This window comes from Bos javanicus, chromosome 1, assembly GCF_032452875.1.
Source record: "Bos javanicus breed banteng chromosome 1, ARS-OSU_banteng_1.0, whole genome shotgun sequence".
NCBI lineage: Eukaryota > Metazoa > Chordata > Mammalia > Artiodactyla > Bovidae > Bos > Bos javanicus.
This window is the reverse complement of record NC_083868.1, coordinates 100,044,717-100,333,074: the sequence shown is the minus strand read 5'-3', so window position 1 is coordinate 100,333,074 and position 288,358 is coordinate 100,044,717. Positions and strand designations below refer to the sequence as shown.

Sequence of the window (288,358 nt, the reverse complement as noted above, 5' to 3'; positions counted from 1 at the left end):
GCACTGCTTTCTAACCCAGTAACAACAAAAATATAGTTTGAAACTATAAAGTTAGACTCTTCTAAGGTCTTAATTGCTCAACATTATGATTTTCTAGATACTGCCATATATTTTAACTGACGTTAACAACAGTTTTCTTCAAATTGATAGTCACAATATAAAGCAGCAATTATAGCTAGAGATATCATCTATTAAATCATACCCTGACAATGCCATTTGTTTTTTGTTTGCTATTATGGAAAATAGCCTTTACTTCTTATATTGATTTTTTTAACAAATATGATAATGAAAGATCAAATACATATCCCTATAGAATGTGACAATATAGAAGTGGATGTGCCTTTTGCATAGGCTTTTAACATTCAAAGTCAGGAAACAATACTATCTTCAGAGTCTGAATTTGATAACACTGTCATGTCGAATCAATATCATTTACTTTTCAATGGAGTTTTGAGTGGCTACTATGTGTAAAGTTCTTTGGAACATTTTGCATGAGTTAAAAATATATAGCCCCATCTCCATTCTTCAACACAGTCTAGTAGAAGCTATAAGGAAAACCACATTATGATTGATGCAAATAAATAACTGAAGGTTTAAATGACAAGAACACTTTGCCGTGCAGCATGATTGTGAAAACTTTCAAACAGAAAAGCTGAATCTTAATGAATGGGAAGGATTTCCATAAGAGCCTATGAATAAGAAGGAACTCCTGACAAATGGAATATTTTCAACCAATACATAGAGAGAATAAAGTACAAGAAGTATTTGAGAAGCAGCCAGAATTATGATTGGATAAGAAGGAAAGGAGAGCCAGCATCATAGGATGGAAAACCAAGAGAGAAGGCAAAAGACCAGGGGTGGGTGAAGTAAAGAGAGGCAAAGATACATCTCCCACAGGGATCTTTCATTCTAACTCTTGGCATTTTCTCTTGTTTTTCAGGTGAGGTTAGCCTTAGTTGCAGAAAGTACTATCAATGAGCAATTCAGATTTTTAAAACACACACACACAATATCTCTGTTACCATTAATTTTAGCCTTAAGATTGAGTAGGGCTTGATAAATTTGACACAAATCAGCAGATAGTTCTGAATTTCAATTAAAAAAATCACATTTATTTACTATAAGACATTTAAATCAGTATGATAAAGATGGCTTGTTTTTATGTTAACAGTCAACTCAATTTTCAAAAGAGAACCAAAAAATTGCCAATTGACAAAACACTGTTATTTTTCCAAATAGGTTTAAATTTTATCTCATTTCTTACCTTATCTTTTATTTTATTAGATATATTTTCTATTAGATAGTTTGTATTCTTATTTTTTTTTCTGCCAAGCATTATTTAATTAAACCCATTCAACAACCCATAAAGTATAATTATCTCTATTTTACAGATAAGAAAATTAAGGCACAAGAGAGATTTGTAGGTTCTTTTCCATATACTTCTCCTGATGTGGTATAGCTCAGACCTTTGGACTCATTTTGGATTTGAATGAATACAAGTGTTATTACAGTATTCCTACCAATGACCTAACCTGTCAGACTCACTTGGCCGTTACAAGGATTAAATGACAGGTAAAGAACAGTTTAAGAAACACAGTTATTTTCCAGTCCTTCTCTGATGACTCCAGTGTTGGAGCTGCATGTGAGTTAAAGATGCAGCTGCAGTGTAAGAACAGTAAAGGCTGTGAACCATGTGAGGGCCTGTGTTGTGTTCTTTACCTGTGTATTCTTATATTATAATCCCATCTCCCTGAAACCAAATTTGTTATTTAAAAATAGCCCTATGACCTCAAGAAGTTATGTAAGTTTTTTGAGCCTCAGCTTTCCTACTTAAAAAAATAAAGTTACACTATCTTAATGAACCATTCCATGCATCATTCCATGATTCTGAATTGCTAGGTTTTACCTTCCTTCTATGAAATATGACAATCTCAGCTGCCCCTTTGAGTACCAGATTGCACCATTTATACTTTATGACAAAGTAATGATCACAGACAAAATTCGCAAGTGCACATTTTGGTCTGAATACATTTCTCAATCCTCACCTTCTGGCTTGGGAGGATGCACCAGCAGGCTCTTGCCAGCCATTGAGCTTAGAAACATGTTCTGCCTGTGAGGATCCTAGATTTTCACTTCACAATGGCTTTATCAGCTTCCGCAGCTGCTGGATAATGCAAGCTCCTAAGAGTCTCCAAGAGATGCTTAGACACCTGTCAAGCCAGGTGCACTGGGACAGCAATTGCCCAAGAAATATCTAGGCTGGCATAAAGCCAATTCCTTCTCTACCCACCCACCCCCGCCCCCAAAAAAGCTGTTGTGATCACAGTTAATTGAGAGCACCCTTTCCCATCTAGCCATTTTTACAGGCACTGAAAAGACAGAAAAGCGTGCTTTTTAAAAATCCAAAGCAAGGCTAAGTCACAATCCAGAAATGAAGCTTACTCAGCCTATTCTGAAATGTTACCTAGTTGTTAATCATTAATGAGATGCTAAATTTATGAAACCTTGAAGTGAAAGGGAAGACTGAGATTTTGGCATCAAGTTTCATTTGAATCAACTTTCTGGAGGAAAAACAGCTCAGTAAGTTGGAGTGCAAGCTGTGGGGGCTACCCCGGGGCATCTGTGTTGTTCTGGAAAACCATACTATATCATCAGCATACATGTGCGCAAGGGAGAAAACACATTAGACTGTAAGATAATCGTCAAGCAGAGAAAATAAAATATGCCCTCAGGCGTCCCATTTGTAATTCCCTTGAATCTGTGCTCTTGGGGCTTTCTTTCCTGTACAATTCTTCAAGTTAATGCAAAGCACTTTATGCAGTCTCTACAAGGCCCCACATTTTTGAAGTTTTGCAGGGGTAATTTATGGCCTGCTAAAGCAAATGCCTTAGAGAGGTCAATAAAAATGGCTCCTATCAGGCAGTCTTAGTCTATTGCATTGGAGGTACCTTGGGTGTCACATTCTGGGTGATTGGTTTGCTGTGAAGCCTGACCAGAAAGAAGTCAGCAAATCCTTTGGCTACAGCAGTTTGAAATGTGTAGACAGACCAAAATAGGCTTTTGCTGAAGCAAGTCTCTTAATTTCCCTTCTGCGGACATGAACTACCCTGGCACATCTCCCACACTGAATAAGAAAAGACCTGAGATCAGAGGTGTTTACTTCAGCTGTTAAAGGAACTGCCAAATATAGAGATTTGGGCTCTTCCTTGAAATTGTGTCTCAACTCATTGTTCACAAGGAAATAATTCCAAACCTTCCAAAGCATAAATTAATCTACCTACACCAAATATCTGCATTCTTGTCTCTTGTGAACATTTGTGAGCATGAGGTCAGGTCCCACCACTATCACCAACTGGCATTGATGAAAGAAAGAACAGCAGTAATAATCTATTTTTGTCATCAGATTTCTACTGTTATAAGTTTACAGTTAACTAGATAGATAAATAGAGGTAAAGATATAGAGTATATCTTAGGCACTAATCTTAATTCTCTAAGAAAAACTTTCCAATATTCTGGGAGGTGGGTCATAGAGGATCCTGCTCTGATGTATGTCAGAGAGTGTTTTGCCTATGTTCTCCCCTAGGAGTTTTATAGTTTCTGGTCTTACCTTGAGATCTTTAATCCATTTTGAGTTTATTTTTGTATATGGTGTTAGAAAGTGTTCTAGTTTCATTCTTTTACAAGTGGTTGACCAGATTTCCCAGCACCACTTGTTAAAGAGATTGTCTTTAATCCATTGTATATTCTTGCCTCCTTTGTCAAAGATAAGGTGTCCATATGTGCGTGGATTTATCTCTGGGCTTTCTATTTTGTTCCATTGATCTATATTTCTGTCTTTGTGCCAGTACCATACTGTCTTGATAACTGTGGCTTTGTAGTAGAGCCTGAAGTCAGGTAAGTTGATTCCTCCAGTTCCATTTTTCTTTCTCAAGATTGCTTTGGCTATTCAAGGTTTTTTGTATTTCCATACAAATCTTAAAAGCTTCTGCACATCAAAGGAAACTATTAGCAAGGTGAAAAGACAGCCTTCAGAATGGGAGAAAATAATAGCAAATGAAGCAACTGACAAACAACTAATCTCAAAAATATACAAGCAACTCCTACAGCTCAACTCCAGAAAAATAAATGACCCAATCAAAAAATGGGCCAAAGATCTAAATAGACATTTCTCCAAAGAAGACATACAGATGGCTAACAAACACATGAAAAGATGCTCAACATCACTCATTATCAGAGAAATGCAAATCAAAACCACTATGAGGTACCATTTCACACCAGTCAGAATGGCTGTGATCTAAAAGTCTACAAATAATAAACGCTGGAGAGGGTGTGGAGAAAAGGGAACCCTCTTACACTGTTGGTGGGAATGCAAACTAGTACAGCCACTATGGAGAACAGTGTGGAGATTCCTTAAAAAACTGGAAATAGAACTGCCTTATGATCCAGCAATCCCACTGCTGGGCATACACACTGAGGAAACCAGAAGGGAAAGAGACACGTGTACCCCAATGTTCATCACAGCACTGTTTATAATAGCCAGGACATGGAAGCAACCTAGATGTCCATCAGCAGATGAATGGATAAAGAAAGCAGTGGTACATATACACAATGGAGTATTACTCAGCCATTAAAAAGAATACATTTGAATCAGTTCTAATGAGGTGGATGAAACTGGAGCCTATTATACAGAGTGAAGTAAGCCAGAAGGAAAAACACCAATACAGTATACTAAAGCATATATATGGAATTTAGAAAGATGGTAACGATAACCCTGTATACGAGACAGCAAAAGAGACACTGATGTATAGAACAGTCTTATGGACTCTGTGGGAGAGGGAGAGGGTGGGAAGATTTGGGAGAACGACATTGAAACATGTAAAATATCATGTATGAAACAAGATGCCAGTCCAGGTTCGATGCACGATACTGGATGCTTGGGGCTGGTGCACTGGGACGACCCAGAGGGATGGTATGGGGAGGGAGGAGGGAGGAGGGTTCAGGATGGGGAACACATGTATACCTGTGGTGGATTCATTTTGATATTTGGCAAAACTAATACAATTCTGTAAAGTTTAAAAATAAAATAAAATTAATTAAAAAAAAAAAAACTTTCCAGATGTTTCCAGAAATGATTCACTAGTTGTGTATGTATTAGAAGAGTTGGCAGGTTTTAGTTTTCTGACAAGAAACATTCTGTATACTAGTCAGGGTTCTTCAGAGAAACAGAACCAATAAGAGAGATAGAGGAGAGAGAGAGTGAGATTTATAATGGAAATTGACTCATGGTGATTATGGAGGTTGAGATATGCCAGGATGTGGTATCTGCAAGTTGAGGAACCAGAAAATCTAGATGCATAATTCATTCTGAGATGTAAGGTCTGAGAACCAGGGGCCTGCTGGTTTAAGTCCTGAAGTCCAACAGCCTGAAAACCAAGAGTTTTGATTTCCAAAGGCAGAAGAATCTGAACATCCCAGCTCATGAAGAGACAGTGAAAATGTATCCTTCCATCTCCTGCTTGTCCTACTCAGGATCTCAACAAACTGGATGGTGCCCACACACAGTGATGAGGGCAGATCTTTTTTACTAAATTTATTGAGTCCTACTTGGTGGAAAAAGAAAGCAAAGGTATGCATATTGAACATTAGGAGCACTCATTCACTACTGCTGGGAATGCAAGGTGGTACAGCCACTTGGGAAGGTATTTGGGCATTTTCTCATGAAACTAAGCATAGTCTTGTCATACAATCAAGCAATCACATTGCTAAATATTTACCCAATTCGTTTGAAAACTGATGTGCACACCAATGTGACATTGGTGTCCATTGGTGAAAATGTGACATTTTCACTTAATGTGAAAGTTCATATCAGTTTTACTCATAATCACCCCAAATTAGAGCAGCCATGTATGTTCATCAATACATGATTGGATAAACATGATACTTTAATTGTGAATACAAAACACTTTGCATTTGTTAAAACCTGTTTAACTGTACAGCATGAGGAATCAATTTTAATATATACAAATTTTAAAAATCATTTCAAAGATTAGGTAAATCCATCAATGGAATGCAGAAACTAAAAATACAATCTAATAGTATTAAAAATGTGTAACATAACTTCACTGAACAGGATGGGAAATAGGGTATTAGCATAATTAACTAAGGAAATTAGTAGTCTAAAAGACTAAAGGCTAAAGGAATGTACATAAGCTTTATACTTAGTTAATAAATTTGTCTTCCATAGGGTACAAGGTAACAATGCAAAAATCTCTATACCTTCAGGGTTGAATTAAATTAAGTGAAGGGATCGCTTCTCATTGCTGGAGTGGAAATTTATAGATAAGCAACAGATGGAGGTTATAATGATCTAAGCAGTAATAGTTTAGAGTTAAACAAATCAATCTGAATGACATTTACTTTAGTAGTAAGATAGAAATATTTATAGATATTGGGTTAGAATAGACATATATTTCCTTGCTCTGTCAGTGAAGAGATCCTGGAAATATCAATAATTACATCCCAGAAACAAAGAGTATTCCTAGTGTCCATATCTTTGCTTCTAGTATCATTTTTGAATATGAGGAATGAGGATTCTTTAGATAAATGTCTGATTCTAAAACCAGGCGCAAGATATGAAAGGTGAGCCAGAAGTATCTTATAATACCAAAAAGTAAGGAAGTGCTTAAAAGATTCCTACAATGATGGAGTTATATCAAAGGGATATAGGGCTCAACTAAAATAGTTTCTAACAACCAAACCTGAAAGAATTCAAGCCACAATATTAATAAATAAAGTGATATTGGATTATTACCCAAATATCAAAAACTATTCCAAGAGTCCATACAGATATAAATGAATGAATAGGTGAGAATAGACAAATTTCCTAAGTATCTACAGAATAATCCAATGTGCAAGACATTCAATGAGTGGATTGCTAAAATAGTGCAATGGACTGAATTTGTCCTACCCAAACATATATGTTGAAATCCTAACCACCATGGTAGGGGATTTGGAATGTAATTAGGTCATGAGGGTGAACAGGATTAGTGTTTTCATAAAAGGAACACCAGAGAACTCTCTCATCCTGTTTCCACTATGTGAGGAAGACACAGTGAGAAGATGGTCAATAGGCAAACAACCTGTATAGACATTTTTCCAGGAATTATATATGAATGAATAAATATATGAAATATGTCAAATATCCTTGCTGCTAAGTCGCTTCATTAAGCGACCAACTCTGTGCAACCCCAGAGATGGCAGCCCACCAGGCTCCCCCTTCCCTGGGATTCTCTAGGCAAGAACACTGGAGTGGGTTGCCATTTCCTTCTCCAATGCATGAAAGTGAAAGTGAAGTCACTCAGTCGTGTCCAACCGTCAGCGACCCCACGGACTGCAGCCTTCCAGGCTTCTCCGTCCATGGGATTTTCCAGGCAAGAGTACTGGAGTGGGGCACCATTGCCTTCTCAAATATCCTTAGTTACCAGAGAAAAACAAAACTATGATAACACTTCACATCCATTAGGATGTCTAAAAACAAAAAGACAATAAAGATATGAAAAAATTGAAGCCCTCATGCATTGCTGGTTTGACTGTAAAATGGTTCAGCTATGTTGAAACACAATTTAGCTGCTCCTCAAAATGTTAAATATAAAGTTTCTATCTAAATCTGGTTATTTTATTCTGATGATTTATAATATAAAAACAAAATAATTATATTATATATTTCGTTAGGATTTCAATATTCTCTAGTTTTCATTAAAATGCATCATATTACACACTGGGAAGAGATTAAATCAACTTTAAGATTGATATAAGATCATCTTGAAACAAAGCTAGACACTATGAATATAGAAATGATTTTTTACATCAAGAGAGAAATCAAATGATTTTGATTCAAAAGTTTTTTCTCCACTTCCACCAAGTATGAAATAAAGATGCTATTTACAAACCAACAAGAAAAGTAGAATATATATGTACCTGTTCTTGTTCTTCTTCAGTTGCTAAGTCATAGCTGAGTCTTTGAAAGCCTATGGACTGTAGTACACCAGGCTCCCCTGTCCTTCCCTAGCTCCCAGAGTTTGCTCACACTCCTGTCCATTGAGTTAGTGATGTTATTCAACCATCTCATCTTCTCTTGCCCCCTTCTCCTTTTGCCTTCCATCTTTCCCGGAATCAGGGTCTTTTCCAATGAGTCAACTCTTTGCATCAGGTGGCCAAAGTATTGGAGCTTCAGCTTCAGCATCAGAACTTCCAATGAATATTCAGGGTTGATATCTTTGGATTACTGGTACTCTGTATAAAATTTCAGATACATACTTTGAACTGTTGGTTGGACACATTAATATGAGCATCAGATTTTACATATTCAAAAAAAGAATTCACTATCTTTATGAGACTTACTTCTCTTGTCATCCTATCTTAATTAAGAGCATAGAATTGGTTCAACCCATAACCCATTTAAGACACAGAGTTCTATGTATTCCATGAGCATCTCTTGAGCACCTCTGCAGGCAAGAGACCAGGGCAGCAGCTATGGAGGCAGGATAAAGTCATTGGACCCTAACGCATGATAGGTATGTAGGAGTAGTTATTTTCTATTTGAATACTTATCATTTTATTTCCATGCTCATGAAGGTCATGAATATCTACTTAGACCTGGATTTTTAAATATCTGATTGGTTTTTGTTTCTCCTTTACTCTTTACTGCACCAGGGGCTTCTCTTGTGGCTCAGCTGGTAAAGAATCTGCCTACTATCCAGGAGACCTGGGTTCGAAACCTGGGTTGGGAAGATCCCCTGGAGACAGGAAAGGCTACCCACTCCAGTATTCTGGCATAGAAAATTTCATGAACTGTATAGTCCATGGGGTCGCAAAGAGTCATACACAACTGAGCAACTTTCACTGTCACTTCACTTTCACTGCATCAATAAGTTTAAACATCCTTCACACTTCTACCAACTCTTCACTGTAAAAGTTTGATCTGAGTAGATACAGCCCCAGGTACAGCTTATTTTGCTGGCAAGCATTTGTTTTAAAGATCTAACATGGAGTTTAATGTTTTTGTTTTTGTTTTTTTTTCATGTTCTAAATCTAAGGTGTTTCCTTTTTAAATTTTTATCCAAAATATACTGAAAATAGCATATCACCTTCAATTTCCTCATTTCAGTTTTTCTTTTATTTTATGTATACTTTTGTAATCCCTACAGGAGTTTAATTTTCTTAACATTAAAAATACTTTCAGGACATCCCTAATATTCATATCTTTTGGACATACATCTTACCCATAATTTAATTAATGTTAACAAACCCAAGCATCTAAAATTTTTCTTCATTTAAAAAAAAAGAAAAGAAAAAGGAGATGTGGTCATGATATAAGAAATATTATGTTCTCCAGAAAAGTAGGCAAGTATTCTTCATCCTTGACAGGAAGGTAAATATTATTATACCAATTTTTTTCTTCACTGGAGAAGTAATTAGAGAGCTATAAATAAAACAATATTATTTTAAATGGACATGTATAATATTTTCAATGTAAATATCCAATGAAGTAGACAAACATATTTTTAAATTCACAGTGAAGTATACTCAAGAAAATAGTAAGTGAACCTGGAAAATATATGCAGAGCATTTACCATACCAACACAATGTTCCAGGTATCATTGAGATATGGACAGGATCTATCACTAGGACACCATGGAACATAAGAATTGAGCAAGAAAATACTTAACCATTGAAAGCAACTGTAGGAAAGATGTCATGAAATGCATGGATAAAGATTGCTCTAAAAAATTATTGAAAGGAATTATCACTTCAGGCTAAGGTCATCCAGGACAGTGTCAAGAATTTTAATTTGAGTCAGGGCTTGTGCAATACTGGATTTATACAAGAACCAAAAGAAACAAGGAAGTAGAAATTTTTTTAAATTATAAGTAATTACAACTACTTAGCAACAGACAACAATGTAAGATGGTAGCGGTAGAGACAGAGTGAATGATAAAACAAATTAGACATGAAAATATCTGGCTATACATTTTTAAACAACCAAAGTCATTCTTTGAGGTGAATGGGTTATTAGGAAATTTAAAGCAAAAATGGACAGAAGAAAAAGCTTAAAAATAAAAAGCCTTCACTGTCATTATTAACTTCAACAATTTTCAGCAAATCTTCAACTCGTTTCTTCTTTTTCATGAAACACAGATTCAGTGGGATTGTGTTGCTCATGAAAACGGAGGCTACAGATGGGGAAAAAATGTAGGCCACCTCTCTAAATAGTGATTGAATCAATTGTTTCTCAACTGAGATTTTTTTTTTCCCTGTAGTCTCAGAAATTTATTTCTGTACAATTGCATTAAAAATTCTGTCTATCATTTCAGCAAGCAATTAACAATTTTACTCCTGTTCATACTTCATTGTAAATAAAACACTAGAGCAGCAATTTTATTTTATAGTTTTACACATCTGAATGTTTCAAAGCTCACTTTTCCTTTGGCTATTCCTCTTGGACACTTGATTGACATCCTTTTTAAGAAAGGAACTTGTTTTCTCAAGTTTCAAATAATTGGTATTTTGAATCACGGGATACCAGGATTCCCAAATACTTAGGTATTGGAAATTCAAATCTACACAAATCTGGTATTGACCTCTGTTACAATCCTATAGTACAGAATGTTGAAACTCCCATAAGGACAATGCATTGATAATCTGAGCATAACTTTCTTTTTCCTTCATTTACTTTATTATTTTTCCAAAGAACTTGTGTTATTTTAATAACATCTCTTACACATGTATTTTAATATTTCCCAATATGTTTGTAGGTAAAAGCATTGACTCTTGAACATGCTTTGCTTTCTATTAAAGAAGTAAATTATAAGCTTAAATTAATATGCATAATTTCTTAGAACAGAATCTCTGTTATATGAGTCATCATAAAGGGCTATCATCATATTAAATTTAAAAATCAGTTTTGCTAAACTGATCAAATTTAAATCTCTTTATTTTAAAATACTGTCTATTATGTTAAGTTCAAAATACATAATTAGATTGATCATAGTGAATGCCTCAGTACTAGTAATTAACATTTGGATATGAGTTAGTTTTGTTTTATTTTATCTTTATATACAATTTCCAAAATACTTCCATGAGATCTGCTTGTATTTTTACATTTCTGTGGCACCTTCATCTAAAAGCATACCAATGAAAAGTCATCATTTCTTATAACTTTGATTCTCCTCTACTACCAAAATTATAGAGTTTATAATGCCAGGGACATTTCTTTTAAAATCCAGAATTATTTGGCACACTTATTGTGAGACCTTTATTTTACTTTTTTCTCATGGAAAGTAAAGTTCAGATCTCCTTGGTGGCAGTGGTGATTTAGTCATTAAGTCGTATCTGACTTTTTCAACCCGACTGTAGCCCACCAGGCTCCTCTGTCCTCTGACCATGGGATTCTCCAAGCAGGAATACTGGAGTGGGATGCCATTTCCTTCTCTAGGGGATCTTTCTGACCCAGGGTTCAAATCCAGGTTTCTTGCATTGCAGGCAGTCTCCTGAATTGCAGGGGAATTCTTTACCGACGGAGTCACCAGGCAAGCTCTTCACATCTCCTCGGACCTATCTGAAAATGATCACAGTATGGACCTTTATGGTCTAGGTTTTAGTTCTTCACAAATGTGGTAAGTCAAGCCTCTGTGGGCGTGTTTCATGGGACTCAGTAAATACTTTAAAGCACATTTGTGCCAAGAGGCACTATCAGAACAGTGAATACATACATAATAAAAGGAAAATAAATTAAATAACTCTCCAAATGAGTTCGTGTAAATTGTAAATGATTGGAATCATTGTAAATGTAAATTTACATTTTACAATGTACATTTTACAATGTACAAATTTTATAAATTACAAAATTTATAAATTAAATGATTGTAATCATTGTAAATATAAATTTACAATTTACAATGTACATTTTACAATTTACAAATTTACAATGTAAATGAAAATTTACATTGTAAATCATTGCAAATGATTTCAGTGAAGTTTGTCAAGTATTAAGAAATAATGATTTTTAAATGTTTCAAAACCAAAGCCTAGGAAATAAAGCATTTACCAAGGCTTATATGAATAATTAGGGGCTTCCCAGGTGGTGCAGTGGTAAAGAATCTGCCTGCAATGCAAGAGATGCAGATTTGAAACCTGGATCGGGAAGAGCCACTGGAGAAGGAAATAGTAACCCACTCCAGTATTCTTGCCTAGAAAGTCCCACAGACAGAGGAGCTTGGTGAGCTACAGTCCTTGGAGTCACAAAGAGTTGGACAGGACTGAGTACATGATCACATCTAAATTATTACATCTGGATATAGAGGGAATTTCATGGAAAAGAAATGTGTACCCCCTCCCCCAAAAAAGAAAAAAAATACAGGAGTGGAAAGCAAAGCAATAGTTGTCAGGGATCAGGAGTGGAATGAGGGTTGACTACAAGAAGACAACATTAGGCAATTAGAGGGGAAACAGACCTATTCTGCATCATGACAGTGATGGATGTCTAACTATATGTGTTTGTCAATCCCATAGGACTGTACCCTATAAGTTGTACGTTTTATGATATAAATGAAAATGGTAATGAGAGGTTTCTTAAAAATAGAAAATCTAATGTTCTTTGTTAGTATCAGATACTATTACATGTGTCATATGTCATTCTAATTTTTGTGTTTTGTTTATATTTTCACCCATGGCCGCAGGATAACATCTTAATTTTGAGTGAATATAGAAAGGCCTGAATATGAATGTGAATCAGTTGGATAAAAAAACAAAACTGCAATTTACAAAACCCTCTCTAATCATTCTTTTTAGGCACCTATCCATATATTAAATCTCCAGAATATAGTGCAATAAATAACTACATTATAATAAGTAAGCAATCTACATGTTTATTGCTTTTCTTTATAAAGTGCTCAAAGTTAGCTCAACTTCAGGATAAAAGTGACTGGCTATACTTTGTATAAAAACAAAGACTTTTTCAGAACTCTTGTATATTTTTGGTTGAAGCATAAAATGGCACAATCATGTTGGACAATACTTTAACAGGTTTTTAAAGAGTCAAACAAATTATCTGTCGGAAGACCAAGCAATTTTAGCCCTAAAATTTACCCCAGAGAAATAAAGTTATCTTTCTACACTTAGATTTGTAAACCAATATTCATAGCATCTTTATTTGTAATAAAGAACAATCCAAATACCCACTGATAAATGAATGATTAAACAAATTGTGGACTATTTATACAATAGAACACTACCCAGCAAAAAAAAAAAAAAAAAGCTTACTGATACATTCTTCTAAAATTATGAATTCTAAAACCCTTGAGTTGAGTGAGAACATTCAGATGTAAAGGAGTATATACTGCATAATTAAATGGAAGTCCAGAACATGCAAACTAATCTATAGTGACAGAAGCAGGTAAGTAGTTGTCTAGGGACTGGAAGTGGGGAGATGGGCATTAAAATGGCAGATTTATTTGGGAGGAGATAATGGAGATGTTCTAAATATTGATTTGAGTCATGGTTACAAAAAGTATATGATATTGGTCAAAATTCATTGAACTTGATATTTTAAATGGGATTGTCTTAGTGTATATAAGCCATACTTCAACAGTTAATTTCAAAAGTTCAAAAAATTATATCTTACGACTAGATCTTTGTTTCTAAATACCATTTTCCAATAAAAGGAAATCAACTCTTAGGAAAAATGGCTGGTTTCAGATTTGGGAACATTTTATAGTACCAGAAACTAAGAAAGTTCTAAAATGAAAGAAAGGGAAAAAGAAGTATTAAGAAGACCTGAAAGAACTTACCACAATGATCAAAGTTTAAATCTGAGCAACAAAATAGGTACCTGTAGTATTGACTATAATGCAAAAAGTTGCTTAAAAATGAGCCCACTTTGATATACATGAATAATAGACAAATAAATAGAAGATGCGTGGCAACTTTTCCCTGCAGAAAAATTCCAATTAATAAATACAGAAGAAATGAGGGAAATAGAAAATATCCGTTAGAATACACAGTAATAATTGTTGCTGACAATATATACTGATAAATGCTGAACAAGCTGGCAAAAGTTTAAGCAGAAATAAGGCATTAATATAGTCTCAAAGTAACTCTCTCAATATACTTAGTAGTTATAAAGGGAAAATTGATAAACTTGTGGCATAAAATCCTGGCAGACACCCTCTTAGCCAAAGGATGAAGTATAGTATCAGGAGTATGAAGACAGTCTGACATCAGATGTCTTCTGATATGATGCACCTCGCCCCTGTAATGTCTTTCTTGATAATGCAGAATCTCATTCTAACTATAAGAAAACACTAAACAAGTCCAAATTGAGGAACATTCTACAAAGAACTGACCAATACTCTTCAAAACTGTAAAGGTCATGAAAGACAATAAAACCAAGGAAAAATCATAGATTTGAAGAGAGACAAGGCGACGAAAGTGTGAGATCCTGAATTGGATCCTGAAACCGCAAAAAGAGACAGTAGTAGAAAGACTGGTGAAATCTGAATAAGTGCTGTACTTCAGTCAATAGTATTGTGCCAAGGTTAATTTTTTATTTTGATCATTTTTTATTGTTATGGTAAGGTGTTAGCATAAGGACAGGCTGGGTAAAAGTATATGAGAATTCTCTGTATTATTTTTACAATTTCTCTGAAAGACTAAAATTATCTTAAAAAATTTATTGTTAAAAAGCTTCATTTATTATTGGTGACATTTCATGTTTCTAAAAATATATAGAAATCTAGAGCAACTATTCAGTGAATTAGCTTTTCATCTTTGAATCAAATTTATCAGTTAAAACAATATATTGAATTCTTACTCTGTTTTAAATACAAGGCTAGTTTACCATAGATAAAAAAAAATGTTCCAAGTAAAAGATTCTAGTATTTTCCATTTATTCAAAATTTATTTTTTTAAAGATTTTTTTAAATTTTATTTTATTTAACTTTACAATATTGTATTGGTTTTGCCATATATCAAAATGAATCTGCCACAGGTATACATGTGTTCCTCATCCTGAACCCTCCTCCCTCCTCCGTCCCCGTACCATCCCTCTGGGTCGTCCCAGTGCACCAGCCCCAAGCATCCAGTATCGTGCATCGAACCTGGACTGGCGACTTGTTTCATATATGATATTATACACATTTCAATGTCGTTCTCCCAAATCATCCCACCCTCTCCCTCTCCCACAGAGTCTAAAAGACTGTTCTATACATCAGTGTCTCTTTTGCTGTCTCATATACAGGGTTATTGTTACCATCTTTCTAAATTCCATATATATGCTTTAGTATACTGTATTGGTGTTTTTCTTTCTGGCTTACTTCACTTTGTATAATAGGCTCCAGTTTCATCCACCTCATTAGAACTGATTCAAATGTATTCTTTTTAATGGCTGAGTAATACTCCATTGTGTATATGTACCACTGCTTTCTTATCCATTCATCTGCTGATGGGCATCTAGGTTGCTTCCATGTCCTGGCTATTATAAACAGCGCTGCGATGAACATTGGGGTACACGTGTCTCTTTCAATTCTGGTTTCCTCAGTGTGTATGCCCAGCAGTGGGATTGCTGGATCATAAGGCAGTTCTATTTCCAGTTTTTTAAGGAATCTCCACACTGTTCTCCATAGTGGCTGTACTAGTTTGCATTCCCACCAACAGTGTAAGAGGGTTCCCTTTTCTCCACACCCTCTCCAGCATTTATTGCTTGTAGACTTTTGGATCACAGCCATTCTGACTGGCGTGAAATGGTACCTCATAGTGGTTTTGATTTGCATTTCTCTGATAATGAGTGATGTTGAGCATCTTTTCATGTGTTTGTTAGCCATCTGTATGTCTTCTCTGGAGAAATGTCTATTTAGTTCTTTGGCCCATTTTTTGATTGGGTCATTTATTTTTCTGGAGTTGAGCTGCAGGAGTTGCTTGTATATTTTTGAGATTAGTTGTTTGTCGGTTGCTTCATTTGCTATTATTTTCTCCCATTCTGAAGGCTGTCTTTTCACCTTGCTTATAGTTTCCTTTGTTGTGCAGAAGCTTTTAAGTTTAATTAGGTCCCATTTGTTTATTTTTGCTTTTATTTCCAATATTCTGGGAGGTGGGTCATAGAGGATCCTGCTGTGATGTATGTCGGAGAGTGTTTTGCCTATGTTCTCCTCTAGGAGTTTTATAGTTTCTGGTCTTACATTTAGATCTTTAATCCATTTTGAGTTTATTTTTGTGTATGGTGTTAGAAAGTGCTCTAGTTTCATTCGTTTACAAGTGGTTGACCAGTTTTCCCAGCACCACTTGTTAAAGAGATTGTCTTTAATCCATTGTATATACTTGCCTCCTTTGTCAAAGATAAGGTGTCCATATGTGCATGGATTTATCTCTGGGCTTTCTATTTTGTTCCACTGATCTATATTTCTGTCTTTGTGCCAATACCATACTGTCTTGATGACTGTGGCTTTGTAGTAGACCCTGAAGTCAGGCAGGTTGATTCCTCCAGTTCCATTTTTCTTTCTCAAGATAGCTTTGGCTATTTGAGGTTTTTTGTATTTCCATACAAATTGTGAAATTATTTGTTCTAGCTCTGTGAAGAATACCGTTGGTAGCTTGATAGGGATTGCATTGAATCTATAAATTGCTTTGGGTAGTATACTCATTTTCACTATATTGATTCTTCCAATCCATGAACATGGTATATTTCTCCATCTATTAGTGTCCTCTTTGATTTCTTTCACCAGTGTTTTATAGTTTTCTACATATAGGTCTTTAGTTTCTTTAGGTAGATATATTGCTAAGTATTTTATTCTTTTCGTTGTAATGGTGAATGGAATTGTTTCCTTAATTTCTCTTTCACATCTATAAAAATATACTATGTGCATAGATAAGCTAACAAGATATCAGCAATAGGACTTGATGAATCTCCTGGATATCATTCAGAAAACATCATAAAAATATTTTTCTTAAAAATTTTTTCTTTAAGTTGCTTTAAGAAAACTGGCTTTAAATATTATGTAAAATTAAGTTATTAACATTAATATTTTACTCCAAACAAATGCTGGGCTATATACATGGTAAAATAATGTGTAATCATATTTGCATGAATTTATACCACTTGAAAGACTTTCTGCTCTCCAGAAATTAAGTTTTAAAAACACCCTTACATTGTATTTAGATTTGGTTAGAAAACATCAAATTAACAACAAAAATAACTACAAATACAGAAGAAAAAAGTATGACAAAGCTTGTCCGTTGCTAGCTTTTCTTTAATTAATAAAGTTAAAAGGGCACAGAAACCTGATTGCTTGAGATTTTTGGTTGTTTTTTTAAATTTTAGTCATTTATTTTTGGATATACCGGATCTTTGTTGCTGCATGGGCTTTTCCCTAGTTGCAGTGAGTGGGGGCCACTTTCATTGCTGTGACTTCTCCTGCTTCGGATCACGGGCTCTGGGGCATGTGGGCTTCAGTAGTTGTGGCTCCTGGGCTCTAGTGCACAGGTTCAGTTGTAGGGTCAGTAGTCATAATCTTAGTTGCTCTGCAACATGTGGGATCTTCCCAGATTAGGGATCAAACTGGTGCCTTCTGCATTTTTTATCACTAGACAACCAGGAAAACTCCTGATTTTTTGTTTTAGGTATTTTACTTTTTAAATTTTATCTAAGTGTGTTCTTGTATGCACTATATTTGTAGGTTTTATTTTTCAACCCAATCTGACAGTCTCTGCCTTTCAATACAGAATTTCAAACTATTTGACTTTAATATAACAATTAATCTATTTCCTTCAAGTGATAAAATATTTTACAGTTTTCTTGTTGTTCATTCTTTTTGCATTTCCCTTATTTTTATAACTGCTTCTTGAGTGTGAACTTCCTTTCCAATGAAAGTGAAAGTCATTCAGTCCTGTCTAACTCTCTTTGCGACCCCATGGACTATTCTCCAGGCCAGAATACTGGAGTGGGTAGCCTTTCCCTTCTCCAGGGGATCTTCCCAACCCAGGGATTGAACCCAGGTCTCCAAAATTGCAGGCAGATTCTTTACCAGCTGAGCCACCAGGCAAGCCCTTTCCAATGAAACAGTAATATAAAAAAAAGAAGAAAAGAAAATGAAGAACCACTTTACATCCATGCATCAGCTATTGTGAAACCTTATACTATAAAATTCACATTAAACAGCCTTGAACTTTACCCTTTGATTTGATTTACCTTTGATTTATCCAAAAATAAAAGCAGCCTCATTACAACATCCTATTACATTGCTCATTCTATTATTAAGCAAAATAAATAGCAGTCATTGTTAAATTATGTACCATGGAAAAGGTTGAACTCATTTGTAGTTTTGAGCAAAGGAAGAAAGATGCAACTATGTTACTCTATAATGCCATCCACTTAAATATCTCTAAAGTCTCTTCTACAACTTTGAAGCAAATTGTCTAGGAAGCTGGCAACTCTGCCATTTTCCTGTAGTGGGTAATAAATTGGAACTACTGATTTCTCCCAATCTAACTACTCCCTGGCTTAGTGCATTGTATGCTGCTGATGATATCACAAAAGCCTGCTTATTTTAAGAGATACTTTTTAAAACTGCAAAGCTTGTTAGATTCTTCAATATTGTAATTTTTGTTTGATAGTCAAATTTGACTAGAAAAAAATCCAAGTACTCCAAAGATAAAGCTTCTGATAGTAATAAAGAGTGGGTATGAACTGGAATTTAGAAGTGTTTTCTGTCTGAACTCCCCTTCATTTGGATCTGGGTTCCCTGGTGGCTCAGACGTAAAGCATCTGCCTGCAACGCGGGAGACTGGAGATCTATTCCTGGGTTGGGAAGATCCCCTGGAGAAGGAAATGGCAATCCACTCCAGCACTCTTGCCTGGAAAATCCCATGGATGGAAGAGCCTGATAGGCTACAATCCACGGGGTCGCAAAGAGTCAGACAGGACTGAGCGACTTCACTTCACAGGAAAATTACTCTATCCCATTCCCCAGGACACCTTCTGCTCCTAAGGATATCCTTCAAAGGAATCTGCTCTTGTCTATGAACTTTTCACATTTTGTTATATAGGCTTCATACGCATTGTGGTGATTCAGGATCCACTTTATTTTGTTTTACTAAATTACCTCTTATTAAATACCATGGAGATTCATGACCTCTGGGACTTTGTATCTCCCTTTAAAGGGTAAGTTAAAGAATCTTCATTTGCCATGGGATAGGTTATGTCTTATCAGGCAAGAGCTTTGTATTATAATTCCTGTTAGATTAAAGTTCAAATATCTGTAGAGGGGTATTTAAAGATGCTCAGTAGCCAGAGTTGGACCACAGTGGCCATTAATCCATTATCTCTCAGCTATAAATCCATTCATCTAGACTGGGCTGTATTAGGCTGGTGCTAGGACTCTGCCGAATATATTTTTCTTTGGACTGCTCATTTTCCATCAGGTTCCTACAGCGTTCCTACAACCAAGGGCACTGGAGAGAAATGAGAAGGCAATAAGAGCATCTGACTACATCTTCCAGCTTCTTTTATACTTTCAGAACCAGTCTCACTGCTTATCCTAGAACATAGCAACAGCAGCAAAGGCAACACCCTTTCTAAAAGGTCTGAAAACCAGCTTCATTGGGCCTTCCCCCCAGCTTTCAGGTTCTGTGCAATTTAATCTGTCCTCTGGGGTAACAGTTGCTTCCTGCTATTAATGCCACACTTTCTTTTATTCTTTCAGCTTTCCATACCTATGCCTCTATAGTTCCTTCCATCAAAGACCTTTGTTGAAATGTCCAGTGTGGTTTTTATTTTCCTGTCAGAACCTGGCTGATGTAAAGGAGAGGCTAGACTTTAAATTGAGGTTGTAAAGAGATTATTGGTGGAAAATAACAAGACAATGGTAGATTTTTTGAAAGTAGAGCAGGAGGCATATAGTAATAATCATAATTTCAAAACAAGAGCTATTCTACTGTTACATGTCTACTGATGGCTGACACTGGGCTAAGAGTTTGTTTATTAAATCTTCACAACAATGCTTCAAAGTAGGATCACTATCTCTACTTCTCAAGTGAGGAAACAGGGTCACAGATTTAAATAATTTGCATGAAATCACTAAGTGAGTAAGTGGAAGGGTTAACAGTAAAGTCCACTTCTACCTGATTCCAAATTATGTCATTCTCCTTCCCAAGGAAGACACCATTAGAAGGAAGACAAAAGGGCTATATGCTTTGTAAATGATGCCATAGAACTAAATAGGGATAAAAGAAATATTGATGAAAAGGTTTGCTTCTTTCACAGTAAATATATATACCTAGTTTGGAGAAAGCAAGATGTACCAGTTGGAGATTGTGAGAATGGAAGTCTGAAAATTCAAGGAACACACTTGAAGTCAAAAGGGCATGTCCTATTTGGGGACACTTACTTGAATCAATTTGAAGAAGTAATTTTGATTTTAATACTGACTACCTCAGGCAAATTCATTTCAAGTCATATATTCATGTTCTGCTACAAAAGATTATAGAGAGAATTAATCTAATTTTTAAGAGATTTCTCCAATTACTTAGAGGCCAGATTTTCTGTAGTCGGTCAAAAAAAGCTCAATTAATTAAGAGAGGAGGGGCATGTCATTTCAAATCTGGGATCAAGGACTTGGAAGCCAGAGGCTGAACTGGGACATCAGTTCAGAACAATAATGGCTGTGGAAAAACCATTGCAGGACTAATGCAAAGCAAATGGATCAGGGCATTTTTTCTGTAACAGCAACAATATTGACTGATATAAAGTAACAGCATTTGTGATATAACAGCATTTGGTAGTTCTGATTGATGGCCAGGGGAGATCACAAGATATGATACAAAAAAAAGTGAGCTATTTTAGAGTCTAAAGTCTATTCTGTCACATATCCTGCATTCTGACCGTTATTGACCTCTCCCCTGGGTATCTAATGCATCACAGGTTCATTTTAAGCAATCTCTGAATAGAATGTTAAAAGAAATCCCCCGCTTAATAAACATTTACTCATCATCAATGCCAAATCAAATTTTGTCTGTTTAATGAAACTATTTTAGGAACTGTCAGGAAAAGTTCATTATTTCTCTGTGTTCCATGAGTAATTTGTTAAAATCCCTTTAATTCTACTTACCACGTTGTACCTACTTAATTATTTCTATGTCTTTCCCCAATTCTCCAGTTATGGACAGAAAACTTGCCTTATTCATTTTCTGAATCTATCTAAAATGATGTCTTGCAGAAGGTAGTTGAAAAATAAAACAGAACTCTTCTCTCACCAATAAACTATTTGTTGAACAAATTAATAGCATGAAATAATAAGTTAATGAAATACACAAATGTAAGTTGATTATCTGACTAAAAAGAACAAACTATCGTACTTCCCATTAAATATAAAGTCAAGTACACAGTGGAATGAATAATCACAAAACCCAGGAACAATTACTTTAAATGCCACAATTTTATAATTTTGAAATATAACCTATTAAAGCAATGCTATACATTAATGATTCCTGGTAAATTAAGCAACTTGGGTATTCAACCCTGCTGTTTAATTACTTGTGTCCTTAAAGTGTTACCAATTATCTATCTCCTATATATGAAAAAATATGACTGTAAAGTGTCACTCCTTCTGGACAAAAAAAGTGAGCAGTGAATTAGTGAAGAAGATAAAACTGCTTCCTTTTGGATGAGTAAATGGCTTCAGGAGCATCTAGAGCACAGACTGAGAAATAAGTTGCTGTTACTCTTTAGCCACTAAGTCGTGTCCAACTCTTTGCAACCTCATGGACTGTATGTAGCCCATCAGGCTTCTCTGCCCATGGGATTTCCCAGACAAGAATGCTGGAAATGTAAGTAATTTTAGGTAAAAAGGCCCTTGAACTGGAAACTTTCACAAATCAACTCATCAAAAGGTAGGCTATCATATTCTTTGGCAGGAGATAAATGGTGAAGGAAACTAAAAAATACTTAACTAAATGTAATTTATTTATATGATTTTTTTGCTACAACTGAATATCCTTCCTTCCAAGTTTTCTATGATACCATAATTAGTCATCAAACAGAAATACTAATGCTCTGATTGTTCCAGGTGACTATCTGAACCATGAGATTTCTTCAGTGATGCTTACTTACTCAGCTACTCTTCTATTTTGCAAATGTTGGACTTCTTCACACCTAGCTTTTTAAAAAAATTTTTATTGGAGTATAGTTGATTTACAATGTTGTGTTAGTTTCAAGTGTACAACAATGTGAAATAGTTTCACATTGTACAAAAATGTGAAATATATATATATATATATATATATATATATATATATATATATAAAATATATCTACTCTTTTTTAGATACTTTTCCCATGAAGGCCATTATAGAATACTGAGTATAAAATCACTGTGCTATATGGTAGGTCCTTATTTGTTATCTATAGTAATTGTTTATATCAATTCCAATCCCCTAATTTATCCCTCCCCCTGCCTTTCCCCCTTGATGATCATAACTAAATTTTTTTTTCCACATTTGTGTCTCCAGTTATGTTTTGTAAATATGTTCATTTGCACCATTTTTTTAGATTCCACATGTAAGTGATATCACATGATATATGTCTTTCTGTGTCTGACTTACTTCACTCAGTATGACAATCTCCAGGCCCATCCTTGTTGCTGCAAATGACATCGTTTTGTTCTTTTTTGTGGCTGAGTAATATTCTATTGTATATATGTACCACATTTTCTTTACCCATCTTTCTGTTGATGGACATTTAGGTTGCTTCCATGTCCAAGCTACTGTAAATTGTTCTCCTGTGAACATCAGAGTGTATGAATCTTTTCAAATTATGGTTTTCTCAAGATATATTCCCAGGAGTGGGATTGCTGGGTCATATGGTAGTTCTATTTTTAGTTTTTCAGGGAATTCCAAACTGTTCTCCAAAGTGGCAGTACCAATTTACATTCCCACCTATAGCAGAGGAGAGTTCCCTTTCCTCCACACTCTCTCCAGAAATTATTGTTTGTAGATTTTTTTGATGCCTGGAGAATCCCAGACGGCGGAGCCTGGTGGGCTGCTGTCTATGGGGTCACACAGAGTTGGACACGACTGAAGTGACTTAGCAGTAGCAGCATCTGACCTGTGTGAGGTCATACTTTGTTGTAGTTTTGATTTGCATTTCTCCAATAATCAGTGATTGTTGAGCATCTTTTCATATGCTTTTTAGTGATTTCTCCCTTTCTTAATAGCACAAACTGAGGAGTTGATCAAAGATCAAAATTGATCAAGGAAAGAGGTTTAATATATAGCTTTTTCATTGGAGATTATGTTTTATACTAACAATCCTTTCTTCCTTAGCATCTTCCTATACTGTATATCTTTTGCTTTCTGACTTGGCAATTGAAACATTTGGGATATTAGATGTGTTCCTTTCATGATAATGATGTATAAATGAATAGATACATATTATTTCTGAAAACTGGTTATTTCCTAATGCTAGACTGGAGCTATGAGATTCTCAAATACAATTAAACTCTCCCCCTTCAAGCTTGACCAATGATTCATCTATTTATCAACATTTTGTTGAACATCTTAAAAGCTTACAAACCAGTCCCTGCCAGAAGAAGCAACATATGTGCAAAAGGAGGCATAAAGTAGCAGAAAGCATCAAATGCGGGCTGAGAACAATGAAGTTATGCAGTTATTTAACCTCTCCATGGGTGTTTATTTCATCTTCTTTAGGCTACTAATGGAGAAGGCAATGGCACCCCACTCCATTACTCTTGCCTGGAAAATCCCATGGACGGAGAAGCCTGGTAGGCTGAAGTCCATGGAGTCTCTAGGAGTCGGACACAACTGAGCTCTTCACTTTCACTTTTCACTCTCATGCATTGGAGAAGGAAATGGCAACCCACTCCAGTGTTCTTGCCTGGAGAATCCCAGGGATGGGGGAGCCTGGTGGGCTGCTGTCTCTGGGGTCACACAGAGTCAGACACGACTGAAGCGACTTAGCAGCAGCAGCAGCAGCGGGCTACTAACACAACTTTATAGAGTGTGTTTGAGGGGTAAAGATGATGACTTTTTTATAGAAGATAATTTTTGTCCCTGTACATTCAGCACAATCTGGTGCAAGCTAATACAATTTACAAGTCCCATCATCTCTGAGTGATTTTAAAAGAACAGAAATTGAAGGCAAAGAAGCTGTAGATTCTTATACTTGTCAGGACAAAATATCCTAAACAAACAAATCAGAACAGTTGTGATCAGATTGGAGACTTTGTGGCTAAGTGAAACATATTGCCTAGGTTGAGTAGGCAGGCAGAACATCAGCCTTAGAAGGGGCTAAGATGATGATATGGATACATATAGGGTAATACATGACTGAGGCTTTACCTGGAATGTCAGGAAATATATCATGACATTCATTAGAACAGAGAATGATCAGTTATAAAGCTGTTGTGGAAGAAAATATTGTTTGATTTTAGAGATGTTGAGTTTGGTGTGCTGGATTAGTATCTTGGTGAAAATAGAAAGCAAATATCACAGTCTTCTGCATGTTGTAAATTTAGTTTGTAGTTGATTTATTGTAATTATCACTAATTAATTTAAGATTTTTTCTTAAATGCCTACTTCATTCCAGACATCATTTGAGGCCTTTGGGATACAGCAGTGTCTTTGTCCTCAAAAAGATTCATTCTAATAAAAACACATTTAGCTCTCTTCTAGAACCTGAAGAAGATAACTTCATTGTACAGAATTCCTCATTGCTATGGTAGCATGGTAATTGCATTGATACCTTTGCATTATCCAATATCTTAGCTCAATTTTTTTTTTACTTTTTTAATGTAATTTCATTTTATTGTGTCATACCATGAAGGAGCTTGTTGTTTAACCTTGAAATTTTCAAAATGAAAGAGTAATACAAATAAGATGCAGTACAGAAACTAAGGGAAAACAGTCTTACACATTCCACTGATTTTAAGCAATAATTTCCTGAGTAAAATCTGGAGCAGCACTTTGAAATTGTAGACATTAATAAAGCCCATTTCTTCCTCTTGCTAGCAATTTGGAGAGTGTACCTGTATTATTGCAAGCATAAATTCAGCTACAGAACCATGTAAACAGCTCTATTAATATTTATTGCCTTCTTTCTTTGTTTCATGAGGTTTCAGCAAAGGTCCTTATTTTGGTCATGGGAAAAAATATTTCAAGGCATATAATCCTGAGGTTGCTGAAAAGTAAATGATTATTCTTCCATAAAATGCATATATTTTTATTGTTTTTTTACTGGTTTTACTAATCATACCCAACAATTTCCACATTCCTTAACTCCTTTAGCTATACAGAACTCTTTAAATGGAGAATCAGTAATACTTCATTGCTGCAATTGTATAACAGAAATATTAAACTATAGTTTAGGACTAGCTTCTGACTAGATAAATGGTTTTGAACCAAGTCGTAAACTCCAGATGAGTGAGCAGTTCAGTTCACTAAAATATTTATGTCTGGCTTTAAACATTCCATAAAAATACCAACTTTGGTTCCCTGAACTCCTCTAACATTTTAAAGGTTTACATACCAGTTGCTTTGGGAGATTTTCAGTAAACTTTTTTATAACTACCTAAGTTGCTTATTTTACACACAAACCATGGGTCACAAAGTCACTTGTATTGATATAACACTGCCTGGGCACTTACTAAGTTGCTTGTTGTGGGTTTAAATAATTAGAGGGGAGCCATTCATGCAAACATTAAGATCTATACACACTGATTCAGATTGGTTGCCAATCTCATCATTTCTGAAGGACATCAAATGAGCTTGAGAGTGAATATGAATTTTAATTGCAATACTTGCCACTTATAGGACAAACTTACGTTTTCAAAGGGCTTCATCTTTTCTAACCATATGACATTCTGTGAGGTAACATTTAAAAAGAGCCAACAGTCAATGGAGGAGGAGAAGGGGATGACAGAGGATGAGATAGTTGGATGGCATCACTGACTCTATGGACATGAGTTTGAGTAAGCTCTGGGAGTTGGTGATGGACAGGGAAGCCTGGCGTGCTGCAGTCCATGGGGTCGCAAAGAGTCAGACACAACTGAGCTACTGAACTGAACTGAAGAGTCAATGGATACAACTAACTTCATTTTTATAAAAATATGAAAGTCTTATTTACCACAGAATATTTTTACGTTACCTATGGAAATAAATGTGTGGGATCTGTTATCTTGTTCTTAAAAGATGTCTTCTTGGATACGTTATTCATGTCATAATGTCTGGTTATGCTCACCTGATATGTCCATTCAGCAGCTGGTGACTCTAAGACCAATGCACAAAATACACATAGATAATATTAAAGCTTTTCTAAAACTTAAAGAAACAAGAACACAAGTTACAAACCATCAATTTATGTATATATTAGTTTAGCGTTAGTCACTCAGTCATGTTCGACTCTGCTATCCCATGGACTGTAGCCCACCGGGCTCCTCTGTCCAAGGAATTCTCCATGCAAGAATACTGGAGTGGGTTGCCATTCCCTTCTCCAGGGGATCTTTCTGACACAGGGATCGAACCCAGGTCTCCTGCAATTGAAGGCAGATTCTTTACCATCTGAGCTAACAGGGAAGCCCATATTTGTTTAAGATTAATTCATTTTTTAAAATAATTTGCTGAATTTGTGAGGGCATGATTACAATAAACTAGATTCTGTATTTTAGATTCTGATCCAAAGACAGATCAGCAGCATATGTCAGGCCTGGGTCCTGATGGCAATTATCAGAGAAGGCACAAGAGGAAGGGCTGCACACCTTGGCTCTAGTGCCAGCTTTGCCACTTAATTGCTGGATCACCTTGAACAATCTTTCCACAGTCAGGAACATCAGTTTCCTTCTTAGAAAATATATTCTTCCCTATATCACAGTAAAAATATGGCACTCAAATAGGATACTTTATATTAAAGTATTTTATATTTCAAGCACATGGAAAAAATGCAAGTTATTAATACTAATGCTGTGTTGTTACCACATTTTTATGGATCACTGGAGAGTAATCATATGCCACATATTCCAGAAAGGACAGCCAAGGTCATCTCTACTCTATTCAGTTCATTGGGAATTGAATTTCCCCATCCACAGATCTGCTGCTATTTATCTTTTGTTCACACATTGCTGGTCTGTCTTTATAGTACTTGTCAGAGAGATGATAAGTGAGTTAACTTCGATGGTTCCAAAATAGTGATCCTACCCGAAAACTTCAGTTCTGAGAGTTGGGTGGTGCTCCCTGAGCTTCTCCCTGTAATATATTCCCTAGCATCTGATCAAGGAAATAACAAGTATACTTAAAAACTGAGATTTACAACCCAGCTGTGACTCACCATTTGTTTGTCTTTTTCTACTCTCCTCTACTGCTGATGGAAGTTCCTCTTTTATTGTCATTGTTCTTTATATAGGTCTGTGCTTAAGTTAATCCTGAGGGAAAAGTTAAGGCATTCATAAATCCTGAAGACATTCCACTCATTATTTGTCTCGCTCCTTCTGCTTAAAAGAAAAATAATTTCAATGGAATTTACCAACAGTATTAAATGACAGTTGGTTGACATTATATTTACTAACCATGCAGCTTTGAGCAATTTTCTCTTTTTCATCCTTTGGGTTGAGAAAATAGAAAATGAGTTCTAATTCAAACATTAAGATCTCAGTGTTGCTTTTTTTTTTTTAATTTTTCCCTGTTCAAGTTTTCTCTGAATGAGTTCACCAACTGTTTAAGAAGTTAGAGAATATTGATATTAACAATTAATCAGATAATCTTTTGAATTACATTTTATTGTTCCCTAACAGTGTGTCTCTTTAATCTCTTTTTTTCCTGCCTCAAATTTCTTCCAACTAAACACTTTTCTTGAATCAAGAGCTTTTTAAATTGATTCCACCGCTTCTATTATTATCATTTTCCTGAGGTCTTTTATTCAAGATGGCAATAACCATTTTAAAAATTAATAAAAAATAAGTAGTATATAAAGCATTTTCCCTTATTAGCAGTAAGATAATTTGGAAATGCTAACAGATGATAAAAGGCTGATTTGCAAAGCATTAAACATATATCTATCTAAACATATGGTCATATTCTTTATCTAAGCATATTATGTTTGCTACACATCCATTTCAAGAGAGAGCCAAAAACTATTCATTCAATCTTTTTTGCGATGTAGCTATGAAACACTTAGTAGTTTTATAGGATTGTGTCATATAGGGGCTAAGTGGGATATAGCATAATTACAAAATATGACCTTTACCATTTGAGAGTATACAAGAGACGTAGCGAACATATACAAACAGACACATTTACTCATGTCAGCTGCAGGGACTATGTCTTTCTGTTCAATACTTTCTTACATGGGCACTGGCACATAGTAAATAGTAAGGATTTGAATGAGTAAATTATACAAATGTCCTCACAAAAAGAGTGTGGTTGATCATGTTTGTTCTACAAAGAAAGAAAAAAGGAGATAGTTGAGTTGAGTAAAAAATATTACATGAGAAGATAAAACACACAAACAGTATTTGTCCAGGTGCAAAATGGGAAAATGCATTTCAAGTAGAAATTATTTCAGAATGATGGGAGATGAAGTATTTCTATTGCTGTTTATGTCAACAAGCAAAGTTACCACTATGCAGGATCTTACCCTAACAAAATTCTGAAAATCCTCTTTTCTGATCCCATTGCCCTTACTTCCTATTTCCAGAACTTTGCAATGCATTCCCTGGAATTCACAGACAAATCCCTTATATCATTATCATCTTCTCTGGATATTCCCAGATGGAAGGAAAGAATAGAGAAAGAAAGGAAGGAAAGAAAATATATCCTTAAGAGTCTCAAGCTCTACTAACTGGGCTAGCCGGGCAGTTTTTCTTAAAATATGTGCAATTCTATATCTAGTGATGTCAGCCACAAGTGTGGCATCAGAATGGAAAGAAATATTATATTCAGAAATGTGTAAGAACTGTCAAAAAAGATATGAGCTACGCTGTGAAACAGATGTTATAATCCTGTTTTGTTATGGTAATAAAATCACTATTCTTCCTTAAAATTTCCCTTAAAAATAGAACATTTCAAAGGAAAAAATGATGCAGTGTCTGCAATGTGCCACCTTGATGAGAAATGAACCTAGCTGAATTCAAGTGTTCTGTGCCTAGACCCCCTGCACTGAGCCACATCTACCACACAAACCATTTTTTTTAATAATTGCTGTGCTTGTATGTTAAACACAGAATACTGTCACTGAGTTTTGCCTGAAATGATCTGCATGACATTTTGTTATGATCAAAATGGTACATTCAGTACAGAAGTAGCCAGAGTGAACCAGGAGTAGCCAGAGTCAATCAGGAGAGTCCTTTGCTTTGTTCGACAGTCCTTTTTGAAGCAGGAAGTGTGATCGTCACAATAGGATAGAATCCACACCATATTTATTCCTCCAGAAATCACATGTTCAACAATAGCTAGAAGGAAAAAATGTGAGGAAAACATTGCAGATATGATTGAATTGGTCCTTCTCTTGGTCTGAACGTCAAAAGTAATAGTGCTTTTTTAAAAAGTAATTTTATTATCCTACTGTTGTGTGAAATTGTATAAATCATAATTACGTTGAATTGTTTCATAGTGCTTTTTGGGTCTACTATATCCTTCTACTTCCCTGTATATTTATTCTGTTAACTTTTGAGAGTTTGATATTGAAACTCCAACTAAAAATCTTAATTTATCTACATAAAAAATAATTGTAATATATAGTTGAACTGTATGTAAACTTGTTCTGTATTGTCCAAGTCTCCTATAAAAGTGTTATCATATTTTCAGAATTTAAAAAATAAAGAAGCCAAAAAAGTAATTTAATGTATTTAAAATCAGTACCATCAGAGAATAAAACATAGGGCCCATAAAAACTCAGTAATTATCCTTATCTCAATTTCCTTCCACAGTTGTAAAAAATAATATTCCTTTTAGCTAATCCATGTCACAACCACAGCAGGATATCAAAGCCTGTAATTTTCATTTCTTCTGTCATAGCAGAACTTTAATAATGAAGTAAATAATAATTTTAAAATGTTGATATGCCTGTAATGTAAGTCAGGGGTAGATGAACTTACTCTTCTCATTCACAGCAAAAACACTTTAAGTCTCCCATGGAGAAAAATTGCAAATAATGTAGGCAGATACTCGATCCTTAGAAAGAATATAACTCCCTACTCTAAACGTGGATGATGCATAGTGACTGTCTCCCAAATAATACAGTATGGAAAGAGGGGAATAACTTTATAGTAGAGAAACTGTCAAATGTGTCTAGCCAACTGATTAAGGTTGATATCAATGGTCATATTGACATGGGGTCACTTTGATGTGATGTGATGGGATGAGATGGCACTTCACCTTTGCAGCCTCTCTTCCAAAACCATATACTCTAGTCATATTTTGAGAAAAACATTAGAACATTCCCAACTGAGGGATAATCTACAAAATTCCTAACAAGTAATCCTCAAAACCGTCAAGGTCATCAAAAACAAAAAACATTCTGAAAAACTATCACAACCAAGATGAGGTCAAGGAGACACAAAGAATAAATGTAATATTGAATACTGGATAGAATCCTAAAATAGAAAATAATATGGCAAAGCTGAAGAAAGTTGAATGAAATATACACTTTAGTTAATGTAGTAATATTTGTTAATTGTGACAAATGTATTATATTAATATAAAATTAATAACAGGGAAAATTGGGTATGGAGTTTAAAGAACTCTTGGTACTATTTTTATAATAGTTCTATAAGCCTAAAATTGTTCTAAACTTAAAAGATTATTTTTAAAATAGGTATAGATTATCCCAAGCCCAGAATTTTCTCTGGGGCTTTGTCATGTGCAGTAAGTAGGCAATCTGAGGGTAAGGAGGATTCACCAACTCTACTGGCCTTGGCCATCAAAGGTCTTCTCTAAACTCCCTGAAACTTCTACTTCTCTTTCACTTAAGAGACTTCCCTGGCAGCTCAGTGATAAAAGAATCCACCTGCCAATGCAGGAGGTTTAGGAGGCTCAGGAGCTGCCTGTTCCATCCCTTGGTCAGGAAGATCCTCTGGAGGCAGACATGGAAACCCACTCCAGGATTCTTGCCTGGAGAATCCCGTGGACAGAGGAGCCTGGTGGGCTACAGTCCATAAGGTCACAAAGAGTTAGACATGCTTGAGTGACTGAGCACATATTGCATGCACATTGTCCTAAAAATGAAGACACTAAACAAGTGTCTCTATAAGAAATTAAAAGTTCAATAAAAAATATTTTCCAGCTCTGATGGCACCTAGTTAGCATTAAGAAGAGCATAAAAAAGACATCCATTCCACTGGAACTCCCTTATAGAATGTACTTTACAATCTGACTTTCTCAACTATTTATAATCTTTTATGGATCCCCAGAGACTTACAGATCTGTCCTAATCTCCTAATTAGGAGGTCAGCCATGTGCTGCTTGATTTTATGAAGTGTCTTCCCTGAGCAAGTGTTTAGTACCAAGTGTTTCCCTTGGGGCTGTCTACAAATAAATTTTAATGAACAAGATATTATCTGTAGTGCCCTATGAAGACCTGATGAGAACTGTTTGTTTAAGAAAAAGCACATTTTCACTAATATCCATTTGCTTGATTTAGAGAAAGGGCCAAGAAACTCTGCACTAGGAACTAGGAAATCAAAGTTCTCAGACTAATTTTGTGACTTTGAACTTTCTATTTTCTTCTCAAAGATTCAATGTTCTCATCTGTAAAATGAAAGGATGGAATTAAATATTAAACTGGGAGCAAACCAGGATCCCAGAGATTACATGAGTGTCTTATAATATTTTACATTTGACAAGGATTTTAAATTGGTAGATTTAACTCAGTAAGATAAATTAGATTATTTCCTTGAAACACTGAAAGATTTGGCTTTATCAGCTTCGTTTCTCCATGTGACAATAACCAGCTGAAATTGGGTAGCAGCATAGAAAGGTTATGATGATCTGTGTTGCTCCAATTCTCTCTTCAGAGCTGACGTAACCATCATATCCCTTCGCCCTTCATTCAGTCTCTACAGGAAATGTCAACTGCTGACAGCTCATAGCTATGTTCCACATTGAGATGGACCTTGACCAGCTGCAAGAAACTATCTAACTCAAGACTGTTTTCCCTCCCAATGAGGGCCCTTAGCCATTGAGTGGCTCCTCTCCATTAGTTGAGGACAACTCTGAAGGGCCGTTCCGGCTCTAGAGCTCTCCATGAAGTCAGATGAGATCTTTACTCAACTCTGCTTTCCTTACTTTCTTACAAATGCATCTCTTAAGAGCACATCCCTACGAGCCTACAGGTCATGCTGTTCCTCAGAGTCTGTTTCCAGAGATCCAGTATAAGGTGTGCATCTCCAATTTGCCCAAATTACCATCCCACACTAAGTTTTCCTAGATTTATAGAAACTAAAGTTCCATTTCTATTTATCAACACTCCCCCATTATCATTTCCTCATAGTAATATTTATTTTTCTCATAGTTATATACTTAGTTATAGATCTCCATACTCAAGTCTCTATCACACATGAGAATATTAAAGGTAAGGGGGTCACAGGACTCTATATTCATCACTATTCATTTATGCCTCCTTGGGAATTTGAATTTATAATACAAGGATAGGATATTTCCTCACATTCTTTCTAGGGCAACTCTTCTATGTTAAAAGATCCCATGCCATGTTGTTCTTGCAAGTAAGAGTGATTTTAGTGCAAATAAGTAATTACAACTGTGAAATTTCAAGACTCACCAAGAGGCAACAGCCTACTCCAGGTAAGAGCAGAGACAAGGTCAAGCAATAACATCTAGGATCATAAAAAATAAACACAAAGAACTTCCTATATGACAGTTGGTTCAGTACTAAATATGTAATGCAGTGGCAACATATGTTTCCCTTTATTCTAGATTATATAATGATCAATGAAAAATAATGAACAACCTAGTAATATCCAAAAATAGAACCCCTTGCTATATCCAGTATGTCTCTAGCCCACTGATATTCAACAATATTTTATCAAATGATTTTTAAATATGAATGCACATTTCATTTTAACAATAGCTATGTTAGGAAGGTATTCTTAGCCCCATTTACAGATGAAAAATCTGAAGTTGAGAAAAATAAAATCTTTTGTACAGCTGGTAAATAGCAGAGCAGGGGCTAAGTGTGCAGATCCCAAGCTTAGACTATTCATCTCCTTCTCAGTCGTGAAAAATACAGTTAATGGGATGCTAGTGTTCATTAGAATCACTCTGGAGCTTTCAGAATTTTTCTGACTCAGTGTCAATATACAAGTGACCAAATTGACATTATGGCAAATCTTAGACCTTGTGGTTTGTTTCTTCTCCATGTGTCCAGTCTAGCATACAGAGAAATTTGGTTGGCCATGTGAGATTTGCCTTGTAAGTTCTACTGTACTGTTCAAATATAAGACATTACCATTACCAATGTTTCTAACCTGCTCAAAATAAATAGTCAGCTCTAAGAACAGTTTATTCTGGGATTAAACTCATTGCTTGGAAACACTACTATTTATCCTGTATCTTTGGCAAGATTAATAGAGAAAAAAATTGAACCAGAACAAACTAGAATAAGAAACTCACTGTACAACAAAACACACATACACACACACACACATGCACACATATACATTTATGCATGTACCAAATAAATGAATAAATAGACCTATATATAGACATATAAATACCTAAAGATATAGATGTTTGTTTATAATGAATATTACATATTTATGTGTGTGTGTATGTGTGTGTGTGTGTGTGTGTGTGTGTTTTGTTGTGCAGAGAGTTTCTTATTCTGGGTCCATGCAGTGAGTTCACTCCTAGAATAATTCATTCTTGGAACTGACTATATTATATATACATATACGTATATGTGTGTGTGTGTATGGATATATATATATAGAGAGAGAAAGATAATATTTCAAACTGAATCTATGTATATATTATATATTATGTATTTTATCAAGTACATATTGAATATATTATGTACAATATGTACATATTGTATATATTTATACATATAATATATATTTATGTGTATGTATCTGATGAGAAAATCAGATTAGATAGTGCCACTCTCAGAAATGTTCATCATGGTTTTATTCAGAGTAGTGAAAAACATAAAATGATCCAAATGTTCAGCATAAGAGAATGAGTTTGATAAATCATGTCATATCCACAAAGTAGATTGTTATGCAGTGCTTAAAATTATATTTATGAAGAAAACTTCATGACACAAGCAAAGAGAAAATGACAAGAGAAAAAAAAAGCAAATACAATTTGTACAAGCTGATTTCAACTTTTTTGAAGTGCAATTCATAGAAAGCTGAAAAGAAATGTGCTTGAGTACTCAATCATGTCTGACTCTTTCCGACCTCATGGACTGCAGCCTGCCAGGCTCCTCTGTCCATTGGATTTTCCAGGAAAGAATACTGGAGTGGGTTGCCATGTCTTCCTCCAGTGGATCTTCCTGACACAGGGATCGAACCTAAAGTCCCTGTGTCTCCTGCATTCACATTCTTTAATCACCGAGCCACCTGGGAAGCCCTGGAAAGAAATGTACCAACCTCTTGAATAACTTCAGTATCCTTACCTTTAAAGTGTTATCATAACCTATTTCATCAGACTGCTCAGAGAACTAAAGGAGCCAAGGAAGCAGTATGGTCCAGAGTAGACATATATTCAGGGTCCTAACAGGAAACAGATGGCACTTTCAAACTGGGTAATTTGATAAAAGAACTATTTACCAAAATGTGGCAAGGGTATAAGAAAACACAAAAGAAACTAGAATAATGCAGGACTAGTAAAAATTAGGACACAAGTATTTCTCCTAGATATGAGAGTGCAGCTTCTAAACTGCAGAAACAGAGACATCTCTGTGGATTCCCAGCAACTTTGCCCTTCTGCCAAACATGGCAGCCAGACCATGGCAACCCAATGGAAAAGAAACCAGTACCCCTGGAGCACTCTGTTCCTTCCATCCATACAGCCATATAGGTCTGCTTCCAGAGTGGGAAGAAAGATCAAGAAAAGCAAAAAGGAGCCTAGGGTGGAAGCAGATGGAAGTTATTCTACAATTCATCTTCTTTGCTCTTTTGCATCCACTTTCATCCTTCAACTGATGAAAATGTGTGTCCCCAGCAGAGGGATCATATACCATCCCATCAACTGCTTTACCTACATGAGATTCATTGTTTGAGATCCAAAGTGAAGGATAAGTTACTCTTAAAAGGTGTAAATGTTTAAACTGGAAGAAACCTCACATACAGAAAAGACGATTCCATACCTGAAGTGTGTACCCAGTCCTGAAATGATAGAAAGGTTCAGTACAATAAAAGCACTCGCAGTTTAAAAGAAAAGAAAACACAGCCTGAAAATAAGTGATAAGGGGTCTTGAGGAAGGAGAGGAGGGAGTTCCCTGATCCTCCCATGAGGACTGGAGTGGGACGGCCAGCCTTTCCTCCTGAGGCCCTGGGGTCATGTCTCGGTTCCCAGCTTCCAGTAACTGTTGTCTCTTCTTATCTCCTCAGCCCTAGTGATGACATGTAGTATCTCTTGTGGATCTCCAGACACCCTGCTCAGATGACAGTAAACAGGCCTTTTATTAAACTCTTCTCAAGTTACCCAATTGGAGTTTATGGTATGTATTTTCTAGTACTGACTGATGAAAAAAAATAATAATAAATATATATATATATAGAACCAGCAGTGGCTTCAGGAAAGATATTGTCAAAAATGAAACTCTGGGGTTGAGTTGCTTTTGTATTTGATGAGTACAGGGATAATCAATTTGGCAGGAAGAAATAAAGAATGGGTAATCTGTAGCAGGTGATAATATTACAATAATTCAAATTACCATTGCTTGTGGCTTAGGATCTTGTGTGCTTGGCTGCATATACCACAGTCTGGATGTTAAGCTTTAAACAACAAAAAATGTATCTTCTCACTTCTGGAAACTGGAAGTCCATGATCAAAGTGCCAGCATAGTTGATTTCTGGTAAGAGCTCTCTTCTGGCTTGTAGAAGCCACCTTCTCACTGTGTGTTCTCATGGCCTTTCCTTAGTGGATACATGTGGAAAGAGAGAGAGTTTTAGTGTTTTCTCCTCTTCTTATAAGAGCACTAGTCTATAGAATGAGAGTTTATGATTTCATATAGTCTTTATTGCTTCCTCACAGGCCCTATATCCAAATATATTCACATTGGAGGGTTATGCCATCAACATATGGATTCTGGTAACACAACTGTGTCATATATATAATTATTTATATATATATATATATATATATATATATATATATATATATATATCTCTCTCTCCCTGGTTTCCAGTACAGAGCTCCTAAAATATTCATAATTTCCTAATCAATAAGAACACTAGGAGCATCTTTTGTTTTATTGAGGAGACTGGGTGGGCTCCTACATGAGGGCTGATCACCAGAAAGACCATGATTAGAAGCTTGAAATTTTCAGCCCCACCGTCCATCCTCCAGAGATGTGAGAGGAGCTGGAAATAATTGACCATGCCTACTTGAGGAAGCCTCCATAAAATCAGAGAAGTACAGAGTTCTGAGAGCTTATAGTTTGGCAAAAAGTCATACCCTAGGAGAGTGACAAACCCAAACCCATTGGACAAAACTCTACACTCAGGACCTTCCTGGACTTCACCCTATGTCTCTCGTCACCTGACTGTCCATCAGTATCCTTTATTATATCATTTAATAAACTGATAAATGTATGTACTTCCCTGAGTTCTTTGAGCCACTCGAGCAAATTAATTGACACTCAGGAAGAGTTCATTGGAATTTCTGACTTATAGCCAGTTGGTAAGAAGCAGAAGTGATAATCTAGGCTTGTGTCTAGAGTGGGGAACAATGATGGACAGTAAAGGGGTGGAATTTTGTGGGACTGAGCCCTTACCCAGTGGGCTCTTACTCTTTTTCCAGGTAGTGTCAGAAGTGAGTTAGATTATGAATTAAAGACCCAACTGGTTTTCACAGAAAATTGGTTGGTGTGGAGAATATTCTCCACACATTTGGCCAGAGTGAACTGTTTTGCATCAGCAGCAAAGATATTCACAAGTAAGAAACACACAGTAGGGAAGAACTGGGTTTTCCTCCGGAGAAGGAGGAAAATTGAGTTTCCTTTTTAATAAATATTTAGTCCATAACACTTAGTGAAATGCAGAGTGAAGGCAAAAAGCAATCAAATAACTGTGGCACTGATATAACAAATGCAGTTGCAAAAATAATAACCAAATATGGATTATAAAAGATGGTGGCATAATTTAACTTTGAAGTCCTGGAGAGTGTACAAGAAGTAAAGGAGAAACTGAGATGTGTGACTCAACAGGACATGCAAGTGGACAATTAGAAAGCTTCTCTGGGAGCTTTGTAGAGTTTTCATCTCTTCTAGCTGGAAGCAGATATGGCTGAGATCCAAGCCCAACACCTGATCATAACAGTTAGAATTGCTGTGTCAATTAAATGGCCAATCCAGCCAGCTAAGGCACTGGTAGGGAATGAATGAAATGCTGAGACATGGATAAAAACATGTGAGCAGTCATAGACAAGGCTGAAAACTTCAAAATTCTAAATCTTGCAAGTTCCTTGCCAGTTGAGGTATAACTGACCACCCTGTCAGGAGACAATTTTCCATCATTCTCTTGCATTTGCACATGTCTTGTGAGGAGAGACACTGAATGCTTTTGTTCTAGACTATTTTCCCACAGATATCTGATAGTGAACAATTTCAGAAGACAGAGATGATGTTTTTCCTTCGGGAGAAAAAGGAAGGATACTTACTATCTGGTATGATAAAGTTGGACTTCCCAGGTGGCTCCACAGTAAAGTATCTATCTGTAATGCAAGAGACCCAGGTTTGACCCTTGGGTCAGAAAGATCCCCTGGAGAAAGAAATGGCAACCCACTCCAGTATTCTTGCCTGCGAAATCCCATGGACAGAGTAACCTAGCAGGCTACAGTCTATGGAGTCGCAAAGAGTCGGACACGGCTTAGTGACTAAACAACAACAAATAATAAAGTTAATGTCTCTTGCTAGAACAAATGGTTATCTGGTTTGCTGCCGTGAATGATTTGGGTTCCCTAAGGAGAAGGCACTGGCAACCCACTCCAGTACTCTTGCCTGGAAAATCCTATGGATGGAGGAGTCTGGTAGGCTGCAGTCCATGGGGTTGCTAAGAGTCGCACATGACTGAGCGACTTCACTTTCCCTTTTCCCTTTCATGCATTAGAGAAGGAAATGGCAGCCCACTCCAGTGTTCTTGCCTGGAGAATCCCAGGGACGGGGAGCCTGGTGGGCTGCCGTCTATGGGTTGCACAGGGTCGGACACGACTGAAGTGACTTAGCAGCAGCAGCAGCAGCAAGCTCAGATACTGTTTGAGCAGGTATCATCTGTTCCTCTTCCCATCACTGAGGGACTAAAAGAAGAAAACACTAATATTCAAAGGATCAATATTGTTGTGAGAAATAAGGCCTTTGTGTTTGACACAAGAATCTGATGTCTTCTGCCCACTTCCACGAGCAAACTAAGTTGTTTGCTTGCAACTAGAGTATATTTCTGACACTTCCCAGTTCTAAATGGTTTTATCAGCAAGGATGAGATGTTACTGATAGAGGTATGGCTTCCTATAAAAGGAAAATGAGGGTCTTTCAACTTAATAAATGGGATTAGAGGCAAACTCATGGGAATTGGTAACAAATACATTGGCCAAATCATACTGTCACCAGACAATAACTATTTTTCCAACTTGTTGTTTGTTAATAAGAATAAGGGAGGTGATTATAAATCAATATAAATAAATGGGTTCAAAGACAGCTGACCTTGTTGTTGTAACTCTCCTTCAGACAGCAGACTTCCTAATCAATATGGTGGTCAGTCTCAAGACATTGTAAATATTAGTACTAAGATTATCCTAGGGGTGAGGGGTAGAAGTTTCTGATGCCCTTCAGAAAACAGTTACAGAGAAACACACCTAAACCAAGAGTGCAAGAAGGAAAATCAATGACCGTGACTGGCTGAAGCCAGGTGAATCATTAGAACTTTGGTTGGTTTGCTTGGAAAATGAAGGAGTGAAATGCGTAATACAAAGAAGGCAACGACTAGGGTAGTTTAGGATTCAGTCCCTTTTGCAGTCTATCATCTTAATCTTCAACCCACTTGTAGAAGTTAGCAAAACTTCTCCAACACTTTTGCAGTAGATATTGGCAGTTTTAAGAAACCTTTGAACCTCAGATTTCCCTGAGAAAGACCCCTATGGTAAACAGTAGATGAGGCACTGAATACTATTCAAGCTCTTACTGCTCTGGATTGAGTTTAACTGCAGATGAAGGTGACCCACTAGAGAATGAAAAACTGACTAAAAGAAGCCCAATAAAATTTTGCTGTCAATCTCACCACTCTGAAAATCTTAGGTTACCCTTATGTAAAGACTAGGCAATAACTGAAGACGTGTTCTCATGATGATAAAATGAAAATGTCTCAAATTTTATGGTGGACTGGACTTCTTTAAAAAGAAAATAACCACTGTGCCAATCAAACCCAACAGCCAAAGGTGAAGACAAAGCCCAGAGCCCCAGCCAGAAAGCAATGTGCCTTTGGCTGCTGAGTCAAAGCGTCCCTAAAGTAATAATGACCTTGCTGCCCAGATAGAGCTATGAGTAAACTGAAAATATTGGCAGTTTGTTTGGTTGAGCTGTGAAGAACAGCACTGCTGGAAATGAAATGAAAATATGACTTGCTTACTGGTTATGGCCACTCTCTCCCTCTCTTACCCTCTAACCCAAGTTAAATTATTTTAAGAAGATAATTATTGAAGTCTCTTTACCTAAGAGGAACCAGAGACTCTAAGTACCCATTCACATTTGCTTAGGAACTTTGGCAAAGGGAAAAATGAAAACTTAACTTCCCATCACAATATACGGAGAAAGCTAGATTTTCTTGTTGTCTAACATAGTACTTAGGTTTGTGCTTTGGACTCAATCAGATCATTAACTAGCTGTTTGATCTCAATCTTAAACCCTTATAAATATCACTTTTCCTCATTGTGACCTAGAAACACTAATAGTACCTATTTTCTAGGAATATTGTGAAGATTAAATGTGATAATGTACTTTAATACAAAGCACTTATTTGTTCTCAGTCACCATCAGTTGTTATCATGTATATAAAATGTGTTATGAATATATCATCATAATCATTTTGCCATCGATAATGATAGTAAACATAATCCCCCTACCACTGCTATGGGCTTCCCAAGCGGCACAGTGATAAAGAATCCACCTGCCAAAGCAGGAGACAGAGCAGATGCGTGTTTGATCCCTGGGTCAGGAATATCCCCTGGAGCAGGAAATGGCAACCCACTCCAGTATTCTTGCCTGGAAAATGCCATGGACAGAGGAGGCTGGCAGGGCACAGTCCATGGGATCACAAAGAGTTGGACAACTGAGTGACTAACACTTTAACAAGTTTATATATGAATATAAATGTAGACTACCTAAGAATGAAAAATTATGATGTAGATCAATTTATATTGACATGACAAAATATTGGAGGAGAAAAACAAGTTGCAAATTTTAATGATAATACAATAATATTTATATACATATAGATAATTATATAAAGAGTAAGATACGTTGCATGCCTGCATGTATATTATATATGTATAATATAGATATGTATACATATCTATATTATATATATATACATATCACTTTAGATATGTATAAAAGTGATATGCTGTAGATTTCAACTGGCTATCTCTGGGAATAGAATTAAGAAACATTTTTATATATTCTTTTCATATATATTTTATATATCCTTATAATTGATTAACTCCTTTACAACAAGCATGGTTCATATACGTCCCAAGTTTTTTCATTGTGGAAAAGGTAGATTTTTATCGAGTATACACCTCTCTGAAAATTGAACAATAAAGGAGATGATAAAGGCACAATATATTACACCCCTATACCTTCTATTATTTTTCATTTATCTGTACTATATTACTCCCCAAATCTTTCTGAATATCCAGGACAAGTATAATCTCAATGTAAAAGATAAAGAAATGACTCAGAAATATTTAGATTACACTGTCTTTCTTAGTGTAATCCTGAAAAAACCCTTCAAGGCTTTTAGTAACATGCACAAGTTCAGGACAAGCACATGGGCTCCTGTTCCTGAATGCTTGTCCAATACTTTTTTCCATTATTTCACAAGGATCAGTTTATCAGAAGTTTACATGAAGGTACAGTGAGAAGAACAGAGGAAGCTGACGTGTCCCTGTGCCAGCTGCTGTGTTAACCTTTTGTTAAACAGAGATATCTAGGGAAGGTATCAAAGTACCTGTGACCGATTGACTCCCTTAACCAGTGGGATACTGCTGTGGGAAATAATAGAAGTCAGGACATCTACTCTAATATCCTTGCCAACAGTTTTCTAGACCTCTAGGCAAATAGAATAATAATATTTAGTAAAAGGAGGATCCTTACTCATGGGATATTCTTTAAAGGTGCCCATTGTTTAGGATTGTTGTTGTTCTTTAGTTGCTAAGTTGTGTCCAACTCTTTGCTACCCCACAGGCTGTAATCCTCCAGGCTCCCCTGTCCATGAGATTTCCCAGGCAAGAATACTCAGTGGGTTGCCATTTCATTCATTACTATGGCTTAGGATTCCTTGCAGTTAATAAACCCAAAATCTGTAGATTTATGAAACTTGGACATTATTACATAAACCATGGTATACAATGGCGAGAACTAAAATCCTCCTCCTGTTTGAGGAGATAATCTCACTGAAAAACCACATCTACTCTGGCAAGAAAGCACATGTCTTATGAAGGAAAAAAAGGACCCAGAAGTTGCCCTTCACATCCCAGACTTGTCCCTACTTTGTCTGAGCCTCCCAAATACCTTTAAGATTAATAACAGGCAATACTTTTGGTTCACATGAGTTAGATTTGAAAATTTTGTTTTGTTTTGTTTTGTTTTTTTAATTTTATTTTTAAACTTTACATAATTGTATTAGTTTGAAAATTTAATCCTTTGTGTTAGCTCAAAAAGAGGGTTAAAAAGACTAACAGAAAAAAATATGTATTTAACGAGTGGCACTGGTGGTAAAACATCCATCTGCCAATGCAGGAGATGCAAGAGATGAGGGTTCGATCCCTTGGTCAGGAAGATCCCCTGGAGAAGGAAATGGCAACCCACTCCAGCATTCTTGCCTGCAAAATCCCATAGACAGAGGAGCCTGGCAGGCTATAGTCCATAGGGTTATAAAGAGCTGGACAGGACTTAGCAGTTGATCACTTAACAATACATTTCTCCAAATAATAGGTGTGATTTGATATTACTTTGCCAGCAAAGGTCCATCTAGTCAAGGCTATGGTTTTTCCAGTGGTCATGTATGGATATGAGAGTTGGACAGTGAAGAAAGCTGAGCACTGAAGAATTGATGCTTTTGAACTGTGGTGTTGGAGAAGACTCTTGCAAGTCCCTCTGACTGCTAGAGATCCAACCAGTCCATCCTAAAGGAGACCAGTCCTGGGTGTTCATTGGAAGGACTGATACTAAAGCTGAAACTCCAATACTTTAGCCACTTCATGTGAAGAGTTGACTCACTGGAAAAGACTCTGATGCTGGGAGAGATTGGGGGCAGGAGGAGAAGGGGAAGACAGAGGATGAGATGGCTGGATGGCATCACCGACTCAATGCACGTGAGTTTGGGTGAACTCCAGGAGTTGGTGATGGACAGGGAGGCCTGGTGTGCTGCGATTCATGGGGTCGCAAAGAGTCGGACATGACTGAGCGACTGAACTGAAAAACGCCAGGCAAAGTAGACATTGACTTCCCATGTGCCAGGAGCTTTCCCTATTTTATTTCCCTATACTACATACCACATGAGGTAAGTAAAATCACTCCCAACTTTTTTATCAAATTAACAAGACACAAAGAAATTTTTTTTAACGTGCACTCATTCCCAGCTACTAAGTCAGGAACCTGGATTTCCAACTGGATCCAATTCTTCTCTACCTACTGCTGTCTCCTTGATGTTGTTGCATAGTCACTAAGTCATGTCTGAGTCTTTGGGACCCTATGGACTGTAGCCTGCCAGGTTCCTCTGTCCATGGGATTTTCTAGGAAAGAGTACTGGATTACCATTTCCTTCTCCAGGGGATCTTCCTGACCCAGGGATTGAACTCCTGTCTCCTGCATATCCTGCACTGCAGGCAGATTCTTTACCACTGAGCCACCTGGGAAGCCCCCTAGGAGGAGGTTAAATCTCTGATTACCCTTTTCATGGGTTGAATTTAAGAGCCAGTTCTCTACTTTAGAAACTCATATGAAATCCCAAATGTATTAGAAAACAATATTTTCTAGGTTTTACAGCCTTAAGCATCATATGTTCAACAATTAACTTCATTGCCTTTGCTTAGATCAGGGGTCCCCAACTGGCCACAGACCCATACTGGCAGCACAGCAGAAAGTGAGTGGCAAGCAAGAGAGCAGAACTTCATCTATATTTACAGCCACTCTCTATCTCTTGCATTACCACCTGAGCTCCGCCTCCTGTCAGATCAGCAGTGACATAATAAATGTAATGCACTTGGATCATCCCAAAACCATCTCCCGACCCAGTCCATGGAAAAAATTACCTTCAACAAAATCAGTCCTCGGTGTCAAAACAGCTGGGGACTGCTGGCTTCGATGTCCAGCAGTAGGGTCCAGGACTCAGGAAGATGAAACAGTTCTCCATCTAACAGAAGTTCCTTTGATGGCACTAAGAACCCACTCTTGAAAAAGTCACTTTTAATTACACTTTGACATTTATTTTACTTTTCATCAAAAACTCAAAGTAAATAAACCCTCATGACTTTTAATGAAATGGATATGGGTTTTACCCTGGTAGTAGGTCAAAATTGAAAGAAGTCATACATGAAACTTTTGAAAGGGCTGGAGTGAAATTACTTCATGTTTCTTCATCTAAAACTAAAGTGATACTTCAGCCCTCCATAGGTAGAAATTTTTCTTCTTTTCTGACATATGATCCAGTGGGATTTATAACGCTTCTGCAGAAAAATGAATTCTAGAGAGGCTGAGACGATGAATAATTACAAGTAACAGAGTTTTTTTTTTTGCTTTTGATGTTATTCCCAGTTACTCCTAATTCTGCATAAATAAATATTTCTGAGAACAGAAGGGCAGTGGAGGAGTAGGTGCAGGTAGGAGTATGTCATGTTCTACAGCTCCAGCATGCCTCTGCAAGTAGGCATTGTGCCATGAAACAGACAGCCACAGGTGAGCAGATGGCATCAGTCTATAGCAAGCTTATTCAGGCCACATTTTCATCATTACACTTAAAGTATATGACTCATCGAGAAACGAAGACTATTTTTTTGTTACTCCTTGATTTTTAATATTTTCAAGCACTTACAGAGTCTCGGAGAAGGCAATGGCACTCCACTCCAGTACTCTTGCCTGGAAAATCCCATGGATGGAGGAGCCTGGTAGGCTGCAGTCCATGGGGTCGGCTAAGAGTCAGACACGACTGGGTGACTTCACTTTCACTTTTCACTTTCATGCATTGGAGAAGGAAATGGCAACCCACTCCAGTGTTCTTGCCTGAAGAATCCCAGGGATGGTGGGGCCTGGTGGGCTGCCATCTATGGGGTCGCACAGAGTCGGACACAACTGAAGCGACTTAGCAGCAGCAGCAGCAGCAGCACAGAGTCTATTTGTACTTTTAAAAAGACAAAAGAAAAATCACAAGTCAACATACACAAATGACAGATGATCCAAAGCAGAAATGATCAAAATACATAATGTCTGGATGATCTGGTCTAAGCTCTTTTGGAGAAATGTATCTAATATGGTAAAACTGATTATTTTAACTACATTATTATTGTCTTTGCATGCACTAATAGTGATGTGCAGGTTGTCTCATCCAAAGCAAACTGTTTTAATTATTGGTATGATCTTTCTAGTGTGAAAAGTTGTCAAGAGAGGAATTCCTGAGTCCATCCCAATGAAGGGTGCACTCATATGCTGACAGTTCATTTATAAATACCAAAGTAACTGACTCATTTCATTATCAGGGCATGTAGGACTTGCTTTTATGAAATAAGGAAGGAAGTCCTTCTGAGTTTCAGAAGTTGAGTAGAGCACAGTTAGGGCAGATACACAAGTCTCTACTTGTGTAATCCATATTCTATAAACTTTCCCTTTGTATATGCCTTTAAAGTATGATATTTGCCCCCCAAAATTTTTTTTCTTGTAATTTATTCTGTACTTATATGACAGGTTACAAAATGAGGAAGGAATGATTACATTGCCCATATTTGTCAAGTGGATAGATATGAAATTGTTACTGGTATGCCTGTGCAAACTCAATTGTGTCTGACTTTGCAACCCTATGGACTGTAGTCTACCAGGCTCTTCTGTCCATGGGATTTTACAGGCAAGAATACTGGAGTGGGTTGTCATTTCCTTCTCCAGGGGATCTTCCTGACTCAGGGATTAAACCTGTGTCTCCTACATCTCCTGAATTGCAAGCAAATTCTTTATCTCTTGATCTACTGGGGCTTCTCAGAAGTGAAGTTATAAAATACATATATATGTATATATATGAATTTATAATATACATGTAATATACTATAAAAGAATTATATAGAGATTTATAATTTAAATGAGAGAAAAAGAATCTTGTTCAGTGTTTCCCTTAGTAAAATAAAGAGAATTTAAGGCATGACTAAATAATATTTTTTTTGAGGCAGGACAGTCAATATACCCTAACTTTCTTGCTGCTTCATTTTCTATTTGGAACTGAAATTTGTTATGCTATTGAAAGTGACTGTCAGCAACCAGATAACCAGTCTTCCCAATGCTTTTTAGGGGACCCATTTCAGACCAGAATCATTTTTGCTGTGGTAAATTGATGCACATGCTCAAATAAAGCTCCCATCTGAGTTGTTTAGTGTGAAGAGAACAAGTTTGAGAACCATAGACAGTGGGGACAAAGAAAGATAAAGGTAGGAAAGGTATCTGACTATATCAAGTCTAACTAATACTACTTATTTTTTACCAAAAGAAAATGTACAAAACACTTTGCTGTTTCTAATATCCAAGTCAAAGTAGCCTCTCCTCCCTCATCTGACATCACTCTATTCTAAGTACATTTTGTTGAAATTCAGTTGGTCTAAAGCTTGATTTATCTTTCCTCTATAGCCTACTTCCCTTCCCCTCTAGTTATCCTAATCCGGTGAAAAACATAGCCATTCACTCAGCCAGCCAACACATTTGGAAATCTCTCATTCCTCTCTAATCCCTCTCTCCCCTTCACATGTCACATCCTACCACCAGCTAAGTGCAGTGGTTGTCTCTCCCACATGGCTCGGGAAAGTGGCTAGGCACTACTACATCCACTGTCTTTCTACTGCCACCATTTCTCACATGAGCAAAAGCAGCCTCTGAACTGATACCTCTGTATTTCCCTTATCCCTCATTCCTTTAGTGGCCACAATAATTTTTCTAAAATCATATTCTGTTACTTCCTCTTTAAAATATTTCAGAAGTGTCAGAGAACTCTTCTGGGCCCCGTGGCTTGAGGGAAATGTCACCCTTTTTTTTTTTTTACACGTCCGTTTATTAAACAAGAACTCCTTCATGACAATTCAATATTTATTAGCGATTAGTGTTGAGAAAATTATTTCCCTCTACATACAAAAATACAGATTTGAACACTATGAAAACAATCAGGACAAGTACCATGAAAAAGTTGGTCCTTCAAAAGAAATAAAGGGGGAAAACTGAGGGCAGTGTGAGGCTTTGTAGGCTGTCAGGAATAAACCAACAGGAGCGAAGGCTCTGGGGCCCCCAAACCACTCTGAATGGATGGTCACATCTGGGCTGGTGGGAGCTGAGTGGTGCCCACACCAGCCTCAGAAGCCAGGACGGGAGCTCAGACTGCCCAATAGCGTAAACAAGTTCGCTGAACACACATCACCCCAGCTCACCCCACAGCTGCATCTACACTGTTAAAGGAAATAGACTTTTAAGAAGCAAAGTGTAGTAGTTATTAAATTAACATTGCCCCTCCCCCAAGTGCCACTGGGCCAAGCACCAGAGTAGTCACATGGGAATTATCAGCCATCTTACTCGTCTTCCTTTGTTAGAAAATAACTCTGTCTGACCCTTCAAAGCGGAAAAAAAAAATTTTTTTTTAATGTTTCTGCTGCTGGTGGTGGTGGTGGTTTAGCTGAGTCGTGTTTGACTCTTGCAACCACATGGACTGTAGCCTGCCAGACTTCTCTGTCCGTGGGATTTCCCAGGCAAGAATACTGGTGTGAGTTGCCATTTCCTTCTCTGGGGTATCTTCCCGACGCAAGATTCAAACCCCGGTCTCCTGATTTGCAGGCAGATTCTTCAAATGAATAGTGTGAAAAGAGTTGACAATATATTGTGACACTAAGATTTTCATGCAGAAGTCACCAGGAATGGGGAAATAATACCTGTGAAGGATGAATCAGGCAGAGCAAGAGGTCAAACTGTGAAGCTGTTGCATCAGAACCGTGGCCAATCCTTTACAGTAAGTTTTGAAGCTAAAATTGCCTTAGAAGTTTTCCATAATGGAGGTGAGGGGTCAAGTTTTTGTGCCTCAACATGGTCAAGTCATTGAATATTGACTGCCCCTGGGGAGACACATGACCTGGGTGAAGCAGCTTCCTTCTAGTAATGCAATTTCTAGTAAAGCACTTAGCTTTGAGTCATCAGCTGTCAATACTAGCAGCAGCTGAAAGAATGGGCACCTAGGTGCCAAAGTATCTTCTGGGTAGAGCATTCTAGCAGCTACAACCTCGTAAGAGGTAGAACATCCTTACTTTAATAGTTATTGTGATTTAAAAGTGTTCCTAGCATAATATTAATGAGAGCCAAACCCTAAATTGAAAATGGGGATAAATGCTAAAGATGATCATTCTGAAGTCCTGTACAGCCTGATCACAATTTCCAACACAAACATTAAGAAAATTAAAGTGAAAATTGAAGAAACAGTTTGTTCATAACCAGTTGTGCTGGCTTCAGGAGGTAGATTTTTAACAACATATATTTTCAGATTTCCTCATTTCTCAGGATTTCCGTAATGTAGAAAGGAAACTCGAACTTTCAAAGAGTGCTGGAGAAAGTCAACTGTCCTTGTCCCTTTTGGTTAATCCCATTAAGATCACATATCTCGTTATTGCTGTCTATAGAAATTTTCTACAATAGTTGATATTACATTTAAATTACAGAAATAGATTAAAATTTAGTTTCTTCTTAATTTATTTTCCATGCTGAAATACTATCTGAAAATGTATAAATAACTGTGATATTTTGATAATTATTTATTTTTACACCATTGAAAAAAATGCAGTTAGGATTTAGATAAAATTACTACCATCCTGCCAACTACAACACCCTTCTCTATTGAGACATAGCCAGTTGGGAAAGAAGTCGCACAGAGTCGGACAAGACTGAAGCGACTTAGCAGCAGCAGCAGCAGCTGTTACCTTAAAGAGAGAAGCTGAACTGTTCTCCAACCTGGCTCTTTATGTTTTAGGTGAAAGGCTCCATGCTGCTGGAAGCACACAAACAGCAGTATGAGGTCTAATTTATTTTGGCTTCCCTTGTGGCTCAGACGGTAAAAAGTCTGCCTGCAATGTGGGAGACCCAGGTTCGATCCCTGGGTCGGGAAGACCCCCTGGAGAAGGAAATGGCAACCCACCCCAGTACTCTTGCCTGGAAAATCCCATGGATGGAGGAGCCTGGCAGGCTACTCAAAGAGCTGGGGTCTCAAAGAGCTGGACACGACTAAGCGACTTCACTACTTTCACTACCATTCATAGGGCTTCCCTAGTAGCTCAATGGTACGGAATTTACCTGCCAATGCAAGAGACGAAGGTTCCATCCTTGGGTCGGAAAGATCCCCTGAAGAAGGAAATGACAACCTACTCCAGTATTGTTGTTTGGGGAAGTCCCAGGGACAGAGGAGCCTGGCGGGCCACAGTCCATGGGGTTGCAGGTGCATGAGCATGCACTACCATTCACATATCTTAAGCCAAGCATACCTACAAACCCAAAAGGCAGAGAATTGTCTCTAACTGATTGTGTGAAAGACAATGTGAATGAAGAAAGTCCTCTCCCCAACAAACACACATTCCTCCACAAATAAGAAATGAAGTCAGTAAGTGCTTTAGGAGAAAGAGACACCCTTAGTCTCTGCATAAAGATAGGTAGTAATGATAAGAAGTGCAATAAACTGCAGCAAGCAAGTTTAGAGAAGCAAAATGAGTGTGCAGATTTTGAAAAGCACTGAGATAAGAGTTAACATGATATTCTCAAATTTTTCAGTCAGGACAAGAGATACTTCTTTTACTTTTCAACCTATTCTAAAAATAGCATCCACAATAACACCTATATTTCCTTAACAATACATAGCTTCTACCCCTCAGTCCCCATCAGAGTCTGTACAGACAAAGCTCATTGAGACCGTTTAGACAGACATCACCAATGCTGACCTAAGTTGCAAATCCAATGAACTTTTCTCCATCTTCATTTCGTTTTATCCTTTACTGAATTCCACAATGTGAATGTATATGTAAATATATATGTATACACACATATCTGCATTTTTGTTATCATTCTTTTTATAGTTGACATTCAAGCCTTCAGTTACGCAAGGTAAAAATGACTGAATTTAACAATTAAAATTAATTGCACTAAAATATATACATATGTTTTTGGAAGAACATATAACAAGGGGGCTTTTAAATTTTAATTATGAAGCAGGAGTATATCTTAATTCTGATATTTAAAAAATAAAAATAGAAAGCAACTCAAACAGATTACAAATCCCAGAAAAGTGTGATCTACTTTGAAGACTGAGCTGGTTTATTACTCTATTTAGTTTGAACTGACCCCCATATCTTTCATGATTGGAATAAACCTTCAAAGAAGCCTATATACCACTGTCAGTAAAGAAAAAAAGAGAAAGCCACTAGATTTGATGTTATATACCCAGAAGTTCTTATTCACTCTATGGATCACTGACCAAAGGCCACAGAATTTCCAAATTAAAACCATGAATGAGAAGTAAAGTTAGCTGCTGACTGAGACACCTTTGTAAAGGTGTCACAGCAGCCCATGCTTCTCAGGTTTGATGTGCATCAGCGATGTTATTTTGGGTTAGTTACTAGGCAACTCCATCTATGAGTCATGGGAGAGCAGTCAGCAGCACCATCATCCGTGTCATCTTTCAACAGACTGAACACAATAGCTAAAAATCAGTCACCTTTTTTTCCACAAAGACCCATGTCAAAAACTAGGAAGCTGGGTTGCGTGGGATGGTTTTAAATTGTAGCCCTCATAATTGACTTTCATGTAATTCCAGAAACAAACACCATTAAGACTGTTAGGGAAATAAATGGCTTACTAAAAGGACGTCAACCACAAGGAATATAAAGTAAAAAATAAATAAAAATCTCTGAGGTGGGAAGGTCAATAAATAAGGTACCTTTGGAAGATTATTATCGCTTTCAAGTCTCCAGGATTCAGCTTGGAAATCAGTCACTATTTTCAGTGCACTTAAATAGTCAACTGGATTCTTTCCTTCCCGGTGTTTAGCACAATATACCTTATAATCCAGGTGGAGACAAAGCTTTCTCTTTTTTTACTTTTAAGCAGATTCAATTATTCTTTTGGTTTAAAATTTTGTTCCATCCTAAAATATAAAAGTTTCTAGGGAATGTGGATTGTTGGACCTAAGAGGGAGCAGATAGGTAATGAAGAAAATAAAAACAGATTATTTTATAGGCAGATATGCCCAGTGGACATCATCTGATCAAAGTGTCATAAACAACTATCACAACTCACCCCGTGTGCAAAAAATAACCCTCCTCTCCACGTTCTCCCTTCCTTCCTCAGGGCTAGCTTCAGGAGTATGTGATCTGTGCAGGTACACTGGTCCTTGTTCATTGAAGGGCCTCACATCTGATCAAATGCTTCAGTTTCACCTTTAGAACTTCATCATTTGTAAACAAAGAAGCCTGTCATTCTATTTAGCACTGGGCCCCACAAATTACTTAGCCAGCCTGGCCTTTCATTCATCAAGTGAAAGTAGCCATGACTTTGTCCATTCTACCTCCTAAGCTAACTTAAAACCTACCAGTTCTTTATCCAAATTTCATGGTTCAGGCCTTCAGCATCCTAACTCAGGGGCCTCACTGTGAGAAGGATTTGAGGGAAAGCATCTCCTTAGATGTGAACAGAGAGTGTCATACAGAGTGAAGAAAGTCAGAAAGAGATAAACAAATATCATACATTAACACACATATATATACAATCTGGAAAACTGGTACACAAGAACTTATTTGCAAGACATGAATAGAGATGCAGATGTAGAGAATAGATATGTGGACACAGTGGGGAAAGGGGAGGGTGAAACAAATTGGGAGAGTAGGATTGACATATATACCTTACTATGTGTGAAATAGATAGCTAGTGAGAAGTTGCTGTATAACACAGGGTGTTCAGCTCAGCATTCTGTGATGACATAGACGGGTGGGATTGGAGGGTGGGGAAATGGAAGGGAGGCTCAAGAGAGAAGGGATATATGTATACATATAGATTCAAGTGATTAGACCTAATAGACAGACTGTCTGAAGAACTACGGAGGGAGGCTCATGACACTGTACAAGAGGCAGTGATCAAGACCATCCCCAAGAAAAAGAAATGCAAAAAAGCAAAATGGTTGTCTGAGGAGACCTTACAATTAGCTGAGGAAAAAAAGAGAAGCTAAAGGCAAAGGAGAAAAGGAAAGATATACCCATCTGAATGCAGAGTTCCAAAGAAGAGCAAGGGAGAGATAAGAAAGAGGGAGGTGGGAGAGGGGTTCAGGGTGGGGAACATGGGTACACCCGTGGTGGATGCATGTTGATGTATGGCAAAACCAATACAATATTGTAAAGTAAAAAAATAATGATAATAATAATAAAATAAAAAATAAATAAAATTTTAAAAAAAGAAAGAAAGCCTTCCTAAGTGAACAATGCAAAGAAATAGAGGAAAACAATGGAATGGGAAAGACTAGAGATCTTTTCAAGAAAGTTAGAGATACCAAGGGAACATTTCATGCAAAGAAGGGCACAATAAAGGATAGAAATGGTATGGACCTAACAGAAGCAGAAGATATTAAGAAGAGATGGCAAGAATACACAGAAGAACTACAAAAAAGCTCTTTATGACCCAGATAACCATGATGGTGTGATAACTTACCTAGAGCTAGACATCCTGGAGTACAAAGTCAAATGGCCCTTAAGAAGCATCACTATGAACAAAGCTAATGGAGATGACAGAATTCCAGCTGAGCAATTTAAAATCCTAAAAGATGATACTGTTAAAGTGCTATACTCAGTATGCCAGCAAATATGGAAAACTCACCGGTGGCCATGGGACTGAAAAAGATCAGTTTTCATTTCAGTCCCAAAGAAAGGCAGTACTAAAGAATATTTAAACTGCTGCACAATTGCACTCATTTCACATGCTAGCAAAGAAATGCTCAAAATTAACTAAGCCAGACTATAACAGTACATGACCCAAGAAATCCCACATACTCAAGCTGGATTTAGAAAAGGTAGAGGAACCAGAGATCAAATTGCCAACACACACTGGATCATAGAAAAAGCAAGAGAATTCCAGAAAAATATCTACCTCTGCTTTACTGACTATGCTAAAGCCTTTGACCATGTGGGTCACAACAAACTGTGGAAAATTCTGAAAGAGATGGGAATACCAGACCACCTTATGTGCCTCCTGAGAAATCTGTGTGCAGGTCAAGAAGCAACAGTTAGAACTGGACATGGAACAATGAACTGGTACCAAACTGGGAAAGAAGAACGTTAAGGCTATATATTGTCACCCTGCTTATTTAACTTATATGCGGAGTACATCATGTGAAATATTGGGCTGGATGAAGCATGAGCTGGAATCAAGATTTCTGGGAAAAATATCAACAACCTCAGATATGCAGATGACACCACCCTTATAGCAGAAAGTGAAGAGGAACTGAATAGCTTCTTGATGAAGGTGAAAGAGGAGAGTGAAAAAGCTGGCTTGAAACTCAACATTCAAAAAATGAAGATCATGGCACCCAGTCCCATCACTTCATCACAAATAAATGGGAAGACAATGGAAACAGTGACAGACTTTATTTTCTTGGGCTCCCAAATCACTACAGATGGTGACTGCAGCCATGAAATTAAAAGATGTTTGTTCCTTAGAAGAAAAGTTATAAAAAACCTAGACAGCATATTAAAAATCAGAGACTTTACTTGGCCAATAAAGGTCCATCTAGTCAAAGCTATGGTTTTTCCAGTAGTCAGTATGGATGTGAGATTTGGACCATAAGAAAAGTGGAGCACTGAAGAATTGATGCTTTTGAACTGTGGTGTTGGAGAAGACTCTTGAGAGTCCCTTGGACTGCAAGGAGATCAAACCAGTCAATCCTAAAGGAAATCAGTCCTGAATATTCATTGGAAGGACTGATGCTGAAGCTGAGGCTCCAATACTTTGATCATCTGATGCAAAGAGCTGACTCATTAGAAAAGACCCCGATGCTGGGAAAGATTGAAGGCAGGACGAGAAGGGAACGACAGAAGATGAGACGGTAGGATGGCATTTCTGATTCAACAGAGATGAGTTTGACCAAGCTCCGGGTGATGGTAAAGGACAAGGAAGCCTGGTGTGCTGAAGTCCATGGGGTCGCAAGAGTCGGACATGACTGAGCGACTGAACAACAATGTAGCTGATTCATGTTGTTGTATAGCAGAAAACAACAGAGCATTGTAAAGCTATTATACTCCAATAATAAAATTAAAAAACATGAAAAAGCAAGTAAAAGTTAACAGAGAATAGGGGGGTAAACATTCTGGGCAGTAGACCCAGCAGCGGACAGTCTGAGAAGGGTAGAAGATGGCAACTGGACAGGGAGAGGTTCAGAAATCCCAGATGTTCTCCCTTTATCTCTTCTCTTCTTCTCTCAATTTCTGCCTACATGATATCCAGGTCTAGGACTCCTGGTTGGACTTCACTTTTGGCCCCATGCACATCTAGATTTACCATGAGATTATATTATTGTTATTTTTAATCTATGGAGCCATCTAGAATTTGAACTCACCCTTGGAATCAATATACTTCTCAATGTTCCACTTTAGAAGTATAACTTACTCCTTCTTGTAGGGAGATGAGATCAGATAAAATCTCAACTTTTAGCATGCAAAGTAGGAAGTCAAGAAACACCTGGAGTAACAGGCAAATTTGGCCTTGGAATACAGAAAGAAGCAAGGCAAAGACTAATAGAGTTTTGCCAAGAGAACGCACTGGTCATAGCAAACACTGCTTTCCAACAACACAAGAGAAGACTCTATACATTAACATCACCAGATGGTCAACACCAAAATCAGATTGATTATATTCTTTGCAGCCAAAAACAGAGAAGCTCTATACAGTCAGCAAAAACAAGACTGGAGCTGACTGTGGCTCAGATCATGAACTCCTTATTGCCAAATTCAGACTTAAACTGAAGAAAGTAGGGAAAACCACTAGACCATTCAGGTATGACCTAAATCAAATTCCTTATGATTATACAGCGAAAGTGAGAAATAGATTTAAGGGACTAGATCTGATAGATAGAGTGCCTGATGAACTATGGATGGAGATTCATGACATTACACAGGAGACAGGGATCAAGACCATCCCCATGGAAAAGAAATGCAAAAAAGCAAAATGGCTGTCTGGGGAGGCCTTACAAATAGCTGTGAAAAGAAGAGAAGCAAAAAGCAAAGGAGAAAAGGAAAGATATAAACATCTGAATGCAGAGTTCCAAAGAATAGCAAGAAGAGATAAGAAAGCCTTCCTGACTGATCAATGTAAAGAAATAGGGGAAAACAACAGAATGGGAAAGACTAGAGATCTCTTCAAGAAAATTAGAGATACCAAGGGAAAATTTCATGCAAAGATGGGCTTGATAAAGGACAGAAATGGTATGGACCTAATAGAAGCAGAAGATATTAAGAAGAGGTGGCAAGAATACACAGAAGAACTATACAAAAAAGATCTTCACGTCCAAGATAACCATGATGGTGTGATCACTCACTTAGAGCCAGACATCCTGGAATGTGAAGTCAAGTGGGCCTTAGAAAGCATCACTATGAACAAAGCTAGTGGAGGTGATGAAATTCCAGTTGAGCTATTTCAAATCCTAGAAGATGATGCTGTGAAAGTGCTGCACTCAATATGCCAGCAAACTTGGAAAAGTCAGCAGTGGCCACAGGACTGGAAAAGGTCAGTTTTCCTTCCAATCCCAAAGAAAGGCAATGGCAAAGAATGCTCAAACTACTGCTTAATTGCACTCATCTCACACGTTAGTAAAGTAATACTCAAAATTCTCCAAACCAGGCTTCGGCAATACGTGAACCATGAATTTCCAGATGTTCAAGCTGGTTTTAGAAAAGGCAGAGGAACCAGAGATCAAATTGCCAACATCTGCTGGATCATCGAAAAAGCAAGAGAGTTCCAGAAAAACATCTATTTCTGCTTTATTGACTATGCCAAAGCCTTTGACTGGGTGGATCACAATAAACTGTGGAAAATTCTGAAAGAGATGGGCGTACCAGACCACCTAACCTGCCTCTTGAGAAACCTATATGGAGATCAGGAAGCAACCGTTGGAACTGGACATGGAACAACAGACTGGGTCCAAATAGGAAAAGGAGTATGTCAAGGCTGCATATTGTCATCCTGCTTATTTAACTTATATGCAGAGTACATCATGAGAAATGCTGGGCTGGAAGAAGCACAAGCTGGAATCAAGATTGCCGGGAGAAATATCAATCACCTCAGATATGCAGATGACACCACCCTTATGGCAGAAAGTGAAGAGGAACTAAAAAGCCTCTTGATGAAAGTGAAAGAGGAGAGTGAAAAAGTTGGCTTAAAGCTCAACATTCAGAAAACGAAGATCATGGCATCTGGTCCCATCACTTCATGGGAAATAGATGGGGAAACAGTGGAAACAGTGTCAGACTTTATGTTTTGGGGCTCCAAAATCACTGCAGATGGTGACTGCAGCCATGAAATTAAAAGACGCTTATTCCTTGGAAGGACAATCTATCTACCAACCTAGATAGCATATACAAAAGCAGAGACATTACTTTTCCAGTCCGTCTAGTCAAGGCTATGGTTTTTCTAGAGGTCATGTATGGATGTGAGAATTAGACTGTCAAGAAAGCTGAGCGCCAAAGAATTGATGCTTTTGAACTGTGGTGTTGGAGAAGACTCTTGAGAGTCCCTTGGACTGCAAGGAGATCCAACCAGTGCATTCTAAAGGAGATCAGTACTGGGTGTTAATTGGAAGAACTGATGCTAAGGCTGAAACTCCAATACTTTGACCACCTCATGCGAAGAGTTGACTCATTGGAAAAGACCCTGATGCTGGGAGGGATTGGGGACAGGAGGAGAAGGGGATGACGGAGGATGAGATCATTGGATGGCATCTCTGACTCAATGGACATGAGTTTGGGTGAACTCCAGGAGTTGGTGATGGACAGGGAGGCCAGGCTTGCTGCAATTCATGGGGTCACAAAGAGTCGGACATGATGAGTGACTGAACTGAACTGAACTGATGTTCAATACATGTGATATAACAAGGAAGCATGTGTCTCTGTGCTTTTGCACAGGCTGCTCCCTTGACCTATAATTCTCAACCTACACAACCCCCCAAGGAGTTTAACCAGCATATTTCTAACCAACCTGTATCTTCTTGTAAAGACTGAACTTCTGGAGGGAATCACTCCCTTTGCTTTTCTGTGTTTATGTAGTTGGTTTGCCCTTTTCTACCATTCTGCTGCTGCTGCTGCGAAGTCACTTCAGTCGTGTCCGACTCTGTGCAAGCCCATAGACGGCAGCCCACCAGGCCCCGCCATCCCTGGGATTCTCCAGGCAAGAACACTGGAGTGGGTTGCCATTTCCTCCTCCATTCTACCATAGATCCAGCTAAATTTTTTGCATGGTTAGAGGGAGAAAGGAAGGCAAAGAGGGAAGAAACAAGAGTGTGAACTCCTGAAGAGAGGGTATGCAAATTAGCAAGCCAAGGCATTTGAAATCAACACTATAACCACCAAATAAATTCAAGGAACCTGCTTCTCATTTTCCCCTACATCTCTTCCTCAGGGGAAAACACCAGTTTCCTTAATTGTGTTGGCACCAGTCTGATTTGGGCTGGCATTTCTCAGGAGATACACCTGAGTGCTCCCTTTCTAGGCCAATGAGAGAAAATTAACCAGAAGTCAGCCACCTCAGTCTCCTGTGTGCCTATCTGCTCCCTGTATGTATAACAGAAGGTCTCAGAGTTATTCCTTCCTTTCCCACTGGAAGTGACATATTGGCATTTATGCTGGTTCGGTGATTCTAAAGGGTCAGGATGAGACAGCCACAGCTCCCTCCAATTACCCAGAATAGCTGAACTCAGCAGACAGTGAAAGACTCCCTCCACAGTCTCTGTTATAAGCAGCCAGCTATAAGAGTCATCTTTGTGTGTATCAATACAAAAGACCAAAACAAAGGACTAGGTCATTAAAAAAAAAAAAAAATGTTAGATCATACATGCAAGATTTCTCACCTTCTTCCTCCTCTCCAAGTAAATAATTCCAACTAGATAAACTGTTCTAGAGTTAGGAATGTGGATATACAATTGAATAACACCTTAAAAAAAAACTGTTGTAAGTATATTCCATGAAAGTCCATGCATACTAATGCATGATTTTATTTCATATCAAATTGAAATATGAAAGAAAAGTCATTCCTCATTAGTTTTGTACTTTAAGTTCCTAGCTTAATATATGAGAATGTTCATATCATCCCCAGGGACATTATGGGAAAGACAAGAAAAGGGAACAACCCCTCTTCATTACCCATTTCATCTTTACTTTGAACTTGTATAATGTGAATAAATCTGGCAAATTAACATTCAATGGCAGGATGATATTGCCTGATTTTCTGTTATTTTACCACTTACCTTTGTATTCTTATTACATTTTCAAGTTTTTCCTACTTTTTTATCTCTTCTGAGTTTAAGTTTCTGCTTTTAATTTTCTATTTTCAATACGCTCTCTTTCCAAGATTGCTTTAAAATTTATAAATCATGGCATTCTGCAGTGGGTAAGCATTATAGTCAAAAGCCAGTTTTATCCTTCAGACATGATGGGACATGCTTATTACCACACACACAAAAAAAGACCTAGATGATATTTTCTTTTGTTTTTATGGTCACACCACCTTTCATACATTGCAAAGTGTATGAAAATGCAATTGCATCATGCTGCACCATTAATGACTTAATATTAGAAATATATTCCAAAGAAGCAGAAATGCCTTACTTAAAGGCAAATGCTTTCAAAATTTCCTTGTTCTAGTAACATCTGTGGGGAAAGTAGGCACTATATTTAAGAGCATTATTTATTCAAGACGATTGACATAAGCTCCCATGCATCATTCCATGCTCAGTATCTAATGGCATGTGCCTTGTACTGTCTTCCACCTCATCATTATGGGGAAGGGTAATGTCTGTATTTTCTAAATTCTTCTCCAATGTATAAATTAATTACAGCTTGAAATTTTGTAGGAATCTAACTCTCATATAGATAAGGTGTAAAGTTAGACTTAAAGAACTGAAATGTAAAATGTATATCCTTATTTTCTACTGTACACTTCCATGCAGAAAAAATGAACTTAGCATTACTTCTCTATACTAATTTCCTTATTACTAGTAATCATTCATGAACATCCATGGTGCCCTAAACTCCAAAACCTTATTCATTCTGTTTTTATTTTACTTCTAAACAGAATGCTGTTTAATTTTAAAATACATAGGAATAAGATGATTTTGGTACAGGAAATATAACAGTAATAATATAGCAACTAACACTTATGTAGCATTGACTATGTGCCAGGCATTTATATAAGCCTTTTACATATCTATTAACTCATTTATTTCTATAAGGTTGGTACCACAGATCTTCTAGAGTTTCCCATTCAAATTTCATTTTTGGTGAAACAGTTGAAAACTCATAATAATATCTGTCTGTCTGTCATCTCCAACTCTCTGCAACCCCATGGACTGTAGCCCACCAGGCCCCTCTGTCCATGAGTGCCGGAGTCCAGCTCCAGCAGCCAGGGATTCAACCTGAAGAGATGAACAGTGTCGGCAATGAGGCAGCCTCTCAGTTTTCTTTTGGACTGCCTGTTTATTTCAAGTTTAAGATTCTCTTTTATACTTTTACAAAAACATTAGGCCAGAGGTTTGACATTTTCAGTTCCTCCTGTCCCAGATTTATTATCTCCACAAATCATTGTTGCTCTTCAAACAGAGTTCCTGTTTCAGTGATTCTCTCAGAATCAGCCTTATCGTCTATTACCTACCTCCTCTAATGTATCCTATAGTTAACTTGTGATTACGTTGTAACTCATGCTGCATTCCTCAGTTTACTACTTATCTTCCTAAATCCTGTTTTCCCCTAACATCCTGAGCTCACTATCTCCTAAAAATGCTTCTAGCTATAGTGTCCCTAAAAATTCCTAACTTCTATAAGCTATAGTAAAATATGCTAACTTCACAACATTCCTTAAATCTTTAACTTCTAACTGTTTTAATTATTTCTAAGCCCTAAATTCAGTAAACTCCTTTGCCATAAACATTCGCCTCACAAATAGGCTTCAGATAGCAATCCCTCCCATGGCCTCAAGCTACAGCCTATCTGCTCATCCTGGAACACTCTTTTGTAAAAGTCCTTGAAAAAATGTCAATGATTAACTTTATGAATTATTTTCTGAGCACAGCTGCAGAAGGCTTTGTGCCTTGTCATGCTCCTCTCAAGAACAAGAAGCACCATAATATTCCTGTTCAGTCAACTCAGCCGAGGAGAGGAAAAGACATGTCAGAATTACAAGGCCTAACTCCTTCATCCCAGGACCGTGCCTGGGAATGAGGAGAGGGATCTGGGGCCATGCCTCCATTTTGTCAGTAATGCTTAATGCGGCTCCCAACACATGAGATTTTCTAGACAAGAATACTGGAATAGATTATGATTTCCTACTCCACGGGATCTTCCCAACCCAGGGACTGAACCCACATCTCCTGCATCTCTTGCATTGGCAGGCAGATTCTTTGTGTGTGTGTGTGTGTGTGTGTGTGTGCAGACAAAAATAATTTATTTTAATCAAATGTCACAGAAGAAGACTTAGCAATTTTATAAAGGAAAAGAGATGATTAATCATCTACGTTTCTAAATCATATATAGGCATTGTTGTTCTACTAAGTGGCTCATTTGACATTATCAAATTCCTGTGCTTTACATCTTAGCAACTTTGTGCTCATTTTATCATTGCAGTGTGTATTAACAATATGTGCTTTATCTGCTTTTTTTAAAACTTAATTTATTTATTTTAATTGGAGGCTAATTACTTTACAGTATTGTGGTGGTGTTTGCCATACATTGACATAAATCAGTCACGGGTGTATATGTGTCCCCCCATCCTGAAACTCCCTCCACTCTCCCTCCCCACCCCATTCCTCTGGGGTTGTCCCAGAGTATCAGCTTTGAGTGCCCTGCTTCATGAATCAAACTTGCACTGGTCATCTATTTTACATATGGTAATATACATGTTTCAATGCTATTCTCTCATATAGTCCCACCCTTGCCTTCTCCCACATAGTCCAAAAGTCTGTTCTTTACATCTGTGTTTCTTGCTGTCTTACATATAGGGTCATCATTACTATCTTTCTAAATTCCATCAGTCAGTTCAGCCACTCAGTCATGTCTGACTCTTTGGGACCCCATGAATCGCAGCACGCCAGGCTTCCCTGTCCATCACCAACTCCTGTAGTTCACTCAGACTCGAGTCAGTGATGCCATCCAGCCATCTCATCCTCTGTCATCCCCTTCTCCTCCTGCCCCCAATCCCTCCCAGCATCAGAGTGTTTTCCAATGAGTCAACCCTTTGCATGAGGTGGCCAAAGTACTGGAGTTTCAGCTTTAGCATCATTCCTTCCAAAGAAATCCCAGGGCTGATCTCCTTCAGAATGGACTGGTTCTCCTTGAAGTCCAAGGAACTCTTAAGAGTCTTCTCCAACACCACAGTTCAAAAGCATCAATTCTTCAGCACTCAGCCTTCTTCACAGTCCAACTCTCACATCCATACATGACCACAGGAAAAACCATAGCCTTGACTAGCCAGACATTTGTTGGCAAAGTAATGTCTCTGCTTTTGAATATGCTATCTATGTTGGACATAACTTTCCTTTCAAAGAGCAAGCGTCTTTTAATTTTTCTTTCTAAATTCCATATATATGCGTTAATATACTGTATTGGTGTTTCTCTTTCTGACTTACTTCACTCTGTAAAATAGGCTCCAGTTTTGTCCACCTCATTGAAACTGACTCAAATGTGTTCTTTTTATATAGCTGAGCAATATTCCATTGTTTATATGTACCACTTCCTTATCCATTTGTAGCAGGCAGATTCTTTACCACTGTACCACCTGGGAAGCCCTACAACAATACAGGTTCTATTTCTTCTACAAACTCACTACTCAAAGCAATGCCTACAGTAGAGACTTCAACTGGCTCTGCAGTTTTAAAAAGGTATCACTCTGCCTTGGGTAGTGCTACTTCCTACTAGCTAATGGTTCACTCCAGTGGTAATACTCTCACTTGCTGTGCATCACTCTCCAGTCATGTTCTACTTATCTCCTTCTTACAGTCAATTCCACTAAGATTATCACCTCTACCAGGCACCAGTGCCCCTGTGTTGTCACTGCTCACTGCATGAGAATGTTAACAGGGACATATCACATGAGACCACATGGACTGCTAGAATCCATATGCTGAATGTGTTTCTAAATATATCTGTATGTATATTATTCTAACATCAGTATATTACTTTTACCAAAGGTTAAGAATTATTGCAGATGTATTGGGGAAAGTGGGTAAAATTCTCTTCTCTTGTTCTTCATTGTACTCCCTTATCAGTAATCTAAGGCATCATAGTTTGTGCTCCAATATCTTATACATTTTAGACACAAAATAGCATTTATTGGCTTTTGTTTATTCTTCTTCCTCCTTCCTGCAAATATAAACATGAGTACAGGTAGACCTGAGATGACAATCATACCTGAGGAACAAGCTCCATGTTCTTCCTCTGAAAGTTACTTATTTGGGATCAAAGATTTCTATATTTGGCCAAACTTGTAGATTCATTTCTTCTTCCCATAGGATAAGTTCTTTCTCACAGGGCTCCCCGGTCCTCTGAAAAACATCATCCCAGTAGACCTACCTCATCAGTTCTGGGTGTTTGACCAGCCAACTTCATCCAAGAATAGCTATAAGTTGGAATAAAGATAATTTTACTGCATCAGAATAAGCATTATTGATTATTAGCAAAATGATTTTCTCAAAAGTAACAGAATCTATAACTGAGAATTAACAGTTATTAAATTTAACATTTAAGCACTATCCATGGCATAAACTATGGTGCTCACAAAACATATCATGTAATCCTCATTATTCCCTTGCTCTCTTGCATTTAAGCTCAGCTATTTACTTAATTCTGGACAATGGCTGTGAATGGAAGTTAATGCATAGAAAAGTAACACACAACCTCCCGGTTGTTCTTTCTCTGCCATGATTAAGGTACCACGAAGCAGATACAAGATGACAAAACTTTCATCAGCCTGAAATCTTGACTTGTGTTTGCTAATTGCCATGTTGTGAATATTCTCAGCATGACTGATTTCAAGCTCTTAACATGAAGTTACTGAATGGTGACATAGGAAGACGTGAGCAGAATGAACTCTTAACCAGTATACAACGTGTCTAGAACACACAATAAGCTCTAAAAGAAGACATACCTATAATTTAGGGACAGAGGCAGAAAATATTGCGCTATAAAACTGAAGTAAAAAATATTCAACATAGACTTGAACTTAGACATCTACATAGGTAACACTGTCTAAGGAACTGAGAAGTTATGAATGTGTGTTCCATTTGAGATAGTGAATTGATGAAGTTTTCTTAAATACATTCAAAATGAAATAGGATGTTTCCCACATCCTGTAAAGGTGATCAGCATGAACTCGGATTCAATCAGCACTTTACTGAATACCCATTATGTGCCAGGAGTAATGCCACTTGTTTTTACATATGTTATCCCATTTCACCACAGGCTCCTTTGCCTTATCTCTGGTTTGCAGATGAGGAAAAAATGAGACATAGGCAATTAGCAAGAAATCCAAAGGGGATTTGAATCCAAGCGCTCTGAATCCAAGCTCAACACACTGCTTCTGGGATCAGACTGTCTCTGTAGTCTCAAACCAGAAACAAAAACAACACAACAAAAAGGTGACTGGAAAGTAACTAAAGGAAATAAAGTTCTATTCTGCTCAAGCATATCATAACATTGTGAAACAATTGGGTAATCACAGCCAAAGAATTTAGAGGCAACAAAAAAAAAAAAAAAGAAAGAAAAGATTTGAGCTTTTTAAATTTCTTTCCTTCACTTAGTGTAATTATTAAACATTTAAGAAGTTCCTTCATGTTACTTTCTCCATGTGAAAAAGGGAGCTGATTGCAAAAGAAAATTGTTATTAATTATAATACTGCTAGCATAAAGAATAATTTTTCAGGTACTGTAGTTTGACAGAAATATTCCTTTCAAAAAATCCTAACTCGAAATTTGTCCATCTGAACTCACAGACTCAAGGAGTCCTGAGTATACTGCCCCAACAGAAGGGAGATTTTCTTTGCAAATGCCAAATGTTGGTAATCTTCTAAGCTGTATCTCTCATTACAATAATAATTTCATCTTCTAGTTTATAAATCAGTCCCTTTAGAATACTTAAACAAAATAGTTTTTTGTTTGTTTGTTTTTTGATCCTGTTACTTTGGGAGACACTTTTCGGACCCAATTGGCTCACCAAAAGTCTCTGACTCTTTCTCTATACATCTCATTAGCAGGAACTACTTCTAGCATGCTAAAAGTTAATTTTAATTTAACTACCTTCCTTACTTTTAAGTTAAATATAGATAAAGAATTAACTTGAGAAGTGAATTAAATTTCTTGAAAACTAGTAGATTTTATTCTCTCATGGTATTAGAGGCATTTTTCACAATGTCTACAAAGAGCATCATTTTACAGTTTGCAGGACTACCCTGAATTAGTTTTATTTTCAAAGACAAACAGAAATTTCCTTATTCCCCAAACTCTTTTTAAAACTTCAGCATACCAAATAGCAAATTAGTATCACCTGCATGTAAGAAGACGGGATGAGCAGTGGAAAGGTCATCAGATTGTTCTCTTTGAAGTTCTTTGAGGTGAAGATTACATAAGGCTGCCTGAAGATGGTATAACTTGGCATAAGGTATAAAATGCATTTAACACATAGTAGAAATTCCCTCTTCTATCTATTCAGTTTGTATATCTATTCAGTGTTCATATAGATATTGTTGCTTTTCTGAGCTCTCTCTTCCCAATTTTCTTCAGATTTTGAGGATGCTGATATACAATGCCTTTCAGAAGGTTACTATCCTTACCAAATGTTTTATTTTTGAATAACTGTTCAAAATAGACTTATACTCTGTCTATATGTTTCTCTCTGGGACTTCTCAGACCGATAAAAAATTGTTCAAGAACAAGATAGACATTCAGCCTCTTAGGTCAAATACATTTTAACATCTCCCTATCCTATACAGACAGTTTCACTTCTTAAATAGCTTTGAATACCTAACTGACATTGGAGTAATAATTCTGCTATTGTCAAGCTTCCCTAGAAGATTATATATGAATGAAAACATATACTTCCCAAATGGAGTTGAAGTCTTGAGATTATGGGAAATATTAGGATTTATAATCAGGAATTCTAAATTATTTAATTTAACTCATCTTTGCCACCATTTATCCTCTGAGTTTATGCAAATCATTCAATTTCTAGCACTTTTTCCTGACCTGTAAAATAAGGAAATTTCAACGAAGCTCTTTCTGTATCCAAAATACAAGCAGTGAAAAAACTGATGCAGCAGAAACAGATGATGTTTCTAGGCGTAAACAAGACCAAAAAAAGTCTAGCTATTTTACCACCTGAGAATAAACAACAGCTACCAGTCCGCTCTTCTTCCATGTATCCTTCAGAAAAATCTACCCATTCACTCACACCAAGCCTACAATTCCCCTCACATTTGGTGGAAAGACCCAATAGAGAAACAAATCATCATGGTCCACAGGAAAATCTCAAATTAATTCATCATAACAGACCCAAAAGAGATCACCGGACTTTAAAAAAAATCCGTATCAGGTTAGTCAAAGATCAAGATGAATAAACAATACAATTCATGATACTGAAGGAAGCAATGCTAATTTAGGGAGCAGAAGATTCAAGAAGATTCTCATGAATCTTAGTTTAATGGACTTAAAGATATTAGAGATAATGTTCTATTCACAAAAGCATAACGTTTTCAAAGGACATTATATATAAAATAAAAAAATTATTAAAGAAGAGAATTACTTTATTCCATCTCCACACTCCCCAAACTATTACTTTTTTACCTGTTTGAAAATTTGGTATGCATATCTTGAATCCTTACTTGGTATCAAAGTCCAGGGATGTTTTTCCAGGTGTCATTTTACCTCAGCTTCTGTCTCTAACCCCAGCATGCAGCAAAAGTTTAATCTATAATGAGAAATAAGTACATATTTAATAATGTTAATTAAATAATTTTTTTAAATGTCCAGAGCCAAAAAATGGCTCAAGTATTCAGATTTATTAGCTTACCTGCTGCTGCTGCTGCTAAGTTGCTTCAGTCATGTCTGACTCTGTGTGACCCCATAGATGACAGCCCACCAGGCTCCTTGGTCCAAGGGATTCTCCAGGCAAGAATACTGGAGTGGGTTGCCATTTCCTTCTCCTGATTAGCTTGCCTAGTACCAGGCAGACTAAATGAGGAAAACAACAGTAAGAACAAAATCATACCAGGAAATTTTCAGGTAAAATTTCACAATTCAAAGTACAAAAAAAATTAAAAAAAAAAAAAATTAACTGACTTTATTGTATATCCCCAAAATAACATTCAAAATGATACATAAATCATCTTATATCACTAGAAATCTATACCAGGGAAATTATCAGATACATACAAAGGTGTTTACAGGCATGTAAAATAATCCTAAAATCCCCTATAGCAATAAATTATTCAAAGAGATGTTCCAGGATAAGAATAAGGAATCTAGAAATAGGTACAATATAAGGCATAAAAATCAGTGGCAGTATGATCCTGAAGAACTGCAGAAAGTTTCATTTCTTTGAAATGTTTTTCCTGATCAACAGATTCTATTAGAACATAGTTTAGAGGGCTTCCTTGGTGGCTCAGTGGTAAAGAATCTGCCTGCCAATGCAGGAGACACAGGTTTGATCCTTGGTTTGGGAAGATTTCACATGACTCAGAACAACTCAGCCTGTGTGCCACAACTATTGAGCCTGTACTCTAGAGCCCAGGAACTACAACTACAGAAGCTTGTGAGCCCTAGAGCCATGCTGTGCAACGTGAGAAGCCACTGCAATGAGAAGCCCTCACAGGGCCATGAAGAGCAGCCCCTGCTCGCCACAACTAGAGGAAAGCCCATGGAACAACAAGACCCAGCACAGCCAAAAATAAACAAATGCATAAAGTGAAATCATAAAAAAAGAAAAACACTTAGAATATTATTTTGAAGAAAAAGAATTAGTAACACAAGAATTTATTTTCTTAGGTGTTGTTCTGACTATTCTACTACAGTGTTGTATTTATATAATCATAAATTGCAAACAAGGTATTGGGGTTTTCTGTTTTTAGAATCTACAAATTGACAAAGGATAGGATAATGAATTAGAGTTACAGAACAGAATGTACTGTCTTCAACTCTGACCTTGTAAAAATAATAATATAACAGAAACAAAAATGAGAAGCAGAGGAGGCAGAAAGAAAGGCAGATGTGCTAATTTCCTTGTTTCAAAACAAAAGTCAATAAATACTGCCTAAATTTGCTAAGTCAAGAAGCATAGATCTAAGAAAGTTTAGGTAAACAACCATCAAAAAAAAACCTAAATAAAAATATAACTGTTAAAAATTATGTAGTGAAGGACAGAGAAGCCTGGTGTGCTGCAATCCATGGGGTCCCAAGAGTCAGACACTACTGAGTGACTGAGCAACAACAGCAGGATATAATAATGATACCAAATTTCTTATACATCAGGGTGAGGAGTCAATAGAATTGATCACAGTTGGTTAATGTGGGAGACTCAGGTTTGATTCCTGGGGTCAAGAAGATCCCCTAGAGGCAAGCATGGCAACCCACTCCAGTATTCTTGCCTGGGAAAACTCATAGACAGAGGAGCCTGGCAGGCTACAGTCCACAGGGTCACAAGGAGTCGTACACAACTGAAGCAACTGAGCACGACACATAGTATCAAATTAATGATAATCATTAGAAAAACCAAATTCAGAAATCCTCAACGGTTGCTCTGGGCACTGGGGAAAAGGACTTGAGTGGGAAAGTAGAGAGTGAGGTCATTTTAATTCATACACTTCTAGGAACTTCCCTGGATGTTCAGTAGTTAAGACGCCGAGCTTCGACTGCTGGGGTCATGGATGCAGCCCCTGATCTGGGAACTAAGATCCCATGCAGGGCACAGCAAAGAAAAAATTTTAATTAATAATTTATACACTTTTATATCATTTGATATTTCTTTAACATACCGTATTTCATAATATTTTTCATGAATACCTTGTTGTAAAATAAGTGTAAAGTGACATGGAAAATATTAATAGCTTATATTGGTCAATTACTTATACAAATATATTCATATGTATTGTCCTATCTGTGCCTAACAATTATTAAGAAAGTAAAATTTTTGTCACCAATTCCAGTGTGTTTGGGTTTTCCCTACATCACAAAGCAATTTTCTAACACCAAGTTGAGTATCTTACAATTTTACTCAATTCTGACACTGTGTACTCAGGGATAACATCAGATATCTCAGTTTAGGGCTCAGTCCTGTAAGACTGCCCCCACCACCACCACCACCACCACACACACACACTTTAGCCACCCACTGCAAGTCCAGTGTTCACTTGTGTAGCTATAGATTGAAAGTCCCAATGACCCTGTCCTTGGTTTAATTCATTTGCTAAAACAGCTCCTAGAATTCAGGAAACCAGTTTACTCACTATATTCACTGTTTATTGTAGAAAGTATAAATCAACAGCCAGATGCAGAGATAGCAATACAGAAGGTGAGGTTCTGAACAAAGGTGCGTCTGTGCTCTTAGGGTTTGGGGCCTGGCACAGTGACACAAGGAAGCACTCTGGTTTGGAAGCTCTCTAAATGTCCTCCTCTTGGGTTTTTCCAGAAACTTCTTTATACACAGGGACAACTGATGAAATAATTGGCCAATGATTCAATCACCAAGTCTTCCTGTATCCATGTGCTGCTGCTGCTGCTGCTAAGTCACTTCAGTCGTGTCTGACTCTGTGCGACCCCATAGATGGCAGCCCACCAGGCTCCCCCATCCCTGGGATTCTCCAAGGAAGAACACTGGAGTGGGTTGCCATTTCCTTCTCCAATGCATGAAAGTGAAAAGTGAAAGTGAAGTCGCTCAGTCGTGTCCGACTCTTCGCGACCCCATGGACTGCAGCCTACCGCCTCCTCCGTCCATGGGATTTTCTAGGCAAGAGTGCTGGAGTGGCTTGCCATTGCAGGCTCAGTCATTCAGTCAAGTCAGACTCTGTAAACCTATGTCCTCTGTCCATGGGATTTTCCCAGGCAAGAATACTGGAATGGGTTGTCATTTCCTCCTCCAGAGGAGCTTCCCAACCCAGGGATCAAACTCATGTTTCCTGCATCTCCTGCATCTCCTGCATTGTAGGCTTGTTCTTTACCCCTGAGGAGGAGTAACCAGGCACTGAAAGTTCCAACATTCTATTCAAGGGTGTTTCCACTGGCAACCAGCTTGCTTCCTTAGGTGCTTTCCTGGTCAATTCATTAACATAACAAAAGTCAACTTTATTGCTCTTAACACAGGAAGTACTAAGCCTTTTAGGAGCTCTGTACCAGAAACAGAGACAATAACCAAATATACATATATTGTTGCTCAGTCACTAAATCGTGTCCAATTCTTTGCAGTCCCACAGACTGCAGCATGCTAGGCTTCCCTGTCCCTCACTATCCCCAGGAGTGTGCTCAAATTCATGTCCATTGAATCAGTGATGATATCTAACCATCTCATCCTCAGCCACCTTCTTCTCTTTTTGCCTTCAGTCTTTCCCAGCATCAGGGTCTTTTCCAATGCGTTGGTGCTTTGCATGATAATAAGGTATATAACATTATAAATCACAATGTCAAGAAAAAGTTGTTATTCTTATGTACAAGTGAGGAAAAAAATAACAATTGTTGATGAAGATATGGCAAAATTGGAATGCTTGTAGACTGTTGATGGGAATGTAAAATGATGCAACTGTGAGATCCAGCAATCTCATTCCTGGGCATACATTCAAATGAACTAAGATAAGTATCTCAAAGAGATATATATGCACTCTCGTTCACAGCAGCATTACTCACAGTAGCCAAGGCATGGAAATTTAAGTGTTCACCGTGGAGTGAATGGTTAAAGAAAATGTGGTGCATAATCACATTGGAATATTATTCAGCTTAAAAAAAAACCCTGCTACATACAACAACATGGATGAATCCATAGGACATCATAATAAGTGAAATAAGTCAGATACAGAAGAACAAATAATGCATGATCCTACTTGTATGAGAAATTTAAAATAGTAAAACAGGAATAGAGAATAGAGTGGCAGTCAGTGAGAGCTGTAAGGAAGGGGAAAGGACAGTTGCTATTCAAAAAATATAGTTTCAGTCATGAAAGATGAATGAATTCCAGAAATCTGCTGTACAACATTGTGCCTATAGTTAACAATACTGTATCATTATGTATAAATTTGTTAAGGGGGTAAATCTCATGTTGTATTCTTAACAAACAAAATATAATAACAATAATTACAAAGGAAAACAAAGACATGGGAATAAAAAGGTTCGGAAAAAAATATATATCATTGACTTGCCCAGTCACACAGCTATTAAATGATAATGCTGAAGTTTCTTGTTGTCAATTATTTTTTGCAATTTTAATATTAATCTAACCAAGTACCATTTAAATGAGTTGTTTTATTGTTTCTACTATTTTGTTTCTAATTTACAGCATAATTCGTAGCAACTTTGTCTTATTCAAATTCTCCCAAAATCAGATTCTGAGACAAGGTTTCAAGCAGAAGTAGTTTCTTAGAGAGGAAATATCAGAAAACAGTAGTCCTCAGGAGCAGTGCTGAGACAGGGGAAAGAATCCAGAAAAGTAAAAGATGTGTAAATCAGAAAGTTGCCACCACAGAAAACTGAAATGGGTCCTTGGGGGACCCAGGAAAAGGTGTAAAATACAAACCTTAGAGTTCACTTCATCAGTGAGGAGCTGCTGCTGCTGCTAATGCTAAGTCGCTTCAGTCGTGTCCGACTCTGTGCAACCCCATAGACGGCAGCCCACCAGGCTCCCCCATCCCTGGGATTCTCCAGGCAAGAACACTGGAGTGGGTTGCCATTTCCTTCTCCAATGCATGAAAGTGAAAAGTGAAAGTGAAGTCACTCAGTCCTGTCCAACTCTTAGCAACCCCATGGACTGCAGCCTACCAGGCTCCTCCATCCATGGGATTTTCCAGGCAAGAGTACTGGAGTAGGGTGCCATCATCAGTGAGCAAAGAAGTCCAGATATTTAATTACTAAATGCCCCTGGTGGTCTTTCCTGGTGGCTCAGACGGTAAAGAGTCTGCCTGCAATGTGGGAGACCCAGGTTCAATCCCTGGGTTGGGAAGATCCCTTGGAGAAGGGCATGGCAATCCATTCCAGTATGCTTGCCTGGAGAATTCCAAGGACAGAGGAGCCTGGTGGGCTACAGTCCATGGGGTCACAAAGAGTCGGAAGGGGTGATAGGTTGAAGACTTTTATTAGTTGGCCTTTTCTGCTAGTCATGCAAATAGGGCAGGTTTCAGTAGCTTCCATTGGAAGTTGAGCCTGCAAAGAACAGAATGGTGGTGCCAAGAACATATGTGTGGGACTCTGCTGCAAACTCCCAACTAAAAGTTGGCATTCCTTGTGAGCAGAATCCATATCTTGTTTTTTATTTCTACCAGGTAGCACAGAACTAACATTGAATAAATATGTTATAATTTGTTTGAGTTAAGAATACTCAAGCATTTTGAACATATCACTGACTTAGCAGACAGTCTAAATTTACCAAAAGGGAGAAGAGTTTTGTACAAAGGCTGCCACCAAATGCAAAGATTTTTCCCTAAGGCATCAGTTCCCAGATGTTGTTATATAGATGAAAGCTGGTCTACAACTAAGTTTTTATTAATATGTGGCAGAAGAAGAATAATTGATAATTTCATATTTGTGTAAGTTTTATAAAAATTGGGTTCAAGAATTATAATTTGAAATTATCTCTGTCCTGTGTTTTTGCTATTAAAATATCATTTTTGTTATGAAATTATAGTGAGAACAAATGGCATTCTATTTTTCCCTTTCAATGCCTATATGTTCCCTTTATTTTCCTGGGGAAATTCTTTAAGTGTGGTTCAGTTCAGTTCAGTTGCTCAGTCGTGTCTGACTCTTTGCGACACACACACACACACATACACACAAAATCTTGAAGGAATAAGAAAGCCACCACAGGGCAGTTTATAGCTTGGGAATGTCTTAACAGGCAGCTCCATTTTTGTGAAAAGACATACTTAAAATCTTTTCATTCATGGACAATAGTCTTGATTTACTATTTAGTATTGGCACTAGTGGTAAAGAATCCGCTTGCCAATGCAGGAAACATAAGACCCAGGTTCTATCCCTGGGTCGGGAGGATTCTCCTAGAGTAGGAAATGGCAACCCACTCCAGTATTCTTGCCTGGAGAATCCCATCGACAGGGAAGCCTGGCAGGCTACAGTCCACGGGGTCGCAAAAGTTGGACACAACTGAAGCAACTTAGCACACATGCTTGTATGCACACCTGCACACACACATTCCAGAGGGCTTCCCTGGTGGCTCTGTGGTAAAGAATTCTCCTGAAATGCAGGAGAAAAGAGTTGGACATGACTTGGCCACTAAACCACATACATTCCAGACTTTCTTATCTTTTAGACAGTTCTGTTTTGGAACTTCCCAGATATGTCTTTATTCAATTTTTCCTCTTTCTGTATGTGAATTCACCCACAAGACAGTGAGCAGAGACTATGAGGCAGAGTTGGAGGATGTATGATGACTTGGCATCACCTCCATTTATTTTTCTCAGACATGTGGCACTCCTTTTCCTCACAACTAGGATTTATTATGAGTCCACTGGAATATGTCAGAGACTGAGAAAACAGTCACCAAAGCTTGTCTCTAAGCAACTTCCACATATTAATGTGAACTTATAAACCTGTGTATGGCCTTGTTTGCACGAGGGTGCACAGATCGCTATTGTTACTACTCTTATGCTAATTCGCAGTCATCTAAAAGATTTAGTTATCTTCCTACTACATAACTTACTGCCAAAGATTAAGAATTTAGAGTCCATTTACTTTTGAAATAATGGATTTTTAAATCCATAAAAGGTACTTGAATAAATAGATATTTCTTATGAATATTCTAATAAGAAATTATGCTAATAGCAATTGCTAAAATAAAAATTGTTGAGAAGATTAATTACTTATAATATGCCATGAGCAACATGGGACAAAAATAGATAATTTTTCAATCTTCAATGTTCAAGAATTTTATTGATATATTCTTGGTGAGAAAAGAAACAAAGATTAACCTTCAGAAGTTTAGAAAAATATTTTAAGAAGAAAAAAACATTTTCAATATGAGTTTAAATGCTATCGCTTAGTTTTAACAAGAGCTATACAATCAATGCGATGCTTCTGCAAAAAGTAACAATTTGGTTGTAAGCCATTAACATTAAGAAGAAACAGAGGACTTTACCAGATATCAAGATTGATTATAAATCTAAAGCAATATGTGTGGCATTGTTGCAAAATAGATAAATAAGCCTGTGAAACAAAAAGTAGGTTCAACAACTGACATATATATATTTGTTGTTGTTCAGCTGCCAAGTTGTGTCCAACTCTTTGCAACCCAGAGGACTGCAGCACACCAGGCTTCCCTGTCCTTCACTATCTCCTGGCATTTGCTCAGACTCACATTGATTTAGTCTGTGATGCCATCCACCAATCTCATGCTCTGTCAACCACTTCTCCTGTCTTCAATCTTTCCCAGCATCTGGATCTTTTCCAATAAGTCAGCTCTTGGGATCAGGTGGCCAAAGTAGAGGAGCTTCAGTTTCAGCATCAGTCCTTCCAATGAATATTCAGGGTTGATATTCTTTAGGATTGACTTGTTTGATCTCCTTGCTGTCCAAGGAACTCTCAAGAGTCTTCTTCAACACCACAGTTCAAAAGCATCAATTCTTTTGTGCTCAGATTTCTTTATGGTCCAGTTCTTACATCTGTACATGACTACTGGAAAAACCATGGCTTTGACAATATGGACCTTTGCAGAAAATGTAATGCCTTTGTTTTTTAAAGTGATGTTTAGTTTTGTCATAGCTTTCCTTATAAGGAACAAGCATCTTTTAATTTCAAGGCTGCTGTCATTGTTTGAAGGGATTTTGGAGACCTCCCCCCAAAAAAATCTTCAGTTTCTACTTTTTCCCCTTCTATTTGCCATGAAGTGATGGGACCAGATGCAATGATCTTAGTTTACTGAATGTTTTCAAGCCAGCTTTTTCAGTCTCCTCTTTCACCCTTATCAAGAGATTCCATAGTTTCTCTTCATTTTCTGCCATAAGGGTGATGTCATCTACATATCTGAGGTTGCTGATATTTCTTCTGGCAATCTTGATCCCAGCTTGAGATTCATCCAGCCCAGCATTTCACATGATATACTCTGCATACAAGTTCAATAAGCTGGGTAACAATATACGGCCTTGATGTACTCTTTTCCCAATTTTGAACCAGCCCATTGTTCCATGTCCAGTTCTAACTGTTCTTCCTGACCTGCGTACAGGTTTCTCAGGAGGCAGGTAAGGTGGTCTAGTACACCTATTTCTTTAAGAATTTTCTACAATTTGTTGTGATTCACACAGACAAAGGCTTTAGCATAGACAATGAAGCAGAGGTAGAAGTTTTTCTGGAATTTTTGCTTTCTCCATGATTCAATGAATGTTGACAATTTGATCTCTGTTTCCTCTGCCTTTTCTAAACTCAGCTTGTAAATCTGGACATTCTCATTCCATGTACTGCAAAAACCTGTTGAAGAATTTTGATCATAATCTTTCTAGCATGTGAAATGAGCACAATGGTACCATAGTTTGATCATTCTTTAGCATTGCCCCTCTTTGGGATTGGAATGAAAACTGACCTATTCTAGTCTTGTGGCCACTGCTGTATTTTCCAAATTTGCTGGCAAATTGAGTGCAGCACTTTAACAGCATCATATTTTAATATTTGAAATAGCTCAGCTGGAATTCCCTCACTTCCACTAGCTCTGTTTGTCATAATGCTTCCTAAGGCCCACTGGACTTCACACTCCAGGATGTCTGTCTCTAAGTGTGTGATCACATGGTTGGGGTTATCCAGGTAGTTAAGACCTTTTTTCTGTATAGTTCTTCTGTGTATTCTTGTCACATCTCCTTAATATTTTCTGTTTCTGTTGCTGCTGCTGCTACTAAGTCACTTCAGTCATGTCCGACTCTGTGCGACCCCATAGACAAGCAGCCCACCAGGCTCCCCCATCCCTGGGATTCTCCAGGCAAGAACACTGGAGTGGGTTGCCATTTCCTTCTCCAGTGCATTAAAGTGAAAAGTGAAAGTGAAGCTGCTCAGTCGTGTCTGACTCTTTGAGACCCCATGGACTGCAGCCTACCAGGCTCCTCCATCCCTGGGACTTTTCAGGCAAGAGTACTGGAGTGGGTTGCCATTGCCTTCTCCTTCTGTTTCTGTTAGATTGTTACATTTTCTTTCCTTTATTGTGCCCATCCTTGCATGAAATATTTTCTTGATATCTCCAATTTACTTGAAGAGATCTCTCATCTTTCCCATTCCATTGTTTTCCTCTATTTCTTCGCATTGTTCATTTAAGAAGGCCTTCTTATCTCTCTTTGCTATTCTCTGGAACTCTGCATTTAGTTAGGTATATCTTTCCCTTTCTCCCTTCCCATATATAGATGGTTGATAAATGACAAAGAAAAGGCTTGACTGAAAAGGAAATGACAAAAAAAATGATCTTTTTTAAAAAATTCTATACATCGATATATAAAAGGAAAAAAATAAAATTGATTCCTACTGTCATACATGCTCAAAAATTAATTCCAGGTGGATTTTTACTCTAACAAACATTAAATCTTCCAGAAAGTAGCAGAGAAGAATATTTTCATGAACTCAAAATAGGTAAGAGTATCTTTTTTCATTATCATTAACTATAATAGGAAAAACTGATAATTAAATTACCTTGTCAGAATATCTGTTCACCTAAAAGCACTATTTTTAAGAAAGAGAAAATGTTAAACCACAGAGTGGAGAAAACATTTGCAATACATATAAGTAACAAAGAGCTTATATATAGTACATATGTGTATGTATATTGTTGTTGTTTTTCAGTTGCTAAGTCATGTCCAACTCTTTGTGATCCCATATACTGCAGCATGCCAGGCTTCCCTGTCCTTCACTGTCTCCTGGAGTTTGCTCAAACTCATGTCCATTTGAGTTGATGATGCCGTCCAACCGTCTTATCCCCTGGCTCTCCCTTCTCCTCCTGTCCTCAATCTTTTCCAGCATCAGGATCTTTTCTAATACACCCCACAATGCAGATGACTGGCAGGATGTGACAGTATGATGGGGAGGGAAGGTTACTAGTTACAGAGGGAGTTAACATCAGGTTGGCTCATCAATTACCAGGAAAACCAGCAGATAGGCACACCTCTTTGACACACTATCACAGTAGAAATAGTTCTGGTGTAAAGATGAGAACAATCACTAGCTGGAGCTTGGGGCAAGTATGTAAGCTTTTACCTATTAGGTTCTGTGATTAAGAGGAAATATCAGTAGGGTGAGTAGGCTGTGGGCAAGGCAGGGACTGGTCAGCAGGGGAGGTACCAAGAGTAAGACAGTTGCTATCTTTATGTACTGAGAGCTACCAGTATATAAACAATAGCCCTATATAGTTCTAGAGGAAAGAAATGGAAGTACCCTCTTCATAGTTTCTTGTATTGGATTGGATAGTGTCCTTCAAATTTTCATGTTCTTCCTGGATCAGAATATGAACATGTTTGGAAATAAGGTGGTTACACATTTAATTAGTTAGGATGAAATCATACTGAAATAAGTCAGGTAAGTGGGATCTTAATCTAATATGACTTTTGCCTTCACAAGAAGAGGAGAAGGGCCTCACAGATAAGCAAGCAGAAGAGACACATGTGACAACAGAAGCAGAAACTGGAGTGAGACAGCTATAAGCAAGGAACATGAAAGATTGGCAACCACCACCGGAAGCCAAGGACAGGCAAGGAAAAATTGTACCCAGAGTCTCAGAAGGAAAATGGCCCTGCTGACAACTTGATTTTGAACTTATAACCTCTAGAACTGTGAAAGAAGAAATTTCTCTTGTTTAAAGTCACACAGTTTATGGCACTATTACAACCACCCTGGGAAGCAAAATACAGTTCTTACATTACATGTGAAATGGTGTATCACTCCAAGGTGGTTTGTGATAGGTTAAAGACGTATTCCATAAATCCGAAACCTACCACTAGAAAGCGTGCTTGACAAAACCTAGCATCCATTCCTGTTAAAAACAGTCAGAAAGCTAGGAATAGAAGAAAACTTTCTCAGTCTGATATTTAAAAGGCATCTGTGATCAACCTAATACTGACATTACACTTGATGACAGACTGAAAACTTTCCCCCTAAGATTAGGAAGTAAAGATTCTTGCTATCACACTTCTAGTCAACATTGTACTAGGGTGTCTAGTCAGTATAATAGGGGAAGAAATAAAAATATAAGACCCTATTATGTAATAAAGACAGAATTCAAAATGCCTTTATTCATATACAACATGATTATGTATGTGGAAAATTTGATAAAAACTACCACAATATGCAGAGCTTCCCCAGTGACTCAGTGGTGAATAATCTGCCTGCAATGCAGGAGACACAGGAAAGGAAGTTCACTTCCTGGGTCAGGAAGATCCTCTGGAGGAGAGCATGGCAACCCACTCCAATATTCTTGCCTGGAGAATCCCATGGACAGAGGAGACTTGGCGGGCTATAGTCCATGGGGTCACAAACAGTCGTAAATGACTGAAGTCACTGAGTACTCACACATGCAGGAAGACCCCAAAATGCTATTCAAACTAGTAAGTTAGTTCAGTAATACTTATTTAGCAAGTGTCACTGGGCTTCTTGCTTCCAGATGCAAGATCAATATACAAAATTTACCTGCATTTCTATATACCTGTTCTGAGGGTATATCTCAATGTCAATGTCAAGATTAATTACATTAATATAATAAATATTAGAGTCAATTTTTCCCAAGTCAACTATATTATTATAATCCCAATAAAAAATCAAGAAGTACTATCTTTAGATAGATGTTTGGCATCCAATATATCAAAGGAAAAAATAGTGTCTAGAAATAGGCTTGAACATGTGCAATCAACCAATTTCTGACCAATAAAGACAATTCAGTTAAGGACAGATCTCTTTTTTTCCTTTTTAACAAATGGTGCTGGAATAATTGTATCTACACATGCTAAAAAATTACTTTGAGTCATTTCTCACCTCACATTAAAAAAAATTAACTTAAAACTGACCATAATCCAAAATAAGAAACAAAATTGCATAACTTCCAAAGAAAATATAAGATAAAACTCTTGTGAGTTTGGGTTAGATACAACAAACACAATACCTAAAAGAAAATAATTGTTAAATAGTACTACCAAAAAAATTTTAAATTTCTGCTCTTCAAAAGACACTGGTAAGAGACTCTTGATTCTCACAGAAAGGGAAACAATTCTAAAAGTTGGTTTGTTTCTAGAGTATATAAAGAAGTTTTAGAATGCAATACTAACAAAAGACAAACTAACTTAACAACAACAACAAAAAATGACCCCAAAAAAGTTAAACAACTCACCAAAGAAAGTATGTGTGTGTGTGTGTATGTGTGAGTCACTTAGTCATGTCCAACTCTTTGTGACCCCTTGGATGTTCCTCTGTCCATGGGATTCTCCAAGTGAGAATACTGGACTAGGTTGCCATTCCCTTCTCCAGAGGATCTTCCCAACCCAGGGATTGGCCCTGGGTCTCCAGCACTGCAGGCAGATTCTTTACCATCTGAGTCATCATATACTGATGACAAATATGCATATAAAAATGTTCAAAATCATTAGTTATTAGGGAAAGGCAAATTAAAACCATATAGAAACATCACTATATACCTATTATGGATTTCTCTACATATTTCCATTAAAAACTCTGATGGGTTTTCCTATTGGCTCAGAGGTCAAGAATCTGCCTGCCAATGCAGCAGACACCGGTTCTATCCCTGATCCGACAAGATCCCACACACCTCAGAGCAACTAAGCCCATGCACCGCAACTATTGAGGCTGTGTTCTAGAGGCTGGGAGCTGTAACTACCGGGCCCCCACTCTTAGAGTCTGTGCTTCCCAGCAATATGAGCCTCTGCAATGAGAAGACCGCACATCACAACTAGAGAGTAGCCCCTACCCATTGCAACTAGAGAAAAGCCCGCACAGCTTAGACCCAGCACAGCCAAAAATAAATAAAGTTAAATATATATACAACACTGGCTAGTTTGTGAAGCAAATGAAATACTCATGCTCTGTTGCTCCTGAGAATGTATATTGACACAACTGCTTGGCACTTCCTTAACAAAATTAAACTTCATGACCCAGCTAGCTCTCTTCTAGGGTATTTATTTACCTAAGAGAAAGGCAATCCTATGTTCATACATAGACTTATACACAAATGTTTACAGAAACTTTATTAGTAAAATATCCCAAACTGGAAATGACCTAAATGCCCGTTAATATTAATAGATGAATGAAAAAACAAATTATGGTGTATCTATACAATGGAATCACCCCACTCCAGTACTCCTGCCTGGAAAATCCCATGGACAGAGGAGCCTGGTAGGCTGCAGTCCATGGGATCACGAAGAGTCGGATACGACTGAGCGACTTGACTTTCATTTTTCATTTTCATGCATTGGAGAAGGAAATGGCAACCCACTCCAGTGTTCTTGCCAGGAGAATCCCAGGGACAGGGGAGCCTGGTGGGCTGCCGTCTATGGGGTCACACAGAGTCGGACACGACTGAAGTGACTTAGCAGCATATAATGAAATACTACTCAAAAATAAAAAGTGATGAACTATCCATACCTCCAATGTAAATGAATCTCATATAACTATGCTAAATTTTTAAAAGGGAAAAAAGAACACATACTCTATTATTCCATTTATTTGATATTCTAGAAAGTGCAAGCTACTTTTTAATGATAGAGAGCAGACCAGCAGCTGCCTAGTTGACAGAGCAGGAGGAGGCAAGGATTATAAAGGAGCATGGGAAACTTTTGGTGATGATCAATGTGTTTACTACCCTTATTATCGTGATGGTTTTATGAGGTATACATAATTCAAAACATCTTAAATTCCATAATTCAAATGTGTACAATTTGGCGTATATCAGTTCTATCATAATTTTAAAGTCTTTGTACCTGACTGTTATGTCTCTGTAATATTTGCATACATCTTCTCAAAGACTGACTGTTTACTACCAAACCAGGACTACATATTCAGTTGCAGAAAGTACCAACATTTATAGTTGCACTCCTCTCCAGTCAGTTAAGGATAGTCTTCCTCTCCAAACAGAGCTGCTGCTCAGTCATGTTCTTATCAAATACATGTAACTTAAGTATTTGAATTAAGAATGTTATTATTGGGTTCTTCAGTTCCTTTTCTCAACATTTATACAAACTATCTGCTCCTACTTCTTAATGGGAATAAATTATTCATTATGAGAAACAGTCTGGCTGACAGGTGGAACATCAAATCAGGCAGCCGAAATTCTCTCTTTCCTCACCTTCATTTAAAGTGACTATGTTGTTGTAGTTTAGTTACTAAGTCATGTCTGACTCTTTGCAACTCCATGGACTGTAGGCTACCAGACTCCTCTCTCCATGGGATTCTCCAGGCAAGAGTACTGGAGTGGGTAGCCATTCCCTTCTCAAGGGGATATTCCCAACTTAGGGATCGAACTCAGGTCTCCTGCATTGCAGGTAGAATCTTTACCATCAGAGCCACCAGGGAAGCCCCTTAAATGACCATGGGCAGTCCCTTAACCTCTCCGAGCTTTGATAACCTACTAGCAATATCAGGACATGAATTCCTCTCAGAACTATTGCTACAACAGAATATATGTGAGGAACACTTCTGGTTCAAACAGCCATGACATTATCTATCCTACCAAAATTTTAAATCAGACTTTTAAATAAGTCAAGATCATAAAAAGAATTTTAGAATAACTTAAAATAAACATCACAATTACCTCATAGAAAATTCTTTCTACCTAGAAAAAAAATATTTTTGGAAAGACAACAATTTCTCTAATGTTTTATTTTCTGCATCTTTCAATGAATTTATAAGGGAATATAGGCATTTTAAAAATATTGATTTAAAATTTTTCCTTGGTAATATTTCTAAAAATTACCATTACTTTCAGTTGACATTTATAGTTTTGTAGCACTTTGGGGCAATAAAGGAATTTAATCTTCTTATTTTAAAATAGAAAAAAAAAGAACCTTGGATCTCAGAGGTGTTCAACAACAGATTAGAAGCACTCTATTATATAAGCAGAATTTGGTGTGGTATTTTAATCTACAGAGAATTCCTAGAGAAACAAAAACCCTTTATTGGCCCGATGAAATGTTCAAATAAAGATGGTCAATTTTTACTGCCCCTAAAATAAAGAAATGTCTTAGTGAAATGATCAAAATAGACTTGATCCTGTGGCCATATTTGTCCATTAAATAGGGATTCGCTTTTAAATGATAAAATTTGGTGTTATATCTGATGAAACATAGCAGGAATGTTCTAAAGGTGTCTTCACTTCTGTGGTTGTAACATGTCTCTCCCATTGTTATCTATGAAAACATACAGAGGGATATCACTGTATTGACCCCATACAGGCAGATAATCTTTCAAACTAATACTCTACCTTTGTATCTAGTACTACTGCATGTGTTTCCAGGAAAGCTGTTATTAACTATGACATTTTATTTTGTCTCCTTAGAAAAAACATTTAATACAAACACTAAACATGATCCTAGAAATGATAGGTAGTTAGATTTTTCCAAGAATAAACTTATATTTCTGATTACTGACTCTAAGCTGACTAGTATTAAATGCTCTGGTGGGATGAATAGAGATAAAGTGATTATGTATAACTGTTCATTGTTCTGTTGCTTTCGAGAAATAGAAAAATCAATTTCCTTGAATCTCTATGGCTCAACAGAAAAAATCTAGCACAAATTGAGTACATAATGCAAAGTCATGTTTTAAATATAAATGTTACATATTCCTTAATCCCTTAGAAATATTGTTATCCATAAAATCTGGGTAATCTAGCAGTCATTGTATCTTTCCATTATTCTGTGCAAAGATTTCAATATGTGACTTTCCATAATCTTCTGTTTCTTTCTGTCCAACTTCCACAAGTAGAAAACTTCTGATATTACAAAAAGACATAGTAGTGTCCTCTTGAGTGTCTTGAAGATCATCTGTCCTGTCAGACATGATGTAATTTGTCAATGATTACTATAAAATCCACTGCAATGAAACAATAGGCACCAAAAATCATGTTTTATCAGTAGGCAAACACTCCACACAGCAACCATGACCTGAGTCTACAAAAAACATCCAATCAAACTTAAAGATAATTAACATAACATGCACTGACATTTTTCAGAAAGAGTAAATATATTTCATGTTGACATTTATTCACCAGTGTACAAAAGGATTTCTTAGGCAGATGGGCACTTTTTCTTTGTCTATTGTCTAAAAATGGACTGTACTGGGTTGAACCAGGCAAAAAGAAACAGAAACCATGGAGCAGATTGTCCAGAAAAAGAACTATTACGATTGAGAAAGAGCTCTATATTTTTGCAATTAAATTATTCAAGTAAATCAAGATAATTAATTATAATTAGAAAAGACTATTCAATATCATATTTTACTCTGCTTTAATTTTTCTATGTTAATACTATATATGAATTAAAAAAAGCTTTCCTTCTTGACTGCAGTAAATTTACAAGGACAAAAAGTAAAATGTCTCATATTCATAGAACTTGGTCATAATAGTAATTAATTGTCTCTACATTTCTAAAATTCACACTTCCACAGTTTCTGCAGAAAGCATTTTTAAATAAAGTTTCTTAAAAGTTGACCTGGCTTATCTTAAGTTAAATAGAAAAGGCCCATGGCCTCAGACACAAAGTAAAACTTACCTTTGTAAAAGAAGATATGTCTGTCTGCATTCTTTGCATAGATGAATAATATAAAACATGGAGTTTAAATGCATCTGAGGCCAAGGAGAGTTTCTTCACCACGTGCTGTGAGTTAATATATTTTACTATAAAGCTTTAGAACTTCATTTCTGATAGTCATGAGTCCCTTTAAGGATCTATTGAAAATTATAGATTTCTCCAAGGCAAACCACACATATACACACAATTTTTATACAGTTAGGGGACACTTTCTGATCTAGTTGATATTCAAGTCAAGACCTGAGCTCCACCTTGGGAAGCCATTCATTTGTAATGCTAAATAAGCAGGTTTCAACATAATCTGTTGGAGGCTCAAACAGGCCCTATTTTTGAGTTTTCTCTGTTATCCTGTTCCCTACTTCCCTGCGTTAGCACTGTTGCTAGGCTGTCAACTCAACTTTGAATTGCACTCCATTCATAGTATTTACCTTTAGGTCTTGGTTTCCACTGACCAAAATCCTCTTTTTCTTCCATCTTTGCTCACGGTCCCACAGGATCTAGGTGCATGAATTTTTATTCACTATGACAAATTATTTACCTTGGCAATGGTAATATCTTATTATTTTCCATTTTTAGAACTGCAATTGTATGTTAATAACTGATAAATGGACATATGCAGACTACCAATTTCCCTGGGTGCAAAGTTCCAATGTAACCAATGAAACAGAGCCAAAATGGGAATTTTCACTTCATCTGAAAAAACTGTCCTATTGACCAACCATAACATTCTAAAGGGGGTACTCATTGAAGAACATAAGAATAAAAAAGCTTTGCCTAAGTAATCAGAGCAGAAAATATTAGAGATGGAAGGAGGGGTCAAAAGCAGATTCTTTTCAGTTCAGTTTATTTTTTCAAAAAGGCAAGGTTTCTTTTAATTGACACCCAGAGCAATATCCATGCCTTTAAATTACTGTTTTTTCCTTGATAAAATAATGAATCATCAAAGAAAATTAATTGCTTCACCATCAGTGTTTTATTTCAACTATTTTATTGCACTTATTTTACTATTGGAAAGCTCATATTAAAAATTAAAAATCTTATACTAAAACATAATGATAAAGTCTTAGTGTTAAAATATTTCTGCCTTTGCTATCAAGTGGTTCTTGATTACTTGAAGATAAATTTATTTTTCCCAAACCTCTGTCTCTCAGATTAAAAGAAATGATAGCACTGATTTCCAAATATATTATAATTCGATTTTCTTCTATGTTAATTCTATTGATGACTAAACATGGAAACATTCATGCTGAGGAAAGAATCCTAAACCACAGATACAGAGAAGGGAAAAAGAAAGGGTTCCCAGGACAGGCAAGTTGGCATCCATTTCCTCAGGCAACCTGCACAGGAAAATACATCTTTTTTTGTTTGGGAACACTAAAATTCTAAGCAGATCAAGTAACAGACCAAGAAATGACATTTGGTACATCTGTTCAGCTGTTAGGCTTCAGCTTCTTCACCTGAAGGACAGGAGTGTTCCAGAATGCAGCTACACGACGTGCACTCTGTAAATCGGCACCGTGGGCGTTACCCGGAAGCTGTTTAGAAGCAGAGACACTCAGGCCCCCGCCCTCCGCATTACCCGGAAGCTGTTTAGAAGCAGAGACACTCAGGCCCCCGCCCTCCGCATTACCCGGAAGCTGTTTAGAAGCAGAGACACTCAGGCCCCCGCCCTCCGCATTACCCGGAAGCTGTTTAGAAGCAGAGACACTCAGGCCCCCGCCCTCCAGAGACTCTCAGAACCAGAGCTTACCTTGTAATAAGGTCCCCAGGTGACTGTTCCTTACATTCAAGTTTGACAAGCATTGATCATGATGGCTTTTCCCCAAGACTCGAAGGAAATCGTACCGGAAAAAAAAAAAAGAAAAAGAGGGAAACTTTCCCTCTGCACTTTACAATCTCTCACCTATTTCACAGAAATAATTATAGCCCCAGGTTGTCTGTTTCTGGGAAAGCGCATGCAGCCACTTGTGAGTTCAATTAAGAAATCAAAGGCATGGTTTTACAAACAAAAATTCTATAGAAAAAGTAAAGGGAAAAAAAGGACTAGACTGAGTAAGTTTCTTTGAAAATTTGTGCGTTTGTTTTTTGTGACAGGAGAAGATGAACATAGATTGACTTCTCCAGAAAGATAATAGGGAAAATTTGCCTAAGAGCATGCTATTGAAAATAAGATACAGATGCAATGAAGCAGAGCATTGACAGGTAACAAGAAAACAAGCACAGTACAGAAGGCTGTTTATTGTAATGTCTGGGTATATGTAACACTGTCTTGAATCTCAAAATTGATTTTCCTTTCTTCTGAAGCAATGGTGTCTTGAGTACAGCAAAATAAAAAGGAAGAAAACACCCGTAGTCTAAAGTTGGACTGAAGCAGCACTACTTGGCAACCGTGTTGCAAGCTTAATAATATTAGGACAATGTCATTTGAAGGGAGACATATTTTCCTTCCACTTGCTGAGTCTCTGAAATGTCTATAAGAGTATGAAAGATGTGGGTAATAATGGAGTAGATGCATCTGAATTAGAGCTATATTTTCCTCAAACGTTTCAAATAAAAAAGTCCAGTTGAATGCTGTGGTTTACTTAGTAATTTTTCAGTATAAGTTTTTTCTTTTCCCTCCCAATTCTTTGGCTATATATGAGGTTTTAAAAGAATAATATTTCCCAAGGAATCCAAACAAAGGGAAAGGAAACCCATTCTTGGTAAATCAAAGGATATGGTGTGCTTTCTATGAGCAGTAATAATTTTCTCTATCAACAAATGCATCTGCTGTTCAGTTCAGTCGCTCAGTCGTGTCCGACTCTTTGTGACCCCATGAATCACAGCACACCAGGCCTCCCTGTCCATCACCAACTCCCGGAGTTCACTCAAACTCATGTCCATTGAGTCGGTGATGCCATCCAACCATCTCATCCTCTGTCCTCCCCTTCTCTTCCTGCCCCCAGTCCCTCCCAGCATCAGAGTCTTTTCCAATGAGTCAACTCTTCGCATGAGGTGGCCAAAGTACTGGAGTTTCAGCTTTAGCATCATTCCTTCCAAAGAAATCCCAGGGCTGATCTCCTTCAGAATGGACTGGTCGGATCTCCTTGCAGTGCAAGGGACTCCCAAGAATCTTCTCCAACACCACAGTTCAAAAGCATCAATTCTTTGGCACTCAGCTTTCTTCACAGTCCAACTCTCACATCCATACATGACCACTGGAAAAACCATAGCCTTGACTAGACAGACCTTTGTTGGCAAAGTAATATCTCTGCTTTTGAATATGCTATCTAGGTTAGTCATAACTTTCCTTCCAAGGAGTAGGCATCTGCAGTAGGTGGATACAAATATAAAATACCATATCCTGGGACCGATAGCATGGCAGATTTTTGCTTCCCTTGCCTAAGCTGAGAAGTTTGGTATGTCTTTTTTTGTTTGTTTTCCCATGGGTGGTGTGTGTGTAGGCATGCTCAGTCATATATGACTCATTTGAGACCCCATAGACTGTAGCCCACCAGGCTCCTTTGTCTTTGGGATTCTCCAGGGAAGAATACTGGAGTGGGTTGACATTTCCTCCTCCAAGGAATATTCCTGACCCAGGGATCAAACCTGCATCTCTGGCATCACCTGCATTGGCAGGCAGATTTTTTACCACTAGTGCCGGCTGGCAAGCCCAATAACATCAGCAATTTGAACAAATCAAAAATTTTGGATAAAATTTTAATAAAAGTTAAGAGGTTGGAGGAAGACCAGATCTATCACATAGAGGCCAAGCTTTTTTCAAGTAGATCCCTAAGCAAACTCAAAAATAGCAATGAAAATGTTTAAACTACACAAGGATGTTTGGGGAATACAGATCGTGAATGTCTAACAAGTTTCTAACATTCCCCCGAGTGATGGTTCATTTTCTAGTATGTTCAAGTAACTTTTTGGAAGTCTTTCAAAGAACTGACACAGGCTGTTTGCATATGTACAGGATTCTAACTCTGTCTAGTAGAAGGAGCTCAGGGTTCTGTGAGCCGGTCATTCTAAGGGGTATTTAAAGGGCACACTGAATGAGTCAAGGCTGCATGTGTTAGACTCTTTGAAGAGTAAATTCAGAACAACTTTATACAAATCATGGTTACAGACACTAGAAACCAATTATTGAAAATAGATAAACATAAGCCAACAATGCTTCCTTGTAAGCAGCAAATCTTCATTAAGTCTTTTGGCATTGATTGCATTCACATGATTCATTTTGAACTCTCCTTAATAATGTGAATTTAATGCATAATTTCTTTATAATGACATTTTTTAATTACCACATAATCACAGGTGGAAAAAAAAGTATCTTCCATTTGGTCCATTTTATGAGGCTAAGCAAATACACCCATAAAATAATTTATTCTGCTAGTTGCTTGGAAACCTTATTGTTGATATGACAACCCTAGCATAATAAATCAAATCACTACTTTCTTTTATTTGCATATGGAATTCATATATTTTCAGAAGAAAAGTGCTATTTCTTTTTCCTATACTACAGTGACATCTACAGAAAGGACTAAAGAAAAATTGAAAGGAGAGAGCTTTCGTGTTGTTGTTTTTTTAAAGTACTCTAACATAAAGTACATTAAAACTCCCAGATTTAAGAAACAAATTTAATGGTTTCAACACAAAAATCTTTTTTATAAAGACCCTAAAAATCTCAGAAGGCCTAATTTATAGAAGCTTACAACTTGTGCTTCTTGAAAAATCTAGGGAATAGAATTTTCCAAGCAAAGTTAGTCATGTTAATTCCAAATAAAAGTAATTATTTCCTTCTTGAGGATCAGTGGATACTTGAATTTTTAGAAGATCAGCATTTATAGTCAAGTGTAAATAACCACGGATTCCAGGTGGCTCAGTGGTAAAGAATCCTCCTGGCAATGCAGGAGATGCTGGTTCAATATCTAGGTGGGGAAAATCCCTTGGAGGAGGAAATGGCAACCTATTCCAGTATTTATGCTGGGAAAATTCCAGGGATAGAGGATTTTGGCAGGCTACAGTCCATGGGGGTCACAAAGAGTCCAACATGACTAAGCAACACACACACACACACATGCATAAATAATCACTTGTCTTCAGAGCTTCTTTCACAATGCTTCATCATACATTTTGCAATCCATTACTACATAATTCTTTTTTAATTTCCTGTCCACTTAAAAATAATTTGAGCAAGTTTTTGTGCTTAGATGTAGGGTAAGAGCAGGGACAATATAAGTATCAATCTCATATCAAATAAATTATTAGTGAGAACTTCTTAAATTTCTCATTCACCAAATATCTACCTTCTCTGACTACAAAGATTGATCGAGAGGAAAAAGATCTTAATTCCTGTGTTCTAGTCTCCATAAGTTATTCCACCTACACCTCATTAAAAAGAACACAAAAGAAAATAATTCTCTTTTTTTTGCCAGGGTCACTACCACAGCAGCGATGTTCAAGAGAAAAATGTCACTTTGAGTGGAGCCTATTGAAACAGTTCCCTTTCTTACAGAGCCTCAACATGGCCCACAGTGACAGATCTCAGTGTAACTTCTAAGAGGTGGTAAAGTTATGCAAAGCAATACAGCAGAAGCTTTGTATTAGTGGGAAAGAATCTTTCAGAGATCCTGTGTCATGAATACTTTCTCACTAACTGTACTTCCCTTACAAATCAGATCAAGAGGAAAGGGTATTGTGACATTGCCATTGTCATCATCATTATCACAACCATTATCATCATCACGATGTTTTGTTTGGGAGAGAATGTAAGTGCATGGTATGGTAGTGATTGATGAAGTAGTAAGGAGTCTGACTAGTGTTGAGGGGTCATTTGAGAAAGAAAATAATTTCAGTTCAAGAAAACAAATTAAATTATTACAAACAACACTTACCAAACACCTGCTATGTACCATGCTCTGTGTTCACAGGAAAAGGTACAAAGGAAAGTAGAAATGCCATATTCACAAACATGGAAATTAATCCTTGGAACGGTGATGTTCAATAGAGATTTGTCTGAAAGATATTTTTGCTTAGTATCTAAGTCATGTCTGACTCTTGCAGCCTCATGGACTGTAGCTCTCCAGGCTCCTCTGTCCATGGGATTTCCCAGGCAAGAATACTGGAGTGGGTTGCCATCCCCTTTTCCAGGGGATCCTCCTGACCCAGGGATCGAACCTGAGTCTTCTGCTTGGCAGGTGGATTCTTTACTACTGAGCCACCTGGAAAGCCTGTTTGAAAGATAGCTAGACATAAATGACTAGAGAGAGAGAGAATGCTTGATTGGATAGATGATATATAGTTGATAAGTAGGCAGAAGAAACCTTTTTCCTCCACAATAGGCATTAGTTTTGTATTTTGTGTTTAGCTTTGCAGGAACAGCTTTAATTCTTAGAAACAGGTATCATTCCTACTGTTTTATTATTTTACATGCACAGAATTGATGTTTATTAGAGAGGATATTGCTTCATCAAAAGCAACACCCTTCCTTTTCTGCCCCTGGCATCACACGTTTCGAAAGTACAGGATTCAGTATGTGAGAGGCTCCTTCTTTTAAGAAATCCCTTAATCCTCCCTTCATCTAAGAGGCACTGTGCTCATTCCCATAACTCTTCCGGAGCATTCTGCACGATACAGAAGAAGTAATCTTTTACTGGGCTGCTTCTCTCACATTTAGCACGGTCATAGCAAAGATCCCAGTGCAGTCCCAGAGAAATTGTTAATGAGAATGAAGCACAAATTTATCATTTATGATAAATGTTGATGTTTCAGACAGATTCAAGAGGAGACTGTTATATTGGACCTGTTACGTAACAGTATGTATTTCACTACCTAATGTTTATTAAAGGAACATTAACTTCACATCAGTTACTAAGATTCTGATTCTATGACAATTGATCTACTTCCCTATTCACTATAAAATTTAAAACCTGTTTGGAGTGACTTTATATAACTTCTTTTTCAAAGAGCACTAGATAATAAATCCAATCTGAGATTCTAAGCAAGGTTTATACCTGTGAGATAGGATCTGAGATTCTAAGCAAGGTTTATACCTGTGAGATAGGATCTGGTAAATCATGCAGAAATTAGGAATTATCTGTGTTATTCAACTTCTCTTTTTTCAGTGGCCATCACATATAACTCAGAAAATGGGCTCTAGGACATGACAAGACTAGGATCCTCTGAGCCCATGCTTCGCACAAGTGTGTGACAGGTCAGGAGCTAGGCAAATCCAACAGATATGACCCAAGGAAACAAGTGAAATCAACATTTTAAATTTACAAACTCCAAAACCTACTTGTGCCTGCCCTTTCCACACTGTCTATTTAGACCCCTTATTTTCTCATTTCTATCGCCTCTGGCACCCTGGTTCGAGATACTTGAACCTCCTCTTTCTAGTTTATGACAGATCCTGCCTCCTGGCTCTTACTTAGATTTTGTTTCCTCAGGAAGTCTTGGGGGCTCTCTTCTCTGAACTGCCTTCCCATGAATTTCTCCAGTCAAAGGCCTGTTTTGTGAGCTCTACCCCAATCCTGGTTTGGGCCACAGCAGTCGGGCTCTGACAAGGAGGCTTCTGTCTGCTGGGGGCTGCCTAAGTCAGCAATATGAAATGACTTGGGGGGATCGGAGTGTCCTCTCACCTCTGCCCTATACATTGTTGTTTCATCAGACAAAGTCAGCAAATCCCTCTGTGAGCTCCTCAGTTATGATCCTAAAATCCATTTTTTTGATATTTCATAGATATTCAAAACATAAGAGTTTTGAATGACATAAAAGCCAATGCAAGTTACCACTAATACACATTGTATGGAAACCCATTGCTGAATTCCTGTACATGAGTGCATGCAAAGTCATTTTAGTCATGCCAGATTCTGTGAGACCCCATGGACTGTAGACCACCAGTCTCCTCTGCCCATGGGATTCTCTAGGCAAAAATACTGGAGTGGATTGCCGTGCCCTCCTCCAGGGGATCTTCCCCACCCAGGGATCAAACCGATGTCTCTTCAGTTCAGTTCAGTCGCTCAGTCGTGTCTGACTCTTTGTGACCCCATGAATCGCAGCACGCCAGGCCTCCCTGTCCATCACCAACTCCCAGAGTTCACCCACACTCACGTCCATCGAGTCAGTGATACCATCCAGCCATCTCATCCTCTGTCGTCCCCTTCTCCTCCTGCCCCCAATCCCTCCCAGCATCAGAGTCTCTTCCAATGAGTCAACTCTTCACATGAGGTGGCCAAAGTGCTGCAGTTTCAGCTTTAGCATCATTCCTTCCAAAGAAATCCTAGGGCTGATCTCCTTCAGAATGGACTGGTTGGATCTCCTTGCAGTCCAAGGGAATCTCAAGAGTCTTCTCCAACACCACAGTTCAAAAGCACCAATTCTCTTAGGTCTACCTGTATTGGCAGGTTGGGTTCTTTACTGCTAGCACCACCTGGGAAGCCCTGCTGAACTTCTAGAGCATCCCTATTTGGTTTATGGAATGGTTGTGGCCTCTGACTTCACTTAGCTGTTCTTCAATTTGAGAATTGAAATATGAAAGTACTATGTGACAGTGTGTAGTTATACAAAAACACTAGTGTATTAAGTTCAGTTCAGTTCAGTCGCTGATGTTACCCCATGGACTGTAGCACGCCAGGCCTCCCTGTCTATCACCAAACCCCAGAGCTTACTTAAACTCATGTCCACTGAGTCGGTGATGCCATCCAACCATCTTATCCTCTGTCATCCCCTTCTCCTCCTGCCTTCAATCTTTCCCAGCATCAGGGGGTTTTCTATTGAGTCAGCTCTTCACATCAGGTGGCCAAAGTATTGGAGTTTCAGCTTCAACGCCAGTCCTTCCAATGAACACCCAGGACTGATCTCTTTTAGGATGGACTGGTTGGATCTCCTTGCAGTCCAAGGGACTCTCAAGAGTCTTCTCCAACACCACAGTTCAAAAGCATCAATTCGTCAGTGCTTAGCTTTCTTTATAGTCCAACTTGCACATCCATACATGACTACTGGAAAAACCATAGCTTTGACTAGACAGACCTTTGTTGGCAAAGTAATGTCTCTGCTTTTTAATACGCTGTATAGGTTGGTCATAGGTTTTCTTCCAAGGAGCAAGTGTCTTTTCATTTCATGGCTGCAGTCACCATCCGCAGTGATTTTGGAGCCCAAAAAAATAAAGTCTGCCACTGTTTCCTTATTTATTTGCCATGAAGTGATGGGACCGTATATTAAGTTACTCAAATATTATTAGCTTGAATTCTGAAACTCATTCACCCAGCACATACATATGCAGTACAATTTATCCACCAGCCCTGTGTGGTAGGCATCCTTGGATGAACAGATGAGTGTGACAAACAGGGGCCCTGCCTTAATGAAACTCTCTGTCTTACCCAGAGGAGTAGAAAATAGACTGTGATAAAATGATCATCAGGTGTCCATTTTAAAGTAATTGCTGTGAAGGAAAATTATATGGAGCTGTAAATCCAGAGGGAGAGGACCTGATTTTGTCTGAGGTCATTTGAGAAGGCTTTCTAGGGAAAGTGACATTTTTTGCTGAGATTTGAAAGATTAAGTAGGGTTTAATTAGGTAGGGAGAATGATTGTGAGTAGGAGAGAGACTTTCCTGGCAGGGGAGATTTGTTTGCGGAAAGGCATAAAAGGGGATCTATACCTTTGAGTAATTTAAAGATGACCAGGGTGCCTGGAACATGCAAGGGGACTAGGCTGTCTCATAAGGAAGCTACCCCCAGCCTTTTTGGCACCAGGGACTGATTTCATGGGGGCCTTCCCCTGTGGCTCAGGGGTAAAGAATCCACCTGCAATGCAGGAGCCACAGGAGATGCAGGTTCAATCCCTGGGTTGGGAAGATCTCCTGGAGAGGGCATGGCAATGCTAGTATTCTTGTCTGGAGGATCACATGGACAGAGGAGCCTGGTGGACTATAGTAAATTTGGTCGCAGAGTCAGACACGACTAAAGCGACTTAGCGCTCAGGCACTGATTTCATGAAAGACAATTTTTCTATGAAGTGGGATTGTGGAGGGGGTATGGTTCAAGTGCATTACATTTATTATGCACTTTATTTCTAATCTAATGCTGCCACTGATCTGACAGAAGGTACCAGTCTGCAGCCCCAGTGTTGAAGACCCAAACATAAGGAATACAAATGCCTGGTCACTGTGGCTATAAAAACCTGTGACAGAAGATGCACAGGTTGTATACAACTAGTAACTATATATAGTTACTAAATTTGTTTATAGCTCTCTTATGCTGATACTTAACCCCAGATTAAATTATGTCACCTAATTTAATTTGTCTATGGGCAAAATGGCAACCCACTCCAGTATTCTTGCCTAGAGAATCCCAGGGACAGAGGAGTCTGGTGGGCTGCCGTCTATGGGGTCGCACAGAGTCGGACATGACTAAAGCGACTTAGCAGCAGCAGAATGGGCAAAATAATTTTCTCTTATTCATTTCACTGATTTTCAAAGTCACCTTGAACTGACTGAAGGATGTTCCCTTCTGTTTTCCATGTGATAGTAATCTACAAATTCTCTAGCTGTCAGTAGCTGGCACAATTCACTTACTCTCCACAGGGTGTGCTACAGTCCATGGGGTTGCAAAAGAGTCTGACACGACTTAGCAACGGAACAGCACAGCATTTTAGTCATTGAAACAAAGTTGGCGATTTTATAGACCAATAATGTGATACTTATGTTAGCTGATGATAATTCATCTCTTACTGTGTGTCAGGAACCAAAATAAGTCCTTTATCCAGTGAATTTCCCACAGCCAGAACTGGAACCCAGGATTTCTGATGGTCAACTCAGAAATGTGGTCTTATTACCACACCATGCTCCTCTCTCCATTAACCACCATTGTGAGGTACACACTTAGAATTTAATGGAGCAGGAACATGTGCAAGACCTAAGGATTTGTCTAGGAGACTCACTTATGTAAAGATCATACATAAAGTAAAGGACAGGCTTATTGACAAGGAAGAATTCTTGGAACAGGACAGCTGGCTGATGGGTTCTTTGATAAAGACCATTGAAGAGAGAAGTTCTTGGGTAAGAAGGGCAGTGCATCCTTTGAAAATGAATTTCATTATGGCTGTCAGGATCCCAAGAGTTTTCTCAACAGATACACTCCTTTATAAAAGGCAGGAGAAAAATAATTATTAGGTAAGTTTAGTATCCATTCATCCTTCAGACTAGGTTGGCTACCAGGGTTTAGGATCACATAAGCTGAGGTAAAAGAGCCTTCTAAATAACTTCTAGCTTTCCAAGGAGGTCAGGACTCTGGTTACCACTGGTGACGTTTTTGCTTTGAAAGTAAGGCAAGGCACAGGGAGAAAGTCAGTGTCATCTGCTCTCTGTAACCAAGGGACCCCACATTTCATTTAGCCTGTGGCTCAGACAGTGAAGAATTTGCCAGCAATGTGGGAGACCCAGGTTCAATCCCTGGTTCGGGAAGATCCGCTGGGGAAGGAAATGGCAATCCACTCCAGTATTCTTGCCTAAAGAATTCTGTCGACAGAGGAGCCTGGTGGGCTACAGTCTGTGGGGTCTCAAAGAGTCGAACACAGCCGAGGGACTACACTACTAAGAATGGAGGGATATATATACATTCAAGCAACAAACAACATCTTCCATTCAGAGAAGGTATATTATATGTCTTGCACAGTTGGTGTCTGAACTGTCATGTATGTTTTAGATGTAATACAATTCCCACAAGACATAACAGCAAGCATGAAGCATTTTCTATTTTTACTATATAACACAGTCTGGAAAGAAGATGAAAATGGGCTGCAATCTTATCACTACACATACATAAAGCACTTGAAGGGAGAAAGGGGTTTTCTAAAGCAGTGCTCTAACACTGCCTATAGATTTTGACTGATAAGCAAACAATTTAGCTTCCTCCTTTGTGCTAGGTAATTAACCATATATCAACTGGAAAATAGAATTATTCAGAAAGAGATTCTCCCCAAATCATGTTTATTGACTGACTTGTATAATTACAGTTTTATTACCTATTTGCATTTTATTCAAGCATATCATATTACATATGGTTGTATTCATTCATACATTTTTTGACTAACGCTGAGTAGGTAGCAAAGACAAAATTCTCAAAGAAACAGAATCTAGAGGAGGCTTAAATCTAAATCTATTACTTAAATCAGGCAAATGAATTTCAGTTTACATCTATGACAAGTACTTCCAAGTGTTGTAAGAGATTTTGTGAAAAGAGATTGACCCTTTTCAAGAGGCTAGAAGAAGCCTTCACCTTGTGCTGTGCAAGAGCAGAGAATAAAGTGCTGCCCAGTGAAGGAAAGAGGCTGAGGGAAATTGAGGAAGATGGATGGGGAACTCAGAGTGGTTGAAAGGTAAGAGGAAGCAGCTGGGACAGTCTAGTCATAGATGAGAATGGAGAAGGTAAGAGGAGACCAGACCAGGCTTCAGAAGCCATGGTAATAGAGTTCAACTTACCCTATGGCAAGCAGGGGAATGACATATCAGATTTTCATTTTCAAAATTTAACTTGAAGAGTATAACTTAGATATCAGACAGGGTAGATGCAGGGAGAACTGTGTCTTGAAGGAGATTAGTTCACACAAAAAGAGAATACAAGTCAAAAAGAATTGTGTTTTGTGATTTTAGAATTTCTATAGCATGTTACTATAAACTAGTATATTACGATCTCTCAGGAACTCTGAAAATATTCCTGAGCCCTTATCAGCTTCCCATTTCCACATCAGTTCCCACTGGAACTCAGCCAAATGTGGCTGCCCTGAGGACAAAATTTTCTCCTGCTTTTTTCCTCACAGAATCTCTGGTTGGCATCATGTAATTCAAACTGTAGGTGGTATTACTATTTTTGTGCAATCTGGCCTTTCATGGTCAGCACACTTCTAGGCCTGGAACACAAGTGGATTGAATTTCCATGGCATCCAACAATTTTCTTCTAATTGCATCTACTAGATATTCCAGTGTTCACATTGTACTTACGAGAATGATAAGAGCAGCTGGATTTTAAGGTCACACGTTGATGACAGACTTTTCTACTCTGGAGTTGTATTTGTCCTTATCCTCTGTGTGACCTGAAAGTGCAAAATTCTCTTAAAGTTCTATTGTTGGAAATAATAGGTTTCCTTTTTCTTCTGAACATGATTGGCTCATTTTTTCCTTATTAGGAAATACACTTCTTAATGATTAATTCATGTTAAATACCTTAATTATTGTTTTATTATTACCTTAATTATTATTTTCTATATACATTTGTACTTAGTTGCTCAGTCATGTCCAACTCTTTGCAACCTCATAGACTGTAGCCCGCCAGGCTCCTCTATCCATGGGAATTCTCCAAGCAAGAATACTGGAGTGGGTTGCCATGCCCTCCTCCAGGGGATCTTCCCAACTCAGGGATCAAACCCAAGAATCCCTCATTGCAGGAGGATTCTTTACCTTCTAAGCCACCAGGCCACCAGCCACCAGCCACCCTCTATATATGTTAGCACATGCTAAATATCTCCACAAAGGCAATTTCTGGCAGTACAGATTAACCCTTCTCCCCAAAAGCAAACGTTAAACACTTGTCTCACTAAGGAGCTCATGAACAATGAAAAAATCACTTCATTTCTGAGTTGCAATGCCATTGTGTTCAAATTATTGCCATATAAGATTTATAACCTCTCTCATATATACATATATATGTATGTGTGTGTGTGTGTTTTAATTTAAATTTAATTTTTTAAATATGGGACAAGACTGAGTCTCACCAAGATATTTCAAAAGCATACTTTTTTTCTGCAATGTTTTGTAATTCATTTACTTAGGAAATCACAGCTCAGATGCAGCATCTGGTTTTCAGTGATTTCTGGCTTTTTCCCCATTTTTCCATCTGGATTGACAGAGGTACAAGTCAGTCAAGTGTGAAGTTAAAGGTCTTATATCAAGATAGAGTCTGGTCCAGTAATAAAGTCCAAGAATTCTCCTTACAAGCAGTGGACCATGAGACTTCTTTCTATATAGATATTGTTTTACTAATTCTATTTTTAAATATGGATGACTGCAGCCCTGCCATTCATAAAGTTTCACTTTTGACTAAGGATTGCAGTCATGATAATCATCATTTTAGAGCATCTGCCACACCACATATCCAAGTTAGCAGTTTTAATATTCAGCAACGTGGCTTTTTTTGGTAAGTAAACATCCTGTTTGAAAGACTGCAATGTATAATCTACCACTAAAAAATGACCAGCAAATATATCCTTCAAAAAAGAAGAAACTACAGGATCTTGTTGGAAGAGGGTCCAAGTTTAAGACCCAGTTTTATTACTACCTCACTCAGATCTCAGCAGAATCTTTAGCACCTTGAGACCTGTTCAACATCTATAAAATGGGTGAAAGTACTATTATGCAACTGAAAGTAATGTGATGAGAGAATAAAATCTAAATAGTTTCAGGATTTCCCTGGTTAAAGACTGTGCATTCTACTGCAGGGGGTGCAGGTTCCAACCCTGTTCCAGGAAGTAAGATCCCATGTGCCAGCACAGAGCATCCATAAATAAATAAAAATAAAAAAGCTTTTGAAAAGGCTTAGAATAATTAAAGACATAAGCTTGTATGCTCAAATCTTTCTCCCACAGAGCCTCTGACCTAAGCTAGCCTTGTAAAAGGAAAAATGGTCCCCTGTTTTTTTTCTAAGACTTTAGCCTCTTAACTTTCTAGTGCCAAACCCAACTCTGAAAGAGAATGCAGTCCTAGTTCTCCAACTGGGCATCCCACAAATTACTGCTCTCAACCAAATGAGCTCTGAAGACCTCATGAAAATAATTCTCACAAATATTTTAAAAGCCCTGGATGTTTCTAGTAGCTGTTTGGTTTGCTTTAGTCGCTAAGTCATGTCCAACTCTTTTGTAACTCCATGGACTATAGCCCACCAGTTTCCTCTGTCCGTAGGATTCCCTAGGCAATACTGGAGTGGTTGCCATTTCCTTCTCCAGGGGATCTTCCTGACTCAGGGATCAAACCTGGGTCTCCTGCATTGCAGACAGTTTTTTTTTACCAACTGAGCCATCAGGGAAGCCCTTGAACATAAGTATATCGAGCTAGTGCATAAGTGCATGCTAAGTCACTTCAGTCATGTCCAACTCTTTGAGACCCTATAGACTGCAGCCTGCTAGGCTCCTCTGTCTATGGGGATTCGCTAGGCAAGAATACTGAAGTGTTGCTATGCCTTCCTCCAGGGGATCTTCAATGCCCGAGGATCGAACCTGAGTCTCTTACATCTCTTGCACTGGCAGGCAGATTCTTTACCACTAGCACTATCTGGAGCATGCACTAGATCTAAACACTATGAGCTTCTTCTTCCTTTTCCAAGGAATCTATTGTCTGTCTACCTCCTCTAAATCCACACATTGGAATGGCAGAATCATATTACCTAATTTTCCTAATAGTTCCAGGCCTTTAAAATTGTGTCTGTATTATTCTAATATATTCATTTCTCTCTTTCATCTTGCTTTAAAATTGTAGCATTTGAATTAAGCATTATCTCTCCCAAATGTTCTCAGGCTGGAATGCATCTTAAATAGTCAAACATTTAAGGCATGTCAATATATACAAAAATGCTTTCTCCCTCAGATCAGTTGAGTTCAGTTCAGTCACTCAATCATGTCCGACTTTTTGCAACCCCATGAACTGCAGCACGCCAGGCCTCCCTGTCCATCAACAACCCCAGGAGTTGACTCAGACTCATGTCTGTTGAGTCAGTGATGCCATCTAACCATCAAATCCTCTGTCGTCCCCTTCTCCTCCTGCCCTCAACCCTTCCCAACATCAGGGTCTTTTCAAATGAGTCAGCTCTTCGCATCAGGTGACAAAAGTATTGGAGTTTCAGCTTCAACATTAGTCCTTCCAATGAACACCCAGGATTGATTTCCTTTAGAATGGACTGGTTGGATCTCCTTGCAGTCCAACCGACTATCAAGAGTCTTCTCCAACACCACAGTTCAAAAGCATCAATTCTTCGGTGCTCAGCTTCCTTTATAGTCCAAATCTCACATCGATACATAACCACTGGAAAAACCATAGCCTTAACTAGATGGACCTTTGTTGGCAAAGTAATGTCTCTGCTCTTGAATATGCTGTCTAGGTTGGGCATAACTTTCCTTCCAAGGAGTAGCGTCTTTTAATTTCATGGCTGCAATCACCATCTGCAGTGATTTTGGACCCAAAAAAATAAAGTCAGCCACTGTTTCCACTGTTTCCCCATCTATCTGCCATGAAGTGATGGGACCACATACCATGATCTTAGTTTTCTGAATGTTGAGCTTTAAGCCAACTTTTTCACTCTCCTCTTTCACTTTCATCAAGAGGCTCTTTAGTTCTTCTTCACTTTCTGCATATCTGAGGGTGGTGTCATCTGCATATCTGAAGTTATTGATATTTCTCCCAGCAATCTTGATTCCAGCTTGTGCTTCCTCCAGCCCAGCGTTTCTCATGATGTACTCTGCATATAAGTTAAATAAGCAGGGTGACAATATACAGCCTTGAGGTACTCCTTTCCCTATTTGGAACCAGTCTGTTGTTTCATGTCCAGTTCTAACTGTTGCTTCCTGACCTGCATATAGGTTTCTCAAGAGGCAGGTCAGGTGGTCTGGTATTCCCATCTCTTTCAGAATTTTCCACAGTTTATTGGGATCTGCACAGTCAAAGGCTTTGGCATAGTCAATAAAGCAGAAATAGATGTTTTTCTGGAACTCTCTTGCTTTTTCGATGATCCAGAGGATGTTTGATCTCTGGTTCCTCTGCCTTTTCTAAAACCAGCTTGAACATCTGGAAGTTCACCATTCACGTATTGCTTAAGCCTGGCTTGGAGAATTTTGAGCATTACTTTACAAGCGTGTGAGATGAGTGCAACTGTGAGGTAGTTTGAGCATTCTTTGGCATTGCTTTTCTTTGGAATTGGAATGAAAACTGACCTTTTCCAGTCCTGTGGCCACTGCTGAGTTTTCCAAATTTGCTGGCATATTGAGTGTAGCATTTTCACAGCATCATCTTTTAGGATTTGAATTAGCTCAGCTAGAATTCCATCACCTCCACTAGCTTTGTTCATAGTGATACTTCCTAAAGCCCACTCAACTTCACATTCCAGGATGTCTGGCTCTCAGTGAGTAATCACACCATTGTGATTATCTGGGTCATGAAGAGCCTTTTTGTATAGTTCTGTGTATTGTTGCCACCTCTTCTTAATATCTTCAGCTTCTGTTAGTTCCATACCATTTCTGTCCTTTATTGAGCCCATCTTTGCATGAAATGTTCCCTTGGTATCTCTAATTTTCTTGACAAGATCTCTAGTCTTTCCTAATCTATTGTTTTCTTCTATTTCTTTGCATTGATCATTGAGGAAGGCTTTCTTATCTCTCCTTGCTATTCTTTGTAACTCTGCATTCAAATGGGTATATCTTTCCCTTTCTCCTTTGCTTTTCACTTCCCTTCTTTTCACAGCTATTTGTAAGGCCTCCTCAGACAGCCATTTTGCTTTCTTGAATTTTTTTTTTTCTTGGGGATGGTCTTGATGCCTGTCTCTTGTACAATGTCACGAACCTCTGGCCATAGTTCATCTGGCACTCTGTCTATCAGATCTCATCCCTTAAATCTATTTCTCACTTCCACTGTATAATCATAAGGGATTTGATTTAGGTCATACCTGAATGGTCTAGTGGTTTTCCCCACTTTCTTCAATTTAAGTGTGAATTTGGCAATAAGGGGTTCATGATCTGAGCCACAGTCAGCTCCCAGTCTTGTTTTTGCTGACTGTACAGAGATTCTCCATCTTTGGCTGCAAAGAATATAATCAATCCGTTTTCAATCTTGACCCTCTGGCGATGTCCATGTGTAGAGTCTTCTCTTGTGTTGTTGGAAGAGGGTGTTTGCTATGACCAGTGCTATGACCATTTTTTTCCCTAAGTGCATACTTTTCTGCATGCATCCCCAAGCTTAGAGAGCAGGAAGAATGAAACTGATGTTCTGAGGCACTTTACTCAGCTTATTATCCACTCTCAGTGAGAAGGTAAAATGGCTTTGTAAGGCTAATCTGGGGTATCAGTCTGTTTTCAAGCAGAATCAGAGCTTTAAGAATGATGTATGGCCACCAGCTGACAGATAAGTATCCTACTCTTGAAATTTCCACGGATATTCCTTTGTGTCCTTAAGGGAACACTGCACTATTTACATAATTGGTTGAAATGGGGGCTCATGATTACCTCTTCAATAACTATCAAGGATGTAATATTATGCATTCTTTTCTAAATGGTATGAAAATGTAATAATAAAATAACAAGTACTAATAATAGACAACATTTAATGAATGCCTATTATTTGCATTCACCATACAAATAACTTTACATGTGTTGTCACATTTGTGCTAAGTCACTTCAGTCATGTCTGTCTATTTGTGACACTAAGGATTATTGCCTGCCAGGCTTCTCTGTCCATGGAATTCTCCAGGCAAGAATACTGGAGTGGGTTGTCATGCCCTCCTCTGGAGGATCTTCCCAACCCAGGGATTGAACCCACATCTCTAAAGTCTCCTGCATTGGCAGATAGGCTCTTTACCACTAGCGTCATTCATCTCCATAATGTAGAAAGGAAATGCTACCAGAGGAATGCAGACTCAGAGAAGTTAGATACTTGCCCAAGGTGGAATTATGATCAAAACTGGCTTTCTGATTTCAAGTCCTCAATTGCTCTTCTCTTCTCTCTTTTGAGTAAAATATACATGCAAATTCTATGACACTTCCAAAAATATTAGAGCCAGACTAAAGTTAGAAAGCATCACTATGAACAAAGCTAGTCGAGGTGATGGAATTTCAGTTGAGCTATTCCAAATTCTGAAAGATGATGCTGTGAAAGTGCTACACTCAATATGCCAGCAAATTTGGAAAACTCAGCAGTGGCCACAGGACTGGAAAAGGTCAGTTTTCATTCCAATCCCCAAGAAAGGCAATGCCAAAGAATGCTCAAACTACCACACAATTGCACTCATCTCACACGCTAGTAAAGTAATGCTCAAAATTCTCCAAGCCAGGCTTCAGCAATATGTGAACTGTGAACTTCCTGATGTTCAAGCTGGTTTTAGAAAAGGCAGAGGAACCAGAGATCAAATTGCCAACATCCACTGGTTCATGGAAAAAGCAAGAGAGTTCCAGAAAAGCATCTATTTCTGCTTGATTGACTATGCCAAAGCCTTTGACTGTGTGGATCCCAATAAACTGTGGACAATTCTTCAAGAGATGGGAATACCAGACCACCTGATCTGCCTCTTGAGAAATCTGTATGCAGTTAAGGAAGCAACAGTTAGAACTGGACATGGAGCAACAGACTGGTTCCAAATAGGACAAGGAGTTCATCAAGGCTGTATATTGTCACCCTGCTTATTTAACTTCTATGCAGAGTACATCATGAGAAACACTGGACTGGAAGAAACACAAGCTGGAATCAAGGTTGCCAGGAGAAATATCAATAACCTCAGATATGCAGATGACACCACCCTTGTGGCAGAAAGTGAAGAGGAACTCAAAAGCCTCTTGATGAAAGTGAAAGAGGAGAGTGAAAAATTTGGCTTAAAGCTCAACATTCAGAAAACGAAGATCATGGCATCCGGTCCCATCACTTCATGGGAAATAGATGGGGAAACAGTGGAAACAGTGTCAGACTTTATTTTTCTGGGCTCCAAAATCACTACAGATGGTGACTGCAGCCATGAAATTAAAAGACACTTACTCCTTGGAAGGAAAGTTATGACCAACCTAGACAGCATATTCAAAAGCAGAGGCATTACTTTGCCAACAAAGGTTCATCTAGTCAAGGCTATGGTTTTTCCTGTGGTCATGTATGAATGTGAGAGTTGGACTGTGAAGAAGGCTGAGCGCTGAAGAATTGATGCCTTTGAACTGTGGTGTTGGAGAAGACTCTTGAGAGTCCCTTGGACTGCAAGGAGATCCAACCAGTCCATTCTGAAGGAGGCCAGCCCTGGGATTTCTTTGGAAGGAATGATGCTAAAGCTGAAACTCCAGTACTTTGGCCACCTCATGCGAAGAGTTGACTCATTGGAAAAGACTCTGATGCTGGGAGGGATTGGGGGCAAGAGGAGAAGGGGACGACAGAGGATGAGATGGCTGGATGGCATCACCGACTTGATGGACATGAGTCTGAGTGAACTCCGGGAGTTGATGATGGACAGGGAGGCCTGGCATGCTGCAATTCATGGGGTCGCAAAGAGTCAGATGTGACTGAGCAACTGATCTGATCTGATCTGATCTGAAAGTTGTGAATTCAGAGGAGGTCTCATGTTAGAATGAGGGCACAGAGATTCTAATTGTTCTTCCTGCTTTACCATTGCAAATCTGAGCAGCCAAAATGACCCTTTGAAACATAACTCTGTTCCTATCACTTCTCTGGCACAAATATCTCCAAAGTCTTCTCCCTCAGAATAAAAACCGAAGTCCTTACAATGTTCTCTGAAGCTCTATCCTGTCTTCTCCACACCTTCTACTCCCCACCCCCAATTTCATCTTCTCCTTCCCTCCTTCCTTTCACAGAGCTATAGTCACCTTTCTGTGGTCCTCTAAACACACTGTCCCTCCTCAGGACCCTCAAATTTTCTGTTTCTTCAGACTGAAATGTTCTTAGATGGTGATCACATGGTTTGATCTTTCAATTCCTTAAGGTTTTTGCTCAAATACAATTTTCTAAGTGAGACCTTCTCTGACCACCTGTTAAAATCACTGTCCCTCTCTAACTTCTCTTGGCATTCTCTGCACCCTTTTCACAGCACTTACAACCAGTATTATATTCACTTACCATCTCTCTCTCCATAGGAACTAGGATCCCAGAAAGATAGGCCCATTTGGGGTCTGTTTTGTTTGTCGTTGAATCTCAAGTGCTTAGAACAGTGCACAACACATGTTACTCAATGAATACTTGTTAAATAAACAGAAGAGAATAAATGAGTGGTGTGTACAAGACCACAATGCACATTATAATACCATTCTTGACTATGTTCTATTAGCAAGTGGAAAAATACATATTTGAACCATAAACCAGAAATATGATCTACAAATCTATGTAAAAAGAAAGACTAACCTTAAGTTGAGTTTAAATTAAAGAGGATAGAAAGATGTCTCAAGACCACATTTTAAAGTTTTCAAATGGCCACCCTGAGAGTTCACAAAAGAACAAAGATATAAGACGAACCACACAGATACCCCAAATAGAAAGTGTCTCAAACAGAGTAACTAATAAAGTTACCAACACAAAATGTCATGTTCAGAAAAATCAAGATTATAGTGCCATTACTTCATTGTTCCTGTCAGTTTAGAAGTGTAGGAAATGAAGTAAAATTTAACCAGGGACTCTGGTGAACAGACTGACAAGAAGACAAGGGAATAACAGTTCCACAGTAATGACTCACACACACTTCAATTCATGCTTGCTCTTTAGCAGTTTCACACTGGAACCTGATAGAGAAAAGTAAGAGGGAAATCCAGCCACACAAGACCTTTATTGTCATATGATCAGAGAGACTGAAAGTCAGAGAGCAGAGTGATCCTTAAATAATTCCGAGCGATCATTAATTCCTCACACTGCCAGCCATGGAAAAGAAGGCTAACCTAAGAAGTGAGCCGGGGCTGCAAAAACATTCGTGAAGCAGCACTCTATCCCCAAACACTCATTGACTTGCATTTAAACCACTTTTCTTTGGCACCCAAACCAGCCAAACTTTGTGATCTCAGTTTTCTCACCAGATGGAGTGTTCATAAGTTCCTCTCTACTACTATCTTCTCCAAGTATAATTGAAAAGGGCAGGGGGCAGGGAATTAAAAAAAAAAAAAAAAGAATTCCAAGAGCTCAGCAGAGGGAACCATGTCTTTTCTTTTGGCAGTGATGTGCAACTCCTTGGCAGGCAGCACTATTAGTTAACGTCGTTAGCACTTTGGAATTGTCTATGACTTTTGTCATGTGTTTAAGCTGATTAGCCCTCTGGGTGACTTTGGCTTCCAAAGCAGCATTTCCTCTGACAGCTTGCTGAGGGTACAGATGTCTGGACAACAGATAAAATTCTTAACCCTTATTTCTCATTTGGTTTCTGCTCAACTATTTCAATAGCGCCTGCAGACTTATAAACAGAAGGCAATGGTTTGTAATGTTTTAAGATGCTCACTTACGGGGTAACCACTATTGGCTAAGGCAGATTTGCATCAACAGATGTACAGAAAAATGTGATTCTTCTTTCACATTCTGACTCTTTTCACAAGCTAAACTGTGGAGCTTTGACCTCTACGATCTCACATTGGCTCTAGTCTTTGCATTTCCATTACTGCTACGCTTCTCTACCTGTTTCTTATGCCTGAAAACAGAACTAGCCTTCTGTCTTGTCTTTCTTGATATGAGCTCATCTTCGGCTTTAGATTCTACTGTTTGCATCCAAATGATCAATGCTTCATCCAAAGTGGAATAATTTTTAATTCCTCGTTACATCCACTACATTCCAGGTTCCATGCCTTTGTTCATGATTAATCCATCCAATATATTTTTATATAATTTTTTGTCCAAAATTGATCTTTGAGCCATAGTTAGCCATTGTGATATATAGATATATATTTTTCATAAATTTTCCAAATTTAAAATATCAAAGTCCTAGATCCATTTTGCAAGGTCATTTAATTATTCCTATATATGTCATCCATCACATTAACTGTACACATTGCTAACAAAATTCGTTTTCCTGAATAACAAAAATTCCATCCTACATTTATATAAGCTATAATCACTATAATGAACCCTTTATTTTCATAATGCTTGTGGTATTTGTGTTTTCCTTACTGAACTATGACTGATACAATATTCAACATTTAAAAGCACAAATTCTTTAACTCAATTATTTTTAAATTTATCTATTACAAAAAATACCCATTCAGGTACATAAAGAAAATGGATAGCATTGTTCAGTATTTCACTGTAATAACAAAAATTAGAAAATGCTGAAATACCTATTAATAATGAAGTAGTTAAATGTATTTTGAAACATTCTTGTGTCATGGAATGTTGGCAGCAGTTAAAAATATGTCTAGATCTATAAGTGGCAATCATCAATAGGAAAAATTTATCAATATATATTGAAAGTAAAAAATAAAAAGTTGCAAAAAGTACATACCATGTAAATAATAATTAATAAAAATAAATGCTTTGAAAAAATTCCAAAAGAATTTGCCATAGTTATTTCTTGAGTGGGATGCATGTTTGAGCAATGGAAATAAAAAGACCCTTTCTTTTGTATTCAGTTTACCTTTATTTGAATTATTTCAGAGAGAATTATTCAAGTGTTGTGCTTTTATTTTAAACAATATATAAGAAGGCAAATGTCTGGCCTCACAGTGGATGCAAAATGTTTTGTTGTTTTATTTTGTTTTTATGGAATGTAATTTTTATGTTTGTTTATTTGTTACTAATAACCACATCAAAGCAAACAGCTTATTGGAATTACCTAGAATGCTAATTTAATTTTTTAGAGCACTGGCAAAAACAGAAAGATTCTCTCAAGCAGCACTGGTCATCCTGTCGAGGATATAATCTTCAATTTGGGGTTCCACATTTCATTAGCAAAATTAATAACCAGTGTGACTCTAAAGTAGAATAATCAATGTGGAAGTTAATTTTGCATGTCAATTTTACCGGGCTAAGGGTTGCCCAGAGAGGTGGTAAAATATTATTGATATTTCTGGGTGTATCTGTGAGGGTGTTTCCAAAAGAACTCAGCATTTGAATTATTAGACTAAGTAGAAAAGATCCTATTCAGTGCAATTGGGCTTCATCCCATCCATCTAGGGTCTGAATAGAAAGAACAAGCAGAGAAAGGGCAATTTTGCACTCTGCTTGAGCTAGAACACCCTGCTCTCAGATATCAGTGTTCTTGGTTCCCAGGCCATTGGACTCAGATGGAATGTACACCATTGGGCTCCTTGGTTCTCAGGCCCTCGAGTCTGGACTAGAGCTACAATGCCAGCTTTCCTGGAGCCTGCAGACAGCAAATGGTGGGACTTCTCAGCCTCCACAATTGTGTGTGTGCTAAGTCACAACAGTCATGTCCAACTTTCTGCAACCTTATGGACTGTAGCCCACCAGGCTCCTCTGTCCATGGGATTCTCCAGGCAAGAATACTGAAGTGGGTTGCCATGCTCTCCTCCAGGGAATCTTCCGGACCCAAGGGTCAAACCCAAGACTCTCCTGCACTGCCAGGCAGGTTCTTTACCACTAGCACCATCTGGGAAACCCATTCCTCAGAATAAATATCTTTCCATATATCTCTACTTATATATCTTATTGGTCTTTATCTGTAGAGAACCCTAATACAGTGAGGATATAGGACCATACTGAACAAAAAAGATTCTATCATTTAAGATGTATTTAGCTAGAAAGCCACAGACTACTTGCATAAACAAATTCCAGTATAACAAGATAGCCCATGGTAGGCACTTTCAGGATGGGGAACTTCACCAGATCTCTATGATTATTTTAAATTTTCCACTCATAGCTGTAAAATGACCCCAAGAATCATATGCTTTCATGGAAGTACTGAAGGCCAAGCAGAAGAGAGGGAGAGGTTATTTTTCCACATTAACTGGGTTAGTAACATCAAGCAGAACCTCCACCTCTTCACGAGTCAGCCATGCAGGATAAAATGGCCCTGTGATGACACCATGTGAACTGAAAGCCTCTAGAATTTATGCCATTCTAGATTGTCCAAGTATCTCCATAAATCCACTAATCCACATAGGAGAAGCAGTCATTTAGCACCATTAGAAGAGTGCGATTTTGTTTTTCTTTTCTTTTTTTTCAATTTTTAAAATTGAAGTATACTTGATTTATAGCATTGTGTTAGTTTCAGCATACAATAAAGTGATCCAAATACATACATATATATGCATTTTTATATGGGCATATATATATATAATGTATATAAATAAATTCTTTTTCAGATTCTTTTCCCTCATAGATTATTACAAAACATTAAGTATAGTTCCCTGTGCTACACAGTAGGTCCTTGTTGGTTACCTATTTTACATATAGTAGTATATATCTGGGAGAAGGCAATGGCACCCCACTCCAGTACTGTTGCCTGGAAAATCCCATGGATGGAGGAGCCTGGTAGGCTACAGTCCATGGGGTCGCTAAGAGTCGGACACGACTGAGCGACTTCACTTTCGCTTTCCACTTTTATGCATTGGAGAAGGAAATGGCAACCCACTCCAGTGTTCTTGCCTGGAGAATCCCAAGGATGGAGAAGCCTGGTAGGCTGCCGTTCATGGGATCGCACAGAGTCGGACACGACTGAAGCGACTTAGCAGCAGCAGTATATATCTGGGGCTTGCCTGGTGGCTCAGCAGTAAAGAATACGCCCGCAATGCAGGAGACACAGGGGATGAGGGTTCGATACCTGGGTCAGGAAGATCCCCTGGAGGAGGGCAGGGCAACCTGTTCCAATATTCTTGCCTGGAGAATCCCATGGACAGAGGATGTACAGTCCACAGAGTCACAAAGAATCAGAAACGACTGAAGTGACTTAGCAGGCACGCATGCACAGTGTGTATCTGATAATTCCAAATTTCTAAATTATCCTTCCTTCCTTTACCCTTTGGTAATCATAAAGGTTGTTTTCTGTGTCTGCGGGTCTATTTCTGATGACCTTATTTTTAAAGAACCAAAATCCAAAACTTGAAAACAGGTTATCTAGCATTAAAAAAAAAAAAAAAAACAGCATGTTATATGCTGAAGGGACCAGCTACCCACTCCAGTATTCTGGCCTGGAGAATTCCATGGACTATACAGTCCTTGGGGTTGCAAAGAGTCGGACATGACTGAATGACTTTCACTTATATGCAGTCATGGAACAAGATTTTATACCTCGTTTACTAAGCCACCCAGAATAGTAGTAATGTCACATTCAGGGTAGAGAAAAAAAATCATTTTTCACAGTTATAAATGTCATTTGGAAATAAGAAATGTATAAAGTCTTCCTATGTAAATTTCTAAATAAACCAATCAAAATGTACTATTATTATGCCCTGAGATGTCAAGCACATCCTCACAGGAACATTTTTAATTATTATTTTAGAGTCTCATCTTTAAGATTCAGTACCATATTCCCAGATTCTGTTATTTCTCCACATGCTCAGCCAATTCTTTCCTGTCACCATTATCTACTAAGGCTCCTCACTATGTGAAACTCATCATTATTTCCAATTCACATCCCTGGGAAGATGGATTTAGGAGCTAGATAGTGATTATACCATAGTAATTTATAAAGGCCTTTTTAAAATTGGTCCATTTTACATGTACTAATGCCCAGCCCACCGAGTTTTACATTATCCACTATAACTAAACCTGCAGAGATACTTCATAGGGTTCCAGCCTTAGTGACAATAGAAAGGCAGATGGAGAGACTTATTTATAAAACCTCAACATCTAGCTTATTTACTAAGCAGTAAGCACAGGCCATTATGTTGACTCACTTTCTTTCACTTTATCAAACTCCTAAGACTATTGAATAGTTTCTTCATGCTGCACTATCATCTCATCTAAAATATTATGTTTATACCTTTTTATCATCTCTAAAATTAGATAATATTGTTATATGCCTTATCTATCAGCTGTAAATCGTCATTTGATTTCTTATATGTACTTTATGACATTTGACGAGCTTTTTGCTAAAAGAGAATATATCTGTCTCTCAGACATTAACAGTAATCAACAGCTAGCCAATGACAAAGGGCTTGAGTTTTTTAAGGATTCAGTTCAGTTCGGTTCAGTCACTTAGTCATGTCCGACTCTTTGTGAACCCATGGATTACAGCACACCAGGCTTCCCTGTCCATCACCAACTCCCGGAGTTTACTCAAACTAATGTCCATCGAGTCAGTGATGCCATCCAAAATCTCATCCTCTGTCATCGCCTTAGCCTCCTGCCTTCAGTCTTTCCCAGCATCAGAGTCCTTTCTCATTAGTCAGCTCTTCGCATCAGGTGGCCAAAGTATTAGAGTTTCAGCTTCAGCATCAGTCCTTCCAGTGAATATTCTGGACTGATTTCCTTAAGGATGGACTGGTTGGATCTCCTTGCAGTCCAAGGGATTCTCAAGAGTCTTCTCCAACACTACAGTTCAAAAGCATCAATTCTTCGGCTCTCAGTTTTCTTTATAGTCCACCTCTCATCCATACACGACCACTGGAAAAACCATAGCTTTGACTAGGTGGACATTTGTTGGCAAAGTAATGCTTCTGCTTTTTAATATGCTATCTAGGTGGTCATAACTTTTCTTCCAAGAAGGAAGCGTCTTTTAATTTCATGGCTGCAGTCACCATATGCAGTGATTTTGGAGCCCCAAAATCCCAGGTTTTAAGGATTAATACCCTTTAATTACATTAGTAGTTTTTTTTTCAGTTTTATATATATACATATATGTTTATATCCATATATTTTCAGATTATTTTCCATTATAGTTTGTTACAAGATATTGAATAGAGTTCCCTATTCTATATGATAAATCTTTGTTGCTTGTCTATTTTATGTTCAGTAGTTTGCTTCTGTTAATACCATACTCCTAATTTATCATTCCTCACCTCCTATTTCTATTTTGTATATAGGTTAATTTGTAACATTTTTTATATTCTATATACAAGTGATATAATATGGTAGTTGTATTTCTCTGATTTACTTCACTTAGTATGATAATTCATGTCAGATTATCCATGTTGTTACAAATGGCAATATTTTATTCTTTGTATGGCTGAGTTATATTTCTTTGCATAGATATACCACATCTTCTTAAGCCAATCTACAGATTTAGTATGATCCCTATCAAAATATCCATGACATTTTTCACAGAACTAGAATAAATGAATCGTAATTATATGAAATTACAGAAGACCCAAAATTGCCAAAGCAATTCTGAGGAAAAAGAGCAAAACTGAAACCATAACCCTTCCAGAGTTCAGACAATACTATAAAGCTGCAGTATCAAAGCAGCATGATATTGGCACAGAAACAGACATATAGATCATTGGACCAGAATGGAGGGTCCAGAAATACACCCACACACCTATGGTCAATTAATCTATGATAAAGGAGGCAAGAATACACAAAAAGGCAGTCTCTTGAGCAAGCAGTCCAGGGAAAGCTGGTCAGCTAACTGTAAATCAATAAATTAGAACACTTTCTCACATCATATGCAAAAATAAGTTCAAATTTGTTTAAAACCAAAATATAAGACATGACATAGTAAAAATCTAATTTAAAAAGAATCACCATCAACATAACTAGGAAAAATGAAATCTCCAAATAGAAGATGCATAACTTCATAAAAAATGGATATATATTGCCATTTTTAAAAAGTCATCATGGGATTCTGCATGCGGAGTGATGTTCACTAAAAGTACATCTTACATTTTGGAGTGAGCTTTCAATAAAGCTGAGATCCAGATACTGGAAATACTGGAAACGGACTTATTTTGCCAGATACTTTTGAGCTGGGCGAGCTAACTAGAGTGTTACTGTCTACAACTTCAGAGATAGAGGACACAAAGTCATCAGAAAGTCTATTTGTTTTTTCATTAGAATAGCCATATTTTGAAATCAACCAAATCTTGGGGAGGTTTATATAACTCCTATGTTAAACCACCTATAAAAAAGAGTGTGTGAAATCAGGTATGTTTAACTTCCCTATTGAAATGCAGTCACTTAATTAAGGGAAGTATGGACAAATCTGCATGCTCTTTTCTTAAAAAATGAAACCCAGCTCTTGAAAGAGTCAGCAGACAGACTCTTATCAGAGTGGCTGAAACACATGACTCACACAGACATATACACACACACAAGTACCCACACATTCTTACGCCTTTATCAACCAAGTGGAAATGCTTTAATGTGGTTTTTTAAGTTGCCATCTTATAGTTATCATCAAGAACCCCTTAGTCATTATCATTTACAATGTCACTTAAAATGCACAAGATAATCTTATTTATTCAATTTTTAATTTTTAAATATTTATTTGTTTTTGACTGCATTAGGTTTTGGACTTCTCTCTAGTTGTGGCACATGGGGGTAGTTTCCCTGTGGAATGTTGGATCTTAGTTCCCTGACAGGGATTAAACGTGTGTCCCCTGCATTGGAAGACAGAGTCTTAACCACTGGACAAGAGAAGTCTGTTTTTAAATAAAATCAATTCTGAATAAAGTCATATATTTTGGATGAAATCCGAAACTAGAATAATCCTCCAACTTCTCCTTTGAGGGTGATTACTCTCATTCAGATCAGATCAGATCAGATCAGTCACTCAGTCATGTCTGACTCTTTGCGACCCCATGAATTGCAGCACACCAGGCCTCCCTGTCCATCACCAACTCCCGGAGTTCACTGAGATTCACGTCCAACGAGTCAGTGATGCCATCCAGCCATCTTATCCTCTGTCCTCCCCTTCTCCTCTTGCCCCCAATCCCTCCCAGCATCAGAGTCTTTTCCAATGAGACAACTCTTCGCATGAGGTGGCCAAAGTACTGGAGTTTCAGCTTTAGCATCATTCCTTCCAAAGAAATCCCAGGGCTGATCTCCTTCAGAGTGGACTGGTTGGATCTCCTTGCAGTCCAAAGGACTCTCAAGAGTCTTCTCCAACACCACAGTTCAAAAGCATCAATTCTTCGGTGCTCAGCCTTCTTCACAGTCCAACTCTCACATCCATACATGACCACTGGAAAAACCATAGCCTTGACTAAGGCTTGAACCTTTGTTGGCAAAGTAATGTCTCTGCTTTTGAATATGCTATCTAGGTTGGTCATAACTTTCCTTCCAAGGAGTAAGCGTCTTTTAATTTCATGGCTGCAGTCACCACCTGTAGCGATTTTGGAGCACAGAAAAATACAGTCTGACACTGTTTCCCCATCTATTTCCCATGAAGTGATGGGACCGGATGCCATGATCTTCGTTTTCTGAATATTGAGCTTTAAGCCAACTTTTTCACTCTCCTCTTTCACTTTCATCAAGAGGCTTTTGAGTTCCTCTTCACTTTCTGCCATAAGGGTGGTGTCATCTACATATCTGAGGTTATTGATATTTCTCCCGGAAATCTTGATTCCAGCTTGTGTTTCTTCCAGTCCAGCGTTTCTCATGATGTACTCTTCATAGAAGTTAAATAAGCAGGGTGACAATATACAGCCTTGACAAACTCCTTTTCCTATTTGGAACCAGTCTGTTGTTCCATGTCCAGTTCTAACTGTTGCTTCCTGACCTGCATACAAATTTCTCAAGAGGCAGATCAGGTGGTCTGGTATTCCCATCTCTCAGAATTTTCCACAGTTTATTGGGATCCACACAGTCAAAGGCTTTGGCATAGTCAATAAAGCAGAAATAGATGCTTTTCTGGAACTCTCTTGCTTTTTCCATGATCCAGCGTATGTTGGCAATTTGATCTCTGGTTCCTCTGCCTTTTCTAAAACCAGCTTGAACATCAGGAAGTTCACGGTTCACATATTGCTAAAGCCTTGTTGGAGAATTTTGAGCATTACTTTAGTAGCATGTGAGATGAGTGCAATTGTGCGGTAGTTTGAGCATTCTTTGGCATTGCCTTTCTTTGGGATTGGAATGAAAACTGAATAGACCTATTGGTGGTAAATAATAAGAATATCAATATACCTTAAAATTCAGAATGTTTTTGCTTTATGGACTCTACTTTTTGTTGTTTTTTTCTTCCTGAAGCCCAAGAATGTAATGAATAGTATGATGATTTATCAGTATAAATAGCTAGAATGGTATACTCAATAAATTTCACAAAAATCATCTAAATATGGTCAACATCTTTAAAATTATAAACCAAATATCTTTCAGGTGAAGAAAACTCAGCATTCAAAATGCAAAGTGAGTAAAGTTATTTGACTTTCAAAAAGACACATTTCATTCAGCATATAAAATTGAAGTTGGTGATTTTTATCTAAAACAATTAGGATAATTTTAATTTGTATTAAAAGTGAATTTTACTTGCAAACAAGGTTGTATATTGAAGTCTTGTACATCATAACTGTCTTTTAAATAGTCAGAAATGCACTTCTTGAGAATTACCAAAGTAATGTGCAACAATTACCTTTACATTAGGTTTGATCAATTGTACAGCATATTTTCCAAAAAGTGTCAGTCATAAAGAAAAGCCTTTAGCAAAGATGAAACCTAGAAAATAGTTTATTGCATTCACATTTACTCAGAATCTTAAAAAGATGCTCATTTATGTTTTTTATTCCTCTATATTCAGATGATTTTCCTGACCTCATTTCCTATATTATCTCTGAAGCAATATACCTGAACATTTCTTGATGTTTTACTTAATTTTTGCAACACAAAGCTTTCAATATGGAACAAGATAGGTAATTACCCAAAAGATATATTTGCATTTACTTGCCAAAAGTCATTTTTCAGAAGGGCTTTGTTGTTGCAAATGATAGCCTGTTGGAATACTATCTCCTTTTAATTAAAGAGGAGCCTGATTCCTGTGAGACTTTATAATTAGCAGAAGCAAAATAAAACTATATCTCAAACCTTTCTCAGCCAAACTGTAGCAAATACTTAAAACTTTGAGAGATTAAAAATTGTGCCCAAGGAAGAAGAAATCAGTTTTATAGAACCAAAAATATATAATTAGGGTGAAGTGGGGCTCTAAAAAATACAATTTACAACAACAAATTAAGCCAAGGAATGAACTAGTAAAGAACTATACAGTTTGAACAAATATTAACCAACTTAATATTTATTAAGTTCATGGCAAACTCACTCTGATTCACTAAAAGCATGCCTATGTACTTACTTTAAACTGATAAAATCACCAAATCTACATTAAATCTCCTATCACATTTCAACAGATTGAAAATTAAGGATTAAAATCAATTTCAATCTGGAAAATAGGTCAAGAGCTGCCTGAGGTAAATATTATGCTGAAAAATAAAACCTTATTATGAACAAAAAATAATCAGCACTCTAACCGTCACTGCTCACTTTTGGAATCCTTAGGTTAGGGAAGACCAAATCGCAACTTTGTTTATTTGTTGTTGTTTGTTTTGTTTTAAATCTCACCAAAGATATTAAAATCCAAAGGCCCTTCCAAGTGTCAAAAATGTATGATCATACAGTGAAATCTAAGGTTACATGAATGTTAAAGAGGAAGAAAAAGATAAAGACTTGTTTTGGAGCTAAACTTACAGTCAAATTAGGACCCTGCTTCTTACTGCTTCTGGTACCTGAGGATATAATTTAATCTTCCTTAGGGACTTCCCTGGTCACCCAGTGGTCAAAACTCTGAGCTTCCACTGCAGGGTGCATGGTTCGATCCCTGGTCAAGGAACTAAGGTCTCTCATGCTTCACAGTGTGGCCAAAAAATAACAGTAATAAAAATTTAACCTTCCTTAGATTGAATTTGCTCACCTTTAGACAGTGGACCATAACCTTTTCCTGAAAGTGGTGTTGCGGACAATTAGACCTAATGTATGCAAAATGTTAGCATATAGGATATAAAGTAGACAGTAGTTTCTCAACCAGTAATTGCTTGTGGTAGTACCCTCTATCCCTATCTATAGGTAGTTTCACTTTGACCATATGTTTATGTACAACCAACCAAAGCAACTAAAGATATGACTCATTCTTGCCATGAGTATTATAAAGCTATGGATAAATTGTGCATGGCTATGACTTTGTCCAGACTTCCCTGGTGGCTCAGTAGTAAAGAATCCACCTGCCAGTTCAGGAAATATGAGTTCAATCCCTGGGTCAAGAAGATTCTCTGGAGAGGAAAATGGCAATCCACTCCAATATTCTTGCCTGGGAAATCCAATGGACAGAGGAACCTGGCATGCAGTCTATGAGGTCACAAAAGAGTAAGACAGGACTTAGAAACTAAACAACAACAACAACATAACTTTGTCCATGATTCAAGTCAGTTTGGCCAGACAGGTTAATCCAAAAATCATATTCAAGTGAAAGTTGAAATTCTACTCAAATATTTTGCCATCAGTTCAGTTCAGTTCAGTCAGTCAGTCGTGTCTGACTCTTTGTGACCCCACGAATTGCAGCATGCCAGGCCTCCCTATCCATCACCAACTCCGGAGTTCACTCAAACTCACATCCATCGAGTCAGTGATGCCAACCAGCCATCTCATCCTCTGTCGTCCCCTTCTCCTCCTGCCACCAATCCCTCCCAGCATCAGGGTCTCTTCCAATGAGTCAACTCTTCGCATGAGGTGGCCAAAATACTGGAGTTTCAGCTTTAGCATCATTCCTTCCAAAGAAATCCCAGGGCTGATCTCCTTCAGAATGGATTGGTTGGATCTCCTTGCAGTCCAAAGGACTCAAGAGTCTTCTCCAACACCACAGTTCAAAAGCATCAATTCTTCGGCGCTCAGCCTTCTTCACAGTCCAATTCTCACATTCATACATGACCACAGGAAAAACCATAGCCTTTACTAGACAGACCTTTGTTGGCAAAGTAATGTCTCTGCTTTTAAATATGCTAGCTAGGTTGGTCATAACTTTTCTTCCAAGGAGTAAGTGTCTTTTAATTTCATGACTGCAGTCACCATCTGCCATGATTTTGGAGCCCCCAAAAATAAAGTCTGACACTGTTTCCACTGTTTCCCCATCTATTTCCCATGAAGTGATGGGACCAGATGCCATGATCTTCGTTTTCTGAATGTTGAGCTTTAAGCCAACTTTTCACTCTCTTCTTTCACTTTCATCAAGAGGCTTTTGAGTTCCTCTTCACTTTCTGCCATAAGGGTGGTGTCATCTGCATATCTGAGGTTATTGACATTTCTCCCAGCAATCTTGATTCCAGCTTGTGCTTCTTCCAGCCCAGCGTTTCTCATGATGTACTCTGCATAGAAGTTAAATAAGCAGGGTGACAATATACAGCCTTGATGTACTCCTTTTCCTATTTGAACAAATTGGAGAGATTTACAACTTGTGTTTAAAATACAGAAAGCTAAAGAGTATTGCTTCCTCTATTATAACAGAAATAAACAAAAATACCAGATAATCAACAAATCTACATCTTTCTTGAACCCATCAGAGAGCTGAGGTCTCAGAACAAAACACTGACCTGAAATCCAAGGAGAAAAGTTGACTCCAAGAATAATAAAATCAAAATCTGAGCATGGGAGTAGTGGTTGATTCTCAGAGGCAGGGTAGAATTTGGGAGGATAGAGCACTTGTTTACCCAGGGGACAATCTGTCTGTTGCCAGTGAGAATGGTAAGAAGAATTCAGGTAAAATAGCTAAAGGCCAATTGTGGACAGGAATGAGAGTACAGAATCCCTGAAGCCACAGATACAAGGTGAATTTGCATCGGCTCATGAATAATCTTCAAAGACAAAATTTTCTCACAAGAAAGACTATGTAGGAATGATAAAGACCTTAGCAAACCTCCTTCCAGGTGAAGGTGTTAGGGAGTGTTGTACAAAAAGCACAAAATCCTTCTGCAGACTCATCTATGTAAAGGACTTAGACATCTGGGTTTAGGACAGTAAAGCATTTTGCCTTTAAAGTACTGTTAAAGAACCACTACAGCTGGGAAAAGGGAACAAAAAAATAATCTTCTAACACTAGGGCTCTGTGTCCTTGGACAACCATTAGATATCTAATATCTCAATAGGCTTTTTTTTTAGAAACTGACAAGATGATTTAAAACAAACAAACCAAACAAAGTTTGACATTTCAATTATTGAAAAATGTGTAACAACTTCCAGGATAGTTTTGGTTAGTTTTGGATAGTTTGGGAATAAAAGTAAACCTATGATTAAAAAAAGTTGTGGTACATTTATACAGTGGGATATTACTCAGCCATAAAAAATGAAATAATGCCATTTGCAACAACGTGGATGGACCTACAGAGAGTCATACTGAGTGGAGTCAGACAGAGGAGAAGTATCATATGACATCTCTCCTATGTGGAATCTAAAAAGAAATGATACAAATAAACTTACTTACAAAATAGAAACAGACTCACAGACTTTGAGAATGACATTATGGTTGCTGGGGACAAGAATGGGGAAGGGATAATTAGGGAGTTTGGGTATGTACACACTGCTATATTTAAAATGGATAACCAAGAAGGACTGTATAGCCCATGAAACTGCTCAGTGTTGTGTGGCAGCCTGGATGGGAGGGGAGTCTGGGGGAGAATAGACACATGTATATGTATGGCCAAGTCCTTTCACTGTTCACCTGAAATTATTACAACATTGTTTGTTAATTGGCTTTACCCCAGTACAAAATAAAAAGTTTAAAAATAAAGATAAGCCTATAGACCAATGGAACCGGAGATTTCAGAAACAGAAATAGATTTACACATATATGTTCAATTATCAGTAAATATGCAAGAAAATTCAATGGAGAAAGAATCATTTTTTTCAATAAATGGAGCTGGAAAAATTGCATATCCATAAGTGAAACAATGAAGAGCCTTCATTTTAAGCAACTTTGTGGTTGTAATTAAGTTGCTAAGTTGTGTCCAACTCTTTGTGACCCCATTACTGCAGCACACTAGGCTTCCCTGTCCTCCATTATCCCTGGAGCTCACTTAAATTCATGTCCATTGAGTCAGTGAAGCTATCTAACCGTCTCATCCTCTGTTACCACCTCCTCCTTCTGCCCTTAATCTTTCCCAGCATCAGAGTCTGTTATAATGAGTCTGCTCTTCATCTCAGGGGGTCCAAGTATTGAAGCTTCAGCATCAGTACTTCCAATGAATATTCAGGGTTGAATTCCTTTAGGATTAACTAGTTTGATCTCCTTGCAGTCCAAGAAAGTGTTAAAAATCTTCTCTAGCACCACAATTCCAAAGCAACTTACCTTATATGAAAATTAAATAAAAATTGATTATAGAATGACTCATTAAAGAATATGCTATGCTAAGTCACTTCAGTCGTGTCTGACTCTGTGCGACCCCATAGACGGCAGCCTACCAGGTTCCCCTGTCCCTGGGATTCTCCAGGCAAGAACACTTGGAGTGGGTTGCCATTTCCTTCTCCAATGCATGAAAGTGAAAAGTCAAAGTGAAGTCACTCAGTCGTATCCAACTCTTAGCGACCCCATGGACTGCAGCCTACCAGGCTTCTCCATCCATGGGATTTTCCAGGCAAGAGTACTGGAGTGGGGTGCCATTGCCTTCTCTGCATTAAAGAATAGGTTGATAAATTTAACTTCCTCTAACTTTAAAATGTTTTCTTTTCAAAACAAGATTAAGCAAATAAAAAGACAAGCCATAAACCAGAGAAAATGTTTGTAAACCACTGATAAAAACTGATAAAGGGCTTATATCCAAAATAGATTAAGAACTCTTAAAAGTCAATAATAAAAAACAAAATGGGTAGTATACTCATTTTCAATAGTGATTCTTCCAATCCATGAACATGGTATACTTCTGCATCTATTAGTGTCCTCTTTGATTTCTTTGACTATATATAGTTTTCTATATATAGGTCTTTAGTTTCTTTAGGTAGATATATTCCTAAGTATTTTATTCTTTTCGTTCCAGTGGTGAATGGAATTGTTTCCTTAATTTCTCTTTCGATTTTCTCATTATTAGTGTATAGGAATGCAAGGGATTTCTGTGTGTTGATTTTATATCCTGCAACTTTACTATATTCATTGTTTAGTTCTAGTAATTTTCTGGTGGAGTCTTTAGGGTTTTCTATGTAGAAGATCGTGTCATCTGCAAACAGTGAGAGTTTTACTTCTTCTTTTCCAATTTGGATTCCTTGTATTTCTTTTTCTGCTCTGATTGCTGTGGTCAAAACTTCCAAAACTATGTTGAATAGTAATGGTGAAAGTGGGCACCCTTGTCTTGTTCCTGACTTTAGGGGAAATGCTTTCAATTTTTCACCATTGAGGATAATGTTTGCTGTGGGTTTGTCATATATAGCTTTTATTATGTTGAAGTATGTTCCTTCTATTCCTGCTTTCTGGAGAGGTTTTTATCATAAATGGATGTTGAATTTTGTCAAAGGCTTTCTCTGCATCTATTGAGATAATCATATGGTTTTTATTTTTTAATTTGTTAATGTGATGTATTACATTGATTGATTTGTGGATATTGAAGAATCCTTGCATCCCTGGGATAAAGCCCACTTGGTCATGGTGTATGATCTTTTTAATGTGTTGTTGGATTCTGATTGCTAGAATTTTGTTAAGGATTTTTGCATCTATGTTCATTAGTGATATTGGCCTGTAGTTTTCTTTTTTTGTGGCATCTTTGTCAGGTTTTGGTATTAGGGTGATGGTGACTCCATAGAATGAGTTTGGAAGTTTACCTTCCTCTGCAGTTTTCTGGAAGAGTTTGAGTAGGATAGGTGTTAGCTCTTCTCTAAATTTTTGGTAGAATTCAGCTGTGAAGCCGTCTGGACCTGGGCTTTTGTTTGCTGGAAGATTTCTGATTACAGTTTCAATTTCCGTGCTTGTGATGGGTCTGTTAAGATTTTCTATTTCTTCCTGGTCCAGTTTTGGAAAGTTGTACTTTTCTCAGAATTTGTCCATTTCTTCCAAGTTGTCCATTTTATTGGCATATAATTGCTGATAGTAGTCTCTTATGATCCTTTGTATTTCTGTGTTGTCTGTTGTGATCTCTCCATTTATTACACAGAGTGAAGTAAGCCAGAAAGAAAAACACCAATACAGTATACTAACACATATATATATGGAATTTAGAAAAATGGTAACAATAACCCTGTATATGAGACAGCAAAAGAGACACTGATGTATGGAACAATCTTTTGGACTCTGTGGGAGAGGGAGAAGGTGGGATGATTTGGGAGAATGGCATTGAAACATGTATAGTATCATATATGAAATGAGGCGCCAGTCCAGGTTCGATGCACGATACTAGATGCTTGGGGCTGGTGCACTGGGACGACTCAGAGGGATGGTATGGGGAGGGAGGAGGGAGGAGGGTTCAGGACGGGGAACACGTGTATACCTGTGGTGGATTCATGTTGATATATAGCAAAACCAATACAATATTGTAAAGTTAAAAAAAAATGGGTAAAAGATTCAAATAGAAATTTCACCAAAAAAGATATAAAGATGTGAAATAAGCACTTTTAATGATGCTTTGGAAACACAGCCCGCAATAGGCCAGGACTTATATGCTAAACACAACAGGTTAATTACCTATTAAAACAGAAGTTTTAAATAGGACCCCAAGTCATTGTTAATATACTGGTCGTGCTGTTATATTATAGTTTTGCAAATGTCACTATTAGCAACTCAAGATTTATCTGTATTATTTCTTATAAATACATGTTAATTTAATAATATGTCAAAATTATTAGAATACAGAAAGGAAACCTATAAATACATGTTTATGTAGCAACTTTATGTGTGATCGCCCTTAAATTACATCCAACCCAAATGTCCCTCCTCTAAGGAATGGATAAAATTACAGTGGTACATTTATACAATGAGAAATCAATAAGCAGCAAGAAGGAAAAGCTACCAATACACACAATACCATTTTAAAGTCACAGATGTGTTATGCTGAGTAAAATAAGCCAGACTCAAAAAAACTACATATTCTATAATTCTACCTACATATCATCCTTTTAGAAGCAAAACTATGGGAAATAACAAACCAAAGCTCAGCATGGGAGCGGGGTTGATTCTAGGGGCAGGATAGAATTTGGGGGTATAGAATTTTTTCTGTACTTTATTTCCTATCTTCACTGTGATTGTGGTTACACAACTCATTTTTTTTTTTTTTAATTTTCTGAGCTGTTTTCTGTAAGGGTAGATTTTGTTATATGTAAACTGTATGTTCAGTAAAGAAAATGGAGCAAACAAAAGAAGCCACACTAATTTTCCTTGAATACTCAATATTGGTTGTGATCATAAAGTTTGATCCCATTATGAAGTCTGTAAAAACATTAAAATTACAATCAGAACATTCTTTAAGATCATCCAAAATACTGCCATCCCAGGGTGTCACATTCTTTCATTTTTCCATGTATCATCTATGTATAGTAGAATTCTTTAACTGAATTCAACATTTATTCTGCTTTTCCTACATAGAAATAAGCATTTTTCAAGTCAAACATATTTGCAATCATCATTTTCCATCTGTACATTGTTCTATCTAGTTAAAATATAATTGACTTAACCTTCCCTTAGTAATAGACATTTGGGCTGCATTAAATTTTTTTTTTAGTATTATAAGCAAAAATCCATTGAACATCTTGATGCACATAACCAACTTTTCTTTTGATTTTTCCACACAGGGTAAATTTCAGTGCATGGAATTATATCAATGTGCCCTTAATTTTTCTTCATGAGTGTTGCTCATTTCTCATAAAAAGATTTTTACTTGTTTTCTCCTTCACAATGGAAACTGGAACAATTTTAGAATTGCTCATACTCATTGGTATATATAAATGTTTTCTATGTATAGATAACATTACATATTACATAAAACATTTTTATATAGCATCTATTTATATATAGCATTTTTAACTTAATATATATGAAATGGAGTATTTTGCTTTAATTTTCATTTTTATTGTGTATTACTGATTACATTATTTCAAAAGTTGTTTCAAATTTTTATCTATTTGAGGTATAATTTATCCATGTTCTTTGTTCATATACATTTTTAATATATAAGCATAGCAGTTTTGCCATGAATCAGTAGTCTTTCCCTAAATGTTCACTTCTGGATTCTTGCCAAATTGCACTGGGAAATTCTACTAAATAAAATGAAGATAGGGGTCATCAGTTACCTGCATAACGCTGTCATATACTGGATGCTCAAAAAATATTTGTTGAAAGAAAGGAAATAAAGTTATAAACAAGAACCAATCATCTTGCAGGCAGGCCTGGGAGAAGTCTTTCTGAGATTATCCTTAACACTTAAAGTTGTACGTGTGTGAGCTCAGTCATGTCTTGACTTTTGCGACCCCATGCACTGTAGCCTGCCAGACTCCTCTGTCCATGGAATTTTCCAGGCAAGAATACTGCAGTGGCTTGCCATTTCCTACTCCAAGGAATCTTCCCAATTCAGGGATCTAACCTTCTTCTCTTGCATCTCCTGCTTTAGTAGGTGGATTCTTTACAGCTGAGCCACCTGGGAAAGTTATGTGGTCCTTGTTCTCTCTTGAGTCCTCTTGCCTTGAATGCCATGTTTCTATTACATAGCTACAACTATATTGCTACTTTCCTCTGCTGCAGAGGAACAGTTACAAACAGAAGCACAGATGTAATCTAAATTACTGATCCCAGTAAATTTTCATTCTATCAGTGAAATACATACAAAAGGCTTTCTCAGCCAACAATATCAATAAAATGAAGCAGACAATTTGGAACTGAAGAATCAAAAAGAGTACCTACCTTCAAATATATCACTGATACAGATAGAGGAGTAAAGTACCTTTGACAAAGTTGCCATAGTCACAAAACTTCCTCTAGCTTATCATATGTTGCTGATTTGAGTTTTCTTTTCATTACAGGAATTGGGATGCCACATCCCCCTCACCCCCCACTGCCTTTGAAATATTTACCTACTTAAAATGTATTTTTTATTGTAGCATGAGGATGAAGTATTATCTTCTAACTAGAATACTACATTTCTGTTCAGCAAAAAGTGACTTCTCTCAAGGTATTGGTCTTTTGGGGTTTTGATTGTTTATTTTGTAGAAGTGAAAAGGAGCTAAAGTAGGGGAGGTTTTCTACTAGACGAAAAATGCAGTTTTGTTTTGTTTTTTAACTGCCCCTCTCTTGTCACAATATTATATACGATACCACTCTTATTCAGAAAGACACTTTTGTTTGCCAAGTGAGATGGCAAATGTAAAAAAGTACATTTCTGGCAGAATCATGGCAAGAGTGAGAAAGCTGTCTTTGAAAAGGAGTAGCAAATTTTCACTCAGATTTCTGGTCCCATGTGAGGATTATACTACATGAAAACACCTTCTCCCACCCCAATCCCAGAAGAATGAATAGTTCCTGGATATTGGTGGCCTATCTGGATTACTCAGAGCCAATTCTGCTAAATGCAGGAGGATGGTGTATGCATCAGAGCAAAGCTGGAATAATCCTGACAAGTTGGAAAATGATAATTGGTGACTGGCAGTGAAGGTTTTCAGAGAGGCCAGAATCAAACATCTCTCTTTGACTGTGAATGATGGAGCTTTGCGTTCCATTGTCACACTAAATCCCCTTGTGCTGCTGCTTAGTAAAATGAAAGCAAACATTATTTGGAATATTAGCTATAAGTCATGTAAAATTCGGCAGTTCCAATTTGCATTTGAATAATAAATTGAAATGAGCCCAACAAACACCAAGTCTGCAGCAGACTAATATTGAAAAATATATACTAAAGGATATTACCATCTGAGGTGGCAAAGGATACAAATGAATATTGGAATTCTGCATAAAACTGACTAGTATTTCATTTACCAGTATTTATGAAAATTTGCAAATGATTTATGATTTCAATTTCTTGCATTGAATAACAAAACAGGAACTTATAAAAAACAGTTAATATCAATAATATATTTCAATATTATAATAACTGGTAGGTTGTCTCAAAATAGAAAACTAGCATGAGAGAATCCCAGGGATCTCCAGAATGACATATGTTCCATATATTACCTCAAATATAAAGAAGACAATTTGGGATTATAGTAAAGAAAAAAAAATATGCATGAGGTTAAAGACAGTATGGTTAAACTCTTTGGGATAAGTGAAACTACCTACCTTAAAATCAATTATTTGGAGGAAAAACATGTGGGAAGAGAGCAAAGAGCTTTTTGACACAAGAAAGTAGGGTGGTATTGAGGAAGATTTAGTTTGTTCATTTATCAAAACACTTATTGAGTATCTAATGCTTCTGATCCATCTGAGAGTTAGAAATAAACAGGTAAATATTATAAAATATGCATTTTTAAAAGATTTCATAAGTCATTGGAGAAGACAGCATGGAGAGAGAGAAGGAGTAAAACAGTGTGAAAGTCCTGAAAGGGAGTTATGTACAGGGAAATTGTTATTAAGAGCACCACTAACCTCTTTGGTTAACTGTGATGCCTAAACTAAACCCTTTTGTTTTTTTTTTAATTGAAGTATAGTTGCTTTATAATGTTGTGTTCGTCTCTGCTGCTCCATGAAGTGAATCAGCTGTATGGATACCTATAGCCCTCCCTCTAGGACCTCCCTCCCCTTCTCCTCATCCCACGCATCTAGGTCACCACAGAGCACCAGGTTGAGCTCCCTGTGCTATGCAGTAGGTTCCCACTAGCTATCTGTTTTACACATGGCAGTGTGAGTACATCAAAATCTTAAAGGATGAATAAATGTTATAAATGTGATCAGCACAAGAAAAAAAGATCCATAAAGTAACTTTAAATGTTCATTATTATGATACTGAGTCAGACATACATCTAATATTTACAATGAGATATTAAGAATACAAAATATTTCCTCATCCTTCAGCTGACGGAAGACCAGATGGCTTTAACCTTTCATCTACAGGATGGCTTTCCTTCACTCATTTACTGTCTGGCTGTTTGAGTTAGAATCCCTGTATAAACAAGAGTGATTCTTGGGAATTCTCTGGCAGTCCAGTGGTTAGGACTTGGTGCCTTCACTGCCACGGCCCATGTTAGTGTCTCCAAGTTAAAAAAGACAGTAGTGGAAAGGGTGACATGAGTGTGCTTCTTGCTATCTGGCATATAAGGTCAGGGCAGCTGATTTTTGACAAAAGACCCCCAAAAATTTGTTGAGGAACCCCTTGAAATTTGAAGGGACAAATTAAGGATCTGCTGGACAAATGTGATTCTCTCAATCTTATGATGGTGTTTGTTACATTTTTGGATTGAGAGATGTGTTGAAGAATGGGAGCAAACTTGGAATATTACAATTGGGGAGATTATAAGGTATTTTAAATGTCTGTTTCATAGAATTAAGTTTGATCTAGCATACCCTGGTGATTCAAACAATAAAGAATCTGCCTGCAATGTGGGAGGCCTGGCTTCAATTTCTTGTTCCGGAAGATCCCCTGGAAAAGGGCATGGCAACCCACTCCTGTATTCTTGCCTGGAGAATTCCATGAACAGAGAAGCCTGGCAGGCTACAGTCCATAGTATCATAAAGAGTCAGACTGAACTGAGCGACTAACACTTTCACATCTCATAATCTGATAGGCCAATGTCATGTTGTGAATCCAATTAAGATGTCAATTTGTGCCATGGCAAAATTCCTGTCCCCTACAGTCTCTGATTACATTATTCCAGAAGACTGGAAGTCAGAGAAAGGCTTCAGGTTTTAGAAGAGAAAACAGATTCTTGTGATCTGAACACAATGCAGCCACTTAAAAAAAAAATTCTCTCCATGTTGACACCTAGAGACTCTTCTTTATGCTCACCCTAGTTCAACTTTCCAAATTGAAAGCTGTCAACAAGCCCAGGAGGAATGGGCCATACTCTTCAAAAGTTTCAAAACAATAAAACATTAAAAAAACATAAAAATCAACTATTATTTGACCACAGTTTTAATATACACTAATGGACGGTGTGAGTTTGAGTGAATCCGGGAGTTGGTGATGGACAGGGAGGCCTGGTGTGCTGCAATTCATGGGGTCGCAAAGAGTCGGACACAACTGAGTGATTGAACTGAACTGAATAAGCAAATGTCATACCAAATCCCCCTCTATATCCCAGAGAAATACCAATAAACAGGTACAAATCTTTCCAGAATATTGTCCATTTTATACATATATATAAAGATATAAATATATGAAGATATATATAGATATTTAAAATACTTTTAAGCAAAGACTTTATATTTTAGAGCAGTTTTAGGTTCACAGAAAAATTGTAGAAGGTACAGAGAGTTCCCTTGTACCCCAGAGTCCATGATTTACATTAGAGTTCATTCTAGTATATGCTAAGAATTTAGACAAATGTATAATGACATGTGTCCATTATAGCAGATGTATACCTTTAACAGATATTTCCTTATTTTGCACAATAATCTGTAATTGCCTTTTTCACTAAATATTTGATTAGGTCCATAGAGACTCATCTTACATTTTGATAATATTATAGAATCTCATGAGCATGTGCTTTAATTTAATTAAAAAACCTTATTGATAGATGTTTAGTTTTCTAGTCTACTATTTTTTACCATAATGTACACAATGAATATTCTTACTCATTTACCTTGCCATTTCATGTACAAATTTCTGGGATAGTATGCATAATGTCTAGATAGTACAGGGAAAAATTTCATTGTCTTTGGAACCATAAACATTTTTCTTTTAATTACAGTTGTATCATTTGAAATTTAAGCAGTTCTGACCAACTGAAACCACGGTTTCATTATCAATAAATTGGAGTTAGTAATAACCTTCTCACAGGATTCTGAAGATAGAATGAGGTAAATCATATAGTTTATTTTAAAAACTGCAAATAGTGTACATGGTTTTATTGCTACAGGTTTTGTGCAGCTGTGAGATTATCAACTTGTCAGTTGTTATCACTTCTCTGAAACAGAAATATTCACTGAAATTCACACTATAAAGATCTGGGGGTGGGTGTGCAGAACACTGAAAGGAGAATGCCTGTGAGCTGGTCAGCCTTTGAAGTGAACTTCAGAACATCCCAATACAGTCTACTGGGGCTTTCTGGATTAGCTACAGGTCTTCATGAAGGCTTGGCTCAGCTTGAAAGCAGAGTAACAGACTTTAAGTATTAGACAGCTCCCAGAATTGTCCTGAAAACAGTGGCTGCCAAGATAAATATGGTGGCTCAAAAGTGACAAATCCTTAAAGGTAACAGTCCCTAGCAACAACCTGCCCCTGTGACCTCTTTAAGTAACTATATTCGAACTTTGGCCCCAAAGAATAGAATGTGAAATTAGATGCTGTTTGTCCCATGGCAGCGTTCCCCCTAAAGGATGACTCAAGATGGGGAGGTGATGGTGTTCAGAGAGTTATCAGCTACAAGGAACTAGGTGAGCTGGGCCAATTGTAGAATGAGAGGTCATTCTAGGGAAAAGTGAAGGCCTGAAGTTCCCTAAGGGTTTTTCCTGGACAAGAAACCCCAGTGCAAGCAATTATAGAAGTTATAAATGTAGGACTACCAATAATGAGATGTGAAAGTGATAATAAACACATTTTGATTAACTAAGCTATAATAAATTTACTTCTCAATATTGAAAACCTTATTTTTAAAAAAGCACTGTTAGATGAAGAGGCAATTATAGTATATGCCAAATAGTGTAAAAAAATAAATTTTGGAGATTACCAAGTAGTCACTAAATATGTTCTTTTACTGGATTGGTGACAGTCATGATTCTCTCAGCTTTTTAAATTGTATAGCTTCCTTTTTTTTCTTTTTTCATGGCTTAGAACAATAATCATTTTATCTTTCACATTTCTGTGGGTTAACTCTGCTTAACTGAGTGATTCTTCTATGCCAGGCAGCGTGAGCTGGTTTCTAGTCCTAGGAAAGCTTGCTTAGACTGGACTGTTGAGATGGTTCATCCCATGGTCATCAACTCACAGCTCGCCTGGCCTATTAACCAGAGCCTCTTTCCATAAGCTGAGTTCTCAGGGTGGGGTTCAGAGCCTAAGGAGTGTCTAAAGAGTGAAATTCTAAGATTAAGAAACAGAAATGTCCAGTCTTCATAAAGTCTTGACCTAGAACTAGCACACCACCATTCCTGCCATATTCTAAGGGGAAATGTAGTCAATCACTCAATGGAAAGTTTTTGTGACAAATAGTTTGCACCTATTTTTAATCTATCTCACAAGGATACGAAGTACCAGATTCCCAAAATTTACCATTAAAGTCCCAGATAATGATTGTTATGTGAGGTCAATGATTCTTAGGTAGATGGCTTTCCTCTTTTGTCTTTGATTCTGCCTGAAATTGTGTAATCTTGGGAGGAACTAGAGAATATTTTCCTAAGCTTCAGAACAACTTGACAACTCTTTTCCCCCTAGTATTTATTTCTCCTAATATAGCACAATTTTCCCAATGAGAAAAGAATTCTATTAGGAATACAGTTGATCCATGTCACTGAATGCAAATTCATTATTAACTCTTAGGTTAATAATTCAAATTGATACAGAACTTGGCAACAAGAGATTGGTGTTAGTCAATCTGCTTTTGAGTAATTATAAACTGAGAGCCTTCCTTCTTATCTAGCATAAAATAATATGAAGAATCCTCAAAATAATCATGAATGTTCTTAATAATGTGAAAACAAAACACAGGCCAAACTAATCTTTTGCCAAGTAATATTTTACATAGAAATTCAAGTTGCCTGGCCCTGTTGAAAGTATACATTTAATCACCATCAGTATTAATCAGACTGAAATTTAATAAAACTAATTTTCTTCCTGGTATATGTAGTAATTCTTACATTGTAGAGTCACACCATCTGCTGTGACAATAATATTTTGGGGATTTCTTAGAGAAAAAATAGTCGTGCATGGTGTAAAAATTGAAGCTGCAACGGCATCCTTAAAATGCATTAAATCTGATGTTTATAATGGCCTACAGAAAGCCTCAAGCTATCGCTACATTCCAAAGAATTTAAAGCAGCAGTTTCCAATATAAACTAATCAAGAGCTGTCACAGGAGTTTACACCATCTGGCATCACATAAACCCAAGACTTCACTTAACATTGAAGTTCAGGAGTTTCACTCTCTCTAAATCGTTTGGATTTCCACAGTGTATGCAATCAGTAAAAAAGGATACATGTACACTACAAAGCCTGTGATATGTCTGAAACCACAAAAGCCACTTTTCAATCATTTCCCACCCACTTGTTAAAGTTACTATGGCTGCTATACATTCTTCTCAATGACCTCCATCATGTCGTTATTGTACTCTTCAGCTCTGATTGGCTGTTTCTTACAGTTTCTAACTCTGCTGAAGAAATGGAGTTCATTCGTTCTTCTGCCAAGTTTGCTGAGCCTCTTTCTGACCATTGCTATGAGCTCCTTATTAAGTAAATTACTTATCTCTATTTCATTTGGATTTTTTTTCTTGGAGTTTTATTTTGTTCTTTTGTTTGGAACGCATTCTTTTATTTTTTCATTTTGTTACACTTTCTGAATAGTTTCTATGAATTGGGTGAAACAGCTACCTCTCCCAGGCTTACAGGTGTGCACTTACTTGTAAGCATCCCTTGTGTAGACTGCGTGTACCAGATGACTTGAGCTAGAGTGTGTGTGACCAGAGGAAGTCCAAGGACTGCTACACCTATGTCAGTTTGGCCGGCTGGCAGGACCTGGGTTGGGCACAGGATGGGGTCCATCCTAAGGGTACGCAAACAATGGTGCTCGCCTAGTGCCTCCAACCTTGGAGAGAGTCCCGGGAGTTGCCCAAGCATTTTGCTAATTGAATTTCCTTTCCATTTAGTCTAGGTGCCCTAACAACTGATGCTTTTTTACTGTGTCCCACGGCAGGCAAGTTTCATTTAGACTCCTCAGTGATTCCCTTTCTACTTACTGCAGGACACTATGTCAGGGGTGGGCTTCCTGTGGATACCACGTCTCCATCTTTCCTGCACATTTCTTTGGAGTCCCTCTATGTTCAGAAGCTGTTCAATCAGTCCTCAGGTCTCCTTTAGGAAAAACTACTGTGTATACGTGTAGATTCAGTGTGTCTGTGGAAGGAAGGCTGCCACCTTAGACCTCTCCAAAAATCTCCTTTCTTATGGCATTGTTTTCTTTCACAGTCACATGTTAAACAGGGGACTCAAGTAATATCACTTGAGCTTTTGCTGTTTTTATATGAACTGCTATTTTCTAGTTTATCTCAGCCATATCTATGAAACGGTTAATTTTTAAATATATGGATAGGGAAATACTAATATATTTAATTATGATTAATTACATTTTTTTGTTTTAGAAACATTCTAGCTAGCTTAAATTTGTTTTCCACCTTTCTTTAAATTTAGTTTTCACCTCATTTTTACTTGAATTTTTTCTTTTGGCTTTTATTGTGCTGTATTAATAATTGACATACAGCACTCTACATTTACCCTGACCCCATTAGTTGCTCAGTTGTGTCCAATTCTTTGCAAGCTCATTTAAGGACAGCATAATGACCGACATATATACCATAAAATGATTAACACAATAAGTGTAGTTAACATCCAACATCTTATGTAGATTAAAAAAAAGAAAGATTTTCCTTTTGATGAGGAATTTTAGGATCTACTCGCTTAGCAACTTTCAAATATATCATACAGTAATGTTAACTACATTAACATTTAATGTTAAAAAGGAACATTTCATGCAAAGATGGGCTCAATAAAGGACAGAAATGGTGGGGACCTAACAGAAGCAGAAGATATTAAGAAGTGGCAAGAATACACAGAAGAACTGCACGAAAAAGGTCTTCATGACTCAGATAATCACAATGGTGTGATCACTCACCTAGAGCCAGACATCCTGGAATGTGAAGTCAAGTGGGCCTGAGGAAGTATCACTATGAACAAAGCTAGTGGAGGTGATGGAATTCCAGTTGAGCTATTTCAAATCCTGAAAGATGATGCTGTGAAAGTGTTGCACTCAATATGCAAGCAAATTTGGAAAACTCAGCAGTGGCCACAGGACTGGAAAAGGTCAGTTTTCATTCCAATCCCAAAGAAAGGCAATGCCAAAGAATGCTCAAACTACCGCACAACTGCACTCATCTCACACATTAGTAAAGTAACACTTAAAATTCTCCAAGCCAGGCTTCAGCAATATGTGAACCGTGAACTTCCTGATGTTCAAGCTGGTTTTAGAAAAGGTAGAGGAACCAGAGATCAAATTGCCAACATCCATTGGATCATGGAAAAAGCAAGAGAGTTCCAGAAAAACATCTATTTCTGCTTTATTGACTATGCCAAAGCCTTTGACTGTGTGGATCACAATAAACTGTGGAAAATTCTGAGAGATGGGAATACCAGACCACCTGACCTGCCTCTTGAGAACCTGTATGCAGGTCAGGAAACAACAGTTAGAACTGGACATGCAGCAACAGACTGGTTCCAAATAGGAAAAGGAGTTCATCAAGGCTATATATTGTCATCCTGCTTATGTAACTTATATGCAGAGTACATCAAGAGAAATGCTGGGCTGGAGGAAGCACAAGCTAGAATCAAGATTGCCAGGAGAAATATCAATAACCTCAGATATGCAGATGACACCACCCTTATGGCAGAAAGTGAAGAAGAACTAAATAGCCTCCTGATGAAAGTGAAATAGGAGAGTGAAAAAGTTGGCTCAAAGTTCAACATTCAGAAAACGAAGATCATGGCATCTGGTCCCATCACTTCCTGGCAAATAGATGGGGAAATAGTGGAAACAGTGGCTGACTTTATTTTTCTGGGCTCCAAAATCACTGCAAATGGTGATTGCAGCCATGAAATTGAAAGATGCTTACACCTTGGAAGTAAAGTTATGACCAACCTAGATAGCATATTCAAAAGCAGAGACATTACTTTGCCAACAAATGTCCTTCTAGTCAAGGCTATGGTTTTTCCAGTGGTCATGTATGGATGTGAAAGTTGGACTGTGAAGAAAGCTGAGTGCTGAAGAATTGATGCTTTTGAACTCTGGTGTTGGAAAAGACTCATGAGAGTCCCTTGGACTGCAAGGAGATCCAACTAGTGCATCCTAAGGGAGATCAGTCTTGGGTGTTCATTGGAAGGACTGATGTTGAAGCTGAAACTCCAATACTTTGGCCACCTGATGCAAAGGACTGACTCATTGGAAAAGACCCTGATGCTGGGAAAGATTGAGGGCAGGAGGAGAAGGGGATGACAGAGGATGAGATGGTTGGACGGCATCATCGACTCAATGGTAATGGGTTTGGGTGGACTCCGGGAGTTGGTGATGGATAGGGAGGCCTGATGTGCTGCAGGTCATGGGGTTGCAAAGAGTCGGATATGACTGAATGACTGAACTGAACTGAATGTTAACTGTAGTCATCATGTTGTACATTCTATCTCCAGTATGTACTAATTTTATAACTGGAAGTTCCCATCTTTGACCACCTTCATCCAATTCTCCCATTCCCCATCCCCACTTCTGGTAACCACAAATCTGATATCTTAAAACAAACAAAAATAATTCTTGATTCTTATAAACATGCTATGGTTTTCTACACATTATTTGTAATAGAACTGCTTTTACCACAATTAAAGACATTTTTAACATAAGAAATCTTACCTAAGCTATCACCATCAAGGCTCATTTATCTAAAGCAGTCTACAAAGGCAAGGTACACTGTTGGATGAAATAACCAATAAAAATGATCATCTCTCCATCTCGCAACATATCATTCTTTGTTCAGTTACCCTAATTGGTCCAACCGAATAACTAGTCAAATGATATCTCAATGTTTCCCTCAATCATCTGTACCTAGACTGAACTGGCTTTATAGCATATATATAAATAAAGGCAGTTGTGCATATCACACAAAAACACAAACATAAACATCTAGATGTTTATCTCTTTACTCCTTGTCATTGTCTTTTTTATGAGAGTTAATCTTTTCTCATTCTCCTGGAGAAGGAAATGGCAACCCAATCCAGTATTCTTGCCTGGAAAATCTCATGGACAGAGGAGCCTGGTGGGCTACAGTCCATGGGGTCGCAAAGAGTCGGGCATAACTGAGAGACTAACATTTAATCTTTTCTCATTCTCCAGAACTGCTGGAGCTGGACCAAGGTAAATGTCTGTGTTCATGACACAAGTCTTGCAGCTCAGTGTGTATAGGTACCTATAGGCTATTTTAGAAAAATCTCATTAATCAACCTTGAAGGAATTATTTCCAGGATTCATTGCTTGATAAAAAAAAAAAAGAGTCATTTGAAGGATCTCTTCTAGAAGATTGACATTTATTTTTCTATCATTTTGTTTGAGAATTATCCAAGACCCAAGAGAGAAAGAAATATAATAACCCTTTTCTAGACATCTTAGTTATTTGAATAGGAATGTCTGGATTGTCTATCTCCACTTACTGAAATAATTTCTTAGAATCATTCCTATACTGTCCTCTTTTTGTTTGCTGTATTTTTTACATATGGCAATGAATGTGGGTAGAGTTCATATAAGGGCATTATTAACTTAAAGTTAACCTTTAGGTTAATAATAACCTTTAGATTAAAAGGAAACCTCCTTTTCCTTTCCTATTTTATCGTCACAGCACATGAGTATCTAAAATTAAAATGTAAAAGTTATTTATTTATAACACCCTTGAAATGTATTAGTATGGTTATGACAAGAAAATTAACAGTACTTTCACCTATTTACATTTGAAGGTGGCATAGCTCTTTTAAAAGTCAATTAAAATTTTGTTAGCATAGATCCTGTGACTATTTCTAAAGAGAAAAGCTTAAAAATGGAAGCCATAAAATAGTGAGGTTATGTTTTAAGAGTTGAAAGATTAAATGGAAAGGGTCTTGTCTAAAAGGTCCCATTTAAAATTGTGTCAGGTTTCCAGCCAAATGATAGAGGAAATACTTATCAGATCAGAATGGAGACACAAAGCTTTAAAAACCACTGGGCAAAAGCTAACCAGTTTTTGACTTAGGCTTTTTGAGCAATTCATTAAAATTTCAGCTTCTGGACTCATTAATGGCATAATGTACCTTCAAAAGCACCCCACACTTGTCAGGCAGCCAAGGGTTATCTTTGTCACACAGGATTGAGAAGTTTGGGCAAGCCTTTAATTTGTTTTGTTTTGTTTTTTAAATGAAAGTAAAGGCCATATAGTAGGAGTGCATGCAGATTTAATCTTTCTGGAATGCAATTTAACAGTATCTATTTTTAAACATAAAACTTTTAAAATAAGCATTCACTTAGTTTTTATTTGAAGTTTTCTAAAAGTAGAAAGAGAAAGAAAACAACCAACCAAAAAAAAAAAAAAAAAAAAACAGAAGTAAAGTTTTAGACACAAATTGGTATGTAATTTCGAGAGAAGTAGGACAGGGAAACAGGGGAAGCCAATGAAGTGTGAGCTGATAAGCAGTTTACCTCTGTGGGCAACTTGGCCCCATATACATTGGGGACCATTTGAGAGACTATAAGACAGGTTTCATGATTGTACCACTGAGAACTGATGAAGCTGGAAGATTTACCCACCAACTCTCACCTTTTATTGATAGAAAGTCACTTCATGGGCATGAACTTCCTTGCATCTGGCCTTATGTTGCCAAGTAGGCTAACTATAGCATTCAGAGAATACTTTCAGGCAGAAGAACTCAGGAAACCATCAGGCTGTATGGGAATTGTTTGCAGATGACTGTCTGGGTAGGCAAAGAGGATGAGAGGTGGGCCACTAATGCCCTCTGCTATGCCCTTTGACCTAGGGAATCACACATAGAAACATATTCTTTCATCATGCCTCTCATATTCTATTCATCATACAGTGAGTTGAGGAGTGCTAACAGTAAAATTTCTAAAAGATTTTGTTATATGCACATAATTATGGACAAAACCAGTGGATTTTTGTTTAGTGTTAGAATCCTTCAAAAATTCATCTTTTCCAATAATCAAATTTCCACTGAAACTATGGCCTATTAGAGATGTTTTGTGAATATAGGGCTATAGTCACAACACACCCTGCTATTGTGAGGTGCCTGGTAATATGATCGATGAATATTCTTAGGAGGCTGAAGAGATCCTCCACAGAGTTACCAGATTCGGCAAATAAAAATGCTGGACATGCAGTGTATTCATTTTCTCAAGAGTCATAACAAAGTGCCGCAAACTGGGCACCTTCAAACAACAAAAAATGTAGTTTCCCAGTTAGGAGACTAGAAGCTTAAAATCACCATGTCAGCAGGGCCAGGCTGTCTCTGTAGGCTCTGCAGGGGAAGGATCCCGTCTTGATTCTTCAGCTCCTAGTGGTTGCCAGTACTCTTCAGCGTTACTTAGCTTGTAGAAGTATCATCATTCCCATCTCTGCCTCCATCTACACTTGGCCTTCTTCCCTCTGTGTCTGTGTTTCCTTATAAAAACATTTGTGATTGAATTTAAGGTCCACCATCATCCAATAGAACTTCATCTTAACTTGATTACAATGCAAAGACCCTATTTACAAACAAGATCACACTCACAGGTTCCAGGTGGCACACATTTTGGGGACTCACAGTTTAACTCAGTGCATGTGTGCTAAGTCACTTCAGTCATGTCCAACTCTGCAACCCAATGGACTGTAGCCAGCCAGGCTCCTCTGTCCATGGGATTCTCCAGGCATGAATACTGGTGTGGGCTGCCATGCCCTCCTCCAAGGGCATGGATCTTCCCAGTTGAGGGATCTTCCCAATTCAGGGGTCAAACCCAAACATCTTACATCTCCTGCATTGGCAGGTGGGTTCTTTACCACTAGCACCACTTGGGAAGGCCCAGTTAAATTTGACTTTCAGATGAACAATGAGTATTGTCCCAAAATATTACAAGGAGAATACTCATACTAAAAATCACCTGCCTACTTGAAATTAAAATTTAATTGGATGCTCTAATTTTTATCTGGAAAAATAATTCCTAGAGGCTACTCAGGATCTTCATTATCACCTCATTTCCACAGTCCTTTTGAAAAAAAACTCAGTTTTACTTTAATTATCATCCACTTTATCTAAATAATTGCATAAGTAACCTTCTTCCTCTTTTGCCCCAATTTCTCCTGAAGTCTGAAGTATTGATGAATTTGTGTTAATGAATATTTATTGAATTATTCACAATATATAAGGATAACGTGAAAAATGAGTATGGACCTTCAGTCAGATGCTAGAAGAAGAGAAGTAAGGTGTGCTCCTTGCCCCAGAGAACCTACATTAGTTAGAGTGATGAGAAAGACCTCTCCTGTAACTGCTGCAAGACAGAATATGTACCACCAAAGATGTACGAACAAAGTGGAAGGAACGTGAAATCATTGGTATCCCTCCCATTCTGGAAGGTTCGGGTCTGATTTCATGGAAAGGTGGCTTTTGAATTGGGCCTTAGAAGATGGAAAGGATGATATGTTCTAGATAGAAAGAAGAACTTGACCAAAGGAAGGCATCATTAGCCCATTTAAGGATGAGTCACGTAATTCAGTGGTTTCTAACTTTACTGTCTATCAGGAGTCCCATGTTCTGAATGTCTATAGTTCATCCCAAAGGGTGCTGATTTAGCGGGCCCAGAATGGTTTTATTTTTTAAAAACCTCCACAAGAATCACAGTGTACAATTTAGACCCTACTGTGCAATAACTCAAACACAACCTAAATTTATATTTGGTTCTCATATCTGTTCAAGGTCACTATGGTAGAATAGGGTTGGGTTTGGTAAAAGTAGATTGAAATGGGAACACTATTGCGTATTTCCAAAGCAGAAGTTATTTTTAGATCTACTCAGTGGTCTGAATAGAGAATTTTATCGCCAGGAAAAATTTTCATTAATACAAGTCCCTTTTCCTTCCTTTCACAAATACTAAAAAGAAAAAAAAATCTTCTCATGAGTAAAAAATGTTACTTATTTCTCATTAAACAGTTGAAAAGTCAAAGAATATTTTCCATCCTGAAATAATTTGTACTCCATTACGGATGGTTTCCAATTAGTGACATTAAATGAAGACTGGACATCCTCAGTTCTAAACAGGAACAAACCTATACTGATTGATAATTTATTTTAGATTACCAATATAAATGAACCAGGAGCTCATGAGGTAAAAATTGCACTAAAATAAAGGGTATAGCTAAGTTTTCATACTAACCAACAACAAAATTGTCTAAAAATAAGTTTAAATAACTAAAAATAACAGTGTGAGTCAAACTCTAAGAAATGCAGTCTGTTGCTTGTTGTGTCTCTGCATTTCAAATAGTTTATAATTTAAAAAAAAAAAACTCATCAAAACAGGAAAAATATGCAACTCTCCAGATAGGAACATGAACTTCCAGATAGTTGTTCCCTGATAGCATGAAAAATGCTTAGAGTCTTTAACAAGGAAAGGTTTTGTTCTCTTTATTTTAGGAAGGCCTCCAATTTTAAATATCAAGCACATTGTGCTGGGCTTCCCAGGCGGCGCTAATGGTAAAGAACTCCCTGCCAGTGGAAGAGTCATAAGAGAAGCAGGTTTGATCCCTTCGTTGGGATGATCCCCTGGAGAAGGGCATGGCAACCCACTCCAGTACTCTTGCCTGGAGAGTCCCCATGGACAGAGGAGCATGGTGGGCTACAATCCCTAGGGTCGCATAGAGTGGACAGGACTTAGTATGCATGCACACACACTGTATTCTCTCTTTGTAAGAAAGGACTTAGTATGCACACATGAACACTGTATTCTCTATTTGTAAAGGTCAATGTAGGTCATCGACATATGAGGAGATAATGATAACTAACATTTGTGATTTGTGAAGCACCTGTGCTTCCTCAGTCGCATTTGGTCGCTAACAGTTGTGATGGGAGGGGAGAGACCGAGCCTACTGTAAGCACTACCTTTACCATCCAGGTAATCAGTATGTGGTTTAAGGATGTCCCTAGAGATATCAAGGCCACACAGCTTCTTAGTGAGAGAAGCAGGGTTGAACTTAATGCACAACTGTGACTAACAGTCTAGTGGCCTTCCTATCATGCTATGACGTTTCAAACTTTTCAGGAAAAGCTTGTCCGCATGAAATACTGCAACAGGGCAGAGAATGGGCAATTGTCCTCTTCGATTCTGATTTGTGAGAAGTATTATCAGGATGTGGGGTAAATAGCTGAGAAGCAGCTATTGGAGATATGCAACCTTTATTAGGATGTAATATCTCTGTGGTTTGGTTTTAAAGCAACTTAGTAAGCTGAACTAATCAATATGATCAAGCAACAGTCTATGAAATTCTATTTGAAAGCAAAGCTGTTAGATTAAAAAATCCAAAGATAAAATCTGAAAATGTAAGCTGTTGGTAATCCTCTTTATCATTTTGAAGAAATTCAAATCACAATGAAAGCTGAGAAATGAAGGGTTTAAAAAGAAAATATGAAAACTGATTCTGCAAAATTTCATTTCATATCAAGTCTTAATAGTCATTAACACCCTGAGTATGGAGGTTCACATGACAGACCTTGAACTGTTTCAGCAATAATGAGATGGCTCTATAATCAAACAACATTGTTTGTAGTAGAAAGTGGAATGCCTATTTTACCATTCTTAGTTTAAATAAACGGACAGAAAATCACCCAAATAATGTCCCCATTTGGATCACCTTAAGGGACCCATAGTTTCATTAATTCTGAACTTTGAGAGTTCCTTAGCAAACAGGAACAAAAGCTGACTATCCAACAATAGGGAACAGTTAACTATATTATGATGTTTCCCTTTAGTGGCATATTAGCTCATCATGAATTTTTATTGACATGGCAAAACACTCATGATTTAATATTAGTTGTGGAAAAGACATGATACCAATTGAATTCATCTGTGAGGGCTGCCATGAAAAACAACAGAAATTAATTTTCTTACTGCTTTAGAGACTAGAAGTCCAAGATAAAGATATTGGCACTCAGTTTCTCCTGAGGCCATTCTCCTGGGCTGGCAAATGGCTACCTCCCAACATGGGCTTTTTCCTACCTATGCTTGCTCCTGTGTCTTCTTCTGCTTTTAAGGACATGGTCATAGGACCACATCCTAAGAGCCTCATTTTACCTTAATCACCTCTTTAAAGACTTTGTCTCCAAATAAAGTCACATACTGAGATACTGGGGTTTGTGACTTCAGCATGTGAATTTTGAAGGGACATAATTTAGTCTATTACACCAATTATATGCAGAAAGATTCTCCTCTGGCTGTATGTATAGGTATATGTTATGACAAAACTAAATGGAAATATGACAAAAATTAAAAGAAATTAAAAAGTAAGGTAAATGAGGTTAATTTTATTTTCACCTTACATTCTTCTAAACTTTAAAACAATACATGGTAATTTAAAGAGAAAGGAATCAAATTATTAGTCATGAAATATCAGAGCATCTGCTTAAGAAAGTATTATAATGGTGAGCCAAAGAACTTCTACACTAATCTGTCTACATACATGATTATCTTTTTTTTCTTTTATTTCTTTTCCTTTTCTTTTTTTAAAACTATAAACTATTGCTTCAGCAAAAATCTTAGTCACCCAAGAAGTAATATTGGAAAGAGCAAAACTAGTCTAGTTAATGCAAGGCCATTTTCTTTGTAACCTGTAAAGAATTCTGTTGCCCACAGTATATTTTTAAGTACTTTGAGAGCACAGATTAAATCTTATTCATCTTTAAAACTTTTAATACCTAGCATAGTGCCTTCAACTGAACACATACTCAATAAATATGTCAAAAGACAAGACATTGAAGTATCTCACAGATATTTCTTAAATAAGAAGACAACAGAAAATGTACTGGATTTAAGTCAAAGCAATTCAGCTCAAGTCCTTCTTCTGCTAAATAGCATACAGGTAACTTTCATCAATCCACATAATTTTTTGTGCTTCAGTCTCCTCGTGTGGTGGTAGCACAAAAGAAAAAAATCAATTTTCTTAACAGCTGGTCTAGGTCCAGAAAGAGAATTGTCTTTATTTAGAAAAGGTCTATGATAAGATACTTGGGCTAGAGATAGGGTTCTGAGAATAGGAACCAAGACCAAAATAAATAAATAAATAAGTCTTAGTTGTTTCTTCACATGAGAAAATGAAAATTTCATTCTTAGTTTTGAAGGGAGAGTGCAAAGAGGAATAAAAATCAAGGAGGAAATGCTGCTGCTGCTGCTGCTAAGTGCCTTCAGTCGTGTCCTACTCTGTGCGACCCCATGGACGGCAGCCCACCAGGCTCCCTCGTCCCTGGGATTCTCCAGGCAAGAACACTGGAGTGGTTGCCATTTCCTTCTCCAAGGCATGAAAATGAAAAGTGAAAGTGAAGTCGCTCAGTTGTGTCTGACTCTTAGCAACCCCACGGACTGCAGCCTACCAGGCTCCTCCATCCATGGGATTTTCAAGGCAAGAGTACTGGAGTGGGGTGCCATTGCCTTCTCCGAAGGAGGAAATAGAAGGAAAGAAAGAGATATGACAGCAAGATAGCAAGAGTAAGAGTCTGGGACATAATATATGATGTCACAGCACTGGAAATTTCTGCAACGAGGCAGGAGAAGTGGTTAATATAAATTTTAAGCTGTTAGCTGTATAAGGTCCAAGTTGATCACTTATCAAATTTTTCAAATTTCAGAGGAAGTTCTATTACACTAAAGAGTAATATAGTTATACTATACTGATAGTTGATGGTAAATAGTAGCGGATGCAGAGGGAGAAGGGCTGTTTAGTTCAGTTCAGTTCAGTAGCTCAGTCATGTCAAACACTTTGTGACCCCACAGACTGCAGCACATTAGGTCCATCACCAACTCCCAGAGTTTACCCAAACTCATGTCCATTGAGTCAATGATGCCATCCAACCATGTCATCCTCTGTCATCTTCTTCTCCTCCTGCTTTCAATCTTGCCCAGCATCAGGGTCTTTTCAAATGAGTCAGCTCTTCGCATCAGGTGGCAAAATTATTGGGGTTTCAGCTTCAACATCAGTCCTTACAGTGAACACCCAGGACTGATCTCCTTTAGGGTGGACTGGTTGGATCTCCTTGCAGTCCAAGGGACTCTCAAGAGTCTTCTCCAACACCACAGTTCAAAAGCATCAATTTTTCAGTACTCAGCTTTCTTCACAGTCCAACTCTCATATCCATACATGACTACTGGAAAAACCATAGCCTTGACTAGATGGACCTTTGTTGACAAAGTAATGTCTCTGCTTTTCAATATGCTATCTAGGTTGGTCATAACTTTCCTTCCAAGGAGTAAGCATCTTTTCATTTCATGGCTGCAATCACCATCTGCAGTGATTTTGGAGCCCAAAAAATAAAGTCAAATGTTTTGGCATAGTCAATAAAGCAGAAATAGGTGTTTTTCTGGAACTCTCTTGCTTTTTTGATGATCCAGCAGATGCTGGCAATTTGATCTCTGGTTCCTCTGCCTTTTCTAAATCCAGCTTGAACATCTGGAAGTTCATGGTTCACGTATTGCTGAAGTCTAGCTTGGAGAATTTTGAGCATTACTTTGCTAGCATGTGAGATGAGTATAATTGTGCAGTAGTATAAGGTCCAATTTGATCACTCACCAAATTTTTCAAATTTCAGAAGAAGTTCTATTACACTGAAAAGTAATATAGTTCCATTATACTGATAGTTGATGGTAAATAGTAGCGGATGCAGAAGAAGGGGTGACTCAGTGAGAGTGAGTCCTCTTCAAGAGTAGAGTGAGGAGACAAGGCAACCATGACAGTGCAAGCCATGAAGACCACAAACAACTTGTTAGAAGGGTGCTGAGCTTCTACAACCCATGATCAATCTTATAAAGATATTAATTGGGTGTGAGAGCTTGAGTGATATGTGGATCATGTGTTAAACGGAATATTCATGTACTTCTGCTGACTTTACAGAATCATTATATCAATCAAATGTAATGTTAATACTTAACATTATGCACAATTTACTATATGCCAGTTGGTGCTAGTAATAAAGAATCCACTTGTCCAAATGCAAGAGACCTAAGAAATGTGGGTTGGATCCCTGGGTCAGGAAGATCCTGTGGAGGAGGGCATGGTAATTGACTCCAGTATTCCTGCCTGCAAAATTGCATGGAGAGAAGACCCTGGTGGGCTACAGTCCATAGAGTCACAAAAAGTCAGACACAACTGAAGTGTCTTATTAGCACACATCCTCTATACCAAGCACTTTGAGAAGCACTCTGGATATTATTGGGATTCCCAGGTGACTCAGTAGTAAAGAATCTACTTGCCAATGCAGGAGATGTAGGAGATGTGGGTTCCATCCCTGGGTCGGGAAGATCCCCTGGAAGAGAAAATGGCAACCCACTCCAGTATTCTTGCCTAGAAAATTCCATGGACAGAAAAGCCTGGTGGGCTACAGTCTGAGGGGATCACAAAGAGTCGGACATGACTGAAAATGCACACACTAGATATTATTATTCTTTACACACTCACAAAAATTGCAGAAGAATCTTACTGCATGCTTTGTCTGCATTTTATGGGACAAAAATAACTTGCTCCAATAGTTTGGCCACTTGATTGGAAGAACTGACTCATTGGAAAAGACCCTGATCCTGGGAAAGATTGAAGGTGGGAGGAGAAGGGGATGACAGAGGATGAGATGGTTGGATGGTATCACCGACTCAACAGACATGAGTTTGAGCAAGCTCTAGAAGTGGTGATGGACAGGGAAGCCTGGCGTGCTGCAGTCTATGAGTTCACAAAATTTGGAACATGACTGAGAGAACGAACTGAACTGAACTTGCCCTATTTCACATAGCTAATAAGTAATTGGTAGAGCCAAGATTCAAAACTTGTAATAAGTACACTTTTACAGCCCAGAATATTAATTTATGTAAATTAAGGTATATTATAAGCAATACAAAATATCATTCTCTGGCATTTAGACAGATCAGAGAGTTAGAGTTAGGAAGAGAAAGACTAGGAGAAAGGTGTAGGATTTTTCCTATTTCTTTTAAATGAATAATGCCCTCACAGATGAAAGGTCATATAGTTTTTCCTAGTATGATCTCTCAGCATGGAATATCCTTCTGCTTATGCTGTGGTGACTGTGCCTGACATAAGAAGTTAGGCACAGGGAGCAATTGGGGCTGAAACCCAGTCCTCTATTCATTATTCAAGCTATGTGCCCACTGGGCTGTAACTTCTCAAAGAGGACACCTTTTGAAATCTTACACGAAGGTGCTTGTCATCCAGAGTAGGTCCCACTTCCTTTTTCCTTAACCTAACAATCACCTACTTATCGTTAAACTAACTCTCCACCCCTAATACGGCCTTCCCCTTAGACTTCTCACTCCACACTCATACCTGGCATTCTGCTTGAGTTCACCATTACTCTATACTATCCTCCCAACCTTCCTCGTATGTAAGCCTCTTGAAGTCAAGAGCGTATTGATTCATACTTCCAAACACAGTAGGTCCTCAATAAAAAAGTTTTTTTCAGTAAAGGAGTAAAAACCAAACGGATTTTTCCTGGGAGAAATATGCTAGGAAATCATAAGTCATAAATTCTGGAAGAGATTTTGTATAAGAATCCAGAATTAAAATTTAGTTCCAGCTCTGATTCTAACTTGCTCTATGACTTTGGGCAAGTTACTTAACCTTTCTGGTCTTCAAGTTTCCATTATAAAATCGTTGGTTTGGGTTAAGCTGATCTTTCAGGTCAATCCTCGCTCTTAACTTTCTATTAACACTCTTTCTCCTCTGTCAGAAGTATGATTAATGACCAAATGCCCCTTATAACCTATTGGTCAACTTGAAAATTCAGGCAAGAGGTCTGCCTTTAAATCACTATTTTATGTTTTTCTTGGTCCAAGTTCAAGTATTTACAGCCCTTGAGACTTCATAATTTCTGTTTTTCTTGCTAAATGTGTTCTTAGTTATTCCCATGATCCAATTTGTATGTCCTCATTACTAAGGGCTCCATGTAAACTATGTGGCACTAAAAGAGAAAGATTTTGCTATGATAGCTAATTGTTCCAATGTTTCTTTTATGAAGAACTAAAAAAAAAAAAATTTAGCAGTATATGAGAGGGAAATGGCTGGAGATTTTAATGCCTTAAGCTCTTTACCCTTATCCAGCAACTCAGGTTGATCTGCTTTGGCAGACATGCCAACAGGAGGGAACAAAGCGGGTGGGAAACAGGAAATTAACAGACTCAAATGCATGCAATTAGCAGTCCATTATCTCCACCTCAGGGCTAGATTGGTCACCCAGTAAGCCTCTGAATTAACCAACTATCACATTCCAATGCCAATCAATTGAAGACATTCACTATATTATTTTCAGATTTCTCATAAGCAAATTAATTTACATTTGTTTAATTCAATATATTTTGTATCAACTGGCATACTTAAAGGCCTTGCTGTTCTGCAGATATGATGGGCATCACTTTTGAGTAATATCAAATCACAGAATGATATCAAACCACAAAATGGTGTGAATTTCAAATCAGTCTAATTTCATAGTTTATAAAAGTTAAAAATCACTGTAGGTAGCTAGATAGTTTTAACCCCAACCAAAAATATATATTTGGGAAATTTTATAGTATAGATTAAACATATAATAGATCAAATACATAAATATATAATTATAGGGGGCTTCCCTAGTGGCTCAGATGGTAAAGAATCTGCCTGCAGTATGGGAGACCCAGGTTCAATTCCTGGGTCGGGAAGATCCCCTGAAGAAGGAAATGGCAACCTACTCTAGTATTCTTGCCTAGGAAATCCCATGGACGGAGAAGCCTGGAGGACTGCAAAGAGTCAGACATGACTGAGTGACCAGATGATGATGAATGATCTTCACTCTTTATCTTTCTTCAGCCAAAGAAATATGTATGGAGGTGACGTGTCACTTCTGATTAAAAGTTTAAAGAAGCAGGGTCTGGTTACCTCATTCTCTTTCCCTATGCTATATTAACTGATAATGTCCCAGATGCAAGCAATATCATCAGCCTGCTCTTCAAATGACCGTGTAAAGCCTCAGTGAACTAGCCACTCATTTTGGATGTTTGTTTGCTATTGCTGCGGAGAAGGCAATGGCACCCCATTCCAGTACTCCTGCCTGGAAAATCCCATGGATGGAGGAGCCTGGTTGGCTGCTGTCTATGGGGTCGCACAGAGTCGGACACAACTGAAGCGACTTAGCAGCAGCAGCAGCAGCAGCAGTTGCTATTGCTGCATAACTCAGTCTGTCCAAATTAACAGTCTCAGCACTCTGCTTATTTCTTTTATATCTCTAACAACAATCTATATAATTACTTATTATCTTATCTGTTCTACTAGAATATAAGTTTCACGAGAGCTAAAATCCATTATATGCCTACACAGGGTCAAATATATTGTAGGAACTAAATAAGCATTTGATGACCACAGGAGAGAACTTAAGTCCTGTGTTACTGTAGATGCTGCATACTGGAAAGGAGGAACCATTCAGATCTCCCCTGATGAGCTGGGAGTGGCACTCTTAGTTAATTTCCCTAACTCTGGCTAGAGGGAGAACCTTCAGGAAAGACAGTTACACTTTGCCTAATTTCCTCTCTCTCTCTCTCATAGCAAGGGCCAGCTAACCTTTTTGGTAGGCTGACTTCTACACACATTATAAGTCCTTCTCCATCCTTCTTTAAGAAGCAGATTGTTATTCAGACACCTCATCATCAAGTCTACCTTCACCTTAATCCAATCTACCCTTGGGGACCATCCAGAAATTGTGAAACGTTTTCATATATAGATTACTTTTATTGTTTTTATTTTTATTTTTTTTACTTTACAATATTATATTGGTTTTGCCATACATCAACATGAACCCACCACGGGTATACACGTGTTCCCAATCCTGAACCCCCTCACACCTCCCTCCCCATACCATCCCTCTGGATTGTCCCAGTGCACCAGCCCCAAGCTTCCTGTATCCTGCATCAAACCTGGACTGGCGGTTCGTTTCTTATATGATATTATACATGTTTTAATGCCATTCTACCAAATCATCCCCTCACTCCCTCTCCCACAGAGTCCAAAAGACTGTTCTATACATCTGTGTCTCTTTTGCTGTCTCACATGCAGGGTTATCGTTACCATCTTTCTAAATTCCATATATATGCGTTAGTATACTGTATTGGTGTTTTTCTTTCTGGCTTACTTCACTCTGTATAATAGGCTCCAGTTTCATCCACCTCATTAGAACTAATTCAAATGTATTCTTTTTAATGGCTGAGTAATACTCCATTGTGTATATGTACCACTGCTTTCTTATCAATTCAGCTGCTGATGGACATCTAGGTTGCTTCCATGTCCTGGCTATTATAAACAGTACTGCGATGAACATTGGGGTACACGTGTCTCTTTCAATTCTAGTTTCCTTGGTGTGTATGCCCAGCAGTGGGATTGCTGGGTCATAAGGCAGTTCTATTTCCAGTTTTTTAAGGAATCTCCACACTGTTCTCCATAGTGGCTGTACTAGTTTGCATTCCCACCAACAGTGTAAGAGGGTTCCCTTTTCTCCACATCCTCTCCAGCATTTATTGCTTGTAGACTTTTGGATCACAGCCATTCTGAAGACTCCACCAGAAAATTACTAGAGCTAATCAATGAATATAGTAAAGTTGCAGGATATAAAATCAACACACAGAAATCCCTTGCATTCCTATACACTAATAATGAGAAAATCGAAAGAGAAATTAAGGAAACAATTCCATTCACCATTGCAATGAAAAGAATAAAATACTTAGGAATATATCTACCTAAAGAAACTAAAGACCTATATATAGAAAACTATAAAACACTGGTGAAAGAAATCAAAGAGGACACTATAGATTACTTTAAAACTCTGAAGAACACCATGGACTCTTTCCAGAGTACAAACGTGTGCAAATTTACAATTTCATAGGATTCACAGACTCCCTGGAGCTTCTTCAGGGACCCCTTCTACCATATTCCAGAGACCTCAAGGTAAGAAATGCACTCCATCTAATTCTCTGAACAAGCCTCCATGTATCCCATTGCTGCTGAGCCCTGTGTTCTGATGATCTGTTCAACATCCTGGATCTTCTCTTGCTGTCGTTCTGCCTTCATCTTACTCCATTTACTGTCCTAAATACCAGGGGTCAGCAGGAGCTCAGCTATTTGTTCCTGCCTTTTATTTCCCATGTGTCTGTGTAAGACTGGCTCATTCTTTTTGCCTATAGACGGATAAGGTACCTTCCCTGAGCTCCAATGCCTGTCCCACAGAGGAAATATGATTTTGGTCTAGGTCCTGGATGCTTCCAGTATCTTCAGGTGTATTTCCAAAACGCTTTCAAAGACTCTAAAAGTAGAAAAGAAAGAAAAAAAAAAAACCCTCTGATATTGGATATCACTTAAATGAAAAGACTTTTAAAAATCTCTCTTATTTCTTCAGCTTCTTACAACTAGAAGTGAATAAAAATAGGCTGTAGAGTCACTTTACACATTAAGAGGTTATTGCTTAAACTCCTTTTGGTAGAACCAGAGGCTACAGAGTTAAAGTGCTTCTTCAATTGATAAAAGTACATCATTAGAACAATGACTCAGCTTCTGAGTCAAACTGAGTTTTTCCAAAACAAGGTGCTCAGCAGTCCATCTTAGGTGTGTATGCATTATGCTACTCTAAGCATGTACAGGGTACTATTCCACTGAATTAGAACAGCAGTCATAAGGGCTCCTTTCTCATCAGAGAGCACTTAGAACAGTATTGTTTAAATATTTTAGATGAGAAATCTTCAGTGGAGAAAAATCTTATACTTTGTTAGTGACAGGGAAAAGACAGAAGTCGAGTATTTGCACTGAAACTCAGGTAAGGGTTGCAACCCTGTCCATACGTCCTCCACCCTGAGAGGTCTTCTTAGAACTACCAGTGCTCCATGGAGCAGAGTTTCAAACATATTGACATAAAATATTTTCATGTGTTGAATCTAAGTTGCATATGACAGTGCAGGGAATAAATATTACAACAAACAGTACAGATGCTGCTTCCCATCTTCCATAAAATTTAAAAAAAAAAAAAAAAAAAAAGGGAGACAGCTCAGGACTCCATTGCCCATTTTGCTAGAGTTCCCTGGTGATGTCTGTTTTTCTGGTAATACAAGAAGACAATCCAGTGCCTTAATGTTCTGCTATGTGACATATTCTAGCCACGCTGCCATGTATGACTGCCTTCATCTTGTCCTCATGTATAAGTGAAGGTCTCCCTTGCTCTTTTTCCATACTGTCATCAGTACTTAATGTATAAATTGGAAAATAGATTCTATTGTTTCCTGTTCCTTTAGAGCAGAATATCAAATCCCTAGGGCTTATAGAATATACTGATACCTGATGTCAAAACTTAAGATAAACTTAGTACATGGAAATGCAGAATCTTCCATCTTCAAGCTATAAATTATCTGAATACATAACTAAATGATAATTCCTGAACTTATTAATGAGAAACCCCAAAAGGCAACTGATGCCCTCTCTAGGAGGAATATTTCTGTCACATAAATTTTACCAAGAAAGTTTTCAACCTCCACCCAACTGTCTTGGCTGAGATGACAACATCTAAATCATTCTCAAGACCCAAATTGAAGATCACTTCATCTGTGAAGACGTCCTTAACACAAATCTCAGAGAGGTGAGGTCAATCTACATTCATTAGTGCAATTATTCATGTGTCTATTCTCTGGATCAGACCACAGATTCCTTGAGGCAGGATTCATACTTTATTCATTTAGCCCCAGAGCCTACTTCAGGGCCTAGCACATAATGGATTGTCAAAAATGTTTATTAAGTGGCTAATACTGACTACTGATATAAATGAGGTGCCTCACAGAATTGTTTTGTGGTCAGGAATACTAGGAAATCTGATGATACAAGTAGTACCTGAGCCTACAGCCAAGGACAAAAAAAGCCAGACACTAGCTTTAGCTCCCCTGCCAACCACCTTTTACCACTGACAAAACTACATACACAACCTTTAGGAGAAAAATGACCGCTGTGATGCCAAGAGTATAAATATTTCCAAACATCTAAATTTTGCTATTGATATTTTATTCAGCCAAGATCTATTGAAGGCAATTGAGGAGATTTTGTTGTTGTTGTTGTTTTTTTTCAAGAATACACATTTTAAAGAATTAAACTATAATAAAGCTACATTCAAATATTTTACTATGAAAAAATCCAATCCCAGCACCTGAAATTAAGGTCTGTTCCATAAATCAATAGTAAGCTCTCTTTTAAAAGTTCACTAAAGTGGAAAAAGCCGTCTATGGGGTCGCACAGAGTCGGACACGACTGAAGTGACTTAGCAGCAGCAAAGTGGAAAAAAAGTAGAAAGGAAGTATTGTACACATTGGCAAGTATAGACTCCCAGAATGGGAAGACCTATATTTCCAATCCAACACCCTCACTTACTAGCTCAGTAGCCTAGGGCACATTATTTAATCATCCTGAAAGTCTATTTTTTCATATGCAAAATAGGGAATATTGGTAGTACTTACCAGGTATCCTTGTTGTAAGGCAATGAAAATGTTTACATTATGATGCTCAATGTATGTTAGAAAGTTGCCATAGAAAATTTCTTCTCAACACCTATCTACAGATCTTTGCCAACCAAAAAAAAATCTTTAATTCAATCAGTATTCACTAATGATGATATTAACTAATTAATGTTCTCTGCTCCAGACACACACTGGTGACACAGTTATGAATGAGACAGCTTTCAGGGAACTTACATTCTGAGAATGTCAGTAAAAAGGTGAATCAATGCTTTCTGTATAATAGTAGGAAAAATGTTTAGTATATAAGAGGGTAGAGTGAAGACATATGTGGCTCCTTTATATAAAGAAACCAGTGAAATTTCTCTGGGCTTCCCAGGAGGCACTAGTGGTAAAGAAACCACCTGCCAATCCAGGAGATATGAAATACAGGTTCAGTTTCTGGGTTGGCAAGATCTTCTAGAGTAGGAAATGACAACCCACTCCATTATTCTTGCCTGGAAAATTCCATGGATGGAGAAGCCTAGTGGGCTACAGTCCATGGGGCCGTAGAGAGTCAGACAAGACTGAGGGACTAAGCAGCAGCAGCAGAAACTAACTACTCCGACTGATAATTGAGATGAGATCTGAACTGAAAGGGGAAACTTTGCAAGGATCTAGGGGAGGTGGGGGGGCAGTGTTACAGATGGAAGAGTAAGTATAATGGTCCTAAAGCTAGAACCTTCTTGAGTTTAAATAACAGCTCAGAGCACAGGCAGCTCTAGGAAGGGTAAGCCATGAGGCTGTAGAGTGAGGCATGCGCCTGATTTTATGAAGCTTTGGTGGACATTGCAAAACTTTGACTTTAGTTCTAACTGTAATGCAAGGAGGGGCTTGAGCTGAGGAGACAATGTGATCTAATTTTCATTTTTGAAGTCAAGCTATTGGCCCTATTGGGTCCAGTGCGAGAGGAGTGGATTGGGTGGGAGTGATGGAGGAGGTAGTTGGATGGGAAATTTTCAGGGCATATTTCAAGACAGAATTAACAGAAGTTACTGTAGAATGGGTTAATGCCTGAAAAGAAAAGGAAAATTCAAAGGTGACTCCTAGTGTCTTTAGCTTGAGCAATTAGGTGAACAGTGCTGTCACTGAAAAATAAGAGTTGAAGAGGGAGCCAGTTTGCAAAGAAAAATCAACAGTTCTCTTTTGGATCTGCCAATATCCTAATTCGGAGTTAAGGGATGATTTTTAAGGTGAAATTATGTATTTCAGAATGGAAAGGATCGCTTTTAAAAAATATAGATCTAGGAGGCCACAGATTTTTCCCTGATATTTCAGGGAATATCCATGATATTCAGATGCTGAGAAAAGTAAAAGGAATTTCAGACAACACTATAAAGGCACAGTCACTAAGATTAAAAAAAAAAAAACTCATGAGACTGTGGTGTCCCCAGTGATAATGTAAAGAACAGTTTCAAAGAGGATGGAGGAGTCAACCACATCAAATGATGCTGAGAGGCTAAGGTGAGCTCTGAGAGAAATGAAGGTTGTTATTGACAAGAACACTATGATTAGGTGGCGAGAACAAAAGCCTAATTTCATAGGTCAAAGAGAACACAGGAGGTGAGGCATTGATACCGCTTTTGAGAAATTTACTATAGAGGGAGCAAAAGTGATTATGAGGGGAATGGCTCATGAGGATATGGGTTCAAAGAAGTCTCTTTTTCAATGGAAGTCATAACAATATACTGTCCCCTCTCTAAAAGGAACTTTTTGAATTGAACAAGAGATAGGAATTCTATCTCCATTATTAACAAAGTGAAAGTCGCGGAGTCCTCCAACTCTTTGCAATCTCACAGGCCAGAATACTGGAGTGAGTAGCCTTTCCCTTCTCCAGGGTATCTTCCCAACCCAGGGATCAACCCAGGTCTCTCGCATTCCGGGCAGATTTCTTACCAGCTGAGCCACAGGGAAGCCCAAGAATACTGGAGTGAGTAGCCTATCCCTTCTCCAGCAGATCTTCCTGACACAGGAATTGAACGGGGTCTCCTGCATTGCAGTTGGTTTCTTTACCAACTGAGCTATCAGGGAAGCCACTTTATTAACAAATCTCCTACTAAATCCATGGTGAGTATTGAAATGGGTATTCATTCCAGGGGGAAAAAAAATAGCTTAAGTTCAATTTAAATTTTGTACAGTTGGGATTCCATCAAGAAAATGCAAAAACACTTCTTCTGAAGTACCATTTACCTTCACTGGTGTTGTAGAATCAAGCTGAATAATTTCTCTAAATCTAGTTGAGAAACTGAAGCGTTTCTATTTCTAGAACAGAAGATACCATACAATAAAAAATTGACCATTTGGTACAATTATAATCTATCAATCTTATTTATAGAAAAATAAAATTTTATTCATTTAAAGAGTCTCAGTGAGTCAGAAAATATTTTTAGAAATATGAAAAATTAAATTGAGACCTTTTAACTAGCTTAATGTCAAATCTATCTTTTATGTAACAGTGCAATGAACTATGTTCCACTAATACCAAATAAATGTGTTTTTAATGATGTTATAATAAACCTAAAATCTTGAGAGTGATGCTGTCAAAGTATGATTGTTTCAAACTTGGAAAATAAACCATTTACCCTTAGTGCGATGTTTGTTTGTGGCTAAACGGCTCATTTTCACCTTGGTATTTATCTGATAACAGGAGGAGACATAACCTTAGTAAAAGTTCTATCATCATTATCCCTTATTTCAATCACAAGCATCTGGTTGAGGTTTCATTCCTCCTCTATAAAGAACAAAATGGGACTATTTCAAAAACCAATAAAGGGGACTCTGTGTGAGACAGGCTGTCAGACTCATCTGGCTCTGGATGGCAGGCAGGCCAAGGAGAGGCACCTGCCACATTTGTAACATTGCTGTTGAGAGTCCACTGGGGCCTCCAGAGAATACTGTGCCCCAAGGAGGATTCGGTGTGAAATTTCACTTCATAGTTGTCAAGTAGATCAGTCCTGGAAATGAAAAAGTGTTGTGATGAGGACATCAGGGAAAAAAACTTAGACCAAAGGTCCAGATTACTCATTTTCAGCAATGGTTCTTCCAGAATAGAGTAATATTTATACTCTGGTCATGTTTGGGAACATGCCCTGGAGGAGGTCTAGGAAGAGCCCCTGAACGGCAGGTTGCTGCTGTCTGAGACCAGGTACTGCCTGCACTGTTCCCATACATCAGGGTCCTGACCTGCCACCAGCCCCCTCATTTCCCCTCTTTACTGTCCCTCTCCTCACACCCACTCTCATATTTTTACAACTGTCCTACAAACCTCCTCTCTTTGACTTTGCGTTCCTTCCCTGAGGGCCTTTCAGGGAGGTCTGTGGCATACCAGACTCACTTCCCTTTTCAAAACAGCCTTAAATCATTGCCCTGGGCCTGTTGAGTGCAGAGTCCTTGTTTTATAACAAGTTGTCCTTCCCTTTCTCCACTCCCTCTCCAAGGTCTGGAAATAATTGTTTGAGCCTGACCCAGCCCAGGGCCCTCCTTAGGCTATCACATTACCTGGTTTGAAAATATAAACCAATCTAGCTTCTCTCTCTAGATTTAGAACTGAAAATCCAACTCAAAAGACTGAAACTGTTAGCTGTCTGAATAGGGCTGAGGGAGGCTGTGAGAAGAGTGAGAGGTCTGTAATTAATAAAGTAAATCCTTGGGCATAAGCAGAAAGGACAAATAAAAGTAAGAAGCCAATCAGTAGGGAGAAACAAAGCTAATGTGCGCCCCCCTCCCCACCATCCCCCTCCCCCCCACCTCAAATCAGGGACCCATGAGTGTCCACAACTATGTGGAAAGAGAACTGTCTCAAGTCCAAGTCTAAGCCCCTGTGAGGTCAACTCTTCTACAATTCCTGTTCTTGGATTTCCACACAATTCCACTTCTCATTAAATAAGCCCATTTTACTTTCAGTATTTTGAGTGGGCTTTTGTGTATGAAGAAAAAAATTTTAACTAGAAGTCAGCAATACAGGCAGCTGACTAAGGCTGGATAATGTTTGGACTGTTGTTTAGTCACTAAGTTGTGTCCAACTCTTTGGCGACCCCACAGACTGGAGGCTGCCAGGTCCTCTTGTCCATGGAATTCTCCAGGCAAGAATATTGGAGTGGGTTGCCATTTCCTTCTCCAATGTTTGCATCCTTCCAGTAAATTGAGCAGGAGAAACTGTCTTCCCTCCATAGTTCTCTAGAGTCTAGTCTTAAACCAAAGACATATAAATCCAGTCATGTGTCTTAACATCTAATATTCCGTGACAACATAAATCCCAGAATACCAGCCTGAAAGGGTGTTCAGAGATCTTCCCAGACACTAGACCAATGATCTCTAAATTTTCTCACAGAATTCTTCCTTTAGTCTTACAAAGAACCCCTTCATATAAAAAATATCCAACTATAGATGCTTTTGTTGGGCAACTCAATCCCACTTATATTCCCCAACCAGATCAAGAAACACTAAGAGTCCCCAGAACTCAGTTTGAAAGCAATTAATCTCTCATTTTATATGTATTCTAAAGGATTTCAGCAGTGCGCTATAGGAACATAACCTTGAGGATTTATCTCTGAGAGCATCTGTAATCTCTGGCTCCACTGTACAAATATTCAACAGTCCTCTAAGAAGAAATTATTTTATATTTGTTCTCTGTGTATTCTTATGAAAATTTCCATCATAGGTTTCAAAATAGCTTACTATTGGAACACTCATTTGAGACAAATATTTCCTATCACAGTATTTTTAACAGAGTGCACTGAGTCTTTGCCAAAGCAGATTGGATTTGGGCACCAGCCCAAAGACTGAACTTTAAAGAGATGTAGAATGTGTTTCAAGAAGTCCTAAGGTGAAAACTTGAAGCTGAATAATGATGACGTCTCTGTTTGTATAACTCCAGTATGTCTTTCAGACTAAAAAAAGAAGTATGGTTTCTATAAGAAATTGAATGATTTAAGTCTGTGTCTCTTAAATTTGAGTGATTTAAATCCCAAAAGGTTGGTTTCTATCATGTATTTTCAAATCACATTAATGTCAAAATCCATATATTCTGAGAGCGTGAAGCTATGGATCAAGGATGAGAATAGCACAGAAGCTGTGGATCAAGGATGAGAATAGCATTCTGTGACAGAGAGGCCAGTTGCCTTAGTATCTGCTCTCCCCATCTTCCCCAGTGACACAACACCAGTTTTATTCTGAGCAGCAACACAACCACTTAAGCAGCTACATTTCTAAGCTCCCTTGCATCTAGACATGGCTAAGTTCTGGCCAATGAGATATAAGCAATGAGATATTGTGTGAGATTTCCAGAGAGACTAATTTCAAGAAAGCTGCCTCATTGAGGAAGCGCCTATTTTGCTCTCCCACTGCCCTACTTCTAGTTGCCTCAAACTCAGCTGGTGATGGCTAAAAATTGCATCTCCTAGCATGAGGGGACCTTGAGGATAGAAACAACCCAGCAAGATGTATCTCCCTGATGAACTCGACTGCCTGATCCCAGACTTTACATACAAGGAAGTAAATACCATGTTATTCCACTGTTCTTTGATGTTTCCTGTAGTATAAAGTTAAACAAAATCCTAACAGATTCAGTAGTCTACCTTACAAGATATTCTTCCAGAGCTATGGCACAAAGGTCAGAGGAGAAAGATGTGATGATTACTTTTGAAAACTAAAATGTGCATCTGTTTGTCTCATGCTTCCACTTGCAGTTTTCATTTTTTTAGTATAGAAGCTGTCAAAGAACTCTGGTCGTTTGAATAAACAAGGACAAAACCTTATCTGATAAAAGTATGACAATTACCTAAATAACCCGAAATTATATCAAAACTTACCTTAAAACATCTCTTTCAGAGTTATTTAGAATATATAAGGTTCAGTTAATTATAAATAGGGATGAAATACATTTCCCTCCTAGAAACTTTGCTAAGCATTTATATGTAGAATAATGTGTATTTGTTTCTGAATAGAAAACAATTCACCTATTGCTTCCTTCTGGCAGAAATAAGGGCATAAAAAGAGCCCTTTCACACCTACATTTCCATAAATGTTATTGTACTGTATATGTATCTGAAAAGAAAAAAAGAAACAGAAGATAATCCCATCAATCAATTAAATCTTTTCATTTTAAACATAACTGTCACCTCATGGAGAACATTAAGAACATTCTCTCCTTTTCCTTAACTATGAAAGACATTTGCATTAAAAGAGGAGGATCTTTATTTCCTTAAAGTTCCTTTATGCCTGCTGGTTATTCCCCAGCTAAAGCCATAATCCTGTTTGCAACATCATAATCATTTACCCAGCAAACAATCAGGGTGTCACTAACAAAGAATTATGACTTTAGGTGGGGGATAAACTACAGGCACAGATGAACTCTGAGGAAATAAAGATTGTTTTCATGTAAATATGGCTAGTAATAAATAACCATGGATGAAAATTATGATGAAACAGAATGCTCTATAAAAACAGATTTGGGGAGGTATAAATAGTATGTTTTCAAATTTTCTCCTTTTCTGGAAGTATGATGCACAGTGTTTATAAAGTACCAGTGAAATTTTAATATTTAAAAACTCTGAATTTACACATGATAGAAGAAATCTATAAACACAGAGAATAATGTTTCAGAAATATTTTTAATTAAATTTAGATATTTAGATTTCAACATTAATGCCAGCTTTATACAATATTCAATCTAATTGTCCAACTCACTCATGCAGTCTTCATTTTTGATACTGAGTGATTTTCAGAGATCATTTATGTCAACTTGGTCCTAAATTCACTAATTAATCCACCTGTTAATTTGTCTGTATATTCAATGATCGTAGGGTAAACACATGAGAAATTATGATAATTAGCATGGCACAGCACTTTCTAGTTCCCAAAGGTTTCTGCACTCAATACATTTTATACTCACACCATCTTTTGAGCTAAGTCAAGCCACTCAGTATCTTTTTCTCCAATTCAGAAAGGATCACATTCAACTAAGTGATCTGCCATCTAGTAAACAGTGTAACCTGATAAGCTGTGTTTCTCCCACTATATATACTCTGCTGTCTTTCCTTGGGAAAAGTTAGGGATTGAGGCAGCTTATCAATTGGATCCTGCACATTTTTCCTTTCATTCATTCATTCATTACTAATGACCACTCAATCTCAGCCAGGCATAAGATAGGGGCTAAACTTAAGAGTGGTGAACAAAATAGGTAAACTCCATGGTCTGTTGAACTGTATCATCTAGTTGAGAGATATACATTAAAAAAACACACAAATAGATTAAAAATTATCAGTGCTACAGAGGAAAAAGTAGGACACTACAAGAAGGAATAAAATGAATAATGGGAATTAATTTAGATAGAAGTTAAGAGTCTCTTGAGAAGGTACATTTTGAGACCTTGGAGATGAGAAAATGGCATGTGCCCAAAGTCAAGATGAGATAAGCATTGCTCAAGATCTTTCCAACAACTGAATCATAGGGACAAAGAGGACTGGTTTTTCTGAATCAAGGCATTATTTAAAATATTTCAGTGCCTTATTATAGAGATGGAGCCATTGTGTATTTCATCTGTTCCAGAAAAAATTGTCTTGCCCCTCCTGTATAAACACAGAATGAAGTGGTCTTAAGCGTGGGGTGCGCCACTGGCCTGCATTGTGTGACTCATTCAGAGTGCACCAAATACGGATGACTTCAACAAGTATCAAAAGACATATTAAATTATCAACTATAATTTAATTTTGTTTCTATCATGTGTATTGCCAGAATTGTAAAATTACAGGATTTACTCTGGCTGTACACCAGAGGCAAGTCTGAATACAAATTGCTAAATCCTAATATGCATGTAAAATCATGTTATCACTTGTCCAGGAGTTTCTAGAGGCACACTGTACTAATTCCAGAATTGGGAATATGGTTGTGATTCTTCTAGAATGTCTGTAACTCTCTCAATTCCACAGTGAGAACTAGGCTCATGCCTTTAACAACGATTTTAAGCTTGATCTCCCAGATGAGAGAACACACTGAAGTTGCTTCAGGCAACGGTTCTAATCTTATTTAGTTTTTTATTTCCTCATTAGACTAATGACGAATGAATTAGGAACTTTTCTAAATATGTGGTTATGGGAAGCAAATAAAGGCAGAAGGGGGTCTGCTCTGCCCCAGAGGACCCTCATTTTTAATTTCAATGTTATATTGAGAGTCAAATGACAAAATCAATGGTTCATTCCTTATTTCAAATTCTGGCCAGAAACACACCAATGACAACTAATTATCATCTTAATTTTTACTTCAAAATTCTTACATTATAAAAAGTAATAGAATATTATAAAATCTCCTTCTGAGCTAGTTAATAAAAGATTCAAGCCATGACTGAATACACAGAAGGAAAAGTAGTGGGCCTACTTTCCTAATGAGAATAGGATAACATCTCCTACCATTTCGTCCAAGAAAAAAAAAAAGAGTTTTACAAATTGCACCCAGAGAAACAATTTTCTTTTTCATTAAAAGGGAGAGGAAGATGTCTTAGAGCAAAGGAGGAGAAGAAAAGCCAAGAAACTTTAAACCTGAGCAGACACACTGAAAAGAAAAATAGCAGCTCTTCCTATCTGAACAGGTGAAGAGGAAATCCCCTACAGATACTAAACTACAGATACTAAAATTCAGCCTCAGGGTAAGACACCACAAGGGCTTTTGACACAAATGATAAAGATTCAAGGCTGACTCGCTATTGTCTCTCTCTGGGATTGTGGTGGAAGAAGTGCTAAGAGAACAATAACAATGCTGAGGACTCACATTCTTAAAGTTATTTCTTTTGAAAAATTATATTCTGATAGTATGATTGGCTTTCCTGGTTACTTCATGTTCACTTATGTAAGTCACTTTTTATAAGTGGCATTTGTATGCTAAAAGACATAGAAATGCTGATAGATCTCTGTATCGGCCTTTTCTACCCTGTAAGTAGATGGTGTGTGCGAATGCCAGTACAATTTATTGATGCCATGAAAAAAGTATTAAAGATAGATTTACACTAAGCAACCATCAGTCTATATGGGGTCTACCCAGAATCTCAGAATTTAGAATCTTAGAATACTATCCAGGTTAAAAAGAGTTTGAATCCTGAGATATGTCTATGCTGTGGTGATGACATAATGGTTTTGCCAAGCTGTAGGGATGTTTTTCTGGTAAGTCAACAAATGCTTTAAGGAGAAATTGTCCAAAGACATTGCAAAGTGACATCCATAAAACTATTCTCCTTTCATCTACTGTCCCTTTTGAAGCTCTTGCATTATAAAATTATGTGAAATCTTGAATACAAACCAACCCCAGGGTCCACTACCACTCAGGACTAGCAAAACACTTTAAAATGTAGTTTTGGGTGTTTTTTTAACCTACCACAACAATCCTCCATACTGACTGTGTTTGTACTAGTCAGGGAAACACAGTTTGTACTTCTCCATAGGAACAGAACCAGTTGTGATGGCTAGCAAATTCAAAATCTACAGGCTTGGGACCAGGGAAGGGCTGATGTTTTAGCTTCACCTGAAGGTAGTCTGAAGACAGAATTCTCTCTTCCTTAGAGGACCTCAGTCTACTATGGAGAGTAATCTGCTTTACTCAAAGTCTGTTGATTTAAATGTTAATCTCACCTGAAAAATACCTTTATAGAAAGATCTAAAATAAAGTGTAGCCAATATCTGAGTACTTTAGCCTGGCCAAGTTGCTACATAAAATGAACCATCACACTGGCCATCCCAAAATTAGATAATTAAGGGATCTTTCCACTGTTTTACCATAACAGAAAATGGCAAGTATCATGTTCATTTTATTTCAGGTCCTCTTTTTCTCTTCTAGCAACAACTTTTGATGCTACCAAAACACCTGTAAATGTCAAAAACCCCAACAAGAAGAAAAAAACTAATCAAAGTAAAAAATGGATTCCAGTCTCAGTGATACTGCCAAGTATAACTAGGCCATCAAATGTACATTGGTGACACAATTATTTAAAACATAATTTAACAATTAAACATTATTTTAAAGATAAGCATGTACTGTTACTGCTACTGCTGCTAAGTCACTTCAGTCGTGTCCGACTCTGTGTGACCCCATAGACAGCAGCCCACCAGGCTCCCCCGTCCCTAGGATTCTCCAGGCAAGAACACTGGAGTGGGTTGCCATTTCCTTCTCCAATGCATGAAAGTGAAAAGTGAAAGGAAAGTCACTCAGTCGTGTCCGACTCTTTGCAACCCCATGGACTGCAGCCTACCAGGTTCTTCCGTCCATGGGATTTTCCAGGCAAGAGTACTGGAGTGGGGTGCCATTGCCTTCTCCGAAGCATGTACTAGCTTATTTAATACTGTACATCAACTATACTTCAATAAATATAAATTAATTTTAAAAAGATAATCATGTACTGTTAGGGGAAGTACACAGATTGAAACCGCCCACCCTGACCAGGCACCATAGTAACTATTTGCATGAATTGTTTTATGACAGGAGATTCTGAAAAGGAATACAGAACTAATAAACCACCACCAACCGGAAGGGTTCGGGAAAGGTTGAAAGGAGACACCACGTGTCCATCCACTTTCCAGAATCCCTCTCGTTAGCATCCATCTTGGCTGAGCAATGCGTGTGCCACCAGGAAAGACTCTGAATTAGAATGATTGGCCAAAGACCACCCGGAAACTAATCCCATCACCATAAAACCCGAGACTGCAAGCCACGTGGCAGATCAGTTCTCTTGGGTTCCCTTACCCTACTGCTCTCCACCCGGGTGCCCTTTCCCAATAAAATCTCTTGCTTTGTCAGCACATGTGTCTCCTAGGACAATTCATTTCTGAGTGTTAGACAAGAGCCCAGTTTGGGCCCTGAAAGGGGTCCCCCTACATGCAACAGTACTACCTTCTGATAAGTTCTTAGAGACACAGTTACAACTTATTTTAAAAATTTCATTGACTGTTACTAATATAATCTGCAATTTGGAAGAAAAAGCCCTTAAACTTATAATTTCACTAATTTTTATTAGTCTGTAAACCTTGAAATATCAGAGACAATAATCAAAAATCTCTATCACCCGGACAGGTAATCATTTGATAACTTTTTTCAGGTTTGCTTTACTCTGGGTACAAAATGGAAAAAGTAATGAATGATCACTAGGTACTCTTTGACCACGGGAGTGTAATGACATGTTGCTTGTCAAGAAAATCTTCTTCCTCCTCATCCGTACTGCTTTCAGAAACTGTCAGCAAAGACTGGATTCCAGTATCCTTTTCAGAAGAGCTGGAAATACATTAAAAGGTCAATACACAATATACAGAACCAGGTTTCAACTCTTCATTTATCTTCTGATCAATACTACACACACTGAAGTAACTGGAGGCAGGCAGACATTGGGCAGGGGGGTGGTGCTGTTTCAGACTGAGACCATAATTCTCAATGTGCCCAATAAACCAAGCCTCCATTCTTCTCATCATTCTCCCTCTCTCAAGAGATAAAGCCACAGTGGAACCAAGGAGAGAAGATTTCATGGTCTCTGGCTGCATCTTTCATTGATGATACCTCAGAAGAATACTTCAGAAACTTGCAGAGCCTCCAGGTTCTTGTTAAGAGCCTGTATCATTACGCTGGTTGTTTAACAGAATCCCAGTGAATAAGCTGCCAGATAAATCACTTAGGACCATGTGGATAGCCAGTCTAGATATGCCAAAGCCAAAATTAATGACAGCAACTATGTAGTTCTTTTACTTTGTTGCATCTTATGGTGAAAAGGAACTCATGGAAACTCTAGTGTGTTGCTGTCTGAGGCTAGGGGTAAGTAGTAGTATGGGGGCACAGAGAGGAGTCCGCATAGTTCAGATATTTTGGTCCAAGTTATTAAAAATTTCAGCCCATGTACACTATTAAATAATATAAAATATTTCACCCTGTGATGGATAGAACTCGTTTTTGGATTTTATGCCCCAAACAGGTTAAACCAGCATTTTGTAAGCTCTTATCTGTGGTCCAGTTCAGATCTTAAATGTGATTAAAAATGAAAGCAAAAAAAAAAAAACCTTTCACTGGTCTAAATAGAGAAAAGAAGGACAAGGTAATAACTTTTTCAGGAAATTTTTAATTTTAAATAACTGTGCTTTATTCTATTAATATAATCCCCTTATATTTAGTCCTAAATGTCCTTCTTTTTATGAAGTTGGCTTGGTAACTTTGGTTTATTTTTAGGGAAAAAAATAGCAACTTTATACTGATCTCTTTAAAAAAAGAAATGTAAGTGGTGTTAGAAATGGAAAAATCCTTGGACCACAGACAGATGATTTTCTCCTTTAGAAAGACAGAATATGAACTCTTGATTTCTTTTTACTACAATATTAGACTTCAGCAAGTCAAAAGAATTTACAATTCAAGGGGATTTTATTTTACTTTTTTCTCAGTCTGTTTAGAAGAACCACTCTTCCTTTTTCAGGGAATTCTAGTATGACCATAACACCTTGACATGATAGACTACTTTTCTGAAGATTTATTAGTTTTACCAATGTTCCTTATAAACTGATCACCATCTCTAAATGCTCTTATCCTGTGTAAGGGAAGAATGAAGTCATATAGATTAAAATGATATCATTAACAATCTAGACTTGATTTCAAGAAGGAGACTTCTCAATATTCTATTCTAAAAACTTTATTCACATTGAGTAAGAGTCTATGAATGCAAAATATTGAAATTCAGTAAGTTAATGAAGGCAAGTAAGGCAACTGTTTTTCAATATAAGAAGAAATAGTGAAGGATTATTAAATTCCAAATGTCTTTTCATTTTCCTGACACACATTGTGCAGCAGAGAATTATCTCTTCACATTAAAGCAACCACTTCATAAGCCTTTCACTAAATCCTGATATTAGGTTAGCAAAGCACTTAAACATTTTATAAAGAATAGCCATATAAGTACACACATGAGGACAATCTTTATTTATGTAGTAAAGGTAACTAGTTGGGGGTTGTCAAAAATTTTACGATGCACTCTTTGTACATATAAGCACCATATTTAACCTACCTCTGTTCCTCAAATCCACAGAGACCCCTCGCACATGAGGTCTTAAGGAAATCTAGGGTAGTCTGACTTATATTCAGCAAATGGTTGTTGAAGGCTGGTAACTCTTCTGAGGTTAGGCTGTAAAGTTTTTCTGAAGGATCTGAAATATTTTATTTCATGCATTGTCAACACATAAATTCAAGAAACAGATACAGAGCATATGGTGCTGAAAGTTTACTCAGTAAACTGCAAGCAGTACAAGGATAGGGGCTTCCCAGGTGGCTCGGTGGTAAAGAATCTGCCTGCAATGCAGGAGATGCAAGAGACTGGGGTTCAATCCCTGGAGTAGGAAATGACAACACACTCCAGTATTCTTGCCTGGAAAATTCCTTGGACAGAGGAGCCTGGTGGGCTACAGTATATGTGGTCTCAAAGGAGTTGGACACGACTTAGCAACTAAACAGCAGTCTGACTTCTTTTGCCTAGCCACATTGATTTTTAACATACACTATACTTAAGTGACAAATGCTCTGAAAATTTACAAAGTTCCAAGGAAATACAAGCAATCTTTTTTAAACTTACAATATTGTGCAACTCCTCAACTTGCCTGAATGTTAAACATTTTATTATATCTTTTTGTCTTCTAAGAAATAAAAGGTTTGCCCCCACACAGTCTCAGGCAAAGGTTAGTTTTGGAAAAGCTACTCTTTCTTTTAGACTGCCTTGCTTTATTTGGGTAGATAATAAGCATGTGTATATGAAAGGGGAAAAGCCTTAAATCTTCTTTTTCCTGAAGTTGGCCTGTGATTCAGCCTTCTGCTGCTGCTGCTAAGTTGTTTCAGTCGTGTCCAACTCTATGCGACCCCAGAGACGGCAGCCCACCAGACTCCTCCATCCCTAGGATTCTCCAGGCAAGAACACTGGAGTGGGTTGCCATTTTCTTCTCCAATGCATGAAAGTGAAAACTGAAAGTGAAGATGCTTAGTTGTGTCCAACTCTTAGTGACCCCATGGACCGCAGCCTACCAGGCTCCTCCTGCCATGGGATTTTCCAGGCAAGAGTACTGGAGTGGGGTGCCATTGCCTTCTCCCAATTCAGCCTGAGTAAGGACAGGTAGTTCAAGTTCAATAAGCAAATGTGTAAGCAATACCTTCCTTACATGAACTACCAAAATATCAAGTATAGAAGTAAATATGATTACTACATTAGACATAATGTTGTCAGAGACATCTAACTTCTACATGAGGTTATGCTATGGTGACTTTTAAAACTATAAAAATTACTGGCTGTTATTCCTGGTGTTACCCAGGTGGTGTGAGTGGGAAAGAACCCACCTGCCAATGCAGGAGATGTAAGAGAGGGGAGTTCAATCCCAAGGTGGGGAATATCTCCTAGAGGAGGGCATGGCAACCCACTCCAGTACTCTTGCCTGGAGAAACCTTTGGACAGAAGAGCCTGGCCAGCTACGGTCCACAGAGTCTCAAAGAGTCAGACTTAGCACGCATTCCTCCCTTCACTTTAATGAAAGTGACAGGATCAGAAGGACCAAACACCAGACTGCATGTATTAAATCCCTGACTGAAGATAATCGGGGGTGGTTAGTATTAACTTGAAGTTTGTGAGCAAGCAGAGATTCCCCTATAAAAATGAACTAAGAATATCCTTCCTGCAAGATAACTAAGATCATGGCATCTGGTCCCATCACTTCATGGCAAATAGATAGGGAAACAGTAGGAACAGTAACAGACTCTATTTTCTTGGGCTTCAAAATCACATGACTGCAGCCATGAAATAAAAAGACGCTTACTCCTTGGAAGAAAAGTTATGACAAACCTAGATAGCATATTAAAAAGCAGAGACATTATTTTGTCAACAAAGGTCTGTCTAGTCAAAGCTATGGTTTTTCCAGTAGTCATGTATGGATGTGAGAGTTGGACTATAAAGAAAGCTGAGCACCGAAGAATTGCTGCTTTCGAACTGTGGTGTCGGAAAACACTCTTGAGAGTCCCTTGGACTGCAAGGAGATCCAACCAGTCCATCCTAAAGGAAGCCAGTCCTGGAAGGACTGATGCTGAAGCTGAAACTCCAATACTCTGGCCACCTGATGCGAAGAACTAACTCATTTGAAAAGACCCTGATGATGGGAAAGATTGAAGGCAGAGGAGAAGGAGACCACATAGGATGAGATGATTGGATGGCATCACCAACTCAATGGACATGAGTTTGAGTGAGCTCTGGGAGTTGGCGATGGACAGGGAGACCTGGAGTGCTGCAGTCCATGGGGTCGCAAAGAGTTGGACACTACTGAGCGACTGAACTGAAGATAGACATCCATACATTTACAACTGTAAGTGTCCTTCAAAGTCCAGAACATTCACAATGACAATACATGGAGAAATCCTGCAGGCTGAAGGTTGAGGCTTCTGCTCCCACCACCCCAAAGCAAGCAAGACAGCTTTCATTGGTCTCGTTTATGTTTGGGAATTCTCTATAAGATTACTTCTGAGAAAAACAAAAGATTCCTTAGTGAAAATTTTTGTCCCATCCCACTTATTGGAGATTAAGAAATTGAGGGCCCACTAGGGACTGATAACTTGTTCACACAGCTACAAGTAGAAGACCTGGAACTCAACCTAAGCTCTTTCAGCTCACCACAGTCATAAATCACTATGTTCCAGAATCTAATTATTTAGCATTAGGCTATTATCTTCTCCACAAGGTGGTGTTCCCCCCCACCCCACCCCACAAGGTGAATAAAACAGGTATACAAGATCCTTTTACATACCACATGAAAAAGAATGTTACCTGTGGGAAAGTAGTCAGCTCAGGATTTGGAACTGGTAGAACCACAGTGCTAACCCAATAGTGATGCTTAGATCTAAGGAATCCCACCAGGAGAGGTTAGTGTTTCAAGTCTCTATTAGTCTTTCAAGTCCTAACTGAATGAATACTGAGCTAATTCAAATTATACAAACAGAATGGGACTATTTTTGTATAATTATTCAGTCTCAAAATTTTATTTCAGAATTAGTAGGAAGAGTTATTTAATTTCAGTTAACAGGAGCAGAGGTGACATCACTTGACTTTCAAGGCAGAAAAAAATAAAACTTTAACAAAAACCCTACTGCAGGTTAGTGTTAAAACCTAAAAGGTCAACCATACAAAAACCCAAGTGTTCTGATTTTTCTCATATGGGACCAGGGAAGATTGCATTGATATTTCCATTGGAGATTTTACTTTATAACTGTCAAACCAGCTGATTGTTGAGAGTGGATTGAAGTTAAATCTTTCCTATCCCTGGAATAAATGGGATATGTGTATGTTCTTTGATCACTGAAGAATCTCTTAAATGCAATAATAAAGAATGGCAAAGAGGGAACATTGACTATATACAAAGTTCCACAGTGTATTTCTAAAACTCGGGTCACTTAAACTTTATTCTACAGGGAAATAAACACACATGAATAAAGAAATGAAGTAAAGAGGAAAGGAAGGACCAAATGACAGGTTAATCCCTTTCAAGGAACAGAAACAAAGTATACAGGCAATTTCCCAGTAAATAATTCACCACCAACAACAAAAACAAGCACCACTTCTAAAGGATTAGATACACATACAAAACACATCCCAATATTCGGGAGATATGACCATCAGGACCCTCCCCCTGTAACCTGTGAGCCCACGCCCAATCCACCAGCCTGTTTCCCCTCCTCCACTGTCTTGCCTCATTTATCCTTCAACCCTTCTTTCCTTTGCCTTCACTCTGCCCAACACCCTCTGCCTCTCAAGTGATCACAGTAGTGATCTGAAGGAAAGATCTCAAATTATTTAAGTGGCACACAGGTCTGGTGGTCAGACAAAGGAACGTGGGGCAGATCTGCCTGGGTTTGTGCATGGGTGCCTCTGGGCACCCAGGGGAGGCAGTCGCTGCACCATCCAGAGTCTCAGTTACTATAGCCACACAGGGGAGACCAAAAAGTATCACTTCCTCACCCATCTACCAACAGGACAGCTATGAAGATCAAATGGAGCAACAGTTCATATAAGAACAAACAGTGATTATTACGACTCATTGAATGGCTTCATATTCCCACATCAGAATGTTTTTAATATGTTGACTTTCACTTTTATATGTCACCCAATTTTTTTTCCTAAAATTCCAAGATACTCTAAAGCAAAAAAAAAATTGCCATTCTAATTCAATTTCACCTGACTGTCTTTACAAGGGTTATCTAGTTAATTAGCTGACTATAATTCTGACTAGCCATTTTACAGTTTAATATCTTACTTGATGGTCAACCTTCTAATTACTCAGGAAACCACTGCCTCACTATTTTACTTCATACTGTAGTTTGTACTAGTATCAGGTAGATTTTTATTCTTTCTTATTTAAGAAAAAGTTCTCTGCCTTTAATTACTCAGCTGAGTACCTGCAGACTCGTACAAGCATAGGATTGCCAAAGGAATTTAAGGACCACAAAAACTCAAACAACAAGTAAGAATGAGTTTAAAACAAATAAGGCTTTTCTTTTTGGCTGCATAGTGTGGCATGTGGGATTTCAGTTCCTTGAGCAAGGACTGAAGCTGTGCCCCCTGCACTGGGAACATAGTCTTAGCCACTGAACCACCAGAGAAGGCCCCAAACAATAATTTTTAATCACTGAAGAAGTGAATGTTTTATTGCATTTGATTACTGATATTTTCTCATAATGCAAATCTTCTGATATTTCCAAATTATTCAGGCTATGCTGCTGCTGCTGCTGCTGCTGCTAAGTCGCTTCAGTCGTGCCCAACTCTGTGCGATCCCATAGACGGCAGCCCACCAGGCTCCTCCATCCCTGGGATTCTCCAGGCAAGAATACTGGAGTGGGTTGCCATTTCCTTCTCCAGTGCATGAAAATGAAAAGTGAAAGTGAAGTCGCTCAGTCGTGTCTGACTCTTCACGACCCCATGGACTGTAGCCCACCAGGGTCCTCCGTCCATGGGATTCTCCAGGCAAGAGTACTGGAGTGGGTTGCCATTGTCTTCTCCATTCAGGCTATAACAATATCCAAAAACTGACAAAAAATGCCTTGGTAATGGCTCAATGGTAAAGAATCCACTTGCAATGCAGAAGACACAGGAGATACAGGTTTGATACCTGGGTCTGGAAGGTCCCCTGGAAGAGGAAATGGCAACCACTCCAGTATTCTTGCCTGGAGAATACCATGGACAGAGGAGCCTGGCAGACCACAGTCCAAAGGGTCACAAAGGGTCGGACGTGACTGAGATACTAAAGCATAAGTAGAATTTAGTGTTATTTACAAAGGTACTTGTGGAGGAATAATTATACAGCATGAACTAGAGCTAACTATAATTCTCAAAGTGGCCCAGAAGAAAACATGGTTCTAGAATAGAAACAGAGTTTATATGCTTTTGACTAAAAGTTGGACTTGCCAAGAGCACCTTAGCTTACTATACGTCAAAAGCACTGCCCACTGGTTTCTTATATAATTTAACAATGTTTTCAGCACAGACTATGTGCTAAGCACTTCAATGGTAAAGTGTAGGTGTGTGTGTATGTGCAAAATTTTTATAAATATAGTATTTAATATATACTCAAATTCAATCACTGAACAATTTATGATAGGGCCTATTCTCATACTCATCTTTCATACATGGAAACTGATACAGAGAGAGATTAAGAAAGTATAATAATTTGTCTGTTGTCACAAAGCTGGGAATTCGTAGCTCCACATATCAGAGCCAAACCCCTGGCCCTACAGCCTGGCTCTCAACCACCCTGCTTTGCTGCTCTTTGTTTCCTGATTCAGCCTGCATACACACACACACATATCCTCAGCTCCCACTGGCCTGTCTCCTTATGAAATGACTCTATTGTCAGCTTCAGCAATTGGAGTCAAAGGAGAAACACTACTTAATGTAATTATTTCCTGTCCTCTTCTCCAGATTCTTTGGCAGGGCTCTTTTCCTAGAACTTGGAGGAAGTGGAGGTATCCTAGAGCTGACATAAAATTAGTCATAAGGTTTGTTGCTTACAAAAAAGGCAGCTTTCATGGGAATGCACACCCATTTACATTTGTATGAGTACAGTTGTGTAGCTGTATCTGTGTGAGACCAGACTTCATTGAGAGTTGTTTCAGAACTCACCATGAGTAGTGACATGTGGGTGGAATTTTTCTACCCATTGATGCTGAACAGAATATAAAAGACTGTGCAGAATCAATGAATTTTCTAGAATAAAGCCTGATTGCACCACCACAGCTGTCACCTCCCTGACTGTTGGGACAATTTAGCTGATGTGCAGTCCTCTTCTTTCCTCAGCTCCAGGTGAATGTCTCCAAAGTTGTGCATTCATCCAAGGCCAATCTTCCCAAATAGAAAGAGAGCCATTCTTCAGTGAACTGTGTGTAAGTGATTACATTCTGCTCCTGACCCATGAAAAAGCTCTGGTAGTTCACAGGCTAGGTAGTGTGTACTTGCTTTTAATGTATGAAAAGGTATGTGTTTGGGTGAAAATACTGGTGTGGGTGTATGAGGAAATGAGTGACAGGGGAAAGGTGAAGCACATAAGGAAAACCTGATAAACGAAATAAAAAAGCTGAGAGGTTAGAGACAAACAAGTATGTTTGTAAAGTATTTCATTTGTAAATAATGAAATTGACCAATTTACCAAATAAGACAACCTTCATCTTCTGATTAAAAATTGTATTACTATCCTTTTGATCTAGTTCAGATCTGATATGCTTCATTTTAGAATTAATTTTTTAAAGGTATTTTTATGTGACCCATTTTTTTAAAGCCTTTATTAAATTTGTTACAATATCATTTCTGGTTTTGTTTTGTTTTTTGGCCACTAGGCATGTTGGATCTTAGCTCCCCAGCCAGGATTGAACCCTCTACCCTCTGCATTGGAAGGCAAAGTTTTAACCACTGAACCTCCAGGGAAGTCCCTAGAAATGATTTTTGACATAAGAATTACCTCCAAGCATATTTATATTTGATTTTTAGTAAAGCAGAGTCAGGCAAGTGAGTGATAGGTAAAGATGAATCACAATTTCTTCTTCCCCAATCCCTAATGAAGTGAATAGGAAAGGGAGAAAAATTAAAAATAAAATAAAATCATAAATGGAACCAAAGGAAGAGATACAAATTCACATAAACCTTGACAAGGGACAACAAAGGAATAAACAGAAGGTTCATTAAGGTACAGCTGGGGGCCTACTCTGTCCACACCCTTTCTCCTTCCCACTCAGTGTGCACACAAACTAGTGACAGGAAAAGGAGAGGCATCTAAAGGGCTCACAAGTCTTACCAGTACCACAAGAAATTGGGAAAAGCAGTGGGTAAGGGGAAAGCAAGGAGAAAATGTTGAAAATATTTTTAAGCCCTGAACATCCACCATAATATCTTAGTGGAGGCAAGAAAATCACACACCCGCAGGTGTCCCAACAGAGACAAAACACACTTCAAATCAGGTCCAATGAAGTTTGGCATTCAATAAAATCCAGAAAAAGACAAGAGAGCCCAGATCCTCCAATAAAGGAAGCTGAACTCTTCAATCCTTCATCTATTCTCCCTGTGCCTTTGAGCCAGCGGGATACAGAAAAGAGTCAATAGCCAACTCACAAACAGTAGCTCCATAGAGAAGACTGACACATCTAGCACAAGCAGAGAGGAGAGAGTAGATTTTAGAGGAATGCAGTCTCACTGTATCAGAAAAGACAGAAGATATGAGCAAAGCCACTCACAACACATGTGAACAAGTAAGACGTGAGGAAATGACAGCAAACAAACTGGAATCCAAGAATCCACTGCACACAAAAAACGATTCCGTGAAAGAGCAATCTGGTAGATAACAGATCAAGACCCTATGAAAATTCCCTCATAAGTCCTTTGGTTACAGAATAAATAATAAGAATGACATTTTTAAAAAGAATAAAACTAACCTAAAAGATCAAACAGCAACATGTCAGACGTCAAAAAGGAAAAGCAAACTTGTTCCCGGATTGGACCTTGCACCAGAAAAAAACATGCTATAATGAACATCACTGAGACAATTTTAAAAAATTAGATATGTACTGAAGGTTAGAGAATTACAATGTATTAATGTTTAATTTCTTGATTTTGATCACTGTACTATGGTTACACAAGAAAAAGCTGTTGCTTGTAGGAAATACACTAAAATATATTTTTGGAAAAGGGGCATGAATCTTGTAACATTCTCTCAAATGGTTCAGAAAAAGAGTTGTATTTGTGTGTGTGTGTGTACATACATTCAAATGAGGTAAGACAAACAGGTCATGAAATGGGTGAAATGTATATGGAAGTTCCTTGTACTATTCTTGCATTCTTGCAGTTCTCTAAGTTTAAATTACATCAAAGTAAAAATTACAAAAAAAAAAGAATGCCTGTAAAGAGGTAATTTACTGGGTCAATCCATAAAGAATGGCCTATAACCAGCTGAAAATTGAAATGCTGATATAAGAGACAAACTTGAGATAATCACAGTAAATAAAAAGCAAAATAAAAGCAGCTTAAAACAGTTGAAGAAACATAAGTAAACATCGTAAAAAGATCCAACATAAACAAAACAGGTTTCTCAGCAGCAAAAAGCCAAATGGAACAGAATAGCAACTCAAATATATGACAGAAGAAAATTTCTCTGAAAACAAAGAGGAACTTCTGTGCTTTAAGAAATGCTGAATTACTGATACTGAAATACAATCCTGGTCCAATAATTTCAAATATTAAGAAAAAAATTCTCCAAATATCCAATCAAGAAAGAAGAATGTCACATGCAAAAGAGAGTGAAGTAAAAATGAGAAACCTTGAACTACTTTACAGCAGAATTCAGATCCAGGAAAGGATGAATCAGTGCGTACAAAGTTTAAGAGAAAAATGACCCAAGGAGATTTTATTGTTGTTTAATCGCTCAGTCATGTCCAACTCTTTTGTGACCCCATGGACTGTAGCCTGTCAGGCCCCTCTGTCCTTGGGATTTCCCAGGCAAGAAACTGGAATGGGTTGCCATTTCCTTCTCCAAGGGATCTTCCTGACCCAAGGATCAAACCCATGTCTCTTGATTGGCAGGCAGATTCTTTACCACTGAGCCACCTGGGAAGCCCAGACACAAGGAGAATACCCACAGTCAATTTGCCATTCAAATACAAAGGTAGCAGGCATTCTCCAACATGACAGGATTCAGTTAATAGAGCTACCGCAAGCTCTACCAGTGGGAAAAAAAATTGACAATTAAATTCAACCAAACAAAAGTTAAATGGAGAAACTGTGCCAAAGTACTAACTAGCACATTATCCAGGGACGGAAGACAATGGAGAAATGCCTACTAAGTGCAGAGGGAAAAAAATTGCTAAATTAATCTAACTTGCCAAGGGACTCTAAAGATAAAACAGACAAGAATGCCACAATCAAAACTTCTAGAAATGAATGAAAATAAAAGGCTCAAAATTGGGACATCTTAGTAAAAACGCAGAATCTTGCATCCCACCCCAGACATACACCTGCATTACAACAACACCCCTGGGGGATTTATGTACACACTGAAACTTGAGAAATACTGCTTCAAAAGATCAGATGGAATAGCTCTTGTCTCCAACAATATTGGGCAGTGGTTCTTATAAGAGATTAGTCACTCAGTGAGCTTGTAGGAAGGAGAAAAAAATTTTTTTTTCTGTCCACATGAAGGACCTTAAGACCACTTAACTGTGAATTATATGAGCTAAGGGGATAATCTCTGATATGGCTGGGCACACACAAGTTCTATAACATTTTCAGGGTGACATCAGAGGATAGTCAAGAAAACAAACACAAAGGTTGATGGTTTAAAGAGGAAAAGGGAAAAGTTTGTTTGCTTGGAGCATGACATGGAGAATCAGGCAGAAGGCAAAGTAAATACTGTTTATGGTGAAAAAAAAAAAAAAATAGCATTACCTGCAAGATTTCTCAGCTCATTTAATTCTTTTTCCAAACTGTCTAAGGTCTGCTGATCATCAGTGTCATCTAAGAAAGGCTCATCATGGTCAGTATCATCAATATATTCAATTTCTGAAATTTCAGAAGCAGCTTTAGAGAGTGACTGAGCAACTGCACTTCTTGACCGGGGATGAGAAGAAGAAAAGCAGCTGGAACGTCTTTTCACAGAGTTGGAAAGTGGTAAATTTGCTGTTGAAGGTCTCTGTGATATCTGGCCTAAAATAAAAAATAAATTAATCAACCATTTCTAAAATTCTGAATGAAAGCTTTAAAAGATACAGAATACTAGCCTCCTGAACTCAGTTAAATTCATGCAACAGAATTTATGAGAAAATGAACTTTAGATTATCACGTATTTTGCTTTACTTCCATTTGTGAATCCTAAATTACCTTCTTTGTGTTATAAAGAACACTTTGGGTTATTCTTCCCTCATTTTGTCTACATTCAGAGAAAGGTAAGCTAATTTCAATATTAAGTAAAACAAAAATCTGTAAGCCCAGTCAATTCCAGAACAATTCAACATACCAATCTTATCATCTACTCCATGGCCAACCACTGTGCTGTGTTTCTTAAATTCTAGGACAATATTGCACTGTGCCTTGTAAGAGAAAAAACCCCACAGGATAAACATGTACCACTTCCTAATGATCCCATTTTATTTGATGGTGTGTACATTCATCTATTAAAGCAGATATGGAAACAAAATAGACCAGTATGCAAAATCTTTTGGAAAAACAAAGGATTTAAAGAAAACTGAAAGTACATTTCTAATTTTCCTAAATATGAGTTCACTCTCAGCTGCTTTATAGGGCACTTCAGTGGAAAAATTCCAGAAGCAGAGATCTGAGTCAGGTTAGGACTTTGTTCCACCAGGGCAGTCACCATTTTGTCTTGATCTATTTCAAAGGCTGACTTAGTTGGTTTCTTCAATATGTGTGGTTCTTCCATAGTAGGAAAAAAAAATCCCTTCAAAATTTATACTAACAAAACATAACTATATATATCATTTGGTATTGCTCACAAGATTCTTTAATAAAGGCCAAGGGAATGACTGTGAAGAAAGCTGAGCGCCAAAGAATTGATGCTTTTGAACTGTGGTGTTGGAGAAGACTCTTGAGAGTCCCTTGGACTGCAAGGAGATCCAACCAGTCCATCCTAAAAGAGATCAGTCCTGGGTATTCTTTGGAAGGAATGATGCTAAAGCTGAAACTCCAGTACTTTGGCCACCTCATGCGAAGAGTTGACTCATTGGAAAAGACTCTGATGCTGGGAGGGATTAGGGGCAGGAGGAGAAGGGGACGACAGAGGATGAGATGGCTGGATGGCATCACCGACTCGATGGACATGAATTTGAGTGAATTCCTGGAGTTGGTGATGGACAGGGAGGCCTGGCGTGCTGAAATTCATGGGATCACAAGGAGTTGGACATGACTGAGCGACTGAACTGAACTGAAGGGAATATTAAAGGCACAAATTTATATATTCATAGCACAGGTGTATTTTTAATATAGTGAATCATTGTTTTGATTTAGATAAATACATGTATATTAAATATAAATAATTTATAAGATAATCTTGTATTCCCTTAATACAAATTGCCTTTGTGTAAAATGTTGGATTCTTTAAAGAAGTGCTATGGCCATTATCATTAAAATTATTATTTGACTGAATATATGTCATACAACATTATGCCCACTCTACTGACTTCTAGAAAAATGTAAAATTCAGAAGAGTGGCTACAGGCAACTGTTATGTAATAAACAGTCAATGATTACTGAGTTTGTCTTTTTTTTTAAGATCTACTTTGAAGGTAGCTAAGTACCCTAAGAAGAATCCTAATGCAGTATGTAATTATTTAAGCAATTAAATCTAACTAAGGTTAGTCCCAAAGGGTACCAATTTTAATACATGTCTTAGAAATCAAGTTTGAAAACAATTTTTGTTGAAATGAAATTGTAAATAAATTAAGAGTCTAATCTTTTTGCATCTATTTGCACTCAGATAATTGTAAAGAAAAACAACTAACAAAAATGTGCCTATGTATTTTTAAAAAAGTAAATATCCCTAAGATTTATTTTAATGACTAGAATTTGGAATTATTTTACTTGTAAGGAATCAATATTTTATTTAAAGCCATCAAGAATAACAAATCTGCCATTTTTATAAGTGAACCAGCAGTAGAAACAGTAATGGTAGAAGTATAGGAGAGAGAGTATATAATTAAGCTATAAACAGTAATACAGTAATTCAGCTATAAAAATAGAAACTTCTAGATCTATGGAGAAAACCACACCTTCTATCTTACTGTGCTACATCTCAATCACAATTTAAAGGAATTTAGATCTCGTTAAAATAAAACAAATGAAAGATGTTATTAAGAAGAACTGGACTTCTGCCAACACAGAGAAATATGAGATGAAAAAATTTTAACATAATATATATATGCCCTTCAGAAAATTCAGGAGATTACGAACATTTGCTGAACTCTTATAACAACATCTGGCTGCCACAGTATTAGAGGTTAAGATCTCAACTGAGAAAAAAAAGTACACAGCTGTGGGTCAGATATGCTTCAGTTCAGTTCAGTCGCTCAGTCGTGTCTGACTCTTTGTGACCCCATGAATCGCAGCACACCAGGCCTCCCTGTCCATCACCAACTCCTGGACTTCACCCAGACTCACATCCATCGAGTCAGTGATGCCATCCAGCCATCTCATCCTCTGTTGTCCCCTTCTCCTCCTGCCCCCAATCCCTCCCAGCATCAGAGTCTTTTTCAATGAGTCAACTCTTCGCATGAGGTGGCCAAAGTACTGGAGCTTCAGCTTTAGCATCATTCCTTCCAAAGAACACCCAGGACTGATCTCTTTTAGGATGGACTGGTTGGATCTCCTTGCAGTCCAAGGGACTCTCAAGAGTCTTCTCCAACACCACAGTTCAAAAGCATCAATTCTTCAGTGCTCAGCCTTCTTCAAAGTCCAACTCTCACATCCATACATGACCACAGGAAAAACCATAGCCTTGACTAGTCGGACCTTTGTTGGCAAAGTAATGTCTCTGCTTTTGAATATGCTATCTAGGTTGGTCATAACTTTCCTTCCAACGAGTAAGCGTCTTTTAATTTCATGGCTGCAATCACCATCTGCAGTATTTTGGAACCCCAAAAAATAAAGTCTGACACTGTTTCCACTGTTTCCCCATCTATCTCCCATGAAGTGATGGAACCGGATGCCATGATCTTTGTTTTCTGAATGTTGAGCTTTAAACCAACTTTTTCACTCTCCTCTTTCACTTTCATCAAGAGGCTTTTGAGTTCCTCTTCACTTTCTGCCATAAGGGTGGTGTCATCTGCATATCTGAGGTTATTGATATTTCTCCTGGCAATCTTGATTCCAGCTTGTGTTTCTTCCAGCCCAGTGTTTCTCATGATGTACTCTGCATATAAGTTAAATAAACAGGGTGACAATATACAGCCTTGACAAACTCCTTGTCCTATTTGGAACCAGTCTGTTGTTTCATGTCCAGTTCTGTTGCTTCCTGACCTGCATACAAATTTCTCAAGAGGCAGGTCAGGTGGTCTGGTATTCCCATCTCTTTCAGAATTTTCCACAGTTTATTGTGATCCACACAGTCAAAGGCTTTGGCATAGTCAATAAAGCAGAAATAGATGTTTTTCTGGAACTCTCTTTCTTTTTCCATGATCCGGCCGATGTTGGCAATTTGATCTCTGGTTCCTCTGCCTTTTCTAAAACCAGCTTGAACATCAGGAAGTTCACGGTTCACATATTGCTGAAGCCTGGCTTGGAGAATTTTGAGCATTACTTTACTAGCGTGTGAGATGAGTGCAATTCTGCAGTAGTTTGAGCATTCTTTGGCATTGCCTTTCTTTTGGATTGGAAGGAAAACTGACCTTTTCCAGTCCTGTGGCCACTGCTGAGTTTTCCAGATTTGCTGGCATATTGAGTGCAGCACTTTCACAGCATCATCTTTCAGGATTTGAAATAGCTCAACTGGAATTCCATCACCTCCACTAGCTTTGTTCGTAGTGATGCTTTCTAAGGCCCACTTGATTTCACATTCCAGGATGTCTGGCTCTAGGTGAGTGATCACACCATCGTGATTATCTTGGTCATGTAGATCTTTTTTGTACAGTTCTTCTGTGTATTCTTGCCATCTCTTCTTAATATCTTCTGCTTCTGTTAGGTCCATACCATTTCTGTCCTTTATCAAACCCATCTACAGCAAAGAAAGAGACTATTTTTCTTACTCAAAAGTGTAATTTAATGCACATAAGCCATAGAAAGACAGAGAGGCTTCAGTTTGGTCCTGGTTTTATTTATTTTGTTCATTTAGATGAATATGTCATTTCCTTTAATGTTTCCTATATAAGATTATTAATATTATTGTTAGGGTTAAGATTAGAGACATGGTTAAGACAGGCACAAATGAAAAATGCCATGAGTAAAGGGATCATCCTATATTTTTTTCTTTTTTATAAACCAAGTTTGTAGGTTATAAACATAATCTTTTGGAAGTAACCTTTTGGAAATAACTTACGCCATCACTGGCAATGTAAATAATATTTCCATAAATGTTTCAGGAGCACTTAGAAAATACATTTTCTAATGTATGAATTCTCAGTAATTTACACAGTGGAGCAAGAATATTATAAGACAAATATATTTTGTGACCTTTATCCAGGGGAAAATATATTGAGTCCTCTTGTCAGAATGTTATTTACTATTGAAACACTCTGCAAAAAGCAGGTTATTCTGCTTATATTTCATCCAATTCTAATGTTTTATTTAGAACAGTAATAATTACTATTGTATTAAAGTCTATTCAGTGAGTGATTAATATTTTTTATATCTTTATTGACATTCTTATACCCATTAAGATAACCCAAACCACTATTTTACATTATCATCCCAATATTTTGCTGGTCTTATTAGTAATTATAGCATATTATTCTTGAACTAATGCCAAGGACAATTTCTTTTGTTATATTTATAGTATAACTGTGATCAGGGTTAATCTATAATTTCCTCAGATTACAGAGAGAGGAAGCTGGGGTGGGGGAACATAGGTTTGGCAGTGGGTGGGCAGAATCAATGGACTTGCTGCAAAACATACATGTATTTCATAGCTATCATGTTTTTACATTCACAAATTTAAAGTCTTACAGAAAGAGTAATTCATTTATATACTGGCACCAACTCAGAATATAAGATTTCCGTTACTAGTGGCATAGTCAGGAAATTTTCATTTTTATTTCAGGTCACTATCTCTATAGTTATCTCCTTCTACCTCTAACTGGGAAGTCTTAACAATTCTTTAAGATTTGGCTGAAATCTCACCTACCATCTAAAATCATGCATACAGATAGGTTTCAATGGCAAAGCAATTATTTTACCACTTCCATTCCTAAAAACTGCACATGCATCAACCTCTATTATAACTGATCATATGTACTATTATTAGCTACCTATCAGTCTCCAGAAGCATGTTATTCATGTTTTTTATAGACCTTTTATTACATATGGTATAATTTATGTATTTACAAGACTATGGTTTTTCTAGTAGTCATGTATAGATGTGAGAGTTGGACCAAAAAGAAGGCTGAGTGTCAAAGAATTGATGCTTTCGAATTCTCCAAGTTCGAAGTCTTTGAACTCTCTCGAAGACTCGAGAGTCCCTTGGACTGCAAGGAGATCCAACCAGTCAATCCTAAAGGAAATCAGTTCTGAATATTCATTGGAAGGACTGAAGCTGAAGCTCCAATGCGGCCACCCAATGCAAAGAGAAGACTCATTGGAAAAGACTCTGATGCTGGAAAGGATTGAAGGCAACAGGAGAAGAGGGCAACAGAGGATGAGATGGTTGGACATGAGTTTGAGCAAACTCTGGGAAATAGTGAAGGACAGGGGAGCCTGGCGTGCTACAGACTGCGGGGCGGCAAAGAGTCAGATGCGATGTAGTGACTGACTATGTCAGTCAACATAGTCAACATATCTATACAGCAGTTTTCTCAAAGTATGATTTTTGGACTATACGTTGGCATGAAGTGGAATCATTGATAAAATAAATGCAAATCCCTGAACCTTATCTCAGCTTAACGACCCAAAATTTCTAACGGTAAGATCTAGGAATGCCACATCAGTTTCCCAGGTGATTACACTCACACTGACATTTGAGAGCCTCTGAACTGGACTGTAAGCTCTCAGGCTTCTGGGAAGGTGGCTTATTTTATATCACCATGCCTCAAGGAGGTGCTCCTTCTAATGTTTTTTATAGCAAATTATTGACTTCAACAGATCACGGCAAATGGATACTTCAAGGCATTTGGCTACTTACTTATAAAGATTTGCCCAAGTAACAAATTCTCATGGCATACATGAGAATTTGTTTTTATCAATCTATGGTGACTTTAAAAAGTTCCTTTGACTGCCTAAGAAGGAAGCAGCCAGGATTTTCAAAGCTGCCCCAGCCTTTGATATATCTAATTATAGAGCCAAAAAAAAATTTATCATACATGAATGGATTTTCCACTAAAAAAAAAAAAAAAACTATTAAAATCTGACAGTTTCTCAACATAAATGCATATGGAAAGAATCTAAGCTGGCCAAGTTGTTTTAATCATAGGATTTAAGGCAAGAGAGAAATATAAATCTTACATATATGGACAAATCATACGTAATTAAATTTCTGGCTTGAAGTTGGCCTTCGGATGAAGTCAAACAGTCCCCTCTGTCAAATGTTTCTCCTGAATCATGAGCTCCCAAGATCAAGGAACATGACTCAGGCAACTCTTTTCCCCAGGATCCAGCATAGTGTCGTCATACTCACCGTGCATATTGAATTGTCTTAATTCATTAGTCATCAACTGCAACTTCATATGAAATTGAGCACAAAGCAAACCTACTTTATCAGGTACTTTCAGATAACAATAATCAGTAACACTACTGATTTTAATGATGTTAAAGTTCTCTGCATGCACTTACTAGAAAAATACTGCAATGACCATTCAATATGTTAAAAGTTATCGTATAGAAAATCTCAAAATTATTTTGGCTAGAAAATAGAATTAATAGACTGAAATCAAGATTTCAGGGCCAACATATTAAGCATTAGATTTAAACCAGCAGTGTCTTAACCACAGCAGCAAACAGCAATCTCATGGCTTTGTGTGATCATAATTTGAATCAAGTAGAGGAGGAAACAAAATCTAGTATAAATATACTGTTTCTTGAAAGTGTAATGAAACTCAGTGTGTATTTTATAAGGGTTGTTCAAAATATATATGCCTTATCCTGAGCTACATTTTAAAAACATCATTCTCTAGTACATTGTGGCAGAAAATAGCTAAGACTGTAAAATTTATGTTTTTGAGAGGAGTAATGACTATTCTTGGTTTTTTGGCTTTGGAAGCAAAGTCCAGGACAGTTTAAATGAATAAGTTTAAATTAAATAACTGACAAAATTAATCTTCAGGCGCCTAGTAAAGTACTAAGAGATAAACTAATAAACATACTGAGCTACAATATGGCACAGCAGCCTTACAGTCAATCTTACCAGTCTTTTGCTGTGTTCTCCTTGCTGATGTTTTCTGGGCAAACTTCAGAACACCTAAGGCAACTGTGTTATCAGCATATGCACTTACACTATGGTCTGGGATCCATTCTCTGTCTCCTAAAATGGTAAAATGATAAAATTACATAAAGTTGAAAAAGAAGAGACATTCAAGTTGTTGATTCATTATATATTGTCTTACTGGATAATATTTAGCTAAAGAGAAAACATTTATGACAGTGAGGTGTATATTATGAAAGATAAAAATCTCATAATTATACAATAAAAGTGAATTATAAACAGCAAGGAGGTTGCACAAATACACATGTACAAGTGTGAACAGAAATAAATATTTTTAAAAATATACATGCAATAGAACATAAAATATAATAGTATATATGTGAAAAAATATATTTGAATACATAAGAAATCTAAGACTGCACATGATACCAAGACCTGAGTTTTAAAGGAAATGATGGCTATGTCTGTGAATTTCCACAATCCTAATATTTTAAGATTTGCTTTTAAGATGGCATCTAAGAATTGTAACACTTAACAGTTAATCAAGTGATTTGAAGATGTACTATTAGTTGATTAAGGGTCACACTTCTAATATCTAAAAATAATCTCTCTCAGTCTCATTATAGCCATGTTTTCTGACAGTTGCCTTAAATATAAATATTAATATTTGGTAACTCTCATAGGGTCAATAATTTCAGCTATAAAATAAGAAAACAATTTCATTTGGTAAACAGAATTACTCAGTATTGCCTAAGATGTTGACAAACTGTTTTTTAAAACATGTCAGAAAGTTGTTAGCTCGGTCCACAGGCCATCTGATTTTATGTCTGAATTTACCTGCAATTGTAATCCTAGTATTGGAGGATCTGCATTCTAAGCTATGAGAAGGAAGTAAGTTGAGTCTTTCATTTTTATCAAAAACAAAGAATCTTTCAAGTCCTTGATATTGTTCAGTTATGGGCTTACTCCTGAGGGCTATTTCTTGTAACAACTAGGAAACAAAATATTCAACAAAATTAAGTTTATTTTATCTTATCCACACAAAGTAGCAAATCACTCATTGAGCACCCACTATGTATTTAGCATGGATTTTGCCCACATCAAGTTTAGGTTCTAGTTGTGGAGACAAATTGTTACACAACATTTATACAGAGTAAGCTTGGAAAAATGTATAAACCACAATTATGGTAATGATCTGAAAGTTGCCATTAAATCTAAGGAGGATTGAAATTCATTTAAAAGAAAAATTAAGTTTTATCTTTTCTTTCCTTATTTTCTTCCCTCAATGTCTTTGCACATAAATTACTCTGGAAAATAGAGTCTTTCTCGTATGCTATGCTTTTGATTAGTGTCTTTGACTATATGTAAAATAAATTCAAAGATGAAAGCAAAATACTGGATGGAAACAAATCTGATCTGATCTTGGTCACAGAGAAAATCCAAGTTAACAAAACATTCACTATGAAGAAAATATACAAGGGGAAACTGAGTCAAGAGTGAGCTAAGTGATTTGTGAACTTTATACAGCTAAAAAACTAGCAGACCTAGATTCTATATATAGATCTTGCTGATTTGAAGCCTAGGCTTCCCCTACTACTGTGTGAACTCTTATTTTGATATGCTTTCATCCTAGGGAAGAATATAAATGAGATTTATAAAGTACATGAAGTAAAGTGAAGTGAAGTGAAGTCGCTCAGTTGTGTCCGACTCTTTGCGACACCATGGACTGTAGCCTACCAGTCTTCTCAGTCTATGGGATTTTCCAGGCAAGAGTACTGGAGTGGGGTGCCATTTCCTTCTCCAGGGGATCTTCCCGACCCAGGGATCGAACCCCCGTCTCCCGCATTGCAGGCAGATGCTTTACCTTCTGAGCCACCTGGGAAGCCTATCAAGTACATGAATCTGGTAGAAAACATTAGAGATGTACCAGTGAGAAGGCTGTGCTGCTGTGCTGTGCTGTTATTAAGTTGTGTCCTATGCTTTGCAATCCCACAGACTGTAGCCTTCCAGGCTCCTCTGTCCATGCGATTTTCCCAGCAAGAATATTGGAGTGGGTTGCCACGGCCTCCTCCAGAGGATCTTCCGGACCCAGGAATTGAACCTGTGTTCCTGCATCTCCTGTATTGCAGGCGGACTCCACCACTAAGCAACTGGGGAAGCCCAGTGAGAGCTCTAGATAGGCTTAAAATGCCATTAGAGTCGCCATCAGCATATAACAGTTCTTTCATGTATCTAAATAATGCCCAAACGCAGTCTGTTTCAAGGTGCTAATCACACAGTTAAAATTATTATAACTCCATTCAAATGGATAAGTCATATAAATGATAAGCCATTACAAATTGAAGCTAGGGACCAATAGAGCACTTCCTTCAAAGGCAAGTCCAAGTCCCTACTCATGACATCTTCACCGGCTCTCCCAGACACTGATTGCCAATCCACAGAAGCCGTTCTGATGGAGCTCATATCTGGATCAGACATTTGAAAATATGGAAATTTTGTTTAAAGCTTAGGTTAACAGAGAACAATGAGAGTGAATTTGTTTGTTTGCCCAATCTCATCTAGTTAACAACTGGTAGTTCCACATTTAAAACCAAGAGGTCCTGATTAGTTCATACTCTTCCTTGCACGTGTCTCCACCTCACTGCTGCTGCTCTGCAACTAACTACAATTCCATACTTTTATGAAGAACTCAGTTTCTGGAGACTGAAGTGCTAAATGTACTGTCTCAAACTCTGAAGGAATGCCACTGCTAAAATCTGCCCCTACTGCTCACTAATGAATTTTCTACAGGATCACAGCAGATTTCTAAACAGTTTCCGCTCAGGGAATTGTTTCTCCTAGGGCCGGGGGAAAGTAAAAAGTTCATGCGTAGTCATTTGGGATGAAAGTAAAGTAGATTCTACAACTAAGTGTAAAGCATTGTGCTCTATGATGCAATCATTTACCACTTTTCTTTTTACAACAGTAGTATAAGGGATCAAAATTAGTAGTAGTTTTTTAACATTTCAATTTTAATAATGAAATGTTTTCTATAGATGTGTACAACAGATAATATAACTTTATCACACAATAGTAGTAATTTAAAAGACTTGCTTCCGGTATCTATACTACAGTATATATGTTAGTCTTTATATGTAACATTAATTGCTGTTGTTGTTCAGTCACTAAGTAGTGTTTGACTCTTTGTGACCCCGGGGACTACAGCATGCCAGGCTTCCCTGTCCTTCACCATCTCCTGATATCTGCTCAAATTCATGTCCATTGAGTCAGGGATGTCATCTAACCATCTTATCCTCTGCCACCTCCCTTCTCCTTTTGCCTTCAATGAATTAATTGTATTATTGTGTTGAAGTTGACATACACTATTACAATGTAAGTTATTTACTATAATTACATCTGAGTGTATCCAAAATTCCTCTGGATAACACAGCACACAGTGTGTGTGTCACTTAGCTCTAGGCACGATGCCCTTTGGAAACTGGAAAATCAGAGTTCTTATTTGTTCTATTTGCTGAAATTCATTCCATGATCAATTGTTTTCTTTGTTGGAAAGGGGAGAAGTTCAGCTGAAGTGGAGGTTGATTTGGGGGAATCTATTATTAGCTAAGAGTCAGACACGACTGAGAGACTGAACTGAACCGAACTGAACTGATTATTGGCTAAATTGTGGGAATGTCTTTCTACCAGGGGCTGAGGTTTACTTTTGTCAGATATATCAGGGCATCAGTAGACACAGGTCAACATCAGTGTTGCAGATTCCAACATTTCTTACTTGGAACTTTCAGATTCCAAGAAATGTACAGTCAAACTCTAAACTGAAACTAGATGAAAGCCTAAGATTTCCATTTTTCAGATAAGGTATTTATTGACTTAGGCCTGATCCCCTGCAGAAAGTAGTTTCCTTTCATCCTGTACCTGTGAGTATGTCTCCTTGTGTATTCCTTCAGAGACAGAGCAGACTTCTAGGGATCTAAGGTTTCTGCAGAGGTCTCAGTTCTAATTTCTCACTTTGAAAAGGAACAAGGCCTATCACTAAGTAGGTATAGAAATTCAATCCCCTGAGCAGAAGTAGCAGCAGCTCAATACTCATTCTGTAACTCTTTGATCCTATCTTCAGTTTAAGTACCATGGCAATTCATTGCAAATGACTTTAAAATCTTGTTAAAATATTTGACTTGCCCAGTTTCCAAAGAATTTAACATTTAATTTGTCCAAATTTTAAATAACTTATTAATAATTATAATCACTTAAGATTTTAGTACATAGAACAGAGATTCAAATATAGTTTTTAAATTTGGCAGTAATTCAATAATGAACTACTTTATCTTTTTCCTCTAAGAAGAAACAAAACTATATCCTATTTCTTTATTAGCTATATTCCTGAAGAATTACCTTTTAAATATTATGTTTACATTAAGCCACAAAACTAGTTTTATCTACAAAACTGCAATTTTTTTTTTCATTTTAACCAGTGACTATAGAGTAGAAAGCTAGAGAGGATTTATTATACTAAATTATTCCTAATAATGAATTTCATTTAGGAAAGTAACAGCACTCGTACTATGGTGCATGAGGTGGGCCTTAAATTATTTGTCATAGAAAGTCATTTGTTATAATGGCATTTACCGTATTAGAATTTCTTCTGTAAATCATTTACATTCTTTCCCATACGAGTTACTCTTCGACTACAAGGTTGTACATTTTAAATTCAATAGGAAGTAACATTTAAGAATATTCTGTGTCAATATAAATTTTTTATGATGATAATTATAAAATTTTAATACAATAAAGATAATAGATATTTACCAGTGGTGACTCTGTAGTTTTAGAATCTTCAAAGTTTGGCCTCTCATGCAGGTTGCTGAATTCCAAGGATTTCTTGTCCTCTTCAGATAATTTCTCCTTAATGCAGAGCTTTTCTAAATCTGTACTTGGCAAAGAATCCTTGCTCTGAAGAGGTATGTGCGAATCTTCATGCTTTTTATTACTTTCTATATCTATGCTTTCCTCTTTCAAATTTCTCTCAAAAAAAATGTTTTCCTCTAATTTTTCAATAGCAGGAGAGTATGTGTCAGGATCCACAAAGGTATCAAAATCTGCGTGTGAAGTTCCTGCTGTTGAAAACACATATTTACAAAAGTTAAGTAAATAATTATAAATAAATAAATGGATTAAACTGTTCACCAACACTTCTGTGGTATAAATATTTATCATTAAACACTATTTTTAAAATCAATTTTCTTTACTGAGTCCTCACTTTTAAAGACTTTTATACAGCTTATGCTCATAAATGACAATCCTAATTTACCTATATATTCAGACTTAAATGATTTAGACAAACGGAGGGAGACAAGGTTTTACTTTATGATGCAATCTTGAAATTGACACAAGTTTCCATTTCAGCCTGAGGTTCAATTTCTACTTTTCTACCCTCTGTCCCACTCAAGTTTTATATCAATAATTTATGAGAGACAATGCAGAGAAAACCTTACTTTCCACATTTTACCTCTTTTGCTTAGCATAAGTAGTGATGAGGAGAGGACCATGGGAAGTCTGCCAGATGAAAGAACTGCAGCAGTTAGGGGCAAAGAGAATGTTTGTGCCGAGACACCTGCCTCTGGAAAGCTACAAGATGAGCTAGATTATATTAATCACCCACCTCATTATGTCTGCTTTAAATAAATCATTTGGGGTAGATCACTGGTTTTCAACCTGGATGCACAATGGAGTTGTCTGAAGTTACTCTTTAAAACTGTCAGTGTATGGGCCTGACCCCAAACCAATTAAATCAAACACTGACTGTAGGAATCAAACATTTTGCTTGTTTGTTTCTTTCCCCCTCTCCCCCACCAAGTTCTCCAGGTGATTATAATGTGAAACTAGGATTATGAAACTTTAGTCTAGATTTTCTTAAGAATAAAATTCTTTAAAAAAAAAATTTACACCATATTGCTTTCATTACCACATACACATATTTATCCAAACTAAATATAGCTTCCTTTGATTAGCCCATATTCTCTTTCCAATATGCATATCTTATCTGTATAAATAGACTGTGTAAAATAGTAGAAGCTATAAACTAAAATAGTCTTCCATGAAATAAACTCTGTCTTACAGCCCATTGCTGCAATCAAATGTTTATATAACTCAGCAATTGCACATACTATTTAGAACTTACATTTTCAATTATCACCTCTAAATTGCATAAGTACTGTGAGAAATGTAATAAGTTGTATGTCAGAAAAATATTTTATAGAAAACCTTTATGAAACCTATTCAATGTAATAAAACTTTTATGAAAATGCTGTACTTTCCTAATAAGCTTGAAAATAAATTATCTGAATCTAGGTTTTTTTCTTTTTTTGTGTGTGGAAGGAGATGTCATTTCCTAAGTGTAAATGTCTACAACTAACCTCTACAGTATTTTTGCTAGATTGTAAAATTCCATTATAGGGATTTATTGCTGCTGGAAAAGTGAGAACACAACATTTTAATAATGCATACTATGTGATACAGAAAGTACAGATATGATTTAATTTAGTCTATTCGTTAGAAGTCCTGTTAAGTCATAAAAAATAGTTGTCTGGGTTCAACATTCAAAAATCAATTATTCTAACCTGTCATATCAAGAGGCTAAAGAAGAAAAATCAGAGGATCATATCAACAGATGCAGAAAAAGCATTTAACAAAATCCAACACTCATTCATGATAAAAATCCTTAGCAAACTAAAAATAAAGGGAAACTTTCTCAACTTAATAAAGACTACCTACAAAAAAAACTACAGTTAACAAAATACTTAATAATAACACCAATACAGTATACTAACACATATATATGGAATTTAGAAAGATGCCAACAGTGACCCTGTGTGCGAGACAGCAAAAGAGACACTGATGTATGGAACAGTCTTATGGACTCTGTTGCAGAGGGAGAGGGTGGGAAGATTTTGGAGAATGGCATTGAAACATGTAGAATATCATGTATGAAACGAGTTGCCAGTCCAGGTTCGATGCATGATACTGGATGCTTGGGGCTAGTGCACTGGGACGACCCAGGGGGATGGTATGGGGAGGGGGAGGGAGGAGGGTTCAGGATGGGGAACACATTTGTGCCTGTGGCAGATTCATTTTGATATTTGGCAAAACTAATACAATTTGTAAAGTTTAAAAATAAAATAAAATTTAAATAAATAAATAAAAATAAGAGTTTAAAAAAAAAGAAAATGAATCAATAGTTTTCATGTAAAGCAAAATTTTCTTCCCTGGACTCCTAAAACAATTCTTTTAATGTAATTTATGTAAAATTACCTATGAGGAAATCATTGGTCTCTGGTATTTTCTGTGTCCTATTGTGTTCTTATTGTAGTTAAATTATATTAAATTGGATTTCAGTTTCTTGCAAAAAAAAACAAAAAACAAAAAACTTTATCTCAAATATCAGGAACAAAACAAAGATCTCCATTCTTACCACTCCTTTTCAACACTGTACTGGAAGTCATAGCTAATTCAATAAGATAAGAAAAGGAAATAAAAGGTATGCAGACCGAAAAGGAAGACATAAACCTGATTTTGTTCATAGATTACAAGAATGTCTAGGTACAAAATCCAAAAGAACTAACAACAACAACAAAAAAACTCCTGGAATTAATAAGTGCTTATTGCAAGGTTGAAGATACAAGTTGAGCTTACAAAAGGCATTTGCTTTCCTACACACTAACATGAACAAGTGAAATTAAAAATTAATAACACAGTACCATTTACATTAGCACATGAAATTGAAATATTCAGGTATAAATCTAAAAAAAAAATACAAAAAAGACCTATATAAGGAAAACTGGATAAAAAAAATAAACTGGATGAAAGAAATACAAAAAATTAAATAAGTATTTTTTTCACACTAGTTCACATTCATAGATAAGAAGACTCAATTTGTCAAGATGTCACTTCTTCCCAATTTCATCTACGGATTCAATATAATCCCAATCAAAGTCGCAACAAGCTATTTGTATATATTGACAAATTGGTTTTAAAGTTTATATGCAGAGGCAAAAGACCCAGAACAGGCAACAAAATATAGGAAAAGAACAAAGTCAAAGGACTGACACTACACAACTGAAAAAATTATCATACAGTTATACTAAGCAAGGGGTTTCACTAGTGACTCAGTGGTAAAAAATCTGCCTGCCAATGCAGGAGATGCAGGTTTGATATCTGGATCAGGATGATACTCCGGAAAGGAAATGGCAACCCACTAAAGTATTCTTGCCTGGGAAATCCCATGCACAGAGGAGCCTGGCAGGCTACAGTCCATGGGGTTAAAAAAGAGTCAGACACGACTTAGCAAATAAACAACACAGTAATCAAGACAAAGTGATACGAGCAAAAGTATAAAAACAGATTAGTGGAATGAAAAGGAGAATCCATAAATAGATCCACATAAATATAATCAACTGATCTTTAACAAAAGAGTAAAGGCAGTACAATGGAGAAAAGATAGTCTTTCCAACAAGTGGTGTTGGAACATGTGAATATGCATATGCCCCAAAATAAATCCAGACACAGACCATACTCTTCATAAAAGTTAACACAAAGGAATAATAAAACTAGGCAATGGCACCCCACTCCAGAATTCTTGTCTGGAAAATCCCGTGGACGGAGGAGCCTGGTGGGCTGCAGTCCATGGGGTCGCTAAGAGTCGGATAGGACTGAGTGACTTCACTTTCACTTTTCACTTTCATGCATCGGAGAAGGAAATGGCAACCCACTCCAGTGTTCTTGCCTGGAGAATCCCAGGGACATGGGAGCCTGGTGGGCTGCTGTCTCTGGTGTCGCACAGAGTCGGACACGACTGAAGTGACTTAGCAGTAGCAGTAGCATTAGAATGCAAAACTATAACACTCCAAGGTGATAGGGGAAAATTCAGAAGATCTTGGTTATTCTAATGACATTTTAAGATACAACACAAAAGACAGGATGCACGAAGGAAATAATTTATAAGCTCAATTTCATTAAAATGAAATTTTTCTGTTCTATGAAAGATACTGCTATGAGAGTGAGGAGATAATCCACATATTTGGAGAAAGTTTTTGCAAAACACATACATAAAATACTGCAATCTAAAATATGCAAAAGAACTCTAAACTTTCAAAGTAAAAGAATAGACAATCCGATTAAAAAATGGGCCAAAAACCTTAAAAGATAACACAGATGACATATTTGGCAAATAAGCATATGAAAAGATGTTCAACAATATATGTCACTACAGAATTTCAAATTAAAATGAGATACCACTACACAGTTATTCAATTCAGTTCTGTTCAGTGGCTCAGTTGTGTCTGACTCTTTGTGACCCTATGGACTGTAGCATGCCAGGCCTCCCTGTCCATCAACAACTCCCAGAGTTTACTTAAACTCATGTCCAATAGGTCGGTGATACCATCCAACTATCTCATCCTCTGTCATCCCCTTCTCCTTCTCCCTTCAGTCTTTCCCAGCATCAGGGTCTTTTCAAATCAGTCAGTTCTTCGCATCAGGTGGCAAAAGTACTGGAGTTTCAGCTTCAGCATCAGTACTTCCAATGGATACTCAGGGCTGATTTCCTTTAGATGGACTGGTTGGACCTCCTTGGAGTCCAAGGGACTCTCAAGACTCTTCTCTAACACCACAGTTCAAAAGCAACAATTCTTCAGTGCTCAGCTTTCTTTATGGTCCAACTCTCACATGCATACATGACTATTGGAAAAATATAGCTTTCACTAGATGGACCATTGTTGGCAAAGTAATGTCTCTGCTTTTTAATATGCTGTCTAGTTTGGTCATGACTTTTCTTCCAAGGAGTAAGTGTCTTTTAATTTCATAGCTGCAGTCACCATCTGCAGTGATTTTGGAGTCCAAAAAATAAAGTCTGTCACTATTTTCACTGTTTCCTCATCTATTTGCCATGAAGTGATAGAACCAAATACCATGATCTTCGTTTTCTGAATGTTGAGTTTTAAGTCAACTTTTTCACTCTCCTGTTTTATTTTCATCAAGAGGCTCTTTAGTTCTTCTTCACTTTCTGACATTAGGGTGGTATCATCTCACTCACCTAGAGCCAGACATCCTGGAATGTGAAGCCAAGTGGGCCTTAGGAAGCACCACTATGAACAAAGCTAGTGGAGATGATGGAGTTCCAGTTGAGCTCTTTCAAATCCTAAAAGATGATGCTGTGAAAGTGCTCCACTCAATATGCCAGCAAATTTGGAAAACTCAGCAGTGGCCACAGGGTCAGTTTTCATTCCAATCCCAAAGAAAGGCAATGCCAAAGAATGCTCAAACTACCGCACAATTGCACTCATCTCACATGCCAGTAAAGTAATGCTCAAAATTCTCCAAGCCAGGCTTCAACAACACATGAACCATGAACTTACAGATGTTCAAGTTGAATTTAGAAAAGGCAGAGGAACCAGAGATCAAATTGCCAACATCCGCTGGATCATCAAAAAAGCAAAAGAGTTCCAGAAAAATATCTATTTTTGCTTTATTGACTATGCCAAAGCCTTTGACTATGTGGATCACAATAAACTGTGGAAAATTATGAAAGAGATGGGAATACCAGACCACCTGACTTGCCTCTTGAGAAATCTGTACGCAGGTTAGGAAGCAACAGTTAGAACTGGACATGGAACAACAAACTGGTTCCAAATAGGAAAAGGAGTATGTCAAGGCTGTATATTGTCACCCTGCTTATTTAACTTATATGCAGAGTACATCATGAGAAATTCTGGGCTAGATGAAGCACAAGCTGGAATCAAGATTGCCGGGAGAAATATCAATAACCTTAGATATGCAGATGACACCCTCCTTATGGCAGAAAGTGAAAAAGAACTAAAGAGCCTCTTGATGAAAGTGAAAGAAGAGAGTGAAAAAGTTGGCTTAAAGCTCAACATTCAGAAAACTAATATCATGGCATCTGGTCCCATCACTTCATGGCAAATAGATGGGGAAACAGTGGAAACAGTGACAGACTTTATTTTGGGGGGCTCCCAAAACATTAAAAGACACTTACTCCTTGGAAGAAAAGTTATGACCAACCTAGACAGTATATTAAAAAGCAGAGACATTACTTTGCCAACAAAGATCTATCTAGTCAAAGCCATAGTTTTCCCAGTAGTCCTGTGTGGATGTGATAGTTGAAGTATAAAGAAAGCTGAGCGCTGAAGAATTGATGCCTTTGAACTGTGGTGTTGGAGAAGACTCTTGAGAGTCCCTTGGACTGCAAGGAGATCCAACCAGTCCATCCTAAAGGAAATCAGTCCTGAATATCCATTGGAAGTACAGATGCTGAAGCTGAAACTTCAATACCTTTGCCACCTGATGTGAAGAACTGACTCATTTGAAGAGACCCTGATGCTGGGAAAGATTTGAAGGCAGGAGGAGAAGGGCACTACAGAGGCTGAGATGTTGGATGACATCACCGACTCAATGGACATGAGTTCGACTAAACTCCGGGAGTTGTTGATGGACAGGGAGGCCTGGAGTGCTGCAGTCCATGGGGTCACAAAGAGTCGGACATGACTGAGCAACTGAACTGAGCATGGCCCTGCCCATCAGAGCAAGACCGTTTCCCCCTCAGTCAGTCTCTCCCATCAAGAAGCTTCCATATGCCTCTTATCCTTCTCCATCAGAGGGTAGACAGACTGAAAAAAACCATATAATTATTAGGATCACAAAAATCCAAAACTCTGAGCATTCCAAATACTGGCAAGAATGTGAAGAACAGTAAGACTCACTAATTGTTGGTGACAATGAAAAGTGGTAAAGTCAATTTGAAAGAGAGTTCGGTGGTTTCTTACAAAATTAAATATATTTCTCACCATATGATCCAACAACTGTGCTCCTTGTTATTTACCTGAATAAGTTAAAAACTTATGTCTAAACAAAAACTCACATATGGATTTTTGTAGCAGTTTTATTCACAATCACCAAAACTTGAACACAACCAAGATGTCCTTTAATAAGTTAACATATAAGTAAGTTGTGGTACATCCAGACAATGGAATCCTATTCAGCAATAAAAATAAGTGAGCTATCAAGCCACAAAAACACATGGGGACACCTTTAAATGCATTTTATTAAGTAAAAGAAGTCAATCTGAAAAGACTTGTATGATTTCAGCTATAACCATCTCAAAAAGGCAAAACTGGAGAGTAAAGAGATCTGTGGTTGCTAAGGGTTAGGAAGGAGTGTTGTGTGAAAAGGCACAGCACAGAGGATTTTTATGGCAAAGTTTATACAAATTTTATACAAAGTTTTTATAAACCTTATATTATTCTATAATGTTGGTTACAAGTCATTATACATTTGTCCAAACCCACAGAATGTACACCACCAAGAGAGAACCTTAACGTAACCTGGGGACTCTCAGTAAAAATGATACATAACAAAGGTACTACTCTGGTTTGGGATGCTGGTAGTGGAAGAAGCTATGAGTTTGTGGAGGCTGAGAGTATATGGAGACTCTGTACTTCCTGCTGAATTTTCCTATGAACCTGAAACAGCTTTAAAAAATAAAGTCTATTTAAATAAATCAAGAATCTTTAAAGTCACACTTAATGGGCATTTGTATTTAGCATTTTCCCAAACACAGTTGTAACACCATGCTCCAGGAAGGTTAAAAATAGCTTATGGCCTAGACTTGGAGCCTTGCAAAGGCCTAAATTCCCATATGGATATAGTTCATGGTCATATGATTTAGAAGCTTAGTAGCCAAAGATGTTAAAATCAGCAGGATTACCTTAAATCACTGTTCTCTACCATCTGCTACCCAATGAAAAGGTAATCATCAGTTTTACTATGAGTTATTTTAAGTAATGATCTCTGGTCTCTCTCAAATTCTTCACATAAGAAATATTTATTGGTTTTTCTGAAAATCTAAGTAGATAAAATAAAATCCTAAATAGATAAAAGCAGATTAGAAATCATCTAATTCCTATATTTTAGTTTTGGTAAATGAGACTTAAGAAAGGAAGTGATATGTTCAAGGTCACACAATGATTTAAGGCAGAAATGAAAACAAAATCTGACTCCCAGGCCAGGATACTTTGCTATGACTGTCTTTAAAATGATCTCAGCATCTGGAAATTAAAACCAGACATTAGTACATACACAGTATTCTAATCTATAGATCCCCAGGGTACAACTAGTTATAACAATGTAGCTATATAAAGAGATGATTTGTATTGGTTTGGTTTTATCACTTATGTGAAACTTTACAACTCAAATATTTTGGGAAAAGAAATAGTGCAAGGGAGAACAAAGTAAAGCATGCCAATCAGACTTCTGTCCGAAGAGCCCAACCATGTAAACTTTTAAATGATAGCTCAGGTATAACTTTCAGAGTAGTTTTATATTGCCTGTTTTTTTCTCTGAATACAAATACCATTATCCATTAACTAAAAAGAATATTTGATAGAAAGTTACATATTTTCAACCAATGTTCTGAGTATCAAATTTTCTGGGTTTAAAATGAACAGCAAAATAGGCAAAGCTTTATATAACCTGCAATACTTATTGATTTTATTAAATTACTAATATTCACTGTTAATAATATTAAGCAAAAATGAAAAAAGTTACCTTTTGAGTTGTCTTTACAAGAAAAAGAGTTATTACTCAGATGAAGGTGGAAGAGGTCAGATTTTCTGTTGGTAAATACATGATGTTGATGGATGTCATTTTCATACAGAAAAGCATTCTGATAATCACGAAATGTGTGACTTTCATGTTTAGGGACAAACAAGAGAATATAGTTGAAAGAAATTATACATAAAAATGTTAAAACACTCAGCTTATTGAAATAAATGTAGTAATTTACTTATTATTATAAATTAATAATTTAAATTATAAATAAATAAAAATAAATTATAAATAAAATTTAAAACTCAGCTTATTAAACTAAATATAGTAAAATCTTAAGGAAATAGGTTATTCACATTAATTTAATACTTGTTTCAACATACTGTAGATGCATTCTAAAACAGCAAGTACCTTAACAGTATTATGAATTTAAAAGAAATAGGCAACTGGAACAAACCTGATTTAGCTGCAAATTTTTCATTGAAAGTTTCTTTTTTAAAAAATAGTCTAAAGTAAGTTTAATTTCATATGGTCTTTCTTCTAAAAATGAAGAGATATCTTTCAATCTCATCAAGCTGATGAAAATAAGATTTTATTGCTTAAATAAACTTTTTATTTGTTCATCATGACTATATGGGTTCAAAAGCCTTATGTGGTATTTATATCTCAATTTTAATGATGATTACCATATACAAGCATAGTTAAAATTGAACAACACTTTCTATGAGTTGAATTTAATAATACTTGATATTATGTAAGCTCTACATGGTAGTGGGTGGGTTAGTCACTAATTCGTGTCTGACTCTTTGTGACCCCATGGAATGTAACTGCCAGGCTCCTCTGTCCATTGGATTTTCCAGGTGAGAATACTGGAGTGAGTTGCCATTTCCTTCACTAGGTGATCTACCCACCCAGAGAGGGAAGCGGCATTTCCTGTTTGGCAGGTGATCTTCTGCATTGCAGTCTGATTCATTACTGCTGAGCCCACCAGGGAAGCTGCAAGCTCTACATAGTACCACCATAAAAACTCATGGATTATGCTTGACCAAAAAGGTTCTTTTGTGTCACATATGATCCTTTATGATTTTTCTAGAAAAGAAGCTCTATGGGCACCTCCAAATCCAATATGCAAAACTATTGCCAAACCATAATCAGTAACTCTCTCTGCCTTTTCTAACATGGAGGTCAAGGGAAAGGCTTGTGATAAAATATATAAAAGAATCAAATTAGAGAGTAGAAATGCTGTACTTCCTTGGTTTACAGTAGTGCGTATAAGTATAAACCTCTTACCTACTGACCAGAATCTGGTTGTCTCCTGCCAAAAGCACATTTGCTGCTAGATATCTGGGTCTATGTGTCCAAAGTGAAAGTGAAAATTGCTCAGTCCTGTTCAACTCTTTGCGACCCCATGGGCTGTAGCCTGCCAGGCTCCTGTGTCTATGAAATTCTCCAGGCCAGAATACTTTCAGGCCCAAGGGCATCACTTAGGCCCACTGCTGTTCCAAAATACTGACAGGGGCCTAAGGTGATCTGAACATATAAACAAAGAATCGGTGTAAGGGCTACCTAATAGAAGCTTCATTCTGCTGTTTACCCAACTTAATACTTTGCAGTCAAAACACCTGAAATCCTAGCCAAGGTTTCAACAGCAGAGAGGACTTGGAATAATTTATATATTACTAGTAGATACAGCAAGATATTATTTTTCATTCAAAATGACAATTTTTTTTTAAAGTTACAACCTGAATCATTATAATTCATTTATTTATAACACAGTAAAATCTACCTAAGAAGTAATCTATAGTTTGGAGGCTTTTTTTTGTCTCTCAACCTAATCATTAGTATACATTTTTATTTAGGGTTCATAACAAACTGAAGTAATCAAAATCCAAAGAGTATCTGTCACTTCAAATAATGACAATTCCTAAATTCTGAAGCATCTATTAAATAATCCAGATGTTAGGTAAAGCATAAACATATGATTATAGATAATTTTCTAATTATTGAATGCTGATAAATATTAGTAATATTGTGTGCTATGCTCAGTCACGTCTGACTCTCTGCAACCCCATGAACTATAGCCCTCCAGGCTCTTCTGTCCATGGAATTTCCCAAGCAACAATAGTGGAGTGGGTTGCCATTTCCTTCTGCAGGAGATCTTCCCGACCCAGAGCTTGAAACTGTGTCTCCAGCATCTCCTGCACTGCAGACAGATTCTTTACCACTGAGCCACCAGGAAAGCCCAGTAATACTGTACCCAAATTTAAAGATGGCTTAAGTAAAATATATTCTAACATTAAATTCATATGCTTTTTATGTTGTGAACTTCTCAAAAGATAGGAAATTTTTTGTGAGTGTTTAATAAGCATCAAAAGTGAATTAGAAATATCTTACCTTTGTGAACTGTCTGCATCTGCTAACTCAACTTTATAAGGCACGGCATTTCCTGGTTCTTCAAATTCCACTTCATAAGTCTTCTTAAACGGATGTTGTATAATATTAGTATGTTCAGCTAATTTATGATACATTAACCAGCTAACTTATTCACAGCATTTAGAGAATTTTTATTCTCGCAAAAAATGTCATAAACTCACTGACTATATGGCATAGAACATGAATTCCAATAGAACGAAACAAATTCAACAGATAATTGTTGAGGGCTTTTGCTGTATAGTTCATCTTATCATGACTACTATCATATCCAAAGCCAAACATAACAACTTAGATTTTATTTTGTAACTACAAAGCGCCAAGTGAAGTGCGAGTGTTAGTCATTCAGCTGTATCTGACTCTTTGCAACCTCATGGAGTTCAGGCTCCTCTGTCCATGGGATTTCCCAGGCAAGAATACTGGAGTGGATTGCTATTTCCTTCTCCAGGGGATCTTTCCAACCAGGGATCAAACACAGGTCTCTTGCATTGCAGACAGATTCTTTACCACTGAGCCACCAGGGAAGCCCTCAGTGCCAAGTAGATGTTTTTAGTTTTCTGACCAGCATGTCATAAGCTTACTCTATGTAGCAACAATTTAATGAAGAGCAGCCACAAATATACATGCATGTATGTTCTCCAAGCCAGGCTTCAGCAATATGTGAACCGTGAACTTCCTGATGTTCAAGCTGGTTTTAGAAAAGGCAGAGGAACCAGAGATCAAATTGCCAACATCCGCTGGATCATAGAAAAAGCAAGAGAGTTCCAGAAAAGCATCTATTCCTGCTTGATTGACTATGCCAAAGCCTTTGACTGTGTGGATCACAATAAACTGTGGAAAATTCTTCAAGAGATGGGAATACCAGACCACCTGATCTGCCTCTTGAGAAATCTGTATACAGGTCAGGAAGCAACAGTTAGAACTGGACATGGAACAACAGACTGGTTCCAAATAGGAAAAGGAGTATGTCAAGGCTGTATATTGTCACCCTGTTTATTTAACTTATATGCAGAGTACATCATGAGAAACGCTGGACTGGAAGAAACACAAACTGGAATCAAGATTTCCGGGAGACATATCAATAACCTCAGATATGCAGATGACACCACCCTTATGGCAGAAAGTGAAGAGGAACTCAAAAGCCTCTTGATGAAAGTGAAAGTGGAGAGTGAAAAAGTTGGCTTAAAGCTCAACATTCAGAAAACGAAGATCATGGCATCTGGTCCCACCACTTCATGGGAGATAGATGGGGAAACAGTGGAAACAGTGTCAGACTTTATTTTTCTGGGCTCCAAAATCACTACAGATGGTGACTGCAGCCATGAAATTAAAAGATACTTACTCCTTGGAAGGAAAGTTATGACCAACCTAGATAGCATATTCAAAAGCAGAGACATTACTTTGCCAACAAAGGTCCGTCTAGTCAAGGCTATGGTTTTCCTGTGGTCATGTATGGATGTAAGAGTTGGACTGTGAAGAAGGCTGAGCACCTAAGAATTGATGCTTTTGAACTGTGGTGTTGGAGAAGACTCTTGAGAGTCCCTTGGACTGCAAGGAGATCCAACCAGTCCATTCTGAAGGAGATCAGCCCTGGGATTTCTTTGGAAGGAATAATGCTAAAGCTGAAACTCCAGTACTTTGGCCACCTCATGTGAATAGTTGACTCATTGGAAAAAGACTGATGCTGGAAGGTATTGGGGACAGGAGGCGAAGGGGATGACAGAGGATGAGATGGCTGGATGGCATCACTGACTCGATGGACGTGAGTCCGAGTGAACTCTGGGAGTTGGTGATGGACAGGGAGGCCTGGCGTGCTGCGATTCGTGGGGTCTCAAAGAGTCGGACACGACTGAGCGACTGATCTGATCTGATCTTATCTGATGTGTTAATTTGTTCAGAATCTTCCATTTATCCAAAGCAGAAATAAATATGTTGCTAGGCATACACACACACACACATGCACACTGCAGAAGCTATTAACCTAAAGAAGAAAGTAGTATGTCAAAAAGTACTTCCTCTATTGTATTTCTTCACTATGACAACCATAGAAAGAGCAATATTGAGGACAGTGGGTATATTCTGTTACTAGAGGATGAGAAAGTCAGAAATGCTTTCATCCTGGAGCTGGAGCTATGACTTACTCTGGCTCCAGCTGATTTTACTTGGTGTTTTCCAGAGGCTTATATTCAAGTTATTATTATACTAAATCCATTAAATCTTAAAACTCTTTTCCCTTTAAATAAAAAGTATTAAATGACATTCAACAAACTAAATGCATAAAAATTTTATTAAATAAATATCATATAATGAGAATAATCTTTGTTTAAAAGCATGATAACGTAGAAAACTAAATACTGGGTTGGTCAAAAAGCTCTTCTGGGAACAAACCTTTTGGCCACTCAATAAAATAAACACTAAACACCATCTCTACAAGTTAAAAGATTGAAATATCTTCTTATCTCCCATACTATGACACAATATAAATTTAGCTCACAAATTTACTGTTTACATTAAAATAATAGTCTGTTGTATTCCTACCAGCATATTTAAGTTAAAACCCTTGTAAATTTATGCTATTAAACTATGCTTAATTATGAAAGATTATCTTGCTGAAAATAATATGTAGTTGGTAAGTACATATTATTTATGTGTTGTGAATTTCCTCTTTGTTAAGTAATATGAGTGGTCATTATGCACTTACATCATCCAGTTCAACTATTTTTAGAGATGGTTCAGGTCTCTCTCTGTTTAATTCTTCTATTGGCAGAAAAAGAGCTGGGGGTTGTATCTTGATATCTTCAACTAGAAAATAAGATTAAAAATAATATCATCCAGAGTATAGCTTACCTGATAATTCATCTTCAAATAACATAGGCAACAATGGAAGTGCAGCCACTCAAAGGTATAAATACTCTCAATTTTCCCAGCTCAAGTAAATTATTTAGCATTCAACTTTTAAATGAAGCTATTTAAAATAAAAGAAGCTACATCTAGAGAATAAGAAGGAGAGTGTGTGTCATTCTGATCTAGAAATAGTGTACAGTGTAGTGAGAATGATACAGTAAAGGAAACCAAAAGAAGATGCTGATTAATGCTCAGTGTATATAAGTTGATACAGTAAATTCAAAAATATCTCATCGAGGCTGAACTTACCATCACTATCTTCATCATTTTCATTCTGAGAACATTGTGCCTCACTAGTGGTTTTACTCTGAGGTATGAAGGTGTCTGGTAGCATGTTTTGAAGTTGCTCCAGTGGAGTTCTACAAAACAAAAAGCAATTAAAAGCCTAAAGTACATTATCTAAAATTTCTTTGGATGAGATCTTAATTTATTTCACAAACAAATGAGTCTACAAAATTAATAAGGAAAATATAGCTATACCTCTAATTTACAGAAGAAATGTATAACTGCATAACATAATCTTAGTCTACTAAAACAATTTTGTAAATCAAATTAACATCACACAAGATTTTTAATTGCATATCCTACTGTTTTTCTGTTTAGGATGAAAATCAAAGTTATGATAGAATTCAGTGTTCTTGCAAAAAACACATGGAGTCCATGAAACATCACGCTGTTAAAAAAGCTAATTTACAAAGGTGTGCTGCATCTCACACAGGGAACTGAAGATATTTTTCTAAACGTCCACCAAGCCGACAGGGTGATAAAACAGGTTTCCACTCTATGAACATGAGGTGCTGTGGCTGAAGCATCTTTCACCTAATTAACAATGAGGTCTGATGTGGCCTGTCTCACATACAAGGCAATGAAGCATGGGAATCTTTAGAGGTCTTGTGCATTTGATCCCAAAGGATATTCCAAAGCAGTGGGGAAGGGAGTCACGTTTTAACTGAGAAAGTAAGTAGCTGCACATCTCTTCTAGATTATATAATGCTTGTGCAGTTCCACATATAAAAGTCAGGGCTTTCTTAATAATATCCACAGGTAACATCAATATTAAAAAAAAAAAATATTCCAAGCTATGTTCTAAACCATTTGGGGTACTGAATCTTAATAGGAATACTAAATAGGCATTATTATTATCTTAATTTAGTGAGAAAACTGAAGCACAAAGAAACTAACCAACTTGTTCAAAGTCATTCAGTGAGTAAATGCAGCAAAGAGAATTTGAATCCAAGCAGTCTGCCTCCCCAAGCCCATGTTCTTAATCATTTTGCTATATTGCCTCTCTCACAATTTGCAAAGACACCAAAAATTTAATGATCTCCTGGCAAATTGTGACTGTGAATTTTCCCAATATATGCAATGTATATGTCAGTACACTCCAAAATATTTATATATTATCCGGATTTGAAGAGCATGTCATGTTACATCCACAATTTAATTAAGTGATGGAAAATATTAGAGAGTAAAGGTCAAAGACAAACTGGCATCTGGCCACTGGAAACCTCTTTCCAGTTTGATGTGAAAATACTTTATAAAAATTCAATTATTGATACACATACATGTACTAATATCTATATACTCCTTCATGAAGTTAAAACATCAACTTTTAGGGGCAAAACTCTGAACCAAAGCCTTGTACAGTCCAGATAATAGAGTACTGGAGCTGAAGGGGCCCCTTAGATCTATTTCAAACTTAGTGTTTTGCAGGTGAGAAAATGTGGACCAAGAGAATTAAAGTGATTTGCCCATGAACAAACAACTAGCTAGTGAACAAACTAAGTCTGCACTCTGGATATTAAGACCCTAGCACCATTGCTCTGCTAAAAGATCATGCCACATAAATAAAAGACGACATATGCTTTAAAATAGGATTACCTCACCAGAGTCTCCTTTTTTTTAAATTTAAACAAATATATACCCAGCATTGACCAGTTCACTGGGGAAACTAAACTGACCAAATCATTCTTGAAATGAGTGTTCTAAATTTATTCTGTGAATCACTACAGGCCTGTTAGCCTCAGAATCACCAGAGAAAATCTTTTTTTAAATGCAAAGCCTCAGACAATCCTTAAAAACATTGATTTTTAGGTTTGCCTCAGACGATCCTTAAAAACACTGATTTGTCTGAGGTTGGGTAGAGAAATCAGCATTTTCACTTGCCCCCATACTTCTGATGATCAGCTAGACCTGAGAAGCAGATATAATTAAAATAGGGGGGTTGGAGTAGAAATACCAACTAATTGATAATATCCATCCTTAAAATACTGCAAATACAAATTGTATGATCCCTTTCATGAAACTTTCCTAGCATTTAAAAGATCCACTAGAAAAAAAGGAAAACTACACCAGTGGGACTTCATCAAGCTAAAAAGTTTCTGCACAGCAAAGGAAACATTGACGAAATGAAAATGAAGACAACCTATCAAATGAAAAAAGATATCTGTAAATCATATATTTAATAAGGAATTGACATTGAAAGTACACAAATGACTCATACAACTCAACAACAACAACAACAACAACAAAAACCACCAAACAACCCAATTTAAAATAGGCAGAGAATCTGAATAGACATTTTTCCAAACAAGACACACTGATGGCCAATAGATATATGAAAAGTTGGTCAACATCACTGATCATCAGGGAAACACAAATTGAAACCACAATGAGATACCATCTCAATGAGATATCACCTGCTAGAATGGCTATTGTCATTAAGAATAGAAAACAACAAATGCTGGAGAAGACAAGGAGAAATAAGAAACTTATACCCTGTTGGTGGGAATGAAAAACAGTGCACCTGCTATGGAAAACAGAATAGAACTACCATATGATTTACTTATTCCACTTCTGGATATTTATTTGAAGGGAATGAAAATATTAATTTTAAAAGGTATAACAGGAAGTACCAGTATATGTCCAAAGGATCATCTAACAGGGAGATCACTCATTCATCTAAACAGAAGACTTGAGCTATTACCCAAGAAAATGGAAGAGTGGTCCTGAAGTTATTTCAGAAATTATCAAGGCTATCCCTCCCATTGGGTTTCCCAGGTGGCTTACCAGTAGATAATTCAACTACCAATGCAGGAGATGTGGGCTCGATCCAATCCCTGGGTCAGGAAAATCCCCTGGAGAAGGAAATGGCAACTCACTCCAGCGTTCTTGCCTGGGAAATCCCATGAACAGGGGAGCCTGGCGGGCTACAGTCCATGGGGTCACAACAGAATTAGACACAACTTAACAACTAAATAATAAAAAATCCTTCCCATAACACAGAATCTCCAATGCAGTAATGTCCAGTAAAACCCTGAGGGTAAGGCTGCCCTTATGATCCCAGACTAGAACAATCATAATTCCAGGTCAGGGGAATCACAACCATGTGACCCATCTCAGAGTCATCAGAGGAATGGGGCCACCCAAAGTCATGGGGATGGCAAAACAGGTAGAGCGACCTGGAACCTCGGGGGCCCAGCCCTTGCCACACCAGGCTCAAGGCAGCACTACTGCCTCAGTGTGTCCAGAAGAGGGCTTTCCACCCAGTGGGCCTGGACAGCAGAGCACTGACAAAGGAAAATTCTCAAGAGTTAAGGTCTAACAGCATTGTCTTGTTAGGTTTCAGACTTGTTCAGGACTTGTTCCTTTTTTATTCCCAATTTCTCCCTTTGGAATAGGAATATCTACCCTATGCTTGTCCCACCTTTATATCTCAGAAGCACAGAACATATTTGATTACACAGATTCACAGTTAGAGAGAAATCTATCTCAGAATGAATCATGCATTGAATCTCACCCGCATCTGATTTAGATGATATTTAGATAAGATTTTAGAATTAAGAGTAGAATTTTGAGGTGACAGTGGGACGACTTAAGACATTGGAGTCTACTGGGACAGAATGAAAATATTCTTTAAATGGGAAGGTCATAAACTGTGGAAGGCCAAGAGCAGAAAGCTCTGTTCTGAATGTCTGTGTCCCCACAAAATTTGTACATGGAAACTCTAACCTCCAAGGTGATGGTACTAGGTGGTGAGCATTTGGGAGGCGATTTGTTCAAGACAGTAGACGCCTCATGAATGGGATTAGTGCCCTTATAAAAGAAACCCAAGAGAGGCCTCTCACCCCTTCTGCCCTTTGAGGACACAGTGAGAAGACAACCCAGTCACCAAGTCTGCTGGCACTTTGATCTTGGACTTCCCAGCCTTAAGAACTGTGAAAAACAAACATCTTTATAAGCCACCCAGTCTATGGTATTCTAATAGCACGAACAGACCACAACATTCATTATTAAGGCAAGAGTGATTTTATAGCAGAGAATATTGGTGAGCACCACATCAACTATGTGTTCAAGGTTAACAACCTGGTGATGAGATCTACCGACAGTACAATCATGTGATATCATGCAGTAAGAAAGGCACCTCCTCTCTCATTCTTCCTCAAAATGTATAACCTCAATCTTATTATGAAAAAACAGGATCTAGACCCACACTGAGTATATTCTATGAAACACCTAACAAGTACTCATGTCCATGTCATGCAAGACAAGGAAAGAGCAAGGAGTTGCAATGGAGAAGGAGATAGGACAAAACTGCACTGTGAGACCCTAAATTGACTCTTGAAACAGAATAAGGATGTTAGTGAAAAACTGCTGAAATTCAAATAAAGTGTGTAGTTTAGTGATTCATATTGTACCAGTGTTAATTTTTTGGTGTTGATATATGCTGTGATTATATAAGATGTTGCCATTAGGGAATGCTGAATGAATGATATGTAGAAATTCTTCATACTGCTTTGTAACTCCTAATTGCATGCCTTATTTCAAAATAAGAAAATTGAAAGAAAAGGAATACATCCATGAAAAACAGTTGAAGGGATATGGTAATCTGTCAAATAAAAGCTTCAAAAAAGGCACGAAGACTGATTTTTAAAATATGAATCTAAATATGATTTGAAATATGATGTGAATTTTAAATATGATTTTAAAATAGGAAAAGATATCATGAAGAGGAGAAAGTCAATTTGGTCTGTACTGTATATTGTCACCCTGCTTATTTACTTCTATGCAGAGTACATCATGAGAAATGCTGGGCTGGAAGAAGCACAAGCTGGAATCAAGAGTGCTGGGAGAAATATCAATAACCTCAGATATGCAGATGACACCACCCTTATGGCAGAAAGTGAAGAGGAACTCAAAAGCCTCTTGATGAAATTGAAAGAGGAGACTGAAAAAGTTGACTTAAAGCTCAACATTCAAAAAACGAAGATCATGGCATCTTGTCCCATCACTTCATGGGAAACAGATGGGGAAACAGTGGAAACAGTGTCAGACTTTATTTTTTTGGGCTCCAAAATCACGGCAGATGGTGATTGCAGCCATGAAATTAAAAGACGTTTACTCCTTGGAAGGAAAGTTATGACCAACCAAGATAGCATATTCAAAAGCAGAGACATTACTTTGCCAACAAAGGTCAAGGCTATGGTTTTTCCAGTGGTCATGTATGGATGTGAGAGTTGGACTGTGAAGAAGGCTGAGCGCGGAAGAATTGATGTTTTTGAACTGTGGTGTTGGAGAAGACTCTTTCGAGTCCCTTGGACTGCAAGGAGATCCAACCAGTCCATTCTGAAGGAGATCAGCCCTGGGATTTCTTTGGAAGGAATGATGCTAAGGCTGAAACTCCAGTACTTTGGCCACCTCATGCAAAGAGTTGACTCATTGGAAAAGACTCTGATGCTGGGAGGGATTGGGGGCAGGAGGAGAAGGGGACGACAGAGGATGAGATGGCTGGATGGCATCACCAACTCGATGGACGTGAGTTTGAGTGAACTCTGGGAGTTGGTGATGGACAGGGAGGCCTGGCGTGCTGCAATTCATGGGGTCGCAAAGAGTCAGATATGAGTGAGTGACTGAACTGAACTGAACTGAACTGGTTTAACTGGTAGAATTGGGCCCAAGTTTAGCAACTAATCAGAAAAAAGTGACAGTTCACTAGGAGATATTATAGCTGGCAGAAGGTCCCAAAGATGGGGTGAGCCATCTCAGGAGATGGTTTTGCATTACTGGAAGTGAAACAAGAGTTTGAAAACCACTCTTCTGGTATATTCTAGACATGTTTTCTAACACCTTACATGCCAAAATGTGGTTCGGAGACTAGCATTATCCATAATAATAACACTGGAGCTTTTAGAAATTCAGAAATGCAAGATCTCAGGCTTGGCCCATACCTACTGAAGAAGAATCTATACTTTGCCATAGTCTCTAGCTGACTCACAGGCAAGTGTGAGTCTCACTGCTACAGGGCAAACCAAGCTCCTGGCCTTTAAAGGTACCTCCCGCTATGGTTCTTATATCATGGTAAAATTATGAATGACTCCAACATGTACCCAATCATTTTGGTTTGATATTTAATAGTTTAACTTTCGAAAAATTTATGAAATGGTGCAGTTAATGAGAGAGTTTTTGAATAAAATACATTTGAATACTATTAATAAACTATAAAATTAAAAGTCTGGTTAACTTAAAAGTACTTTCAAAGTTTCTGAAGAGTATAGCCTCAAAAATTACCTTTCAAAGTAAGCTTTCATGTATTGCATTATTTTTGCTATTTTTTAAAAATTATGTACTGTAGTTGTGCCTTTTTTTCCCCACATACATATTTTCACTTAGACCCTAAATCAATCATGCATTACATACATACATTGAATTAAAATTCTTATCAGTATGGTAGAAGCTTCACAGGGACTTAATATTGCTTTAAAATTATTTACACAGATGTGAAGTACATAAATAACACTGCTACAAAAAAAAGCATGTCACACAAGAAAGAAACAGAAATAGCTTTTACATTTCTTATTGATAATGCAAAAAAAAAAAAAACAGAAAATACCTTCTATGTTTTTTAAGCCATAATTTTTCCATGTAGGATAGACTATCTTCCTTAAATTCAATAGTAAGTGGTTCTGTCCAAATTTTCAGATTAGTTTGTACTTCACATTCTTCCAATGAATCTTAAAAAAAAAAAAAATAATATGCATAATTAATATAACCTAGGATACAAATTACCATATCTCTCAAGATACAGAGCTCATCATTTTTGAGGCAAAGGTGCCTTGAAATTTGTCTATACAATCAATAGTTCTAGGCTTAAATGCTGTAAAAATGCCAAATATTAGTGATGTATTATATTTTTATAGTTTTCTTCAATCATTTCTTGGGAAAGATATCTTATAATTCAGAATGTTTTTAAAGCAGCTAATTATTTTACACAACAAAGATAAAAACACATAGATTCATTATATATTCTATAAAGGCATACACACAGAAAGGCATGTATTACAGCCACTGACAATAATATTTACACATTATGGGAAATAGAAAATAAATAACTCAGAATGGCACCTGGAGGAGACAACTGTCCTCATGAATTTATATCTACATGGCAATTTACTTCCAGATGCTTAGGATGTTTCTGAAGTACTACTAAATTAAAAGCACCATTCAGACATATTTAAAACTGATGGAGATTTCCGGGAAAAAAAAAACAAGAGCAGTGTAAATCCAGATTTTCTCATCTCTCCACCCTCCTAAATATTAGACCCTTCTCCAAACTGACCATAATAGCAGGAAAAATCTTGGAGAAAATAGAGAAGCAGTAAAGAGGGAAACAATTATTCTTTTATAGACTGAAACTAGAGAATAATCCCAAGTGCATACTGCAGGTTTTAATAAATAGCTTTTAGAAGCAGCCAAATGCCAACTATGAAAATAAACCAAAAGAATGTGTCATTTACTCCTGTTCTTCCCACAGTATAGAAGAGTGCTGAATAAAGCAATTAGAAGGTGTACTTTGCCAACAAAGCTCTGTATAGTCAATGCTATGGTTTTTCCTGTAGTTATGTACAGATGTGAGAGTTGGACCATAAAGGCTGAGAAAGTGAAAGTCACTGAAAAGTGAAAGTGAAAGTCACTCAGTCCTGTCTGATAAAGAAGGCTGAGCACCAAAGAATTGATGCTTTTGAACTGTGGTGTTGGAGAAGACCCGAGAGTCCCTTGGACTGCAAGATCAAACCAGTCAGTGCTAAAGGAAATCAGTCCTGAATATTCATTGGAAGGATTGATGCTGAAACTAAAGCTCCAATACTTAGGCCACCTTATACGAAGAGACGACTCACTGGAAAAGACCCTGATGCTGGGAAACATTGAAGGCAGGAGGAGAAGGGGACGACAGAGGATAAGATGATTGGATGGCATCACTGATTCAATGGACATAAATGTGAGCAAACTCCAGGAGATAGTGAAAGACAGGGAAGCCTGGCATGCTGCAGTCCATGGGGTCGCAAATAGTCAGACACGACTGAACAACTGAGAAGCACCACCAGGATACATGAACTAAAAGAGCAGGAGTCAAGGAGAACAAGTCATAGGAGAAAGAAAAGCCCTCCACTGTGAGTCCTCCTTTTCATGAGGAAAAAAAAAAAAAAAAAAAAATCCCAACAGGAAAGCTGAAAGTAAAACAATGAGGACTTTTTTTTTTTTTTTTCTGGCCAAGTCAAGCCACTGACTTGAGCGATAATCCCCAAGTTTAGGAGGGTAATGAGGAGGAAGGAGATGAAGCAGCTGGCCTGTGCCCCACTCTCCTCCCATCAACAATGGCACATTCTCAGGAAATAAGATGGCAGGTGGCCTGGGTTAACTTGATTGTGAATATGCTAACTAGACCTTCTGGCACTTTTCACTTTCATGCATTGGAGAAGGAAATGGCAACCCACTCCAGTGTTCTTGCCTGGAGAATCTCAGGGATGGGGGAGCCTGGTGGGCTGCTGTCTATGGGGTCGCACAGAGTTGGACACGACTGAAGCGACTTAGCAGTAGCAGCAGACCTTCTGGCAAATGGATTAATGATATTTTCTAGAAAGAGTCTTTAGCTATGTAATGCATTAAGCAGGATAATCTTTGAAGTTGCTTATAGAAAACAAATCTAGGACACATGGATTTATGAGGCATGCCTCCCTGAACAATGCCATGCAAGCTCTGTAACTTAGGTTTTGGTTTGCTCCCTTGTTTAATGGTTCCCTGGCTACCTTTAGTGTAAGATGTTCCATTGTTTATACTGAAGGAATGATAGGTATTTTGCTTAATAGACAACACTTTTAAAAGCCTTAAGATACAAATTTGCCCAAAGTGTTTAAGGAACAACCAAGAGGCCAGTTGTGTGTGTGTTTATTTGTTGGTTGTGTTCAACTCTTTGCAACCCTTTGGAATGTAGCCTGCTAGACTTCTCTGTCCATGGAACTCTTTGGGCAAGAATACTTGAGTGGGTAGCCATTCCCTTCTCCAGGGGATCTTCCCGACTCAAGGATCAAACCTGGGTTTTCTGCACTGCAGACAGATTCTGTACCCACTGAGTCATCAGGGAAGCCGTAATATTAGTGAACCTTCTAGGTCATTATAAGTACTTGCCTTTCACACTGAAGGAAATGAGATTTTGGAGTTCACTAAAACATAATCAATAACACAAATAACTAGGAAACTTGAAAATTCAAAGCTAATGACCAAGATACATGGGAAAACACAATGTCATGTGTAGTGAGGTACACAAATTATATATACAATTTCATCTGTATCAGGCCAGCAATTTTTTTTTAAGCTGCCAATTTGTGTTGGTGATAATGGGAAGCAGCCAGACTATTTATACACTGCAAGAGGGAGTACTAATACATTGGTAAATAATTCAAGTTTACCTAGTAGAAGTGAAGACATGGATACCCCCATAATCCAGCTATTTTACTCCTAGGAATAGAACCCAGAAAAGTGTGCATATGAGAGCTAGGAGACCTGGGTAACAATATTCTTAACAGCAGTGTTTGCTGGGTAGGGTTAAGGGTACAAGTGATGTTGAAGGATTCAGAAAGTAAAAATTATGAAAAGCTGTTACCAACCCTAGACTTGAGAGAACAATGTAGGAAAACTTTGTAAGAATAACTGAAAGCAATGGCTGTGGATGAAAGGTCATCTGAGTGTTGCTTTCTAACATAAGCAGAGAATGCAGTCACGGCAAAAATCTCAGCACATGAAGAAGAGGGAGAGTAAATACTTCAACCTCTTTCCTCCCCCAAATGGGAATCAACCCAGACAATCGTCAATGTTTAAACAGGTAAACAGTGGTATAAGCAGAGACCTGTTAAGCAGTGACATGAATGAAATACAGCTATGCACATCTTTATGGGTAAATCTCAGTAAATAATCTTGAAAATATTAAACCAGTTGTAAAAGAATAATATACAGCTTTCCATTTACACAGTGTTTGTGTGTGTGCTCAGTCGCTCAGCCGTGTCCGGCTCTTTGTATCCCTTTGTACTGTAGCCCACCAGGCTCCTCTGTCCACGGAATTTTTCAGGCAAAAATACTGGAGTGGGTTGCCATTTCCTCCTCAGCAATATCTTCCAGACCCAGGAACTGAATAGTGTCTCCTTTGTCTCCTGCATTGCAAGCAGATTCCTTCCTGCTGAGTCACTAGGGAAGCCCATCAGTTCAGTTCAGTTAAGTCACTCAGTCATGTCCGACTCTTTGCAACCCCATGAATAGCAGCACGCCAGGCCTCCCTGTCCACCACCAACTCCTGGACTTCACCCAAACTCCTGTGCATAGAGTCAGTGATGCCATCCAGCCATCTCACCCTCTGTCATCCCCTTCTCCTCCTGCCCCCAATCCCTTCCAGCATCAGAGTCTTTTCCAATGAGTCAACTCTTCACATGAGGTGGCCAAAGTACTGGAGTTTCAGCTTCAGCATCAGTCCTTCCAATGAACACCCAGGACTGATCTCCTTCCGGATGGACTGGTTGGATCTCCTTGCAGTCCAAGGAACTCTCAAGAGTCTTCTCCAACACCAGAGTTCAAAAGCATCAATTCTTCAGCGCTCAGCTTTCTTCACAGTCCAACTCTCACATCCATATATGACCACAGGAAAACCATAGCCTTGACTAGATGGACCTTTGTTGGCAAAGTAATGTCTCTGCTTTTGAATATGCTGTCTAGGTTGGTCATAACTTTCCTTCCAAGGAGTAAGCATCTTTTAATTTCATGGCTGCAGTCACCATCTGCAGTGATTTTGGATCCCCCCAAAATAAAGTCTGACACTGTTTCCACTGTTTCCCATCTATTTGCCATGAAGTGATGGGACCGGATGCCATGATCTTCGTTTTCTGAATGTTGAGCTTTAAGCCAACTTTTTCAGTCTCCTTTTTCACTTTCATCAAGAGGATTTTTAGTTCCTCTTCACTTTCTGCCACCATGTTTAAATACATGCTAGTTTAACAATGTATTGTTTAGAGAAGCATACATGCAATAAACCACAGGAAATTAAGGGAATGAGAAGTACAAAATCCAACCTAGTGATAATCTCTTAAAGGGAGGGAAGAGGGCGAGAAGAGGTTCTTATTGCATTGTTTTTCTTTATAAAGTATATAAATTTTATAAATATTCTTTTTATCTACTATCTTAGAAAAAGGAAAATATTTATAAATGTATACATACAATATACATACACAAAAACAGTAATATTTATAATACTTTGAGGCAAAATAATCACATATTTTATCAACAGAAGTTCTCATCTTGATGATTTCTCCACAACAACCACACTGTGATTCCTCTCTAGCTTATTGTGCTACAACAGTTTTCCTTGTTCTCTAAGATCCAGCCATACACGTCTCCCTTCACTTGCATTAACACAATATGGAACTCTCCATCATGGAGTGCTTTGCACATGTTAATCTGTCTCTACATTTCAACTCATTTTCTAGACCTCAACTTGAACCTTGGCTTCTTAGAAATCCTTTTTTTGATCATTAGTATAAGTCAAAGTCCTAACAGGAAAGAGAAAACTCAAAGGGGTAATTAGAAGAAGGCCAAATGAAGGAACTAACTTATAATCAGGGAGTAGAGCTGAGCAAACAAGTGATGTTGAAGCACTCAGAGGCCAAAAATAGTGGAAAGCTGTTACCAACCTTAGGCTTGAGAGGACAAAGTGTTGTAAGTAGTTATGGAAAGCAATAATTGTGAACAAAAGGTAATCTGAGTGTTGCTAATAACATAGGCGGACAATGCAGTGACTGCAAAATCTGAGTACATCAACAAAGAGAGGGAGAGTGATACCTCTCCCTTTTCTTCTCACCTTCAATGTTTTGCTGGTGTCTCCAATTAGCCAAACCCAACTAGAAGCCAGAGAACAAGGGAGCTATGTGATGCAATCTCTAGAGTCAGCCTCTAGAGGCATCAGTTCAGTTCAGTTCAGTTCAGTCGCTCAGTAGTGTCCGACTCTTTGCAACCCCATGAATCGAAGCACACCAGGCCTCCCTGTCCATCACCAACTCCCAGAGTTCACTCAGACTCACGTCCATCGAGTCAGTGATGCCATCCAGCCATCTCAACCTCTGTCCTCCCCTTCTCCTCCTGCCCCCAATCCCTCCCAGCATCAGGGTCTTTTCCAATGAGTCAACTCTTCACATGAGGTGGCCAAAGTACTGGAGTTTCAGCTTCAGCATCATTCCTTCCAAAGAACACCCAGGGCTGATCTCCTTCCGGATGGACTGGTTGGATCTCCTTGCAGTCCAAGGGACTCTCAAGAGTCTTCTCCAACACCACAGTTCAAAAACATCAATTCTTCAGCGCTCAGCTTTCTTCACAATCCAACTCTCACATCCATACATGACCACTGGAAAAACTATAGCCTTGACTAGACGGACCTTTGTTGGCAAAGTAATGTCTCTGCTTTTGAATATGCTATCTAGGTTGGTCATAACTTTCCTTCCAAGGAGTAAGCGTCTTTTAATTTCATGGCTGCAGTCACCATCTGCAGTGATTTTGGAGCCCTAAAAAATAAAGTTTGCCACTGTTTCCACTGTTCCCCATCTATTTCCCATGAAATGATGGGACCAGATGCCATGACCTTCGTTTTCTGAATGTTGAGCTTTAAGTCAACTTTTTCACTCTCCTTTTTCACTTTCATCGGGAGGCTTTTTAGTTCCTCTTCACTTCTGCCATAAGGGTGGTGTCATCTGCATATCTGAGGTTATTGATATTTCTCCTGGCAATCTTGATTCTAGCTTGTGCTTCTTCCAGCCCAGCGTTTCTCATGATGTACTCTGCATAGAAGTTAAATAAGCAGGGTGACAATATACAGCCTTGACATACTCCTTGTCCTATTTGGAACCAGTCTATTGTTCCATGTCCAGTTCTAACTGTTGCTTCCTGATCTGCATATAGGTTTCTCAAGAGGCAGGTCAGGTGGCCTGGTATTCCCCTCTTTCAGAATTTTCCATAGTTTATTGTGATCCACACAGTCAAAGGCTTTGGCATAGTCAATAAAGCAGAAATAGATGTTTTTCTGGAACTGTCTTGCTTTTTCCACGTTCCAGCAGATGTTGGCAATTTGATCTCTGGTTCCTCTGCCTTTTCTAAAACCAGCTTGAACATTTGGAGGTTCACGGTTCACGTATTGCTGAAGCCTGGCTTGGAGAATTTTGAGCATTACACTACTGGCATGTGAGATGAGTGCAATTGTGCAGTAGTTTGAGCATTCTTGGGCATTGCCTTTCTTTGGGATTGGAATGAAAACTGACCTTTTCCAGTCCTGTGGCCACTGCTGAGTTTTCCAAATTTGCTGGCATATTGAGTGCAGCAGTTTCACAGCATCATCTTTCAGGATGTGGAATAGCTCAACTGGAATTCCATCACCTCCACTAGCTTTGTTCATAGTGATGCTTTCTAAGGCCCACTTGACTTCACATTCCAGGATGTCTGGCTCTAGGTCAGTGATCATACCGTTGTGATTATCTGTGTCGTGAAGATCTTTTTTGTACAGTTCTTCTATGTATTCTTGTCACCTCTTCTTAGTATCTTCTGCTTCTGTTAGGTCCATACCATTTCTGTCCTTTATTGAGCTCATCTTTGCATGAAGTATTTCTTTGGTATCTCTAATTTTCTTGAAGAGATCTCTAGTCTTTCCCATTCTGTTGTTTTCCTGTATTTCTTTGCATTGATTGCTGAGGAAGGCTTTCTTATCTCTTGCTATTCTTTGGAACTCTGCATTCAGATGCTTATATCTTTCCTTTTCTCCTTTGCTTTTTGCTTCTCTTCTCTTCACAGCTATTTGTTAGGCCTCCCCAGACAGCCATTTTGCTTTTTTGCATTTCTTTTCCATGGAGATGGTCTTGATCCCTGTCTCCTGTACTATGTCATGAACCTCAGTCCATAGTTCATCAGGCACTCTATCAGATCTAGGCCCTTAAATCTATTTCTCACTTCCACTGTACAAATCATAAGGGATTTGATTTAGGTCATACCTGAATGGTCTAGTAGTTTTCCCTACTTTCTTCAATTTAAGAGGCATAGAATCAGGTAAAAATAAGAGAAAATGAATCCAGAGAGACAGTCTACTTAGTTTGCATCTAAACCTCCATTTGTATGTCTGTTTCTCTGCAGAAAGCAAGGAAGAGCAGTAGTGTGCTCAGTCGTGTCTGACTCTTTGAGACCCCATGGACTGTAGCCCACCAGCCTCCTCTGTCCATGGTATTTTTCAGTCAAGAATACTGGAGTGGGTTGCCACCTCTTACTCTAGGGATAGAACCCGTGTCTCGCGTCTCTAGTATCGGTAGGTGGATTCTTTACCACCAGCAAAAAAAGCAAACAAAACAACAAAAAACCTGAGTCGTGTCTGAAGCACATAGAAAACACAAAGTTCTGTAGTATGAAGCACATAGAAAATACAAAGTTTTCACTGGGTATCATGGTGAAAGCCGCTTAGTCATGTCTGACTCTTTGTGAGCCCGTGGACGATATGGTTCATGGACTTCTCCATGGCAGAATACTGAAGTGGGTAACTGTTCCCTTGTCCAGGGGATCTTCGCAATGCAGGGATCGAACCCAGGTCTACCACATTGCAGGTGGATTCTTTACCAGCTGAGCCACGAGATTTCAATGTAGTGACAATTCCAACTAAATTTAAATGTTAGATACCAGCAGTATGTGTCATATTAGTATGGAGGAAAAACGGGGGAAAAAATAATTACTCAACATAAAACATAGCTGCCATAATTCTTCATTTTGTAGCTGGTTTTGGCTCAGTTGTAAAGAATCAACCTGCAATGCAGGAGACTCAGGTTCAGTCCCTGTGTTGGGAAGATCCCATGAAGAAGGACATGGCACTCACTCCAGTGTTCTTGTCTGGGAAATCCCATGGACAGAGGAGCCTGGCAGGCTACAATCCATGGGGTCATAAAAGAGTCAGACATGACTTAGCAACTAAACAATAACAACTGAATCCTGCCTTGATTTGATTACCATAGCTTCCTTCTTTCACCACCTATTCAATGTTCACCTTACTATCTGCTGATACCTTTTAGCTGGTGGAGTGTCTCAAATCTTCATTGCCAGAGATTCAAGACCATACCCTTCTTTTCACTGGGCTACCACATTTTTTTTCCAATGAACATTATTACTGAACACAGGAAAACAATTAAGTTTGCTGCTGATTTGTTTGCAGATAAAGTCTATCTTTTCTTGACTGTATGATAACAATCCAAGCGTTCCTTCATGCTTGTGCTGAAACAACATGGTCAGTACAGTGACACTTGCTGACTATTAATTCAGTGTGATGAGCCCTCAATGGCAAGGGGTAGTCTCAGCTTCCTGTTACTGGAGGTTCTGCTGGAGTTTCATGTAATGCACGGTACCCTGAAGGAAAAGCACCCCAAACTCACAAGATGTTGTTTCTCAACTGGAACCCATAGTGAACCCATACAGGCTGTTCTATAAAACTATCAAGCCTGCTGGATAGTGCTGCACATGGTAAGATGAGTGAATTTCATGGGTATGAGCCCATTTCTATACCTCTTTCATAACAAAATGAGTGTCTTGCTCTCAGACACTCATTGTGTGAGATACCATGGTGACAAAATAAAGCTTCTGCTGGCAGACACACTACAGGAAGAGAAGGCAAATCTTTTTCTGAAATACATAGCTTCTTTCTGTGAGAACAAATTACTGCCCATGATGGAAAGGGTCCAATATAATCATTCTGTAACAGATACTCCCTGTTCACCAAATCCACTTAGCATCATGACATCAATCTAATAATCAAGCATTATCTTCTGTGTAATAGCAAGACAATCAAGGTTCTTTGGGACTATATAATGCTAGAAAGCTGGAGAATTAATGGAGGTCTGGAGCAAGATTGTGAATGTATACCATAACATCTACCATATGATATCAAACTATTTCTGATTATATTTATTGATAGAAATAGAAAAGAATAATATTTGATATTGGAGCAGCAAACTATAACCTTTGCACCAAATGTGGCCCACCATTTCTGTATGGCTTTCAAGGTAAGAGTAGTTTCTACATATTTTAATGGTTGAAAAAAGTCAAAACAAAGATAATATATTGCAACATGTGAAAATTACATAAAATTCAAATTTGCTTCAAAGACAAGATTCTATTCAAAAACAGTCACACTCATTTCTTAATATATTGTCTTTCATGTTACAATGGCAGAGTTGTATGACCCTTATGAGTGGACCTCAAAGCTTAAAATATTTAAAGTGATGGATATAGAAAATTATAGAAAAATTAGCCGCTGGGTTAGGTTAGTAGCTGTCTCTCATCCAACCATAGAGAATGTGTTGGTTTTCTCCAGTAAAGATGCTGCATCCAGTAAAGCAACTATGTATCATCATCATCTGATCAAGTTTACTCTAACTTGCAGTCATTTTCTAAGATCATTGGCTTTTGTACCAAATACACAAGTTAAATGGAAATGTGCTTCCCTGCTAGCTCAGCTGGTAAAGAATCCACCTACAATGCAAGAGACCCAGGTTCAATCCCTGGGTGGGAAAATCCCCTGGAGAAGGATGTGGCAACCCACTCCAGTATCCTTGCCTGGAAATTCTTCTGGACAGAGAAGCCTGGCAGGCTACAGTCCACGGGGTCGCCAAGAGTCAGACACAACTTGGCGACTAAACCATCATAATAAAAAGCAGTATTCCTGCATCTTTCAAGTCTTTGATGTTGCCATTAATCTTTGCAATTCCCAGAAACTGCAACCCCCTGGTTTTGCTTCCAGCATGGTATTTCAGCATGCACACTGACAAAGAAGGAAGACAGTTCTAGGGTCTTCTACTTATGTACAACCATAACAATCGCCATGCCACAGGTCAGACCATCAATATAGGCATTATTAATGTTACTAAGTATATCCATTCCCATTATATAATCAAGACTGGGAAAATAACCACATAATGGTCCCACTGGCCCGTGGACAAGACAGAATAAAGACAAGACTCCATCTATCACTCTACTTCTATAAATCTCTAACACTGACTGGTGGATTATGATGGTACTAAGGGTCTCCAGAGATAACTGTCAGTTCAGACCCAGGGTCTAATAAACCCTCTGGAAGTTTGGGCATTGTCTTTCCTCACTGCATGTTTATTCTGGTGGTGTCCCTGGTGGCTCACACAGTAAAGAATCTGCCTGCAATGCAGGAGACCAGGGTTCAATCCCTGGGTCAGGAAGATCCCCTGAAGAAGGTAATGGCTATCCATTCCAGTATTCTTGCCTGGAGAACTCCATGGATAGAGGAGCCTGGCAGGCTACAGTCCAAAGAGTCGAACATAACTGAGCAACTAACACTTTCACTTTCACACTTTTACTTTCCTGGTAAATAGCTGTAAATTCTGTAGTGAAATTATAGAGGAAGATGCATCGTATACCCTGTGGCTACACTACAAAACTTTGCAAAAGGACCTAGCATCTATCTCAAGGGGCCTCAGATCTGTGGCCTGGCTTAGGGCTGGGAACTTTATAAAAACTCTGAATTCCCAATACAGTAGCTTAAGACGGGTCTCTGCATCAGATAGAAATTTTCTACTCAGAAAAAAACAGGAGAGTATACAAAATTTTTTCATTCCTATGTACCCCAATTAGTATCACAGATCTCTGTGAACTGAAACAATCAATTACTAGTCTTCCTTACCCCTTATTTTGGTAATTTTTTCACTAAAACTTTGATAATTATATACCAACTTCTGGCCTCTACCATTCCAGGTTGCTATGATTCCTTTGAAATTAGGCAGTCAATTCCATCTAAGTATCTCCATCTGCAATCTTTAGCCTATAGAGGAAAGCTACAACACATCAGTTCTTCTATCATTTTTTAAATACTATGTCTTCAAAGTGCACCAATCATAAAGGTATTTCTATAGAAGACTTAGTCCCTTTCAAAGTAGAAGAGTAAAAAAATAAATAAAAATGTGAAAACACAAAAAAAGGGCACATAAAATAAGAGTCATTGAGAGTAATACTGGGGTACATACTAAAACAGGGTATTCAAACAAAATCTTGGAAATATTAACAAAATTGATGTATCATGAACAACATAGGGAATATATTTGAAAGAAAGAACATCATTAAGAAGAAAATCAAATTCTAATTGTGAAGAAGGTGCATGATATTTGACATTAGGAATTAAACTATGTTTCAAAAGAGCAGTAAACAGGAGAGTTCCCTCATTGGAAAAAAGAATGAAAATAGAAACCACAAAATTAAACACTTTCAACTAAGCTACATGATTTAAATTTATTATCTAGCATTTTGTCCTTAATGAAAAGCAGTTGGAAAGCTCAAAAAGATTCTGAGTAATAAAATTAATAAATTAAATACTCTAAAAGTATAATTTCCCTCAAAAGAACCTGGCAAACAAGGCAAAGACTCTGCACACTTCAGTCATCCAGGTCTTCAGTGTCTAGAATATGGTTGTAAAAATAACCAAGGAAAAATAAAAACAAGAAATATTTCTTCAAAAAGAAAGAAAAACAAGAAAAATTAATTATCCCCCTGAACTTCACAGCAGTCCTTGAAATATATTTCTCAAGACACATATAAAAAAAAGTTATTTACTTTACTGTCTCATAGATCCTCTTGTTTTATATGTTGTAATTACAGTTCAATAAAGGAACAGTTGTTCTAACAAAAACTTTCTGCTAGAACAGGAGGAGCTGAAAGAATCCAATTCTCTATTCACTTGACAGTCTGAATTTATGCAGGAAACAAAGGCAAATATATCCCCAAGGCCCATTCAATTCAGTTCCGTTCAGTCACTCAGTCGTGTCCGACTCTTGGAGACCCCATGAACTGCAGCACGCCAGGCCTCCCTGCCCATCACCAACTCCCAGAGCTTACTCAAACTCATGTCCATCTAGTCTGTGATGCCATCCAACCATCTCATCCTCTGTCGTCCCCTTCTCCTCCTGCCTTCAATCTTTCCCAGCATCAGGGTCTTTTCGAGTGAGTCAGTTCTTCGCATCAGGTGGCTAAAGTATTGGAGTTTCAGCTTCAGCATCAGTCCTTCCAATGAATGTTCAGGACTAATTTCCTTTGGGATTGACTGATTGGATCTCCTTGCAGTCCAAGGGACTCTCAAGAGTCTTCTCCAACTCCACAGTTCAAAAACATCAATTCTTTGGCACTCAGCTTTCTTTATAGTCCAACTCTCACATCCATACATGACTACTGGAAAGACCAAAGCTTTGACTAGACAGAACTTTGTTGGCAAAGTAATGTCTCTGCTTTTTAATTTGCTGTCTAAGTTGGTCATAGCTTTTTTCCCCAAGAAGCGTCTTTTAATTTCATGGCTGCAGTCACCATCTGCAGTGATTTTGGAGCCCAGAAAAATAAAGTCTGCCACTGTTTCCATTGTTTCCCTATTTGCCATGAAGTGATGAGACCAGATGCCATGATCTTAGTTTTCTGAATGTTTTAGTTTTTTGAGTTTTAAGCCAACTTTTTCACTCCCCTCCTTCACTTTCATCAAGAGGCTCTTTTGTTCTTGGATTTCTGCCATAAGTAAAAAACACTTATGAAAAGGCAAAGAAGCCCACTCAGGGTTCTATAAATATTAAACCACTAAACCAATGGTCACACAGTGACTACTGTGTGACTACTTGAAGAGTTATATCAAACTATTATCCCAATGTTAATAGCTTCTGAACACTGCATTTATATTCACAGAGAATGGAGATAAAATCAGTTTTATTTTAAAGCATTCACTTTATTTATTTTTTTTTGCAGATGTGATTTTTTTTTAACTTTACAATATTGTATTGGTTTTGCCATATATCAACATGAATCCGCCACAGGTTTACACGTGTTCCCCATCCTGAACCCTCCTTCCTCCTCCCTCCCCATACCATCCCTCTGAGTCGTCCCAGTGCACCAGCCCCAAGCATCCAGCATCGTTCATCAAACCTGGACTGGCGACTCATTTCATATATGATATTATTCATGTTTCAATGCCATTCGCCCAAATCTTCCCACCCTCTCCCTCTCCCACAAAGTTCACAAGACTGTTCTGTACATCAGCATCTCTTTTGCTGTCTCATATACAGGGTTATTGTTACCATCTTTCTAAATTCCATTATATATGCGTTAGTATACTGTATTGGTGTTTTTCTTTCTGGCTTACTTCACTCTGTATAATAGGCTCCAGTTTCATCCACCTCATTAGGACTGATTCAAATGTATTCTTTTTAATGGTTGAGTAATACTCCATTGTGTATATGTACCACTGCTTTCTTATCCATTCAGCTGCTGATGGACATCTAGGTGGCTGCCATGTCCGGGCTATTATAAACAGTGCTGCAATGAACATTGGGTACACGTGTCTCTTTCAATTATGGTTTCCTCAGTGTGTATGCCCAGCAATGGGATTGCTGGATCATAAGGCAGGTCTATTTCCAGTTTTTTAAGGAATCTCCACACTGTTCTCCATAGTGGCTGTACTAGTTTGCCTTCCCACCAACAGTGTAAGAGTGTTCCCTTTTCTCCACACCCTCTCCAGCATTTATTGCTTGTAGACTTTTGGATCACAGCCATTCTGACTGGCGTGAAATGGTACCTCATAGTGGTTTTGATTTGCATTTCTCTGATAATGAATGATGTTGAGCATCTTTTCATGTGTTTGTTAGCCATCTGTATGTCTTCTTTGGAGAAATGTCTATTTAGTTCTTTGGTCCATTTTTTTATTGGGTCATTTATTTTTCTGGAGTTGAGCTGCAGGAGTTGCTTGTATAGTTTTGAGATTAGTTGTTTGTCAGTTGCTTCAAATGCTATTATTTTCTCCCATTCTGAAGGCTGTCTTTTCACCTTGCTTAGAGTTTCCTTTGTTGTGCAGAAGAAGCTTTTAAGTTTAATTAGGTCCCATTTGTTTATTTTTGCTTTTATTTCCAATATTCTGGGAGGTAGGTCATAGAGAATCCTGCTGTGATGTATTACTAGAACTAATCAATGAATATAGTAAAGTTGCAGGATATAAAATCAACACACAGAAATCCCTTGCATTCCTATACATTAATAACAAGAAAATAGAAAGAGAAATTAAGGAAACAATTCCATTCACCATTGCAATGAAAAGAATAAAATACTTAGGAATATATCTACCTAAAGAAACTAAAGACCTATATATAGAAAACTATAAAACACTGGTGAAAGAAATCAAAGAGGACACTAATAGATGGAGAAATATACCATGTTCATGATTGGAAGAATCAATATAGTGAAAATGAGTATACTACCCAAAGCAATTTATAGATTCAATGCAATCCCTATCAAGCTACCAACAGTATTCTTCACAGAGCTAGAACAAATAATTTTACAATTTGTATGGAAATACAAAAAACCTTGAATAGCCAAAGCAATCTTGAGAAAGAAGAATGGAACTGGAGGAATCAACCTGCCTGACTTCAGGGTCTACTACAAAGCCACAGTCATCAAGATAGTATGGTACTGGCACAAAGACAGAAATATAGATCAATGGAACAAAATAGAAAGCCCAGAGATAAATCCATGCACCTATGGACACCTTATCTTTGACAAAGGAGGCAAGAATATACAATGGATTAAAGACAATCTCTTTAACAAGTGGTGCTGGGAAAACTGGTCAACCACTTGTAAAAGAATGAAACTAGAACACTTTCTAACACCATACACAAAAATAAACTCAAAATGGATTAAAGATCTAAATGTAAGACCAGAAACTATAAAACTCCTAGAGGAGAACATAGGCAAAACACTCTCCGACATACATCACAGCATTCACTTTATTTAAAAAAAAAAAAAAAAAACTGTACCTGATTTTGCTGCATGTAAGTTCTGTGTCTCTTTGTCATCATGATGTCCAGTTCTCCACTGACTTAAAACTTTCTGAAAGGATTGGGCAGAAGCTTCTTCATTGAAAGGCACTTCACTCAAGGGCTTGTCTCTTGGATTCGCACATTCTTCTTTTTTTGTTGTTGGATCTTCTACCTAAACCAATTAAAAGTATATCTAAGTGTGCTTTACCAAATGTTCTGTATCTTAAAATACAGGTAACACTAATTATTGAGCATTGTGAAATCACACATTTTTTTTTACTTCAAATGTTTTTTTATTTGTACTTATTTATGTGCTTTTCTGATTTCTTTAAAACTCTACAGACAGTTATATATGGTATCTTTGGAAATATTAAACCTAAAGCCTATAGGATTGAGGATTTGTCACTATGTTATTCATGAGGGTTTTCTCTGGAAAGCAGTGACAGCCTTGCATTTAACCCTACTTCTCCAATCTCCTGCTCCCTGCAACCTCCCCACAGCAGAAAGAGCAGTTTCATTACCATGTAAATCTGAGATGGTTCCTCTGCTCCAAACCCTCCAAGACTGAAACCCTCAGTTCCTACCAGGACTTACAAGGTTGTACACAAGCTTGTCTTCCCCTGCCTTTCACTCCACTTCCTCCAGTTCTCCCCTTCATTCACCGTGTTCCAGCCAAACTTCTCTTCTTGCAATTCTAGGAACCCATCAAGCATATCCACTCGAGGGCCTCATACTAGCTGTAGCTAATGCCTGAAATGATCCTTCTCCATATTTTCATACAGTCATTCCACTCATTTCATTCAGTCTTGGATCAATGTCACCTGCTCAGAGAATAAGCAATGACCTTACTGATGACATAAAAACAAAGTCATTTCCCCCACTTTCAGATCCCTTATCTGTTTTATTTTTCTTCCAGTAATTTACATCCATGTGAATTTACTCTACATGTGTGTTTACTGCTGATCTCTCCCCATTAGAATGTAATGGGATCAAGAATGTTGACTGTTTCTTCAGGGCCAAGAGCAGTAACTGGCACAAAGCAGGTGCTCATTAAAAGTCAGTTGAATGAATGGACATATCAATTAATGTATATGAAACATTGTCTGCTTTTCAGTATAATGCTGGAGAGAAAGGAGAATGCAGTACAAAATATAGATTTACTGTGAATACACAAAAGAAAATGAAGGTACGGCTTGGCAGTTATCCAGTGAATCAGAGAAAACAGCAAAATTGGGGAACTAAAGCAAAATAAGTTCCACAACAGTTCTGAATTATAAAGTGTGGATTACCTACACTGATCAAATTGCTAAAGCTCCATGTGTACCTTCTAGATACAACAGTAGAATCCACTATGTTCAGCACTTATTTGCAAAATAAATAGGCACATTGTTAGAGAACAATTGAGAGAAGACTGTTAAATATGTGCATATATAAAATTCAACATAAACAAAAACCGTCTGGAACCTACAAACACTATGCTAGTCATTGCCATGAAACACAGGTTACTAAATCCACAATAGAAACAGAAGCAAAGAACAAAAATTTAACTCAGAGAAACAAGAATCCCATGGGCAAAAAGTGGCAAGGGCAGTATTCTAGAGCAAAAGAATGATAGAGTAGGTAGACTATTAGAGTGGGTAGCCATTCCTTTCTCCAGGGGAACTTCCCAACCCATGGATTGAACCTGGGTCTCCTGCATTGCAGGCAGATTCTTTACCATCTGGGCCACCAGGGAAATTCACAGAGCAAAAAGTGAGATATGAGAAAATATTAAGGGTAGAAAGATGAACAGAGGCAGATTGTGAAGGATCCCCCCACTATCCAGAGAAAATTACACTTAAGTATATTGGAAATGCAAAGCTACTGTAGAATCCCACACAGTAGTGTGGGAGAGAAAGAAATTGGAGAATAGTGAGTTCAAATGCAAGGAAACCAATTAAAATCCACATCCATTTGTCAGTATCAGCATTACAAACACATAACCCTCTTCACCTAGGAATTTTAGGATTTTATCACACACACACATACATATACAAAACAATATTTTTCAAAATTATTCTTTATACTATAGTTCATACTTGCAAAAGACTGAAACAGTGTAAATACTGAGCAACAGAAAACAGCTTAAAAAGTTATCTCATATCTAATAAATGGAGTATTTCAGCTGTTAAAGAATCCACCTGCAATGCAGGAGACCCTGGTTCTATTCCTGGGTCTGGAAGATCCCCTCGAGAAGGGATAGGCTACTCACTCCAGCATTCCTGGGCTTCCGTGGTGGCTCAGACAATAAAGAATCTGCCTGCAATGTAGGAGACCTGGGTTCAATCCCTGGGTCAGGAAGATTCCCTGAAGGGAATGGCTACCTACTCCAATATTCTTGCCTGGAGAATTCCATGAACAGAAGTGCCTGGAGGGCCACAATCCAGGGCTTTGCAAAAAGTCTCACAAAGAGTGGGACAGGACTGAGCAACTTTCACTTTCATATAGAATGAGAAGGCTGTGGGGTATACTTATATGAATAACAATAGTATATTGTTAAGAGTAAAAAGTCCGTTTGCATAGCAGCATACAACATATTAGTATTTCTGTTAATGCATACCTACAAAATTGAAAATATTATTAACTTAGGAGAGAATTAAATGCCCTTTTCACTTTATAAACCTTTTGCTCTTTAAGAAATTGTTAATTTTACTATCTGGAAGAGCAGTAAGAATAGAAGTGACCAAATACTCAAGGGTTTTCGGATGGTTTTAAGATATGGTAACTGATTGGAAGTACAAAGGAAGAAGATAAATGATTATAGAAAATAACTGTTCTTGCCAGTTTGAAAAGCTTGAAGAGAGCTGTCACCAACAGTAATATCTACAGGTTGGGAGAAGAGGTGATGAATTTAGCTTGGAAATACTGAGCCTTAGAAGTATGTGAGAAGGTATTTACAGGTATTCAGTAGTAAGCAGTGTGTGTGTGTGTGTGTGTGTGTGTGTGTGCGCGTGCACACTACACTCATGAAGAAGCACTTAAAACTCAGTGCTTTATACAAAATGAGTTGAGTGTTCCAATGATTACAGACGCTCTCCAGGGCAGCTCCCTTTCAAGCAGTGAATAAGAGACATAAGACATTTGCATTTCACAGCTATGCCTATGGAATACTTGGTTTCCACACAGCAGTGACAGGATAGGAAAAAGCCAGAGGATGGTATATTCACTCTTAAATGTTTCAGCTGTCATATGTGGCCCCTCTAGGCCAAATATACCACTGCAAAATATGTTTTAATATCCCCACTTTCCAGAAAAGGAAAGGAAAGCTAAGCAAATCGCCCAATGTTACAAAACTATAAGCTGTAAGAAAACCAGAGTCAGTATTTCAAGCTCAGGTTTCAGTCTAAAATGAAAGCTTTCATGAACTGCACTCCCTTCCAAGGATATCCACTGGCTTGAATCCACTATCTTGATTCTTCCAGGCATTCAAGTTGCTGGGTAAGCCAATTAAACATCAGATTCCTTATTAGCCGTTACAAAGAGTGAAATAATGCCGTTTGCAACAACATGGATGGACCTAGAGAGTGTCATACTGAGTGAAATAAGTCAGACAGAGAAGGAGAAATATCATATGACATCCCTCATATGTGGAATCTAAAAAGAAGTGATACAAATGAACTTACTTACAAAACGGAAAGAGACGCATAGACTTAGGAAATGAACTTATGGTTTTCCGGGGCAGCGGGAAGGGATACTTAGGGGCTTTGGGAAGGTCATGTATACACTTATATTCAAGATGGTTAACCAGCAAGGACCTTTTTTTATAGCACATAGAACTCTGCTCAATGTTATGTGCCAGCCTGGATGGCAGGGGAGTTTGGGGGAGAATGGATATGTGTATATGAATGGTTGAGTCCCTTCACTGTTCATCAGAAACTACCACAACATTATTAACTGCCTATATCTCAATACAAAATAAAAAGTTTAAAGTTTAAAAAAAATTAAAACGTTTAGTCCTAAAAAGTAAATAAATAAAAAATCAGATTCCTGGGCCCTAACCTAAATGTAAAAAAATCCAAATTTGAGTGGCAAGACAGGAGTACACATTTTCAAAAAGCTCACGCAGTACTTGTGATGTTTATTGCAGTTGGAAAAACTCTGCTCTTCAGCACAGAGGAGTACCAAGCATACGACAGGGGTACTTCTTAATGTGTGCACTGTATACAGGTTGACAGCAGGAATAATGCCCAACCAGGAGTACTCAACAGAATAAGCAGGTGTTAAAGGCACATGACTGGACCACCCACAGAGATGCTGAACTCAGTCACAGGTGTTTCCCTAATGTTTCTCCAGTTGATTCTACTGTGCAATCCTGGATGAAACCACTGAATTAATAGTTTCTAGGTTAAGACCAGAGGTGGAGGGTCTATAGAGCAGACACAGTTACTGATGGGGACAAGAGGCAGAATTTAATTTAGGGATTAAAAGTTCAGGCAAAGGAGTAAGCCCTATAGCTTTCTAGTACACCTAGTAACTTAAATCCTCTCTGACTTTCTCATCTGTTAAATGAGATAATGATAATGCAAAACTTATAGGGTTATTGTCATTATTGGATAAGATAAAGAAACTAAAGGATTAAGCTCAATGCCTAGCATATAATATTTAATAAATGTGAGGATATTGATTTATTACTATTTTTATTGGTAGGATAAGTTAGATAAAATGACAAGCATGAAGGCGAAACCCTTAAAATCTCAGCCTCTGGGTAGTGATTAAAAACAGGTAATTTGGAGTTATAAGGTCTGAGTTGAAACTGAAGTTGCACAATCAATGATATCTCGGGCAATTTAAAAACTATATTTTGACATAATTTTCTCATTTGAGAAAAAGAAACAATTAAAAAAGGATGAAAAAAGAGATAATACACATAAAATACATAGAACCGTGTTTGGCACATGGTTGGTCCTCAGCATGCTGCTGCTAAGTCGCTTCAGTCGTGTCCAACTCTGTGCGACCCCATAGACGGCAGCCCACCAAGCTCCCCTGTCCCTGGGATTCTCCAGGCAAGAACCCTGGAGTGGGTTGCCATTTCCTTCTCCAATGCATGAAAGGGAAAAGTGAAAGTGAAGTCGCTCAATCGTGTCCGACCCCTAGCGACCCCATGGACTTCAGCCTTCCAGGCTCCTCCATCCATGGGATTTTCCAGGCAAGACTACTGGAGTGGGGTGCCATTGCCTTCTCCAAGGCATGAAAGTGAAAAGTGAAAGTGAAGTCGCTCAGTCGTGTCTGACCCCTAGCGACCCCGTGGACTGCAGCCTACCAGGCTCCTCCATCCATGGGATTTTCCAGGCAAGCCTACTGGAGCGGGGTGCCATTGCCTTCTCCGGGTTCTCAGCATATTATTATTCTAATCATAAGGCTGTAACTCATTCAATGATTCTTCACAAGCACTCTTGGCAGGTCTACTAAGCAAAATCCCCACCAGAATGCTACTCTTTCTAGACAACTCAAGTATAGTTTCTCTGCTGTAAAGGGACCCTACTAACACAGATAGTTTTCTTTTATGTTCTCTGAGCAAGGGTTTGAAACTCAACAGACTGAAGTTCAAGCCTGACTCTGTCATAAAGTAACAAGCTGTGTGTGTGTGACTTTTGTCAAGTCACTATTTCTGAACTACACTGAAAAGGTGAAAGTGAAAGTGTTATTCACTCAGTCATGTCTGACTCTGTGTTCCCATGGACTCTAGGCCACCAGGCTTCTGTGTCCGTGGAATTTTTCAGGCAAGAATACTGGAGTGGGTTGCCATTACCTTCCCCTGGGGATCTTCCTGACCCAGGGATTGAACCCTGGGTCTCCTGCATTGCAGGCAGATTCCTTACCATCTGAGCTATCAGGAAAGCCCATGTGAAAAGGTGAGTGACATCTAAAAGAATGAGAATTATTACAAGGATCAAAATTTGAGGAAATTTGTTTCCTGCTAAAGAATCAGTACAAGTCTATTATTAAAATACCGACATGAGTAGATATAAGCTTATCTAGGATCAGTAATCAATTTGAATAACCATAAAATTTGTTATAAATCTGATTTTAAATAACTGTGAAATTGCCTGTCACTTAAAACACTTGGAAAGGTTTTGTACTTTTAGTCTCCCTGAGATTCTGATTAAAATAAAATTGCCATATTGCATTGTGTTATTTTCTTATGTTTCTCTCAAATATTCATTTCCGGATGTGGTGAAAATGCCTGGAAAGCAATATAGTCAAAAGATCATTCCTCAAAAAACCAGCAGCCGGTGAAATCAAAGCAATCTCCTCAAAAGGATTTTACAGTAAAAATGCTTTTGATTAATAAGAAAACAAATTCATACTAAACAATAATGTGATCAAATAATCTTTAAAACTCTAAACCTCTAGTATGTGAATGACAGTCTCCATGATCAGGTATGACAGAAAATGTCTACTGTATTTTTCTCCATTTACCTGAGAGCTGCTCCCCTGCAGAATAGGAGACTTGGTTTTCTGCTGGCTTTTACTAATCTCTTTTGTAGAACAATTCTCCCATTTGGGTTCATCTGGATTCACTTCCTTTATAAACCGATGGGCAGCATCCAATACATTGGATAATAATTGCGATTTTGCCTATAGAAAAAAAGAAGATAGGAATAAAAAGCCCAATGTCAGCCTAAGTAATTTATATATATTAAATCATGTTTTCATTATTCTATGACTAGCAAAATTCAATGCATTTTGTTCAATGTTTAAAAATATAAATTGCTATTTATATCAGCCATATAATAGTGACAGTTGCCATCTACTGAATGCCTAGTTTGAGCTCACATTATCTTAAGTATCTTAAAAACATATCTTTTAATCCTCAACTCAACTGTAAAGTGTTAACTATTTTTATCATTGTTTTAATGATAAAGTTTTGAGGGTTTAAATAACTTGATCGTGGTTACATGGTGAGTGGGTGGCAGAGCTGGGAAGTGACCCCAGGTGTGTATAATTCTAATAACTCATACTACTACTACTACTAAGTTGCTTCAGTCGTGTCCGATTCTGTGCGACCCCAGAGATGGCAGCCCACCAGGCTCCCCCGTCCCTGGGATTCTCCACGCAAGAATACTGGAGTGGGTTGCCATTTCCTTCTCCACTAATAACTCATAGCCTTTCCATTATATCGACCCCAAATAGACAGATGAGCTATTTTGTGCACATCATGGCTAAAGAACTAAATATAGTTGATGTAGAGGGAGTCTGAATAAGCAGTAATGAGTATTTTCTTCGTGATAAAACATCTTTAGAAAGTATTAACTACTCAAAGTGCACATCAGGAAGTGCCCTATCAAATTCCAAGTTCTTTTTGTCATGCCTTTGCTCATAAGATACCAGGAAGGCCCTCCCTCCTTTATTACCTCCTTTGCCTGGCAGACCCCTACCTCCCCTTCTAGATTCACCCCAGGTTACTCCCACAGCTTCAGGAACCCCTCTTTGCCTTCCTCCCCTAGCTGCATGAAGTGTCCATTCTTTGTATCCTCTTCTTATTCTGAGATCTTTACAACCCCACACAAATATTGATTTTGAATCATTTCTTGATGTCTATCTATACCATAAAAGTTCACAGAAGAAAAAACATCATGTCTTCTTAAGTCTCTGTACAGTTACTACAGTGCCTGGCAAATAGTAATAGAGCAAAATAACATAAAAATAAGGCGTTGCAGGGGACAGAGAGAGCTACAGAATTAAAATAAATAACAAGGGGGAAGAAAAGAATTCAAAGACCTTGTCAAATGCCTTCACATGGCTGGAAGAATAAAACAGGCAAATCCCAGGAAGGTCCTATTTTCTGAAGGGCTTTCTAGCTGCAATAACCCTGATTTGCCCAAGGACACTGCAGGAGTCTGGATCGCATCTGAGCTTGAACCAGATAAACTCTCGAGGGAAGATGCAAACCCTTCAGAGACTTGCTGAAAACCTGGTATTAGGTACACAAGGAATAGGTCTTGCTTCTTAAACAAATGTTCTCAAGACAGAAGCAAACTTCAGCAGGGATCAGAAATGGTTATTTTATACTCTCCCATGGAAATATCCCTATTCTAAAATTTTCATCTAGTTACCTATTTAAATAGCTAAGACTACATTGACACTTTCCAGTTATGACCTTTTGTAAATTTATTAAGATTCATTGCAATCTGGCTTTGGAAAAAATCAGTGAACATCAAATTAACCAGTGTTATTTCACACTGAATAAATTTATCTATGAAAAATGACTAATATGACCTATGCACACATATTACTGGCCATATACAGACCTATGACACCAGCTCTAAATTTTCCCAAGGATTATCAAAAAGCCTTTATAGACTTAAGCAGTCCTCATTTTTAAAATAAATTCATATTTATAATACACAATTGTTGTCTATATTGACTATACTGTGCATTAGATCTCCATGGCTTATTCACCGCTTGTTATGAGCTTGTACCTTAAACAACACTACTCATCCTCCCACTCCACTATACCCTTGTAAACACCACCTTACTCACTGTTTTATATGAGTTTGACTTTTGTGATTCTACACATATGGGATATCATACAGTATTTTTCTGTCTCTGTCTGACATATATCAGCGTAAACTGTTCAAGGTCCATCCATGTTGTCACAGTGGCCAAAGGATAATCCCCCTTTCTCATGGCTGCAGGATACTTCATTGTGTATATAAACCACAACATTTTTATCCATTCACCCACTGACTGGCATTTAGGTTGTTTCCATATTGTGAGTGATGCCACATAGGCTTGTACCTACTTCTTCAAAACCCTCTTTTAATTTTCTTTGGGTATATATTCAGGGGTAGAACTGTCTAATTGAACAGTAGGTCTATTTTTAATATTTTGAGAAAACCTCATATTATTTTCCATAGTAGTTGAACCAATCTACATTCCCACTAGCAGTGTACAATGGTTCCATTTACACCAAATCCTTGCCAGGACCTGTTGCCTTCTTGATGCTATTACTTGGTTTGCAGTTAGTGAAGATCATAAACAGGCACAAAGGAAAATTTGGGGGGAGTGATAGAAAGACTGTGTATTAATTTATACTGGAGGTTACACAAGTGTATTGACAAACACAGAACTAATTAAACTCCATACTTCAAAAGAGTGCATTTTACATAATGATATGAACATACTGATCACTGCTGAACTGTACACTTAAAAATGGTTAAGATGGTAACATTTTATATTGTTTGTATGTTACAATTTTTAAACAATGTGAACACAGAAGTAATGGGTGCATTTTGTGGTTCATAAATTAAACCTGAATAACATTGATTTATCAAAAAAAAGAAAAAGGAAATTAAGCCAATGGTGATGTTTCATTTTTCCAGAAATACCTGTATTTTAACAAATATCTTTTTAAGCAAAGTAATCCAACTTAACCTAATTTTAAATTCCCTATGACAAAATATTATTTATTTCAAAGGTGGTTAAAATTTATAGTTTATACCTTATATTCTTTAAAATATCAGAAAGCAATAGTATTAATTTTATATAAAATTATCAAGACAGAATTATCATTCAAGCATATATATTTAAGTAACACAGAACAAAGATTATTCCTGTCTTAAAATGAATCTTGCTAACAATAATTCAACAATCTTTATAATATTTTTAGGTAACATATTAAGAGATCACAAAATGGCCAAAAAATAATTTTATTTTTCAGTTAAATTTACTGCTAAAAGATAAAGTAAATGTCATGAATAGCTGAAACATTGGAACCCTACATCTAAACATCTTAAAATTCTGTTAATTCAATATAAGCAAAATGCCAATGTGAATTTTCTTTCCCACAATGTCTTACCTTACACAGAAAAAGTGAAAGTGAATGTTGCTTAGTTGTGTCCTACTCTTTCCAACCCCATGGACTATACATGGGGCCCTTCCCTTCTCCAGGGGATCTTCCCAACCAGGGATCTTCCCAACCCAGGGATCTTCCCAACCCAGAGATCTTCCCAACCCAGGTCTCCCACGTTACAGACAGATTCTTTACCAGCTGAGCCACCAGAGAAGCCCAGGAATACTGGAGTGGGTAGCCTATCCCTTCTCCAGCGGATCTTCTCGACCCAGGAATCGAACCAGGGTCTCCTGCATTGCAGGCAGATTCTTTATCAGCTGAACTATCAGGGGAGACCACCTTACACAGAAAATGTGCTTTATTTTTGGTTTCCTGAAACTTAAATTATTAAATTGTATCTCTAATAATAGACATGAACATTGTTCCTTCCATTAAACAAAACTACACACATCATGAAACGATTACCACAATAAGTTTGGTGAACATCCATCATGTCATGTAGATATAAAATTAAAGAAATAGGAAAAAAAATTTTCTTTATGATGAAAACTCTTAGGATTTACTCTCTTAACAACTTTCATATATAATATACATATGTACAATCACTTGTGTGGAGATTAGGTTGAATTTGGGCTTTTTTTTTTTTTATCTTGTGGCTGTGTTACAATAAAATTTTATTTACAAAAACTGATGAATCCCCTAGCATCTCAGTGGTTAGAACTCAATGTGCGTGTTTTTTTTTTTTTTTAATTAATTTATTTGGATAATTGACTCAGGGAGCTCAAACCAGTACTCTGTGACAAACTAGAGGGGTGGGATGGAGTGGGAGGTGTGAGACTGAGGTTTTGTTTTTTCTTTATTGTACTTATTTATTTCCATGTTTGACCAAGCACAAGCATAATGAAGAGAGGAACAGACATATTCCTTTTGCTCATTTCACCTACATATTGCAGGGGAGAGGAGAGTTGAAAGGTAATGTGGACTTTGGAAAAAAGCACAAGATTTTTAGCAACAAAGTTAAAAATATTCTATAAAAGCAGAATTATAGAACAAACCTAAACTATCTATCTCCTAAAGAGGTAAAAAATTTAACAGAATCATTAAGTTTGGAAATTCACCATAATACTTCAAAGTTCCTAGATATGTGAAAAATATATCATATGTATGTTATTTTTAATAATGTTAATTCTTCCAATGACTGCAGAATACCTTTCCAATTTTGGGGTGTGTCTTCTTCAATTTTTTTCAACAAGATCTTCATAATTTTCATACACAGGTTTTTCATTTCCTTGGTTAAATTGGAGAAGGAAATGGCAACCCACTCCAGTATTCTTGCCTGGAAAATCCCACAGAAGGAGGAGTCTGGCAGGCTACAGTCCCTGGGGTCACAAAGAGTCGGACACGACTGAGCAACTTCACAGCAACAGGTATTTCTTGCTGTTCTTACAATGGTAAATGAATTGTTTCCTTAATTTCTCTCTTTAATTTTGTTGTTAGTGTATAGAAACACAACTTTTTTATACTGATAGCAAATTTACTGCATGTTTTCTGTTTACTATTCTAATAGCTTTTCAGTGAGGTCTTTAGGGTTTCCTCTGAATAAAATCATGTCATCCTCAAATAGTGACAGCTTAATGTCTTTCTTTCCAATTTAGACGTCTTTTATTTCTTCTTCTTACCTAATTGCTCTGACTAGGACTTCCAATACTGTATTAAATAAGAGTAGTAAGAGTGGCCATCCTTGTCTTGTTTCTGATCTTAGAGGGGTCGCTTTTAGGTTTTTATCATTGAGTATGAAATTCTTCGGCTGAGCACCAAAGAATTGATGCTTTCAAAATGTGGTGTTGGAGAAGACTCTTGAGAGTCCCTTGGCATCAAGGAAATCAAACCAGTAAATCCTAAAGGAAATCAACACTACATATCATTGGAAGGACTGCTGCTGAAGCTGAAGCTCCAATACTTTGGCTACCTGATGTGAAAAGGGCTTTACAGGTGGCAGTAGTGGTAAAGAACCTGCCTGCCAATTCAGGAGACGTTAAGAGACCCGAGTTCAATCCTTGGGTCAGGGAGATCCCCTGGAGGAGGGCAAGGCAACCCACTCCAGTGTTCTTCCCTGAAGAATCCCATGGACAGAGGAGCCCCATAGGTGGGCTTACAGTTCATAGAGTCACAAAGAGCCTGGCATGACTGAAGCAATTTAACACACACACACACACACACACACACACACACACACCCCTGACGTTAAGAGCCAACTCACTGCAAAAGACCCTGATGCTGGAAAAGATTGAAGGCAAAAGGAGAAGGGAACAACAGAGGATGAGATGGCTGGATGGCATCACTGACTCAATGGACATGAGTTCGAGGAAGCTCCGGGAGATGGTGAAAGACAGGGAAACCTGGCATGCCACAGTCCATGGGGTCGCAAAGAGTTGGACACGACTGAGTGATCGAACAACATTGAATGTGGTGTTAGCTGTGGATGTGTCATATATGGCCTTTATTATGTTGAAGTATATTACTTGTTGTTGTTGTTTAGTCACTAAGTCACGTCTGACTCTTTGAGACTCCGTGGACTATAGCTTGCCAGGTTCCTCTGTCCATGGGATTTTCCCAGGCAAGAACACTGGAGTGGGTACCCATTTCCCACTTCACCATTTTATTAAATATTTTTTAACATAAATGGATGTTGAATATTGTTGGGTGCTTTATCTGTGTCTACTGAGATGATTATTTGATTTTTATCCTTCATTTTGTTATGTGTTGTATCATGTTGGTTGATTTGAAAATGTTGAATCATTTTTGCAAGCCTGGAATAAATCCCAGCTCATCATTTTGCATGATCCTTTTAATGCATTATATTTGGTTTGCTAATACTTTGTTGTGGATTTTTGCTACCATGATGGTGACATCACTCCAAGAGCAAACTATTTATCATTCAGAGATGAAGTTTTCTTCCTCAACTAACCACAGCAAATTTTTTTTTAAAAACCCATGAATTCTGTGTGCTCTAATAACTCCCAGCTTACATCTATGCTAGAGTTTTGCTGTTTACTCTGTGATCTATATATCAGCAGTATCACTATCATCTGAAAACCTGCTAAAAATATGAAATCTCAGGCCCTACTCAGACTCACTGAATCAAAATCTACAGTTTAATCTGTAATTTGAACATACATTAGGTTTGATAATCACTGTGTAAGAACACTTATCAGTCAACTGTGTTACAGTTATTTGAAAATATCTATCTTCTCTTTTGTGATGATGAATCCCTTGATTCTTTGAGAGAGAGGACCATGTAATATCTCTGCTGCCCTGTCCCCTTCATGCTTTGCAACTAGGACATCATTTGATGCTGACAAATACTTGAGAAATGGTGGTTGAGTCTAATTTAACTGACTTACTGAGATAAAAATGACTAAAAATTCCATTTGAACATTCATTTCTATACTCAAGCGACCTGAGTCAAAGTCAATACAGGTAAAATCAGTGGCACTTTTAATAACACCAGAAAAGGGCAAATTATTTACCTCTCTAAGCCTAAATGTTTGCACTGTAAAATGAAGACAGTCTCTACCTAGGATAGCTGTTGTGAATACATATCTTATATGAAAAACACTTAGCAGAAGGGATGGCATAAAACAGGACATTCAAAGGACTGCTGTCTTTTTATAGATCACAATAGCAAACTATTTTTCTGTAAATAAGAAATATAATTTAAATATGCAGAGAATAGAATTCCTGCCAAATTCAGTAGATCTCTGGCTATGGAATAAAGAAGAAGTCAGTACATAATTCTACAACCATAAAACAAATACTAAACTGGATAAATTTGTTTAAAAAAACTATTTCAGAACTCTTGAAATCAACCAAAAGTGAACAAACTGATAAATATTTATTTAAAAAAATTAAAAAACTACTCTGAATTTTCCGAAGTGTAAGGCTTACTTGCATGGGGTTGCTCCTATCTTAAATGTTCCTTCCCAGGTTTGTCTATTCCTAAGTCAAGACTGGCCTTGCGAACAGGGAGTGTGCCTGATTCCAGTGGAGGAGAGAGTCTTGAAGTTACATTGGCATTATCAGTGAACTAGAACATTTGGTTATAAATGAATGAGGAAAACCTATGGCTCCAACAACCTGAGGTTTTGGTTCCAGTTGGGATGAGGAGTGGATAGGTAAACATTACATGGGATAAACCTGGAAATGAGAGCTATACAAGGGCTGACTTAAAAATGGAAATCACACACAAAAAGAAAATTCTTGAGTATGACCTATATAAACTAACAATAGATTCGAAATGAAAAACTCAATTAAATTGAAGACCAAACAAGATCAATCACCTAAATTGAAAAGAAAATGAACACAGCTTTTGAGACTTATGGGACAGCATCAAGCATCCAACATACATTTAGTGGAAATATCAGAGGAAAAGAAATGAGCATTAAAAAATAAGAAGAAATGAGGGCCCCAAACTTCTCTTATTTGATGAAAAACTATTACTGCAAAAAATCTACAAAGCTCAACAAGCTTCAAGAAAGACAAACATAAGAGATCTACACCAAGACATACCATAATCAAATTATGAAAGCCAAGGACAAACAGAAAAACTTGAAAGGAACAAGAGAAAAGGGACTCATTACATATAAGGGTGCATCAATATGAATAACAAGCTGATTTCATATCTGAAAAAATGGAGACCCAGAAGGTAGTAGAATGATATGAAGTCCTGAAAGGAAAAACTGCCAAAGGAAAAAAAAAAAAAAAACTGCCAAAGATAATTTTACATTCAGAAAACTGTCCTTTAAAAATGAAGGCAAAAATAAAGACATTCCTCAATAGATAAAGTAAAAGGATCATTCATTTCTAGCATATCAGCCTGACAAGAAATACTAAAGAAAGGTTTTAAGACTGAAAGGTATTAAATCTACCAGAAGAAAGACAGCAACCCAGAAGCATAAATATATGAGTAAATGGAAAAGATGCATTAATTTTTTTGTCTTTTATTGTCTTTCTTTTGAAAGCATAAAATCATATATAGCAACATTATTAACACTGTAATTAACACTATGGACTTGCTGATTTTCTGCCGAGCTGTTTCATTAGAAATTTCAATACCTCCTTTTCATAAATTTATGAAACAGCTAGGCAGAGAATCAGTACTTAGAAAACTTTAATAATCTCAAGTAACTTGACCTAAGTGACATTTAAAGAACCCTCAACCTTACAACATCAGATCACAAATTCTTTTCAAGATCATGTGACACATTTTCCAAGACAAACATATGCTCCACATAAAATAAGTATTAATAATTCATTAAGAATTGAAATAGAAAGTATGTTCACTGATCTCAACAAACAAATATAAATCAGGAATAAAAAACTTGGGGAAATCATAAAATACTTAGAAGCTGAACAACCTATTTCTAAATAAACTCTGGATGAAAAATAAATCACAAGGAAAATTAGAAAATTGACTGGAAATAAAAGCACAACATATCAGAATGTATGGTATGCAGGAAAAGCAGTGCTTAGAGTGAAAGTTACAGCTTTTGGGAAAGCAATAAAGATCTAAAATCAACAATCTAAGCTTCACTTCAAGAAGGTTGAAAAAGAAAAGAAAAAAGTCCAAAAGGAGGTAGAATTCAGAAAATAAGGATCAGAGCAGAATCGATGAAATAAGAACAATTGCAAAAAATCAATGCAACTAAAATTGGAAAGACTTAAAATTTTATCAGTTCAATTCAGTCACTCAGTTGTGTCCAACTCTTTGCAATCCCATAGACTGCAGCATGCCACGCTTTCCTGTCCACCGCCAACTCTCAGAGTTTGCTCAAACTCATGTCCATCAAGTCAGTGATAACATCCAATCATTTCATCCTCTGTCATCCCCTTCTCCTCCTGCCTTCAATCTTTTCTGGCATCAGGGTCTTTTCCAATGAGTCAGTTCTTCGCATCAGATGGCCAAAGTACTGAAGCTTCAACTTCAGCATCAGTCCTTCCAATGAATATTCAAGACTGAATTCCTTTAGGATTGACTGATTGGATCTCCTTGCAGTCCAAGGGACTCTCAAGGGTCTTCTCCAACACCACAGTTGGAGATAAATTTATCTTCTCCAACATCAATGTTGAATATAAATTTATAAAAATTTGTAAACCTTTATTAAACTGACCAAGGGGTGGGGTGGGGGGCAGAGTGAAATATCAATTAACAAATCTATAATGATATAAGAAACATTCCTATAGACCTACACTAATTTCCAGATTATAATAGAATTTGAAATATTTATGCCAACAACTGGACAACTTACATTGAATGGACAAATTCAATGAAAGAAATAAATTACCAAAACTGACTCAAGGAAAAAAAATAGAATAATATGGTAAAGAAATTGAATTAGCAATTTAAATTTTCCCATTTAAAAAAGCCCAGACTCAGGTTGCTTGCCCTGCAAATTCTATCCAACAGTTAAGAAATTAAACCAATCCAATAAAAAACACTTTTAGAAAACAGAGAAGGAAATACCTGTATTCTGTTCTTTTGGTAGTTTCTTGAAAAGTTAACAAATACTAACCTTGGAACTCAACTATTCCACTCCTAGGTATCTATACAAGAGCAATAAAAATACAAGTCTGTGCAAAGACCTGTACACAAATATCCCTAGCATCGTCATTCTAACAGCCAAAAGTCTTTAAAATATCTATGCCCCTCAACTGATGACTGCAGTAAGAAAATATGATACATCCATACAATGGAATATCATTCAGAGTCAGAATGCAATAAACCATTACAATGAACACGTTACCCTGCAAAAGAACCTCGGAAATCTTATGCTAAGTGAAAGAAATCAGACACAAAAGACTGCATAGGAATGATTCCATTTCTATGAAATTTATAGTAAAGACAAATCTAAAGCAACAAAAAACAGACCAGTGGTTGCCAGGGACAAGAAGTGGTAGCAAGAGTTGGTTGCAAAAAAAAGACGAGGAAATTTTTGGTGTGATGGAAATTTTCTAAAACTCAATTGTGGTGATTATTACACAGACTTGTAAATTTACTTTAAAAACCATTAAACTGTGCATTACAATGTGAATTTCATAGCTTGTAAATTAAATTTCAATAAATGGAATTTGGACTAAAAAATAAATCAACAGACAGGAAGCTTTTTTCACTAGGCTGACTACATCAGAGATTTGCATTAGGGTGAATGCTCAATCTCTTGTCATGTCCCCTTCTATCACAATTTCTTCCTGACCCATAGCAGTGCTCATCATCACCAGTCCCAGCAAGGAGGTTACAATCACTCAACATATTTCTGCCCTCTGGGCCATGGTTCACTGGACAAGAAATGAGCACCAGGTTGAGCTCATTAAGATTTAGATCTAAAAATCAAGAAAGCAACATTGTTCTCCCTGTCACTGATCCTCAATTATGTATCTTTGTAATTTGCTAATTACAATTAAAAGTTAGAGAAGACACACAAGAAAAAATAATAAAGGTGGAAGAAGGAGTTTGCCTGAGCCTTCAGCAATTTAAAATATCAGCTTTGGTTCTTATCATGACTCAGCTACATCACCCCTACTCCCATATAATAAGACATCTGTGAGGTCATTAGCAACAAGAAAAAATTCTTTTCTGCCCAAGCTAGTGTAAAGAGACCTAACTAATACAAAGACCAGTGCTTCCCAACTGAGGCAAGGAGATTTGGAAACATGGGAGGTGTTTTGGGGTTTTGCAATCATTGAGAGCATCACTGACTGCCTCAGTGGTAAAGAATCCACCTGCAATGTAGGAGACCTGGGTTTGATCCCTGGGTTGAGAAGATCTGCTAGAGAAGGAAATGACAACCCACTCCAGTATTTTTGGCTGGAGAAACCCATGGTCAGAGGAACCTGGCGGGCTACAACCCATAGGGCCTCAAAGAGTTGGACACAACTGAGCAACTGAGAACACACATATATCCTGCAGCCTTTTGTCTCTGCTTACAAGGATATATCTAGATTTGCAACACAAAACACATTATCTTCCATTTAACAACATGACAACTATCATTTTATGTAATAAGTAACCAATGAATAAGAATGTAAAGGTTACTATTATAAAATATTTAAAATGGATAACTATAATATCAAGTGTCATAATGCTATCAGATATCTATTAAGGTCTTTTCACATTTTAAAACTCAAAGATAATTGTATTTCCATCTTTTAAATATGAAAATTTACCTACAGTAGTACTAATAGGTAGCAACAGGAGGCAGAGGAGACTGAAATTGAATAAATTTATCTGTGCAACTTCTCCACATACTAAAAATGTTAAAAAAAAATCAGACTAAAACAGCCTTCAGGACACATAGTAAATCATATATCTCACTTTAAGATGGAAGCTTAAACTAAAGCCAAAGAATGTGATTTACTGCCAGCATTTCCAGATTCCCCCACATCCTTCGCTACACTCCATGATGGTAAGGATTTCATCTGGTAACTGTTCTAAATTCTTACTTGAACTTTTTTTTTCTCCCGAGAATGATATTATCTTTCAAATTACACTCTAGAAGAATTCATCACTCTGACAATGTATCATTAATCAAAGTAAAGAGGGCTGATATTTTACAGCATTTTAGAATGGATGGCACCTTATAGAAGTTAAGGTACAAGAGTAAAAGTTTTAGTTTAGTTAGAAAAATGATATACTTTATGTAGTGTCAGTGCTTCAGAACTCTAACTACCAGCATCATCTCTCCAGCAATAAATATTAATGATCATGTTGACATAGCCAGGCCTCTTTATATGATCCAGAAGTTCCAGGTCAATGAATTTCACACATGGTTTCGATCTATGTTACTTTCTAAGTTTGAAAAAAAATGTTCAAATTTCTCTTTTCATGGTGCTAACTTTCATTGATTTTCCAGTTCCAAAATTTTAGAAGAGATTTACTGCAACCACAGCCTTGTATTAAAAACGAAAACTCTAATAGCTGCAGAAGAGATGTTATGTCATTTGTATTCTAGGTGGCGCAGAGGTAAAGAATCTGCCTGCCAGTGCAGGAGATGCAAGAGAGGCGGGTTCGATCCCTGCATCAGGAAGATCCCCTGGAGGAGGGTATGGCAACCCACTCCAGTATTCTTGCCTGGAAAATTCCATGGACAGAAAAGTCTGGCAGGCTACAGTCCAGGGAGTCAGAAGAGTCAGACACGAATGAGCAACTGAGTACAGCACAATAGAAGCAAAAAATAGAGGTAGAGACAGAAGTATACACATATGCAGAAACACAGGGGGAAAACACATGTTCCAAATGCACAGAACCCAATAAAACATTATGGATTCACTGGTTACAAGGATTGTTGAACACAGTTGGAATTCAGATAGCTTTTAATTATAAAAATCACTTCAGGAAGATCCAATTATGCACTAATGGAATTTTTTAAGGGAATATGGTTATGCATATTGGTTTTATTGGCCTTACTTTTTGAGAAAACATGTTTCTCCCACATTGAGAATATTTTTCAAAAGTACAGTCTGTTCTGGTTTCTTTGATGTGAATTACCTCATATGCAATTGGTAAATAGGGGAATGATGTCAATATAACTGTGGAGTTGTATTGATTCTTAAGTTTTCCTTTCCAGCAACATTACTGTTTTGAAGTAATCAGGGGCAAGCTGTCTCACAATTAAAGCCAAAATCTAAACAATATATAAAGACCTTAGGAAAAAGCTGAAAATCTATAAAAATACCTCCCCCCACAGTGGGAATACAGACTATTTTAATGACTTTAATGACCATACATTCTACTAAGTTAAGCTATCTGGAAAGAATGTGAGTGCAGATAAAGAAGTTATAAAGATACTTTCAGACAGTATCTTCTGAAATGAGCTTCCCTTGTGGCTCAACTGGCAAAGAATCCACCTGCAGTTGGGAGACCTGGGTTCGATCATTGGGTTGGGAAGATCCCCTGGAGAAGGGAAAGGCTCCCCACTCTAGTATTCCGGCCTGGAGAATTCCATGGACTATTTGGACCATGGTGTCGCAAAGAGTCAGACAAGACTGAGCGACTTTCATTTCACTTTCACTTTCAGACATTAAAGAATCTGCCCGCAATGCAGGAAGACCTGGGTTTGATCCCTGGGTCAGGAAGATTCGCTGAAGAAGGGAATGGCAACCCACTCTGGTATCCTTGCCTGGAGAATTCCATGCAGGCTACAGTCCATGGCGTAGCAAAGAGTCAGACACAACTGATCAGGTAAAGATGTTATAAAGATACTCTCTGATTTTAAATAATGGATTAATAAAGGAGACAACAGTTTGATTCGGAGTTTTCATTTAAGCAAAATGATGACATTAGATGTGAATTGCTACCAGGACCTGTATCACAGAAAAAGAAGCAAAAGTCCTCAAGGTCCATGCATCAGTGGTTTTATACGGAGAGTTTACTGTTTTTGTTAGGGCTTTGATTACAAAGTCTCATAGATTTGAATGGCCTTTCCCTAAATCTAATTATATGTGGAGCCCTGTTAGGTAGGGGATTATCCAGAATGGCAAAAAAATGGGCCAAAGAACTAAATAGACATTTCTCCAAAGAAGACATACAGATGGCTAACAAACACATGAAAAGATGCTCAACATCACTCATTATCAAAGAAATGCAAATCAAAACCACTATGAGGTACCATTTCACGCCAGTCAGAATGGCTGCGATCCAAAGTCTACAAGTAATAAATGCTGGAGAGGGTGTGGAGAAAAGGGAACCCTCTTACACTGTTGGTGGGAATGCAAACTAGTTCAGCCACTATGGAAAACAGTGTGGAGATTCCTTAAAAAACTGGAAATAGGACTGCCTTATGATCCAGCAATCCCATTGCTGGGCATACACACTGAGGAAACCAGAAGGGAAAGAGACACGTGTACCCCAATGTTCATTGCAGCACTGTTTATAATAGCCAGGACATGGAAGCAACCTAGATGTCCATCAGCAGCTGAATGGATAAGAAAGCAGTGGTACATATACACAATGGAGTATTACTCAGCCATTAAAAAGAATACATTTGAATCAGTCCTAATGAGGTGGATGAAACTGGAGCCTATTATACAGAGTGAAGTAAGCCAGAAGGAAAAACACCAATACAGTATACTAACGCATATATATGGAATTTAGAAAGATGGTAACAATAACCCTGTGTACGAGACAGGAAAAGAGACACTGATGTATAGAACAGTCTTATGGACTCTGTGGGAGAGAGAGAGGGTGGGAAGATTTGGGAGAATGGCATTGAAACATGTAAAATATCATGTATGAAACGAGATGCCAGTCCAGGTTCGATGCACGATACTGGATGCTTGGGGCTGGTGCACTGGGATGACCCAGAGGGAGGGTATGGGGAGGGAGGAGGGAGGAGGGTTCAGGATGGGGAACACATGTATACCTGTGGCGGATTCATTTTGATATTTGGCAAAACTAATACAATTATGTAAAGTTTAAAAATAAAATAATAAAAAAAAGAAATCATATATTGTGTTATGGCAGTAATACATGTACACTGAAGAATTATGCTTTAGAGTAAAATATACTTTTTATTAAAAATCATCAAAATATTTGCTCAAGGTATATTTACCCAAAGAAATCTCCTCCACAGATTAATGTGGCTAGCATATTTATATTTATATATTACATTAAATACAGTGCATCATGATAGTATAAGGATCCTGTTATCTAAAATCAACACTATCAAACCAGACTAAACCTCTCTGAGTCAGGAGCTACGTAAAAAAGAAGGACTACTAACCACATCAAGCAGATAAATTTTCTCAAATTATCATGTATCAATAATAAGATGCAACAAGCCCATTAAATTTCCACCTAGTAAAAATATCTTTGCAAAGTAAAAATTATTTATAAAAAATGCATAATTATGAACATCCTAACCATTAAACAGGAATGAAAAAGTTTGAGGTAGATGGTAAATGGGCCCCTGGGCTAGACAGCTGCTGTTTGTCAAACAGAGGAAAATTGGAGCTTTGATTTTGCTAGACACTTTAAGAACCAAGTTACTGACAGGAGCTTCGAGCTGCTGAAGTAAAGAGATAAGACAACCACTCCTGAGGTCAAAGAGACCTCCTGGACTGCATCTGTGTAGAAAGGTTCCTTGGGGGTCAAAAGGGAGGAGGCACCAACCCATAATAGGTGCTGTCAAACCTCCACTACCCTCTATGCTGGAATCCATGTTGGCAAAAAGACACGCACTCATGTTGGGGAGTGTCCTAAGAATCTTCCTGCAATGTGGGAGACCGGGGTTTGATCCCTGAGTTGGGAAGATCCCTGAGTTGGGAAGATCCCTGGAGAAGGGAATGGCAACCCACTCCAGTATTCTTGCCTGGAGAATCCTGTGGGACAGAGGAGCCTGGTAGGTTACAGTCCATGGGATCACAAAGAGTCAGACACAACTGAGTGACTAACATTTTCACTTTCACTTTTTCATGTTGGGGCATGTCCTAGAGCAGGTCAGATGTGAGAAGAGAATGCAGATAACTGGCCAAAGGTAAGCAAAGACCCAGAAGAACTGCCCTGTATCAATGATCTAACTGCTTCTTTACTACACTTCTCCTCATTAGGAAAGATGCCCACACCCTTTCTCTCCTGTGGTGTTATTTCTGCCTTGCTTCTGTCCTAAATAAACAGTCTTTCTCTGTGAGCTCCCCCCATGTTGTGCTGTGTCTCTAGTAATAAACTTTGTGCCTGTTTTTACAGTTTTTGCCTCCTTGAGAAATTCGTTTTTCAAACAGGGCAAGAAGAGCCAGGGGAACTTTGCTTCCAGCCTCTAGCCCGTCGTGGTCTAGTGGCCAAGATTCCGAGTTTTCATTCAGGTTACCCAGATTCAATTCCTGGGCAGTGAACAAAGACCCTGTTGCTGTTTTTCCAAGATCAAGATGAAATTTATCTCCCAGTCTTTTCAATTAAAATATATACTCTTTTCTTAGGGAAAACTGTTATTTTAATGAATCCATCTTTACAGGTAGTCTTCAGTTTAGTGCAGTTCAGTCGCTCAGTCGTGTCTGACTCTTTGCGACCCCATGAATCACAGCACACCAGGCCTCCCTGTCCATCACCAACTCCCGGAGTTCACTCAGACTCATGTCCATCGAGTCAGTGATGCCATCCAGTCATCTCATCCTCTGTCGTCCCCTTCTCCTCCTGCCCCCAATCCCTCCCAGCATCAGAGTCTTTTCCAATGAGTCAACTCTTCGCATGAGGTGTTCAAAGTACTGGAGTTTCAGCTTTAGCATCATTCCTTCCAAAGAAATCCCAGGGCTGATCTCCTTCAGAATGGACTGGTTGGATCTCCTTGCAGTCCAAGGGACTCTCAAGAGTCTTCTCCTAAAAATAGGCTTTGCCATAGGGTCAATTCTGAATTTTCTATGAAACTTGAAATAAAAGATACCTAAATAAATGGCTTGAGCAAAGTTTTCATCTACTGTTAGGATCAAAAGAAAGAGAGAAAAAGGTCAACTTCAGGCCAGCTAAAAGGTAAAGAAACAAGGAAAGGAATTTCCATTTAGCAGACACCAGAAAGAAGAACAGAGTTTGAATAAAAGTCCCCATATAAATATATGTAGAAATATATGTAGGAGAAAAGTAAATTATTTGTAGGATGAAAGAAAACTGCAGCAGAGGGACTCACAACAGAATCATGTTTCAAATCCACTGCTCATCATATTTCTAAAAACAGATATGGAATTTGCATGAGTAGTACAAAAATGTCAGTGGTATAAAGAACTACTTAGTGCAAGCTAGATAGGAATCAAATCCTGAAAGTGTGACATTCATGTGACTGAAGTTTATTGCTTATTCTAGCACTCTTTCGGTATAACTTTAAGCAGAACTTAAAGAACCCTTAGATTTTCCTTTCCTCTAAAGGTCTAATGGAAACTATAGGTTTTATTAATCAAAGATTTATGTATTATTATTCCTCCTTGACACATAAAGACATAATAAAAAATAAGCAAGCACCTGGATACACGCCTCTGATTATAAATGCAATTTACTATTCAGTAGACAGTAAATGTCAAATAAAAGTAATCTGGACTCAATATTTAGTACTATAATAAAGTGTGAGAATAATGAAATAAAATACTAAATGCAGTTAAACTATTTAAAAATAAGACAATATAGCATATAAACATAATAGCACGAAAGATAATATATTTTCAAAAATTTTAAATCACTTGACACTTAAAAAAAAATAACAAAATGTGATCTCAGCCTTTCAAATTTTATTGCAACATTAAAAATTCTATTTAGAGAGCAATCTTAAAAGAGCCAGAATAGCAACAAGAAAACAACGTAGGAAAGTCACACCTGCAATCTGCTTTCTATTTGCAGTTTCAATGCCATATAATTATGCACTATATTAATTATCTTAGCAAGTACTATTGTTTTCAACTAATATTATGTGTACAATGCATCCAGATGACTTAGCTGCTTTCAGCAATTATGCATATTTGAGATACATGAAGAAAAAGTGATTTAATATGCAATACTTTGAAAAACAGATTTTTAGGCATACTACAGTCCATGGGGTCGCAAGGAGTCAGACATGACCTAGCAACTAACACACTTAGGCATATCAGAATAAACTCACCAATAAATAACAATCAATAATTGTCCACTTGTTTTATTATACATAGTAATACTGTTACCTCACAACTGATGATTTTTATCTTATAAATACAAATGAACATAAAATAGAGTAAAAATTAAAAAATTATTGTAAAATTTATCAGACTCCATGAAAAAACTAAGACAATATAAGTAGTACTTGCAAATTATAAAGACTCCTCAAATAATCAGCATCATTGTGATTGGCTAAAGGTTCAGACATATGATTAGACTAATGATTTTTTAAAAACAACACACATTTATTATCTCATGGGTTCCATGGGTCAGAGTCTAAGTCCAGCTTAACTACATGCTCTGCTCAGGGTCTCAGAAGAGAGCAGTCAAGGTGTGGGCCAGGACACATTCCTTCCTGAGTCTAGGGTTCTCTTCTGAGCTTACAAGGTTGTTGGCAAAATTCAGTTCCTGAGGCTACAGAACTGAAGTTCCATTTCCTGGCTGGCTACTGTCAGCTCCTAGAGGCTGCTCATACTTTGTCACTGGGAGAGGCCTCTCCCAGACCCTCTCACTCCAGGGCAAGTTACTCTTCAAGGCCAACAAGAGGATCTCTCTGACTTAGGAAGGGCCTTAGTTTCCCTTTTAAGGGCTTTCATCTGACCAAGTCAGGTCCATCCAAAATCAGCTCTCTTTTTATAACTCAACAACAACTTATCTGGAACCATAATTATGTTTGCAAAACCCCTCCACCTTTGTCACATTCTATTGGTAAGTCATGGGTTCTCAGATTAATGCTCTTTACCGCCCCCTCTAATTATTGAGATTAATTATTCTCTGTTTGGATATGGAGGAAGTCTGTATTTCTCTAAAATTTTACCTCACTGTATTTCCACAAAAGTCTTCCAAGATATATATTACTCTAATACTTTTGAAAATGTCCCTCAAACTATCCCTCTTTTGACTCATTAGCATTAACATACCTTGTTTCCTAGGTTCTAAATTTGGATGCTCTAACAATTAACATTGAATTTCTTTAAATACTATATCCTGACTAATAAAACTGAATGTATGGAGCACCTCCTATGAACAGGATACTTTCATATTTGTTGTCATTTAATCTGATCCTCCCAATATTTTTGTAAGTTCCTGAGCTTGCATATATGAGTTTTATCTTACAGATTCTTTTAGCCTAAATATTATAGAAACACCCTCATTTCCCTTTGAGATGGCTTTGGGCCATCACGGCATTAAACCCTTGCACTGCTTCTTTGTTCTCTGCTGCATCTGTTACTCTGTCACTTTATTCTGTAATATACTCTCTAAACCACTCATGTTCTTCCAATTCTTCACTGGTGATAGCAGAAGTCTTACTCTCACTTTTCACACCCCTTTCAAATTTAGTCTCTTCCCTTTCCCTTGCTTTTCTTAGTATGGCATCTAAAAACATCATCATCACAGATACAACTTCACTGAGGTAGAGGGTATTAAAATGTACCCATATTTAAAACATGCCCTGTATTCTGAAACTGTCTTCACAAAATCCTTATCAACATTTCTCCAAGGAAGATATAAAATGGCCATGCTGCTGCTGCTGTCACTTCAGTTGTGTCTGACTCTGTGCGACCCCATAGACGGCAGCCCACCAGACTTCCCTGTCCCTGGGATTCTCCAGGCAAGAACACTGGAGTGGGTTGCCATTTCCTTCTCCAATGCATGAAAGTGAAAAGTGAAAGTGAAGTTGCTTAGTTGTGTCCGACTCTTCGAGACCCCATGGACTGCAGCCTTCCAGGCTCCTCCGTCCATGGGGTTTTCCAGGCAAGAGTACTGGAGTAGGGTGCCATCGCACATGAAAAGATGTTCAACATAATTAGTAATTGGGGGAAATGCAAATGAAAACCACAGTGAGATACTACTTCATGCCCATTAGGCTACTAGAATCAAAAAGTCAGATATAAGTGTTGGCTAGGGCATAGAGAAATCAGAACCTCCATACTCTGTTGATAGGAGTATAAAATGGAGCAGTCACTCTCTGGCCATTCCTCAATTAAAGATTAGAGTTATCTTACAACCAAGAAATTCCATACTAGAGAGATAGCAATGAGAAATTAAAACATATCCCCATAAAAACCTGTGCATAAATATTCACAGCAGCATTATTCATAATGGCCAAAATGTGGAAATAGCTACATGTCCATCAAATGATGAATGGATAAACAAAATGTGGTATATCCATACAATGGAATGTTATTTGGCCATAAATAAGTGAAGCACTAATACATGCCACAACATAGATAGAACCTAAAGAGCAGCTAGTCATCAAAGACCACACATCCATGAATATACTAAAATCCATTGAATCGCAAACTTCACATGGAGTTGTAGAGTATGTGAGTTACATCTTAACAAAAACTTTAAAAAAAAATTCTTGTCAGAGATGTCTATATATGTGTCCTTTATTTATCTTTTGGGTATAGCATCATTCTGTTTTCTGAAATTTCAGTTAATCAAAGACTTAATTGACCATCCTTCCTGGAGTCTACCTGAGTAAATTAAACTTTCAGACTCACCAGGTTGTCATCAAACCACTCTTGGCAACAGTCTGCTCAGAAGGTTAAGGACAGGAACAACAGTTTGCCCAGGAGATGGCATCAGCTGTTATTTTTTGGTGGGAGTCTTGCAATAGCTCGCACAGAAGTACCACTCAAAGAGGTGAGGGACAGACCTCCCATTCTGACGGTTCTGAAGCCCCACAGGGGCTTCGGTAACAGAGCTTCCCACACTGCACTGGGAGAGCTGTGGCTTACCCCAGGTATTAATAACTACAGCCCTCCTGTTAGAGGCAATCTGCCAACCCAGAGTCATTCTATGAATATATGGTTTAGAAACATAGTTGATATTAAGACTTTTATCTGTTTCCCGGGGGGTAGGGTGGGGGGAAGGGCTAGAAAGGTAACTAAAAGTCAAATCTCAGACACAAGAGGAAAGGCTTTTCTTAACCCTTCATCAACATAACTTACTAACGTACCATGTAATTAATTATGCAATTTTTGGTTTTCAAAATTCAGAGAAAAAGAAACTGTGCCACTTAAAATGTAGTCTTATTTCATGAGCTTGATTGTATCCGTTAGGATTTATTCATGTTTTCTTTCATTCATTCAAAAATGTGATTTTTACATGCCAGCTATGATGTTAAGCACTAAGAATATAATGATGAACAAGATAGAAATAGTTCCTCTCCTTAGAAGATCTGAAATTTAACAGAAGATATAGAGGAGAAAATGGTCAATAGGAAAACAGTTTAAAAAATCCTTTGACAGAAGTTCAAAATTATATGGAATTATTCATATTTAAGAAAGAAAAGAAAAACTGAGCTAATAGTCAGTTTTTTATATATATATTCTAAATATTTTTTTTTCTTTTGTATAGTGCTAACTATAGTCGTAAATAACAAATGTATATATTGCTATATAATGTCAAGATATTGACATTACCTGGACTTTAATTTGAGGGAACATGTACTCCCCATCCTTCTATTTCTATTCTTGTCTGTGAGACTTTGGGAAGAAAAAGAGAGCATGCTCACCTCTGCCTATCCTGGTTTCTCCAAGGGCTGCCTGCCCTGAGAAAGATGTTTTCCAATCTAGATCTCCACTAAGGGCTTTTTCTGGGTGAATCCAGTGATGCCACCTTCCCTGGTGGCACAGTGGTAAAGAATCCAGCTGCCAATAGAGACCTAGGTTCGATCCCTGGGTGGAGAAGATCCCCTGGAGGAGGAAATGGCAACCCACTCCAGTAATGTTGCCTGAAGAATCCCATGGACACAAGAGCCAGGTGGGCTACAGTCCATGGAGTCACAAAGAGTAGGACTTAGAGACTGAGCCTGCCCTGCCAAAGGGAAATGTCTAAAATATGAGGGCTGGGAGAAGGGACAAAAAGCTAAATTTCATGAAGCATCAGTAAGCTGAATTTATCCGAACACCTGTGCTACAACCACTAATTCTGATTGTATCAACAATAGAACTGATATTTTGATTTATACGTTCTGACTGTAATACCTATTTCTCAAGTGGTTTAGAATCTGGAAAGTGAAGGAGATGTGATATATTGCCTTTCAAAAATTTCAATACATTCTAAAATTGGCCAACAATCATCTATAATCTGACTCTACATTACATACTGTCACATTTCTGGTTCACCAAGAAACAAATTCTGAGATTTGCCTGCCTGACTTCTACTGGGGTGTGCTCTGAGAATAATACCTGTGGGCTGTGGGAGAGTGAAGATAGCAGAACTGGGCAAAGAGGAAAGCTGAATTTGATACAATTGTCAGCCCCCAAAGAGGAGCTGTAATAGTCCATCTGAGTTGTCCTCAATTGAGGCAATGGGTTTCTGAGAATTTGTGCCCTAACCTAGACCAGATATTTAACCAGAGGATGGGCTGCCTCCAGAAATGGAGTGTAAACTTGGAGGTGGCGGTTCTCTTTGTGTGAAAGTCGCTCAGTCGTGTCCAACTCTTGGAGACCCCAAGGACTATACAGTCTATGGAATTCTCCAGGCCAGAATACTGGAGTGGGTAGCCTTTCCCTTCTCCAGAGGATCTTCCCAACCCAGGGATCAAACCCAGGTCTCCCTCATCAAAGGTGGATTCTTTACAAGTTGAGCCACAAGAGAAGCTCAGCAGTTCTCTTTAGGCAAAGACAATTCCTGGGAAGAAACTCTGCTATGATCTACCTGTAGACAGCATTCCAGGAGGTTAGGGAAGTGAGTTTCTCAGTTCTAAAGAGGAGGATCTGGGTGTCACAACATAGCATCTACAGTATGTCTGCACATAGCATTTAAAATTGGTACCTTAAGATCATCAAGTAAGTAACCATGTTATTATCTAAATGACTAGCTATGGTCGAAAAATACTGTATTATTCTAAACATTAACAAATAATGATAGTGTGAGTCTAAAAGCTGATACTGGTCATTGTCAAACGAAAGAAAACACTCTACCACTAAGTCAGAAAACATATAGTATTCTGATGACAACTGAGGTTCTTCCTGGTAATTATTCTCCTGTAAGTATGTTCAAACGAACAAATATTCCCACTTATAATCCATACTTATATAGGCATACCTTATCTTGTAGATAAAAAGGATGAACATAAATGCTTCATACTAGAAAACATGGAAATTCTACTTCAATTATCTCCTGTCTCATTACTAACCAACTCTCTTCCCAAGGTTTCTCCTCCAGTTAAGAAAATCTCCATTCCAATTTTTAAAATATACATACCAGAGTATAGTAATGATTTACTCAATCCAGCCTCCCTTTGTGCATGTCATAGTTCAAAATGGAATGCCTTTCATCTGTTTTTCCCCCTATTTTCTTTTATTTCTAATTAACCTTGTTCTCTTCTGCTTGATCTTTTGTTGTTAAAAGGAAATACAAATTCCTGATATATTAAGACCTTATTTTTCACCAATGTGAGGCTTTCCCAGTGGAAAAAATCTTTAATTTCAACCTTTATTGTTGAAAATTTATTCTAAATATAGAAGTAGAATTTTCATCCTCAGTAACTCTATGCATTTACACATTATTTTGCAGATAATTAACTATTTCACATAGGTTTGGAGAAGGTAAAAAATAAATAAACTTGTGCTGAAATCACTTCTAAGTATAAATCAATCATAAATCAAAAGACAGACCCTTTGAAATTATTTTATTCAACATGGAAATGGTAATAGTTTGCCTTCGATATTTTTTAGGGATTTATCTCTTTAATGAAACAAGATAGGCCAGAACAAAATGGTCCCTACTGACTGTGAATTTTGTAAAGACTCACTGATCTGTAGGCTGGGGTTGAAATGGTTTACAACACTCAAAACAGGTCATTCTTAAATGCCAACATAGGTTAAATAATATAAAGTACAGCAGCCATTAGCCTAGAATGCTTGCTTTTCATATAGTATTGCTTAATATTCAGATATATTCTCAGATTAGGTATGAATTCAACAGTCAATGAAAAAAATCTCATTACTTCTTTTTGTTTCCACAATATGTATATTTTTAAATTAAGATACAGTTGATGTACGATAGCATGTGAATTACAGATGACCAAAAAGAGTCTCATGACTTTTACCAAAGATGGTAAAGAACTAAAAACACTATGGCTGATTAATATGACTAAACCACCAAGCAGAAAGAGATATATACTCACTGCTTAACAATGACCATCAGGTCAACATATAACAGCATCAAAAACATTACCTTAATGCACAGGGAAGAATGATGGAAATAAAAAATCAAAGAACTTAACAGTGCAGAGAAAAAGTAAGAAAATGACAGATAGTCAATGGGACAATTGATTAAAGGCAAGAAGGGCTTCCCAGGTGGCGCTAGTGGTAAAGAATCTGCCTGCCAATGCAGGAGACACAGAGACAAGATGGGGGTTTGATTCCTGGGTCAGGAAGATTCCCTGGAGGAGAAAAATGCAACCCAGTCCAGTATTCTTGCCTGAAAAATCCCATGAACAGACGAGCCTGGCAGGTTTCAGTCCATAGGGTCACAAAGAGTTGGACACGACTGGGGACTGAACTGAAGTGAACTGACCGACAATTAGGAAAACATGCTGAATAAATCGCTGAATGGAAAATTCTAATGTGAATTCACAGTGGGGTGATTAGACTCCTTACCCTCACAGTGGACTGCCTTTAGTTAAATTCTATATGATTTATCTATTAACTATTACACTCACTTTTATGTACATTCATTTTAATTTCCTATAACTGTCCAGTGGTATACTTCCTGAGGCAGGGGAATAGACAGTGGATTTTTGTTTTCCCTCCATCACTTCTGCCAGAAGGCTCTAAACTCAAAAGTAAGTAAGTAACTGACTTTGGTAAATACTGATAAAAGGAAGGTCAGTGTTATGCTTTGTGCCCGTTATGACTCAGGTCTTCAGCCTCTGTGAGAGCTACTGATATTTATATATGTTGAATAACATGTAATGATTGAAGTCTACCAGTGATGTTTCCAAATATAGACAATCATAAAATATACAGGATAATATTAAATCCCTTAACCCCAAGGTCCTGGGTTCTCACTTTTACCTCCAGGTCCTTAGGAGCAGGATCCTAGTAGTACTCATCTTATAGGGTCACTGCCTCGCACTGACTCTGTACAATAAGTGAAATCTGACAAACCAGTGCATCATCAAATGTATCTGGCATAAAATGTTAAGTCTATATTTAGCCATATTTATTGTTTAAGTATTAGAAACTTAAAGCCATCTGACAGGGTTTGAGTTTAAGCATTAAAAAAAAAAAGATTACACGAGGATAATAAACGCTAGTGATATGTAGGAGGAAAAGTAGAAACATGAGAAATAAACTTATTTAAACAACAATGAAGGAAGACAAATAAAAGACTATTTTTTTAAATAAACATGAGAAGAAAGCAAGAGATTTCTATTTATAAACTAGATAGGAATAATACTTAAATCATGTGTTCATTTGAAACCACAATAGAAAAAAATATTGTCTAAGTTTTAAATGTCAAGTTCACAGTTAGAATGCCTAATGTAAAAATTCTAATCAAGCTAAGTGTTTCAGGAGCTATATTAAAGAAGAGTTTAAACAGCAAAATAAAATCCAGATTACCATTGTCAAGTAATTTTAAGTTACATGTAAAGACTGTACATAATAGAATTTTAGAAATTAATGCAAATCATCCTAAATTCTAGATAATTAAACAGGTCTTAAATGTCTTCCTAGTGAAACATTTTATAAACACACTACAAGTAGAGCATTTTAAGATGTCATACCTGCAAAAGAGTTGTTCTATGGAGTTTTAGTGCCCCCTTCTGGTGGATTTTAGCAAAGCATCCTGAACAATAATCTTCTCCACATTCAAGGCATACCTTAAAAAATATTGAAAAATCATAGTCTCATAAAATATGACTTTGAAAAAACATATGTGTAAAGAACTCATTGCTATCATCTTTATTTCTCCAATTACACACCAAGAAATTGAAAATCCCAAGGAAATAGGACATTTGTGCCAGTTAAGATGTAACTGAGAAAAATTAACTTGAAAACTTTAACTATTCTCATGACAAAATAAATGTAACAGCTGCAAGTAGGCTTCAGTGCTAGTTGCATGTACATATGTACAATTTTTAAAACCCAGCAACCTCAGATCAAATTTCTTAACCTGGTAAAAATTAAGTGTTATCTCTGAGTCAAAACTACTTCATTATGAGTTCTTTTATCTTTCTGTATGGATTTACATGACATAATTTGTTTCAAAGGATGCATATATAATTCATCTCCAAAAATCCCCACAGACTTCTTTGAATGGCACTGCTTCACTGGTGATTCTCAAAATGTGATTTTTAAAAGCATACTTAGAAGATTCCTCAAAGGAAAAAAAAAAAAAGTATAAGAAAAAAACATGTCAGCAATGCTTATGCCTGATTAAATGTTTATGCACAAATGTGTATTTGTCTAGCAAATGCTATATGCTGTTAAAATGTAATTTTTTAAATTTGTGGACAAGTCGGAAATGTGATATACTTCTACTTATGATGGTGCTGAGCAAGGGTGAAAGTGAAGAAAGAAAATGAAATTTTTACTGCAAGAGTAATTACTACTGTGTAGATGTACAGGCACCCCGACACCTCTTACAGTATGATAAAAAACAGTGCAAATGGCTAATAGCCCTCATTTCCTTGAGTTTGGCCTAGGTTGGGAATAACTGATAGCACAAATGAGAAAGCACGAGACTTGGAGATAGTCAGGAAGCCTGTGTCAAGAAGCTCACATTCCCGTCAGCTTTCTTTCATTTCCTCCCCCTTTAGGATGCCCACCAATCTTCTCCCCTCCTTCTTCTCTCATTGTATTAGGGTACAATAAGCATAAAGCAGCTGGAGCAGACTGGGGAGTGACAGATCAGGGTCTTCTGCCTCATTCGGTTCAGCGGTAGCTTGATGTGCAATTCAGCAGTGACGCTTCTCAAACTGCACCATGTATATGAATCTCCTGGGAATTAGCTACAGTGCACACTCTGGTTTGGGAAGTCTGAATGGGATTGAGATCCTGCATTCTACCAAGCTCCCAGGTGATGTCCACCAGCTGTTGGATACAGACCACACAGTGAGTAAAAAGGGGTTAGAGTGTACGGATGAAAAAAAGTAGACTAAACTTAGAAGAAGGTGAGAGGTTAAATTAGGAGCTTGGTACTAACAGATACACACTGCCATATATAAAATAGATAGCCAACAAGGACCTACTGTATAGACAGAATTATACTCAGTATTTTTAATAACCTATAAAGGGAAAGAATCTGAAAATATATATATATACACATATATGACTGGAAAAGGTCAGTTTTCATTCCAATCCCAAAGAAAGGCAATGCCAAAGAATGCTCAAACTACCGCACAATTGCACTCATCTCACACGCTAGTAAAGTAATGCTCAAAATTCTCCAAGCCAGGCTTCAGCAATATGTGAACCGTGAACTTCCTGATGTTCAAGCTGGTTTTAGAAAAGGCAGAGGAACCAGAGATCAAACTGCCAACATCTGCTGGATCATGGAAAAAGCAAGAGAGTTCCAGAAAAGCATCTATTTCTGCTTTACTGACTACGCCAAAGCCTTTGACTGTGTGGATCACAATAAACTGTGGAAAATTCTGAGAGATGGGAATACCAGACCACCTGATCTGCCTCGTGGGAGATTTGTATGCAAGTCAGGAAGCAACAGTTAGAACTGGACATGGAACAACAGACTGGTTCCAAATAGGAAAAGGAGTATGTCAAGGCTGTATATTGTCACTCTGTTTATTTAACTTATATGCAGAGTACATCATGAGAAATGCTGGGCTGGAAGAAACACAACCTGGAATCAAGATTGCAGGGAGAAATATCAATAACCTCAGATATGCAGATGACACCACCCTTATGGCAGAAAGTGAAGAGGAACTCAAAAGCCTCTTGATGAAAGTGAAAGTGGAGAGTGAAAAAGTTGGCTTAAAGCTCAACATTCGGAAAACGACGATCATGGCATCCGGTCCCATCACTTCATGGGAAATAGATGGGGAAACAGTGGAAACAGTGTCAGACGTTATTCTTTTTGGGCTCCAAAATCACTACAGATGGTGACTGCAGCCATGAAATTGAAAGACGCTTACTCCTTGGAAGGAAAGTTATGACCAACCTAGATAGCATATTCAAAAGCAGAGACACTACTTTGCCAACAAAGGTTCGTCTAGTCAAGGCTATGGTTTTTCCTGTGGTCATGTATGGATGTGATAGTTGGACTGTGAAGAAGGCTGAGCGCCGAAGAATTGATGCTTTTGAACTGTGGTGTTGGAGAAGACTCTTGAGAGTCCCTTGAACTGCAAGGAGATCCAACCAGTCCATTCTGAAGGAGATCAGCCCTGGGATTTCTTTGGAAGGAATGATGCTAAAGCTGAAACTCCAGTACTTTGGCCACCTCATGCGAAGACTTGACTCATTGGAAAAGACTCTGATGCTGGGAGGGATTGGGGGCAAGAGGAGAAGGGGGTGACAGGATGAGATGGCTGGATGGCATCACTGACTCGATGGACGTGAGTCTGAGTGAACTCCAGGAGTTGGTGATGGACAGGGAGGCCTGGCGCGCTGCGATTCATGGGGTGGCAAAGAGTCAGACACAACTGAGTGACTGATCTGATCCGATATATATATATATATATATATATATATATATATATATATATACATACATACATACACTTAACTGAATCACTTTGCTGTATACCTGAAACTAACACAACATTGTAAATCAACTATACCTCAATGAAAAATAAGTAAAATAAAACTCAAAAGGAGTCCATTAATTTTTTAAAATTGTATTGCAAATTCCCATATGATGATGCAGTTACCTACAATAATGTAGCCATGTTTATTAAACATGAAATGGTTAGGAAAACTACCCAAAAAATGTTAAAAGAGTAACTAATTTTTTGCAACTAAAATGAAACTAAAAAGGAAGAGTCAAATCAAATAACAATATTCACAGCATTTGGGGAGCACTTACTCATTGTTCTAAGGGCTTCATGTGTTCCATCTCATTTAATTCTCACAAGAACCCCATAAGGTTGTCATGACCACTGTACCTCCATTGTGAAGATGAGGCAACAAAGGAACATAATGATTGAGAATTTGTCCAATCATATAGCTAGTGGAGCCAGGATTTCAACCCCAGGGTCTGACTCAAAACTTAAACTCTTACCCATACCCACATTACTAATGATTAATCATTGACCATTGATTGCAGTACTAATCATTTATGGGAAAACCTTGATAAAATCTGCAATAAAATAAATCCAATATGTCAAATGATGGCATGGTCTAGTATTTATCAAAATTCAAGTGCATTTGTCAAGTGTGATTATAGCTACACAAAATTGGATTTATAATTTTAGTGGAAGAAAAATAAGTACTATCCCTGGTACAGGAAATGGTTATAGCCTGTCAATTCTTGTTTCAAGAGCTATAGTCTCAAATAAATGAAGATACAACTAAATCCATAATTTTTAAGTACCAAATTAAAAGCTATAATTTCACATACACATATTGTAGTATTGTATTAATGGTTTCAAAATGTATTCTACAACATACCAGCTGATATTTTAATTAATGTCTCATAAATATTGGGCACCATTTTTACAATAGACGACTGAGTGTCAGTCTGAGCATATAGTGAAAGTGAAGTTGCTCAGTCATGTCCAACTGTTTGCGACCCCATGGACTGTAGCCTGCCAGGCTCCTCCATCCGTGGGATTTTCTAGGCAAGAGTACTGGAGTAGGTTGTCATTTCCTTCTCTGGGGATCTTCCCAACTCAGGGATCAAACCGGGGTCTCCTGCATTGCAGGCAGACTCTTTACCATCTGAGCCATAAGGGAAGCCTTGAGCATATAATTCTAGGCCAAATATTTGCTAACAATAGATTTTTAATGAAAGTAACCAAAGGGATATTGTACTGGAAGATCAAAGCTGGAGTCACATAGCAAGCTTATATATTTTGTTATACAAGCATATTTGGATTTTAAAAAATGGATTTAAAATAATGAATTTAAATCCACAATGGATTTAAAAATGGGAGAAAATGACCAACAACTGGAAAATCTTTTTAGGCAGTTTGTATAGCTGGCAAAAACACAGATAAGGACTTCATTCCACCACAGATGATTCGTCAATGATGGAATACCCAAGTGCAGTTCTAGCATATCACTTTTTAATTTGATGAAGGCTGGGTCAGTTATGCTATGACTTCAGAATCCGAGTTTAATTAAATTATCCACATTTGCCAAATAAGTAATTTTCAACTATCCATTTCCCTTTTGCCATAAAGAAACAGCCAAAAGCCTCTGGAATTTATTTTCAAAATAAGACATCTGCAAATTGAGGAGTTTATTTTTACTACCAATATATATGAAGACAACATATATAAAATGTGCCAAAAAAAAAAAAGGCATACAATTTAGTACCTTCTCTTAATGTGCTAGGCACAATGCTAAAAACTTCACATGCATTAACCATTATCTTCAATAACTCTGAGGTCTAGACTACTGTTATCCGTTTTATCCCATTTTACAAATGAGAAAACAGAAATATAAAAGAATTAAGTCATTTGCTAAAGGTCACAGAGCTAACAACAGGTAAAGTTGAAATGCCAACCTCCAAAAGGCAAGCTCTTAATCCCTACCTCCCATCCCTATACAATCTTCCCTGATGAAGGTCATGCCATAAGATATAGAGAGGTTGACTCTGATTATCCAATCACCATGACTATCTAGAATGATGGAAGCTAAGAACATAAGGTAACCTTAGAATTCAACACTATAGAGTTCATTACATTTGCCAAGCTTGAAATTTTTTTTAAAAAAATAGCATTGTGCTTTAAAAAGCATGATGGGATGTTATTTTCATTTAAAATCAAACAATATCCTTTCTTAAGTTAGAGCCTAAATCCTGGCTTCTATTTACAACAGTTTTCAGGCAGATCAGCTTTGTAATCACTGTATACTGTCACTCTCTGCTTTCCAGCCAAAGCAGGTGCCATTTATACTGTCTGGAATGTCCTTTGCTTGCTTTTCCTTCTCCCTGGAAAAACAGTTTTTATTTCCAAGTCAAGTCTTATCTACATGTGCCATTTTTTTCAAATTCCATGGTATTTATACACTCTTCAACATAGAAAAGGAGTCATAAGAAATATTGACTCATAGCTCCTATGCCAAATGATTTTCAGATCATGAACAGTGGATTCAAACAATTCAGTTCTGCCCTTAAGTCCCTTTTAGCTTTCATATCTCAAGCTTCAGGAATAAGCACTTGCTTATATTTTCTAAACATTTCTGGGTAGGTATAACTTTCTAAAATTCCTCAAATTGTTGTCCACCATTACATCAGTAAGAAGAAAAGAAGTATTATATAATAGTAACAGCATTATACCAAGAGCCAGGGTTTTACACTTAGTATTATTAGCTCTTTACTAGAAAGAATTCTAAATCTGAGTTCAGTTAAAATTGCCATGAAATAAGGCCAGTAATACAATCTTAAATCAGAAGTGATTACAGCTAAATTCTCTGAAAATATAATAAATATTAGTTATAGTAACCCACAAATATTAGTTATAACCATTACATTCTTTGGAGAAAAAACTGCTTCCAAAGTGTGTGTGATATTTTAATTGCAAAAGATATTGGATATCTTTCTTTCAGTTAGCTTCAATGATAACAAGGTTTTCAATAACAGAAACGTTTTAAAGAAATGTGTATGCTTGTGTGTTGTGCTTAGTCATTCAATCGTGTCCAACTCTTTGTGGGCCCATGGCTCTTTGTGGAGCCTGCCAGGCTCCTCTGTCCATGGAATTTTGCAGGCAAAAATACTGGAATGTATTGCCATTTCCTCCTCCGGGGATCTTTCCAACCCAGGGACTGAACCCACGTCTCCTATGTCTTCTGAATTACAAGTGTATTCTTTACCCTTTGAGCCATTGGGGAAGCCCTAAAGAAATAAACACATTCAACAAGTATGGGCTGAGTACCTAATAAATGGCAGGCATAATTCTAGGTGGTGGAGCAGTGAAGAAAACTAAAGTCCATGCGCTCATGAAGTTTACATCATAGGTAAACAGAAAATAAACATACACTACTCCAGTACTTTGGCCACCGCATGTGAAGAGTTGACTCACTGGAAAAGACTCTGATGCTGGGAGGGATTGGGGGCAGGAGGAGAAGGGGACAACAGAGGATGAGATGGCTGGATGGCATCACTGACTTGATGGACGTGAGTCTCAGTGAACTCCAGGAGTTGGTGATGGACCGGGAGGCCTGGCGTGCTGCAATTCAAGGGGTCGCAGAGTCGGACACAACTGAGACTGAACTGAACTGAACTGAAAGAGTGATAAATGTTGCACTGATGAATGAGGCAGCTTCACAGAACTAGACAGTACAACTAAGCTGTTTCTGTTTTATAAAAGGCTGTAGTTTGAATTGACCTTAATTGATATGAGACCTTGGTAAGGAAAAAATTTGTTGGGGAGATCTGAAGAGTTGAATTTTGAACATGTTAAATTAGTGATTTTTGTTAGCCATCCAAGTATCTGAGTTGAAAGTTCAGGGGGGAAATATTAATTAGAGATGTGCTAATAAGTTTGGGAACCATCAAAATAGAGATGGTCTTTAAAGCCAAGAGAGTAGATGAAACTATTCAAACAGTAAGTACAAATAGACTGGCTTCCCTGCTGGCTCAGTAGTAAAGAATCTGGCTGTCAATGCAGGAGACACAAGTTCGATCTCTGAGTCAGGAAGATCCCCTGGAGAAGGAAATGGCAACCCACTGCAATATTCTAGCTTGGAAAGTCCCATGGACTAGGTCGCTAAAGAGTCAAACATGACTAAATGACTAAAGAACCACATAAATAGACTACAGAAGAGGTTGTGGACTAAGCCCTGTGGCACTCCAACAACTCAGGGGTCAAGAATACAAAAAAACCCAACAAAGCCTTACACAGAAAAAATATACTATATCATTCCATTTATATAAATTCCAAGAATAAATTTAGCACCACTAAAGGTATGCTGCTAAAAATCAAAATTGTAGTTGGTTTTGTAAAGGGAATTAATTGGAAAAAGTACAAAGGAACCTTCTGGGGTATTATATTTTCTTGATGGGGACATATACATTTATGATCTGCCCATTTCACAGTAGGTAAATTATAACTTAATTTAAAAAAAAAAAAAAGAATGGGAGGAGAGAATACAATGATAGTAAGTGCAGACAACTCTTCAGAAGTGTTACTGAAAGGGATGCAAGAGCAGATCTGGGGATCAAAGAAGAATTTGTTCTTTGGTTTGGGAAATAATGCAGCATATTTGTGTGCTGATAGGCTTGATCAAGGGAGAGAGACAAGAATTAGGTCATGTTCTTAAACAGGAATGAGGAGCTGAGACTCAGCGCATCATTTAGCACTGGCCTTTCCCAGCAGCCTGCACAATTCACTCTTAGCAAGGGTCATGAAGGAAAAGTGCGTGGCTACCAAAGCAGCTTAAGCCGGGACAAGTGTATGAGTCCATGTGAGAGTTCTGCTCCAAGATTTTATCCCAGTGTACGTACTAGCAGAGCAGCTTTGTTCTCACACTGCCCGCAAACCTTCCCTTTTATCTTGGGTTTGTCACTTTCAGAAGAATTTGCCATTTTATAATTTAGTGGTTGTTTCACTGGTCCTGAAAGGAAAAATAAACAAAGACCAATCACATTAAAATACAATGTTCAGTTTTCTGATTGATGAAGTAAGGAAATTATGAACATTTCTATATTCTCAAATAGTGTATACATATCAGGTGCCCAATAAGAATGGCATGTAGCCAAGTTTAATCTCCCCAGTACTGGCGAGCCCACAGTCTCCCTCCCACCCCCTGTGACCAGGGGCCACAAACAGCCACCCATACACATTCTGCTGTAAGCTCAATCGAACTAGACACATAAAATTACAGAATGCTAAAAACTGTGCTTTGGATAGAATTCCTATAGCGTTCTGTCCCATTTCTGGATGAAACTGAAGCCAATACAGAACAATGTCTACAATAAATGTTATATGTATTTCTAGAACATAGTCTATCAAATTATCTTAATTATTCAAATTAAATGTTTATCCTCTATATTAGAAATCTCATTTCTTTTAGAATTACCATAAATTCAAATTTTGTTTTTGCTATTTTTAAATTCCTTTTAAAAAGCAATTTTCAATGTTCTTTTAATTTCCTAGAGTAAAATTTCAGTTTATAATTTTATACTGCTAGGATTTTCTTCCTGTTTAAGATATTATATTAATAAAGTTTAAGGAGCAATGCTATGTAAGTCTTCATCTTTCAAAAATACTATTATTATAGTCATATCATAAGTTGATTTTTGATATAAAATAAGTGCCCTTCCCCAAAACACAGATAAAATATATTTTGAATATCACAGATAAAGAGTCAACATTTTGGGGTTTAGAGTTATTATACTGCATGAATAGTCTTAGAACTTCAACTTTCTATGTAAGTCAAAGGTTAAAAAATAATTATATCTATAATACCTAATAATACAGTGTAAACTGTTTACCTTGAAGCTGCTCCTTCAGTAATTTTAATTTCACTTTTCCAGCAGAAAACTGTATTAACAAAATAGATACTATTTTTCAGGTATAATTCAAAGCTTAAGTGACTAACAAAAATACTATAAAGCCATAACATTTTGCTGCATCTTGAACAAAACAAACATTTTCAAAGAATAATATAATAGATCATCTTTACTGCAAATATATATTAAATCAAGAGAAAATTCAGAAAAGGAAAAAATATATATATTTTTTATTTTATTTTATTTTTAAACTTTACATAATTGTATTAGTTTTGCCAAACATCAAAATGAATCCATCACAGGTATACATGTGCTCCCCCTCCTGAACCCCCCTCCCTCCTCCCTCCCCATACCATCCCTCCAGGTCGTCCCAGTGCACCAGCTCCAAGCATCCAGTATCATGCATTGAATTTATGAAACGAGGAAAATATATTTTTGAAACATATATAAGCCAATTTTCAGAAAAAAAATGTCATAAATTATCTTTAAACAAAAGTTACACATCTCTATGAAATGATTTTAGGAAAGCACTAGCTTTTAAATATTATAAAGGCTCAGTATGCCTTTTCCATCTCTGATCTTTCTGAAACACACAAAGTCTAATATTTGTGTAGACTGAATCTAAACTGAATTCTGACTGAGCTATTCTGCTCACAAAACTGTAAAAAGCTAACACTATTATCTGTATTTGCCCAATTTAGAAAACTATGCATTTAAGCATCATAGACATAGCCTTTTTCAAATATATTATTTGTTATCCCAGACTTTCCCAAGGTGTAGCCAAAAAAATTGAGTACATAAGAATTATGGCTAGGTATTTCAAATAAATAATTGCCTAAAATCCTTGGATCTTCAGATTTTAAGAAATGAAACAGACTTGCCGATTGCAAGTACCTGCTTCGGTCTTATTAAAACCAACACCTGAAGTACAAAGACATTCACAGAGCATGGTGCACACTTACACACACACTGTCGATTCATGCCTTATTTTCAATTTTCAATTTCCATGCTCAATTGCCCAATTCACACATGAGAATATGAGAACAATGGTTGCCTCTATGTCTACAACTTGTACCACTGCAGTTATCTTTGAAAATTTAGGCCTAATTATTCTCAGGAAATCCAGTGGTTTTGCTTCAGAAGAGCATTTGTTTTCTCACATTCTTTAAAGAGCTGCTCAGATGCTATGTACCAAACACAGCAGACTAGAAAATAGAATTGAAATAATCATTTTTAATGTGAATAACACTTTTATTTGTAAACTGGCAGTGTTATACAAGTTACAGATAATTTAATCCCATTTTTCGTAACCAAATTCTGCAATATTATTACCTTAATGATATACTGAAATGTGGTTATAGGCTACCTGGGCAGAATGGACATACTAAAGCTGAATGAACCCATTATTAGGGACATATTGTAACTTGTTCTTGTTATTGTGAATATTTTTCAGCTCTGTGAATACAGCCATATTTACTTCAAATGAACAAACTGCTAGCTTGCTATTTTTAGGTAAATAGAATTTCCTCCTAAGTCTGATTTTTATCTACTGGGGAAAAAGATGAGGGTGGAGTAGGGCTGGACCAGGGACACACACACACACACACACACGCAAACACATGCTGTTCGTGCGTGTGTGTGTGTGTGTGTGTGTGTGTATCCCTGGTCCAACCCTACTCCAAAAGCTTACCAGGTAGCAAAGTGGAAATCTGCCTGCCAATGCAGGAGGTACATGAGACATGGGTTAGTCCCCGGGTCAGGAAGATCCCCTGGAGTAGCAAATGGCAACCCACTTCAGTATTCTTGCTTGGAAAATTCCATGGAGAGAGGAGCCTGGTGGACTACAGTCCATGGGGGTCACAAACAGTGATCCCCATGGACTATATGCTCACAGGACTCAATGCTCACATGACTGAGAACACATACACACACACATATACATATATCCATATATATATATATGGATATATCCTGAATTCCTGATGTTTTATGTATACATCCAGGATATATATGTGTGTATACATAAAACATCAGGAATTCAATATACTGAAGCTATATACCTCATTAGCCAACTTATGCCTCCACCAAGAGATGCTAAAGGGGTCCCATCAGGGGCCAGGACAGCTTAGCAGCTCAGACATATCCTCTGGGCCATTGGGGTCAGACTATGCTGTCTTCATCGGCCTCCCTAGCATTCACAAATGCCTGCAAACTGCCACTAATGTCCTAAAACTGCCATGCTGGGCCCTCGCGCCTTCTACAAGCCACTTTTTCCAAAAGTCTCATTCTTAATCCAATTAGCTATTTAACCTTTGCCATTCTCCACTACTTTTCCTTCCATCCAGGATGCCCCACCCTTCCATGAAACCCTTATTAACTAGTCATTTAACTGTATTATGCCTTAAACCTTTCCTTAACATATCTCTTCCAACAGGTCACAGTAACTGGACCCACCTTTCTCACACACAACCTTCTCCACAGGACTCTCCAGAGGGACTAGCTACATTTCTATTCCCTTGCACTCACCCAGAGAGAAGGAAAATGTTCTACCTGTTTGCTCCTCGGTGCTGCTCCCAGAACACTGCTCTGCTCTCATCGTTCAGCCAAGTTGCCTCTACTGAAGTTCCCACCATCCACTCACTGCCTTCACCAGTACCCAGAATCCTCTTCCACCTGAACCTCAGCAGTATGCTCAGTATTTGTCTCCATCACTTCTCTAAGGTGATGGTCTTGGAGACTCAATGTCTGTGTTCACCTAACATCCTGATGCTGAAAACCCTCCTACACGCTGACTGCTATGCATATTTAAAGTGCCTCTTCAGCCCCCTGACCATTATGACCAAACCTTGGACCTAAGCAGCAAGCTGAATGGCCACACCTTCAAAATCCCAGACTTTCTTTGAGCGCTAACCACAATCTCCTTACCTCCTCCCTTTTAAACATCCCGTAACTACCTATCACTGTGATGAAATAATAGCAACTGAAAGTGTCAGTTGCTCAGTTGTATCCGACTCTTTGTGACCCCTTAGACTGTAGCCTGTCAGGTTCCTCTGTCCATGGAATTCTCTAGGCAAGAGTACTGGAGTGGGTTGCCATTCACTTCTCCAGGGGATCTTCCTGACCCAGGGATTGAACCTGGATCTCCCACACAGGTGGCAGATTCTTTACTATGTTAGCCACCAGGGCAGCCCCATTAAGTTACTGGGTCCTCTACAAATCCAGGCTGAACAAGCCTACTGGGCTCCTATGGCTCTTCAGCAACCTATTTGCTCATTTGCTACTAAACCTCAAACGTAATTCCCACAGTGGCAACTCCAGATCTTCTCCATTCCCAATAACTCAAATTCACCCCCATTTCCCTTCCTTAATATGAACAGTTGATCTTGCCTTCAAATTTACTAAGAAGGTTGAGGTTTTCCTATAAAAGACTTTTTCCGCAGCTTCCTGCCTCACTGCCTGTCAAACTGCTGCTGCTGCTGCTGCTAGCTAAGTCGTTTCAGTCGTGTCCGACCCTGTGCAACCCTATAGACGGCAGCCCACCAGGCTCCGCCGTCCCTGGGATTGTCCAGGCAAGAACACTGGAGTGGGTTGCCATTTCCCTCTCCAGTGCATGAAAGTGAAAAGTGAAAGTGAAAGTGAAGTCGTGCCCGACTCTTGGTGATCCCATGGAATGTAGCCCACCAGGCTCCTCCATCCATGGGATTTTCCAGGCAAGAGTACTGGAGTGGGGTGCCATTGCCTTCTCCAACTGCCTGTCAAAAGCAACCTCTAAAAAATGTACCATTATTATCACCTGTTTTCCATCTTTCCTGTCTCAAGGAAATGTGCCTTCTTTCCTTTGGTCAAGCCCTCCTCAAGGAGCCACCTCTTCAAAGCCCCAAGCAGCTGACACCTCTCTGATTTAATGTTCAGTGTTTCCTCCACTAGTCAACCTATCCCTCAGCTACAAACTGGCTCCATCATCTCCCACATAATAAAGTATTTCCTTGAGCCTCTTAAACCCTTGACAGGTCGCCCTCTGCTCTCATGTTCACTGAAACTTTAGCCTTTACTCATTTCCACCTGTCTTTCTTTTTCAACAACTTGAAATAAATTCTTACATCTGATGACAACCCAACCATCAAATCAAATGTATTGTTTTTAAAAATTCTCATTCTCCGTAAATAACCATTTTAACATGATTTTCAGTTCATGTTACATTGGTTTCACACATATTATCTCATGCACTGCTTGAAACTCTGTGAAGTAGTCAGCAAGTACTGTTACACATGTTTACAAACATGGTAACATAAGACCAAGAAAGGTTACAGGTTAGATTTTTGTCTAAAAAGGTTAAATTTTTGTCTAAAATCACAAAACTAATTACATGAGTCAGGATTTTAATCTATATTGTCTAGCACAGGATTCTGTGACTTTGGTACCACTATTTTAGGCCAAATAATTCTCTGTTATGAGGGCTGCCCAGCTCATTGTCTAATGTTCAGCAGTACTCCTGACTTGTAGCCACTACACACCATTAGCCAAAAATATCCCTCTCAGTGGTGATAGCAAAATATATGTCCAGATATTGCCAAGTGTCTCCTGGGGGACAAAATTGCCCCCAGCTGAAAAACATTGGAATAAAACTATATTCAACTTTTTTCATTACAAATACATTAGTCAAATCTGACTTCTCCATTTTTTTCTAAAGATGTTCTCTTTGACTTTTATCTCCTATGAAATTACATTACATTACTTTGACTCTATTTCTCCCATTCTTTCTCTTCTCAGGCTCCTTTCGCTAGAGGGCTGGCAAATTATCTTAGAACTGCTGCTGCTGCTAAGTCACTTCAGTCATGTCTGACTCTGTGCGATCCCATAGACGGCAGCCCACCAGGCTCCTCTGTCCATGGGATTCTCCAGGCAAGAACACTGGAGTGAGTTGCCATTTCCTCCTCCAATGCATGAAAGTGGAAAGTCAAAGTGAAGTCGCTCAGTCGTGTCTGACTCCTAGTGACCCCATGGACTGCAGCCTACCAGGCTCCTCTGTCCATGGGATTTTCCAGGCAAGAGTACTGGAGTGGGATGCCAAACTAGCCACCTGAAAACCTGCATTCCAAATCTTGGCCCTGACCTTTGACATGAGCAAGTTATTCAACTTTCGGTGTTAAATTACTTCATCTGTGGAACTGTAAAAAAGAGCAACTGTCTCTGAAGAGTGATATAAGCACTCAAAGAGATAAAACAGGATAAGCACTGTTGGTTGGTAAAAAACAGGTAGTGAGCAAATATTAAAGTTTTATTTGCCTCCATATTTTCTGAGCTTTATCCTTCATACCTGCCCTTTATCCTTCACACCCTTCTTCTCCTTTTTTATAAATTCTTAGGTGGCACATTTACTCTCTCAGCTTCAGCCAGCACATTAGAGTATAAACAAAACTCTAAGTCTTTGAAATTTGTTACAAGTAGAACTTAAATGTTCTTATAAAAACTAAAGCAAATGTGGATATGTTAATTAACTCAGTGGGGGAAATCCATTCACAATGTATATGTATATTAAACCATCATGTTGTACTCTTTAAATATAATTTTATTAGCCAACCAGACCTCAATAGGTCTGGGAAAAGAAAAAGGGGGAAGGAAGGAAGAAGCCTAAATGTAAACACCAGAAAATTTTCTCCAGCTCCATCATTTATTCTATCTCCTAGGCAATTCATTCTGGAATATCACTTATATATTTTACTTCTCCTTTCCTTTCTCACTGTGTTTGGTTCCATGTTTCCTTTATATTTCTTTCGCTACATTCTAATTCAAACTCTTCTCATCGGACCTTTTAATAGTCTTGTAAGTAGTCTCTCTGTCTCTGTACCAGTGGTAAAAGTAGCATACATGCATGCCTGAGGGAGCTCAGGAGAAGACCAAAGAGAGAAAAAGAAACATCTCTTCATATTTATATCATCCCTGATTAATGTCCATATTTTGTTTTACAATGCACATGACATATTAGTAAATTAGTATGCATATAAATAGATTATATCTATAAGCAAATAAAAAATTGTGTATAGCAAGTTCATTCTCAAAATGAATTCTTTATTGATATGGTACATGATCAAAAGAATGTGAATATCACTTGCTCTCTACTCTACTTACAAACTCCAAATGCACTGGATGTTGAGAAGATCAGCCAGTACACATCATTACCTTAAACTTGCCTTCAAAACTCTTAGGGAATTCCATTCACCCAGTGAAAAAAGTCAAGACTCAGAGTCTGGTTTTCAGTCCTCCTCCCATCCTGTCCAATCTTCCTTTATCTCCCACCTTCTGTGCCTCCCCACCCTACCCCAGGCTTTCACCCTCCTACTCAATTATGAGGTTTATGGGAACTGGCATTATGACTTATTCATCAATTTTCCTAACAAATATATCTAGCACACTCTCACATATTTTAGAGGTAAACTATTATTTCCCAAGCACAAAGGATTCATACACTAAATGGCAAAAATTACATAGTGACTTTTCCTGTAGATATTTTCATATGTGCCTTGTCTTCTACATTACATAAGGATCTCCTTGAGAACAAGGACAATTCACTATGAGACAAAGAAGGAACTTATAAATGCTATTGAATAAATAAATCAATAATCACAAAGAGTCAGCACTTTTAATATATTTACAACAACATCTAAAGCCTGGAACAATGTCTCAGAAAGATAATGAAAAATGCAAAGTGGATTATAAAACTTTTAACTCAAAAATTAAAGTCACATATCTCAGTAAGAGAAAGACAGTAAAGAATAAAAAGCTTTTTCAAAGCCAAAAAGGCTAGAAGTGCCAAATAAGATATTTGTAGATGCCAACTGGTCCAATGAAAGTTTAATGATAGGTATATAAAAAGGAAAAAGCTACATAAGTTAAAACTTACAAAGTCACGGATCTTGTACTAAAGAATAGAGAAGCAAAGCAGTTTTCATTACATAAGGATACTCCTATTCTTTTAACCTTAAATATAATGGTATATTTTACAATACATAGTAAAGATAAAGAAATTCTATAGCTGGGAAATTTTAAAGCAGTTTTCCCTCGGGTATCTTCACACATGGAATCAACAACTTAAGAATATTTATTATTCAAGCAGAACATGAACATATTAAATAAATGTGATACAATAAAAAGGCAGAAAAAGTCTGTCATTTGTTATATCAAATAACCTCACTTTCACTTTAATACAGAACTATGTTGTTCTGCTTCCCATACTTGAAAACCAGAACCGAACTGAAAGGAGAAACTGAATTTAGAAAAATTCAACTGAAGGTGAATTTTTAAAATTCAATGTGCAGATGAAAACCAAAAACATATCTGAACAGTGAAAGTTGCATATTAACCCATAAAATTTAATCAAAATCCAATAATATGTAAAGCTTTTAAAAATAAGAATTGTAGGTTCTTAAGTATGGAAGGGAAAGCAAGATCTTAAAAAATAATTTATATATTCTTAGCAAACTGCTTGAGACTCAAATAGTGTTCTCTTACCTTAATAACATTTCCTTTATTTTGTGACATTGTGTATGATTGATTACCCAATTTGCCTACTTGTCCAGATTTCCAATGGTATCCACTTGACCTTCAATATATATCAACGGAAGACAAAATGTAATTACTAAATACATTTCTCCTTTTAATGAAAACAAATATATTTTCCCTGTTTCAGGAAATGGAAATTCAGTTGTTAACATGTAACAGACCACCACAAAATGAAAATGAAATATCAATAATGCCACAATAGCCTCAGTAATTCTAATATATAACTCTACTATATTTGGAAGATTTGAAAAGAAATGAATAAAAGTGAAATGTCCAAACACAGATGAAGAATTTCATTTTTAAAGACATTTACAATGACTAAAGATAGTTTTACTGATTTATAAGAAATTTTACAGATTGCCATGTAGTTTTAAAAGCTAAGTGTTCACAAATGTAAAGAGAAAAACGAAACAAAGCAATATGACCCAAATTCAGCAGATCGACTACGTGATGAATGCCTTATTAAGACTTCAAATTAGTTCCCACAGTGAAAGGTAACAGAGATTGCTAAGAAGGCAAAAGGTTTCATTTTATAGTTTCAAAGCACTTTCATTTGAGCCTCACAAAATCCTCTGAAGTCAACAGAGCAGGGACCTCAAGTCCCATTTTAAACAATAATGAGGAAAAAAGTTGCTCAAGATCACAGAGTTAATAAATAATAAAACCAAGACTGGAAAACCAAACTTTCATCTTCCTGACCAGTGAGTGGCAGGTTCTCATTCGGACTACGACATTTACTATCTATGTGACTTTAGAAAAGCATTTTAGTATTCTGAAAACCCAGTCAAGCTTTAGAACATTTTTGAAAACACCTAGAAAAGGTTCCTCCACTAATGGAAACCACTCTTGGGGGCTAATTTCAGGAACTCCATTTCACAGATATATTCATAGTCCGCTGAGGAGCCCAAACTAAGTCCAAAGCAGTGAAGTTTACAAAACAATAAAAAGACAAGAGAAAACAAAACCCCCAAAACAACAATAAAAAAGAGAGAACTGGCCATTGGATCATTAGGATAAGAACACCAAGACACACAATAAACTTTGTCACCTGGGATGATGTACCTCATTGAAACATCTTTGATTAAACCAATGCTCTCCAATATAAAAATAGTTTTTCTTAAAAAAAAAAAAAAGCCAATGCTCTGCTTATTAGATGTGAATGTGTTAGTTGCTCAGTCATGTTTGACTCTTTGCTGCCCCAGGGACTGTAGCTTGCCAGGCTCCTCTCCATGGAATTCTCTAGGCAAGAATATTGGAGTCGGTTGCCATTCCCTTCTCCAGGGGATCTTCCTGACCCAGGGATCGAAACCGGCTTTCCTGCATTACAGGTAGATTCTTTACTGTCTGAGTCACCAGGGAAGAACTGGAAGTTCTTGACATAAACATAAAACAGTTCTTGACATAAGGACCTTAGCTTATAATGAGGAGATCAGTTTATTTCTCTAAAATTCTTTTAAAGTGTCACCTACCCTCGTTCTTCTTTTTCTTTGTTCCTTGTTAATTGGAACTCTTGTAGTTTTTTTTCCATCTGTTGGTTCTCCAACTCTAGTTGTACTTTCTCCATTCTCAGTTCTTGAGCATTTCTGAACAAGATTTAAGTGCAGATGATTTAAATGTAAAATTTCATTTGAGGTAAACAAACAAACCCTTCCAAAAAAAAAAGAAAAAAGGCAAAATAATTTTATAGTCCTATTTGTCCTTAATAAAAAATTTAATTAAAATTAGGAGTAATAAATATGTGATAGCATATTTTAACTACTTCCTTTTTTGTCTTTGAAATACAGTTTTTAAAGCTAGCATTTGCCATCAATTAATATTCTCCTCAAGCAAGGTACAACTTCAAATCTTGGACTTTTGTTTTTCATAAAACATTGCTAGAAGTTTCAAATTATATTCACTTTATGCATGAGCTATGTCTTTATATATGCACAAATATCCATGACACACAAATAGAAAATAAACTAAAAATCATTTTCTAATTTTCATACTGCCTTCAAAGGATTCAAGTAGTTTGAATCACAGTGTTTAAAATAACTATTCTGTATAGGCAGAATACATATCTTTGCTAAATAAATCATCTTGGAAAACTTCAATAAATTTCTACCTTTATGCCATGCATGTACAATACGAAAGAAAGAAAGAGAGAAGAGTTTGCTTGGGGCCTATTAGGAAAAAAGCGCCTGTTAAGAGTTTTGGTTGAGGAGCCATCAAAGGGATAAATGGAAACTGAGGCAAGCACCACTGATTGTTTCCACAAAGGAAAGCAACAAAAAGAAAACTTTCTGAGGATAGAGCAGAGCCCCCTAACAGATTCCTGTACAGAAGATTCTGTAATAATGTCTGAGTCTCATCAAGCTTTTGACAGCTTGATTTCCTTTGTCTTACAACTCTGTTCTCTTGTCAGCATTAGTCATTCACTCTCTCTGTTTTGTAGAAGTAAAGCAACCTAGTTCTCTAGCTTTCATTATCTGTTATGAGCTTAAATCTTTTCATTATTTCATTGGTGCTTTATTATAATTAAGCGATGTGGGCCACTTGGGTATGTGTGCTATGGCAAGGAACCAAAATAAAAATAAAGAAGATAAGAAAGGGAAATAATTCAGAGGTAGCGATCAGTCACCAAAGAGCAAGTGAGTCAAAGATATGACCCCAAGTCCAGGGAGATAAATGGAAAGTTCAGTTCAGTTCAGTTCAGTTGCTCAGTCGTGTCCATCTCTTTGTGACCCCGTGAACTGCAGCACACCAGGCCTCCCTGTCCATCACCAACTCCCGGAGTTCACTCAGACTCACGTCCATCGAGTCAGTGATGCCATCCAGCCATCGCATCCTCTGTCGTCCCCTTCTCCTCCTGCCCCCAATCCCTCCCAGCATCAGAGTCTTTTCCAATGAGTCAACTCTTTGCGTGAGGTGGCCAATGTACTGGAGTTTCAGCTTTAGCATCATTCCTTCCAAAGAAATCCCAGGGCTGATCTCCTTCAGAATGGACTGGTTGGATCTCCTTGCAGTCCAAGGGACTCTCAAGAGTCTTCTCCAACACCACAGTTCAAAAGCATCAATTCTTCGGGGCTCAGCCTTCTTCACATGGAATATTAATTAGAGGGTGCAAAGCTGAGTAAGGAAGCCAGTTAAGAGACTATTAATATTGTGCTGGTCTGACTAGATGGAGACAGTGGGGACAAAAATGGCAACATTCGAGAACTATAAGGAAACAGAATTAACTGGACCTAAAGACCGATCAGGGAAGGGAAAAGGAAGAAACCTGAGCTAACCCTAGGAGCTGTTTCCTGAATGAGGTCACTCTTGGGTAGGCTGTGGGCACAGTTCAGAATTATTGGCCCAAAGTCTCAGTGGCTTACAACACTTTCCACATGGCCTCCAGAGAAAGAGTTCAAAAAGCACAAATGTGACTGTGTCACTTATTTGCTTACAAAATCTTAATGTTTTGGAAAATCTCACTATGGTAAAAAAGGAACTAGCCTCCTGACCAAGTGGTCAAATTGATTCTGTGGGCTTCTGTGGATCTGAAACAAGATAGAAGATTCCTCCTGGAGACAGCAGACCCAGAAGGGCAGACCCTGAAGTTGATCCTACAGAGACCATGTCAACACAGCAAATCTGAGAGGCAGAAACAACGCACTAAAACTGTGTGGAGGCTGGGAAACAGAGACAGGAGTTGGAGAACTCTAACATGTCAGACAATATTAAGACACCTGTGAAGACAATGTCAAACAAACAAACAAAAATAAAAAAAAACTTGGAACAAGGAAAGAGCAAGAAAAGAAACTCCAGAGCAATGACCTTAGAATGGGGGATCCAAGCCTAGTTTCTATAGGTTGTGAATCATGGATGAATCAAGGAGACATACAGGCCAGGGAACAGTGACTCCCCCTCATCTCCAAGACAAATCCTAAACTCCTTAGTGTGGCATACAAATTAATTTATTAACTAGGTGACTTGCAATTCTCTCCAATTCTTTTCTATAAATCTTAGCGAACTGGCTATGCCTGAAAGTCCCCAGACTACGTGTCTGTGTGCCTTTGCACACATTTCACCCAGTAACCACCCAAGTAACTGCATCTTTCAGACAAGACCTCCTCACCTCTGCCCTAGCAGTTTGGGCTATATTCTCATAACTGCCTGTGCTTTAATATCACACCATGTTTCATATGACTCTGTAGATACAATTTTATATATTCACATCCTCCACAAGCTACCTGAGGGCAAAGACTGTGACTTCTTTCTTTTGTATCCATCATTCCTTAGCACAGTGTGTAGAATATGTGTACTTAACAAATGTTGAATGAATGTTTAAAGGTAAATACACACAGACTTAAAACATATCACCAAAATGCATTGAAAAAAGGAAAATTGGCAATACTAGCAATTAGATAGCTCCATTCCCTACCAAAAGCTAATAAACCTAATAATGATAATGCCATACAACATCTTCCAGTTGACACAACGCTTTTACACACAGTATCTCAAAGGTGAAGTGACAGTTAGGAAAGTTCTGAAGACACTAAGTAACCACAGTACTATTGATCTGGATCAAGGAACTCAGAAACTAAAATTAAAATATCAATACTCTGCCCCTAGCCCATGCTGGCTGGTTCTGAATAATATTTGAGACAAAGGCCTTAGAAATTTCCAGTGATTCTAGATGACCTCAAAGGGAAAGAGTACATTGAACGTTTGGTACCCCTACAAGTCCTGAAATTCCCACAATACCCAGAATTGCTTGGTTCAGGCTGAATGCATCTTCCAGGCAATCTAGGACAGAAGGTACCCTTCCTAGGAGAACTGACTCAAGGTAATGTCCTTTAACATTGAAAAGTGCAAGGGTAGTCATTGATATATTTTTTTATAATTTTTTTAAAATTTATTTCTTTTTAATGAGAGGATAATTGCTTTACAATGTTATGTTGGTTTCTGCCATACATCAACATGAATCAGCCATAGGTATACTCACTGAGAGAGTAGCACTGAAATAGATACATTACGTTACCTGACCTGCCTCTTGAGAAACCTATATCCAGGTAAGGAGGCAACAGTTAGAACTGGACATGGAACAGCAGACTGGTTCCAAATAGGAAAAGGAGTACATCAAGGCTGTATATTGTCACCCTGCTTATTTAACTTATATGCAGAGTACATCATGAGAAATTCTGGGCTGGAAGAAGCACAAGCTGGAATCAAGACTGCAGGGAAAAATATCAATAACCTCAGATATGCAGATAACACCACCCTTATGGCAGAAAGTGAAGAGGAACTAAAAAGCCTCTTGATGAAAGTGAAAGAGGAGAGTGAAAAAGTTGGCTTAGAGCTCAACATTCAGAAAACAAAGATCATGGCATCTGGCCCCATCACTTCATGGGAAATAGATGGGGAAACAGTGGAAACAGTGTCAGACTTTATTTTGGGGGGCTCCAAAATCACTGCAGATGGTGACTGCAGCCATGAAATTAAAAGACGCTTACACCTTGGAAGGAAAGTTATGACCAACCTAGATAGCATATTCAAAAGCAGAGACATTACTTTGCCAACAAAGGTCCGTCTAGTCAAGGCTATGGTTTTTCCTGTGGTCATGTATGGATGTGAGAGTTGAACTGTGAAGAAGGCTGATCGCCAAAGAATTGATGCTCTTGAACTGTGGTGTTGGAGAAGACTCTTGAGAGTCTCTTGGACTGCAAGGAGATCCAACCAGTCCATTCTGAAGGAGATCAGCCCTGGGTATTCTTTGGAAGGAATGATGCTGAAGCTGAAACTCCATTACTTTGGCCACCTCATGCGAAGAGTTGACTCATTGGAAAAGACTCTGATGCTGGGAGGGATTGGGGGCAGGAGGAGAAGGGGACGACAGAGGATGAGATGACTGGATGGCATCACTGACTTGATGGACATGAGTTTGAGTGAACTCCAGGAGTTGGTGATAGACAGGGAGGCCTGGTGTGCTGCGATTCATGGGGTCACAAAGAGTCAGACACGACTGAGCGACTGAACTGAACTGAACTGAACCATGTGTAAAATAGCTAATGGGAGGGAAGTTGCTGTAGAGTGCAGGGAACTCAGCTTAGTTAGTGATTTCTTTTCCCCGTTTAAAGGTTTCTCACCTTGACAGTCTCTCTCAATTTCAATTGCTTTCAGTTCTTCAGGGTGATTCTTTTATAATTTTGAATAAGTGTTAGTAAAATTAGTAACTTTCTGTTAAATTGCTTCAATAGTTGATGGTCCCAATTCGCATAGATTCTTGTGCCATAAATATTTTTAGTCTCATTTTAAACCATGATAGATTTATAATCTTTCAAATCTATTCTCTTATAAAAATACAGCAATGTGAAGAAAATGGAGATGAGAATTCACAAAATTTTACTTCAACTCTAACAGCTTCACATGAAAAGTATTTAAATTATAATACATAGAAACTTTTGCAACTTCTTCTACTTAAGTAATAAACATATATGCACTTACTTATATTTTAGCTTTACAGAATTTCCAGGTTTTCCCCATGGAAGAACCACAAAATCTTTGGTGTTCATGATTTTCTTAGTATTACCTAAAAATTATTGTGATTTGTGAAAACTTCTGAAAAAGTAACAAAGGCAAAAGAATTACTTCAGAGGTAAAATGATTACATTAAAGATTTGAAACTACATATAATTCAGGAAAAATTTTAAACCAGAAATAATTTTGAGAGAAGAGGTCAAATCAAAGGTTAAGCAACAAGAAATTATTATATGTGCTATATATAAGTTATACAAATAACTACATACTAATATAGCTATAGCTATAACATATCTGATGGAACAAAAATTTTACCAAAAATTACATAGCACAAGACTGTGGAAACATTCAACTGAAAGTGAAGAATAAAATCATTAAAACAAAAAAAGCACATATTCTGACTCTTTCTATGATTAAGATTACAAAAATATATATCAGATATTTGTTCCCAGCCAAAAATAAAATCCAGAGCTAAATATAGTGAAAAGAACCTTAGAAACACAATTCAAGCTCAAAAACTTTATATATATATATATATATGTTAATGTAAAATAAGAATTAAGATATGCAGTAATTACCCTAAGGCAGTCTAATAATCTCATTTATCAAAAAACTGTAACAATACTCTGCTACCATCAGAAATTAGCATATTGAGAAAGAATTTTTCAACAAGAAATGAAACAAAAAAAGATTTTTTGCCTAACTCAAGTTAACCAGAAAATTAAGTTATTCAGAACACCCTATTTCCTGAGTATCCAAGTTATTCGAGGTTCTAGAATCATTTACTCTGTAACGCTGAATTACTGAATCGCATGCACAACTATTGGGCTTCCCTGGTGGCTCAGTTGGTAAAGAATCCGCCCACAATGCAGGAGACCTGGGTTCGATCCCTGGGTTGGGAAGATCCCCTGGAAGAGGGCATGGCAATCCACTCCAGTATTCTTGCCTGGAGAATCCCCAAGGACAGAGGCACCTGGCGGGCTGCAGTCCATGGGGTCGCAAAAGAGTTGGGCACAACTGAGAAACTAATCACAGCATATGCACAATTATTAGATTTTTATATGAATAAAAACTTTCAAAGTTCAGACACTTTAAAATATAAGAGGCAATATCATGGAGTCCATAGTATAAAGACTCAAACCATCTGATACCATCATTTTATATATGTGCTATAACCCCTACAAATATTTATTAAGGCTCTATTATACGCACAGCACTAAACTGAGAGATATGAAGGACTCAAGGAGAAGATCTGCTTTCTGGCTCCCATAGTGTAGAGTCAAACAGGGCACAAAAGACCTATATATAAACACCATAAAACAAGGTAGGAATTACAGAGGCTATAAAATTTACAGATATAAGAAGGGAGCCAAAGAAGAGAATTCAAGCTGGCTAGCGTTTAACCTGGAGCTTTAATGTGAAAGGAGGCTAATATATGAACATGTGGACTGGATGAACTTTCCTCACTGCGGGGGGGAAAGCAGCTCTTGAATGGAGAGGGGAAAGAAGGTGTAAATTTGGAAATGTAGGCTGAGGCCCAGTATGGGTGACTTAAGTGCCTAAAAAGCATTTGGAAAGCAGAATACAGAATGTAGCTAATGAGAGTTCCTTACAAAACTTTTTTTTTTTAACTTTCTATTTTGTACTGAAGTAAAGCATCTGCGCCCAAGGCGGGAGACCTGGGTTCAATCCCTGGGTCGGGAAGATCCCCTGGAGAAGGAAATGGCAACCCACTCCAGTATTCTTGCCTGGAGAATCCCATGGATGTAGAAGCCTGGCAGGCTACAGTCCATGGGGTCGCAAAGAGTCGGACACGACTGAGCGACTTCACTTCCTTCACTTTCTTCAATAGCCGATTAACAAACAATGTTGTGACACCCTCAGGTGAACAGCGAAGGGACCTAGCCACATATATACGTGTAACCATTCTCCCCCAAACTCCCATCCCATCCAGGCCACCACACAACATTGAACAGAGCTCCATGTGCTATACAGTAGATCCTTGTTGGTTATCAATTTTAAACACAGCACTGTGTATATATCCATCTCAAACTCCCCAACTATCCCTTTCTCCCATCTGTTCCCCAACCCTGAAACCATAAGTTAGTTCTGCAAGTCTGTAGGTCTCTTTCCATTTCGTAAGTAAGTTCATTTGTATCATTTCTTTTTAGATTCCACGTATAAAGGATGTTATACGATATTTCTCCTTCTTTGTCTGACTTACTTAATTCAGTATGAAAATTTTATAAGGAAGAAGAGGAAATAAATCTGGAAGCTTTGCTCAAAGACTCAGGAGAGACGACATCAGAATGAGTGAAGTGAAAGTCGCTCAGTCACGTCCGACTCTTTGCGACCCCATGGACTATACAGTCCATGGAATTTCCCAAGCCAGAATACTGGAGTGGGTAGCCTTTCCCTTCTCCAGGGGATCTTCCCAACCCTGAGTAAATACACTATCAAGTATAACAAAATAGGAATAATTAAGTGTAAATCTATTGTCCACACAATCGAATGAATCAAATCTCTGGGGGATTATTTTATAATTTCAATGATGCAACCACTGATAAAACATTTTTGGAATGTCTCTTCTGAGACTGTCTGCTGAGTCCACAAACACACAAATCTACTTTGCTATTCTTCATTCAAAACTAAAAATTATACTGTCCAGCAGGAGCAACTGTTCTGTTCACTCAAATCTAGTTTCAAGTTACTTGCTTCCAGAAATCAAATCAAGCCTGGAAGGATAGATTTTTACTACTTTGGAAAAATTCTGAAGGAATTTATTCTTTGAAGAGAATTCCAAAACGGAATTATACAAAATAATTTTACATTGTAAGTAACATAATGGCTATATAATAAGACTAGGTTTATTTGTGCCTTCAATCAACAATTATTCAGCTGCTCCTTTCTGATGCATATTGCGAGTCCTGAAGTCACAATGGTAAATAAGACATGGCTTCTTCTCTCAAAGAACTCACAATCAAAGGGAAAAATCACACAAATAAAGACAACACCGTGGGACATTTTGAAAGGAGAAAGTACTAGGAGAGACATCAAACTCAGACTCATTTCTCCACCACCCAGTCCTGTCTTTCAAAGCTGAAATCAGTGTCAAAGAGAACTAAAGAAATCACAGGAATGAAAAACCAAATTTGGTTTGCTCCTATCCTTTCTTTGTAGGTAAAACTTTTCGTCTCATTTCTATCAAACAGAGGCTACAAAAGATACCTTTTAAAAAATTCTAGAACATAGAGTAACATAGTCTATGTATCCCTTTTTGATTTTTATCAGAAACCCAACTGCCAGATCCTCAGTCTACTGTCAGTAAGTTTTCCATGAAAAGTTCCATAATGTAATCATTATCATTATCATTAAAAAAAAAGAATGCCCCAAATTAATATGTCTGATTAATTACAATAACTTAAATTGACTTAGTTTCATTTATGCATTGATACATACAATACAATTTTATATGTGTATGTACATTATGCATAAAGCTGAATGGATACATGAAGACTGAAATGAATGAAAGAAAAATCTCTAAATTTCATTAGGGTGAGATAATTCAGATTTACAGCTCTGCTGATAATGTTACTTAACCAATAAATAGTCTTATTCAGTGGGCATTTTGCTTCACTGAATGCAATTAGTAAGTCTTCTTCTCAATTAAAGGTTTTATCAAGTCACACACATGAGTCAATTTTCTTGCATGAAGAAAAAAGGAAAATTATAATTGTGAGTCATGCTGTTCTGCCTATTTCCTTTCCTAAAACCAACAGAGAATTAGTCACCTTTCTTTGGACAATAAGGATATAACAACGCGAGTAGGAAGACTACCAAAGCACAAAACTTTAGTCTCCTAATGGAACCAGGGAAATACAGATAAACTATTATGCAAACCTCATAATTCCATACGTCCTTTGATCTTTTTTTTTTCTTATAACTGAATAGCAAAAGTTCAGTAGTTGCTTGGAAAGTTTTCTCGTTCCCTGATTTACTAGACTGCATCATTTTTCTGTCCTCAACTTTGTTCTCCCCCGGATACAAATACACAATATGACCCAGAATGGCTCATGTATTTTGTTTGTTTTTGTTTCTCATTTTATTCTTTAATTGGTGAAAAGTCAATTAACAGTGTTGCGTTGATTTGGGTCATCTAACAATGCAAATTTGTCATAATTATATGTATATGTCCCTTCCCTCCTGAGCCTCCTGAGCCTCTCCCCATTCTACCCCTCTAGGTCATCACAGAGCACCAGGCTGGGCTCCCTGTGTTATTTAGCAACTTCCCACTATTTTACACATGACAGTGTATGTATCTCAATACTACTTTCTTAGTTCATCCCACCCTCACCTTCTCTGTTGTGTCCACAAGTCTGTTCTCTGCTAGGTTCATCAGTACCATGTTTCTAGCTTCCATATATATGTGTTATCATATGATACTTGTTTTTCTGACTTCACTCTGTGTAAGAGGCTCTAGGCTCATCTACCTCATTACAACTGACTCAAACTCTTTCCTTTTTATGGCTGACTAACACTCCATTGTATAAAAGCATCATAACTTCTTTATCCATTCATCTCTCATGGACATCTAGGTTGCTTCTATGTGCTGACTATTGTAAATATTACTCCAATGAACACTGGGGTACATGTGTCTTTTAGAATTGTGGTTTTCTCAGGATATATGCCCAGTAGAGGAATTCCTGGGTCATATGGTAGATTTATTCCTAGTTTTTTATGGAATCTCCATACTGTTTTCCATAATGACTGCATCAGTTGACATTCTCACCAATAGACAGATGGCCAATAAACACATGAAAAGATGATTAATAATGCTCATTATTAGAGAAATGTAAATCAAAGCTATAATGGTGAAGGTATCACCTCACACCAGTCAGAATGGCCATCATCAAAATCATCTACAAACAATGTATTCTGGAGAGGGTGTGGAGAAAAGGGAACCCTCCAGCCTATGATGTTCTAAATCATCCTTTTTCATAAGTTCCCACTTTGGGAAAGCAATCCAAAGATCGAGGCCTGCCATCACAAAATGGAAACAAGAAATTTACTAATGGAAATTCAAAGTATTCAAAAGTTGCCCTAGGCAAAGACAATTTACCATCACACCATTGGCAGAATGCGCTATTTGGGAAACCACTGTTTTCATGTAATGGAAAACTTATCTTTTCTAAGGTTAGTTGATTCTTCTAACCATCCAGATAATCTTACACTTGAAGATTTAAAAGTCAATAAATAAGGATTTTTCCTTGCTTTAGCACATACTGCTGCTGCTAAGTCGCTTCAGTCATGTCAGACTCTGTGTGACCCCATAGATGGCAGCCCACCAGGCTTCCCCGTCCCTGGGATTCTCCAGGCAAGAACACTGGAGTGGGTTGCCATTTCCTTCTCCAATGCGTGAAAGTGAAGTCGCTCAGTCGTGTCCAACTCTTAGTGACCCGGTAGACTGCAGCCTACCAGGCTCCTCCATCCGTGGGATTTTCCAGGCAAGAGTACTAGAGTGGGGTGCCATCGCCTTCTCCATTAACACATACTAAAGCGGTCTAATAAGCAAGCTATTTTGAATAGATTAAAATGTTTACCATTGTACTAAGAAATTAAAGACCCAAGCAAGAAATGTTAAATGAAAATGAATTTAATTAAAACTGCTTAAATTAATAAAAAAGGTAATATTTTATCTGTCTGATATGATCCTTATTTTAAATGCATATGTATTACATATGCAATATATTTTAATATTAAAATATAATATTATGCTATATATAATATTTTAAAATTAACATCTTTTTTAAAAGCTAAAGAAAGGACTATAAACATATGATCCATAGCATAATATCTTGTGCTTGTGAGTGGCCTACTAAATAAGCACATGTCATTTTCTCCTACCATAGGCCCTGAAAGTAAACCAGGGATTAATATCATGGCTGCATTCAATATTTCAGCCAATTAAGATAATTAAGCACTCCCTCACAGCACTAAATGGTACCTAAGTCACCCACTTTTTACCTTCTATGTGCAGGTTCATTTACAAAAAACTGAAAAAGTTCAGCTTTACATCAAGGGGTAAGATACCCTTTTAAAATAATTTCTAACTAAAACTGAAAAGTAGTCCTGTGAAAATGACAATGGGATGTTACTACCCATAAAAAAGGAATGAAATGGACCTAGAGGTTATAATACTAAGTGAAATACTGAAAGTGTTAGTTGCTCAGTAGTGTGTAACTCTTTGCGACCCCATGGACTGTAGCCCACCAGGCTCCTCCATCCATAGAATTCTTCAGGCAAGAATACTGGAGTGGGTAGCAATTCCCTTCTCTGGGGTAATCTTCCTGACCCAGGGAACGAACCTGGATCTCTTGCTTTGCAGGCAGAATTTTTACTGTCTGAGCCACCAGGGGAAAATAAAGACAAATATCATATGATATCACTTATATGTGGAATCTAAAAAAATGATACAAATGAACTTACTTACAAAACAGAAAGAGACCCACAGACATAGAAAACAAACTTATGGTTACCAAAAGGGAAAGGGTAGGAGAAAGGATAAAATATACAGACTACTATATACAAAATAGATGACCAACAAGGACCTACTGCATAGCACAGAGAACTATACTCAATATCTTGTAATAACCTATAATGGAAAGAATCTAAAAAACAGCATATATATATATATATATATATCTGAATTATTTTGCTGTATACCTGAAAATCAACACAACACTGTAAATGAACTACATTTTAATATATTTTTTTCAATAAAATAAAAATGATAATATTAAAAGATACCAAGTTTATACTCAAGAGACCTTTGTGTGAGAGGGGTCTGAGCCTCTTTGTTTATCCATTGTAAGATGCTGTGGGCCTCCTCGTCCCTAATTTGCAGAATATCAAACAAAAGGTCTTTGATTCATGGCTATAAAGCTGTGAGCTCCTAAAGGGCTTCAGAGAGTTCAGGGTTCAGGGAAAGGGGTAGTCTTAGAAACTACCTTGAGAAGTAAGTGAGGGGAGCAGCAAGACTCGGCTTTATTCATAGCTGCTCTGATTTCAAGTCTATTTTTAACATAATGAGCCTCTGGGTCAGACTTAAGCTCTTCTGGAGCTTAAAAAGTCATTTGAAAGGCATAATAATAAAGTAATATATAATTACTATTACTTCTATATCAACTAAAACTTTATGTGATTACATATAATAAGTTCTAAATTTATAAACCATACCTTTTAGAAACTTAAGTCCTTTTATATATTGATAGTCTATTTCTCCCATCCGTTCTCATACATGCCACTGTTATCCAAGGTGTTCTCTTGTGAACATCTTTCAGGCCTGGAAAAATTAAGGCACCCATCAAAGATTGGTGACAAACCAGAAATTATGATTTTATTCTCAGTCCTGTTAGATCCTCTTTGGATTTAAAATCTACAACTTAAAATAACTAATCTATATCATTCAGATTTTTCCCACTGTTGTACACTTAACCTGTCTTAAAAAGAACTGTTTGACCAAAACTATTTTCTAAATTTTACAGCAATTTATTTAGACACCACTGAAACCCTAGTGCATAACAAATTGCTCCCATGTATTTAGTCTCTAAATGGTTCCCCCTAAACACAGGGGAAAAATACCTAGCTATTCTGCTTAGTAGTTAAGATCCTGCATTATGCATTCCAATCTTCCTAAGCCTTATGCCTTATTTTCCACTTTCTCAGCTCACCAACTTTTATTTTGTCAGTGCCCAGTTCAAAGGCCACCTCTATCATGAAGGTTTCTTCCATTAGAAATGAGATTCTCTCCTGTAAGAACATGTGTAATAATGTGTATTATACTCATTTGCTACTATATGCTGTCATGTGTTTTTATTTATTTATTTTCTGCTTTGCTTATATAAAGGTTATTTCCCCAAGTATCCCAAATATTTGAAGGCAGACCTACCATTGAATTTTGAATCCCCAGCAATTAGTACTGTGCCCACACACAGTGTACTATCAGTAATAACGTGCTGCTGCTGCTGCTGCTGCTAAGTCTCTTCAGTCGTGTCCGACTCTGTTCGACCCCATAGACGGCAGCCCACCAGGCTCCCCTGTCCCTGGGATTCTCCAGGCAAGAACACTGGAATGGGTTGCCATTTCCTTCTCCAATGCGTGAAAGTGAAAAGTGAAAATGAAGTCGCTCAGTCGTGTCCAACTCCTAGCGACCCCATGGACTGCAGCCCACCAGGCTCCTCCGTCCATTGGATTTCCAGGCAAGAGTACTGGAGTGGAGTGCCATCGCCTTCTCCAATAATGTGCTAGTTTTTAGTATTTAATTTTTTCCCACTGCTTTAAATTCAATGAACAATCTACCCAACGGAAAAAAAAATTAAACCAAATACACCCATTTTGTTTTCTTTTTTCCATGTGTCATATACCAGGTAAAGCACTGAGGAACAAAGTGAACCAGGCAAGGATAGTACTAACCCTCATTAAACTTACACTCTGATGGAGGTAGGAAAAAATTTAAAAGCAAGTAATTGTGGGAAGTATTAGTGATTTGAAGGAAATAAACAAAGGACTGAGATTCTTTCAAATAATTAATTTGTGACACAACTGGCAATACTATGGGAGGTCAGGACAGACCTCTAGCAGACTCTAGGCAAGGTGCTAGAGGGAAGTAGAGGTAGGGGTGTGTGTGTGTGTGTGTGTGTGTTTGTGTGTGTATGTGTTTCATCTCCCATAAACATACAGTTAGCATAGTTCTAATCCTGGGTAGCTAACTTTGTACTTTTTTAACGTCTTGCTACCTCCATATATAAACACACGTAAGTGAAATATTTATCTGAGCTCCTCTAACGCTGATGAGGAAGAAAAAACTTCCACAGCTTCAGATTTCTCAGGAATCTGGCACCCCTCACCGAGATCTTTACTTGGAAAGAGTTGACTTCTAAGAATGAAGTGCCTGCATGTGGCTGCCTGGGAAGAAGGAAGGTTACAAAAGGGGCGTGAAAATGATTTGTCAGGGCACCAAATTTTTCAAGATTCAAAGACTTCTTTCCAAAAGTCTGTGTTATAGAAAGGGTACAAGTGAAGTGAAGAAGCCCACGTTTCACTATCTGGGGTTCACCCTCGTTCATGAATCCAATAGCATCACTGCCTGTAAAGTCTTTTGTTTGGAGAAAAGACGCTCAACTCCGGAAGTCAAGCCACTTCCTGCAGCCCGCGTGCCTGGCCCAGTGTAAGACACACGGCAGGTGTTCAACTAACACCTGCTGGACCTGCACCCCCAGCTTCCCCCGGAGTCCAGTCTCCTTTCCTGCTGTCCCACCCGCTCCTGCACCACCCACACCCAGCGCGCTGCCCGCTAAGTCGACTGCGAAGCCCACCGCCCGCCGCCACCGCAACCAGCCGACCCACCTGGAGCCCCCAGACGTCGGCGTCACTCTAGCAAGCCGCAGCCAGCAGCCCAGAGCTTCCGCCTTGGTCTCCTTGGTTACCGCGTTACCTCGGTACCCATAGCAACCAGAAGGCTTGGTACTGTGGCCGTCGGCCCGCAGAGGGAGCAAGGGAGCCCTTTAGAATGGGAGGAAGAAGGAGAGAGCGGAAGAGAAAGAGAAAAGGGAAAGGGCGGGTGCTGGAACCTTTGTGCCCGAGTGGGTAACAGTTGGCTAACACTGAGCCCCTGCTATATTCTAGAAAGTTTGAATAACAACACAAAATTACAGAGCTAGCAAATGGCAGACCCACGAAGAATTAACCCAAGCAGTTCAGAACTCTCACATACATACTGTTCAGTGGCTTACCAAAGGTCACAATAGGCAGTCAGAACTAGAATCTAAGTCTTTGACAAGCCTAAAACGCTCTTTTCCTTATATCAAATATACGACACATGGGGGGCGGGGGTGTAAGAGTTGAGAGAGACGTTTCTCTCACAATCTACTCACACTTCTCAACTTTTCCCTTCCAGAGAGTCACCTGTAGTGAACTTATTTTTGGATTCCTAAATAGGCTGTAGTTTTTAATCTCTGTTTTTACTTACGCTGCAAGTAGGATATCTGGTTTGTTCTGCTGAGCTGGGCTTAGTCTCAGTCATGTCCGACTCTTTGCGACTCCATGGACGATTTAACTCCCCAGGCTCCTCTGTCTATGGGGATTCTCCTGACAAGAATACTGGAGTGAGTTGCCATGCCCTCCTCCAGGGATCTTCCCAACCCAGGGATTGAACTCAGGTCTCCTGCATTGCAGGCAAACTCTTTTGTCTGAACCATCAGGGGTTTGTTCTGCAGTCAGTCTAAAAAATGTCTAAGCTAAGACTCTACACTGAATCTTATTACTGGACTAATAATCTCAACTGCTAAGCAATAGCTGAGATACTAACTCTTGCACCACTGCTTTCCACATTAATGTGCCTGTCAATACCTATTTAAGAACACATCAAATGTTTTCACCTGGTAGATTCAACTGTATAAGATTATAACCAGCATAGATGAGAAAGGACAATGATAGCCATGTGGCTATGACTGGGCTTAGAAATAAGGGCAGGGCTGAGTTTGAGTCCTGGTCCTGCCATAACTCACCTGCTGTGGGACCTTGAGTGAGTTGTAAGGCCCAGTTTAACTGGTTACATAAGGTAATTATTGGTTTAGCCCACATATCATGTAACATGAAAGACTGAATGAAACAATGTATGTTAAGTTTTTAGCACTAAACACAGTAGATACTAAATGGCTGAAAAATAGTGGTGATTTTGCAGCTATGGTGGTTATCTTAGTGCTCATGGTATAAATTCACCAAGTCCTTCCTTTAAATCTAGTGCAATGACAAATTTCAAGTGAATGTGTAATACTACTAGAAGTTTCTTGTGCAGGACTGTATTTTTCAGGCAGCTGTGCTCTTTGAACTGCCAGGAAGTTATTTCCAGCATTCTTCTCTTCATTCATTCATCCATTCATCCATTTATTTATTCAACAAATATTTCTTGAGTTCCAGGTCCTGAAAACATTTTTCCATGTTTTGAAAATACTGCTGTGAAGAAAACATAGCCCCTCCTGTTGTCAAATGTATACTTTATTTGACAATAAATAAACATATAATTAGTGGTCAGGGGCTTTTAAGAATAATGATCAAAAAATAGGAAATAAGAGTTCAAATTAGATTAGATTATCAGAGAAGTCTCTGAATAATAGAGGAAGACATGCGGCAGCCAAGGCAAGAAGCATTCCAGACAGAGGGGGCAGTAAACAAACTTCAATTCCAACTCAATCTAGAGCAGTCTGTTGTGTAAAAATGCTAATCACTTCTGTACAGCACTGATTTTACTTCAAAAATGAGTTTTTGCAACATATTGACTGGAGCAATAGAAAATTAAACTCATAAAAATATTGTATAAATTATCCTGGCA

At 37.7% G+C, this 288,358-nt stretch overlaps 1 protein-coding gene across 7 annotated transcripts; it reads right to left on the bottom strand.

The window, feature by feature from the left end:
- Positions 1–161,067: 161,067 nt before the first annotated feature.
- Positions 161,068–286,477, bottom strand: ZBBX (zinc finger B-box domain containing). 7 transcript variants are annotated; one of them, XM_061416798.1, is made up of 21 exons: positions 286,375–286,477; positions 284,206–284,311; positions 276,937–277,050; positions 271,938–272,051; positions 270,418–270,508; positions 262,891–262,939; positions 261,901–262,010; positions 254,060–254,155; positions 228,272–228,430; positions 221,810–221,984; positions 206,512–206,632; positions 199,872–199,981; positions 199,420–199,520; positions 196,683–196,765; positions 194,289–194,428; positions 185,481–185,788; positions 181,512–181,665; positions 180,657–180,773; positions 173,045–173,302; positions 163,112–163,250; positions 161,068–161,346 (listed from the first exon to the last, which is right to left on the bottom strand). In XM_061416798.1, the coding sequence occupies exons 3-21, from the start codon at positions 277,002–277,004 to the stop codon at positions 161,220–161,222; spliced, it is 2,520 nt and encodes an 839-aa protein (XP_061272782.1). In that variant the 5' UTR covers positions 277,005–277,050; positions 284,206–284,311; positions 286,375–286,477; the 3' UTR covers positions 161,068–161,219. The 7 variants fall into 7 exon arrangements, with proteins under 7 accessions (XP_061272782.1, XP_061272800.1, XP_061272791.1 ...); XM_061416816.1 differs by having other exon boundaries at positions 185,481–185,785; XM_061416807.1 differs by having other exon boundaries at positions 196,683–196,762.
- Positions 286,478–288,358: the final 1,881 nt, after the last annotated feature.

Excerpts from the sequence above, each read along its gene's own strand:
- ZBBX (XM_061416798.1), bottom strand. The coding sequence starts at position 277,004 with ATGAACACCAAAGATTTTGTGGTTCTTCCATGGGGAAAACCTGGAAAT. Across the intron at positions 254,156-261,900 it reads AGAACAAAGCTGCTCTGCTA|GTATGCCTTGAATGTGGAGA; the intron begins GTACGTACACTG and ends ATATTTTTTAAG. Across the intron at positions 228,431-254,059 it reads ATAGAACAACTCTTTTGCAG|GCAAAATCGCAATTATTATC; the intron begins GTATGACATCTT and ends TTTTTTCTATAG.